The sequence below is a fragment of the Culex quinquefasciatus genome, chromosome 1 (genome assembly GCF_015732765.1).
Source record: "Culex quinquefasciatus strain JHB chromosome 1, VPISU_Cqui_1.0_pri_paternal, whole genome shotgun sequence".
In the NCBI taxonomy this organism is placed as follows: domain Eukaryota; kingdom Metazoa; phylum Arthropoda; class Insecta; order Diptera; family Culicidae; genus Culex; species Culex quinquefasciatus.
Window position 1 is genome coordinate 13,213,661 of NC_051861.1, and position 254,941 is coordinate 13,468,601.

At 39.0% G+C, this 254,941-nt stretch overlaps 12 protein-coding genes and 1 long non-coding RNA gene across 19 annotated transcripts; 6 read left to right on the forward strand and 7 right to left on the reverse strand.

Annotated features, from left to right (window-relative positions):
* Positions 1 to 18,366: 18,366 nt before the first annotated feature.
* Positions 18,367 to 124,979, reverse strand: LOC6048415 (dedicator of cytokinesis protein 3). The gene is given in 14 exon segments (XM_038261777.1): positions 18,367 to 21,200; positions 21,265 to 21,419; positions 24,551 to 24,790; positions 24,853 to 25,074; positions 25,142 to 25,307; positions 25,368 to 25,574; positions 25,661 to 25,678; positions 26,016 to 26,125; positions 30,307 to 31,213; positions 31,215 to 33,091; positions 33,799 to 33,919; positions 81,880 to 82,028; positions 82,144 to 82,382; positions 124,133 to 124,979. Coding segments are annotated over 14 exon segments (6,096 nt in total). The 5' UTR covers positions 124,167 to 124,979; the 3' UTR covers positions 18,367 to 19,549.
* On the forward strand, positions 28,522 to 30,168 carry LOC6048416 (pre-mRNA-splicing factor RBM22). Its single transcript, XM_001865304.2, has 2 exons — positions 28,522 to 28,813; positions 28,876 to 30,168. Exons 1-2 carry the CDS (start codon positions 28,760 to 28,762, stop codon positions 30,106 to 30,108), a joined length of 1,287 nt encoding a protein of 428 aa, XP_001865339.2. The 5' UTR covers positions 28,522 to 28,759; the 3' UTR covers positions 30,109 to 30,168.
* On the reverse strand, positions 56,646 to 57,377 carry LOC119769432. The gene is made up of 2 exons (XR_005278348.1): positions 57,208 to 57,377; positions 56,646 to 57,142 (listed from the first exon to the last, which is right to left on the reverse strand). It is a non-coding gene; the product is annotated as an uncharacterized LOC119769432 (long non-coding RNA).
* On the forward strand, positions 64,794 to 72,794 carry LOC6048414 (innexin inx3). Of its 6 annotated transcripts, XM_038261822.1 has the most exons (8): positions 68,235 to 68,494; positions 68,551 to 68,818; positions 69,349 to 69,562; positions 69,642 to 70,069; positions 70,142 to 70,258; positions 70,319 to 70,443; positions 70,507 to 70,832; positions 70,967 to 72,794. In XM_038261822.1, the coding sequence occupies exons 3-8, from the start codon at positions 69,400 to 69,402 to the stop codon at positions 71,044 to 71,046; spliced, it is 1,239 nt and encodes a 412-aa protein (XP_038117750.1). In that variant the 5' UTR covers positions 68,235 to 68,494; positions 68,551 to 68,818; positions 69,349 to 69,399; the 3' UTR covers positions 71,047 to 72,794. The 6 variants fall into 6 exon arrangements, with proteins under 6 accessions (XP_038117732.1, XP_038117750.1, XP_038117724.1 ...); XM_038261804.1 differs by lacking the exons at positions 68,235 to 68,494; positions 68,551 to 68,818 and adding an exon at positions 64,794 to 65,049; XM_038261796.1 differs by lacking the exon at positions 68,551 to 68,818 and having other exon boundaries at positions 68,238 to 68,494.
* Positions 124,980 to 130,490: 5,511 nt separating the features above from the next.
* On the reverse strand, positions 130,491 to 132,630 carry LOC6037396 (guanine nucleotide-binding protein-like 3 homolog). The gene is made up of 2 exons (XM_001847261.2): positions 132,472 to 132,630; positions 130,491 to 132,407 (listed from the first exon to the last, which is right to left on the reverse strand). Exons 1-2 carry the CDS (start codon positions 132,491 to 132,493, stop codon positions 130,570 to 130,572), a joined length of 1,860 nt encoding a protein of 619 aa, XP_001847313.1. The 5' UTR covers positions 132,494 to 132,630; the 3' UTR covers positions 130,491 to 130,569.
* A 9,323-nt stretch (positions 132,631 to 141,953) lies between these two features.
* LOC119765595 lies at positions 141,954 to 144,078 on the reverse strand. Its single transcript, XM_038249827.1, has 3 exons — positions 143,203 to 144,078; positions 142,814 to 143,128; positions 141,954 to 142,736 (listed from the first exon to the last, which is right to left on the reverse strand). The coding sequence occupies exons 1-3, from the start codon at positions 144,076 to 144,078 to the stop codon at positions 141,954 to 141,956; spliced, it is 1,974 nt and encodes a 657-aa protein (XP_038105755.1).
* A 125-nt stretch (positions 144,079 to 144,203) lies between these two features.
* On the reverse strand, positions 144,204 to 147,356 carry LOC119765598. Its single transcript, XM_038249834.1, has one exon. It carries the CDS (start codon positions 147,354 to 147,356, stop codon positions 144,204 to 144,206), a length of 3,153 nt encoding a protein of 1,050 aa, XP_038105762.1.
* Positions 147,357 to 148,744: 1,388 nt separating this feature from the next.
* Positions 148,745 to 169,935, forward strand: LOC6037400 (ras-related protein Rab-1A). Its single transcript, XM_038258977.1, has 6 exons — positions 148,745 to 149,137; positions 160,764 to 160,836; positions 160,923 to 160,970; positions 161,036 to 161,083; positions 161,159 to 161,386; positions 168,014 to 169,935. Exons 1-6 carry the CDS (start codon positions 149,109 to 149,111, stop codon positions 168,206 to 168,208), a joined length of 621 nt encoding a protein of 206 aa, XP_038114905.1. The 5' UTR covers positions 148,745 to 149,108; the 3' UTR covers positions 168,209 to 169,935.
* Positions 169,936 to 172,370: 2,435 nt separating this feature from the next.
* Positions 172,371 to 174,126, reverse strand: LOC6037401. Of its 2 annotated transcripts, none has more exons than XM_038248603.1 (2): positions 173,773 to 174,126; positions 172,371 to 173,682 (listed from the first exon to the last, which is right to left on the reverse strand). In XM_038248603.1, the coding sequence occupies exon 2, from the start codon at positions 173,656 to 173,658 to the stop codon at positions 172,714 to 172,716; it is 945 nt and encodes a 314-aa protein (XP_038104531.1). In that variant the 5' UTR covers positions 173,659 to 173,682; positions 173,773 to 174,126; the 3' UTR covers positions 172,371 to 172,713. The 2 variants fall into 2 exon arrangements, with proteins under 2 accessions (XP_038104531.1, XP_038104530.1); XM_038248602.1 differs by having other exon boundaries at positions 172,371 to 173,669; positions 173,773 to 174,125.
* A 915-nt stretch (positions 174,127 to 175,041) lies between these two features.
* On the forward strand, positions 175,042 to 189,270 carry LOC6037398 (lysosomal-trafficking regulator). The gene is made up of 10 exons (XM_038248601.1): positions 175,042 to 175,756; positions 175,875 to 175,951; positions 178,258 to 178,489; positions 178,615 to 178,719; positions 178,774 to 181,219; positions 181,556 to 184,627; positions 184,691 to 185,388; positions 185,449 to 185,608; positions 185,666 to 188,900; positions 188,958 to 189,270. The coding sequence occupies exons 1-10, from the start codon at positions 175,631 to 175,633 to the stop codon at positions 189,088 to 189,090; spliced, it is 10,284 nt and encodes a 3,427-aa protein (XP_038104529.1). The 5' UTR covers positions 175,042 to 175,630; the 3' UTR covers positions 189,091 to 189,270.
* Positions 189,230 to 190,685, reverse strand: LOC6037399 (serine--tRNA synthetase-like protein Slimp). The gene has a single exon (XM_001847266.2). It carries the CDS (start codon positions 190,547 to 190,549, stop codon positions 189,284 to 189,286), a length of 1,266 nt encoding a protein of 421 aa, XP_001847318.2. The 5' UTR covers positions 190,550 to 190,685; the 3' UTR covers positions 189,230 to 189,283.
* Positions 190,686 to 196,336: 5,651 nt separating this feature from the next.
* On the forward strand, positions 196,337 to 197,202 carry LOC119771194. Its single transcript, XM_038266843.1, has 3 exons — positions 196,337 to 196,555; positions 196,610 to 196,862; positions 196,924 to 197,202. Exons 1-3 carry the CDS (start codon positions 196,429 to 196,431, stop codon positions 197,081 to 197,083), a joined length of 540 nt encoding a protein of 179 aa, XP_038122771.1. The 5' UTR covers positions 196,337 to 196,428; the 3' UTR covers positions 197,084 to 197,202.
* A 3,653-nt stretch (positions 197,203 to 200,855) lies between these two features.
* LOC6037402 lies at positions 200,856 to 214,923 on the forward strand. The gene is made up of 3 exons (XM_001847267.2): positions 200,856 to 200,950; positions 214,396 to 214,565; positions 214,636 to 214,923. Exons 2-3 carry the CDS (start codon positions 214,437 to 214,439, stop codon positions 214,717 to 214,719), a joined length of 213 nt encoding a protein of 70 aa, XP_001847319.2. The 5' UTR covers positions 200,856 to 200,950; positions 214,396 to 214,436; the 3' UTR covers positions 214,720 to 214,923.
* The last annotated feature ends 40,018 nt before the right edge of the window (positions 214,924 to 254,941 follow it).

The window sequence follows — 254,941 nt, forward strand, 5'->3', positions numbered from 1 at the left end:
TGATTTTCTGTTATTTGAGATTTCGGCAATAGTGGTGGCATTTAAGAATCTAAGAATGTTAGAATTTAAAAATTTAATTATTTTATAATTTGAGAAATGCAAACAGCAGGCCAAGGGTGCATGATACTGATGATACTCGTCGGTTGACACACCTAGGCGAGGAACATCCCGGAAGGAGCCCAACTACATCCGTAGTGCTGTTTGAACAAAACAGCATGGCTCTGGTTCCTTGCAAGTGTCCTATTTTCTTACCTCCACGTTGGCTTGGTTTAGTCATCATGATGACAAGGTGTAACCTAGCTGGTGGCCTGTGGAAACGACTCGTAAACCTTTGACCAGCGAGGGTCAGAGTAGAGACGGCTAAAAGAAAGGGGCGCGACAATGTGGCAAAGGGAAGTAATTTGTGATTGCAGACGGTATTGTTTTGATTCGCAGTATGTTGAGTCAACTGCTGTGGATGTACCTGAGCATCGCAGAACGGGGTTTCTCTTCTTTCCATTTCAGCTATCAGCTATCTTCTGTTTATTTTGTTTTCACTGATTTTCTAAAACGGCTTCTGTTTACTATCCTCCATTTAATTTCGATTTTACTTATTTGATTCTCTTATTTCTCAACGCTTTTCCACTCTATTTTACCAATTGATGTTGCTGTAAAAACTGTCTGCTTTCCCTTAATTTGGCAGCGATGTCAATTTTGTTTATCATGTGCCTTTTCTTTATTTATCTATTTGAATAATTTCTCATCTTCCTGTAAATTGCCCTCAATACAATCTAAGCTTGTTTGTTACCTCTTTTTATTAACTATTGTTAATTTCTATACCTACTTCATAAATTACTATCTTCCTTTTACTACATAGTATATTTCCTTCACTGTCCATTGTTTTGAAACTTCACCTTTTTCTTAAGCAAGTGAGGTTCGAGCCCTTACTCAATTTATGGAATGATTAAAGGATTAACACAAATATTACTACTGTACTTTTGAAAAACTTTTCTAAAATGCTTAGGACCAAAATATTGTAACACAACACCGCGACAAAAGAAATAGCAACAGATAAACACAACTCAACAATAGGGAGATTTCAGGAGAAAACAATACACACTAAATAACAATTAGTTTTGAATTCAAACTAAAAATAAAACAGTTTTGCTTTAATGAAAATTGATAGGCACACTATAAATGGTTAGGCGCTTATACTTACATCAAACCCTACGTAATGTACCACCCCCGGCCGAGTTAAAATGCGTAACCGGAAAAGAAGGTGTGCATGCCTGGCACGAACACTCAAAGCGTGTTCTAGCGTGCTGCTCGTACTGACTCAGAGCAAGGGTGAGATGTAGGTGTAAGGGCTGTGCGTGTTCGTCGGGAACCTGGTGCATAAGATCGGTCAAGGCCCGTTCTTACACTGAAATTGCGAATTGCGAATTTGAGAAATGCAAACATTTAGGAGAATTTTAGATTTTAAAATTTCAAGATCTTTAAATTTTAGAATTTAAAAATTTTGGAAATTTAAATTTTAAAATTTGCAATTTTTTGAAAATTTGCGATCTTGCAATTTTACAATTTTACATTTTTTTGTATTTTACAATTTTTACAATATAACAACTTAACAGCATGACAACTTTACAATTTCGCAATTTTACAATTTTACAATCTCAAACATTTTAAAATTCAAAACATTTAAAATTATAAAAATCAGAAATTAAGAAATTCAAATACAATTTTACGATTTCAAAATTTTTACAATTTTACAATTTAACGATTTTACGATTTTACGATTTTACAATTTTACAATTTTACAATTTTACAATTTTACAATTTTAAAATTTTACCATTCACAATTTTAAAATTTTACAATTTAACAATTTATAATTTTACAATTTTACAATTTTACAATTTTACAATTTTACCATTTTACAATTTTAAATTTTTAAAATTTTACAATTTTACAATTTTACAATTTTATAATTTTACAAGTTTAGAATTTTAGAATTTAAGAGTTTTATATTTTTTGATGTTTTAAATTTTCGATTTTTTGAATTTTTGAATTTTAAATTTTTAAATTTTAAACTCAAAGCGTGTTTTAGCGTGTTGCTCATACTGACTCAGAGCAAGGGTGAGATGTAGGTGTAAGGGCAGTGCGTGTTCATCGGGAGCCTGGCGCATAAGATCGGTCCAGGCCCGTTCTCACACTGAAAATTGCGAATTTACAATTGTACAATTTTACAATTTTACAATTTTATAATTTTACAATTTTACAATTTTATAATTTTAGAATTTCACAATTTTACACTTTTACACCTTTACAATTTTACAAGTTAAAAATTCTAGAATTTAAGAGTTTTAGATTTTTAGATTTTAAAAATTTTTGATTTTTTAAATTTTGAATTTTAAATTTTTGATTTTTTTAACTCAAAGCGTGTTCTAGCGTGTTACTCGTACTGACTCAGAGCAAGGGTGAGATGTAGGTGTAAGGGCAGAGCGTGTTCATCGGGAGCCTGGCGCATAAGATCGGTCCAGGCCCGTTCTCACACTGAAAATTTCCAATTGGGTCCTAAAATGAAGCTTAGATTGCTGATATTATTGTTTACAGCGATAAAGCTTATTTTTCTGAGTACAATGACCCTTTGTACGACCACAAAGAGTTTAAAATGGATTTTTAAACCAATTTTGAAAAATTAACCTCGCGGTCCTTCTTGACAGAAAAGCTTCTACTTGACAGCTCGTTCCAAGGGGAGCATAGTTGATGCATCGAAAAAATGTTGTCTTGTCAAAAAAAAATTGCATTAAAATGAAAAAAAGTAATCAGAAATTGTTTTTAATCGTGTTTTTTACCGTTGTACATAAAAATTTACACAGGGCTTTAGTACCCAATTGTACAATTTAACAATTTTAAAATTTCACACTTTTACAACTTTACAAGTTTACAAGTTTAGAATTTTAGATTTTAAGAGTTTTAGATTTTTTGAATTTTTAAACTTAAAAAGTTTTGAATTTGTGAATTTTTAAATTTAATATTTTTGTATTTTTAAATTTTTAAGTTCTTAAATTTAAAATTTTTAGAAGTTCTGAAATTTTTAATTTTTTAAGTCGTGAATTTTTGAAATTTTTAATTGATTTATTTAAAATATTTAAAAAAATAAGACTAAAAAACCAATGGTGATCAATGGGTTGATTCTAGGTCGCTCTAGAGTTCGTGGAAGGAGGATGGCGTCGCCAGCCAGACGGTGGCCGAGTAAAACTGGGGGGGCATTTTAGGGGGAATATGCTCATAAGAAAATCCTGAAAATAATTGAAGGTTAAACGGGAGGCAAAGTGCATCGGGACTTATCGCAATCTAATATAAAACACGTCGATATGAGCAGTGAAAAAGTTCAAGGATAATTTCTGCGAGAAAGTGTGTGAAGGATTTACGGAAATAATGGGTCTAACGGTAGCCATTTTGTATTGAAAAAAATATTCCTCTTCAAATACAAAAAAAAGAAGTTGACGTGGCTAGGCCTACTGCGTACAGTTCACCGCTGTGTTGATTGATTGAAATGAAGTGGGTTAAATGTATTGAGGAGGTTACTAAACATTCTTTTTTCACTTTTAATTCCTTCCAGGATCATTCCTGTCTCCCTCTGGCGGTGTCGGTCTCCTCCAGCCGCAACCCCTGAACGCCACCAACAACAACAACCTCCTGCTGGGCAACGGAACCGCGCCCGGCCAGTCCAAGCCTTCCACGGCCGCTCCCGTGGGCACCACCTGGAAGAACGCCGGCAACATCAACATCGACCTGGACAATCTGCTCGGCAGTGGCAAGGGCGGCAAAAACGGCCCCGGAGGAAACGCCCCCACCATGAACCAGATGAAGAGCATCCACTCGAGTCCGGTGCACGGTTCTTCGACCTTCGGATTGCCACCTCCAAGCAACAACAACAACAACATTCCATTCATGGGACAGACGACTGCTGGCGGTGGGGCGTTCTTCAACGGCAACAACAACAACAACAACTTCCGGCCCCAGCAGCAGCCTTCGTCGTCGTCGTCGTCCATGTCCGGCTTTAACGCGTTCCAATGATCGACGGCGACGGGCGCTGGCCACGGAGTGGCCGCGTTCTAGATTCCTTTTTTGTTTCCAAACCCCTTTTCATTCCGTAATCCTGCCCCACCCGAAGAAGTTCGCTTTTGCGTTTAAATTAACGTTTCTTTTTTTTGGTACCAATTCCTACCTGGAAGAGGAAGCGTTCGAGGGGAGATTTTTATTTTTGTTGAACTTAACGAAAAAGAAATCTTCAATTTGACGCGCCAAACCCGCCTCCCACAAAAGAGAACTGAAACTGTTTTTACATAAACAAAAAAAATATATGGAAAGAAAGATTGCTGTTTCCTGGGAGTGATGAAGTGCATGCTGTAAATAGTTAGTTGAGATCGAGCCATCCCCACATTGTGAAATGAAAAACAGTATTGAACTAATTTGGATAAATTGGATCGATAGTAAGTTATAAACTAACCTAGCAGAAAAAGAACCCTTTTTGGAAATCAATTTTAGACGAAATTTGTTATAGAACAGAATTGTGTTGTGTTTCTGGCCTCCCTTTTCTCACTCTTCTGGTTAAAATCGTAGCCCAATTGTGAACTTATGAAGGAAATTAAAATTGAAAGGGTGGAATCAAACAAAGTGTTGTTCGTTTTATCGCGCTATAAAAAAAAAATCAAAAAACAAAACAAATATCTAAAATCCCTTCGATGTGTGTTTCTGTGTGAAACGTAGATTTTGTACGAGAAAAACTAACTAGAAGTTGAAATGATACAGAAAAATGCAGTTATATTTTTGCTTAATCAACCGATAAGAAAAAGAGAAAAAAAAGTAAGTAAGCTAAAACAGTTGAGATTTCAAAATGCTGATCAATTTGGTTTTTAACATTTTCAAACTGGTATTGAGTGCAATCTTACATGCCATAAATTCAATGTTTATTTAAAATATCTGAAATTTGAAAGATTTTATTATTCAAAATGGTTTGGTTTTTTTTTTTTCTAAGGCAATGGACAATGTTAAAACTTATATTAAATTGCTCATATTAATAATATCTCTTTTTTTAATTCAACTAAAAATTCCAGTTTCCAGCTGAGTACGGAGATCGGAAGGAACGCGGTCAAAAAAAGCAGCGCATTTTTTGTGACTCCCCACAGAAAGTTGACGGTTCGGTTTGAGCGCATGTGACGGTGCGTGCGCTTGAGGTTGCTGGGGGATAAATTAAAAAAGTTAAAATGTATCAAAAATTCAATTGACATAAAATAACATAAAATTGTAACATTTAAAATTTAAAAAAAAATAAAAAGAATCAAGAATTCAAAAATTAGAGAATTTGAAATAATTTTAGTTCAAAAAATTCAAAAATCAAATAATTTAAAATTATTATTCCTAAATTCTGAAATTATTAAATTCTTTAAAATTTCAAATCTTCAATCTTAAGATCATAAAATGAAATTTTCAAATTTTGTATACAGTCGGCTCTCTGGCTGTCGATCTTCTCGATATCAATATTACTACATGTACCGATGAATTCTTCAGTCCCTTCAAACTGCATACTTCAACTGTCTTTATTCCTCGATATTTTCTCTTGCTTGAAGGATCTCTTCCTCGACGGTCCCTTGGATTCTATTTGCTTTAAACATCTATTCCGGTTGTCAATAATTTCACTTTCTCATGGCTTGCATAGACATTTTTCTTTGAGAATTGAAGCTTTGAATTGAAGGGTGTTTGACATTTATTTGTTTTTGTTTACAGGACGTTGCCATGATTCGCTTCCATAGCTGGTTAGCAAGAAAAAACAAATTTCAATCGAGTCTTCATTTTGCATCGTTCTGTAAACTGATGCTTCTCTTCCTCGACGGTCTCTTGGATATTGACAACCAGAGAGTCGACTGTAATTACCGTCATCTGTGTTGACATTGGGTCCGAGGGGTGAAATTGGGCCATACAGATTTCAGCATTTTTGTATGACCCAGTCTCACCCACTAGACCCAATGTCACCCCTGATGACGGTATTTAAAAAAATCATCTAGGGGACCATCCATAAACCACGTGGATCTTTTGGGGGAGGGGGGTATGGCAATTTTCCACGATCCATACTTTTTTTTATGGACAATTGTCCACGAGGGGGAGAAGGGGGGGGGTGTGGTATCAGATTCCCAAAACAATTGTCCACGTGGTTTATGGATGGTCCCTTGTCTTTAATTTTTTGTTTATGATTTTTTTTGAATTTTGTAGAATTTTTAAATATCGGATACAGTGGACTCTCTCGGGTGATATCAAATTATAGAACGAATAATCAAAGCATGCTACTTGGAGGGACAGAGAAAATTTATTGACAACTGGAGCAATATTGATATCGAGAAGAATAGAAGCCAATAAATGATGTGTTTTTTTAGAATTTTTTAAATGTTTATTTGATTTTTTTTATTTTCAGATTTTGTGAAGTGTTATGTCTTATGATTCCCATTTGTTTTTAGTTCTTTGAATTTGAACCGTAATCTGGGGTGAATCGGGACTACAGTCTGAATAGGGACAGCAGTTTTTAGAGCTCTTAAAGCTTTTAAATTTGGATACCTATGGATGTATACATTTTGTTGGCCTGAATCTGTTCTAACCGAAACCAACCAGAAAAATCTAAATATTGTGCTCCAACATGGTAAAAACTGCTGTCCCAATTCGCCCCATGTGTCCCGATTGACCCCAGTTTACGGAACTTTAACTTTAATTTAATTTTAGAATTTTTATTTTTTTATATTTGGGTTTTTGAATTTCTTAGTTTCCAAAATATTAAATTTTTGGAATTCTTGGAATTTTTTAATTTCCGAAATTGATGTTGCAATTCCTATTATTTTAAAATGTTTGAATTCAAGACTTTCGAAAGTTTTATTTTTTTGTATTTTACAATACCGTCATCAGGGGTGACATTGGGTCTGAGGTGAGATTATCTCATACAGTCCAGACTCGATTATCCGAAGGCCTCGGAAAATTTCACTTCGGATAATCGAACCACGAAAAAATATTTTTTTTTTTTCGTTGTCTAATTTTTGTTTCTCGAGCTTAGGTATGACCCCTAAACTATGCTAAAATGATTTAGAATTTTTAAATCCAAGATGGCGGCCAAAATGGCTGTGATGCAATATTGAAAAAAAATATATTTTTTTAACAGGCAATTAACTACTCATATTCAACTAAAATGGGTCGTAGAACTCAAATATTATGTTAAAAACAAGAATATTAAAAAATACGAAAGCAAAATTTATCCGAAGTCCCCTTCGGATAATCAAACTTCGAATAATCGAAACTTCGGATAATCGATTCTGGACTGTACAAATTTCAGAATTTTCTTAACTTCTTAATCATTATTGCGTTCTGTTTTATAATTCTGAGCAAAATACAAAATCCGTCAATTTTTAAATAATATTCAGCGTGTGATAATTTAAAACACGCTACTTATATATTTTAACAATTTTTTAGATATTTCTATAATATTTTGTGTTGGACTCCCTTTTTTGTTAAAGAAAAAAAAGAAAAAAAATAAATATTGATCAAAACAGTTAAATCATTTTGAGATCTCACTGTTAAAAATATTAAATAATTAAAACATGTGTAAATTGTGAGAAAATTTGTGAGAAATTTGATAAAAATCACCAACAGGGTACTTTTGAGAGAAAAGAATCGAATCAAGCAGGAATCAAAGCAACACACAAACAATAGAAACAAAATCAAACTAATAAAGAACTAACGAAGAGCAGACGAGCAGCACAAAAAAAAACGGAAGCGAAAATCAACATGTTGTGTAAAGAGAAACAAAAAGTAATCGATTAGTGTACATAATAAACTAAATTAGGAAACAAAAATAGTAACTAAAAAGTTAGATGCTGACGGTATGAAAATGTAGTAGCAAAAGTCTCTTTTTAGAAATTAAACTTTGGAGAGAAAAAAAAAGTGCGCGCATTTTGGTGGTGGGTGATATAAACTATAAGCTAAACTTACACAAACACACACTGAACAGACACACACGGAAGACGCGAGCGAATGTTGCGCGCAAATTAGCCAAATTTATAAACTTATTTCTTGTTGGCTTCCAATTTATTTTCCTGTTACGTTCCACCTCAACGTTTATTCCATTCGCAATTATTTTTAATCTAGTTTAAATGTTGTCTCTGTCCAGTATATTGTATATCTGTTTCTTTTCAACAATAATAAAACTTTGTTTTCGTGAACGATTGTAGCAGGCCATGAGAAACGCAGCAGCCGCAGACAATAAACTTAGACGAAGTCGTAGTACTGCAATGAATACTAAACACAAACACACACGCGCATACACTGAAAAAAAAAACATATCGAGTGACGTTTTGCCCCGCGTCGCACGTCGTTTGGTCTTTTCCCCCCCATTTTCTCTTCCGGCGATGAAAAAGAAACGAAAAATTTACCGTTTGTACTATTTTGTAATAAGTAGGCGTTAAAATTAAGCAAAACACTATTAGTTACACGTTAGCGCATTTGCGAGCAAGCTTAATCGTTTGTCTGCGTATTTAACATAAATTATCACTTACACGCAAAGAAAAATTACACACAAAAAACACACACACGAGAGTTGCAATATTATTATTGATGAGAGGAAGGTGGAAAAAGAAGAGGCGATTAATGTTTTATGCTTGTTTATATTCCCATTCTATATTCGTTATTATGTCGCTTTTTATCCCGTTTGCGCGAATTGTTAACGTTTTGTCTGCCCACACATCAATCACACACGAACATACAAACACACACACACACAACTTCTTGAGTGAATGAAAACCCGCAATCGAAAGGCGAGAAACAACACGTGTGCAACATTGTCGCAAAAAATGATAACGCAAGCATCTGCTAAATGATGGAAGAAAATGTGAAGAAATAAAACATATTTGCAGCACCGAGCGAATGAATTCTGGCATGAAGAATTGAGCAAAACATAAACTGATATATTTGTTGATGAATAAAATGCGAATTATTGAAGAACAATTATTTTTGTCTGCAAAGAAAGAAAGCCATAGACAGAGCAGCAGAGTGCAGTGTTTCCCGTTTTGCTGCTTTTAATCTTTGTTTTTATTAATTATTATTATTTGAATACATTGTCAATCAGTTCCCTATGTCTCAAGAAGCTGATTTTGTTCAGGCACGGATTTCGCGCGGATAGCTATTTTGATAAACAAAGTGATTGAGAACGATAGAATTTCTTTCAAATTACAAAGGAAAATAGTATTAGGAATTAAATAAATTCAATCTTTTTCGTTGAGGGGAAAAACAAAATGAAGAAAATTTTCTTCTAAAAATTATTGATTGTTTTTTGCCTTCCTCACCTCACTGAGGCAAGGCTATAAAATCACTCGAAAATTGAACTTCTTAAATATACCTTCTAGATATACCTTCACGTATACCTATCGACTCAGAATCAAATTCTGAACAAATGTCTGTGGGGATGTGTGTAGACATGATTTTTTTCCGCACGATTTTCTCAGAACTGGCTGAACCGATTTTGGCCGGGTCAGCCTTATTCGATTCGTTTTGAGGTCTCATATGACCCTATAAAAATTTATTCAGTTTAGCAAAGTATTTAAAAAGTTATGCTAAGAAAAAGATTTTTGTAGATACAAAAAAGGGTGATTTTTTTGCATAACCTCAAAAGGCCGGGTCTTTTTGTTTACGTGCAAGAGTCGCGCCAGATGCGAAACGCCCGGTTGCCACATTGCTTCAAATGACAGTCTGCATGTTTTCTGGAAAAGTCTGTATTAGGTATATATTTTTTCATAAACTTATTTTCATTATTACTTTGTAAATGAGAGGAAGGCACCAACCACCTAATGGTGGATTAAGAAAGGTTTTTTTTTCTTAATACGAAACTTCGAAATAATCTTCAAGGACCGATTTTTTTAAATGTATTGAGATTCGTGATATAAATTTAACATAACATTACTACTCATTATTTTTAAAACATCTGCTTAACAATTCATATTAATAATAATTTTATTAAAATCAAAATAACAAATTTAAAAAAATTACAGAATTTCAAAAAATTTAAGCTATGAAACTTTTTAATTTTCTTAATTTTTCAATATAAAAATTGAGATTTTTAAATTTTTGGTTTATTGAAAAAAATAAAAATTCTGTTGGCACTCTGTTTCAGGTAGAATTGATTCTACTCCCAATTATCACAAGATGACGAAATCCACTTAGCAATCTGCTAAAATCTCCGTCTAAAAGCGAAATGTAATGTTAAAATTAAAAAAAAATAAGAAATCTGGAATTTAACAATTTGAAATTTCAGAATTTATATATTCAAATAATAAAAAAATAGAATTCATAATTTGAAATTGCCAAAACTTACAGACTCAAAAAACGTAAAAAAGTCCTAATTATTAAATTGAAAAATAACCAAAATATTACAATTGATTTTTTTTTAAATTGTTTTAAGAAAGTTCTTAAGTTATCAAATTATTAAATTATTTAATTGATTAAATTTTTTAAATTATTATTTTTTGCCATTTTCTTAGTTCGGATCATTTTCGGAGTCATATTGTAGTTTAGAGAAATTTATTCAATTCAATTTGTGTTTTTATTAGAATTTAGCAGTTCTGTTCCAGGATGTTACATTTGCAATTCAGAGGTTTGGAGAACCTTTCAACTGAGATCATTTGATAAGCCTTTGTAGGGAGGGTACATATTTCTACGTTTACATTTTGCTAGCTTAGTGCTCTTTCAGGAAAAATAAATTTTGAAAAAAAAACCCTAGATCTATGTTTTAGAGAAATTTAGAGAAGAAAATAATAGGTGTGGACGCTCAGTCCTGTTTTTTCGTGTTATTTTCCTTCTCTTTTGTGTCGCTGTTCGAGTGCATGGGGTGATTGGTCATTATAATTAAATAATGGCATCAGTAGTGCGGTGCCTGTGTGGATGCGCAGTCCTGTTTTTTTTTCGTGCTATTTTCCGTCTATTTTGTGTCGCTATTTGTGTACATGGGGTGATTGGATTTCTTCTTCTTCTTTTTTCATTTATTTTTTGTTCGCGCGTTCTTTGGCCGATGAATTTTATTTTTGTTCTCTTTATATAGTTTTCGATAGAAACGATCCGATTTTTGTTTTTTGAGACAAGCAAGTCGTATTGCTGGATTAAGTCCTTTCCATATCATCGAGGATCGGAAGGCACGTCGACGGATATGTTTTAAGGCTTATGATATAAAATAATTTTAATGAATAAAGCCCTTCCTACATCACTGTTGATCGGAAGGCACGCCAACGGAGAATTTCTGGAGAATCGCGGTCGAATTAATACTATATTTAAATCCCTAGATAGGTATCTTTCCGCAGCCGGCTGCCTAAGATTTTTAAAATTTCAACCGATAAACAAATTGCTCATGGTCGCATCACCTACCACAGTGAATCCTGACCTCATACCCATCTTACTAACCCCTCAAAACTCATGTGATACTTTGTCGGAGACGCAGTCGATTTGGCGGTCCTATCACTCAAGTATCGGCTAACATTCCCATCCACTTCCCCGTGTCTTACCACTGGTCGTGGCCGGCGTCGGTATTGATCAGCACGATAGGGACCTTTGAAAATTGCGAAGGGGTGATGATTGGTTCCTACTTTTCATCTGTGGTCCACGGAGCAATGTTTGGGGGTCCTGGTCAATAACGAAGTAGCAGCTACGGGTAGACACCAATGCTATGCTATGCTAATTTAGAGAAGAAAATAATAGAAATTTCGTGTTTCAATTTTCCAGAGTAAAATTTTGGCGAGGATTATCAAGTGCAAAATCCCAAGATTTTATAATTTGGTGATTTATTTTATGGTTTAAAATTTTTTTAAATTTTTGAGTTTATTTTTTTTTCTTAATTTGTTTTAAAAGCAACGATATTTAAAGTGTTACAAAAAATGCTAATATTGTTTCAGAAATTGCAAAAAAGGTTCCACTTGGTGCAGGTGGGATATGAATCCACAACTGATTAACGGTACTAATCCAAATGCTTTTCTGCTTATTCTTTTTTCGTTGTTTGTCGCAAATTTTTTTTTATATGGCGCGGATTTCACGCGGATTGGGTTTTGGGGTCGGCGCAGATCTGACGCGGATTTTTTTTTCGACTTTTCCGTAACAACCCTGTCTATCCTTCTATCCGTAAAAATGTTTGACAGTTTTTGTTCTGCCAAATATATTTTTTTCAAACTGTATAACACCGATACCAGATTTTGCACCACCCTAAACTCTATCGTAAAAATTAATATTGAACGATTTTTTCCAAGTCACGAACTTGATTCGAAAATCCCATCTCAAGGAGTTCTAGCAGGCTCGTTTAGAATGAAACAAAAACAAAAAATTCAAGCAAAATGCCTTCTTTTGACATAGGGAATGCATGGATAAGGTTTCTTCCAGTAAAAAAAAAACTCTAGAAAAAATTATGAAATTCAAGTGAATTAGGTACTCACATTTTTTGCAATTATAAAAAACTTTCGAATAGGCTTTTTCCAAAACAGTGCAACAAATATTTATGATACAATTCCAGGGTGGCCACTCATGTCGGGAAATCGGGAATGTCGGGAAAAAGTCGGGAATTCGTCAAAATCCGCCAAAAATCGGGAAAAAGTCGGGAATTTATGATTTTATGTCAAAAAGTCGGGAAATGTCGGGAATTTTGAGCTTTTTTAACTCTTGAATAAATTTTGTAATATTTTGTACAATTTTTAAATTGAATTCACTCATTTCTGCTTTAGTAACATACTTTAAGTTTAAGGTTATTTTCACTATTTCAATATATTTGAGTATAGAAAAGCTGTTTAAGACCTTAAAAATCTTTATGAATATTGGAGTCTTTGACACAGATTTTCATAATATTTTTTTATGAATCAAATGATCGCTTTTAATTTTTGTTCACAAAACAAGAGGTATAGTTGATGAAAAACTAATATAAAAATAGAGCGTAATGGCCAGCTTAGAATCATGATTCTATTCCATTTTGCCACATAATTGAATATTTGAAACAGGATTCAAACTTAAGTTTGGCAATAGTTTTTTTGGGTAAATATTTGTAATTGTTTAACTTAATTCATTAAGTAATTGAAAATGTGTTTTTTTTTCCAAATGTTGCCCTTGAACTTTTTTTTGTGAGTATGGGTAAATTACCTACCATAGATAAAGCTTGATTTTCAGTTTGCGGAAAACTTAAATATCGAATAAAATCCAAAATTGAAAAAAATTACGTTTTGAAAACATAAAGAAAATATTGAAATTGCAAAAAAAATAATCCAAGAAATTTTGAGTTCTTGCATAATTTTTTAAAAAAAATGTCTCTTCAAACAGTCGCTTAAAATAAGTGGGAAAACATAAAATCATATCATACTGAATTTTCATTGAAAAAAAAACAGTTAAATACTGAACACTAGAAAAATTAACATTGATTAAAAAAATCAATATCAAAAATTACATAATTAAAAGGAACTTGGCAAAAACATTTTCTTTAATGAATTCCTTGACATTTTTCTAAATCCTTTGAATGAATAATAACAGCAATTACGTTTTAATCATTCTTTGATTTAAAATGTTAAAAAAAATATCAAAAACTATTCGTTTGCCAATTTAAAAAATACAATGCAAATTTAAAAAATAGGTTATAATTATTGTTGAACTTTCGATAATTTTTCAAAGACTAATTGTTTGTGTTTCTACTCTGAATTTTAATAATGCAATTACATTTTTGAAGTTTTCTTTATAATTTTGTTGTTTAGTTTCTGTATTTTCAAAAAATGCCTATATTTGGATTTTTTTTTAATTCATTGAGATTTTTTTCAGTGGTTAATATTGACTTTTCTTATAGAAAGTTTTTTGTTTGAAATCATTCTTTAGATAAGAAATGCATATTATTTGAACATTCTGGAAAAGTCTGGAAAAAAGTCGGGAAAAAGTCGGGAATTTGAAAATGGAATTTGACTGGTCACCCTGCAATTCCCAAAGTTGTTCGAAGACTTTTGAGATGAAATAATAGACGGTTTCTTTGAAAAAAGTTAATATATTTTGTCACAGACATAACCGGAATGGCGTAGGACTACGTAATTTTTTAATGTGTGGACATAGAGATTTATACCTTGGTTTGAGTAACCGGCACCGGTCGCTTTGCTAAGGTAATTTCCCCCTCAAATTTGAAACTTGACATTCCCGTCCGTGTTTGGGAAGCGCTCAATTTGCTTGCAAATTTTCAAATTTTGAAAACGTTTTAAAACATTAAATTGGTTTGAAGACTAGCAGAAAATTGCTGAAGAAATTTCGAATCTAGTGGTGCAAAAATTTTGACATATTGATTACATGGTGTCGATTTCTGGAAAAGTCAGGGAAAACCTGGAATTGTCAGGGAATTTTATTTGACCTGGAAAAGTCAGGGAAAGTCAGGGAATTTTAAGGTGGGTCAGGGAATTTCGATGATCTTAAAAATATAACTACAAAATTTCATTTCTTTTTGAAAATTCGCCCTAGAACTTTGCAACATTGATAATATTTAATTTTTTATATTGTTCAGTCCGAAAAGAACGCAGAACTCCATATTAAAAATGCTTAAGAAAAGGGTTACGATGAAAATCGCGTAGCTTGTTTGCAATAAGTTTAGATTTAAAAATTAACTAATTTGGATTTGATTTGGATTTCCGTTTAACTGAAAATTACAAATTACTAGCGCACACAGGGTGGGACAATATGAGGCAGTTGCCCCACCATCCTCAGAGATTTGTTCTAAAATTGGTCGTTTGCTTAGCATATAGGGACCATAGAGAAAATCATACATTTTGTCAAAAAAATTGAATAATTAAAAAATCTGAAATTCTGATGTTTTGGAATTGTTTCTTATTTTTTTAAATTCTTATTCTAAAATTCTAAAAAAATTTTAAGGCTAGAAATTTTTTCCAAAATTTCACTTTAGTATTCGTTATCTATTTTTTTATTATTCTCAAAATTAAACTGAACTATGATTTAAAAATGATCCAAAGTAGTCTAATTTTGTGTAATCTAAAATGTAAGCAAAATAGTGATGGTGAAATGGAACTAAAAATTAAAGAATTAAATTCAAGAATTAAAGAAATAAAACAAAAGTTTGTGGAAAAACAGGGTTGTTACACTCAACTCATTTTTAAACATACTGACTATGAATATTTAATTTCTTTAGAGTTTTAAGTAGTGTTTTTTATCGTTATTTATTGTTTTTTTATTATTTTAATCTTGTGAATTTTAACCATATTTCAAACTTTTCCTGAAGATACAGACATTTGGATGTAACAAAAAATATTATTGGGCATGTTCCACAGAACGTGCTTCTATCCCAAATATGAGCCTGATTGGACGTAACAGAAGCTTCTCCGCCTTGAATTTTAGATGGGATTCAAGCAGTAGAAATATTTTTGTTTTAATTTGAACATTCTTGAAGAAAAATAAAAAAATCCAAACATTCGAAAATTACAGCTCCAACATTTAAAATTGGATTATTCAGAAATTAGGAAATAACATTAGGAAAAATAGTGAGCAGTTCTCCCAGATTTCGGTCATTCGATTTTTTTGTGTTTTTTAATCCGACTGAAACTTTTTTGGTGCCTTCGGTATGCCCAAAGAAGCCATTTTGCATCATTAGTCTGTCCATATTATAATTTTCCATACAAATTTGGCAGCTGTCCATACAAAAATGATCCATTAAAATTCAAAAATCTGTATCTTTTGAAGGAATTTTTTCATCGATTTGGTGTCTTGGGCAAAGTTGTAGGTATGGATACGGACTACACTGGAAAAAAATAATACACGGTAAAAAAAATTGGTGTTTTTTTATTTAACTTTTTATCACTAAAACTTGATTTGCCAAAAAACATTATTTTTAATTTTTTTTATTTTTTCATGTTTTAGAGGACATAAAATGAACTTTTCAGAAATTTCCAGGTTGTGCAAAAATTCATTGACCGAGTTATGAATTGTTAAATCAATAGATTTTTTCAAAAAATCGAAATTTTGGTCGCAAAATTTTTCAACTTAATTTTGATGTAAAATCAAATTTGCAATCAAAAAGTAATATTACGCCCTTTTAAAATGTTAGTCTTGATTTGAAAATTTTGAAAATATTGTTTTCGAAAAGATCGGAAAATTTCCCAAATATTTGATATTTTAACATTGAAAATCGGACCATTAGTTGCTGAGATATCGACATTGAAAAATGGTGGGCTGTTTGGGTGAGACTTAGAAAACATCAATTTTCCTGTTTTTAAACCTTTGCATTGCAATATCTCAGCAACTAAAGGTCGTATCAACAAAGTCCGAATAAGCAAAATATAGAGAATTTTCTCAGCTTTTCAAAAATATGTTTGTCAAAAGTGGGCAAACATGTGCACTAATTTAAAAAATGAAAAACTTCGACTATTTTCAAAAAAGTCACCTTAATATGGATTTAACTTGAAAACGGTGCACTTTATCAAAATTTCAGTAAAGTACTTTTTGATTGCAAATTTGATTTTACATCGAAAAATGAAGTTGAAAAATTTTTTGCGACCAATATTTCGATTTTTTGAAAAAATCAGTATTGATTAAAAAATTTATAACTCGGTCAATGATTTTTTGCACAACCTGGAAATTTCTGAAAAGTTGGCATTTTATGTCCTCTAAAAAATATAAAAAAATAAAAAAAATTAAAAATAATGTTTTTTGGCAAATCAAGTTTTAGTGATAAAACACAATTTTTTTTACCGTTTATTATTTTTTTCCAGTGTAGTCCGTATCCATACCTACAACTTTGCCGAAGACACCAACCGATAAAAAAATTCCTTCAAAAGATACAGATTTTTGAATTTTCATGGATCATTTTTGTATGGACAGCTGCCAAATTTGTATGGAAAATTATAATATGGACAGACTAATGATGCAAAATGGCTTCTTTGGGCATACCGAAGGCACCAAAAAAGTTTCAGTCGGATTAAAAAATACAAAAATTAAAATTGAAGAAAATAGACCGATTCCGTAGAGAATTGCTCAGTATTAAAAAACCCAAAAAAAAATTAATTCATATTAAAAAAAATTGATAGATTCGAAATTTTTGAATCAAACATTTAAAAAAAAAGAAAACAAATATCAAAGATATCAATATTTGAAAATAAAAAATTAAAACAATCAAGAGAACAAAAAAATATTATTTTTAAATTCTTAAATTCTTAAATTCTTAAATTCTTAAATTCTTAAATTCTTAAATTCTTAAATTCTTAAATTCTTAAATTCTTAAATTCTTAAATTCTTAAATTCTTAAATTCTTAAATTCTTAAATTCTTAAATTCTTAAATTCTGAAATTCTGAAATTCTGAAATTCTGAAATTCTGAAATTCTGAAATTCTTAAATTCTGAAATGCTGAAATGCTGAAATTCTGAAATTCTTAAATTCGTTTGTAAATTCCGCAAAGGCAATAATTTTAAAATTAAACATGACTTCTTACTTTAATTAAAATTTTCATTTTTTTGAAAACTTTTAACTTTAAGTTTTTTTAGGAAATGAAGTGAAACTAAACTAAACTAAGGGTTAGATTAGATTAGATTAGGGAAATGAAGTGAAACTAACTCATCACAATTTTAAACATGCAACAATTGTAATTATTAATTATTTCTAGAGTTTTTTTTAAAGGTCCTGTAAGCTATTGTGTTTCATATGTTAAAATGGCATCACCAGATAAAAAAAACATAGGACAATTTTATGGTTGCTCATTTTGGATGTTCGATTAGAAAAAATGATTGACAAAATAAAAAAAAAGTTTTTAAGTTTTTGCAGAACCCATCGTTAAAAAAATAAAATAAAAAAGTCATTGAATTTTTTCAATATCTTAAATTTGCAATATTCAAAAAGGAAAATGCATGAAACCATAAAAACGCTTGTTTGGAGCGTTAGTAAAAAATATAAAATAAAAAATTGGTGGTCTGGAGAGGTCAGGGAAAAGTCAGGGAATTTTATTTTGGGATTTGGATCGACACCATGTTGATTTGATATCTGAATGATTTAATTCATTTCAAATTAATATATTTTTATAGAATGGCACCCCAGTATCTTCGAGTAAGACGTAGTCCTACGTCAAACACATACAGAATCGTTCAGCTACTTAAGTAGCTATTACACTAAAGCAAACAAACAAGACAAATATATGCAGGCTGACGTTTGTACAAACAAATCCAGGCAAACAAACAAAGCAGGCAAACTGTCAAAAAGTGCTAGTTTGTTTGTTTGTTTGTTTGTTTGCCATAGTGTAATTCCTCCTTTACTTGATATTGCCCAAAGGTTTTTTCGGTAGTTTCATCAAATATCAAAACGAATATTATTTTTTTTGTATAAAATTCCTTGAATACTTTATTTCACCACTATTTTTCTTCACGTAGGATTATTTTTTTTTTCAATGCAACTCTTACAGTTAGCAGATTGTTTATTTCTTACTTCATTTTCAGCATGATTTCACTCAATTTTTTCAGATCATTTTCTTTCTTTTCCCAAGACGAGTGTCGTCGCCATCGCACAGCTTGACTAGCATTGGATTACCGTAATTTAATTATCATTTTTCTTGTTTGTTTGGTTTTTTTCGCAGTAAATTTTGAGAATAATTTTTTTTATACACTTGCCTAATGTACGCTTTTCATTTGATTTTATTTAGTAGTTTAAAGACGAAACCATTATGCAAGCTTTATATTTTTTGTGTTAGGAAAGAGTAAAATACCGTTTTTTCCAGCATTATCCTTGCGCAAACTTCTTTAAATAATTTAGCGATTAATTTTAGGATTGAAATCGTCATCTCTTTTTTGTTGAGTTTTTGTGAATGTTGTCGTATTTTTTACCTTAATTCTTCTCATGCTTATGTTCCTTTTTTTCTTTTTGGCTAATTCCTATACCAGTAATATACGTGAGTTAATGTGTATGAGTTGTATAACGGTCACAGCTTTTGTCCCTTTTCTTCTTCTTCTTGTTTTGCGATTACAATAATTGTTTACCCTTAAATACTATTATCCTTGCTGTTGTTGTTTGGCATTCAGACGACATGTGTTTCGCTTCATCACCCCCGCTCCGCGTAATCGTAAAATAATTGCTTCCTCTGCGTTGCGCCACCTGATCAGTAATCGTTGGTACCATTTTGCTTTAGGTTTGGAAATTATGTTTTGTTTGTTTAATTTTAAGACGACGAATATTGGTCTCAGCTTGAAATACGCTCGTTGGTATAAAGTTTTTAGTTGGTTTATTTTTCGGAGTCCAATTTAGGAGCAATCAAACAAACTTGTTTTTTTTGAAGACTTCCTAAAATTGACTTTGAAAAGTATTCGATTGTTGTAGAAATTTTCTAAGTATCAATAAATTGATACTTTTTCGCTTTATTTTGCATCGCCAAAGACAACCAACAAAGAATGTACAGAGAAGCACAATTTTTTGGCTTAATACTACCTTTTTTGGAACTTATTTATACAATTCTAACGTTTAGAACGACCCTTTCCCCATTCCAACGTGACTTGAAATTGCACTCACCCTCTCTCTCTCTCTCTAGTAGAAAATCTCCTCCTCGTCATCGTCGTGCCGCATCGGAACCATCGTGACCCCACCCGCCATCGTCGGCGGGGACGTTCTAACTCCACCCCACCGTCCCCATTGTTCACCGACCGCCTGCCCAAACTGTTCGTCCCGGAAATCCGGGGCACGCAATACGCGGCCGTGTCCGCACTCCCCCCGAGCAGTTCGCACTCGTCCCCGCTGAACGAGTTGTCGCTAAAGTTGTCGTTGAACTGGGGCGGCGGTGCCGGGCTGATGTCGTTCAAGCTGATTCCGTCGCCCCCGTCCGAGGAGGAGTTTTGGCTGAGGTTCAGCGACTGGTTCCGCTGGTGCTGCTGCAAGTGATGGGTCGTGGCCAACGGAACGGAATGTTGATGCTGGAGCGAGGCGGATTTCGGGGGGATGGGTGGGGGTGGGGCGCCTTGGCCGCCGTTGGCCAGCTTGCTGATTGAATTGTTGATCGAGTTCATTTTGTGGTCCTGGATGGTGGTAAAGTTGTACGCTTCCGGGTTGGAGTTGGTTTTTTGGTGGCCTCGGGGGGTTGTTGCCGACGGGGTTCCGTTGCCGTTGAAGGAAATGTTGAAATCTTCGAGGGGAGGAGGCGGGGGAACGCCTACCGGGACGACCGCCGTGATCGGCTGGTGGTAGTGATGGTGACTGGCTGTTTGACCTCCTGCGTTGAGGTTGTTCAGCTCTTGGGAGCTGGTTGAAATGCCCGAGTCACGGTTGAAGGACGCGGCGGCCGCCGCTCCGAGGTCGTAGTGCTTGAGCTCGCCAGAACTCCGCGGACTGCCGTAGCAGCCGATGCTGTCGTTCAGAGATATCTCGTAGAGAGAGTACTTTTTGGAGCGCGGCCTCGCCGGAACCGAACCCTGCTGGTGCTGTTCGAACTCGCTAAACGGCATCGGGTTGGAGTTGCGCTTGTCCGGGGTGTGACCTCGCGGAGGAAGGGGCGGTGCCGACGGGGACGAGCACATTGAGTCACGCGGTGGAACTTGCGGAGCAGGAAGTGGGGATGAAGTCATCGCCGTCATCGGGACGATCCCCGAAAGCGAAAGCGTCTTTCGGTTCAAGTAGGTGTACGTTTCGTCGTGATCTTCCGCAAAGTAGTTTTGGTGGGCGGAACTTCGGTCACCGGGAACCGACCCAACTTGGTGCGGCTGAGGTTGGTGATACTGCTGCTGGATCGGCAACGGCGGCAGCGGTTTCGTTGGAATATTTATATTAGTCTTCCACTCGGCGGTTGACTTTTCCAGCTCCAAGAACGCCTCCGACAGCCGGTTATGCAGCGGAAGCACCTCGTCCGGAGCCAGACTACGGTGCAGCTCCAACGCCTGCCTCAAAATCTGCATCTGCTCGAAGATCAACCGCTTAAGCCGCTGCACGTGCAGTGCCTGCCCAAGCCCTTCCGGCGATTTGCTGTAACGCTCGGAGAAAAACGCATCCTGGTACTTGTTGAAGCCACCGTTGACGTTCGCGTCCACCGAACCTTGCAGCCGCATCGTGAACGGGTTCAGGTTGCGCTTCGGCTCCAACCGATACTGCACGATCAAGTCCGACAGCTCCTTGTTCACGTTGGCCACCGTCTCGCAGGCAAACTCCACCGGCGTTAGTTCGTGAATTGAACTGTGAAACGAAAAACCAAATTAATAGCTTCAAACTCTTCAAGAGTTCACTAAGTCCAACTCACGCATTAGTAACCTCGAACCACCGCAGAATGCCCGGCAGCGGCTGCTGAATGTCGTAGATCGTCCGCTCGATCCACAGCGACTTGAACTCGTTCTCCTTGTCGACGACGCCCTTGTGCACGGGACGGTCGTACTGGAACTTGGTAACATCGTTGACCTGAGGCAGAAAAATAATGATTATCACCCCGATTCGCTACCAACTATGACTACAACAAATTAATAAATAAAAAAACAAACATAAAAATTAATCCAAAAAAGTCGATCATAAAAAAAAAATCATCGAAATATTGAAACATCGAGGAATTTGAAGAATTTGATTACAGTTCGTGCTCGATTATCCGATATCTCCGCCAAAGTTACAATCCGGAAAATCGAAATACGATTTTTTATGACTCCAAAAATGCTCCAAAGTTTCTGTAATCTAAGATGGCGACAAACATTGCGGTGTTTAAGAATTTGGAAATGTTATAATCTGAGATATAATATATAACTTGAAGATTATTGAAGAATTTGAATATCTTTAAGAAATTTTGAGAATTTTAAGATCTTTAAGAATTTTCATTTTTTTAATCTAAGGATTTTAAGAGTGTTAAGAATTAAAATTTAAGGATTTTTGAAAATTTTAAATTTTCTAAAATTTTAATTTTTTTTAAAGAATTTGGATATCTTTAAAAAAAAATGAAAATTTTAGGATCTTTATGAAGTTATTATTTTTAATCTAAGAATTTCAAGAATTTTAGAACAGCATTTTGAGAGTTTTAAGCATTGTAAGATCCTGAAGAATTTAAAAAAAAATCTGAGAATTTAAAGAATTTAAAGAATTTTAATAATTTTAAAAACCTCAAGAATTTTAAAATTTTAGGAGTTTTAAGAATTTTAAGAGTTTTAAGAATTTTAAGGATTTTTAAGAATTTTTAAAAAAAATTAAGAATGTTAAGAATTTTATAAATTTTAAGAATTTTAAGAATTTTAAGAATTTTAAGAATTTTAAGAATTGTAAGAATTGTAAGAATTGTAAGAATTGTAAGAATTGTGAGAATTGTAAGAATTGTAAGAATTGTAAGAATTGTAAGAATTGTAAGAATTGTAAGAATTGTAAGAATTGTAAGAATTGAAAGAATTTTAAGAATTTTAAGAATTTTAAGAATTTTAAGAATTTTAAGAATTTTAAGAATTTTAAGAATTTTAAGAATTTTAAGAATTTTAAGAATTTTAAGAATTTTAAGAATTTTAAGAATTTTAAGAATTTTAAGAATTTTAAGAATTTTAAGAATTTTAAGAATTTTAAGAATTTTAAGAATTTTAAGAATTTTAAGAATTTTAAGAATTTTAAGAATTTTAAGAATTTTAAGAATTTTAAGGATTTTAAGAATTTTAAGAATTTTAAGAATTTTAAGAATTTTCAGAATTTTCAGAATTTTAAGAATTTTAAGAATTTTAAGAATTTTAAGAATTTTAAGAATTTTAAGAATTTTAAGAATTGTAAGAATTTTAAAAATTGTAAGAATTTTGAAAATTTGAAGAATTGTAAGAATTGCAAGAATTGTAAGAATTGTAAGAATTGTAAGAATTGTAAGAATTGTAAGAATTGTAAGAATTGTAAGAATTGTAAGAATTGTAAGAATTGTAAGAATTGTTAGAATTGTAAGAATTGTAAGAATTGTAAGAATTTTAAGAACTTTAAGAATTTTAAGAATTTTAAGAATTTTAAGAATTTTAAGAATTTTAAGAATTTTAAGAATTTTAAGAATTTTAAGAATTTTAAGAATTTTAAGAATTTTAAGAATTTTAAGAATTTTAAGAATTTTAAGAATTTTAAGAATTTTAAGAATTTTAAGAATTTTAAGAATTTTAAGAATTTTAAGAATTTTAGGATTTTTTAGAATTTTAAGAATTTTAAAAAATTTAAGAATTTGAAGAATTTTAAAAATTTTAAGAATTTTAAAAATTGTAAGAATTTTGAAAATTTGAAGAATTTGAAGAATTTTAAGAATTTTAAGAATTGTAAGAATTTTAAGAATTGTAAGAATTGTAAGAATTGTAAGAATTGTAAGAATAATTTGAAGAATTTGAAGAATTTTAAGAATTGTAAGAATTTGAAGAATTTGAAGAATTTTGAGAATTTTAAGAATTTTAAGAATTTTAAAAATTTTAAGAATTTTAAGAATTTTAAGAAATTTAAAATTTTTAAGAATTTTAAGAATTTTAAGAACTTTAAGAATTTTAAGAATTTTAAGAATTTTAAGAATTTTAAGAATTTTTATTTTTTTTTTGAATTTTAAGAACTTAAAGAATTCAAAGAGTTAAAAAAAATCTATGAATTTTTGGATTTTTTAAGAATGTTAATTTTTGAGAGTCCAATGATTTTGAAGAAATTTTAAGATTTTTTAGAATTTTAGAAATTTTAAGAATATCAAAAATAAAAAAAATAAAAATTTTAAGAATACGATCTTTTTAGAAATTTTCATTTTTTAGAATTTTTGGATTTTAATAGTTTTAAGGTTTTAAAGAATTGAAAGAATTTTCAGAATTTGAATAATTTTTACAATTTTTAATTTTTTTAGAATTTTAAGAACTTAAAGAATTCAAAAAGTTTAAAAAAATCTATGAATTTTCAGATTTTTTTAAGAATGTTAAGATTCTTGAGAATCTTCAATTTTTAAGAATCCAATGATTTTGAAGAAATTAAAATAAAATATAAGAAAAGGAATTTAAAGTTCTTAATAGCTTTAAGAATTTTTTAATCCTTTACTGTCCCTGATCGCATAAATGTCCCATATGCATTTTCGTCGTTTTTGAGTTATTGATACAGTTTGGTTCGAAATCGTGTGCTCTTTCAGAAAAGCCTTGAACATCCAGTACTTTGTTCTAGAAATCAGGAGAAAATCCTGTTTTTTCGCGAAAATATAACACGCAGCCTTATGTGTGGGACAAACTTCAAATGCGTTTTTCTCAGCTTGCTGTTTTTGCATATGGGACAACATTGCGAACATGGGCAGTTTAGAAATTTTAAGAATTTGATAAATTTTATAAATTTGAAAAAAATAAAGAATTTCAAGAATTTAAAGATTTTTTATTAATTTTAATATTTTTAAAGAATTTTTAGATTCTAAGCATTCCAAAATTTTAAATATCTCAAAAAATAAGATTTTAAATAATTTTAAGATTTTTAAGAATCACAATAATTTTAAAAGTTTAAAGAATTTAAACGCGCCTGAACAAAATTGCCAGAAAATCCGCACCAAATCCGTGCCATCCGTATCAACCCCGAACCCCGCTTTCCCTCACCTCGTAATACTTGGAGATCTTCTCCGGGACGGTCACTTTGGCACTCTTGAGATGGCTCGGATCGGAGATGGGGCGCACGTTGACCACGTGGAAGCGCTGCTCGGGCGAGTTCAGGATCGAGCTGTCCGGCGGGTAGTGCTTCTTGTCGAGGATTTGCGCCGTCGGGAACTCAATCTGGAGCCGCTGGATGAACGCCCCGATGCGTTCGTACTCCAGCCCGCGGTAGATGAACTGCTTGTTCTGGGAAGTAGATTTTGTTTAGAAGTCGAATCTGATGTATAATTTTAGAATTTGTGACCTACCCTTACAAACGACGGAAAGCCGGTGCCGTAGTAGCCCACCCGGAAGTACTCGGGCTCGGGTCGCAGCTGCGTCAGGATGTTCTGGAAGAACTTGGCCTCCTGAATGAGCACATCGCTCAACCGGTTGTAGTCGAACCGCTTGCGCTCGTAGAACATGGCCAGCTCCTTGCACAGTGGAATTCCCTTCTCCCAGCACTTTCCCTTGTCGAAGTAGTTGATGATCTGCACACAAAAAGAACCAACTCATTAGTAGACCAAATCTCAACCAACCTCTCAGCGTACAACTCACATTCTTGTAGATCTTCTCCTTCTGCTCCCACTCGCGCGGCCCGTTCGACTCGTCCGACACGGATTCGCTGTCCCAGGACAGCATGTCCGCGTACAACCTCAACGTCAACCCGGCCTCGATGTAGTTTTCCGCACCCAGGTGCAAATCCAATAGCTTGTAGATGTACCTGAACGAAGAAGGTCGTCATCAGTCCTTCCCTCGAATCAAACTCCCTCGCGATACTCACCTCACGTACATCTCCTTGCGGTTGATTTCGTCGTTGTAAAAGTTGAGCAAGTTGACGGTGCAGGTCATGCGTTTGTCGCGGTTTTCGTCGCCCTGCATCACGCTGCGGTAGTCCAGCAGACGCTCGAGCAGCCGCGTCACGGACGAGATGAACGCCGTGCCCGACTCGCGCCACGGGGGATTCTCCGCCTGGACGCGTTCCAGCAAGCTGAGGTTACCGAAAAAAAAGCACAAATCAGTTTGAATTTGAGCTATGGAACATGATGAGCAAGCAGATTGGGATGCGACACTTACGCTAGACACAACTGTTCCCTGTACAGTTTTTTTAGACGATTGTGTTAAAACAGAGTTTTTTTTTGTTTCAATAGTTATTGAATGAATGGTTGATGAGTTGGTGGTGTAGCAGAATTTGGTTTCAGTATGAGAGAAGGCGTGGAATTAAACGTGAAGAATAAAAAAGAAAGAAAACACACACACGAGATGCGATGAGTAAGTATTTGCACTAATATATATTTTCTGTTTTTTTTATCTAGTTTGATTTGGTTAGTGGGCAAGCTGTTAACAAACGTGATGATCACTATATTAAACGGATTAGTAACAAACTTAAAAGAGCAACAAACGCTATGTTTTCTACAACGATCCAACTTACATGGTGCTGAATAGTTCGCGATACTCATCGTCACCCTTGTTTTCGCTGATCAGAAGGTCCAGCTTGTCTATAAGCTCACTTTCCACCAAGCGAAAGGATCCACGAGAGACCTACGGGGGAAAAAGGAATAATAAGAGTTGTGACCAATTCTTTCAAAAGGTCAATTTGAATGTCCAGCATCAAAGACCATTAAGTTTAATACCCATGTTGGCCAAACTTGTAGGGTTTGGTAAATGTTCACCAATCCCTGAGGGCACCGGCCACTCCAGGTTGGGGTCAGTCGGGTCCGAAAGCCCTATGTAAATTTTATATATAACGATAATAAAAAACACGGCTAAAAACCATTTTTGATCATGTTTTTTCTTCATTTAATGCAAAAAAAAAAAAAAATAAAAAGACAACATTTTATCGATGGATCAACTATGGTCTCCTTGGAACGCGCTGTCAAGAAGGCCGGCGGAGTTATTTTTGAAAACTGATTTAAAAATCTATTTCAAATCCTTTGTGGTCGTAAAAAGGGTCATTGTACTCTGATAAATAAGCTTTATCGCTCGGACAAAACCGTCGAAATTTTGTAGAATATGTAGAAGATAACCAACTGATTGATTGACTTTAAAGTCTACTTTTTGAGGATTTAAAAAACATTGTGAAAAAAAGGAAAAGTTGGTACCATTTTTTTGTTTGGCTTGCTTTTTATTACATTCAACATGCATTTAAGTGTTAGCAATGCGAAATGTTATCAAATCACTTCCACAGGGTGACCACTCAAATCCCATTTTCAAATTCCCGACTTTTTCCAGATTTTTCCAGAATGCTCAAATAATACGCATTTCTTATCTAAAGAATGATTTCAAACAAAAAACTTTCTATAAGAAAAGTCAATATTAACCACCGAAAAAAAAAATGAATTTAAAAATAATCCAAATATAGGCATTTTTTGTTAATACAGAAACTAAACAACAATTGAAAAAAAAACTTCATTGTTATGATTCAGAGTAGAAACACAAACAATTAGTCTTTGAAAAAATTATCGAAAGTTCAACAATACTTACAACATTCGTGTTATTTTTTAAATTGGCAAAAGTATAGTTTTTGATACTTCGTTTCAACTGGAAATGACAAAAAGTTAAAGATAACTGAACTTAAAATTTCGTTCCTTTTTTAAACTCCATCATCATTTTAAATCAAAGAATGATTAAAACATAATTGCAGAAATTATTCATTCCAAGAATTTAGAAAAATGTCAAGAAATGCATAAAAAAATTGCCTGGTTCCCTTTTAAATTTTGTAATTTTTGATATTGTTTTTTTAAATCAATGTTAATTTATCTAGTGGTCAGTATTTAACTGTTTTTTTTTTTTCAATGAACATTCAGTTAGATATGATTTTATGTTTTATCACTTATTTCAAGCAAAATGTTTGAAAAGACATTTTTTTAAACAGTTTTGCAATAACTCTGAATTTCTTGGATTATTTTTTTGCAATTTCAAAATTTTCTTTATGTTTTCAAAACGTAAAAAAGTTTTTTAATTTTGTATTTTATATGATATTTAAGTTTTCCGAAAATTTAAAATCAAGCTTTATAAATAGTAGTAATTTAACCATACTCACAAAAAAAGTTTAACGGCAACATTAAAAAAAAATATTTTAATTACTTAAAGAATTTAGTTAAACAATTAAAAATATTTACCAAAAAACCATTGCCAAACTCAAGTTGGAATCTGTTTTCAAATATTCAATCTTTGTGACAAAATGAAATAGAATCATAACTCTAAGCTGGCCATTAGGCTCTATTTTTATATTAGTTTTTCATTAACTTTACCTCTTGTATGATAAACAAAAATTTATAGAGATCATATGATTCATGAAAAATATTATGAAGATCTGTGTCAAGGACTCCAATATTAATTGAGATTTTGAATGTCTTAAACAGCTTTTCCATACTCAAATATATTGAAATAGTGGAAAGAACCTTAAATTTAAAGTTGGTTATTAAAGCAGAATTGAGTGAATTCAATTTGAGGATTGTACAAAATATTACAAAATTATTCAAGAGTTAACAAAATAATTTTCAATCAAGCATGCTTATAATTCCCGACTTTTCCCGACTTTTTGACAAAAAATCATAAATTCCCGACTTTTTCCCGATTTTTGGCGGATTGTGGCAAATTCCCGACTTTTTCCCGACTTTCCCGATTTCCCGACTTGAGTGGCCACCTTGCTTCCAAATATTGCTTACAAAAACAATCGACGGTCATATTGCTGAATGAGTGAAAAGGGAAATTTTGACAGGTCATCCCCCTGGAAATATTCAGCTCAGTTAGAACTCAGCTAGAATCTTGCCAGAATGCCGTGACTGGGATATATTTCTCTCCAGCAGTACCACAAAACCAACTTCAAAAAGTCTGTACAACCACAGCGTCAAGTCTGTACAATTTGATTTTACAGCGGCACCGTATATACTTCACCACACGGGCACCCGCCACTGACAGTTTCCCTCGATGATGTCACATCTGTCACTCGTTTCGATTGAAGAAAAAAAAAAAGAAACCTCGCAGCAGAGTAAAAACGCTTCCTCGTAAACAAGGCGCAGTTTTCCACCCCGACGGAGGAAAAGCCATTTTCCTCGCGGCAGCGGAATCCGTGTCCTTTTCCCAGCGCATTGTGAACCGTGGTGACGGTAGTGCAGTGCAGTGAAAATTCGCGGCTAGCAAGCAGAAACATTCGCCACCAGCTCCGACAAGATGGCGATGTCCAAGACGACCAACACGTACAATCGTCAAAATTGGGAGGATTCGGTAGGAAAAAATGCAATTTCGTATTTTTTGAGTCATTGATTTGGTTTTCTCCCCATTTGCAGGAATTTCCCATTCTGTGCCAGACGTGCCTCGGCGATAATCCGTACGTCCGGATGATTAAGGAGCGCTACGGAAAGGAGTGCAAAATCTGCACCCGGCCGTTCACGATCTTCCGGTGGTGTCCGGGTGCGCGGATGCGCTTCAAGAAGACGGAGATTTGCCAAACGTGCAGCAAGCTGAAGAACGTCTGCCAGACGTGTCTGCTGGATCTGGAGTACGGTCTGCCGACGCAGGTTCGCGACGCGGCGCTCAAGATTCAGGACAAGATCCCGGAGAGCGATGTCAACAAGGAGTATTACATTCAGACCATCGAGGGTCAGCTGAAGGCGGCTGGGGATAACACGGTGGCGGCGGGAGTCGTGGGCAAGTCGCTGGCCGCGAGCGACATGTTGGCCAAGCTGGCTAGGACGGCGCCGTACTACAAGCGGAACTTGCCTCACATTTGTTCGTTCTGGGTGAAGGGCGAGTGCAAACGTGGTGAAGAGTGTCCGTACCGGCACGACAAACCCGTCGAACCGGACGATCCGCTGTCGGAGCAGAACATTCGTGACCGTTACTACGGTCGGAACGATCCGGTGGCGGATAAGCTGATGAAGCGCGCAGCATCCATTCCAACGCTGGACCCACCGGAGGATAAAACCATCACCACCTTGTACGTGGGTAATCTCGGCGAGCACATCACCGAGGTGGACATTCGGGACAACTTCTACCATTACGGCGAGATCCGTTCGGTTTCGCTGGTCCCACGGCAGCAGTGCGCCTTCGTGCAGTACACCAAACGATCGGCCGCCGAACTGGCCGCGGAGAAGACCTTCAACAAGCTGGTCCTCGGCGGCAAAAAGCTCACCATCAAGTGGGCCCACTCGCAAGCCAAATCTACCGCGTACGCCCAAAGTAGCGTGCCGCGGAACAATCGAATCTTCGACCCCGTTCCGGGACTGCCCGGCCAGCTGCCGATGCCACCGAATCCCAACGACTACTTCAACCTGCAAGCTTCGGAGATGGCCGTTCTGCCGGCGGGTATGAAAATTCACCAGCTGCCACCGGGCTTGATTCCGGGAGCGCCCACCGGAGGCTATTACGGCCAACAGCAGCCGTCCGGTTCGGGGGCGTCCGCAGCTGCGGGCTCTTCTTCTCAGGTGCTGGTTCCACCGTCGTTGCCCAATCCGGGCGGCATGCAGCAGATGCACTACCCAAGCCAGGATCCGGCCCGGTTAGGTGCCCTCAAAAAGTAGTGGGAAGGTGTTTTTTTTTTCATACATATGTAACAATAAAGGATATCCAATGACAAGTCATCTTGCAAGACTATTTTAATTTGAAGAAATCCTGATTTTAGAGAATCTTGACTAAAATGTGCAGACTGCGTAGGCAATCACACAGCAAACTTTCGCGATTCCGCTTAACATAAATCAATCAAAACAGAATTCACTCACCTGTTCGCACTGCATCATGTCGTAGAACACGGTGAACGTGGCCTTCCGCAGCGCCGGCTCCGGCACAAGCGTCACCTCCAGGAACGGGCCCACCATCGACGGGATAAAGTGGAGCTTGTGTTCGCCGAGCTGGGCCCACATGCTCAGGATTTGGAAGCCCATCGCGACGCGCATGTCGCCGTGGGTGCTCAGGATCTTGCGCCGTTTCGTTTCGTGGTACTGCTCGATCTGGAGCGACGGTTGGGTGAGGAAGATTACCGCTACGCTAAAGTAGGACCACCACAGCTGGGAGTCGAACGACTGCGGGCCGAGGAATCGGTACACGAGCGGTTTGGCGAGTTCTTCTAGAGTTTTCCGTAGCACTTCGTTGGCGGACATTTTCATCACGAGCCAGTCCTTGGAGAAGATGATCCAGTCCTGCTCGAGGATGTCCTTGAAGATGTTGAGACACTGCTGGATGAATTCCTTGACGTCTTTGTTGTTTCCGCCGGTGCACAGCCGGTCCCACATCCGCTGGTAGTGAGATTCGTCGAGGAGTTGCATCAGGCCGAGCATGACGGCGAAGAGCGAACAGACGAGCGATTCGTTGCCTCCGTTGCCGAGCACGGTGATGGTTTGCATCATGTTTGGGAAGATGTTGGAGAACAGTGTGTCCAGGTCGTGCTGGATGGCGTTGGACGGCTTTTCGCCGGACTTTACTTTGGCTTCGTGCAGTTTGATGAGGATTTCCGCCAGGATTTCCGAACAGAGCCGTAGTTCGTCCCTTCGGGCCAGGTGGGTTCGCAGGTGCTTGCAGGCAATGTTGAGGATCACCGAGCGGGTGTCGTCGTCTTGGAACATTTGTCCGGAGACCATGTCCTTGATGGCTTTGAGCTTCGCCTGGATGAGCGGCGGTTGGGCATCTTTAGACGGCGTCCAGCATGGTTTTGACTAGGGTTTCCAGCTCGGACTTGGTGATGATCGCGCGCAGCTGTTCAAAAACGACGCCGATCGAGCTGAGCAGGGCTTCCTGGGTTGGAAGGATGTGCGGACTGCCCGACACGGGGAGCATGTTGTTGAGCGAACCAAACACGGCAAACAGGTCGTGCTTGAACTTGTCCTCGTATTGGCCTCCGGAAGCGTGCGCAAACAGCTTCCGGCTTTGGATGATCAGCTTGAAGATGAACTCGAGCGAGGTGAAGCACTGCAGGATTGGTTCGAGGTTCTCGGCGGTCGTCATCCAGTCGGCTAGGTGTTGAACGGAGGAGAGCAATCCCTTGTAGACCAGTGGAGCCGCAAAGTGATCCTTGATGTACGCGTCCATTACGGGTTTAAAGTGCTGGAACTTGCTGCTCTGCATGAGGCTGAAGATCGAAACGAGCACGTGAAACACGAGCCCCGAGTGGGGAGTACTGTTTCCGTCGTCGGTGGAAAACATGGCAAAGAGGGCGTCCAGGACGTCCTGCAGAAACTTGATCAACTCTTCGTTCTGTATTCGAAGCAGCCGCTGGAGAGAGTCTTGTATTCGTTCCGGATGGTTGCGCCACTGAAGCAGCGACAGGAGGTCACTGTGCTGCGTTAGCTTTGTCGAGCAGAGCATCGTCGTGACGTAGAAAGCCTCTTTCGAGCTGCGGTGATACGGCGAGTTGGACTCCAACAAATGGGCATGCTTGTCATTGGCTGAGCACGGTAACCGAAGGTAGATATTTGGCTGAATCTTCAGAATGTCCTCGCATTTGTACACGTACAGCTCGTGGGACGCATCGGCGATCGTCGCTCCGCCAGGTTCCATGAGCCGTGCAAAACTGAACCCGAACAATTTGGGGTCGGACTTGTCCCGCGTTGAACAACTTCGGAACTCAAACCGAACGTGAGCTTTGCTAAACTTATCGATCGGAACAAACATTCGAACCGTTTCGTTCCACGCCGGAGAGTTGTTGTGATACAGAACCATGGTTTTGTAGTACGCTTGCAGCGGGTTTCCAGCCGCCGTTGCGATACACTCCTGAATGATTCGGCCATTTTCATCCAGCACCAGCGTGGTAACCTCGATGTTCTTTGCCGTACTGATTCCAACCCGTTCGAACTCTCCACGATCCAGCGTTAGGAAGAGATCGTTCCGCACATCACCCGGCATTATCACATCGGGAAAACCGACCTTTTTGGTTATGGCAGTACCCTGAAACAGAACCGGCTGTTCGATCCTCGCCTGACCCAACCCTCCATGGATCAACTTCAACGACACCACCAACCCGTAGTGTCCCTGGGTGCTCGCGTTGATCGGCTGAAACTTCCCGCTAGCCTTCTTGATGATCAGTTCGTGCAGCTGATGGTAGTCCTTCTCTTCGCACTGGAAGATCTTAAAACTGTACTCCTTCTCCTCCGACTCGACCGTCTGATCAAACTGTCCCAACTCCCCAAGCGGAAGCACTCCAACGCCGTACGGTCGCCTGTACGAGTGGTTGCTCACAAACTTGTCCCCCTTCTTCACCGACTCCGAGTGCAGCATCTTGCCCACCCGCATCACGTTCGCAATCAGGTACAGATCCTGGTTCAGATCCGACGAACCCAAGTCCGTAAACACCGTACAGTTGTGCGACGTGTCCACGTACGTCGAGAACCCATCCTTGGCGATCTTCACCAGGAACCGCTCGGACAGGGCGCGCATCTTGTTCGTGTTGCCGTCGTACAGGTAAAAGTAAATTTCGGCGTCGTCCCCGATGCGGTGGCCAAAGTCCCGCAGACACAGGAACAGATGGTGGGTGAGCACCTTTTTGCCGACCTTGCGGCGCAACGTGCCACGATTCTAGCGGAGGGGAAGATAACGGAATTTCTAAGTGTTATTTTTTTTTAACAAATTAACAACAGTTCAACAGTGAGCTTTATATGAAAAATTGTCTAACATAAGCTGGAAAATAAATTATCAGGGATTTGAGTAGGTTTTACAGCGTGACGTCACGAGCGCACACGCACACACATTTTCGCTGAGACACACGTGCAAAAAATTTAAACAGTGCAGCCAAGCTGTCAAATTTCTAACCTAAAAAGCGAGTCGGCGTAAAACCTAATTGTATGAAAAGTAAACGTAAATGAAATTTTTTACGCCGACTCGATAACAGGTTAGAAACGGGTGCACTGTTTACATGGACCATGTAAACAGTGCACACGAGCTGTCAAATGACGTCACGGTGTAAAACCTAATGATAAGCTTTGTGATGCATTGAGTGGCAGAGTAGCTGTCAATCAATGTTTCGATTTGGTGATGGATTTTACTGTCAGAGTTGTTTCGTTTGGCTGTTTTTCATTTCGATAATTTTTACTATTTTATATGATGTTTTTTTGTTCGTTGAAATAAAGTGAAGGAAAGAGCTAAATATCACTGCTGAACTGTTGTTAGAAACTCATTTCTAACTGCTGTTCGTAGCTCAGTGCGCTGATCGCTCAGCAAGCACGCGGTAGCTGTTAGGTTCGATTCCCATTGGAAAATTGTTTTTTTTTTTGCATCACACTTACCGAAGCTGCTTTGGCATTTTCGGCCGAAGCCTGATGAACCTGGTGCAACGACACGATACCAATCTTGTGCGGATCGACCGCTAGCGTACCTAATCGCGGTACTAAATCTAAGCCTAGTTTTCTGGTGTGGAAAACGAGAAAGAGAGAACGAGAGAAAAAAAAAACGATGAGACATAAAAGGAAAATGTTAATGGAGTTGACATTAAATTAATGTTGGCGTTGCATATATTACAGGTAGAGTGGGACAACGCATAAAGGAAGAAAAAATAAAAGCAATAAATTATCAATTCATCGATGCTGGGGGGATATCTCGGACGGCACAACAAGATAAACTTGGTGCAAGTGGCAGAGGGGGGGGACCCCACTCAGCAACAAGGAATGCACCGCGGCGAGGTCCCTTTGTTGGACATACGTCGTGCGATGTAAAAGGAAACTTTTGAAACTACTAACACCGCCAAGGTGGGTTGCACTACAAAGTGATCGCTTTGGCGAGATAAAGATCGCCAAGGCGTGTTCGCCAAAGCCATTCGATTTCGGGACGAGTGGCAGGGTAGGGTTGAAATGTTGAATTTTTTTTATGTTTTTTTTTATAAGCTTAGATTGGATCTTATGAAATTTTATGCTAAGATTAGTTTATTCCTGATTTTACTATCAATGATCCAACGACTTTGTTGGCAATTTACTTATATGTATCAGGGGTACCTAACCTGCTGGTCCAAAGGGTCAAATTTGATTTTTCACAGGTAATGGTGGGATTAACACCTAGATTAACACTGTATACAACAAATTCTGATGTTCGTTTTCAGTCACACTATTGAATTGTTCAGCTAGTTTTTCGCTGAACTTCAGCAAAAAATGTTATGGAGCTGTCAAAGTTTCATTTAGGTACTGAAAATTTCAGTAGTACAGATTTCAGTAAATTACCTTTTTATGAATGATTTGTGCAAATTTACATCAAATTGGGTAATTCTCTACGAACTCACACGAAATCGGGAAAAGTTGCCCCGACCCCTCTTCGATTTGCGTGAAACTTTGTCCTAAGGGGTAACTTTTGTCCCTGATCACGAATCCGAGGTTCGTTTTTTGATATCTCGTGACGGAGGGGCGGTACGACCCCTCCCATTTTTGAACATGCGAAAAAAGAGGTGTTTTTCAATAATTTGCAGCCTGAAACGGTGATGAGATAGAAATTTGGTGTCAAAGGGACTTCTATGTAAAATTAGACGCTCGATTTGATGGCGTACTCAGAATTCCGAAAACACGTATTTTTCATCGAAAAAAAGCACTTAAAAAGTTTTAAAAACTCTGCCATTTTTCGTTACTTGACTGTAAAAAAATTGGAATAATTTATTTTAAGGGAAATTTAATGTACTTTTCGAATCTACATTGACCCAGAAGGATAATTTTTTCATTTAGAACAAAATTTTTCATTTATGATTTCGTGTTTTTTCTAACTTTGCAGGGTTATTTTTTAGAGTGTAACAATGTTCTACAAAGTTGTAGAATAGACAATTACAATTTTTTGATATATAAACATAAGGGGTTTGCTTATAAACATCACGAGTTATCGCGATTTTACGAAAAAAAATGTTTTGAAAATGATTCGAAAAGTACATTAAATTTTCCTTAAAATGACATGTTCCAAAAAATTTTACATTCGAGTAACGGAAAATGGCAGAGTTTTTTAAACTTTTTTAGTGTTTTTTTCGATGAAAAATACGTTTTTTTCGGAATTCTGAGTACGCCATCAAATCGGACGTCTAATTTGACATAAAAGTCCCTTTGGCTGCAAATTATTGAAAAACACCTCTTTTTTCGCATGTTCAAAAATGGAAGGAGTCGAACCGCCCCTCCGTCACGAGATATCATAAACGGACCTCGGATTCGTGATCAGGGACAAAAGCTACCCCTTAGGACAAAGTTTCACGCAAATCGAAGAGGGGTCGGGGCAACTGCTGTGTGAGTTGGCGGAGAATTACCCAATTGCATTTGAAATTGAATGCATAATGCTGTACAAATGCAATTTGATGCATCAGTTGCAAAGTAACCGCCGACCTTACAAGTCGCATTCTCAACGCCAGTCCGCAGTTTGTGTGCGCGTCGCCGCTTTTTTTAAAATGTGCACCGTAGACAAAAACAGTGTGGTTCTGGATTTTTGTCAACTCCAAAACCAACCAAGCCCAAAGCTTGTAAAAATTTCTCGCAGACCTTCAAGTAAACCAAGAAAACTTGCGAGCATTGCAATTATGCAATAGAAGAAAAATAGCCGTGTTGCAGTTCGCCGACTCAGCAATGGCCTCGTCCATCATCGACAAACCTCTGGTATATCAGGGTTGCAAAATCCCGATTTACCTGGACAACAACGCTACGGAAGTTCGTGTGCTTGACCTACCTCTAGGCATAAGCAATGATGACGTAGTCAAAGTGATGAGTAAATACGGCGAAATTTTAACCATCACCAACGACCGCTGGATTAACTTCTTCCCAGGGATCCCAAATGGAGTTCGGACCCTGCGGATGTTGCTGAAACAGCCAACGCCGAAATCAATTACTGTAAACAATGCTGCTGCAACAGTGACGATTATAGGCAAAAAATCGCTTTGCAAACTCAAAGCAAAGAACAAAAAATGTGCGGATTCGAGTAAAAAGGTGGACCAAAAAAGCAGTACACAACCGATTGAACCCGAGCCAAGCAGCAGCAGCAGTAAAAGCAACAACAGTAAACCAGAACAAAATGCAATGGAAACAAGTGAAATTGACGAAGAAGACAACGATGGATTCGAGACCGTGCTTAAGCACACCCGCCGCCGAAAGCGCTTACAGGCATATTTGGACGCGGATGACGAATTGACAACAAAACGAAGAGAGATGGCTGCAGAAGAAACAACAGATGAAGAAGATGAAGATGTCATAAAAGCAAAATATTATAAGAAAAAGTGTTGTGAGATAACTTATAAATCCCTGGAAGAAGAGGACGAAGAAAAACTTGAAGAACTTGATAATTCATTCTCTAAATATTCCGCTAAATATTTGAAACATAGACAGAAATCGTTAGAAAAAGGCATGGTAATAATTATTGAAGTGATTTTAAACTCTGTAATCTTTCCTCTTTCACTATCCACCTTGAAGAGATGAATGCACAATGGTGTAAAGTCTCTATAATAATAAAAAAAAAAAAAAAAAAAAAATTTGATGCATAATGCTGTGCAAAAGTTTTACATGATAAAAAAAAACAAACTGTACACATGATTTTCTTAAGGGGAATATTTGGCACATTTAAAATGTTGGCATTGAATTCATTTTTTTAAATATTTCGTAGAAAGGAAAAAAAATCAAAACTGTTTTATTTTCTCACATTTAAAATTGAATAATAAGGATTGGAGCCTAACATTTCAAAAGGGCACAAAACTTTTGTAAACAATAGTGTATCCCTTTCACTCAAATGACAGTTTGCATATGGTGTGAGAGGGTTACACTCTTGTTTACAAAAGTTTTGTGCCCTAATGAAATGGAAAGCACGAATTGGGTCCTAAAATGAAGCTTAGATTGCTGATATTATTGTATACAGCGATAAAACTTATTTTTCTGAGTACAATGACACTTTTTACGACCACAAAGAGTTTAAAATGGATTTTTAAATCAATTTTGAAAAATTAACCTCGCGGTCCTTCTTGACAGAAAAGCTCCTTCTTGACAGCTCGTTCCAAGGGGACCATAGTTGATCCATCGAAAAAATGTTTTCTTGTAAACTTTTTTTTTTGCATTAAAATAAAAAAAAGTGATCAGAAATGGTGTTTAATCGTGTTTTTTACCGTTGTACATAAAAATTTACATAGGGCTTTAGTACTCAATTGGGTACTAAAGCCCTATGTCAATTTTTAAATACAACGGTAAAAAACACGATTAAAAACCATTTCTCATCACTTTTTTTCATTTTAATGCAATTTTTTTTTTTTGACAAGACAACATTTTTTCGATGGATCAACTATGGTCCCCTTGGAACGAGCTGTCAAGTAGGAGCTTTTCTGTCAAGAAGGACCGCGAGGTTAATTTTCCAAAATTGATTTAAAAATCCATTTTAAACACTTTGTGGTCGTACAAAGGGTCATTGTACTCAGAAAAATAAGCTTTATCGCTGTAAACAATAATATCAGCAATTTAAGCTTCATTTTAGGACCCAATTGTACTTAGCTCAGGAATTTGAATCAATGGTAAAGAATGTGATCTTCTACAATGAGAAAGTAATCAAATTAGAATCGTGACGTATGGTTTGGGAAAATTTCAAAATCTACGGTAAGCTGACGTTCCCATATCGAAGGTAAACAAACAACTGCTTAGCAACGTAAAACAGCGCAGCAAGTTTTCTAAGTTGATTGTTGATAACCAAAGTAAGTTACGCACTCTTTCTACGCATCTTATCTATTTACGCAGCTTAATTATTCTAAGTATTTGTAGATTAAAACATGATAAAACTTTCTAAATCACTTGAGAATAGCAAAAATTTTTCGTTGTTCGATTATTCGAAAAGAATTCTTTTCAAGACATTCGGATAGTCAAGTCTTTACTGTACTTCTCTAAAGCTTAAAAGAGATTATCTTGAAGCTTGTTTTAAAAATTTACTGTAGAACTACCTCATAAATTATGCTCTGAATAAAAACAATTTTGGGCTAAGCCCGGAAGATGGTGAAAAGGGTGGTTAGTGGAAGAAAACCAATCCTATCAGAAGCTATTGTCACTTATGGGTACACAGCAACCAAGGAAGTTGTTGTCTGCTTATTCCGAAATTGTTCAACTTACGGACCCAATCCTGAAAAAAAATCCATTATAAGAATTGACAAATTTTGTTGTAAATCTTTTTGGAAATAGTAGCTTAGGGGATAAATAAAAAAATAAATCGATAGTTCCCGTCACGGTCCCGTTTTGAAGATACTAAAATGTATAATAATCTAGGTGCAAAAGCTCTGGTTGATGTGCACCGTTAAGTGTTAATCATACACCCACAGAAAAATATGTATTCTAATTTTTCAAATAAGAAAATGTAAAAAAATAATCTTAAAAATCTCCTCCAGTAAATTTCCTCAAAAAATCCCCTTCTAAACCACCGCGCGTACCCGCCCTAACCACCACACTCGTCCACGCTCAAGGACCCCCTCGGGCACACTACTGACCATAACCGGCCGCGTGTGCGCGTGTATGTGCGCGCAAGTGTTCAATGCAGGTCGTCCCAAGTGCCCCCGCAGGCCCCCGCATCCATGCTCCATCCACTTCTTTTTTCTCCTTCTCGCTCAAACCTCAACGTGTATCGACAGACAACCGACCGGCCGGGCCCGATCGCGCAGTAGACACTCGATCAAGTTTCGATAGTTTGCGCACTTGGGAGATGAGAGTGGAAAAATAAACACAAATGATACAGTACTTCATTCCTGAACCAGGTCCGTTGATGATCTTGATGGCGGTTTGAGGGGGAAGATCTTAGAGACGATGAGAAGCCAACCAGAAATGGAATAACCACTTTTTGGATGCGATGGTGCGATCGAGAGGTATTAACAAGATTTATTATCGATCACTTGAGCGCAACCACATGTGTTTTGAGGGCTTCGAGGCAACGGCTAGTGATCGTGGCATGACTCACACCAGAAACGTGCTGAATCGGGGGGCCGACATTCCCACCATGTTGGCAGCACAGAACTTGCCCGATCATGATCACAATCGCGGGGTACTTCGGGAAAGACGGAAAGGAGAGGTGGTGGGGGAAGAAGATGTGCAACCACCGTCCAAAGTGACTTCAACGCAGCGAAACCCCTCGAGGGGACAACAATGACGACCTGCTCGCAACAAGAGACGACATACCTGATGATCGCTCGGTGAGAGTGAGTGAGAGGGAAAGAGCAGACGCAAGAAACCACGGCAAGGTAGAGGACAGGAAAACAAAAACGAAAAGCACAGCCTGTTTGGTGGGAATCAAGAAATGAAGCGATTTAAGGCTCTCCAAGAAGAACGTGGCAACGTGGCACCGAACACGTATCGAGATCGAGCGGCGATCGACAGGCCACTGGTGCGAGGGAAAGAGCGAGAAGGAGAGCGATCGGGATATTTAACCTTACAAAAGTGTAGGTTTACCCAAATTGAATTAACCTCGGCGCGCCACACCAGGTAACTCACCAACTCTCACCTGTGATCTCGTGATCGCGACCACAACACACACACACGGATACATGGGAGAGTTACGGTAACTCAGCAAAGTGGAGTTGTTGCTGATCGATGAGCGTGGTATGTGTTTGGTAAACTCGTATTTTTCAAGAGATTGTCGATGCACTAACAAATATTTACCTTCGCAACACAAATACAACCTGAGCTCTGTGGTGAAGGCTTTTAGGCGGAGCGGAGTAGACGAAGAGGTGAATTTAGGCCAGGGTGTTTGAACGGATGAAAATCCTAACTGAAAGCTACCATGAGAAGATCCTCTCAAGTCCTCCTCATAGCACCAAAGGTGGGCAGGCACATCGACAAATGATTGAACATCCGATTAAAATATGCAATTAGCAGTCACCCTGTAGGTAAACACTTACACATAACCAAAGAGCCCAAAGAAAAAGCTAATAAACTCGTTGAGACGAAGAGGAGAAAAACGGGTAACAAGCAAGTCGGCAGCATCGATCGTCGCCGTAACCACCGACGGCGGCGGCGAACAACCACCACCTCCCTGGGACCCCGGAGAAGACCATTTAAATAAATGATGGAGGAAAATTAAAAACTTTAATCTCGGATGCTGGTGTAGAGGAGTCGACGCTGGGCCTGACGCGTAATCCAAGTAGCCCGAGCTGCTTCGCGTTCTTCGGGAGAGTCGCGTTGCGGTGAGCTACTGCTTCGCGTCCCAGCCTACTACGCGGGGCGACGTATTTCGGTGGTTTTATGGCGATCATTCAATTATGTCCAACGCAAGATGGGTAACTATTAGACGAAAGAGAGAAAACAGTTAGTCAGACAGCTGTCAAACGAGACTGCCGATGCGGACGTGGACGACATCTGCTGGATGAATCCGACTGTATCGATCGTCTCCTATCGAATGCGAGCTGAGGGGACCTTGAACTTGGCGAATCGTGCTGACACCGATTCCGCGAATCGACTCCATTTCCAAACTGCCCTACCCCGACGATCCGTCTAATTTGTCTCAGTCTGGTACGCTCAATTTCCTTTCGTTCTAAGGAAAAACATCGGGGGTCGACAGACCGAAATTCTTGGCCTGAAATTCAACACACATGGTGGTTTCCGATTGCTCCCTCCCCAACACTTGGAACAAAACATTTCAAGAGAAAAAAAAAAATAAAATAAAATAAGCCAATGTACCCTCTCCCTGCCTTCTCTTCGCGGGGCCAACTTCCTGGCCGTTCTCGCAAATTTTCGGGGCTTTTGAACTGAAATCAACACCGTCGGTCGAGCTTAATCCAGCTGGGACGGATGAAAGAAGAACGAGACTTGAATGAAGTGCACGGGGAATAAAAGAGCGTGGATCGCGAGTGATTTACATACAATTGCTTGCTTTGTATGGAACGGTTGGGCAAAAAATCCCAGGATGGGATCGGCTTTCTTTCTGATTTTCTGCGACGGTCACGAATGAACCTATAAATTGGGATTGTTCTAAACATAGAGCATTGTCTAGCCAAAAGGATTTTTTTTTCTTTTTCGCAAGTCGCATTACATTGACCTTGGTTCAACATTTTGTCGATACAAGGTGCGATGTTTTGCGTTATTTTCTGTTGAATCTAAAATGTTTGATTTTTGTTCATAGCTCATTAAAATATTGATCATCACGCGTAGTATTTGTTAAAACCTTGATCCCAGTAAATCCCAGCGCATTCTTTATGTAGAATGTTAATTGAATAAATTAACACCTCTCAATTATATGCGAAGTGGCATGTCTTTGTAACCGTTCGTCATCCGTTGTACATTATTTTCCATAATTTTGGGATGATTGAAATCCACAGCTTTGGTAATTTTGATGTGAATTCTCGAAATAAGAAACATTTGCCACATTTCAAGAAGACATTGACTCTTCTGAGAGTATTAAAAAATGCATTTTCAATTTTCCAAATTTAAATTTGGAGACATTAGGTAAAAAACTGACTGAGATAAGACAGTTTGAAGATTAGTGGTCAAAAAAACGTGTGTCACGTTATCTCATTACTGAGAAATTCTCTACGAAATCGGTCTTTTTTCTTCAATTTTAATTTCTGTATTTTTTAATCCAGCTGAAACTTGGAATGCCTTTGGAATGCCCAAAGATGCCATTTTGCATCATTAGTTTGTCCATATAATTTTCCATACAAATTAGAGTGCATAATTGACAAAGGGGGCGCGTGGTCGTAAAAAATATTCGGAGTGAAAAGTGATTTTTTTTGTGTGTGCCTTTTGTTTCGCATTTTTATCGTGTATTGTGTGCTGCGAAGAGATTTGAAATTTGCTCGCGTTATCTTAATTGTAGAAACAGTAAAAATATACTGATAAGTCCAGCCCATAGCACCTATGCTCGTTTGGCACGCGTTCGATTAAAAAAAAACTTTATAAATCATCAATAATTTATCTTTCCGCAGCCGGCTGCCTAAGATTTAAAAAATTCAACCGATAAACAAAATGCTCATGGTCACATCACTGCCATTAGTGAATCCTGACCTCATACCCATCTACTAACCCCCTCAAAACTCATGTGATACTTTGTCGGAGAAGCAGTCGATTGGGCGGTCTCTATCACTCAAGTATCGGACTAACATTCCCATCCACTTCCCCGTGACTCTACCACTGGTCGTGGCCGGCGCCGGTATTGATCAGCATGATAGGAGCCTTTGAGAAGTTGCGAAGCGAGGAAAGATAGCACCCACTCATCTTCCACGGCTCGTGGATGTAACTTCTGGAGGTCCTGGTCAATAACGGAGTAGCAACTGCGGGTGGGCACCTATGCTTATGCTTATGCTTATAATTTTCCATACAAATTAGGCAGCTGTCCATATAAAAATGATGTATGAAAATTTAAAAATCTGTATCTTTTGAAGGAATTTTTTGATCGATTTGTCTTCGGCAAAGTTGTAGGTATGGATACGGACAACCCTGGAAAAATAAATGATTAAATTTGGTGATTTTTTATTCAACTTTTTGTCACTAAAACTTGATTTGCAAAAAACACTATTTTTATTTTTTTAATTTTTTGATATGTTTTAGATGACATCAAATGTCAAGTTTTCAGAAATTTCCAGGTTGTGTTAAAAAATCTTTGACCAAGTTATGATTTTTTTTAATCAATACTGATATTTCAAAAAATTTGCAATCAAAAAGTACTTAAGTGAAATTTTGATAAAGTGCATCGTTTTCAAGTTAAACCCATTTTTAGGTGACTTTTTTGAAAACAGTCGCAGTTTTTCATTTTTTTTTAAATTAGTGCACATGTTTGCCCATCTTTGAAAAAAATATTTTTGAAATGCTGAGAAAAATCTCTATATTTTGTTTTTTTTTTTTTAATTTTGTTGATACGACCCTTAGTTGCTGGAAATTTGATGTTTTCTAAGTCTCACCCAAACAACCCACCATTTTCTAATGTCGATATCTCAGCAACTAATGGTCCGATTTACAATGTTAAAATATGAAACATTCGTAAAATTTTCCGATCTTTACGAAAAAAATATTTTCAAAATTTTTAAACCAAGACTCAAATTTTAAAAGGGCGAAATATTGAATTTTTGGCCCTTTTGAAATGTTAGTCTTGATTTAAAAAAAATAGAAGCTTAACAATACAGTCCAGACTCGATTATCCGAAGTTTCGATTATCCGAAGTTCGATTATCCGAAGGTTTGTATGGGACTTCGGATCACGAACAAAAAACAAATCGTATGTTCTTTTTTTTTATTTTAAACATCGAATTCGAGCTCTATAACTTATTTTTTTTCGTTGACTTAATTTTAGACACAAAATTACAAAATTGATTTTTTAAATATTTCATTACCGCCATTTTGGCCGCCATCTTGGATTTGAAAATTCTTAACCATTTTAGAGTAGTTTATGGGTCATTAGGGTGTAATAACAAAATCGATTTTCCAGCACAGCAATTTTTCAGTTCCTTTTGGGGTCCTAAACAACTTCCCAAAGTTTGAGAACGATTGGTTCAGTCCTCACAAAAGCGATTCAATTTTCCATATAATTTGTATGGGAAAACCATTTTAAATTTTGATATTTAAAATCCACGTTTCACGCTGTTCTAAAACCGGATTCATATTCGGATGCTCTGGAAGATGCTCTACAACTTTCCGAAGAGAGTGGTGCTAACTTGCTCCTGAAAGAAGATACAGCGTCCTCAAAACTCGTCTAAAACGTGATTTTCGAGCAAAAACACGTTTTAGACGAGTTTTGAACACGCTGTATCTTTTATAGGAACAAGTTACCACCATACTCTCTTCAGGAAAGTTGTAGAGCACATTTCAGAGCAATCAAATATGAATTCGGTTTTAATATAGCGTGAAACGTGGATTTTTTAAATATCAAAATCCAAAAAAATTGTTTTTCCCATACAATTTTATATGGAAAATTGAATCGCTTTGCGCAAAGTGGGGACTTAACCAATCGTTCTCAAACTTTGGGGAGTTGTTTAGGACCCCAAAAGGAACTGAAAAGTTGCTGTGCTCACTAAATTTGAACAACTTTATTTTTTCCCATACAACCATATTACACCCTAATGGGTCATACTTAAGCTCGACAATCAAAAATAAGACTAAGAAGAGCAATTCCATGCCAAATAGGGAATCGGTTGTACCCGACCCTCTCCGATTCCAATGAAACTTTGTAGACATGTTATCCTACGCTTATATAAGCCATTTTTGTGTATATGGAGCCAGTTCCACTCGATAATGATATTTGAGAAGGGCGTAAGTGTTTTAAATATTTTTGTAATTTGGAATTTAAAAATTTCTGTATCTCGAATCAAAAAGTGGTCTGAGCCAAACTTGTAGGAAATTTGACGGGCTTTCCGAAAAAAATACACTGAAAGAAAAAAACACTCTACTTTTACGAGATTTTTCGATTTTTAAGTTTAAAAGTCAAATTTGGGGAGGAGCCCACGATTTTTTTTCGTTCAAAATTTTGTGAAGATAGCCTAAGATGTTACAAAAAGACTCAAAAAATGCAGGATGGAGCAACTCACTTAAAAAAACACAAAAATCATTTACTGAAACTGTTTTTTTGAAAAGTGCTCTAAACGTCAAAATTTTTAAAAACCGATAGTGGGAATCGATTCTCCAGACAATTTTACATAAAAGTCTCCATATTGACTACTGTCCTAAGTCCAATCCTTGTGAAGTTACAGCGGTTTTAAAAATAAAAATGTTGTAAAAATAGGTTTTTTGATGGTTTTTTTTGCAATTTCTATATGACAGACTTGATTTTTCAGTCTTGAAAATATTTTTACCAGAAAGCTCGTCCAATTTCCCATAAGTTTGTCTTATATCATATTATTGGCAAGTTGGAATAGCTTTTCAAATACTTAAGTTAAGAAATGTGACAGAATGAAACAGAATAATAATGTTACGCTGATCAAAATCGATGAAATTAAGCTAAATATATTTAAAAAAATAAATAAAAATTTTGATTCATGGTTCATTGAAATATGGAATTTTATTTAAGAGTAAATAAAGGCTCAAGATTGCCGACATTTCCTGACTTTTTAACAAAAAAATCAAATTTAATTTTTTTTCTGATTTGTTGCGATTTTGTTTTATGATTTTATGGTTTATGCAGTTTTAGTAGAATTGACTGTTTGTTTACACATCGTCTTTGGCCCATTTTACTTGATTTAAGGAATACGCTTGAATGTTAAATTATTTTAAGGGTGTTATAAATTGAATTCTAAAGTCTTGAAATCATATCTCGAGCATTGGTTTTTTTGAAACAGTTATCTAGATATACTGTGACCAACCTCAACAGTTCTCATCACCTTTAAACGGATCGAAGAAATGGCTCACGTTTCCCTCACCCGTTCACCCTAATTACATTATCCACCCAAAGTTCACGGTTTCCAAGCTTATCCGGCCTCACTTTTCTAGGTAATCCTTTAGTGGATATGAGGGCCCCCATGTACTACCTTCTGCGGCGTTGCTCCGAACTGTCCCGATCCAGGGGCACATAGAAGGTCATACTTTCACGTGCGACGTGCGCGCTGCTATCAAAACAAACAGCACTATTGTGTAACGTGATAACAGGGTAACACTAGGCACTTCACTTTTCTTTCGTTTCTTCTAGAAGGCACTCTTAAAGCTCCAACTTTCTGGACATTTTTCACCGTTTCCAAAACACTTTGTCGACGATTTTTCCGAATCGGACAGTAATCGGAGCAGCAATCACCCAGGTGTAATCGAAGAGGAACGTCCACGAAATTACTCATCGCCACAGAAACTGACTGTTTGGCTTTTGCTGATATCGACAGTGTAACGTAATCAGGGGGAGCTTACGACCGTTGACGGTGTTGATGTGTGTCACAACAAGCGTCTTCTTCACGGGTATTGCGGCTGAGTGAGCGACTTAACCCTGTAAATCCCGATGAGTGAGACATTTTCACTTGTCAATCGTAATTTCAAAACGGATTTTATTTTCCACTAAAATTTTATTATTAATTTCTCATTTAATATCATAACTTTAACTTGCATTTGATTTCTTCACTTTTCAAAATGTAACTCAATTAACAACCAACAACAACCAGCACGACATGCCGAAATTGGATAACAAAATCTCACGCCCAATATTTACAGTAACACCCACGACGCACTCGCACGTTAAACAACCGACGACCGCGAAGACGACCTTCTGTCTCAGGTGCTATCCCAACCGATACTATGAAACCGTGTACTAACCCATCGTAGTAGGCCTTGGGGAGGAAAAAGTACCAACCTCACACACGTCATATCAATGGTTGCAACAGGTGAAAATCAACCCCCCAAAAAAGGGGTAAGTGTAAGGTTGGAAAATACGCACGGCCTGCTATACATAGGGTAGGGTGACCTGTAATAGGATGTTTAGATTAAACAGACATATTTTTAATGAAAACGTCCAACACACACTCGTCAACCCCCATTGTAATGTGATAGACAATATACGGAGAGAGAGTAAACATGTGGCCTACTACTACTACTGCCGCTGACAATGAATACTAGACCACACTTGTTGTGTTGTGTTCCGCACACGTGTTGTATACTAGTACCGGCGTATTTCACACACTTTTGCTTCTTTCTTTCATTCACATTTTTGTTGCCGTTGTGATAAGATAAATAATGCATTGCGTTGTTTAGTTGCAGATGAATTTGTGTTATTTTTTACTCTCCCTTTTGCAGATCACACCGAGAGATGAGGTGTATAATGGGTATTTACTTCCTCACCCTCACACAGTTTATGGCGAAGAAAGTACATCGCAGATATGGGGACTATCAATTTGATGATACAAGGCCGATAAACTGGGGCACTTAAAAGTGCAATACTATCAATTGTTAGTTTATTGAAAAGCGGAAAAAAGTAGAAATTCAAGTGTTTGTAGTTCTGAGTGAGTAGTTATCTGCATTCTAAAAGAAGTAGGGTAGAGGACCCAGTTTTCGCCTACCTACTGGATTTATTCTGTATTTAGCTTACTTATACCATTTTTGGGTTGAATTTATTAAGCAGGTTTACATATTCATTCATTTCTAGCTCTAATTGAAACTTTCCTAGTGAATTTCTATTGTTTATTAAGTTTTCATAAACATTTCAAAAAAATCCTTATTGCAGCCGCCATATTTTTGTCAATTTCGACTACAGCGGGTAATAATGTTAATGAAGGAAAACAAATCATTTTGTCCGAAAATAATGTATATGAATAAATCATTGCTTCACTGCATGTCTGAATTTCATGAAAATCTAGTGATTTACCAGTTTTAAAAGTTTACCAAAGGTTATTTCTATAAAATAAAGTGGGCGATATCTGGGGTCATGAAAAAACATGAGATCCAATTTTCGCCCATGGCGAAATCTAGTATTGTGTTTTCAGATTTTATCTAGAACCAGTTTTCGTTTAACATAAAAACTTGTCCAATCGCAGCGAAATATGCTTGAAAATATATTTGGATCATTCCAGATTATATTTAAAGGTTAATTAATCATTTTATTTTATTTTATTCATTAGGGTGTTTTGGTAAAACATCAGTTCAAAAATTAACCTAAACTCACCTAGTTCAAACGTGGTAAGGATTTACTGGTACATAGGAGAACAAATTGAACAAAGGAGGGAAAAGTAATTACACAATATACTTTAAAAGAGCACATGTGTTTTAATATTTTTATTTAAGAGGTACTCGAAGTTTTTATTGAGTCTATTCGGGAGCGAATGTACGAGTGAGAACATGTTTTGGTTTTAGTTAGAATAGACAGAGAACCGCCAAATAAGTAGGATATCTGTAAAAAAAACTCCTAGGATGTTTTGAACCTCAATTCATAATACGACAATATATGTGCACATCAATGAAATTGAGCTTCGGGAACATGTTTGCTTAGCTTTGTGCCATAATTTCATTTGATTTCTTGATTTTTGTCGTGGGCGAAAACTGGTTCCAAGGGTGGGCGAAAATTGGATTTAGGGGGGCGAAAATAGGCACTCCAGAGCATTTTATTAAAACGTAAAATGTCAACAAAAATGAACTTGTAAGTGATAAAAACCATGAGGAAACTTGAAATCAAATAGTTTATCAACGTTCTACAACAAATAGAACCGAAAACCATAAATTGTCATTAAATTCTTGTCAAATTTCATAGTTTCCCACTATAAAGTGGGCGATTTCTGGGTCCTCTACCCTAACGTCATGCTTCGAATTCCCGGACGCTTTGAAACCCGGACACCTCATCTTGTTTTATCAATTATTTGGCTAAAAGTTCGCATAATAATTGTCAAAACTGTGTTGTTTGATAAATTCTAACGTCAACTTTCATTTCAAATTAGCTTGGCTGTTGTGGTCAATGCTAAAAAAATTAAATTAAATAAAAATATGAGTTTACCAAAAACATGAAACATTTCACTGAAATATTTCAAACATCGGAAAGGCAAAGCAGAAAATTATGGTTCGGATTTTCTTAAATGCTAGCAAAATTGTATACAAAAAATCGATTGTTTTGATGTAAACAGCTTACTTGAGACCTAAAGAATGCCATTCACTAAAATTTCAGCCCGAATTTGTGCGATTCATAAGCAAAATCGGGTGTCCGGAATTCGAATCAGCTTTTATCAGTGTCCGGGATTCGAAGCACAACAATTCATTTTAATTTTAAAAGTCTCATGAAAAATGGTTAGAAAAGATATTCTCTGAAAATTGACTGCTTTTTTGCCAGCTATAACAAAAATGATATGCTACTATAAGTGTCCGGATTTCGAATCCTGACGTTAGTTATGCGTTATTATCTTTTTCCATATAATTCTCCAACTAAAAACGTTTCTTAATCCACCATTAGGTGGGTGGTGCCTTCCTCACATTTACAAAGTAATAATGAAAATAAGTTTATGAAATATATACCTGATACAGACTTTTCCAGAAAACATGCAGAATCTCATTTGAAGCAATATGGCAACCGGGCGTTTCGCATCTGGCGCGACTCTCGCACGTAAACAAAAAGACCCGGCCTTTTGAGGTTATGCAAAAAAATCACTCTTTTTTGTATCTACAAAAATCTTTTTCTTGGCATAACTTTTTAAGTACTTTACTAAACAAAATAAAATTTAATAGGGTCTTAGGGGACCCCAAAACGAACAGAATAAGGCGGATCCGGCCAAAATCGGTTTAGTAGGTTCTGAGATAATCTCTATTTTAAATTAGAAACTGAAATAAAAAAAATGCCTAAAATTTATATTTTCGCCAAAAAACTAATTTTTTTTTCAAAAAATCATAACGCCGCAGCAAAAAGTCTCCGAATTTTCTCTGTGGCTCAAAAGTTGCGTTTTTTTGATTTTGAGAAATTGAACTTTTGTAACAAAAAAAGTTAATTTAAAAACAAGCATTTGTTTTTTCGTGTACCTTTTTTTTAAATAAAACAAAATCCATTTCCGATATTTGTGGAGAATTGTATTTTAACCGTACACAGCTAAAAAAGTAGTAATCCAGCTGCGTGTAAAAGGCCTGGGTGTAAAATAAATATTGCATTATTTTATGCAATTTTATGTGATTTTACACCCTGAAACATGTAGCCCATCAGTATAGGGACGTGGCGTTACATCGTGCTGCCATCTGGTTTTTTTAAGGGCAAGAGTGGAAAAGTGCTGAGTCATCGTCTAAAAATAGACGGCGTCCTATCTCGCCCAGCAAAATGAAGTCGATAAAGTAGTCGGTTTCGATGAGAAAAAGTGGAAAATGTGATCTAAAAATAGCGACGCCATCCCCCTATGGGGAACCTACTTGACCGAAATGTCAAGCTCATATATGCGTTTATCCTTTCAGCTCTTCATCGGTCTGATGGCCGAGTGGGCTAAGGCGCCAGTCCTTACTGTTGGCGCTGCACAGTGGGCGAAATGGAACCCAAAATCGGACTTAATTGAACGCGGCTGGTTCCCTGGTATGAATAATAGTGTTTCTTATGTAAAAAAATCCGAGGAATCGATTGGTGATGGTTTCATCCACCGCACGAAACGGCAAAGGGTCCATTTTGCCCCAATTCCCCATTTTTTACATTTTTTGTAAATCGGTCTGTATTTAGAGCGGAGGCTTTATGCCTTCAAAATGCACTTAACTTATTTGAAAATGTCCCAGGAATCCAGTAAAAATAACCACATGCACCGCAAAAATCATCTAGGGTCCATTTAACCCCAATTCCGCTATAAAAGCATTTTTGGCCGTTTTCAAATGTTAGGTCAGATTTTAAAAATCTGAAAATATTTTTATCGTAAAGATCAGACAATTTTACATAAGAATAACGATTTGCACTTGATAGTTTGACACATTTATGTTGATAAAAATAAAATGTATGTGAAAGGCAGTTTATTCTGCGTTTGGGAAAATTGGCCCAAAAGTGTTTCTTCAATCTTTTTATTTAGTTTAATTTCTATATCAACATAAATGTGTCAAACTTTCAAGTGCAAATCGTCATTCTTATGTAAAATTGTCTGATCTTTACGATAAAAATATTTTCAGATTTTTGAAATCTGACCTAGCATTTGAAAACGGCCAAAAATGCTTTTATAGCGGAATTGGGGTTAAATGGACCCTAGATGATTTTGCGGTGCAAGTGGTTATTTTACTGGATTCCTGGGACATTTTCAAATAAGTTAAGTGCATTTTGAAAGGCCGCAAAAAGCCTCCGCTCTAAATACAGACCGATTTTCAAGAAAAATGTTAAAAATGAGTAATTGGGGCAAAATGGACCCTTGCCGTTTCGTGCGGTGGATGAATCCATCACCAATCGATTCCCCGGATTTTTTTACATAAGAAACACTATGTTTTATACCAGGGAACCAGCCGCGTTCAATTAAGTCCGATTTTAGGTTCCATTTCGCCCACTGTGCGCTGGGTTTGAATCCCGTCGGTTGTAACTTTTTTTTGTGTTTGCGAAAAAATTACATGCAGTTTGTAATATTAAGTGTTTATTTTGACGAAGGTGATGTGCATGCTTTGGCATGCGATTTTACAATCGGATTTTTTGCTGTGTATTAAATGTTTACCTTTCTAGGGTAGTTTCAACTGTTCAACATTGATTGAGGTTATAAAATTTAACAACTTCCAAATTCACATAATTTTTACTGTGTACTGTCGAAATTGGCCTACACAAGGCCTACATTTAAATCAAGTCTTCGCCTCAAAAATTAGCCTTCTTTCTCTCTAGTTTTAACTCTAACTATAATCTTAGGTTTTGAAAATCGGTAGTCTTTTTTGTAGACTCTCGCCATTTTTGAACACTGTTTAATAGGGTGGGTACGGGTTTTGAAAAGTTCTCAGATCAAGTTCTGGTGTGGTTCCCCTTGTAGGGCATACCCATAGAGACTCTCACGCCAAATTTCAGCTCATTTGGTTGAAAACTGGCTTGTCTCAAGCGGGTTCAAGTTTACATGGAAATTACTATGGGAAATTTTGAATTTTCGTTCATTCGCTCCTACAGGTCTGGGGAAAACATGTAGAAACTTCTAGGATAGCCAGAAATGAGCGGAATCGTCTGGAGAACAACTTTTCCTAAGAGACCAGGTCGATTCGTTCAACCCACATCGAGCTCAACGGCAATACATCCGGGGTTTTCGGAACCAACGGTTTTCCCCAGAAAAGCATCAAATTTTCCTTAGCATGCTATGAATGTTTGAGGAACACCGCGACGCCACATGTCAAACAGCTACCACGTGATTGTAAAATTTGCACCATAACAGTTTTTTTTTCTTATTTGAAGGTTCAGAATAAAGCTAAATAGTATCCTGATCACCATGAAAGATAATTCTATGGCTCAAAAAGTAATAAAAAGTAATTTTTATAGGCGATGCTAGTCCACGTGGTAGCTGCTTGACATGTGACGTCGCGGTGTTCATCAAGCATTCATAGCATGCTAAGGAAAATTTGATGCTTTTCTGGGGAAAACCGTTGGTTCCGAACACCCCGGATGTATTGCCGTTGAGCTCGATGGTGGTTGAACGAATCGACGTGGTCTCTTAGGAAAAGTTGTTCTCCAGACGATTCCGCTCATTTCTGGCCATCCTAGAAGTTTCTACATGTTTTCCCCAGGCCTGTAGAAGCGAATGAACGAAAATTCAAAATTTCCCATAGTAATTTCCATGTAAACTTGAACCCGCTTGAGACAAGCCAATTTTCAACCAAATGAGCTGAAATTTGGCATGAGAGTCTCTATGGGTATGCCCTACAAGGGGAACCACACCAGAACTTGATCTGAGAACTTTTCAAAATCCGTACCCACCCTACTGTTTATTTTCTTGTATTATAAATGTTTCCATACTCACTTGCATGGCACCAAATTTCTAGTAAAAAACGACTTCAGCGTAAGAGGAGAAGATAACCACAACTCATCGCGCCAACTCGTTCTAGAAAGCAAATACCATTCCAATTATTTGCCCTCCCATATTTTCAAAGAAGATGAGTAGATTTCCTCTTTATTATGCCCAACTTTGATTTTGCTTCGTCATGCAATTGATCTCCGAAACATAGGGGCATTTATTGGAAGAAGAGCAAGATCTTTAAAACCCCTCTCCTGGCTGCCTTCCCTTTTAGGAAGACTTTACCGATTCAAGCTCCAGGCGGACCGAAAAACTGGAATTTCCACGCACTGCCAAACTGGAGGCGACTCGGGAGGCTCTCTAAGTAAATGTATTACTTACATATAAGAGAGAGAAAAAAAACAAAATTTTGCTGCACGAAGAAAGGCGAAGACCGTAAAACGATCGGTCGGTATGTTTCAACAAGATCGCATCTTCACGCTCTTCAAACTTTTTGGATACACTGATGTTCGGGAGGTATGGGGTCCGTTGGACGTTTTGAAGAGATTTTCAGCGATGAAGTTAGTCTTTTTTTAGCAGACTACTGATGTTTTGAACTTTTTGAAGTCCATAAGTTGCCCTACAGACCCCACAGCGCCATATTTGGTTTGACCATACATCGGGGTCTGATCCCACAGGGAAACCGATGGTTCAAGTTGTGTATGTATGTGCGATGCCAGTGGAGTCCTCTCTTCCTCTCCCAAACGCCGGTCCGGTTCTGCGATAACGAATAGCCGCGGCCATTGACTTGGGATTGAGTTGTTCGGCGTGGTGAGTTCTGAGCAGAATCTTGGATGCTGAGCATCAACAGGCTTGGACGGTCTGGACCGAACCTGATTTTGTATGGCTTCGCTTGAGTTGAAGATGTGGCGAGTTTTAGATTTGTTGCCATTTTTCTAAAATCAGTATTCTGAACATGTTACTTTTGTCTAATTCTCAGATGAGAACTCACCAACCAACTCCTGAGTCACCTTAAACCAGTTTCGCCCATGTAGCAAGATATAGTCTGAATTCTTGTACTTCAAGTTGTGCATTCCCACTTCTACACCCCTTCCCCAACGCCAGACCTCCCTCATCAAGTTTTGTTTTTTTTTCGCAGTCTCCAAGAATGACCATCAAAAGTGTTGAGGTGATTCAGCAGGCCTCCGACTTGCTGGGCTTCCAACATGCTCGGCTGCTACCAGTGTTACTTCTAGGCTTGGCCACCATAAACCAGGGAGGGCTCCATTAAGGGAGGCTCGCGCCAAAGTATATCACTGCTCAACGACGACGACCGGTTAGGGCGCCCGGGTATGCCAAGACAACTTCAGCAAAAAAGAGAAAAAAAAAACTTGTTGAGAGTTTGTAGGTCCATATCTTGCCGCTGATGAACGAGGTTGGACTCGCGCGCGCGCTCTCGTGGAGTTATACTTTGTATTTGACCAGCAACGCACAATTCCGGGCAGCGAGAAAGGGGTTGGCCACTTCGGATCTCCAATTTTGCTGTCATAAATCAACGCACGGTGTCTGGGGTAGGACAACTCCCAGAGGCCATTTTTGGGACGTGAGCCTTGTAGTCGATGAAGTCGAGACAGCTGAGTTGGACGGTAGCAGCACCAGTGACGGTAAATAATTTGCACACGGGATTGGAAGGCTACCGACTGCTGTGAGTGGGGAGCGAAAAAGACGTAGTGGCACAGATCAACAGACTAGCTTGATTCACTTACAGCCTTGCCTAAACTGCATCTTTAAAGTAATAATTCAGATTTGACTAGTTTGAAGTGGCCAGACCTACCTTGTAGCATTTACCGTCGAGATAATTCGTTGATTTTTTTCAAATCTGAGCCGCGATCTGTGTCCAGTACCACCGTGCCAAGATTGGAAGCTGCAAGCGTTAGCCTCACATCCCAGCATTATAACACTCTTGGCCTACTACTGCTGCTGTGTCCATTATTACCGTCGACGACCACCGTTGCCGCCGCCATCACAGTAGCCTCCGAGCTCATTCCATTCCGTCTTAACGACTTCAGAGGCTAATTTCAGCAGAGTAGCACTTTGAGAGGTTGAGGGGGGGAAGGTCTGCAATTAGTGCTCCTTCGGGGCCGCCTTGAGGGTCCCGAGGGGTTCCAATTTTGGGGTGGTCCGCCAACTCCACGTTCGGCGGCAGCGATTTCTCCACTTCATGCGGTGGGCTTGGCCAGGCGTTCAACTGTGAAAATTTATTGCCAGTCGAAGAAATCTGGTTTCGCACGGGTCCCACCAAAATGGTCCGAAAATTGATACGTTCGAGTCGCTCGAGCAGAGGACTTTAAAATGTGCTAATTTGAACGCCAAAGGTTTGTGGCCGCGACGATGTTGTTGACTTCCCAATTTAATGTGAAGCAGAGCATTTCTTCAGAGAGGTGTTAATTAGTTGTGCCAATCGCCAGTGTGATTTGTACCAATTCACACCGCACCGATGCGATCAAGCAGGCTTGATCGGTTTACGAGTGCGATAATTGAGCACGATACAAGTTTACGGCATGCTTTGATCGCATTTGCAGATCTCGATTAGCTGGCAGCACTGCCAGCTAATTATTCCATCATTTGTAGTCGTAACCGCGGCAAACAGTAGCTCAATCTACAAAATACCTCTACTTTATTTCCAAAGTCCAGACCCTAAAACAGCGTTTCAATCTCAATTCCGTCCTTTTCTTTCGACCACTTTCACGCGAGTTCGTGCTCTTTTATGGCATGTAGTCTGTGCGGTTGACAACACTGCGCTAGCAGAGTGTCCAACCAGTTTAACTCCGCGTGAGCAATCCGTCAAGGTAGGCCATGCGACCTGGATCGTGGTGTGCTTAGACCTGAAGGTAGATGTGCAACGCCGTCTTCGACGATGGCGAGGTAAAAATCACATAAAAATAAAGAACATGAATACCTCCGCAAGAAAGAAACTTGTTTCTTTTTGTCATGGACGCCATCTTCACTTTTGTGGCGGGACGGAAGAGAATGCACAATACAGCACCGGCCCCCCATAAAAGTGTTTCTTGTTCGAAGAAATGGTAAAGGGAAGAATCGAACTGCCACAATCAATTCGATCGACTGTTGATTGCGAAGATTATGGCGAAGACCACCCGCGAGATGCATGCGCTTCTGATGACTTTCTTTTTAATCTTATCTTGAGGTATACAACAAACACCGTCGTTTTCTTGGCGTGTAAATCAGGGAGTAGACGACCTGTCAAACTCCATACAGTGTGAGCCTACCTCTCATCTTTTGAGATCTTTTGGTACTTTGACATGTTTTGGTACTTTGACAAGTGAGAAGTGTCAATTTTGGTACTGATGAATTACCCTAATATCGCACAACTTGGTTTTCATTCGGGTAAAATGTCAATCATCAATCTTACGTATTTATGGAAATTAAATTTCTGAGAGGTTTTAAACTTTTTTTTGTCGTTTTCTTATTGCCACAAACAGTATAAATAAATTCAAAGGTGTTGGCTTGGGTTTTGGATGTTTTCATGTAATTTTTTTAGTCAGTCGCCGATCTGCTGACCTGACGATGCTTGGTCAGCTCAGTACAGCGCCAAATTGCTGCTGCTCAAAACGCAAACAAACACTGCTCCGTTTCCGCCGGGGGAACCGGAATGACGAGAACAGATCGAAGAGGAACGGGTCAAGTTGATGCGAATGTTCAACAAATCCCGCGCCGGTTATAGTTATTCAAACGCCCGAGGAGGCCAAAGCCAAGCGGGAGAGGATTCGACAGGTGGCGAAAGTGCACGAGAAACAATTAATCGAAAACCGCGACCAGAGGAAAGTTTTGGGGCAAAAGGAGCACGAGACTAGGACAGGTAGGAATAGATCGAAACACGCGGCCGTTCGGGGCAGGCAACAGGGCAAAGCTTCATTTATTTATTATGTAATATGTCTGTTGATCTCCTTCCGGATTCAGCCGGTGCTGGACCGTTTGCTCCATGAGGTGGCAGCCGTGTCCAAACACCAATTGATAGGACAAGACACCCATAATTCGCATACTGGAAGATTCTGCAGCACGTTGACGTCGGTCAGTTCCATCAGTTTTGGGAAACAGCCGGTTGATTCCTTCTGCGATCGTGGACATCATTCCGGGTACATTTTAGTTTGGTTTGGTCGTTCTCAGTGATGGTTCGGAGCCTGCGTCAAGCGAGAATCGTTTGGGGTGCTCAAAGCGGCCTGGTTGGTGCGCTTTCGGTTGATCTTGGTGTGGCAATTCCGGCACAGCGTTTCGTTCATTGCAAGCGCTATCTCCTTCGAGCCGAACACAATGTAGATGAAGCCCCCGGATGTCCATGAACCACGCCGTGGGTTTTGTTGTTGGGTTCACTTTGCGACTGCACTGGAGGAGGTGGATATTCAAATTTTATTAAAAGATCATTGTAGCACTGCTCTGTTTACACCTACCTCGTGGAAGATTTGATTAATTTGATTGACTATTGATAAGACACGACATAATTTTGTTGCATTTTCGCATCTTTACTTTTATCGCTGTTATAAACAAACGCCCACTGTTTATAAACAAACGACGCCATATTGAAATGATGTGAGGTAGGCTGAAATCCCCAGCTGTCATCCCCCTGGTGTAAATATTGGATCATTACATAACATCACCTTCGTAAAACGAGTTCAATCAACCGATGTCGTCGTGTAGTAGGCCGTCGCGATCCGCCATTATGGCAGATAACTACTGTCATTATGGCAAGCCCGGATCGGTAGCACTGCTGTTAAAGTATCACCGCCGGTAGCTCTGCGCGGATGTTGTTTATAGCAATCATATTTCTCTTCGCTTATGACACGCTTATCGTGGTTCACACTTTTACCGACTTCATTTCTGTGTGTGAGAGTGAAACTTTCTTTTTTTTTGGTGGATTGGGTGTGGTAAAACGTGGAGAAAGATCATAATTTGTACGTGTCGCGGACCTTTTTCCCAGTTCTTTCTTTCTCTCTATTTGACAAATTTGTGTTCCCGCGGCGAAAGTTGTTTGTTATGATAAATGGATTGATTATGGCTTTCGGGATGGTTGACTAATTTATAGTGATTTTTCACAACAAAATTATGAATTAGGAAAGGCTTGAAGACACAAGCGCATTAGGTAAAAAACATGAACGTTGTTTTACAAGATAGTGAGCAAATGAGCAACTCTCTTTTCTCTAGAATTCTCTCGTATCCTTTGCCGTCTCTCAAGTTCAGAGTCTTTTATAGGTCCTCGTTTTGCAAGGCAATGAGCAAGATATCAGACAACCCTAGATTTTTCTCGTATCGAAATCGAATGATCGGATAGAGAGTCCAAATGCTGTTCTCAGACACCCAGCCTCCCCTATCGACTCGAATCGTGTATCCTTGAAGTACCCTGATGTTGCCATCTTGCGTGTTGTACCTACAACGAAGTTTCGCGAACATAATCGGCAAGGAAGGAAGGCAATAAAATGCCAGCAACATGAAATCGACAATTACGTTGCTGTCGTCGATTTCGCATTTCGGGTTGTCGCGCGTTGGCCATTTTTAGAAAGTGCGACCTTTTACGGGTCGGTTCAACCTGTCGTCACTGGGCTGCATTCGCAGAACCAGACCACACTACTATCGATATCAACTGGAAGCTACTGGAAAACTGACCACGTTTTTGCTCTCCATTGTGGTCGGTCTACTTTCGAGAGCTCCCCAGCTCCGGTATCCATGACTTAATTTAAATATTTATGTTTACTTTTTACATACGGCTTCGAAATCCGCGAAAAGCGAGCAAATCGTGACCGCAAGTTGGCGCTCGTTGGTCACTTTCAGGTTTGGCCAAGCTGCCGTGGTGACTGCGATACTGTGGTCACTCCATAAGCTCGCCGAGTCCGGTGTTCAACGAGCACATGACCTCCATTAAATCAGCTTCGCAAGCGAGAGGAGAGACATTCATCATGCAGTCAATTAAGAATCTCTCAGCGTCGAGTCGGGTGTCACCCACTTTAGAGCGGTACACGGGGAGGGGCACGGGGAGGACGTGTCAAATAGTGATCATGTCGAATTAGTCCGGACATCTGGAACTCGCGGGAAGAGTGATATCACTTTGTGGAGGACTTTGTACTGGACGCGTCGCGGATTAGAAAATGAGGTCTCGCTGTCATCGGATTACACAGTTTAATCCGATTTTGAATTCTTCACATTCTTTTCAAATAAACTTATTGGGTGAACAAACCATGTTTCACCACAAGGGTAACCTTCTTACAGACCGTATACATACACACAATCGCGAATTACGTCACGTCACCAAAAGCCCGCGGTCAAGAGTAAGCCTCGAGCGCAAATCGCCAACTCAGGCGAGGTAGCTCTACTTAGTTATTAATCACAATGACTTGGGGGATATTTGGCAGCAGAGGCATCGGCAGCAACTCACAGCCCCAGCAGAGATTGAGGAAACAAGGGAAAGAGAGAAAAACGCGCACATCAGCCCCCAATTCGTGAGCCGTATAATCATCAAAGCCGGTAGATGTTTTGCTTTTTTTTGCAAGCGTATGCACGGAAAAAAAATCTAGGGGAACTATACCCTTTCTCAGCCTATTTCTATTATCGGCCTATCAGCACTTTGTTCATGAATTACAGCTTTTATAAAGTGTTTTTGACTGTTCCAAAGTAATGAATAGCTCAAATAAAAGTGAGCAACCAACTCTCCACTGTTGAAACATCTGAAAATGTTGATTTAATAGCGGAAAACGGAAAAGTGATGAGAATTGGTCGAACGGCTTAGAGTGATTAGAATGGGCATATTTCCCCTATGTAGAAAACCTAACTTAATCCACCTAAGTGGTTGGTGCCTTCCTCACTCTTTACCAACTATTGTTGATTCGATGGGTTTGGACACAAATTTCATCTAGTTTTTCTTAAAATCCGTAAAAAAAAGTACATAAATATCACTTAAGTGGTCTTAACTCGAGACAGGGTTGCCAAATCTTCAATGTTTTGGACTCGTTGAGAAGTTTTTTTCGATTACCTAACCAACGGTGGGTTGGATTGTGGATCCGGACATAGTTTTAATACAGTTAAGTGAGATCCGGCCTAATAAAAGGACATACATATCACTTAAGTGGTCATAACTCGAGACAGAGTTGCCAGATCTTTAATGTTTTAGACTTGTTGGGAAGTTCTTTCGATGACTTAACCAACGGTTGGTTGGATGATAGATTCGGACATAGTTTTAATACATTTTAGTAAGATACTGCCTCAAAAAAGTACACAAATATCACTTAAGTGGTCATAACTCGACACAGGGTTGCCAGATCTTCAATGTTTTGAACTCGTTGAGAAGTTTTTTCGATTACCTAACCAACGGTGGGTTGGATTGTGGATCCGGACTTAGTTTTAATACAGTTAAGTGAGATCCGGCCTCCAAAAAGGACATAAATATCACTTAAGTGGTCATAACTCGAGACAGAGTTGCCAGATCTTCAATGTTTTGGACTCGTTGGAAAGGTCTTGCAATTACCTAAACAACAGTGGGTTGGAATGTGGATCCGGACATAGTTTTAATACAGTTAAGTGAGACCCGGCCTCAGAAAAGTACATAAGTATCACACTTAAGTGGTCATAACTCGAAACAGGGTTGCCAGATCTTCAATGTTTTGGACTCGTTGGGAAGGTCTTGCAATTACCTAACCTACGATGTATAAAATGACGATATTTGAATTGATTACCGGTCACCTATCCAACATCCATATAAATACAAAAACACATTTTTATACATAACTTTTGAACTACATATCGAAACTTTATAAAAATCAATAGGTACGTATGGGACCTTAAATCAAATCGAATGCAACTGGTTTGACCAAAATCAGTTCAGCCAGTGCTGAGAAAACTCAGTGAAAATTTTCGTCACATACACACACACATACACACACAGACAGTTATTCAGTTTTCGATTCTGAGTCGATAGGTATACATGAAGGTGGGTCTACGAGCTTTCTGTGCAAAGTTCATTTTTAGAGCAGGATATTAGCCTTACCTCAGTGAGGAAGGCAAAAGATGAATAGAATAGGTTTGTTATCTTGTCGCACGTCGATGTTGGGCCAAATTAAGATAAGAACACCATTTAGTGAAGCTTACAATGCCTCACCTTTTGACCTTCTCAGATCTTCAAAAGCCACCCAGTAAAAACCTTATAAGGCTTTCTAGTCAGAAATTTACCAACACATTCAAAGTATGTTTACATGACAGCTGGACGTTTGTTTGCATCAGGTTTCCTATCTCTTTCTAGCAAAAAAAATTGTCAGGCGACTTCTAGCTGGTTTTTTTGACTGACTGCCCGATATGTCAGCCAACATACTTCGCAGGGCTGTGACAGCTACAGCTCGATCATTGTTTGCATCAGGACACTGTGACGAGGAGTTCGTTATTTTTGAGTTAAATTATATTTTTTTCACTGGGCCTAGAAAGCCTTATTGCATAGTGGATAGCGATAACAGGCCAAAGGGATTTTAATAAGAACGCGTTTGACACACGTATATGCCCGACTACTCTAATTATAATTCTGGAATCCGGCAACTAAATTCAACCGAACTTCGGACAATCGGACATGGTCAGCCAAACAAAACGTGTTTGTTGTTGTTCACATTCCGTGCTCTAATAACAACTCAATTTGGTTCAGATTTAATTTAGCTTGAATTTTAATTCTGATTTAGAGAGTATGGAGTTGCTGATTTTGTATCAAATCTCGGGCAAAATAAAAATCTAGAGTTTTTTTATTAGATCCCATAAACATATAAAACACAATAGCTTATAAGACCCTAATAGTAGTTTATGCAACAAGTTGCAAAAATAGAATTTTTTCAGCACGAGTCGTACATTTATCCAACGAGGTTCACCGAGTTGGATAAATACGAAGAGTGCTGAAAAAATCAAGTTTTGCAACGAGTTTCATACAACATTTTTTGCAAGTCCAAAAACACACACTTAGTGAAATTTTTATGTCAAATTTTCATTTTTTTTGTCAATAAATCGTTTAAATCAAAAATGTAGAAAAATGTTACTTTTCAAAACAAGTGCTGAAAAGTTCAACTTTTCAGCACCCATTTGAGTGCTGAAAAGTAGAACTTTTCAGCATTTATTTTGAAAAGTATTGCTATTCGATTCTGTTATTTTTGGTACAGAAAAGTAGGCTATTTCGTCGTTCAAGAATGACAGGAAAAGTAAGTAGTTTCACGACGGAATTGCAAAAAAAACTTGAGAAAAACACAACAATTCAAGCTAACTTTTCCCAGTAACAAATTCATATTATTACTCAATCAGTCCGGCATCCCAATTCTTTCCGTGACCACTTACGATGTACCCTGCCCTGCTGCCAATGACCGGACACAGCGCAGAGCATTTAAAAAAAAGTTCGCATGTTCTGGAACGCTTCCAATCCGTGTCCAAACACCCATATTTTGATGACTAGTCAATTTGCGAAAAAAACGGACTTGAAAACCGTGCAGTCGCGGCACCTCTCTTAATCACAAACTCGTTATTAACCCCCAGACCCCCTCCCTTCCTCAAAAAGTTCTACCACTAAAATATCAATCAAAGTTTAGTTCGCAAGTTTTTTTTTTGGGACGCGACGACGACGTATCGTAAGGTGTCGACGGTCACTTCTTCGAGCAGTGCTGCCAGCGGACGTGATTTGCATAGGGGACACCTCATTATGCAGCAGCTTAGCGACTACCTCTCCGTTCGCATTTCTTCTGTGGGGGATTATGTCCGCGGAGTTTGGAGTATATAGCTGTGGTGCAGCTCCAGGGTCTTTGGAGCGACACGCAAAGCGGGCCAAAAAGCGCTGTATTTAATTACCGGTTCCCAGGAATTTTTCATATGCTCGTCGCCGCTGCCAATGTCGACGATGACGAATACGAAGATTCGAAGAAGTATGTACTGTGTGTGCCCACACCGCGCGCCGCCAGCTCCATCAATATTATAATGCTCTGCACGCGGACTCTTCACAGAGCTCGAAAAGTGCGAAGGAGATGGGAAACAACACAAGAGAGCTTGCAAAAATTATCCAATCAAGCGGGGTTGTTCGGGTCGAGAGGGACCTGGAGATCGTGGAGCGGTGAAATCGGCGGAAACTATGCAAAAAGGTATTCAAGCCGCAACGTTTGCCACTGGAATAGGGTTGCCAGATGGGTTACTTGGTCGTTCAGTGGCCGAGGGCAATTGTCTGACTACTCTACCCTAAGCAAATCCAACGTCGGCGATCGTGTGTACCCTACCGCGCGAAGAAGGTCCTCTACGTGCACTTCTTCGGCCCGGAGATCGCCGCAGGAATCCTTCCGTCGAGTTTTTCGCGCCGCAACGGTCGAACGAAACGAACGATTTGCAGTTGCTTCTTGGCAGAGATCTTCTTCTGACCAACCAACCGGTCCATCCGAAGAAGGAGCAACAAGTTTCTGTAGCTGATGGGATTCTTCTTACTTTCCATGCTCTTGCTTGCTTGAGCGTTTCGCGAAAGTAGAACTGCTGGAATGCGCACGAGGTTCTTGCTTGTGTACAGGACGACACCGAGAAGATCACAACGGGAAGATTACCGGCAGCAGTCCGCAAAGTAGCAGCCACGGCAGCAGCCTTATAAAGTAAACGTATATTATATGAAAATGGTTGAATACCGGTAGTTGATGCAGGGCTTCGCTGCATAGGGTTACCAGCGAAGTAGACCCACCACGCTGATTCCAGACAACCGAGATCACGCGGCCCAGCGAGAATCGCGACACGCATAAATCAATACCACTCGTATAGATGTGTATCAATGTTCGAGCCGGTTTTTGTTCCAATCCCAGACTGATTGATTTGGGATCGGATTTCGGCACGCCAAACCTTCGTCAAGCCAAACAAAATGGACAAACATATGCAAATGAGGAGACACCTGCGTTAGAAAGGGGCAGCATGATCTCATCCACCGCAGCCTATCAATGCGAAATGGTCCCGACAAACCGAAACTAGTTTCGCTACTCCATTGAGACGTTCCCTCTGTTCGCTAGAAGACCTGCAGGCTATAGATCAAGCCCGCGACGTAGACCTCGAACTTCCTGCGTGTCTACGGCGCGCCACGCATCATCATTGTGCGTCCGTCATCATCGCCACCATCAGCCAACGAAGAAGACGAAACGGCCGAAACCTACAGTAAAAGTAGTCCGCCCTGCTGGTGGCTACTAGTTTTGAGGGCAATGCGTGAGCTCCCCCTCTTCAGGTCCCCAAGAACTCGCGTTTGGCGCTCCGCTCCGCTCGACGCTGATTAGATGATGATACGCTTCTTCTTGTACGCGAAGGAACGATCACCGAATCTCGGCTTCTCTTCTTCCCGTCCCTTCTACATTTAATCGTCGTCTCTACGCCCGTCTTTTGGTATTTCCAGACAGCCAGAAGCTGCCGGGGGACAGAGGCATTTCAAGCGCGAAGATCGGAAACCGTGCAGGTCGTTACGCGCACTCACGCGACCAGCAGAAACCCCTTCGGGACTGGTGTCTTAAAATGTTGACGTTTCGTCTTCCAAACGTCGGTATCTCAACGCCTACCACGCTCTCTTGCAAATACGATTTCTATTTTCAACGACAAACAGAAAGATAAATTCGTTGTTCTAGCAAACACGCAAACCACATCCCAACGGTTCGTTGTACTCGCCTGCATAAGTCAAAAATAGACAAAACAATCGTGTCCCAAACCACGGCATGATAATAGTGGAAAATTTGTCACTCAACATTCCAAACCCGAAAACATGCCGATCATCACACTCGGGACCGAAGAGCCGACACGCGAGGGACCCCGCACTCACACAACCGTCTCCGCAACATAATCCCCTGCACGGGCAACGGAATGCCAACTCCTCACCAACACCAACACTCCCGCCGCAGTCACTCATTTCTGGCGCGGTGCGGTGTGGTGAATTTCTTGCGGCACTCATATCTAACACGCACACACGCTCACCCCCAGAGTCGCCCGAGCAACGCGGATCGTTGCTGGCCAGCGCACGAATCAGTCCCAGAGAGACGCTCGTGCGGTGTGGAATGGAAGCGATCAAGTAGGCGCTGGCTGGCAACGACGAATGCTAGTGCGCGAGCGAGCGAGAGAAAGCAAGATCGAGAGAGAGAGAGCGAGTCGGCATTGTCATTGTGGTGACGACGACAACAACGGCACGTCAACAATAGAGCGTTGTTTTTGTTTGTTTTGGGGGGCAGAAAACCACGCGAAGCGACGAAGGAAGACGCGAAAGTTTTGTGATTTTTTCTTTATTTGAAAGAGTAAGTGTGTGCGTTTTGTTGCAAGATTTAAAAGTAGTTTGACAAAAAACGCTGCATCGCAGCAGCGGAAGCTGCTCATCATAAGCAGTGTCTCGTGGGAGAAAAAGTGCACGAAGATATTTATGGATTTGTGGAAGCAAGCGCCATTTTTACGCACATCTGTGAACGCATCGGGGATTTTTGCGTTTCGGCGAAAGTTGTGGCTGTGGTGTGACATGAAAAGTAACACAAACGGAATTGAGGCAGCATTTTTGAAAGTTTATGAATGAAAGTTTTCTACAAGAAGAGATCAAATTTCTACCTGGATACAACGGCTGTAGCAATCACTGCATGTGGAACCGGTACGGGGTGACAGCTGAAGCCCTTCAATACAATCGACCTCGTAAAAGGATACATCGTCGGTCATTGGGAAAGAAAATGGCGTAAATACACGCCGGGAACGTACACGAGCAAAGTAAGGGGCGAGCGACCCCTCTTGTTTAGTGTACCTGGAACCATGCTTTGTTGTCCGTCCATCAACGAAACGTGGCTTCTTTTTGTTTTCGTTTTGGACTGTTTGCCGGAGAGCGAAGGAGAGATGATGAAATGTTGCAGGAGTTGGAGGAAATATGCCGATCGACAACGCTTTTTTGATGAATCACTTAACGATGGAAGGAAGGAGCTAGCGGACTGCACAGACAGGGAACCTCATTTCCATTTTATTTAGGAACCCGCCGGGTTCCTGCTCAAGCGTTTAGCTCCGATTTGGAAACGTTGACTCGGTAACGACAGCCGATGCTGGTATTCCAATTTCAACGAGACGCGGGTTTTAGACGAAACCGCTGCTGCGGGTTCTACGAAAGTTTCGTCAGCAACTCCGACTCCGGTAGAGTCGTCGGTCGGCAGTGTGTCAATAAACGCGCTAGGTGATAAAGTGCCTCGTTGGGCAAAATTATAGGGTAATTTGAGCGGGGTACGACGGTAGCTTCGGCGAAACCCTGGCCGTCGAACCACGCGTCGCCAATTAGCCGTCAGAGTCGGAGTTCTGCAATCGCAGCGAAATTATACGGTCGCTTGGGTTGCAGCAGTCGCCGTAACAGCCGCCATCGAGGCTAAGGGATCGGCTGTGTCTCCAAAGAGTGGCGTGGAACCACGGAGCCAAATGTTCACACTTTGTGTATCTTTTGTTTATGTTTCTATCACATAAACATATCGTCAGAAGAATAAATATATCAACAGCCAGACTGAGCGATCCCAAACAAGTCGGCGACTTGGGTTGACGAAGCACCCTATAGGAAACGTCCAATCAAGCCTCGACACCGTCCATAATCCGGCTCATCGGGCTCATACATAACAAGTTGACTTAACTGTTATCCCGTTTTGCTGCTGTTGTTGTTTTGTTTGAGAAGCGTGCAACCATGTTTTCTCTCCATGGATCATAATAAAAATACAATGTTGCCGTGTTTTTTGTCTTCCATCCTCCGCCTGCTGCTCCAGCTTCCTCGGGCGCGTTCACTTCGGCGGTGAGCCGGTTGAAGATGCGAACCAAAGTGTGGAGAGTCTCCATCGCCGTGAACATATTTTAAAGCCACACACAGAAAATGCACATACAGAATAGGAGAGCAAACACACCAGCACACAAAAAAAATACACGAAAGACATCGCAAAGCGGAATATGCGCGACCATGTTCCCGTCCGTCCTGCCCGTCGTCATCCCGTCGAGCTGCCCCAGATGAAAAAGCGATTGTGCTGGGCTTTGCGGGCACACATTTTCTCACGATCGCGCTTTCTTCGCTGTTGGCTGTTCAATATTCTAGAACACAATACGCGCGCCGCGATCGAGGCCGATCGTCGGCTTTGACAGCTACTGCATGACGGCAGCGTTGCCAGGCGCAACTTGGTACCACTACTGTGCGTTGGCCAGAGGTCGCTCACGGTCTGCTGACGGAGATTACCAGCGCGCGCGAGAGAGAGAGAGAGAGGAGGTCCGGAGGTTAAACTGATAATGACGCAAACAGGTTTTGAGCTTGAGCGATCAACGCAAGTATGCGTTTGCGAACCCCGAAAGTCACCGAAATGAGTTGGAGAACTCCGTTTTGAAGTTGCTGAATTGGATCATTTGAACTCAATTGTGCACCCAGCTGCACATCTCGGCCGTGTTATCTGAGTGTCTCCAGCTTCAGTGACGAAGCTCGTACGGGGGATTAATTTAAGCCACTTTATGACGCTCGGAGCGGCTGAACAACTGTTTCAAGCTTGTATAACAATGAATGATAAAGCACACATGCTCATCTTCATCCACGGAGAACAGTCGGTAAACAACGTCTCCTGCCGGAGACGTATTCCGAGTACTTGTTCGGCCCTGCAAATGTAAATGACAACCTACTGACGTCGAAGACGTGCCTTTGTACGCGCGATCACGACTTCTAAGTGTAACCGCTGAACGAGGCAAGAAACTATCAAAGTTGGGAATTCTGGACAAACAAACTAGACGGAACGCTATCACTGAGCAAACTTTTCGGAGCAAAGAAAAGGGGAAGCATTCGTTTTAGGGGATGTACCCCGCGAAGAGTCACGTCTGTTGATCTGTGGTTTGCCTACGGAGCACCTGAGCAATCATTACCATCCGGTTATGGCGCGGTCTAGATCGATCGATATCATGTTGTGTAACATTCAAGTGACATCGAACAGACCTGAAGTTAAGTGGAGCACTTGTAAAAACGTGCTGGTTTGTTTCCAAACTGCCGAAATAGATAAATCCATCGAAAAATCGGTTCTCAAGTGGCGACCTTCAATTCCAATTAACTGACTTATAAGGCGATGCTACCCAGGACCAGCATGACCTTCTACGGCTCCCGGAAATCCGGGTTCATTGCAGCAATTAAACATATGGCCCACTACGGAGCTGCTACAGAAGCAGCTCTATATTTACAAGCTGCTCAAGATAAACAACAAAGGCCATTACAACACACGCTGTGGCCCGTCCTCGGTCCCACAATGGCGGAGTCAAGTCCGTCAGCAAGTTCTGTGCAACATATGTGTGTCATACGAGCAATTATCGGGATGATCACAAGTGAGTCAGAGACCAACAGTGAAGTCGTTAACCGATGATTGCAACATCTCTCCAGAACCGCGCGTGTGGACAAAGACTCCGTTGAGCTGTGATTCGGGCTGGAATTTGAATCTGCCTCAATTACACGCAGTCAATTGAAAGTCGAGTGTGGGTGGTGACGGTGGCGGCCGCGCATACGCGACGAAACTGAATGAATCGTTCCCATTGAAGAGTGGAGCGCGATTCAGTAGTGCGGTGACAACGTCGGGACCAGCATCAGCCCGCGAAGGGAGTCTATGACCCCGTTTCGTGCAACTCGCAAGCTCGGTGGACGAGTCGCGTGTGAGGGGAAGAAAGTGTTACAAGCGTGTGAGGTGTGATTAGTTCGGGCCAATACGGGCACACCTCGTGAGGGTAATTACGTAACCAACGTCTCATTAGCCTAACTAATCGCGGAGTCGTACCTCCAGGTCAACCCAGCCTAATTGCTACCTATTGTGCGCGACCGCGAGCTGTGAGTGACAGACGACAAATTATCGAAAACGTATCGATAGAACTGCAAAGACTTCTCAATCCAGATGAGAAGATCAAGCTACCGATCGTACTCAACCGAGCGATTCGCCACACATCCACGCTCAAAATCCAGCCAATGTAATCCGTTCAACCGTAACCACACGACGAACGGCTCCAGTGAATGTGTTTTGCATAAAACCTGTTGTGCCGACCTATTCAAACACGGTAAAACAAAAAACAACAATTCGACGCGACACAGAGTCAACGCGGTTGAGCCGTTGATTAGCCGCACTCGTGGCCCGTTACTCTGGCTTAGCCCGAGACTCGCCAAACTAAAACATACCGATAAGAGTGAACCGGTGTGTACGGAGAGTTCGCGTCGCACACAGGAAAATCGCCACACGATGGATTTGACATTGAAGAGATTGCTCCGGATGACACTGCAATCATCTTGACTCTGCTCAGTGTCCGACCAGGTGCTGCTGGAACAATAACTCATAGCGAAGGGTCACGTGCCGATCTTTTTGTTTTAATCAACGTGGCGTGACGACGGTAGTTGCGGATAGCTGCGGGTGTCGTGCACATAGATTCTAATTTCTCCACCGAGTGACAGTGCGCTAATTAGTCGTGGACGTTCTGCACAGCAGCAGAACGGCGATCAATTAGTTTTCATGACCATAAATCTGCCACTCGGGAAGGCGACGAAATGAGTTTGGCAGAACTTGGAGAACTAACCGCGAATCTTTTCGTTACAGATCGCCGTTCTGAAGAGGTTGTAGTCATTTGAGGCCGACAAAGCGTTCGCAATGGCTGTGTTCGGACTGGTCTCGTCGGTGGCCGGATTCATCAAGGTCCGGTACCTGATCGACAAGGCCATCATCGACAACATGGTGTTCCGGTGTCACTATCGGCTGACCAGTGCCATACTGTTTCTCAGCTGTGTGCTGGTGACGGCGAACAATTTGATTGGTGAGTGCGCGCGATAGACCGTAACCGACCTGGCCGGTTGTACTCATTAAACCGCAATTATGTTTTTTTTTGGTAACAGGTGATCCGATTTCGTGCATCAACGACGGCGCTATTCCCGGCCACGTGATCAACACGTACTGCTGGATCACGTATACTTTCACGCTGCCCGGCCAGCATGGTCGCCAGATTGGCACGGCCGTGGCCCAATCCGGACTTGGAAACGAGCACAACCAGGAGCGGACGTACCATAGCTACTACCAGTGGGTGCCGTTCATGCTGTTCTTCCAGGGAATCCTGTTCTACATGCCCCACTGGATCTGGAAGAACTGGGAGGAGGGTCGCATGCGGCTCATCTCGGACGGACTCCGCGGAACGATGACCCTGGGCCAGGAGGAACGCAAGGGACGCCAGTCCCGACTGGTTCGCTACCTGATAGAGAGCATGAAGACGCACAATAGCTACTCCGTTGGATACTTTATCTGCGAGGCACTCAATTTTGTCAACGTCGTAAGTACCTTCAATGAACCCTGTCTGTGGTAAACTTAACGAGGTGGGCCTGACCAATATTTCATTTGACAGGTTGGCAACATCTTTTTCGTGGACAAGTTCCTCGGCGGTGCGTTCATGACGTACGGTTCGGATGTGCTCAAGTTCAGCGAGCTCGACCAGGAGAACCGCTCGGATCCGATGATTGAGGTAAGATCCATATACGTCTATAACCCATTGAGCAAGTACTTATTCAAGTTCTGTTTGCAGGTCTTCCCTCGCGTAACCAAGTGTACGTTCCACAAGTACGGAGCTTCCGGTAGCATCCAGAAGCACGATGCCCTCTGCGTGCTTGCGCTGAACATCCTCAACGAGAAAATCTACATCTTCTTATGGTGAGATTTCCAACCAAAAACCCCGTAACCTCAAACGTTACTAACACAAATTCTTTCCCGCAGGTTCTGGTTCATCATCCTGTCGGTGCTGTCCGGCCTGGCGATCCTGTACTCGGCCGCCATCGTGATGATGCCGACGACGCGCGAAGCCGTCCTGAAGCGTCGCTTCCGGTCGGCGAGCTCGTCCCAAATCGAGAACCTGATCCGCCGGATCCAAATCGGAGACTTCCTGATGCTGCACCTGCTCGGGCAGAACATCAACGTGACGTCGTACTGCGAGGTGCTCCAGACGCTGGTCGGCGTCATGGACGAGGAACGGCCGGGCGACACCCCGTCCGCACCGTCCACCCTCGAAATGGCCCCAATCTATCCGGAAATTGGAAAATTCGGTAAAGAAACAGAAACGTAGACATTTGGCACCCCTCACTCCTCAACATTTTCAAAATTCTCAAAATTTCGACCCAACCGCAAGCCCTGTTTTCCGATTTCCACCCGCTCTAATCCACTTTCTACCGTTCCACAGGCAAGGAAAAAAGCGCTGCACCAGGAATACGAAGCATAGGACACAGTGTGTGTGTGTGTAGGCCACAGAGCAAGAAGTGAAATTTTAACGCAAATTTCAGAAAACTAGAGTTTGAGTGTGCATGATCGAGAAAGAGAAAGAGAGAACGAGATAGGGAAGTTAGTGGTAGTCGGTGCAAGAATGTGAACGTACGTGTAGTGTGTTTTCCGAATCAACAAGTGCAACTAGCGAGCGACGACACATTCCCAGCTTCCGGAACTAGAAGAAGGACCAAACGCACGAGAGTAGTGTGCACGGAAACCAATGTTTGCATATGTTTGTGTGTGTTTGGAACTCACGAAGCCTTCCAGTTTTACGAAAAGAAGTGATCGTTTTTTAAGCGATCCGTCGAAGGACTACTACTGTTCAGGTTGTGCGATTTCTTCCGGAACACCAAATCACTGTCAAAATCGAATCAATCGTAGGAAATGACAAGACTGTCTCTTTTAAAACTTATATATTTTTTAAACGCTGCGTAACAAAAATGCCTAGCCTATAGAGTGGAACTACTTCAGATTTTAGTTTATTTTTGGATCAAAATTTACTGTTTACCTTCTAAACTTATACACAGCAAGTAGAGTATTAAAAATTTATCGAAAAAGCCGACCCTCATCGTGATAGTATGAATAATTGATAAACACACTCGAAAAAGAAAAAAAACAAGTGAGAGAACGGAGATAGAGAAGCTCGACCCCCCTTCCAGGGGGAACAATATTTTCAAATTGCCATACAATATAAGACACAAACACACACATACATACAAGCGAAAGCACAGACACACACTAACACTGAGACAGGAGCAGAATTAATTAAAAAAAAAACAATAGGCTAGAATGAAACGCGATACAAAACACGTGCAACTCAATACACAAGAATCTTCGTTAGTGCTCAAAAAAATTACAATCATCCGTAGAGTCATTAGGAAACATTTATCAATCGAATTTCACACACGTCACGCACACTAACACGATTTCGAAACAGTTTAATGCAACCATTCGCGAGTAACCTCATCTCAAATTTTAGAAAAAAAGGAAAGCTAAATTTCATCATGCATTTTAATTTGTAACGAATTTGTTTTTATTTTAAATAATCATCATTGCATCGGTAGAGACGAAAACAACTCCCAACTTATTTTTTCCCTTGTTTTAGTAGATAGAACAATTTTAAAAAATTGCAAAACGAGCGTTTAGTGAGCTGCCTTAAGACAACAAACATATACCGGTGTGTAATATGTACACATGTTAGGATGCAAAAGTCTCATCTCATTAGATTTTAGAACGGAAGTGAAAGGAATAGAGCCAAGAGCTTTTAGAATATTCTTCTGTGCATTTTTTTTTAACCATGCTCTAGTTCGTAGGTATTTTTTCTTCTCCAACAAACAACACACTCTTCCAACCCGAACCGACATCATATCAAGAAAACGCAACTGAGCGCGCAAAGCAAAAAGACAATCTGCAGGAACGTAGGCTGGGCGATTGAAGCTGTTTTTAGAAGTTTTTGCCCTCGGAACAAACTTAATTTTAGTAGAACCGCAATGAAGTTAGGTTGAAAAATTTGCATTTAAATCACTTTTTCAAACAAATGACAATAAAGAGACACATTCCAGAGCAAGAGCAATCTCGAACGGGGAGCGTTAGCTTGTAAAATGTCTTCAACTGCATTTATAGAAACACAGTGATCGAAAGAGCATAAATACTACTTCTTTGGAAAAAATAAAACTGGCAAGAAGGGAAGAGAAATTTTATTGTGATAAGATTCCTGATAGATAAATAAAATGTTTTATAAGAAATACTATCGGTTTTGATATTCTATAACAATTCGAACCAAATTACAACCCAGGATCCTACAATCGTATTTTTGTAATTACCGTTGGCTAGAAGAAATTCCATTTTACTACAAAGTTTCAAACTCAAACTCAACCCACTTCAACGAATTATCTCTGCGATTAACTTTACGCACTCGCAAACCTGAATAATGACAAGATCCAGGCCTACTCCGGCCGTCGACCCGAGTCACTAAAGAATACGCTCAGAGAGGAGAGAATCTAACAAAATACCAGCGCGGCACTCTTTTGGCCTGCACTAGCACATTTTGCCGTCAATTAGCATTTGGCATGGTGGAAATTGCTGTCAAATGTGTCTTTGATGTTGTGTGAACAACAAAATTTAAAAATATTTTTGAAAGCATTGATTTTAAGCAATTGTTAAGGCCGATGCAAATATTAAAAAAAGTTTTTGTCCCTCGGCCCTGGCCGAGGTCAAGGGGGGGGGGCAAAAAAAATAAAAAAATATAAAAATTTAAATAACAAGCCATAGTCTTCACATTTAAATTAAAAAAGTGTTTTAAAATGCATTTTACACTAGTTCAGTTGTTTTGCAATCATTAGTTTTCAAAAAAATCTAAGATCTGACAAAAACAAAAATTGTATCGAAAAAAAAGGTTTTGCATCGAAAATTTTCAAACTATCTCAAGATTTTTTAATAAACCCAATCATGCTAAAAATGATTTTAAACGCAGAAGAATGTATTTTAATTTGATTTCAGCTGGTTGCACTTGAATTTTCATTGAAATTTTGAAGTTTATTGTAAAAATATTTTTTTTGCCCCCTGATTTTTCGGGCCAATTTTGAAGGGCCTAATGTGATCAAAGCAAAACCAATCGCAGACTATTGAGCGACATAGCGCAATCGGCCCGATTGGAGTGAGAGATAAAGCAAAAGAGAGAAAGTTTTCAGTAACGAATGGTGCGGAAGTCACAAACGGTAGGAATGAATCAGAGCCGTTTTGCGTCGGGTTCGATTTGTGCTCACGAGTGAAAGGGTCTGTTTTGAGCTATTGGGACCCTTGGTATAAATTATGTTGACTGTGCATATGCGAAATCCACTAGAGAGCTTGGCCTCCCACAATCCGGATGATTTACTTTTTACATCGATACTACATTAAACTTTGTGGCATTTTTGAAGATCATTGAACGCCTAAAAACTTTTTTTTCGTCAAAAAAAAATTCCTAATACATACTTAGATATTATGGAAACTAATGATTGCAGAACAACTGGACAATGCATTATAAAACACCTTATTCTTCCAAATTTTGAAACCGTGGCTTGTAATTTAAATTATTGTATCCTTTTTTTTATTGTTTTTGTTTTCTTTTTATATTTCTTTATTTTTTTTTCTGTTTGGATTGATCTCACTATTAGGCCGTTGCAAATATTTTTCAAAGTTTATGTCGCATTTTCTGCAATGATAATCATTTTTAACATGTTTGGGCTGGATTAAAAACATTTTGAATTTTTATGATTTTCCAATGTACAGTTCCGCAAAAACTTTTTTTTAAAAAAAAATAAATTTTCGTCAATATTTAGGTATTTTGGAAACTAATGATTGCAAAACAACTGGACAGGTGTATAATGCATTTTTAAACACTTTTGCATTCAAAAGTTTAAGCCATGGCTCGTGAACTTTTTTTTTTTTATTTTTTTGCCGAAAAAACGTATTTTTCCTCACAAAAAAAGAAAAGTTTTAAGTTGTCTGCCATTTTTCATTCTTCGACTGTACACACTAAAAAATTATGAATTTTACACCAAACGGAATTCAAAACCAGACGTAAAAACTCATTATGTAATCGAAAATCAAACGTAATATTATGTTTGGTTTGATGCTGAACAACCAAATTCACCCTCACAAAATAGAGATCAAAATTGTATCTGAGAAAATGCAACATTCAATCATTTTTAACTGAACATTACATCTGAGATGATGCACATAACTGGAGCGTGTTTTGTCGTGTAATATTCTGTGCGATGATTTAATTTTACATTAGAATACCCCAATTATACGCTGATTTGCTGTCTTTCCACTTCACAGTGCAGCGTGGTGTAGCAAACGTCAGACATGTTTGAGATTTAAGAAAATAGGTCGCGGTCACGAATAAGTTTCTTCGCTAGATTTTTTTGAAATGTTCAGCTTTTTCCATTCGATTAAGCTTAAAAACGTTATTAAATTAATTATCAAGGTAGGTTTAATAATTTTTTGTTTATATTTGTCCTGTCATTTTAATTCTGAACTCTTAATTTCAGTCAGAAAAATTTCCTCTCTTCTTCCGGACGATGACGCAAAAGGAACATTTTTTTGAAGCACTTGTTAGATTCGGTCGGTCCGTTTCAAGTTCCAGCTGCTGGTCAAGGTTATCCAGCAGACGACCACACGGAGTATTCGATAGAGATGGCTGCGGGCGACGGACAACTGAAGTCCGAATGCAAACTTTATAGTGCCGCGGAGGTTTGAGATTGATGCAGTCGGCGGCATTTCGCCAAGGAGGCTGCTTTCCGGTACTGGCGCATCGACACATCAACTTTACTGTTCCTGTGCGCACAACAGTTGAGCAGTCCGGGTGTGAATCGACGAAGCTATCGGCACATCTTTAGGACAGGTGGCTGGGGCCTTGCTAGACAACCGCAGCTAGCTGATTGACGCGTACGACGATCTGATACGAGCTCGGATTGATATCCGGCGCGGCTGGAGGATTGTGGCTCGTTGTGCAGAACGCGAAGAAAGTGTATAGTGTAGTTGGACAGTTCTTGGTACAGCCGGACGTTCCGGTAGTGAAAATCGTAGAATACTCTGTTCATCGTGAGTTGGATCATACTTAATCCGGAAGCCGGAAGCGCCAGGAGGTAGATTATTTGTTCCGCCGCGGAGAAAATACTCGTGCTTTTTTTAAACCCTTTTTATGATAATAAAAGCCAAACTAGATGTATTTTTTTCAGTAAGAATGTGTTTTTCTTTCTCTGCCCAAAAAAATCCAATCCAATAAAAAAAGATTCCAATAGGAATGCTTTCCAATTTATTGCGTTGACTGTAATTTTACACGACCATTCCAGTCGGTGGTTAGGTCGTGTAATTTTCAAATCAGATGTAATTTTCCGTCTTATGTGACGCTCCAGTTATGTGCATCATATAAGACAGAAAATTACACGATTTTTTCGAAGTGTGTACAAAATATTGCAACATGTCAATTAAGGGGTTACATACATGTAGAAAATCAAAAAATCATATTAAACAAAATTTATTAAATCCGCTGAAAAGATGATTTCCAATGACTCCTGAAATTTCATGAAGATATTTCATGATTAAACTGATTTAGAGACGATTTAAGTTAAAAATGTTGCCATGCGCAATGCGAACTGTCAAACTTTCTATTCGGTTTTCTTAAAACACCGAGTTGTTTTACGGGTGCCACGATATCTCGAGATAGGATGAACCAAATTGGTTGAAATTTGGGGTAAAGACTCTCAAGACATAACCCGTGTGCCCAATTTAAAAAATATGCTTTTTTAAAAAAATCTTTTTTTTAATTAACTTTTTGAAAATCGGCCGGAAATTCCCGGGTTTTCCCGAAAAAATATATTTTTTTACAAATTTCCCGGGAATTCCCGAAATTTAAGCAAATGTACACATTTTCTATACTTTTCGAACCATTTTTTTAGATGCTCAGAGAAAAATAAATGAAGATGATTTTGTTCAATTAAGTTTATTTTATAGCTCATATACAATTAATCAGATTATCAGACACTTTGACATCGGATAATATAAATTTTTGAAGCTACGGGAAAATTAAGTAAGCTTTTTCAAGAATATTTGGAGTTATTTCATAAAAAATATATTTAATTGAGAATTTTTACGTTTTTGTTTACCATGATCTAATGAGTTGAAAATCAAATTGGTATCTTAACTTTTTTTTAAATAGTTTTGTGCAAGAAGAATTATTTCAATTCGTTAAATATCTGGTATGCAAGAAATTACAATATGTAGTAAAAGAAAAATGGAGCACTGGTGTAACAATGAGTGTTAGAAGGTTAAATATCAAAACATGTAAAACTGATTGTGACATGATGTTAATTCCAAATATTTGAAAACATTGATTTGTTTGAAGTAAAACAAACAAGAGAAGTTTGATTTTTGCTTTGCCATTTTGTCCATGAACTGAAACCATTATGACTTTTTTTAGAAAAGTTGAATAACATAATATCTGCATGTTTTTTTCAACTTTTTGTATCAAACCACGCTCTCTTTTACTGGTCACAGAGGCAAGAAAATAGTTTGTATGATTGTGGAGTATGGATTCATTTTAGGGGAAATTCTCCTAACTCCATCCAATTTGATATTTTTTTTCCATTTAAACAACTAATTTTGCAAAACTTTTAAATGTAACTTGATTGCTCACTTCTTATTGAGCTATTTATCACTCTATTTCAGTTGAAATCGCCTTCAGTGAGTTGTAATTGAACGTCAAAATGCTGACTTGCCTACATAAGAGGTACGACGGAATTAGATGCTGTTCCACTACTCACTGTCTAATTACCTTGCTAAAAAAAATTAAATTATTTTATTTATTTATTGTACTATTGGAGCTTATAAAATAAGAAAAAAATAACATTTTCTTGCAATTTTATGATTTTTTACATGCAGTTAAGATGTTTATTGATCTTCACACTTGTTTTAGCCTTTCAGTCGCTGTTTTAAACAACTTAGTTGCAGCAGAACCAAGATCAAAACAATTTTCAATAAATTTAAATTTCCCGGAAAATTGGTTGAAAATTTCCCGTTTCGCGGGAAATTTGTAACCCCGGGAAATTGGACGCTCTATGCACATGGGATCAGTTTGACGAGTTTTCACCAAAATGTTTAGCCGATTTGGTCAAGGCAGTGTTGAAATATCGTGGCACCCGATTTTTGAAACTGCTAACTTCAAATAGCCATATTTCGGCAATGATACAACCAAATGTCTTAAATTTTTTTTTAATTAGATAAAAATGTATAATTTAATGCCTAGAATACAGATATGAAAACAAGTTGAAGTGAGTGATCATACCAACCTCTGACTTTTTGCCAATTGACATGTATGTAACCCCTTAATGTACTTTTCGAACCTACATTTTCAATTTTAAAATTTCGTGTTTTTTTTTGTAACTTTGCAACGTTATTTTTAAGGAAATCTGGCAAGTGTTGTAAAACAGAATGGAAAGAGAATGCGCATACTGGCAATCACAAACAAAGAAAACTCACAAGCTATGGTGACGATCGTTTTACTTTCTGATATTTTGATGAATCATCAAATGATAGTTTTTTCTATCACTCATGAACAACAGTGCGATGGACCAACTACAGTCACCTTGGAACGAGCTGTGTGTGTGTGTGTGTGTGTGTGTGTGTGTGTGTGTGTGTGTGTGTGTGTGTGTGTGTGTGTGTGTGTGTGTGTGTGTGTGTGTGTGTGTGTGTGTCCAATCCAATACCCGCTAACCGGTAGCGAAATTATGGGAAAGTATAATTTGTATCAGACTTTGTATATGCCGAATGCTGATACAACTTATCTCAGTCCCGGGTATACATTAGCGTGGTTCACGTTTCTATGAAAAAGACAAAAGTTGTTATTTTGTCTTGCATCAACCGGAATTTCGTTCTTTTATGTCCCCAGAAGCACTCCTGACAATTTGAGCCCATTTGGTAAGGTCTAGGAGCTCCAGTTTTAATTTGAAATTTATATGAGATTTTGATTTATTTTCCATGGGAAACTATCTTTTTACATTGTATTAGGATTTTTTATAAATCGATGAAATGACTTGATTCTTATAGTAGGAGATAGGTTTGAACTGGGAACAACTTTGTAGAACATACCAACATGCTAGGAAGTGACCCTTTAAAGATACAGATACTTTTAGATGGTGGCTGGCCCTTCAAAAGCCACCATCTAAAAGTATCTGTATCTTTAAAGGGTCACTTCCTAGCATGTTGGTATGTTCTACAAAGTTGTTCCCAGTTCAAAACCTATCTCCTACTATAAGAATCAAGTCATTTCATCGATTTATAAAAATCTAATACAATGTAAAAGATAGTTTCCATGGAAAATAAATCAAAATCTCATATAAATTTCAAATTAAAACTGGAGCTCCTAGACCTTACCAAATGGGCTCAAATTTTCAGGAATGCTTCTGGGGACATAAAAGAACGAAATTCCGGTTGATGCAAGACAAAATAACAACTTTTGTCTTTTTCATAGAAACGTGAACCACGCTAGTATACATACATAGAAGCAAGCATCTGAAGGAAACTCGATCTATATTTAGACTTCCGATCCCCTCAGGCAAATCAGGGATCAGCGCGTATTTAATATGAGAAGATAACATGTTTCAACATTACGGATCAATTCACTGCTGGAGTGTAAACCTTCTGATGGCCGACTGCTTAGCGTCCCAGACCACCAATCCTAAGGTGTGAGTTCGAATCCCACCTGGATTCATTTTCGTTTTTGTTCATATTCAAAGTTCAAATTCCTGATTCCAAATTTCAAAGGTACCGACCGGGATTTGATCCCTGAACCTTCAGCTTGTGAGGCAGAAGCCGTAACCATTAAGCCACGGAACCGGTTACAGTCACCTTGGAACGAGCTGTCATGTAAAAATCTACAGGGACATTTTTCAATCTTGTATTTGAGCAATTCTCTACGAAATCGGTCTTTTTTCTTCAATTTTAATTTTTGTATTTTTTAATCCGGCTGAAACTTTTTTGGTGCCTTCGGTATGCCCAAAGAAGCCATTTTGCATCATTAGTTTGTCCATATAATTTTCCATACAAATTCGGCAGCTGTCCATACAAAAATGATGTATGAAAATTCAAAAATCTGTATCTTTTGAAGGAATTTTTGATCGATTTGGTGTCTTCGGCAAAGTTGTAGGTATGGATACGGACTACACTGGAAAAATAATACACGGTAAAAATTTGGTGATTTTTTATTTAACTTTTATCACTAAAACTTGATTTACAAAAAACACTATTTTTAATTTTTTTATTTTTGATATGTTTTAGAAGACATAAAATGCCAACTTTTCAGAAATTTCAGGTTGTGCAAAAATCACTGACCGAGTTATGAATTTTTAATCAATACTGATTTTTCAAAAATCGAAATTTTGGTCGTAAATTTTTCAACTTCATTTTCGATGTAAAATCAAATTTGCAATCAAAAAGTACTTTACTAAAATTTTGATAAAGTGCACCGTTTTCAAGTTATAGCCATATTTAAGTGACTTTTTTGAAAATAGTCGCAGTTTTTCATTTTTTTAAATTAGTGCACATGTTTGCCTAGTTTTGAAAAAAATATTTTTGAAAAGCTGAGAAAATTCTCTATATTTTGCTTATTCGGACTATGTTGATACGACCTTTAGTTGCTGAGATATTGCAATGCAAAGGTTTAAAAACAGGAAAATTGATGTTTTCTAAGTTTCACCCAAACAACCCACCATTTTCTATCGTCAATATCTCAGCAACTAATGGTCCGATTTTCAATGTTAATATATGAAACAATTGTGAAATTTTCCGATCTTTTCGAAAAAATATTTTTGGAATTTTCAAATCAAGACAAACATTTTAAAAGGGCGTAATATTGAATGTTTGGCCTTTGTGAAATGTTAGTCTTGATTTGAAAATTCCAAAATATTTTTCGAAGAGATCGGAAAATTTCACAAATGTTTCATATATTAACATTGAAAATCGGACCATTAGTTGCTGAGATATTGACGATAGAAAATGGTGGGTTGTTTGGGTGAAACTTAGAAAACATCAATTTTCCTGTTTTTAAACCTTTGCATTGCAATATCTCAGCAACTAAAGGTCGTATCAACAAAGTCCAAATAAGCAAAATATAGAGAATTTTCTCAGCTTTTCAAAAATATTTTTTCAAAACTGGGCAAACATGTGCACTAATTTAAAAATGAAAACTGCGACTATTTTCAAAAAGTCACTTAAATATGGCTATAACTTGAAAACGGTGCACTTTATCAAAATTTCAGTAAAGTACTTTTGATTGCAAATTTGATTTTACATCGAAAAATGAAGTTGAAATTTTACGACCGAAATTTCGATTTTTGAAAAATCAGTATTGATTAAAAATTCATAACTCGGTCAGTGATTTTTGCACAACCTGAAATTTCTGAAAAGTTGGCATTTTATGCCTTCTAAAACATATCAAAAATAAAAAAAAAAAATAGTGTTTTTGTAAATCAAGTTTTAGTGATAAAAGTTAAATAAAAATCACCAAATTTTTTTACCGTGTATTATTTTTTCCAGTGTAGTCCGTATCCATACCTACAACTTTGCCGAAGACACCAAATCGATCAAAAATTCCTTCAAAAGATACAGATTTTTGAATTTTCATACATCATTTTTGTATGGACAGCTGCCGAATTTGTATGGAAAATTATATGGACAAACTAATGATGCAAAATGGCTTCTTTGGGCATACCGAAGGCACCAAAAAAGTTTCAGTCGGATTAAAAAATACAAAAAAAATCGAATGACCGAAATCCTAGAGAACTGCTCATTTTAAAATTTTCTATCTAGTTTCAGTAACGCTAGCATTCACTGATTAACAATATTAAAAAAAAAGAAACAATAAAAAAGTTTTGTAATATTTTACCGTCTTTGTAATTTGGCTGTGCTTGGTCGTCACTTGCGTAAAGAACAGTTGATTGCCTACCTGTAGGCGATTTTCATTGGCTCTCTTCTCTTTCGGGAGAGAGTTGAGAACGTGATGCAAAACTGACTCATGTGTTAGTCAATTGAAATTGAAATTAGTCATATTGAAAAAAAAATCTAAACTTGAACCAAACCATTGATTGTGAATTTTCAACCCAAATTTTAGAAACTTAGCAGAGAGCATTGATTTAAAAAAAAATATAAAATATAAATATTTAATGGATTTTATCACTGCCAAAACGAAATCCATTGCCTCTCCATCGCCAATGTAGCAATCATCGATGAATTGCAATTCCGAAAATAAAAAATAACAAATTACCGATCAAACCCAAAGCCCTTACTTACCGATTTCCCCAGTCAATCTTGGAGATGACCTTCATCTGCAGGTCGTACGTTTGGTCCTGGGTGAGCGTCGCCGACAGCAGCTCCCGCCGGCTTTCCAGCAGGCCCAGCATCACCTTCCGCAGCGAGGTGAATTTGTATTCTTCGCGTTCCTGCAGAAAATGAAAAAAAAAAAATAAATAAAACGGAAAACCCACCGGCGTCCCAATCGGATTAGCATACAATCATCGATTTGGCGCACGTGCCCTGCCCTGCTCCAACACTTACCACAAACAGCTTCTTCCAGATCTCGGACCACTCGCGCAGCACCAGGGTGCACTCGCCGACGACGGGATCGAGCTTGGCCGTCCGGGCCTGGATGTACGTCTTCGGGAAGAGGCCAACCTTGCGCGGCTTCCGGGGACACGTGCCCCGGTACCAGTGCGTCGTTTCCTCGAGGATCTCGACGAAATCGCCCACGTCCAGGGCGAGCCCGTGCGTGACATCGCCGTGCCAGTTGTGAATGGCTGTAGAGGGACGGAGAGAGGGGTAAAGAGTTGAATCATTTCATTCACAACTTTTACTTTCGAAATCGATGCGGGTTGAGGAGGAAGGAGGAGAGAGTGTGATGTATGGGGTGCGCACGTGGACTGAACGGGTTCTTAACCGGTTGAGATCGTTTGAGGCAAACTGGGCGAGAAAGAGGTAGAAAATACTGAACCAGACACGATCATAGTCGTTGGGGGATTGGGGTTAAATGGGTCAGAATAGATTAGAAATTGTGTATTACCAGAAAGCGAGATTTCGAAAATAATAATCAAACATCCTAATGTATTTGTCGATAGGCCAAGTACCCCATGCACCCCCAATAAGGTATACACAGTTTTCTCAGTTCAAATCAGCGTCAAGAGCAACAATAGCAACATTCTATGAATCCGTACCGACTCAACCGCTAAACAAAGCGACTAAGCACACACTGAAATGGATTAAGTAACACCAACCCGCGTACTAAACACACACACTAATGGCTCTTATTCCGACCGCGTTCCATATCTTGCCTTCCTTCCTGCTAATATACTCTCCATTTTGGTTCGCGTTCGCGGTGAAAGATCCCGAAGACAGAAAGGCGGACCCCGGACGTGGACCATGTGATAAACAAATGGATTTGGCAAGCCGAATCAGCCAACAAACAAGCAGGGCATCGGCGGTTGTATAGCTTTAAAGTAGCAACTCGGTGGTGGGTTGGTTTTGTTCTCAGAAATGATCAAATTAATCATCGTTCATCCCGGCGACGACGACGACGACGACGGATGGTCGTTGGAAATGACTCGGATGAGATATAGTTGCTCTGTCATCGGTAGAAGAGTGACAGTTAGGATAAAGATTTTTTTGAATATCTCTTATCTTAACGGTTTAGTTGAGATTGCTTAAAACTTATTATGGAAACCTTGGAATCAGAATAAATAGGCAGATGAGCTCTACATCACTCAATTCCATGTTCAAGTGATGGATTACTTCAGAATGACTCACACTACATATTCGTCGAGAAAATTCATCTATCAAACGACAATTTTCCCGCTACACTTGATGGGTGAGAATGATACGATTCCCGTGACTTGTCTAGCAGCTAGGGCATTGCTTCCCGCGTCACACACATCATCAACAAGTGTCCCAAGTGGCTGTCTGGATCGTCGGGAGCAAAGCACTCCGCATTTGGTTTGGTTTTTTCGTGCATGTTAAACGGTATAGTTGCGTCCGGAAGGGAAAGACAAATTTAGCTATTAGTTAATGGCTTTCTGGATATGCATTAGCAAATTAAATATTAAAGAGACGGTAAAACACAGATAGTATATGCCGTACAATTAACAAAAGGTCTGTTTCTTCAGACTTTGGGTAAAAAAACGCTTTGATCTAGAAATTTGTGCAGAATTCACTCAAACTTACTGTACAAATCAAATGAGTAAAATCTGTCACTGTTTGAAAACATCCAAAGGTTTTGCCTTCCTCACCCTACTGAGGAAAGGCTATAACATCACTCGAAAAATGAACTAATTAATTTGACTTCGTAGACCCACCTTCACGTATACATATCGACTCAGAATCATGTTCTTAGCAAATGTCTGTGTGGATGTGTGTAGGTGGGTGGACAAAGAAAATGTCACTCGATTATCTCCGGACTGGATGAACGGATTTTGACCGTATTAGTCTCATTTTTTTCATAAAATTATTTTTATTAGGTCCTTTTCGGTACTGGGACCTGGTTAGGACCGAGTCGGCTTTTGTAATTGCATTTGACTTAATAATAACAGAGGATCTTGTGTGTAAATGTTAGTGGGAGGGGAGCCGTATTAGTCTCATAGTCTTGGGGTCTCATAGGTCTCTATTTAAAATCAGCAAGTTTAGATAAGTACTTCAAAAGTTATGCTAAAAAACGATTTTGGCGTAAGTCCAGAAGATTGTAAAAAGGGTGGTTTTTGCAGAAAAACCTATCATATTATACATTTTCAGAAAGGTAGACTTTTCCAATGAGCCCATAACATCGAAGATCCGACAACCCTATCAAAAGTTATTAGCACTTAAGTGTTATTTATACACTTTTTGGAGGCCGGATCTCAGATATTTCAATGAAAATGATGTCCGGGTCTATCATCCCAAGTAGCACTCATAACTTGTCGACTGTTGAATAATAGTTAGACAATTGTTTTTGATAAACATACGAGAAAAAATCTGAACATAACTTAAATAACAGTTTCTTTCACAGCTTGTATAACTGACTTGTGTAACTATCGTGTTTTGTGCCACAAAAGTGTTAAAACACAGTCAACTTCACTCTTTTCCAACAAAACACAACATAGGAAAAATTCTCACCTATTTGGAGGGTTCCATCCAATTTGCTGATTTACACTGTTTAAACAACTTATTTTGGAACACCTTCGATAGAAACTTGCTTGCTCACTTTCGTTTGAGGTATTTATCACTTGATTTTAGTCGAAAACGCTTTTTATGAGCTGTAATTAAACGTCAAAATGCTGATATGCCAAGATGCTGTTCCCTCATCTGCAATGTTTTCCTCGAAAACAGTTTGTTGAATAAGAATAATATTGCACTGTTTGTTTCACTGCTTATCTAACATTGTCATGAGACGGCATCTTCTGAAAAATGGGCGTGGCCAACCATTCTATAAATAACCTTAGGTTTTCTCGCTTTGTTACACGAATGTTATCGGAGAACAGGTTATTTAACTGATATTCAACAAACATACTCAACTTGACATTGCGTGTTGTTAGGTGGTGTGAATTTGTACGTGAGGTATTTAGAGTTTCAATAATGTTTATTTATCGAAGATTGCAATGATTTTAATTGTTGACCGATTTTTTATAAAAATATCGCCGGAAAAGCTACAAAAAATATCAGCTTACGGAATTCATGATAGAGAAAACAACAAATTAAAATCACACCAATTTTCAATGTTACTCCATGGTACGGTAATCGAAATGACAGTTGAAACGGTTGGAGTTATAAAAACTGACTTGAAACAAACTTATATAACTTTATTTCCAATGATAGCCTTTTCTGGAGTTAAGTTGTACAGCTCACTGCAGTATAACAAAGCTGACAGCAGCCTTCTTATTGACGTTTAGGCCAGCTTGTTTACTATGAAGCCTCGTGGAGAGATGTGGAAGCGCGCCTGGACCTGCCTGGAGATAACAACAAGTCGTCGAAGTCATCGGATCGAATCTTGGGAAAGACGAAGTTCATCAAAAAAATGAAAATCTAAAAGTTCTCCATGAAGAGGGTTTCACATGAATCACAGTTAGAGAGCGCGAAAATATTATTTTATTTTTTTTTTCATGCAATTAAATTTTTTTCTAAATAAATCGGGCAGAAACAAGCGTACCAAAATAGTCAGAGATACTATTCATATTGGTTTCGTCGTTGATTGAAATTCTGATAAGAACTGTTTGTTTACATGTAAGTTGGGTAACGGTTAGACAACTGTTTTCAATCTATCTTTCCTTTTCAGTGTGCGCTTTGATTTGACAGCACAGCCGTAAACCACGCCCCCTTTTTTTCGTTGAATCTCTTGTTAGCTAGCACAGTGTTGTCAGATACATTTGTACAACTTACTCTGATAACTTGCATCTTATTCTGGCAAGTTATACAACAGAAAAAAGTGCGCTTTTTCCAATGCACACGAGTTGTAGAACAAGTTGTGGTAACGAGGCCGTTCGGTTATACAACCAGTTAGGAAATACGTTTATCTGACAAAGTGTGTTGCTTGGGATGCGACCTGTCGTTAGTTAGATAATCGAAAGACCTTCCTAATGAGCCTAGAACATCAATGATCTGACAACCCTATCAAAAGTTATTAGCACTTTAGTGATATTAATACACTTTTTGGAGGCCGGATCTCAGATATATTTTTTTTTTCATTTCAATGAAAATGATGTCCGGATCACTAATGCTACCCGTCGTTATAGTTAGATAATTGAAATACCTTTCAAATGAGTTTAAAACATCGAAGATCTGACAACCCTATCAAAAGTTATCAGCACTTAAGTGTTATTTATACACTTTTCGGAGGCCGGATCTCAGATATTTCAATAAAAATGATTTCCGGGTTCATCATGCGACCCATCGTTTGTTAGATAATCAAAAGACCTTTCAAATGAGCCAAAAACATCGAAGATCTGACCACCTTATCAAAAGTTATTAACACTTAAGTGTTATTTATACACTTTTTGGAGGCCGGATTTCAGATATTGTGATAGAAATATTGTCTGAATCTTCCATGCGAACTATCGTTGAATAGATTTTTTTATCAGACCTTGCCGATGAGCCAGAAATATTGAAGGTCTGCGAACCCTATCAACAGAAATGAGTAATAAAGTTGATTTGTTAAAATGTTAAGGGGGAATGTTGCTATTTTTACTGAATGTATTGACTTTATGAATGCGAGGAAGGCACCAACCACCTAAAGGTGGATTAAGTAACTTTTTTTTCTACATTTTCATTTGTCACTATTTATACAATCCACTGTTTATAATCGTGTCTTTCAGGAGACTTGGTTTTAAAGTAACTGAAAAAAATAATCACAGGAACAACCCTAACAAATTTCATTTCATTTTTTTTAACAAATTTTCCCCGAAAAAATCCGAAGACAAAAAAATATCCAAAAAAATTATTGAAAAATTTTACAAACTACTTGGAATACATTACTTAATTGCTTAATGATGCATTTTGTATCAAATAAAGTTTTTTTCATTTTTGAAATAAATCGGAAATGACGTTTAACTTTCGGCCTTTTTTCATAAATCCATTGATAATTTTTAAATGTTTGATACCTAGCAGCCTAACTGTGATGAAGAATGAAGCATTTTGAAATTTGCATTTTTTTGACAGAAAACAAATAAAATTTCACACATTTTTTTCCATTACTCACAAAACAGTATAGGCTGTATGTGAAAAGTTTGGAACTAATAAAAAAATGATCATTAGTGCGCTGACCACGGGGACGCGCTGTCTTGTTTTTGCATGCTCATTTTCATTTCTTTTGTGTCGCTGTTTATGTGCATGGGGTGTTTGGTTATTATAATTGAATAATGACATCATAAGTGCAGTGCTTCTGGGGACGCGCAGTCCTGTTTTTTTCGTAAAAATTTATTCCAACTGTCAGTTTTAGTATTAAGTATTAACTCATCAAACTATCGATTTTATGAAGATTAAAGCGTCATTTATTTACTATTTTTGAAATTTGCTCGCGTTATCTAAATTGTAAAAACAGTAAAAATATACTGATAAGTCCAGCCCATAGCACTACTGCTCGGCTGGCACGCGTGAGATAAAAAAAAACTTTTTAAATAATCAATTATCGATCTTTCCGCAGCCGGCTGCCTAAGATTTAAAATTTTAAACCGATAAACAAAATGCTCATGGTCACATCACTGCCACTCGTGAATCCTGACCTCATACCCATCTACTAACCCCCTCAAAACTCATGTGATACTTTGTCGGAGATGCAGTCGATTGGGCGGTCTCTATCACTCAAGTATCGGACTAACATTTCCATCCACTTCCCCGTGACCCTACCACTGGTCGTGGCCGGCGCCGGTATTGATCAGCATGATAGGGGCCTTTGAGAAGTTGCGAAGCGAGGAAAGATAGCTCCCACTTATCTTCCACGGCTCGTGGATGTAATTTCTGGAGGTCCTGGTCAACAACGGAGTAGCAACTGCGGGTGGGCACCTATCCTTATGCTTATGCTTAATAAAAAAAATTGGTCAAGTTATACCCAAATCTATATAATTTGAGCATGATTAACGTTACTGGCGCTTCGAATTTGGGACATTTATGCGTACCGGCCTGATTGCTAAAAAGAAAGAATGCCTTACGTGATTTTTGAATGATCCCCACTAGTACAGCTGTGTACATAAACAAAGTAGAAGGATATGTTAAAGCTCAAGCATGAACATTTTTTGTAGCTGGAGTGATATATTTTGAAACATTTTGGGCTTTTTAATGTTTCCGTTTTCATAATAAAATGAAGTGTTCGATAGAGTTTTATTTTAGTTTTCACTCGTGTATAAATTGCAGTGAATTTGATGATTTAAAAGATCAGCTGAATGGGAGTTACACGCGTTTAAATCAAGAGGGTGCTGTATCCTATCCCTCGCCTAGACCTGACCAAAATCCATGATAAAGCTGTCAGACCAAATCTGTCAGACCAAGACTGTCAGACAAAAGAGTAAAAAGTAAACAATCTTGGTCTTTGTCGTAGGTGCACACATAAATTTTCAAAACAACCTATCCCTCATTGGTTTCCTATACAGATAGGACCATTTGAAAATTTAATCTAGTAAATCAAAATAATAAAATTTAAAAAAGAATTTTATTTTTTAATTTCAATAACTGGTTTTGGGCTGCATAATTAAATATACGCCAGAAAATGATTAAAGAGTGCGACGTCCTGTACACCGACAATTAAATAAGCAGTTAAAAGCCTTATTAGTCCACCAAAATTTTTGATCATGTTTTCGGTTTACACCTCAAAAATCTTGAAATTATTTATGCGGATTTGTGATTCCTCTCATTCCATCATTCCCTTAGTTTGAATGGGACGAAAGGCCATAAGACCAATGTCGTACCGCCCTTTCAAATGTTGCTCCAGATATAAGGTTTTTTTTGTGAGCTCGTTTTTCTCAGAGATGTAAACAAACTTTGAATTCCATCAGGAATGTATATTTTAAAGATGTAATGATTTTAAATTATTGAATTTAGGGGAAATAACCCCATTTTAAGCCTAATAAGCGGTCGTGTTTGAATAATGCTGGATAATCTGGAGTGTTTCTTGAAATTTACTAAAACCAAGTACACCAACAAGAAGAGCAACTTTTTGTGAAAATTTCTGTTTATTTTGACTTTTACTAAAAGTTATTCTATTCCTTTTACAAGCATTTGAAAAGAATATTTTCAAAATGTATTCTAATCAAACGAATGCATTGGGCCACGCCCATTTTCCTATTTTCAACTTAGTTTTTTTTTTCTTCCAGCGCTCTTTTGGGTCTGCTTAGCGCTGCCAAAATTGATGAAATTTTAAGCGAACACTCACGAAAAGTAGCATTTATAGAGAAAATGTCCTGGCATCACTGGCTCACTCCAACAGGCGCTGCACCAGCATGTTGGTGGTGTTGGTAGCCAGTGGCCACCCTTTGTTCTTCATTTGCCTTCGCTTCTCGCTCGGTTTTCTTCAGCCTTCGATTGGAATGGGTCGTCAAAATTTAAACGTCAAAAGACTTGGCGCGTTTGTTTTTTTGATGGCGCTTGCTAATTATTTACATGTTTCGGGATTATTTTTCAAGTGAGTGACCAACTAATGTGCAAAAGAACATATTGCCGAAAGTTGGGGGCAGTTTAGTATCGAAAGCGCCGTGAAAAAGCAAGCGAAAGTGAAAAGTTGATTTTGGCGATATTCATTAAGCGTTTGAGGGTTTCTCGCGTGTGTCACTGTGTGTGCCAACAAAATGATGAGAAATGGTCTCGCAGAGTAGAAATTATGATCAAAAGGGTATTATATTAAATTTGATCTTTTTGGCCAGTAAGTGGCATACATTTGCGTGCTTACTCGAGGCAGGTGAGTTTATAGCCTTAATAGTATTTTTGGAGCTTTAATCGAGCATCAAACTCTCCATATGACGAAAATAGGTGTTTGATTGGAAAGGGTATATTTCCCCACTAGGTCAACGCCAAAATAGGGTTGCGTAAGCAGTATGATAGTTTTCTTTTACCAGACATTATAAATAGAATTCTTCACTTATGAAGTGAGTAAGAAACATTTTCATCAAGTAAGTAAAATTTTGCCTATGAAAAAGCAATTATTCACAATATGATTAACCGATTAACGTCACGCGACATAGTTTTACTTATTTACTGACGCTTGATTAAACAGACCAGAAATGATGACCTCCCTTGACCATCATCGTTTGAGGCAACCGCCATGTTGGTGATTCATCAACTTTGCTGTAAACAGCGGCCAACGCTGCTGTAATTCGTACTGTTTTTGTTTTTCACTTGCAAACAATAACAGTTAGCTCGCGTCATTGGAATAGCGGCGCGCGCGATCGCTATAAAATTTTGACAGTTGTGCCACAATGGCGCTTCCCGTAAACAAACAGACAGGGGAGCAGTAACAAATTGAACCAGGTCGCTGCAAGGGTCAACCGCTTTCAACTAGCCAAATCGCCCACGTCCCGAAACGGGTGCCGCGAAATATGACTTACTAAATTTTGAAGCTTTTTTTTTGTGTCACCATTTTTGGCACCACCAACGAAGTGCGTACAGTGACGGAGAAGTATTTAAGCAAGATAAACGGTCGGATTGGCCTTTTCCGCTCTTTTTTTTAGTCGTTGTTGGTACAATGAAGGAGAGCAATATTCCAGGACTGGACCCTCGACAGTGAATGAAATTTATTAATTGACAGCATTGTTTGGCTCGTTAACTGCACCGAGCGAAGCCGTTAAGTTATGATGATATCATATGGGATGACAGTAGGGAAATGTCTCACGCCATAATGGCGGCGAATGCCATAAAAAAACGCAAACGCTTGTGTCAATCGTAACGCTCATTTAATTTTAAACAGGGTTCCCCCGCCCGGCGCAAACTACATCGAAAAAGGCAGTCCGGAATCGACCATGTAAGCATAAAAAAGAAACTTTTGATTCTAAAGTGTCGCCGTACACAGAAAAAAAAATGTAAATTTACACATCACTGAAACAATGTTTTGCACGTAAACATGCTCAATGTAAATTTGAAATTGAATTTAAAATGTTGGATTGCATTTAAAGAGCCTTCATGTAAATTGAGATTTAACGTAATGCTTGAAACTAATGTAAATGAAACTTTATTTTCTGAATTATCAAAAATTTGAAAATATGAAAAGCATGTAAATGTATTAACGATGTAAAATTTGTTCAATGTAAACTCAAAAAGTATGTATTTAATTTAAATTCTGTTTTCTTTGTAAGAATGACAGCTCAAAGACAGAAACAAATCACTCGGTGTTTGACGCGCAGTGCATTGAAAGTGTTTTGTGTTTTCTTACCAGTCTGGTTGGAAGGAAAAGATTCAAGATGAATCAAAACAAAGCAACTTTTGTTAAAATTTTAGAGATTTGCTGTAAACAAAATTTCATTGGCCTTCAGGAGGTCGTTTTCTTCATAATCAATGAATCTGCAAGGTTTGTTTACATCGCTTGGAGCTTTGGCTGTTGCACGGAGTGATTTGTTTACATTTCTTTGAATCCACTCTCAAACATTGCCGGACCTCTTACGAAAAAGATCCGGCAGCAAATTTGTATGGGCTAACGTTTGAAGGTGGAATCGAAGAAATGGGGTTATGTTACTGCTTGCAAAAGCCAGGTCAAGCACAGAATAGATTTCCGGAACCGGCAGAACCGGTTCTTTGCTATGTTTGGAGGAATCTGTCAAAACTTTCTAGTTGCATTGCAGCGGGTAAGCTAATTTCCACGAATAACTGTTTATTTATTACTTACAAAATAATGAGCGTTCAATTTTAGTTTCGGTTGGTTTGTCATCCGAGATCGCAGCAAGAGTTGTTTTGGAGGAACCATCTCGACCCCATTACGGACATCACGGGAAACTTCAGCGGTAGTAGGTTCAACAGCGTCGGCGATCTTGATGGCATCGATTGCCGCTTTGGTGAATGCTGGCGAATCTTTTGGATGTTTATCACTAATTTCCGGAGCAGGATCTCGTCTCGTGACTGTTGGTAAAAATTCTACGTACGAATTATGGTATTCATAGACAAATTCGCAACTTTGTGATGATTACTTACGGAAAAACATTTTAAACAATCAAATTTAAAACAAACAAAAAAACAGGAATTCAAAACTCGCAGTTCAAGTCACTTTCTAAGAAATTGTTTTGAATTTGACAGAGCTTTGGAATGTCGGAGTTGAGTTACACGACTCATTTAAAATACCAAGAATAAGAAATAAATCAACTCCGACAAACTGAGCAATCTAGTTTTAGACTTAACAGTCTTATACAAAATTGAGTAGTACCATTCTAAGCATTATTTGAATAAATCTCTAGTTCGCAATTCGTCTACCTTTCATCACGATATCCGACACTGATTTGATTTTTGTTTTCTCTGAAATGAATCAAATTTTATTTGTTTTTCAGTAAAGAGCATTAAAAGGACGTACAGATGAACAATTCAAAAAATGTTTGAATTTGATAATTCGATGCCAACATTTCAAAAAGCATCATGATCATCAGCACATACCATCCTTCAGCACATACCATCCTTTTTTGAGAAAAACGCATTTGAATGTTGAGCATCCATTTTAAATTCCCATTTTAATATAAAAGCAAAATAAGATGTTATAATGATAACAAACGATGAAAAACGTTGCTTTTATTGATACTTGATCATCCAAATTCAATAAAACATTATTTCCGTAATTTTATTTGAGCAAAACAAACATAACTTCTTTTGAAATCACCAACGTCTATATCACCCTGCTGTCATTGAGGAGGACGCTTTGTTATGATTCGTTTTTCTTCGCCGAATGTACATGGCGCTTTTTTCATGATGCTTTATTTTCGTCACGATGTTCATGTAGTCTTTTATTTGACAGTTTGACAGGGCTATATAAACAGGGACTGCTGATGGCAGAGATTTTGTTTATGTTACTTTATTTAAAATCATTATTAAACAGACTTTACTGAAGTAACTTTAGCTCATTTTTGGTGAAGAGGTAGCTTATTAGGAGTACTTTCAGAATATGCAATAACCCAGAAAGTGTCAAAATGTACATGATGCCTTTTGAAATGTTACCGTCGAATTCCTAAACTAACGGAGAACCGATCGTAAAGCGCCTTTGTTTACTACTTTCGCTTAGGACCTTTTATAAACTAACCGGAGAAAAAACTTTAAATATTATTTGTACTAGCCTAAGCTATTATTGTTTTGAAAACAATCTATATGTTCTTGAAAACGTATTATATATACTTCTGCTCTGATTGACTAAACATTAATTTGTAAACTTTGTTGTTTCTTTTTTGCCTCTGATCGGGTCTGATCTGCTCTGATTATAATTATAAATTTCTAGTAATACTGTCATTAGGGGTGACATTGGGTTGGGGGTGAGATTGTGTCATGCAAATTTTAGCATTTTTGTATGACCCAATCTCACCCCCAGTCTCAATGTCACCTCTGATGAAGAAATTTTTAAAATTATTATTTTCTGTTTGTTTTTTATTGTCATATTGAATTATTGATTTCAAAAGAAATATATGTGAAAAATCTATCTTCTAAAAATATACATAAGACCATTGCCAATTTTATTTCAAGTGTTTCTCCTAAAAAAAGCAATCCACTTTAACGACCCCGGTCTTTTGTGGTCTCTGTTACAAGTTTCTGCTCATTTCTAGGCGTCCGAAGGTTATGTGTGGTAAGTTACCCAAAACCTCTTTTACGAAATGGACCGACGTTTTACTTCCCCATCCAATATAAGGTCAGGAGGATAAGGCGGGAATCGAACCTGCGCCCCATAGCAACTTAGGGATTGGCAGCCGAAGCCGCTAACCACGGCGCCACGAAGTTGTAAAATTGTTATCTATTCAAAATACTTTGCATAATTCTATTTTATGTGTTTTTACCCAAATAAAAACTTTTTATTTTTTACAAATTGTGAATTTTGAGACCATACGAAAAAGTTTTAGAAATATTTTTTTTCGTAAATTCATTGATAACAATTTTGAAAATCAGGCTCACAAATTAATTCCAGGCTCACAAATAATTAAGTATAAATCAAGGTGGGTCTAGGAGGTCATATTAAAAAGTTCAATTTTCGAGTGATTTTATAGTCTCTCTTCAGTGAGGAAGGCAAAACATTAAACAAATGCTAAGTCGAGATCAAGTACCAATCCATTGAAAAATATTCAAAATATTTTTTTGTTTCAAGATTAGATCCACCCTAAATTGGGTAAAGTAAACTCCGACAAAAAATCCAACATTTGCTTCGGCCGGTCTATCAGTATGCCATTTCATTGAGTGCAAACGTCACGTTTTATTTATAAACATTTGGAAAAATGCCGCCTACTGCGACCGTGTCCGTTGTTAGTTAGTGAAAATTTTATGTTCGTCGCTGTTAAATAGCTTAGTCGGAAGTGTCCGGAGACACAATTGATCGGGTGGAAGCGTTTGCGGAAGGCCATGACGTCGACTCCGGTGGCCAGTAGTGGCGGAACCTCGAAACCGATCGGGATCTTCCCATGGTGGAAGATTTTGTTACATCAAAAATCGGCATATCTTGGTTTCGTTTTGTTTTTTGGCGATCCGGCCATTGGTGAAGAGTTTGTTTTTGTTTACGATGGCCGGCGGAGACAGCAGCTAGACCAGGCCGGAGCGCAGACAGCAGCAGTGGGTGGCAGCAAAAGGTAATGGATGCAATTACTCATGTTTCATTGATCTCTCTATTTAATTTTTCAGAACCAGGGTTACATTACGCCAACGTTTGATCAATGAGAAGGGCGACGACTTCGAACAATCGCAAAAGAGCTTGCAGGTCGAGAACGGACAGTTGATCAAGTTGATATCGAATCTAGCGGACGCCTATGGGAAGCAGATTCAAGTTCATGACGCGGACACGATCTGTAAGCGGCTGGCAGCAAGTTCCAGATAAGCGGTGACGATCAGAGTAAGCATTTGATGCTTTGCTCTTGAATGCTGGTGGAGCTGTACATCAAATGAAGGAGTTGGGCTAGCTCAACACGTTCAGGAAGGTAACACCAAGTAGAAAACAGCGAACAGCATATCGAGAGAACCGACGGCTTGTGACTTCGCGTCGGTTGATGACAGTTTTTAAGGGAATTCACAATTGTTTGGGCATTTCCATGATTGATTCAGAAAAAAATACGGTTATTTTCAAAGAATACCTACTGGTTTTGAGTCGCTCTGTTGGATGTGGAGTTTGATGTTGTTTTCATAATATTTGATTTTTATGCTTTGATTTAAAGGCTTTTCGTTGAAATGTAAGATTGTTTTTTTTATTAAAACAAAAAAACATTTCATCTGAAGCAGCATTTGAGCACAGCATGAAAAACATGAAAATGAAAATTACATCGGATTTCAGATTCAACGGAGCAAAAAAATTTTTAACTTGGGTAAATTTACGTAGATTTCATCGGAAATTTACATGTTTTCAAAGCGCTTTTTGTTCCGCACGATTACATCGGAAGGCACTTAAATTTACAATGAAACTGATGTAAATTCGCATCATTAATGACGTGCACTTTTGGTACATCATAAATGATGTAAATTCACCCGAATTTTTTTTTCTGTGTAGTCGTCGCTGCCACATTTCCATAATCTGCGCATATGAAAACACTTTCGGGCAGGTTCCACTTCCTCTTAGGGTGCGTGTGTGTGTGTGTATGTGTGTAAGCCGGGTATGTGGCCTCTATTAATGGGTAGGTCGTATAAGTCGCGTTCGCGAGTCAGAATTTATTGAACTCTTGTACTGACAATGCTCTATGTATGAAAATGAAACATAATAAAAATAACCTACTGTTTTTGTTTGTTTTGTTGCACCGTTTGTCTTGCTTGGAAAAACACTCTGAAGAAATGGATTCTCTTTAGATTGATTTATGAACGCAACATTTCACAAAGCAAATCACGAAAAAATTGTGCGACTTTTGTGAATGGTGCATGTTTCGTTTGAAATTCTCTTTTTTTCTTTTGCCGTTTATTTGGTTGGAGAGAGTTTTTAGTTTTGAGCAGTTCTCTCAGATTTCGGTCATTCGATTTTTTTTGTATTTTTTAATCCGACTGAAACTTTTTTGGTGCCTTCGGTATGCCCAAAGAAGCCATTTTGCATTATTAGTTTGAAACATATAATTTTCCATACAAATTTGGCAGCTGGCCATACAAAAATGAAGTTTGAAAATTCAAAAATCTGTATCTTTTGAAGGAATTTTTTAATTAACTTTTTGTCACTAAAACTTGATTTGCTGAAAAACACTATTTTATTATTTTTTATTTTTTTATATGTTTTAGAGGACATCAAATGCCAACTTTTCAGAAATTTCCAGGTTGTGCAAAAAAACCTTTTGGCGAGTTATGAATTTTTGAATCAATACTGATTTTTTCAAAAATCGAAAAATTGGTCGCAAAAATTTTTCAACTTCATTTTTCGATGTAAAATCAAATTTGCAATCAAAAAGTACTTTAGTGAAATTTTGATAAAGTGCACCGTTTTCAAGTTAAATCCATTTTTAATGTGAATTTTTGAAAATAGTCGAAGTTTTTCATGTTTTAAAATTAGTGCACATTAGTTGAAAGTTGAATTAGTTGAAAAGCTGAGAAAATTCTCAATATTTTGCACTTTTGAACTTTGTTGATACGACCCTTAGTTGCTGAGATATTGCCATGCAACAGGAAAATTGATGTTTTCTAAGTCCCACCCAAACAACACACCATTTTCTAATGTCGATATCTCAGCAACTTATGGTTCGATTTTCAATGTTAAAACATGAAACATTCGTGAAATTTTCCGATCTTTTCGAAAAAAATATTTTCAATTTTTTTAAACCAAGACTAACATTTCAAAAGGGCCAAACATTCAATATTACACCCTTCAAAAATGCAAAATATAGAGAATTTTCTCAGCTTTTCAAAAATATTTATTTCAAAGGTGGGCAAACATGTGCACTAATTTAAAAAAATGAAAAACTGCGACTATTTTCAAATAAGTCACCTAAAAATGGATTTAACTTGAAAACGGTGCACTTTATGAAAATTTAACTAAAGTACTTTTTGATTGCAAATTTGATTTTACATCGAAAAATGAAGCTGAAAAAATTTTGCAACCAATTTTTCGATTTTTGAAAAAATCAGTATTGATTCAAAATTCATAACTTTCTCAAAGATTTTTGCACAACCTGGAAATTTCTGAAAAGTTGGCATTTGATGTCCTCTAAAACACATAAAAAAATAATGAAAATAGTGTTTTTGTGCAAATCAAGTTTTAGTGACAAAAAGTATAATAAAGAATCATCAACAAAAATTTAGTTTGTGACAAGTTTTAGTGACAAAAAGTAAAATAAAAAATCAGCAAAAATTTTTTTACCGTGTATAATTTTTTTCAGTGTAGTCCATATCCATACCTACAACTTTGCCCAAGACATCAAATCGATCAAAAAATTCCTTCAAAAGATACAGATTTTTGAATTTTCATACATCATTTTTGTATGGCCAGCTGCTAAATTTGTATGGAAAATTATATGGACAAACTAATAATGCAAAATGGCTTCTTTGAGCATACCGAAGGTACCAAAAAAGTTTCAGCCAAATTAAAAATTACAAAAATTAAACCGATTTCGTAGAGAATTGCTCTTTTTTGGTTTTGGTTTTTAGTTTTTAGTTTTTAGTTTTTAATTTTTAGTTTTTAGTTTTTAGTTTTTAGTTTTTTAAGATTATTATGATTTGAATATACCATAAAGATGCGAAAATCTGTATGTAAAATTCAGGAAAAAACAACAACAACAAAAATGGCTGAAGAATAAATGGGCCATCCTGGCGAATGGATTTCAGGAAAATTATCTTTGCTAGAGAATGTAATTCTTGGGAAAGAGTAAGAAGCAAAAAGCAGTTTGAAAGCCGCGAATCGTTATTTTTACAAACATTGGCAGAAAAAAACTAGTGATACCATGAACACTGAAAAATATAGATCGAATAGGAAGTTTGGACAGTAGAGGGTTAAACAAACTGACACCTCTGGGTATGTGACTCAAAATTGGAGTGGCAACCAATTAGCATCCCGACGCGTGTACGTTGGCGGCACTTTTTGATAATTTAAAATTTAAATTAGACAGAATCGTAGGTAGGTAGAGAGGGAGAATCGTAGGATGTAACATGATTGTCGGCAACGTCAACTGAATGCGCACTTTTTGAAAACCAATCTATATTTCGTTGTCTTCTTTAATTGTGTGTTCTTTTTTAGGGTCTTTGAGAACATTTTTTTTAATCAGTCATAAATTTAAAAAAAAAAGTCTGTAAAAATGATACCTTCTCTAATTTCAAATTTGCGCTTATGCAAGTTTAAAGAAAATGCCACAATTTGCAATTGTTGTACAATCACTCGCTGGAAACTAACAATCGTCAACTTTATGATGGCTTCCGCGTGTAATCTGCAAATTGACCCTCGTCTCGAACCGCGTTCAAACGATTTAGTACGCCGTGGCAAAAAAGACATTTTCGCGCAATTTCGCTTCCCCAGCTGGACACTTCCTTCGTTCAAGTCTCGAAGTGGACGTGCCCCTCGCGAGCCGCTGCAATCGTCCATAATTTTAGCATTATTACGTCGTCATCGTTCAATTGCTCGGAGAGACCCTTTTGGATAACGCGCGTTGTTGGTTTATTTTTTTCTTTTTGCTTCTTGATTTATCCGCACTATGTGCTGCTGCGCTTTCCGGCTAAACACTTAAAAACGCCACTCCGGAAGTAGTGCTTTCTCCGTCTTCCTTTCCAAACTAAACCATCGCCAACCAACCAACCAACCAGCACTCAGACCACGTGCCAAGCAAGGGGAATTGCTGGTTTAATGCCACTCTCTTCATGTTGGTTTGGTATAGAGACGCAGAGACTCGGATGTTATGATGCACTCGAGTACAAATCGGTTGTGACTGGCATGCAACTGAACTCATTTGGGGGATAACAATTTGAAAGGGACAAAGCATAAATTGTTTCAAAGAAGACCAATCTACAGAAAAAATAGAAGTTCATCTAAATTTGTTGCATTAAGTTCATGAACATACAAATTTTAGAACCTTCCAAGTTGCCACCCTTAAACTTTCCCGACTAGTCGGTTCCATTGGGAATTGAATTAGTGGCGGAGACACCACATTGAACAAGGGATACGACATAAAAACCCCAGACAAAGACAGCCGAGTGGCTGGCTGGTTGAAATGCCGGATTCCGAGCGCAGAAAGAACACTTTGGATATTGGATCTTGAGGCTGGTAGCTGGCTTCTGGTTGACGAGCTCCGGTGTTTGACACCGAACATCAAATCGTACAACAGAAGTGGAATAAAAAAAATCTTGTTGACACACAAAAAATACGATGTCTGCCGGTGATGATCTCCCACCGGGGAGAGGAAGTCGGATTTGATACGTGATTTATGGCTGGGAAGAGCAATTTGAGAGGAAGAAGTGGTGGTTTAAGGTCTGACTTTTTTTTGGGAGAATTAATACAAGTTATAATGCATTTTGAACTGTGCAATGAGCATACTTCAAGTGTGAATAAATTCAGACTGTGCGTAAAATTTAGCTCAAAATTTTAAAATTTAGGATATTTTTTTTGGTTTTGTAATTTTACCAAAATTATATACAAAACATTCCTGTCCTAAATCCTTAATTTTTTTAACCTCAAAATTTCAATGAAGACAGAGGTGCTCCAAATTTAATGAATCCGTTCATCATGTAACCATCTATAGCACGACTGCTTTTCCATATATTGCAAAAAAGCAGATAAAATTCTTTTAAAAACCATGGCTGGTCATTTAAATTTTATTTTATTTTTAAACACGCAACCACCCTAGTTTCACACAAAAAGCAAGACACGGCCTTAAGGGGTTACATACATGTAGAAAATCACAAAATTTCTTATTACAGAAAATTTATTAAATCAACTTAAAACATGATTTTCAAACACTCCTGAAAGTTTCATGAAGATATTTCATGATCAAAGTAAGTTACAGACGATTTAGGCTGAACATTTTGCCATGCGCAAAGCGAATTGCCAAACTTTGCGAGCGTTTTTCTCTGAACACCGAGTTGATTTACGGGTGCCACGATATCTCGAGATGGAATAGACCAAATTGGCTGAAATTTTGGGTGAAGACTCGCAAGACATATCCCGTGTGCAAAAAAAAAAAATAAATAAATTAAAAAATAATAAATAAATTTTATTTTATTTTAACACGCAACCACCCTAGTTTCACACATAAGTTAGTTAAAAGCAAGACACGGCCTTAAGGGACTTCCTCGAAGCCGGATAGCGCGAAAGACGACTCGTCAAGTGCATAGGGAAAAAAGATGCAACATTGCCAGTGATGGATAAATTTATATTTTATTATTACTCTCTACCATTTTTATCTGTGTGCAACTAATGTTGGACAAGGAATTTTATTTATGTTTGGACTTTGTGATTTTTCACGAAACGTTAAAAAAGTTACCGTTAAGAGCATGTGTTAAAACTCCAGAAGGTGCTTTTTATACTTTAGTTTTTGTTATTTACTATAAATTTTCTTATTTTTCAAAATTTAACGTAGTATTGTTCTTATCATGATAGTACCTACCAAATAGAACTAATACAAAGATTGACATTGAAAAACTGACTAATGACATGCATAGAAAAACAAGTTTTATCTTGTTTAGTGATAATAAAAAAGTTACCATAACATATTTAAAAAAAATGTCGGACATGCGCATTTTCATTTATTCAATACTGTTTTTCAATATTGTATGTATTTGAACCCTCGTCTTGGCAGGACTTGGCCATGACCATTAGGTTTTACGCCGACTCGGTTTTAGGTTAGAAATTTGACAGCTTGGCTGCACTGTTTACATTTTTTGCACGTGTGTCTCTGTAAAAATGTTTGTGCGTGTGCGCTCGTGACGTCACGCTGTAAAACCTAATAGTATATTTCAACTGAGACGGTTCGGTTAGTAACAGCCATTTATCTCAAGAACCTTTGAAGAGAATACCTATCTCTGGTTAACTTTTTTTTCGTTTTCAATATTCGGCCAAAAAGTTTTCTCTATTTTATCTATCTATCTAGGGGATAGTGGGGCAAGTGTAACAAGCTAAGGAAATGCTTGTTATAACCCATTAAAAACGTTAAAAAATCAGTCGGATTTTTTTATAATCATCTTATTCCAGGTTCCAAGTTTTTAAAAATCCTGTTTTTCATGTAAAAAATTAATTTTAAAATTTTTGATTTTCCATACGTTCTACTCAACTAGTGGGGCAAAACGAACAACCCGTTGGGGCAAGAAGAACAATGCATGAAACAACATGTTAATTTGCTAACAATTGAACTGTTATCACTTAGATACATCAGATTAGAATGTGGGATCGGTCGCAGCAACCGTGCGCGAAGTCGGAAGCAAAAATTTTTAGCTGTCGTTTTTTTCACCCATTTTTTTTTTTTTGTGAAAAAAGTATTTTAACATTATGAAGATGTATGTATGTATGTATGTATGATCCCCATACCCGCAGGCAACTTGGTCCTGGAACACATGTGAGCGCTAGGTGAACAATTCGATCATCTTTTACTCCGTAATCTGTACACCCACGTGCATAAGTTTTTTTGCACGAATTTGAATGCTACAAATACCGGCGCATAGAACAAAATGGTTTCCCTCTTCCCACCCCAAGCGCCGGAAATTTGTAGCGGGTGTAGGGACACTTCGCATAGACGCCCTTGCTCCCATCACGTCACTGAGGGTATGGAGCGACGAGAAATTAATAAGCATGCCCCCTCAGTCGAACCTTCATTAGAGAAGCAGGCAATCCACAACTCACAGCGAACGACCAAGGGAACACCCTACCGCGTATTTAGTGGAAATTGGCGTAGTTAGTCTTGAGTGGAATGAGTGAATGTAAGCGTATAAGTGAAAGTTTTTTTTTGTACTATAACAAGAACGGGCTCACCAAATTATGTATCTTCAATACCAGCTTCATCTTCAGTATCAGGAGTGGTCCGATTTGATTAACTTGAGATCCGTCGACAAACTTGAAACAGCAGATGGTTGATTATACGCATTTTCGCCGACTTTGAAAACGTCACCGACGGATTCAAAGGTTGTCCAAGGAAACGCACCGGATGAAGATCACCATCCGCCAATGAGTTGCTACCAGGAAACGTTGACGTTGAAATCCAAAAAGCAGCTCAATTTTTTGCAACAGGCTCGGAAAATCCAGAAAGATGTGCTCCTGAAGTCACGCTGGAAACCACCGTCAGACGTCTTTTCTGCGACCACCACCTTCTCCACTGGATTTCGGCAGAAATAACCGAAATTTTCGCACTTTTTAAAACGAAATTGAGGGAGGAAATTGACAGCGATTTTTTTTTCGATCCGCACACACCCAAGGCTTACTACGATCTCAAGTATTTTAACATTATGAAGATCAACGCAAAATTTCTGATGATGACCAGTGGAAGTTTTGGAAGCGGAGCTTTCGCGATTATCTGGACCAGCTCTCTTCAATTCCTCAAGTGTCGTCGTCGGATGAAATGGCAGTTTTTGCCAGATGAGGTCTGCGGTCCGGGCCCCCTTAGCTGCAGCCGTTGTTGGAGTGGAGATATTCGGAGCTAAGGAACACTTCCACTTCATCCGATCGGCCTGTTTTTTTTTTTTTTTTTTTATCAAGAATTTGGGATCTGACGATCGGGACCCCACCCACCTGGATGTGTCTTTTGAAGATTTGCTGTTCCTTGGTGAGAGCTTTCCATCATTATTTGCTATTTGACTATATTCCCCTTTAATATAATATAATATTATAAATTCCATAACCCACCTACCCCTTTCTCATTTTCCCATTCCCCAATCCCAATTTCCTCAACCCCAATTTTCCCATTTCCACTTCCCCCCTAAAAATATAAATAATTGCCAATTTACACTAACACACCACACCCAACTTATTTGGAGCGTTTGGTACGGTATGTCCACGCATCCTTCCTCCCCTGTTGATTCTGTGAAATGTGGTCCGTTCACAGAATCTGTCTCTGCGGTTAATGCAACGCAGTAGGCCTGGCCGCTTTAATTTTTACAATACATGTTTGGGGTTACTCGGATGTAATGCAATCATTAATATTGACAAGAAAGAACTTGGGGCGTAATCTAACCACAAGTTCTTCCAGGATGCTTTCTTCGGACTGGCTGCGCTTGTGTTCGATTAGATTAGATTAGATTAGATTAGATACATCAGATTAGAATGTATTTGAAACGTTTCTTTCATTTTTAGATTAAATAATAATATTTTACTATAAATTTGATCGTTTTTACGAAAAAAAATATTACTTAGATGATAAATAGTAAATTTTCATAATATCACTATATTTTGTGTGGACAACTGTTTATCAGTTTTTAAGTAATTTTATGTATTTATTTCACAATAAAATATGTTGTTGCAGCAATTCGTAATTCTTTCCATACTAAAAATCCATATGGTAACTTGCCCCACAAGATTTTGTTAAATCTCTCAACAAAAATAACCAAAAGTTAAATCATACTTTAAAATAGTTGCAAGTCATTGATAGGGACACTACTGATCTAGGGAAAATAGCATTTTGATAAAATGAGCCTTAAAACGAACCCTAAGCCTAATTTTGTACTTTCCAAAAATTATAAGAAAACTAAGGTTTTGACAAAAACTTCATTCAATATGCCCCGTGGCGTTTACGTCGTTTTGGCGGATATGTGGAAGTAGAATCAGCTAATTGCATTGCTGGCAACAATTTCTCATACTGGAAATAATCAAAATTGTAAAAATTACGGCCGAACGAGCGATTGTTCCTCTTGCCCCATATGGTCGTTTTGCCCCACCTTCTCCTATTTTACATTTTAGTGGATTCCAAATTCAAACAAGTTTTAGCAGTTTCGTCCAGTCAAAATAACCAGATTTTTTTTTTTAAAGTTTTACCCAACAACAATATTTTTAAAAGTATTCATCTCCCTTTTTAAAATTTTATTTAAAAAATCAAAAAAGTTTTTTAATGGATTCATAGGTATTTTGCTATTTGTTGGCAGAATCATACAAAAATTTATAAGTTCCGTTAATCTGACATGCATTTTTTTAAATTCCACCTTCAAACCAAATCATCAAATATCGTGAAAATTAAACGGTACGCAGGAAAAACTGAAATATGCTAAAAAGGAACAATGGTTAAGATCCAAAAAACATATTATTATTATTAAGGAAAATGGTTTTTTTTTATTCGCAAAATAAAGAAAAATAAGATCTTTTGACAATTTAATTTAAATGAAATAGTAGTCAATTTGTTAGTACACGGCATAAAATAATTACTCGATTTATTAAGTTTTATAAGAAAAGCTTGTAAGGGATCATCCATAAACCACGTGGACAGTTCAGGGGGGGGGGGGTACGGCGATTGTCCACGATCCATACAAAACCTTTTTGTCTGTATGGACAATTGTCCACGAAGGGGGTTAACAGACCTCAAAAAAGTGTCCACGTGGTTTATGGATGGTCTACTACAGTCCAGACTCTATCATGGTGTCGATCCAAATCCCAAAAGAAAATTCCCTGACTTTTCCCTGACCTCTCCAGACCACCAATTTTTGTTATTTTCTATTTTTTACTAACATATTGTTTAGCGCGTTTTTATGGTTTCATGCATTTTTCTTTTTTAATATTAAAAATTTAAGATATTGAAAAACTTCAATGATTTTTTTATTTTATTTTTTTAACGATGGATTCTGCAAAAACTTAAAAACTTTTTTTAAAATTTGCTAAACAATTTTTTTCTTATCGACCATAAAAACCATAAATTTCAAAATGGTTGATTTTGGCAGAATTCAAACGAATTTAGGCCAATGCCATTTTTGATTGTATTTTTATAAAAAAAAACTAAAGGTTTTGGAGACAAAAACTTGAAAAAAAATGTTATTTTGCAGAACCTTGAGAAAGATTCAGAAAAATGAAAAAAAAAGAAAAATATACAATTAAGTGTGCATTATTCAAGCACATGTTTACGGTTTTTAAAAAGATCGAGGTTTTTTCAACAATGTTTGTATTTAAAGTAAACAGTTTTCCGGATATTTGAAGAAAACATCTTCTTAAATTATTTTACAAACAAATATTTTTGCTATAAAATTTAAAAAAAAAAGTTTTCTTCCTTGACCAGAGCCTACAGACGATCAATCACACGATCAATACATTTTATAAAAATAAAAACAAAATACAACCTGCTCGAGCTTTTCGAAAAGTCATTATTTATCAAACTTGGATATTTGGGTGTTTTGGAATAGATTCCAAATCTAAGCTCAATCTGACCACGGAAACTCCACCTTGTAAGCCCTTGAATATTGTTTGGGAAAAATATGTAAAATGTAGTTGTACAATCCCTTAAATCTCGGATGCTGGATCTTAATTAAAGTTGAAACAACTTTCCCGAAGAGACCATATTTTATAGATTCTTGAACTCTCAAATTCCTTTAAAAAGGGTTGTTACGGAGAAATCGAAAAAAATATCCGCGCCATCCCAAAACCCAATCCGCGCAAAATCCGCGTCATTTTAAGAAAAATATTTTTGCGACAAGCATATAAAAGAGTTTCATAATAAATTCAATTTTGTAATCTCAGAACGCAGAATCTTGAAAAGCTTATAATGTATTTTTGCTAGGATTAGGTAAACTAGAGGGAAAAGCCAAAACAAACATTTTGGCAAAAAAAATCAAAAACTAAATAAAGAAAAATAATAAAATTTTAAAATTGTCATAAATCCTCAATCTTGAGATTTTAAATTTAAGATACAGTTCATACTCGATGATCTTACCAAAGCGTCACTTAGAAAAATCGAAGCAAATTTTCCTACATCTTCTTCTCAAAATTTCTCTAACCGAATAAATAACTCCAAAAATACTTCAAATTTTATCAGGTTTTCTGTAATTTGAGATGGTAACAAAAATGGCAGCATTCAAGAACCTAGGAATTTAGGAACTTAAGAATTTAAGAATTTAAGAATTAAAGAATTTAAGAATTTAAGAATTTAAGAATATAAGAATTTAAGAATTTAAGAATTTAAGAATTTAAGAATTTAAGAATTAAAGAATTAAAGAATTAAAGAATTAAAGAATTAAAGAATTAAAGAATTAAAGAATTAAAGAATTAAAGAATTAAAGAATTTAAGAATTTAAGAATTTAAGAATTTAAGAATTTAAGAATTTAAGAATTTAAGAATTTAAGAATTTAAGAATTTAAGAATTTAAGAATTTAAGAATTTAAGAATTTAAGAATTTAAGAATTTAAGAATTTAAGAATTTAAGAATTTAAGAATTTAAGAATTTAAGAATTTAAGAATTTAAGAATTTAAGAATTTAAGAATTTAAGAATTTAAGAATTTAAGAATTTAAGAATTTAAGAATTTAAGAATTTAAGAATTTAAGAATTTAAGAATTTAAGAATTTAAGAATTTAAGAATTTAAGAATTTAAGAATTTAAAATTTAAGAATTTAAGAATTTAAGAATTTAAGAATTTAAGAATTTAAGAATTTAAGAATTTAAGAATTTAAGAATTTAAGAATTTAAGAATTTAAGAATTTAAGAATTTAAGAATTTAAGAATTTAAGAATTTAAGAATTTAAGAATTTAAGAATTTAAGAATTTAAGAATTTAAGAATTTAAGAATTTAAGAATTTAAGAATTTAAGAATTTAAGAATTTAAGAATTTAAGAATTTAAGAATTTAAATTGAGGAATTTAAGAATTTAAGAATTTAAGAATTTAAGAATTTAAGAATTTAAGAATTTAAGAATTTAAGAATTTAAGAATTTAAGAATTTAAGAATTTAAGAATTTAAGAATTTAAGAATTTAAGAATTTAAGAATTTAAGAATTTAAGAATTTAAGAATTTAAGAATTTAAGAATTTAAGAATTTAAGAATTTAAGAATTTAAGAATTTAAGAATTTAAGAATTTAAGAATTTAAGAATTTAAGAATTTAAGAATTTAAGAATTTCAGAATTTAAGAATTTAAGAAAATAAGTTTTTTGTTCTCTTGAATTATTTTAAATATTGATAATTTTGGTTTTTTCTGATTTTTTAGTTTTCAATTTGAAAATTTCGGATCTCTTATATTTTTAAATGATTTTTTTTTTGTTTTTTAATAATATTTTTCCTAATTTTATTTCCTAAAATCTGAATAATCTAATTCTGAATCTTGGAGCTGTATTTTTTAATGTTTTGTTTTTTTTTTCAAGAATGTTTAAATTAAAAAAATATTTCTACTGGTTGAATCCCATCTAAAAGTCAAAGGCGGAGGCCAGCTTCTGTTACGTCCAATGAAGCTCATATTTGGTATATAATACAATACACCCACTGGAACATGCTCCAATAATAATTTTTGTTACATCTTAATATCTGTATCTTCAGGAAAAGTTTAAATTATGATTAAGAATCACAAGATTAAAATTGAATGTATCCAGTATAAAAGAATACTAAATAAGGGTAAAAAACATTACTCAAAACTTAAAAGAAATTAAATATTCGGAGTCAGTATGTTTAAAAATGAGTTGAGTGTACTAATACATTTATTTAGGAAATCCTCAACAACACATTTAAAAAAAAATCTTCATAATCTTCATCTTCATCTTTCGACGTTTCTTATTGAGAAAATACAAACAAAAATTTTCGAAAGGAAATTCAATTAAAAAAAAAACCTGTCAATATTGTCACTATCTCATGGCTTGAATAGACATTTTTCTTTGCGAAACGAAGCTTTGAAGGGTTTTTGACATTAGTTTGTTTTGATTTTTTTAATCATTCAATTTTTCTGACAAAATGTATGATTTTCTCTATGATCTCTATATGTTGAACAAACGACAAATTTTAGAACAAATCTCTGAGGATGGTGGGGCAACTTCCTCATATTGTCCCACCCTGTGTGCGCTAGTAATATTTAATTTTCAGTTGAACGCAAATCCAAAGCAAATATTAATTATTTGATTTTTAAACCTAAACATATTACAAACAAGCAACGCACAAAGTAATGCCAAATGCAATTTTTCGTTGCTGTTCCTTTTTTTCGTGGCCTTTTTTTCATAACCTTTTTTATATGAAGTTTCGCGTTCCTTCCGGACTGACCAATATAAAAAAAAATATTATCAATATTGCAAAGTTTGGCCTGGAAGACATTCAAATACATCATCAAGGGCGAATTTACAAAAAGAAATGAAATTTTGTAGTAATATTAACAACAACAAGATCATCAAAATTCCCTGACCCAGCTTTGAATTCCCTGACTTTCCCTGACTTTCCCTGACTTTTCCAGGTCAAATAAAATTCCCTGACAATTCCAGGTTTTCCCTGACTTTTCCAGAAATCGACACCATGTCTATTACCCAGAGCCACGAACAAAAGCATTTTTTCTATATTTCGCAACCGCCATTTTGGCCGCCATCTTGGATTTAAAAATTATAAATAACTTAAGAGTAGTTTAGGGGTCACATTAAAGATCGACAATAAAAAACAAGACAAAGATAATAATGTTTTTTTCGTGGTTCGATTATTCGAAGTACATTTTTTTCTAAGGCCTTCGGATAATCAAGTCTGGATTGTATTGATATTCTTTAATTTTGAGTTTTTTTAGTAAATCACAATCTGAATCTCAATATTTTTCTCTACTCAAATCTACTCAGAAACATTAATTTTTTTCATCTTTTATCCTAATTGCTCCCTCCTCGGGTCAATATTATGTGACTTAGAGAAAGACGACTGTATAATATACTGAATGTTACATTAACAAGAATGATAGTTTTTATTTGATCTTAAGAATAAATCAATGCTTTTTAAATACATTACCAATCTTTTAAAAGTTTATCAAAATAAAATTATTCAATCAATTTAAAAAAAAGTTTTCACTTAAAAAAAGTCAAAATTTATAGAAAATACAACTTTTTAGTACAAAAATAACTACAATTCGCAATCTGTGATGACATTTAAATATTCATAACATTTATGAATGTTTCCATAACATTTCTTCAAATGGTTTATATCACGCTTTACAATTGAAAAAATCGTAACTGGACAATATTTTGTTATTTAAAAGCATCGATTTAGGAAAATAGCAATATTCTACGGGATTGCACGTAAATTATCAAATACAAATCATAAATATTCACTAACCATAATTATGGATGGCCCCTAATTAGAGTACTTTAAAAAATCACAAGCTATCAAATTGCCAAAAATCAATCTAACAAAAAAAATTTTGCATAGATACCATCCAAAAACCACGTGAACACCAGGAGGGAGGGGGGGGGGGTGTTTGGTTATTCAGCGATTTTTTACGCTCCATACAAAAAAGTTTTGTTTAGTATGGAAATTGTCCACGAGGGGGAGGAGGGGGATCTAAAACATTTCGAAAAAGTGTCCACATGGTTTATGGATGGTCCCATAAATATTATATGACATAAAATTAGAGGTGGGCAAAACCGTATATCGGCCGCTCATTAAAAGAGCGGCTCTTTAGAACGGCTCTTTCGCTCATTTTCAAAATGTTGATGAAAAGGCTATTTAAAGAATGGCGTGATTTTGTTTGCCCTCTTTATTGGACTTTTTAAATTTAAGGTTTTGAGGTGCTTATGTAACTATTTCAACTCGAACCAAAACGTTCGAATAATTGGATGGGAAGAGCACCCAAACTTAAATGTAGGATTTGGGAGTAAATTGCTATTAATTATTCAAAATAACTTTTGTGTATCTTTTCGATTGTGCAATGAAAAGTTTTTTTATGTTGTGATCATTCAACTTTATTTTTAGAGTAATTTCAAAGAAAAATAACTTAAAATATGGGTCTGAAAACTTTCAAGTGGCGTTCAAATGTTGACATAAATACTATTTAAAGTTTTTCAATGTACATTGATGAGAAAGTTGCGATAGACACCAACTAATTGTGTCGATTCAGCTCTCCCTGTTTTTTGACGAAGAACTTCGTCTTAGGGCTCTATACAGGGTAGCAATCCAAAATTTCCAAATGAAACCGAAAAATGAAACGCCTTCCCCAAGCAGAGGGGAAAATCACAGAAGCAGCGCGGCCGACGGTTTTGATATAAATATAAACGCCACCCCCTCCACAGCATTAGTTTAGTCGGTGGTCTACCACCGAAGCGAGAGGAGCTCAGCTCTTCTCGCGAGCGCCAGTCTTCTCTCTTCCCTACAAAACCACGGGAAATTTGAAGGCTGGCTTCAGTCGGTGGTTTACCACCGATTCGAGAGGAGCTCAGCTCCTCTCGCAAGCGCCACTAGGTGGCGTCTTCAGGAACTAGCCTTCCCGCTTCCCTACAAAACCATGGGAAATCGGAAGGCTGGCTTCAGTCGGTGGTCTACCACCGAAGCGAGAGGAGCTCAGCTCTTCTCGCGAGCGCCAGCCTTCTCTCTTCCCTACAAAACCACGGGAAATTTGAAGGCTGGCTTCAGTCGGTGGTCTACCACCGATTCGAGAGGAGCTCAGCTCCTCTCGCAAGCGCCATCAAGCGCTTGGCAGTAGTGGCCACCACCTGGAGCCCCGGGGATGTTCCGATAAGGGGACATTTGCGGAAAGTTGGGGCAATATGGGTATCAAACTTAAGGGATTTTGATACTGGACATGAAATATGACATTTTGGCAGTAGTGGCCACCACCTGGAGTGGCCGGAGGCCCCGGGAATGTTCCGATAAGGGGACATTTGGGGAACCATAAGAGTTGGGGCAACATGGGTATCAAACTTTAGGGTTTTTGATACTGGACATGAAATTTGACATTTCGGCAGTAGTGGCCACCACCTGGAGTGGCCGGAGGCCCGGGGGGTGTTCCGATAAGGGGACATTTGCGGAACCATAAGAGTTGGGGGAATATGGGTATCAAACTTTAGGGATTTTGATACTGGACATGCAGTAATGGCCGCAACCTAGAGTGGCCGGAGGCCCCGGGGATGTTCCGATAAGGGGACATTTGCGGAACCATAAAAGTTGGGGCAATATGGGTATCAAACTTTAGGGTTTTTGATACTGGACATGAAATTTGACATTTTGGTAGTAGTGGCCACCACCTGGAGTGGCCGGAGGCCCCGGGGATGTTCCGATAAGGGGACATTTGCGGAACCATAAGAGTTGGGGCAATATGGGTATCAAACTTTAGGGTTTTTGATACTGGACATGAAATTTGACATTTCGGCAGTAGTGGCCACCACCTGGAGTGGCCGGAGGCCCCGGGGGTGTTCCGATAGGGGGAAATTTGCAGAACCATAAAAGTTGGGGGAATATGGGTACCGTAAACTGGGGTCAATCGGGACTTATGGGGCGAATTGGGACAGCAGTTTTAACCATGTTGGAGCACAATATTTTGATTTTTCTTTTTGGTTTCGGTTAGAACAGACTCAGGCCAACAAAACGTGTACATCCATTTCCAAATTTAAAAGCTTTAAGTGCTCTAAAAACTGCTGTCCCTATTCAGACTGTAGTCCCGATTCACCCCAGATTACGGTATCAAACTTTAGGGATTTTGATACGTGACATGAAATTTGTCATTTTGGCAGCAGTGGCCATAACCTGGAGTGGCCGGAGGCCCCTGGGATGTTCCGATAAGGGGACATTTGCGGAACCATAAAAGTTGGGCAATATAAGTATCAAACTTCAGGGTTTTTGATACTGGACATGAAATTTGACATTTTGGCAGTAGTGGCCACCACCTGGAGTGGCCGTAGGCCCCGGGGATGTTCCGATAAGGGGACATTTGCGGAACCATAAAAGTTGGGGCAATATAAGTATCAAACTTCAGGGTTTTTGATACTGGACATGAAATTTGACATTTTGACAGTAATGGCCGCAACCTAGAGTGGCCGGAGGCCCCGGGGATGTTCCGATCAGGGGACATTTGCGGAACCATAAAAGTTGGGGCAATATAAGTATCAAACTTCAGGGTTTTTGATACTGGACATGAAATTTGAAATTGGCAGAACCATAAGAGTTGGGGCAATAAAGGTATCAAAATGTAGCTGCTCCTCTGTGATGTTGCTGCACGGTTACGCAAAACGAAAATGAAATTAAATCCAGCCTCGGAATAGAGTTATCTACGTGCGTATGTATTGCGTGTACGTACACGAAAAAGATTGAGGTTAAATTTTGTACAGTCCAGCAAAACAAATGGCGTGCTAGTGTGCGTGAGCGGGCTTAGATAACTCTATCAGAATCACCTCGAAATTTACGAGCGATTACATATGTGTGTGTGTGAGTGTAAGCGCGTGCAGTCCAAAAATCTCAGCCTGCTGCGCCCCACTTCAGCTCATAATTTGTGGATCGTCGTCGAGGCCACATCAGCTGCAGCAGAAGAGGGCGCAGAAGGCGAAAATTTCCTAGGCAGCCCAACGGACAAACAACGAAGAACAACCGCTGCACCGCAGGAGAAGCAAACTACAGGCCAAGGTTCCGAAGGAGAGAGGAAACCGGCCAAGCCCGCGGCCCGTCCGCTGGTTGACGAAACGAATCTGGCCGCCATCACCCCGAAGGATCGGAACTTCGGAACGAATCGCCACTGCAGACCATCGGGAAAGAAGAAGAGCAGCTCCTCCACCATCGCAAGTGTAACGGACAAGAAGCAAAAGCCCCGCCGCAAGTAGCACTTAGGAACGTGGTGCTGATGCAGGTTGACCCAGACCAAAGCCATGGACATCTTCCTCAACGTTGACCGGAGAAGCGGCCCGAATGAAGCACTACACCTCGCGGAAGATTTGATAAACAAACGGCCCTTTTCAGGGCCACCAAATATCTCACGAAAGAGTTGTTCCTTCAAAATTTCCCTCTAAGAATGTTCCCTAAAAATTTAAAAAAAGATCGAATAAAAATCATTTCACCACAGAGTTAGCATGAAACCACTGTTTCTGTGTGGTAGAATTTCATACGCGCTTGTGTGTGTGTGTATGTGTGTGTGTGAGCACGGAGAGGGAAAAATCGCCTGCTGCAAAAATGCACAAGTCAGAATAACTTTTTCGAAAATTTGGAGCCGTCGCCGATTGCTGGCAACAGCCTTCAAAAAACACTGGCTCAGAAAAAGCCCCATCGAAACGACGTTGAACGCTTCAACTTTATCCTCAGCTCAAGCATCTCTGCCGTCAGGTATTCCCGGTTTGGTTGACTCGTCCGACCGGAAACTGCGGCCCAGCTCGAGACTACCGTGTCTGTTTCTCGCCTTCACCTTTGCTCATTTGCTGACGCGTCGTCCCTTCCTCGTTGAAAGTCGAGAGTGAAATGATTGCGAAAATGACAAATCGACCTACCTAATAGCGAAGTAGAAGTATAAAAATGCGTTCTACCCTTTCCACTCCACTTAGTTGCCACCGAGATGCTGAACAAGTCGGGTCGGCTCATAATATCTGAGCCGCAGACGGGTGACAGTGTTACCACATGCTCGTCTGTATCAGAGGGTCCAAAAATCTGTCTTATCTGCACCAAGCATGGCGAATATCTGTACCATTATCTGTACGGTATTTTTTTTTGTAAAAAACTTTTTTTTAACATGCATTTTGAACAATCTTATGACAACACTAAATGCTGATATGCAGCTCGGAAGGAACGCAAAACTCCATATAAAAACACCCAAGAAACGGCCAAGGAAAGACGTTCCTTCGCGCGATGTTTGTTTGCAAAATGTTCTAGTGAAAAAACTTAAATATTCAGAATTTGTTTATTTTATTGCAACTGAAAGTTATAAATGTATTTATAATTTTGTAATCGATATTATAATATTGAAAATTCCGAATTGCCTTATGATGCCGAATCTCAAAAAGCAGAATCTTGAAATTAAAAGGAAGGATTTTGTATTTTGCTTGAAAAGAAGTAAACCAAAGGGGAAAATCCATAAACACACAGTTTTAAAAATTTCAATATTAAAAATAAAAAAATCTAAGATTAAAAAAATAAAAAGAAATAAGTATACAAAAAAAAATTAAAAATAACAAATTCAAAGCTTAAAAATTCTTAAAACTAAAAATTAATAAAATTAAAATAATATAATTTAATAATTCATATATTCAAAATCCTTCAAATAATAAAATAAAATCTAAATAAAATCTAGAATTTAAAATCATACCCAGATTGAAAATTTAAAAGATCAAAGAATTTAGGAAATTAAGAATTTAAGAATTTCAGAATTTAAGAATTTAACAATTTAAGAATTTAAGAATTTAAGAATTTAAGAATTTAAGAATTTAAAATTTAAGAATTTAAGAATTTAAGAATTTAAGAATTTAAGAATTTAAGAATTTAAGAATTTAAGAATTTAAGATTTAAAATTTAAGAATTTAAAATTTAAGAATTTAAGAATTTAAGAATTTAAGAATTTAAGAATTTAAGAATTTAAGATTTAAGAATTTAAGAATTTAAGAATTTAAGAATTTAAGAATTTAAGAATTTAAGAATTTAAGAATTTAAGAATTTAAGAATTTAAGAATTTAAGAATTTAAGAATTTAAGAATTTAAGAATTTAAGATTTAAGATTTAAGAATTTAAGAATTTAAGATTTAAGAATTTAAATTTAAGAATTTAAGAATTTAAGAATTTAAGAATTTAAGAATTTAAATTTAAGAATTTAAGAATTTAAGAATTTAAGAATTTAAGAATTTAAGAATTTAAATTTAAGAATTTAAGAATTTAAGAATTTAAATTTAAGAATTTAAGAATTTAAGAATTTAAGAATTTAAATTTAAGAATTTAAAATTTAAATTTAAGAATTTAAGAATTTAAATTTAAGAATTTAAGAATTTAAGAATTTAAGAATTTAAGAATTTAAAAATTTAAGGATTTAAGAATTTAAAATTCAAGAATTTAAGAATTTAAGAATTTAAGAATTTAAGAATTTAAGATTTAAGAATTTAAGAATTTAAGAATTTATGAATTTAAGAATTTAAGAATTTAAGATTTAAGAATTTAAGAATTTAAGAATTTAAGAATTTAAATTTAAGAATTTAAGAATTTAAGAATTTAAGAATTTAAGAATTTAAGAATTTAAGAATTTAAGAATTTAAGAATTTCAGAATTTCAGAATTTCAGAATTAAGGAATTTAAGAAGTTAGGAATTTCAGAATTTCAGAATTTCAGAATTTCAGAATTTAGGAATTTAATAATTTAAGTTAGGGGACCATCCATAAACCACGTGGACACTTTAGGGGGTATGGGGATTGTCCACGATCCATACAAAAATGTTTTTGTATGGACAATTGTCCACGAAGGGGGGATAACAGATTCCCAAAAAGTGTCCACGTGGTTTATGGATGGTCCCTAGACTGTAATCCATATTCATACAGACTGCAGTCCCGATTGACCCAGTTGACGGTACAAAACATAATTTATAGAAAACATTCAATAAAATTTACTTTGACCAGATTCCATTTATTAAAAAGTTTAATGTGACATAATGGCGTTACCTTTCAAGAAACAAATAATAATGTTTTGAAAAACGAGGATTATTTTTTTTAATATTCAGGCAACTACAAGGCGTTAATATAATTTAAAAATATATTCAAATTAATAAAAAAAAAATACAAAAAACTTTATGACTCATTATTTTCTGTATGATTCAGTACAACTTTTATTGAATTTTTGAAGTATTTTATAACTTTATTAGAACGAAATGCTATAAATTATTTTTATTAGGTCCTTGTCAGTACAGAAACCTGGTTAGCAATGAGTCTGCTATTGTAAATGCAGTTTTCTTAAACCTAAGAAAAACCTAAAACTACAGAGGATCTTGTGTGTAAATGTTAGTGGGAGGGAGCCAATTACCCGCGGCGTACTGAGGGTTAGTATTATGAGAGACTCCTAGTTCAAAATATTAATAAATAAATAATATGACCGGCTCCGTGGCTTAATGGTTACGGATCCTGCCTCATAAGCAGAAGGTTCAGGGATCAAATCCCGGCCGGTACCTTTGAAATTTGGAATCAGGAATTTGAACTTTAAATATGAACAAAAACGAAAATGAATCAGGTGGGATTCGAACTCGCACCTCTGGATTGGTGGTCTGGGACGCTAAGCAGTCGGCCATCAGAAGGTTTACACTCTAGCAGTGAATTTATACGTAGTGTTGAAACATGTTATCTTCTCATATTAAATGCGCGTTGATCCCTGATTTGCCTGACGGGATTGGAAGTCTAAATATAGATCGAGTTTCCTTCAGATGCTTGCTTCTATGTTTAGGCGGGGCCGAACAATGCCCAGCGATCTCGGAATTGGACCGCAAGGAGCTCTGTCATTCTGAAACGGGTCGCTGAAAGCAGCGCGAGAGCTATCACCACCTAATACCGGGACTGAGATAAGTTGTATCAGCATTCGGCATATACAAAGCCTGATACAAACTATACTTTCCCATAATATCGCTACCGGTTAGCGGGTATTGGATTGGATCACACACTCACACACACTCCTAGTTCAAAATATTCTAGCATAAATGGATCTAAGATCGTTAAAAAATATAAGCATGATCCATTTCTAAACGTTTCAAAAGTTAAACTAGATTTATTCAATGAAAAGTTCTTAAATGTTGAGATAGTTGCAATAACTTAACTATTCAATAATATCATTTTGAGTAAGAATCTGTTTTATCTGAAAATCTGTACAAATCAGTACGGTGACCCAAATATCTGTCATCTGTACGTACAGATTCTGTACTCAGATCTTTGCTGAAAATCTGTACCATGACAGATAAATCTGTACATGTGGCAACGCTGCGGGTGAAGCAGCAGCAGCAGGGAGAGAGAGAGCCCCAAATTCTCTCTTCCGGAGAAGGATTTCTTCTGAAAAATTACCTTTATTTTCTAGAGAGAGAGAGAGAGAGAGAGAGAGAGAGAGAGAGAGAATCGGAGAGCAGCACCGAAGCGGGGCAAATTGTGTGCGAATGCCGTAGAATGACACACCATACATACACACTCCCGTTTCATGGTACACGCTGATTGGGTTCGATGCGTCGAGTTTCCTTTCCACGGATGTTCGATTGATGTATCTAAATTCGTCACCTGAAAAGGCCATCAAAGACTGCGACCAACTACAGATACACCCGGGGACGAGCAAAACCGCCAGTGGAGGCAACTTTTAGGCAGTGGAGTAAAATCGTTTAACCTAGTAGACTGTGTGAAAATGGTTGTAGCCCTGTTGTATGGGTTAGTACAACGAATCTACTACGAGCTCGTGTAATTGGTCACGGCCCCGGGATGCACAGCCGGGTCAGTCAGGAAGCTTCCCCCAATTCGTTCAAAGATTTTGTTTACGCCAGTGGTGGCCAAAACCTGGAGTGGCCGGTGCCCTCAAAGAAGGTTCCCCCGGGGCCTGGGGGGACATTTACAGAACCATACGAGTTTTGGCAATATGGGTATAAAAATTTATGGTTTTTGATACTGAACATGAAAATGGCCATTTCGACAGTGGTGGCCAAAACCTGGAGTGGCCGGTGATCTCAAAGCAGGTTCCCCCGGGGCCTGGGGGGACATTTACAGAACCATATGAGTTGTGGCAATACGGGTATCAAAATTCATGGTTTTTGATACTGAACATGATAATGGCCATTTCGGCAGTGGTGGCTAAAACCTGGAGTGGCCGGTGCCCTCAAAGAAGGTTCCCCCGGGGCCCGGAGGGCCTTTTACAGAACCATACGAAAACGAAGTTGACTTTATAGATGTCGGCCACCATTGCTAGTACCAACCACTAGTGTCTTCCTTTTATCTACAAGGACTTCGCCGCCCTGGGCTTCTAAGTGTATGAAAGTATGGCACGGAGCGACGGCGCCGAATACCCATATTTACACAAAGAATTTTAGAGCGCCCACCGCGGGATTCGAACCGGCGACCTCTGGGTTGTGAGCCCAGTGCGCGGTCCGATTGATCCACTCGGGCGGGACAGAACCATACGAGTTTTGGCAATATGGGTATCAAAATTCATGGTTTTTGATACTGAACATCAAAATGGCCATTTCGGCAGTAGTGGCCACAACCTGTACTGGCTGGTGCCCTCGAAGCAGGTTCTCCCGGGGCCCGGGGGACATTTACAGAACCATAAGAGTTGTGGCAATATGGGTATCAAAATTCATGGTTTTTGATGCTGAACTAAAATTGACATTTCGACAGTAGTGGCCACAACCTGGAGTGGTCGGTGCCCTCAAAGCAGGTTCCTCTTGGGCCCAGGGTAACATTAACCGAAACATACGGGTTGTTGCAATATGGGTATCAAAATTCATTGTTTTGATATTGAACCTGCAAATGGCCATTTCGACAGTAGTGGCCACAACCTGGAGTTGCCGGTGCCCTCATGGAAAGTTCACCTTGAGGGAACATTTAGGACAATTTTGCCGACAAATCTATGAAACAAAATACAATAATCTTATCCCAGATTTCACTAGCAATCCAAAAACTCATTCAAAATGTTTGGTCTTATGTCTTTCGGTTATGTCTCTGACATAACCATGAACTTTTTGGCAATATGAGTAATAAATCGCTGGGGGTAATAAATCGATAATTGCGAAATTATTGAAATTGAGAATAACTCTTTCGTAATCAATTTGAGCCCTAAAAAGGGCTTTTTAATGCTTGCTGTTGAAATTTACTTGGCTGTCGCCGATGGCTGGCAAGAGCCTTGCCAAAACATTTCCCCATCGCGAACAACATTGAACCCTTTCAGGTTCGGTCTGCCCCTTCGCCGCGATGCTTCTCCGCCTTCAGCTATCTTTGTTGCCGCTGTGTCGTTTCTTCCTCGTAGACTGTCGAGAGTGATTTGAGTACGCAAATGAAATAGATTTTCGTTTTGGGATTTCGTGGAACGAAGAAATCTAGGTGGCGAATGCCGTAGGAAGGCAGAGAGAACGCCGTAGAAACGTCAAAACGAGAAAAAAGTCTTGTAATGTGTGGGAATAAATCGTTTAATGTGATTCAAATTTGTTGTGACGCAAAGAAAATCTTTAACACATGGTTCAGACTGGCTCTCTGTAATGAATTGGAGTCCTGATAATGGCTTTTTATTATTTCAAAATATTTCTAAAAATTGTTCAATGCCAAAAGTTTAATTGATGAAATGATTTCAAATCAACTGGCACGAAAATCTTGACATTACGATTAGCTGTGAAGCGTTTCAAAACTTTAGACGTTATCCAACGTCAAAATACCATAAGATCTTAGAACAGAAATACCATAAGATCTTAGAGCAGAAATAAATAGATCTTAAGAAATAACCGTTTCGTGATTGATTTTGTGGCCAAGAAACGCAAATAATAAAACTATAAAAAAAATCATTAACTTTTGTGTCCGAAGTTCTTCGTCATGATGGTTATGCCTTTAGCATTACCACTGCACCTTTTTTTATCCTAAAGTATTTGAAAAAAGTACATCGTGGAACGTGGAACAAATGCAAATGCTTGAATTTATTTGAAATTCAATTAATTATATTTATAAAGTAAAAAAAACACAGGTTTAAAAATCATTCTATCATGAAACGGTTCATTCAATTAACAGACCGAAGTTTCAAAAAGAACCGTGGCTCTATTTTTGTGAGCACGGCTCATTCACTCTTTTTAGTGAACCGGCTCTTTGAGCGGCTCGCTCTTTTTTTGCCCACCTCTACTTAAATACAAGGGATGGTATTCTAAGACACAGCCAAGGTTGGACCTTAATATTATACATATTCCAAAACTGAATTATTCAAAGCTACTTACTACAAAAATATGTATATTTACACAGAAAAAGAATCATGACAATATTACATCTGGAAAGGGGTACATCTTTTATGTCAGAAAAAATGTGTAATTTTACCTCTGAAAATTTTACCACTATTTTGGTGTAATGTCGATTTTTCAGTATAAATTGAGGTAAAATTACATAATAAAACAGGTAACTTTCAACCTTCCAAAATTACACCTTCCAAATTTACACATTTTTTTGCTGTGTTTATAAAACCATTACTAATTTTGCACTTGAACAAATTCCTACACAGCAAAAATTCCGATGGTAAAATCGCATGCAAAAGCATGCACATCACCTTTGTCAAAATAAACACTTAATATTATACACTGCATGTACAATTTTTGCTAACACAAAAAAAAAAGTTGCAACCGGCAGGATTCAAACCCAGCACCAATAGTAAGGACTGGCGCCTTAGTTCACTCGGCCATGAGACCGATGTAAAACTGAAAAGATAAACGCATATATGGGGTTGACATTTCGGTCGAGTAGGTTTCCCATACTGATGGGTTACACATTCCAGGGTGTAAAATTACACAAAATTGCATAAAATAATGCAATATTTATTTTACACCCAGGTCTTTTTACATAAGTAAATCTTTCCCAGTTCCTGAGGGGAACACCCTTGAAGAGTATCGGGGCCGGCATTTACAAAGCGGATTCAGTGGCAGTTTCATTCTCAACTTAATGTTAACATGTTAAGGTTAATGTTAACATTCCATAGGTCGCCTCCCTAAGATGTCGTGATAAGGTCCAGTTTGTGACGATACACTACCTTCCCTTTACTAAGCAATCGATTCCAGAAGGGAAAAGATCACCAGTTGTGTTGGTCCGAGCCGGGATTTGAACCCCGATCTACCGCTTACGAGGCGGAAGCGTTACCACTGGGCTACGTGGCTCGGCTCGGTCTTTTTACATGCAGCTGGATTACTACTTTTTTACCTGTGTGATTAATTCGACATCAAACTCAAGACGACTTTCCCAGCTCTGGATATCCAGCAGTGAACGCAACTCCCGGCTGGACCAGCGTGGCCGGATTTCATAATTTGCGAATGCGAATTTTGAACTTCAAAAATCGTGCCAAACATACCGCTCGCGTGTGTAAGTTTACCGTGCCGGTTATTTTTAGTCCATATCGAGTTTGTATTTTGGTTCAATTACGTTCGTTTCGGCGTTGGTAGCCTTGAGTTGTCCGGAGAACTTCCGATGGAAATTACTTAACGTTTTCCATTTTTATCTATGTTTGTATATTATGGAATGTAGAGCATTCTAAATTTGGAACAAAGTTTGTTTCAAATATAAGAACCTCGAAACTCTAAAAATAGCAACCTTCATCCCAAATGACAAATTAATCATACGCGTTGCCACTTCCCTCCTGAGAGCACATGATTCGATTTTCAGTGAGAGTGATAGTTTGGCTTCTTGCCAGACCCCCAGCATCATCGCCAACACAGATGTTCAAATGATTTGATGACCCAATGACCGCGGCATGGTGCCACTGCCAATTGATGAACATTTGGTGGCGGTTCACCGGCAAGGCGATCGATCATTTCACTCTCGAATAATGTTGCTCTGGACCCAGTTGCATTGCACGGTACTTCGCGCAACTAGGGAGAGGGTACTAATTATAACTCGCACAACACCTGAAGGCCAACAGCGACGGCTAACGCGTGCTGGTTTAATTAATTCGCAGTTTGTGCAGGTTGGTTTTGCAATTTCCCGCAAAACCAGATGTGAATCACGAGGGTTGAACGGATTTTAATCCGGGTTGCAGGTCGAGTACCTGTTTTTTTTTATTGTTTTACCATTCTTTACCTTGCGATAAGACGAGACAGCAAGTTGATGAACCGACTGCAATTGCATAGAACATCGTAGAAGGGGGCACGCGATTAGCTGCCCAGTTGTCTAGAACTCCAAGGTCAAACACGTGTGCTGAGAGATCTAGATCGACCCTTCCTCAATTCCCACTCTTGGAGAAGAGGATCACACACGGTAGGAGCACTTTGCTCCCGCAGAAATTGCCAATCAAAATGATAATGCAGCATTCTGGAGACACGTAACGTCGTACGCAGAAGCTGTAGTAGTTGTCCGGTCAGCGAAATCTCTTTATCGCCATCGTCATGCTGCGCTCCGTAATAATACAAAAAAAAAGAAGGAGTGGAGAAGAACGTCAGACAAGGAAGCTTGACGAGTTGTCGTCGTCGTCGTCGTTCTGTGCTACCGTTTCAGATGATGTTGATTCCGCTTTGTGCCTGAAATAGCTGCTGTTGTAGCTGTTTAGCAGAAGGGGTTTGTGTGCAGTAGTAGCAGGTCGTTGGCGGGACTTGTTGGGTCCTGATAGAGTGAACAGTATACACAGATATGTGACTACATTGACTTTGCTGGAAGGAGTGTCGATGCCTTGATACATAGTCTAACTGTCTAACATTGCGTAAAGAATGATCCAAAATGATGTTTCTTTAAATCTTCCTATATCATTTTTTGACTATCTCACATGTACGCAGCTGGGAAGGCATGTCGACGACTAAGAAACAAACTAACACACTGGAACACCAAGAGATTTTAGCTAATTTATATTATTCTTGATACCAGGTCCAGGTATTAGATCAGCCTTTTCTGTTTATTATAGTGGACTCTCTCATTGTCGATAGGCGGCGTAATTGCTTTGAACCTTTTCAGGCCATTCTTTTGACCAAAGAAGCAAAACCCATCCACAGTAAAAATAAATCGTGGTAAAATTACATCTTCTGTGTCAGAAAAAGCTGTAATTTTACCTCTAATAATGTGTAAATTTACATCTTATTAGTTTTTCTGAAAGTTCATTTGATTTTGAACCAAACTCAAAATTCACGAAATTACATATGGGACGGACTTTTTTGGAAACTTAAAAAAACGGTTCACTTAACTTTTAAACTAGGTGACGAATAGAGAGAATGCGTAACGTGATTTTCGAATGATCCCACTTTGTTTACATCTACAAAGTATGAGGCTGTTCAAGCACAAGCATGACTTTTCTCTCTCTGGTAAATTAGCTGTTTTATATAATCAGTAGTATGTGTTTTTTTATTTTGGCTAGTTTTTCATTTTTTGCTAGAAAATTGTGTGTGTGTGTTTTCAAGATTCGATCGGTTAGATGAGGTTTTTCTTTTTTACGGGTGACGAAGAACTGCGGAGAGAGTGTAATGCGATGGTAAAATCCTTGGCTGATTTTGGAATCCTGCAGTCCAGCGAAAAAACATCGGTAATTCAAGCGAAGCTGATCCAACAAACAGAGAAGATTTTCACTAAACCAGTAGGTTTTCAAACGAAATCAAACAATAAAGACAGCTCCTGGATGGATACAACCGCATCGACTCCATAAACAACTTCCAGTCATAATTATAAAAAATGACGATCTCGCCTTCAAACTTTCTTGAGATTTCTTGACCTCAGGTCCAGGCAAACCACTCTTCAGCACCAAGATCCAAAGCTTGGTGAAAATTGAAGAAAAATTCTGTTGAACTTTCCTGAGTTTGAGCGAGTAAAATTTGGATTTGACAGAATCCTCGCAAACAAAATTAAGGATGTGTTAAAAAGTTTAACAAGCTGGCAATTACTTTATTGGAATGAAAAAAAATTAACAACAACTAATTTTAAGGAATGCCTTATTAATCCGGGATTTTATGAAACACTCGAAAAAGTTGATAAAATGTCAAGATGATTTTAAAATATTTTAAATTAAATGGAACCCATTAAACCGCACCAAATGCAATCAACCCATAATTCTTGCTCCACTCATCCTGGAGTGATTTACCACCCAGCCACCGAGAATGCACTTGGAATTCTTAAAAGATAATGCCATTCCTGCCACCGGTTCTTCACTTCCTTCTCGTGTTCTGCCTCTTCCTTCCCCGGAATCCCTGCCTTCTCCCTCACCCACCCAACTGGAGATTATTCCACGCTTATCACATCACATTGATCTCTCCTCGTCCTCGTTCCGTCCCGGTCTTGTGCTCGTCGTCATATCAACATCTTTTTTTTCTGTGTCTTGCTTGGCGTTCGTCATTTGTTCCTCAGACCAAGTGTCGCTCGCAAAGATTTACAACCATCGTGTCTTCAGCACTATACTTTTCCAACGCCCAATCAGCAGATTATTCCCGGGGACCCGGGGGCTTGGAACTGCGAGCTGCAGTATCGATTTTCTGCCAGTTTTCCCCGGGACTAAGGAGTGGAGATAAAGGAATGACCTTCCTCTAAATAGCATGGTTTTTAGGTACTCACCGACGCCGTATTTATTGCTAGTTGGTATCCACATGTTTAATCCGGGGTTTGAGATTCCTGTTGATTGAGATTCTGGGGTAGATTCTTGAGTTTGGTACACTTATTCCATCGTTTAAATCCAGGATATTTCGATTCCCGGTTCCACTAGTCACTATTTTGTTGCTAGCTCAAGCACAACCACAAAGATGCTGACTGCAGCAGCCGGAGGCTGTGAAAGCTGGACCCCTCCGACTTGGCACTTTCTCACACACTGGCCACTGGTCAGACATACACCACACGCAATCACTTGCGACAGCAACAAACCCACTTCCGGCAGCGGAAACTATGCCGCAAATATTTTCCAACTCACAAACACTTGCGACGTCGCGACGCTCCCGACGAGGAAAACCTGGACGCCACCGACCGACGACGGCGAAAAATCGATAAATCGAGAGCAGAGACCAAAACACACCCGCGCGTCCGCAAAACCGTTCCCCCTGCTCTGCGCTTTGCAAACAAAAAAAGGTTGCCTCTCGATGACGATTTGGGATGTTGCCTTCACGCAGCTTCTTGTCACTTTCTTCCCCGTTGAATGCTTCGAAAATTCTCCGGAATCCTTGTTCCGAGCGGATACTGATTCCGGATTCCGGTTCTTCCTCGCCCTCAACGCAACTGAACACAACAAACGTCAACTTGCCAGTACAAGCTAAAGTCTGCGACGTTTTGCACCGTGTTCCACCTACCACCACCGTCTTCCCGACCACGATCCGCGCCGCGCACCTCGGAACGACACAAACGCGGGGAATCTGCACTGGACACGGGATGGGAGCGACCGATGACGACGACTTTCTTCGAGCGACGTTTACGCAAAACTGCAGATCGTTTCTTGATGTGTTGTGTTGCTTCTCGAGCGACTGACAGATGTGTTGCATTGTTGTTATGAATGAAAATGTATGAATGACAGACGATGGCACCAACACATAAGCCGCGAAGATCAAAAGCCAGGGATGCCAGAGTTCAGGTCAAAGGCACTCGGGTTGAAGTTGGGTTGAAGTTTTGGGGAGCCAATTGGGCCCTATGTTAATTTTTATGTACCGTAATCTGGGGTGAATCGGGACTACAGTCTGAATAGGGACAGCAGTTTTTAGAGCACTTAAAGCATTTAAATTTGGAAATGGATGTACACATTTTGTTGGTCTGAGTCTGTTCTAACCGAAACCAACCAGAAATATCAAAATATTGTGCTCAAACATGGTTAAAACTGCTGTCCCAATTCGCCCCATGTGTCCCGATTGACCCCAGTTTACGGTACAACGGTAAAAAACACGCTTAAAAAACATTTCTGATCACTTTTTTTCATTTTAATGCATTTTTTTTTTTTTTTGACAAGACAACATTTTTTCGATGGATCAACTATGGTCCCCTTGGAACGAGCTTTCAAGTAGGAGCTTTTCTGTCAAGAAGGACCGCGAGGTAAATTTTTCAAAATTGATTTAAAAATCCATTTTAAACTTTTTGTGGTCGTACAAAGGGTCATTGTACTCAGAAAAATAAGCTTTATCGCTGTAAACAATAATATCAGCAATCTAAGCGGCATTTTAGGAGCGAAACGTTTTTTTTTATAGATTTTTTCTGAGGTGTAAATGCGATTCTTTAAATAATTTTGGCCCTTTCTACATATTTTTAAAAATTTCAAAGTAAACGTTTTTCTCGGAAATATCTCGAGTTTTTTTTTTTGAAAAGGGAGCGGTCGTGGCTGAATGGTTACGATGTTCGCTTTATAAGCGAATGGTTCTGGGTTCGATACCCATCTGCTCCCAACGAGAAAGATCTGGACTCATTGAATTTGGAATTAATCACGCAGAAAAATGTTTTGTAGAATCAGCCTGTACGAGGTTTGTTTCAATTTGTTGAATATAATCAACGCAGATTTTTCGTTGAAACAAACCTTGATTTGCTCAATTCCACAAAAATCTTTTGTTGTTTTGAAAAAGTTGCTTTGACGTTTAGCGTTGATTCAACAAAAATCTTGATTTTCAAATCAACAAAATGTTTTGTTGATTCAAATATGCCTTATTTTTCTGCGTGATGAAAAAACTTCAAGCTCACGGCGGGGTTCGATCCCCTGTCCTTAGGATTGGCAAGCAAAATGCTTTCCATTTAACCGTGGAGCATTGGTAGCTTGAGGAGGAATTAGACTGGTATAGTTGAATCCAAGAATCGGACAAAGAGTCAAATTGAATGCGAGTTGAACATCAGAACTCAAACAAGATTGCATGCAAGATTGCAAGCGCAGTTGAAATTGAATCTAAAAATACCTTGCTAAAAATAGCCTGGGCGACTGATAGAATTCATCCAATAAGAGATGAGAAGCATTGAAAGATTCCCATTAGAAATGAGAACACACGAAGAATTCGAACAACAATGCCAAAGGTCGTTACCACTCGCCTAGGGTGGCTCCTCAGACCATTCACCTTCCCAAAAACCGTCCAACTCCAAAGACTTCCCCTAGAACTCACTTTCATCGGCCCTAAATTTTCCACTGGGGAACACGATGAGCTTTTTATTTAAGTACGCCCGTTAGGCATGCATAAAGCTAAACTAGATCGCTAATGCTTCCTGTGAGCTTTACGGCACGGAAGTTTACTAAAATCGGCTACGAAGACAATTCCAGTGCTGGCCACCAGAGGTAAGAACAATGCTAGCAAAACAATGCAAAAGGGCCGTAGGAGGTTTGTAAACAAAGAGTGTATCTTTCTCATGCTAGAGAATAGGGCTAGTGATTTTTCGAGGTAGAAAAATCGAAATTTGGCGGCATGCCAAATACAAAACATTCTAATTTCACGACAGTTTCACGGTACTCTAAAAATTGCTCAAAATAATCGTAAAAAGCGTTCTAATAGCATCATTATGAACAGAAAAAGTGATATTTCATAGTTAGTAAGCAGTAGTTCAAGGTTCAATATAAAACACTGTGACACAAATTTATAAAAATAAGTTGTATTTGATTATTTTGGATAAGTTTGAAGAATAATCGTCAGTAGAATTTATGATTCAGCCAGTTTTAACTATTATTTTTAATGTGATATGCTAAGATATAGGAATAAAAATGAGAAGCTGGATGTAGCAGATGTAAAATTAGACAATAGTTAATAAATAGAGATATAAAAACAAGCTTAGATTATAGTAATGAATATTTATAGGACAGATAAAGAATTATTCAAATAAATAGATTCGCTATAAAATCCAAAAAGATTAGGCAAATGATAATTAGACTTGATATTAGTAGTGTAGGAATCTAACCCTGGTCAACACTGGCTGACAGATCAACTATGGTTGACGTCTAGAGATGAGAAGAGTTAGTGAGTGACAATCAGAGTGTAACACGGTCGGGCACGCGAGTGGTGGCAGCAATAAATATGATTATTAGCCGCCAGTGATTTGTTTTATTTCAATCCGGTGTATTTACCTGGCTCGGTGTTTACAAGTAGTACATTAAGGAAAAGTATAATTTAAAGGGAAAAAAACAAAGTTTGTTACAGCGGTATCAATTGGTAAAAAAAGAGTAGAAAAGCTTTGAGAGATAAGAGAATCAAATGTTAGTAAAATCAAAATCAAATGATGAATATTAAATAGAAGAATCAGTGAAGAAGTGACAATCAGTACCGTAAACTGGGGTCAATCGGGACACATGGGGCGAATTGGGACAGCAGTTTTAACCATGTTGGAGCACAATATTTTGATTTTTCTGGTTGGTTTCGGTTAGAACAGACTCAGACCAATAAAATGTGAACATCCATTTCCAAATTTAAAAGCTTTAAGTGCTCTCAAAACTGCTGTCCCTATTCAAGCTAAAGTCCCAATTCGCCCCAGATTTCGGTAGAGCAAAATAAAAATAGGAGATAGGTGGTAGCTGGGTGCTGAATAGTGGTCCGCAAAACGGCCTCAATTTTGAACTGTCAAAGTGGAACCAATTTACTGTTCGCCAAAAGTAGAGAGTTTTGTTATCGATCATTAAAAATTGTGTGTGTGTGTTTTTTTTTTGCGAGAGCGAAAATTTAGTGGCTTTAAAGGACCTGGAGTTGAAGTCAAGAAATCTTTAAAAAGTTGAAGGCGGGATCTTCATTTTTCATATTTATGAATGGATGTTGTTTATGAAGTCGATGCGTTTGTATCCATCCAGAAACTGTTTTTATTGTTTGATTCAATTTGAAAACCTACTGGTTTAGTGAAAATCTTCACTGTTTGTTGGATCAGCTTCGCTAGAATTAGCGAAGTTTTTCCCTGAACCAAAAAGAGCTGCAGGATTCCAAAATCAGCCAGGGAATTTATCCACGACTTTGCAGAATGACACTCTCCCCGCAGTTCTTTGCCACCCGTAAAAAAATCCTCTTTAAACAGATTAAAACTTGAAAACACACAATTTTTCAGCAACAAAATTACAAAAAAAAAACTAGACAAAATAAAACACATACTACTGATTATAAAAACAGTTGATTTACCAGTAAGAAAAAAGTCATGCTTGTGCTTGAACAGCCTCCTACTTTGTACACTCAAAAAACTGTTCACCACAATGCTGCATGAAAAGGTATGTGGATTTTTTCCAAACCTATTCCCATGCGGTTGTGTCATGAAATTCATGCATACCGAAAACCAGCTGACACACACATTGAATGCAAGTTTGCATGCGCCTCAGATGGATTTCACCGGATTTTCATGTAGCTTTCACCACATTGTCCTGTGCTTTTTATTAGATTTTAAAGTGATACTCATGCGCAGCTAAATGTAGTCGCTGGATTTTCATGCGTTTTTGCTTCGAGCGTCTTGGGATTTGTTCTATAAGATTTGTTACTCGTAATGTTTTTTTTTTTTTTGCGTTTTGTGATTACTTATCAAAGAAAAAAAGAGGTTGCTCTTTTGACATTTTTTTTATTACCAATTTTAATGTATCACTTTAACACAATTTTTTTTTACTTCACAAAAAACACTATAAATCACAACATACTAAAGTTTTCTGCTATTTTCTGGTTTAGGAGACATTTTTAAAGAACAATTCCACACACGCACTCATGGTTCTCGTTTCGGGTTATCACTTGCGGAACGCGGGTCCAGGGAGACTTCTTTAGTGATCCTCACCTTCTGCCGGACGCGACTAGTTCTTTCGTTACTTTCCTAGCTTGTTTGACTCCCTTGTCCTGGACCGGGTGAGCCTTTCTCACCTCCGGCTTCATGTTTCGCTTGTCGGTGGTTATTGTTGCGCTGGAACTTCGGTTTTCGTGGCCTAGAAAATAAGCAAATAAAAAGCATTGTGGTGAACAGTTTTTTGAGTGTAGATATAAACAAAGTGGGATCATTCGAAAATCACGTTACGCATTCTCTCTATAGAGTTATCTACGTGCGCATGTATTGCGTGTACGTACACGAAAAAAGTGAGGTTAAATTTTGTACCGACCAGCAAATCAAATGGTGTGCTAGTGTGCGTGAGAGCGGGCTTAGATAACTCTATTCATTACCCAGGGTGGTAGCTGAGAATGAAGAGAAGAGAAACCCCGTTCTGCGATGTCTTAGTTACATCTACAGCAGTTGACTTAACATACTGCGAATCAAAAAAATACCGTCTACAATCACAAATTACTTCCCTTTCCCACATTGTCGCGCCCCTTTCTTTTAGCCGTCTCGATTCTGACCCGCGTTCGTCAAAGGTTTACGAGCCGTTTCCACCGTTTCCACAGGCCACCAGCTAAGTCATCATGAAAACCAAGCCAACGTGGAGGTAAGAAAATAGGACACTTGCAAGGAACCAGAGCTATACTGTTCTGATCAAGATAATTCGGATGATCTAACAGAACTACGGACGTAGTTAGTTGCGCTCCTTCCAGGATGTTCCTTACCTGGACGTCAACCGAAGAGCACGCAACATGATCAGTGCCATTGCATGCTCTTAGGTATCAATCCTTGGCCTGCAAGTAGAATCAGTAAAAAAAAGTTCAACAAAAATCTCTTTGTATTCCTAATTTTTACCACTAAAGAAATTTGAGTATTTCTATAAATTTACGGCAAAATTCACTATAGCTATATAGAGTCACTAGCTATATAGAGAAAAAAAAAACTCTAGCTATATAGAGAACGTTTACATTTGGCATGAAGGGGATACACAACAAAGCCCCTACGGCCCTTTTGTATTGTTTTGCTATTATTTGTTCTGATTTTTCTTATATTGCTGATTTCAGAGAACTCAAAAATTAATGAACGTGCATGTTTTAGGAAGCTCTCTCAAAAACTGGGCACAACCACACATATTTTTACTGAGTGCATCACTTCACGCTGTAACACCTTCTTTACAGATTACATCAAGATTCGGATAATTAAAACACCTACATTTGCTTTATAGGGATATACTTTATTATAATCTTCTAGCAAAGTAAAAATGTTACTCAACAGCCCAAGCTCAACACGCATTACATTTGATAATCATCATCAAAGTTGTAATCTTCCGCACCGCCCTTGACCTTCTTGCTGCCCAACTCGAGCGAAATCGACCCCAGATCATCGGCCATATCGCCCACCTTCCGTTCCTCCTTCGCGGCCGCCTTCTTCTTGGCCTTCAGCACCGCCTTTCGGTTCTTGTTGACGGTTTGATTTCCCTCCAGGCCAAACATCGGATCCTTGCGGAACCGCTTCTCCTCCTCGGCGTAGTCGTTCACTTTGCGCTTCTTGCCCTTTGCTTTGGCGCTGCCTTCGTCGTCCTGGGACTCGATGATCTTGCCCGAGTTCTTGAGCAGTTCTGCGAGGGCGTTTCGCTGCTTGTCGTCCTTGGAAAGCTCCAGGTGGACCGGTCCGGTCGTGTCCATTTCCATGGTAAGGATTTCCTCCTTGGAGATGACCTGCATTTCTTCGCCGTCTTTATCCTTCATCTTGAAGCTTTCTTCGTACTCGGTGTCCAGCGCTTTCATAACCTCGTCCAAACTTTCCAGATTAAACTCGGGCGCGTTCGAAGACACGAGCTGGGCGCTGACGTGGACTTCTTCGCCTTCCTCCGGCGGGTGCGTACAGTATTTGATCTTACCGGCGTTCCAATCTTCAATAAGGGTACGAGCCGCCTTCTTAACGTCCGGGACGCCTTTTTTCGCCAGCGCGCCCATTTTGATCGCCTTCTTCGCGAGGAACTCATCCGTCGAGTGGTACTCGGACAGGTCGTACAACTTACAGAAATAGCTCATGGTTCCACGCTTGAGAATATCGTCGGCCAGTGGGAAGGGATCTTGGATTTCGGTAACCTTTTGGGCGTTTTTCAACGCGTAGAATCGGTTCTGGTCGGCGTCCTGTGGTCGCTGGAAAATAATACCAGGACTGTCCAGCAATTTTACGTGCGAATCGATTTGAACTTCCTGCATCTGGCGCGTGATTCCGGGCTTGGCTCCGACCAGGCAGGCACGTTTGCGTTTCAACGAGTTTACGAGGGAGCTTTTGCCCACGTTCGGCAAACCCACAATTCCTACCCGGATCGAGGTACGAATGTCATCACTACGGCAGTAATTCGCCAACAGTTCCTTGAGCAAATCCGCTCCGATACACGGCGAACATTCCAGCGTTTTGGCGGCCTTAAACTTCCGGTTACCAATGCGATACTTTTGCGTCTGTGTTGTGGCCTTAAAAGGGATGACCGGTCCGGTTTTGCGCAAATACTTGAGCCATTTTTCCAGATTCTCCCTCGGGACCAAATCTGCTTTGTTCAAAATCACCACGAGTCGCTTCTGCCCGGGGGCTTCCCGCACAATCTGAGCCACTTCGGCGCACCGAGTCCCCAACGGGTCACGGGCATCAACGACTTCCAAAATAACATCCGCCGCATCGATAACCTTCTTGAACTCCTTAAAGTAAGCCTTTAACGATCCTTCCTTTCCTTTGCCAAAATTAATATACTCTTCCTCTTCCTTGGCAGCGGCTGCCTCAGCCTTGGCCGGATCGTACTCCTGCCCACGGCGATCCGCATCGGCCGCGATCGACTCAATCGTTTGACCCTTCAACGCATCTCCAGCCAGCGCGCCCATCCGGTGCTGCTTCAACAGTTCCTTCTTTCTCAGCCGTTCCTGCTCGTTAAACTGCTTGTGCTGCTCGACGTCCTCCAGGATGTCCTTCTTGAAGGGACAAATGTTGGGCACCTGGATCATTTTCTGCTTTTTGGACCGCAACTTCGGCAACTTCTTGGCCTCCTTTTCCTTCTTCTTTTTGCTGGCCGCAATCTTCTTGATCTTTTTGTACCGCAGCGATGCCTTCTGCCGTTTGGAAGATCTACCTACAAAACACCAAACATTTCAGCATCTTCAGCAATGCTACACCAAATCCTCGCGAATACTTACATTTTAACGCTTTCAGAGCCATTTTTACCGCGGGAAATCAAGAAGAACCGTGGATGATCGCGAATTCTGCTCGCGAACACGTTTCCACGTTTGTTTTGAAAAGGACCGTGCAGTGCTGGTGACAGTTGGGCACGTTGTTTTCGATCGCCGGTGCACTCTGAACAGAAAATAACTGAAAATATGTTTGTTTACCGAAAATGCTGGTAAATTACACGCTCTTCCGAAATAACTTAAAATTGGGTTATTGACCCACAACAAAATTAGTTTTATAAGGCTTTCTAGGCCCAGTGAAAAAAATATAATTTAACTCAAAAATGACGAACTCCTCGTCACAGTGTCCTGATGCAAACAATGATCGAGCTGTACACGGAGAATCAGCATTACACTTTTTGCAGTTCGATTTTACACCACCGACTAGTTTCAACCCTCGAACTGAAAAAGATGTAAAATGCGAACTGCAAAAAGTGTAAAAGTTACATCTTTTCCAGTTCAGGGGTCCAAACTGCAAAAGGTGTAACTTTTGGACTTAGAAAATTTAAGAAGAATCGACGGAATCATTTCACCCGCTGTCAAATCGGGACTTAGTGAAATTTGGAAGATGCTGGTAGCAAGAGGTGTTGCAGGTAAGTTCTGCTCGGTTTTGCGAACAGCTGCCGGAAAAGGCAAGATTCCGGTTCTCTCAAACAGGATTACCAAGAATACCAGGCCGGCGAATAATGTTGTGGCCGAATTCGATTGAATTCTTGGTTCTCCAGTCTGGGGGAAGCGAAATTCTGCTTTCCGACAGGAAATGGCTTAAATCTGACGGCTGCGGTTGGAAAAAGCAAGATTCCGCTTCCTCCAGACGGGAAAACCAAGAATCACGGCGAGGTGAATATATTTGTGGCTGGATTCTATTGATTTCTTGGCTCTTCGGTCTGGGGGAAGTTAATTTCGACCTTCCGGCCGGAAGTCATAGAAATTTATAGTCAGCGCCCGGGAAAAAAAACAAGATACCGGTTCCCCAGACCGGATATCCAAGATCACGGGTTGGTGATTAATTGTATAGTCGTATTCGATTGTTTTTTTGGTTCTTCGGTCTAGGGGAAGCAAATTTTTACCTTCCGGCCGCAAATTTATCGTCAGCGCCCGAAAAAAAAACAAGTTCCAGTTCCCCAGCCCGGATATCCAAGAATCACGGGCTGGTGGTTAATTTTATGGTCGGATTCGATTGATTTCTTGGTTCATAGGTCTGGGGGAACCAGAATCTTGTTTTTTCGGGCGCTGTTACCTTCTGTCCGGAATTTGTCAAATCTGACGGCCACGACTATTGTTGAAAAATTGAAAGTTTTCTACAGCTAAAATTACGTTTCACAGATAAGATATGTACGCGAACCTACAGCGAGCAGAACGTGTTCCCGGATTTCGCCTACCGACAGTATCCGTGCGCCCAGACTCGGAGAAGAAAGAATTGAGAATCGAGGATAAACAACCTGGAAAGTCCGAAGAGGATGAGCAAAACCAGCTCCCGGAAAGTCAGGAATCGGCGGGAGAAGACATACGCGATGGCACCGACTATCCCGGCTGACGCTTAACCCGCTCGCGGTATTAGATCTGGCTCCGTAAGTCGCTGCCGATCCGACAACCGTGCCAGTTCGGTAAGTCCCCTTCATGCAGATTCAGAAATCAACCTTTTATCGTAATTTTATCCACAGCAGCTCCGGGAGCCGCTTTTGGTCACGCTCATTTTCCAGATACGGTTCCCCAACAAAGTCAGAGCCGAAGCCGCAGACACAGCGGTTTGTCCCGTTCGCGTCGTGCATCGGAGCTTTCTAGGTCCAGATCCGTATCGGCCGCAACCAGGGCAACCGACGTGGCACTAGTCGTTTCTTGGTTTGTCCCTCCGATCACTTGGACATTCCACAGTCTCCGGAGAAAACCAAGTCCGACTTCGGAGCGACCTCGTCTTGAGGAGTGATTCAACACGACAACGAACAAGGCGAGTGCGATGGCTCGAGGATCGCAAACTTGCAGTTTAAAATGAGCACCGGATACTACAGGACAATATTGCCCAAGATTAGGACGGGAAATTTAGGAACGCATCACGGCGTCCAAACTGCTGCAAGGAAGAATTGATTGCCGGTGGCTGTCGCTCAGGCTGCAGCACACCTTCCTGGGGATTGCGATTGTGAGTAGATTTACTTATTGGTTTGACAATTTCAAAAATACAATCTCTCAACAGGTCGAAAAGCAACCGGAGGAAGTGCCCGCCCTGCTGAAGATCGCCATGCTGAAGGGAATTGCCGATACAGATTCTAGCACGCCAGTGCTCAAGCACGACATCTACAACGACGGGATGCCGCTAAACACCACGGAGGAAATTGACGGCGTTCCGATGCAGAGCTCGGAGGAGAAGCTCAAAACTGGCAGTTCGTTCCAAGTGGGAAACGGTTCCATTGAATCCGGTTTCTTCTGCTGTGCTCAACAGGTCGAAAAACATTCGGAAGAAGAACCCGATCAGCAAATTGAGGACGAAGAATTGCATGGCGTTCCGTTGAACGGTGCCGTCCTGCTGAAGTGCGCCATGCTGAAGGAAATGTCCGACACAGATTCCCGCACACCAGTGCTCAAGCGCGAAATCACAATCAAGTCGTCCCGCTGGTCCCGTCCCCCTCTACTCCAGCAGAAGCCGGGGTTCGTTGTGATGCCACTCTAAAAATTGAGCTAAATTTTTTGATTGCCCTTTATCGGGGGAACCGTTTTTTTGTTCTCTTCCAGCGTCATGGGTGAAGTTCTTCACCAATGCCGGCATTCCATCGCAGGCGGCCGCCGGGTACGCGCATGTGTTTGTTGAGAACCGGTTCCAGATGGACATGCTGATGGATTTGAACTACCTGCGGGAGATGGGCATCACGACGATGTGGGACTTCATTGCCATCCTGTGCAACTCGAAGACGGTGTGCAACCATAGTGGCCGCGAAACGGTGCTGTCCTCGGAGTCGGCAGTCGTCGAGGGGCCAGTACTGCTGGAACACTTAGCCAATCTGGTCCCGGTAGCGGCGGTTTCCGCCACGCTGAGCAACCCACCCAAATCGGCGGTGTCCCGTAAGATCCTTTCTCCTCAGGAGCGCTGAAGAATTCGCTTTTAACCCTTGTTGACCTTTTCAGGCCCCAGCTCGGCGGGGTCTCTGCCAAGCAAATCGCGGAAAGACTTTTTCGAGCACAAAATCGCACTTCCGGCTGGCGGCGGATCTACCACGAACATTGTGCGCATCGACGGTCGGTAGCATAGGCAAGTGGAGTGCCGTCGTCGAACGGCTCGAGCGCAACTCCAATGACGAAGAGGAGGAGGATGGAGAATTTGACGCCGACATTGACGACGCCGGAAACGGAAGGAAACCGCCGAAGAATATGGCCCCGAAGGTCACAAGAATATCGAGGCGCTTGGGAAGAAGAGTGACAGTTTCGGCGGCGGCGGCTGTTCAATCTTTTCGCGGCTGGGCGAGAAGAGCAACCGAAAAGAGAAAGCAGAGTGACGAAGCGCCCGCCGGGATACTGAAGAAGTCCCCGGTAAGTGTTGATGATTTGGTCAAAAGTCATGCTGCCTCACTAACGTTTAAACTTTTTCAGCAACAACCCTCCCGCCGACTCCCTCCCAAATCCAGAACGTCATTCCGGTGAAGAAGATCCCTGCCAAGGTGGTCACGGCAGGTGACGAACAGATGCTCTCCTCGCGACGGCGCAGCTTTGACCACATGAACTCGGACGGTAAGGCGGCCAAATCCGTATCCTTCTCGAAGGAGGACGAAGTGCTCGAAATCGAATCCCGTCCCAAGGATTCATTAGCTCCCAGGCCCGGATGCGCTTCCATGATCGGGAACTCCCGGTTCGGGCACGCCTAGGTGGCGGTGGCGCTCTTATCTTAGCCGGGAAACATCGACCGCCCTTCCCAAAATAAACAGCCAACGGAGGTGTTGAACTCCGGGTCCTCATCAAGAACAACTGATGGCTTCCTCTTGCTCCCCCAACCTGTTGTGGCAACTAATATGCTTCAACAATCAACTCGGAAAATCCGTTGTTCCCGATCCGGGGAAAAGAAGGTCCGACTTCGCGACCCGCCGGATTTTCTACTGAAGGTCAACCCGAAAGCCGTTCTAAGTCTCATCAACATCATCGACTTAGTGCACCACAAAGCGATCGATCCGGATTGAAATCCGGAGAAATTTGGACGGGAAAGAGTTGTTGCCGGTGGCGCTAAGTTTCCGTGACATCCGTCAGGACCTGTGGATCCGGATGGGCATTGCCAAGAGGCCATGGCCACTCCCTGCAACAAAAATTACGCCATGACCTGAGAGCGGAGTGTGTGAACTTGAATTTCAGCAAAAATGTCAATTTCTCTATTGTGAAATAAAAAAAATAATAATTGTAAACAATTTAGAATATAATAAAAAATATTTGATGCGCCAGTTTTTATTGCAATTTAATAATCAATAAATAAAAATCCGAAACAAAATGAAAATACGCCCGCATGTATGCAATTTTCCAACCAGTGAAACGGGTGAAACGTTTCAATTTCAATTTTACACGAAATCCAGTTCGACCCCTGTTACACGAAAGTATGTAATCGTACTTGAACTGAATTTCGTGTAATCGAACTCGATTTCGTGTAATGCCTATCCTCCGTGTAGCTGTTACAGCCCTGCGAAGTATGTTGGCTGACATATCGGGCAGTCAGTCAAAAAAACCAGCTAGAAGTCGCCTGACAAAAAATTTTTGCTAGAAAGAGATAGGAAACCTGATGCAAACAAACGTCCAGCTGTCATGTAAACATACTTTAGTGTGTTGGTAAATTTCTGACTAGAAAGCCTTATAGAGTAATCTACGTACTATATATTGCAATGTACAGTACCGTAAACTGGGGTCAATCGGGACACATGGGGCGAATTGGGACAGCAGTTTTAACCATGCTGGAGTACAATATTTTGATTTTTCTGGTTGGTTTCGATTAGAACAGACTCAGGCCAACAAAATGTGTACATTCATTTCCAAATTTAAAAGCTTTAAGTGCTCTAAAAACTGCTGTCCCTATTCAGACTGTAGTCCCGATTCACCCCAGATTACGGTATGTAAAAAAAGTATTTTCACCCCTCGGGCACTATGCACATTTTGTGATGAAACATCTAAACAATTTAATGTTGACATAAACCTAGTACTAAGTTCTGTTCAGAAACTCATGCTGAACATTTTGCTGCAAAAAGCTCATGAAAAGATGTTTTCTATAAAAAGTTATATAACAAATACTAATACAAAAATAAATAAGGTGCAAAGAAAGTTTGTACACCTTTCGAAAAATTAACATAAATAAAGTTATTTGTTGACAAATCACCATAAATCCAGTCTCCCAACTCCAAATAGGCATCCTTGACTGATTAAAAATATAATTTGGATTGAATATAAAGTTTACTAATTACTTAGTATAAAAGTTTACATAACTCTTGAAATTCTTTATAAAACTTATCTAAACTTAATTTTGCAAACTTTAAATTTAACTAAATGTCAATATATTACCATAGAATTGATAAATAAACATTCTGGAGTGGGTATAACACCGTTCTGGGGTCTTTGTATCGCTAGAATAGATTTTCGTTGGAATTTCGTACCAACCCGGAATTACGTCGTCGGAAAATCCGCCGGCATCGAACCGGTCCACAATTCACATGTTAACCTATGTGGCATCGGAAAGGGCATAAAATTTCCGATCTTTTGATACCCATACATCTAGGTTTTCTATAAAACCCACGTTTTTAAATACCTGGGCAAAAGTAAGTTTGATCCACGAGAACAAAAATTACGAAATTCCATACATTTTTGGCAGATTGCTCAAACGAAACCATAACAACGTTTTTGCCTAGGTGTTTAAAAACGTGGGTTTTATAGAAAACCTAGATGTCTGGGTATCAAAAGATCGGAAATTTAATGTCGTTTAGATGCCACATGGGTGACTTGTTAATTGTGGACCGGTTCGATGCCGGCGACGACGTAATTCCGGGTTCGAACGAAAAAATCTATTCTAGCGATACTAAGACCCCAGAACGGTGTTATACCCACTCTAGAATGTTTATTTATCAATTCTATGGTAATATATTGACATTTAGTTAAATTTAAAGTTTGCAAATTAAGTTTAGATAAGTTTTATATAGAATTTCAAGAGTTATGTAAACTTTTATACTAAGTAATTAGTAAACTTTATATTCAATCCAAATTATATTTTTAATCAGTCAAGGATGCCTATTTGGAGTTGGGAGACTGGTTTTATTTATGTTAATTTTTCGAAAGGTGTACAAACTTTTTGCAAAGGTGTACAAACTTTTTTTTTGTATTAGTATTTGTTATATAACTTTTTATAGAAAACATCTTTTCATGAGCTTTTTGCAGCAAAATGTTCAGCATGAGTTTCTGAACAGAACTTAGTACTAGGTTTATGTCAACATTAAATTGTTTACATGTTTCATCACAAAAATTGCAAAACATTGTAAAAGGACCTAAGTCAAAAATGTAAACAGACGGGATTTTTATTGCAAACGATGCCTTTAGTCTTAAACTACCACTACATATCGAGAAAACCATTAAAAATTGATTTTTATGTGAAAAAAATAACATTTTACAAAAGGCCAATGTTTATTACGTTTTGTTTATTTTCAACTTCCACATAGACCCTTTGATTCAAAGGTCCGATATGGAAACTGAGTTGTTTTGTTTTCGCAACCGTGATCGTCTCAGGGACAAACACGATGTTGTTCAAAACAAAGATCAAAACAAAGCTTGGCCCTTTGTTTTAAATTGGTAAAACAAACGATTTTTACTCAAAATAAGATTTCTCGTATATTTCTGGTCAATTCCTACCCCGTCAAGACGTGCGACGTTGTGATTCTTCTAGATAGCTACACATTAAAAAATGCTTAAAACTTGAAAGCATTTGCAAAACATACTTTTATTAAATTTCATTAGGATAACACATTCACTAGCGCAAAAGTCTTTGATTACCGGGTAAATTTCTTCGGTTCGCTATCCCGTGTCGCAATGTTTGGTCTTTTCAGGTCATTTCGTTTCGACGATACTGCCTAAAGTTCTTCGCGCTGCAGGTACACTTTTTTCTCCGGGTGAGCCGCTCATACCATCGAAGCCTCCAGCCCGTAGGAACCATTCAGCAATTCGACCAAGACGGCCAAGTGATTTTCCGGCTTCGAGGATGGTGGCTTGGGCCTTAAGTCTCGATACCAAGGGAAGCCGGAAATGCTCGACGCCTTTTTGATCGATTCTGCCGTCGATGCGATGGACACCTTCCAATAAGGCAGGACGTTCAATTTGGGCTTAGATCCGACGAAACATTGCACGAGTTAGGATTTAAACAATTTGGAGCAGCTAGCTGCAAAAATTATTGCCATTGGCACATCTGAAATAAAGTGGAGATTAATCAAATAACATCGACAAAAATCAAATTTTAGAAAATCTTACCGTGGGACGTCTCCGGTGTAACTCTGACTGGAAAATCGATTACGAACACTTCAATATCGCTATCAGACTTCTATTACACACAAAAATACTTAAAACTGGTTGCGAATAGTGAAAAAAAGATTTTAAAACAAAATAAAATTACTTTGCTTGCAAAAGACCAAACAGCAAAGCTGAATCTGTTTGGATTTGGCCTGCTTGGCCAAAAACAAAAGAACAACAAAAACAAACCGCCATCCTGTTTGACCCAGGGCCCATGTGGAAAGTGAAACTGTCAATTTTTACAAAGGCGCTAAAACGCAAAGGGCTGAATACGATCCCACACGAGTAAAACAATCGATCGGGGCTTATGTTACTTTTTCATCAATTTTATCGTAATATTGTCGCTCTAGCACTAAACCGAATCGAGCGATTTCCACTCTCGCCGCACTTTTTCTCTCCGCCTTTTTCTGCCAAGCTTTATTTGGTATTACCCGATCAGAGTGTAGCCAAGTTTGTTATGATTCCTCCATGTTGTTTTGATTGGCGAAATTTTTTGTCGAGGGATGAAACATTTTTTTGTTTATTTAATAAAAAAACAAATAAAATATGTACTATTTTTATCTTCAAAAATGCCCATCATTATCATCCAAAACATCCGACGGCAACACGCAAGCACTGATGCTATTTATTTTGCAAAAAAATGCGGAGAGAAAAAGTGCGGCGAGAGTTGAAATCGCTCGTTTCGATTTGGTGCCAGAGCGACAAAATGTTGTCAGTGACGTTTCAGCACAACATATCGTTACACTCAGAAATGATGTTGATAAGTTTGCGAAGCGTAGTGTCGGAGAAGTCGCCGCAAAAATTCGATTTATTTCCGAAACTACAATAATTCAATTTTTTCATCAATTTAAGTTTAAGGATGCATAACTATACCATTTTTACACATGTTGTGTAAATCATTTTCGCAGTTTGCTTAATTGGTTTGAAATAGGAATTGAAAAACTAATTGCAAATTTCATTCTTGTTTTTCTCAATGTTTTGAAAAATGACAATGGCCGTTTTACAATGTTTTGCTTGAAATGTGCATAGTGCCCGAGGGGTGTAAATACTTTTTTTACATACTGTATGTGGCAGCAAAACCAAATGTTGCGCTAGTGTGCGTACGCAAAACGTCATAAAGCTCTTTTGAATACTTGAAAATCATGAATTATTCATTATTTTTATGTATTCAATAGAGTTTTATGACGTTTCTAATTATTATAAATCTTTCTTACTTTTTCAAACGGTCCTATGTACATAGAAAACCCATGGCATTTTGGTTGCTTTGAAAAAGTAATCTAGAAATATCAGTAATCAATCGTGAAAATTGATAACTTTTTAAATTTTTCCTTCACTTGTTACATTGAGATTCCCTAGACTGGATCTCGGAATTTTTAAAGAAAGTTAAATGGTCAATTAAGCACGCAGAAAAATGTTTTGTAGGATCAGCCTGTACGAGGTTTGTCTCAACAAAATATTTTGTCGAATATAATCAACAAAATTATTACACTGAATCAACTCTCGCATTTTGTTGTTTCAAATCGGGATGTTTTCGGATGTTTTGTTGTTTCAAAGCTATTTTTTTGTTGATCAAAATTTGACAGAAAGTGTGTTCAAATCAAGGTTCAAATCAGATTTTGCACCTGCTGCACGACGACGTCGTGCTGCATCTGTTTCTCGCCCCGAATTCCACGGCTAAATTAATTGATTTTTACGAAATTCCACTGACGCTTAGCGGACAGCCCTTGGATGGGTAGATTGCGTGTGTTCGACGATAGCTCAGTTTAACACTTGAAATCGCGAGAAAATGGAGGGGTTCTGACGGGAGAAAAACACCGCGCGACTTGTCTCAACAAAGGTTCGGTTTATTCTGTTTTTTTTCTCTGCTTACAGGGTTGCCAGAAGGGCCATCAAATTTGTCCGCCGTTTTAACGGGCCAAGAAAATAAAGGTTGAAACAAAACGCAAGATCTACTTTTCCTTGGGCAGTGTGCCCAAACATTCTCCCCCCGTTGAGGCGTCAGGCTCAACCGAAGGCATCAAAGCAACCTTGGTGATTGCTCGCTTGAACTCGCTCGCTGCAGTTTTCACTGTCACCACTCTGACAGCGCCGTCTTCTCCGGGGTGTGTAGCGACGATCCGTCCGCGCCGCCACTGCTGCGGAGGCAAGTTCTCGTCGATCAGCAGGACCAGCTCACCAACCTTGAACTCCTTCACTTCAGCGTTCCACTTCGGTCGTCCTTGCAGCTGATGGAGGTACTCGCCAGACCATCTTTTCCAAAAATGTTGCTGCATGTACTGGATGTGTTGCCATCTGCTAAGACGTCCGACTTTCTCATCCGCGTACGACGGTTCCGGTAGAGCCACTCCAGACCGGCTGATCAGGAAGTGCGACGGCGTCAGCACCGTCAAATCGTTCGGGTCTTCAGACATCGGGCACAGGGGCCGGGAGTTGAGGATGGCCTCCGTCTGTGCCAGGAACGTCGTCATCTCCTCGTACATGAGCTTGGTCTCGCCGACGACCCGCTTCATGTGGTGTTTCATGGACTTCACTCCTGCCTCCCAAATCCCTCCGAAGTGGGGGCTTCTCGGTGGAATGAAGTGCCAGCGGATGCCCTTGAGACTGCAAAATTCCTCCAGCTTGTTCTTGTGCAGTTGACTGTTGAACAGTTCTCGAAGGGCTGCAAGCTCGTTGTTGCCACCGGCGAAGCAATTGGCGTTGTCCGAATGGATGTCGCTGGGAGCCCACGTCGGCTAGCGAATCGCTGCAGCGCGGCGATGAAGTTGTCGGTTGAGAGGTTGGTCACGAGCTCGAAATGGATGGCCTTCACCACCATGCATACGAAGACGACCACGTACGCCTTCTGCAGCCTTGATCCTCGTCCTCCGGTCTTCAGCATGAACGGACCAGCGTAGTCGATGCCCACCTTGGAGAAAGGTGGCGCGGGGTTGATCCGGTATCCTGGTAGGTTGCCCATAAACTGACTACCAGGCTTTGGGTTCTGTCTGCGACAGATTTGGCACTTCGTAACGACTTGTTTGATCAGCAGACCTGCTCGCAAGGGCCAGTAGCGTTCGCGAACGATGGCCAACAGTCCGTTTTGGCCAACGTGGAAGTTCTCTTCGTGCAGCTTGCGAACCAGGATCTTCGTGACGTGGTGGCCGTCAGGTAGGAGCACCTGATGCTTGCCGTCGTAGGGTATCGCTGAATACTTCAAACGGCCACCGACTCGGATGAGACCGTCCTCTCAAGGAACGGCGCCAGATTGGACCACGAGTGTTGCTTGTTGGAGTTCGACCGCAGCAGCTTCAACAGGGCACCGAATGCTTGCTTTTGGACCACCGCAAGGATGGTTTTCTCTGCTCGGGCCACCTCGTCCGCCGAGATGCCAGATGTTTCGGGCCGCTTGTGCACCGCCAGGTTGATGTAGCGCTCGACGTACACCCACGACCGCTGCAGTCGTCGGTAGTTGCTGCATCTCGTAAAGTCGATCGCTGGTTTCGGGTTGACGATCGTCAGGACAATCGCAGGCTTGAGTTCTGGTAGTTGGGACTCGTCGAACGGCTCGGACAGATCCTCGGGTAGCTGGTGTTCCCACAACTCAGGTGCGCCGTCCTCCCAAAGCTCGTGCTCCAGCAGGTCTTCCGGCAGCGCTCCCCGGGAGAGCACATCGGCTGGATTGTGTTCCGATCGGATGAAACGCCACGTGAACTCTCGAGTCAACTTCTGTATTGCGGCTACACGGTTCGACACAAACTGCTTCAGTGCCGATGGAGGTTTCTTGAGCCAGCACAGAACGATCTTAGAGTCGCAGTGAAGCACCACGTCGTCGAATGGAACTTCCAGGGCGGCCATGACCTTTTGTGTCAACTCCGCCAACAGTTTTGCGCCGCACGCTTCCAGCCGGGGGATTGTTTGCTCCTTGAGTGGAGCCACTCGTGATTTGCTGGCAGCTCGGCACACGCTGATCTCGCCGCGCTTGTTGACGCTCCGGATGTACAGCACACCACCGTATGCTCGCTTCGAGGCGTCCGAAAAGCCGTGGAGTTGCACGTTCACCGCATCCGGGGCGATCAGGCATCGCTTCTTCCGCATCTTGCTGATAGCTGGCAGCTGCACTCGAATTAGCCTCCACCGCAGTGAAAGCTCGACCGGAAGTGGTTGGTCCCAGGTTAGCGCACGAACCCAGACGTCTTGCATCACCAGCTTGCACAGCGTGATTATCGGCCCAAGGAAGCCGCAGGGTCGAACAGGCTGGAGATCTCCGACAGCACGATTCGTTTTGTCCATTCCTCGTTGATGGGTCGGGGCACTCGAAAGACAAAGTAGTCCTCGAGCGGGTTCCAAATGAGTCCGAGAGTTTTAATTGTGTTGTTGACATCGGACTCCCCGAAATCAACCTGTTTCTCGTGCAGCTCAGATGGAATCGCTCGTAGCACCTCGGTGCTGTTCGAGCAGAACTTGTGGACGCCGAACCCTCCTCGGCGCAGCAGCTCCGTCAGTTCTTTGTAGATTTGGACAACTTCGGCGACGGACGAACCACCGGTCAGGAAGTCATCGACGTAGCTGTCCCGCTTGACCACTCGCGCCGCGAGCGGTAGATCCTTGCCTTCATCCGTGGCCAGTTGAACCAATGCCCTTGTTGCGTGGTGAGGTGAGCTGGCGAGGCCGTAGGTCACCGTCTGCAACTCGTAGACCTTCAGCTGTCTGTCGTCATCCAACCACAAAATCCGTTGATACTTGCAGTCGTCTTGGTGCAGCTTGACCTGCCGGTACATTTTTGGAATGTCGGCAGTCAGCACGACCGGGTGGGTGCAGAACTTCAGAATGATCGACAGAAGGTCGTTTTGCACTGTTGGCCCAACATCCAGAGTATCGTTCAGCGACAGACCAGACGTGGTCTTCGCCGAAGCGTCGAAAACGACTCTTGTCTTGGTGGTCGAACTTGAGGTCTTGTACACCGCGTGGTGTGGGATGTAGTAACCTCCGTCGTTCACGTGTTGCACTTCCTTCAGTGTGAGGTATTCGGTTAAGAACGCGGAATACTCGACACGCTTGGCTGGGTTCCTGGCCAACGAGATCATCAACTTGTCCAAGCGCTTCCGCGCGTTGTTGTACGAGTCGCCCAGTTGACTCTTCTGGTTGTTGAAAGGAAGCCGGACGACGAACCGGCCTTCGGCATCTCGGGAGTGGGTGCGCTGGAAATGTTCCTCGACGGCAACCTCAGCTACGGTCAGGTCGGTCTCTGGGTGGACGCACTCGATCTCCCAAAACTTCACCATCGTCTTGTTCAGCTCCTCCTCGAAGTGGTTCAGTTGGCACACACGCGGGCATGGTTTGGCCTTTCTGGTCGGTACCGCTCCTCCTAGGACCCATCCGAGTTCCGTCTCGGCCAATGTTGGCGCGTTGCGGCCGATCTTGACGCGACCGCTCTTGACCAAATCAAAGAAGATTTCGTTGCCGATGATAAGGTCAATCTCTCCAGGGGTGTGGAACTTTGGGTCAGCTAGTTGCAGTCCTGGCGGCCGCGGCCAGGCTGCGACGTCGATCTCTACCACGGGTAAGTTCGACGTGATGCGTGGTACGACCAGGAAATCCAACACGGGTGAGGCGAAGGCGTTCACGCAGGACTCGATCTTCGTGGACAGCAAGTACTTCACTCGGGTCTGGATGTCGTTCAAACCGCTCACCGGTAGGTCCACGCGATCCATCTTCAGCTTAAGCTTGTTCGCCAACTTCTCGGTGATAATGTTGCTGTCAGACCCCGAGTCTAACAGCGCACGACACTTGACAGTGGAATCAGCTTGGCCGATCACCATCACTTCCGCCGTCGACAGCAGCACTTGGTGCTTCGCACCGCCGACGTTTGCACAGAGGGACACCGCGCTGCTCTGCTGCACTGGACCGCCCGCTGGAACCGAGGGTGCCACTGGCAAGCACTGGCTCGATTCTTCCTTCTTAACTTGACCTTGGTTGCTTCGTGTACCACTGTCGTGCAGGAGACTGTGGTGCTTGCGGCCGCAGCCTTGCACCTTGCACAGAGTCTTGGACTCGCAATCACTCACCCGGTGTCTCGCCTTCAAACAGTTGTAACACAAGTTTGCCTTGGTGGCAACGGACTTGCGCTCCGGTACGCTCAGGTCTCTGAACGTCGAGCACCGGTAGATCGGGTGATCCTCTTTGCAGTGGCCACACACTTCCGTTGTGGCCTGCACGAACGACTTGAGCAGGGGCTGGGCCTTCTGTCCGAATGCTTGGCGTTGCTTGCTTGGGGCCACTGTTGACTGCTGCGCCGGTTGCTGCTGGGAGCGATTTGTGCGCTGCAGAACACGCCCACGTTCCCGCAGGAACTCCATGAACTCCTCGAATTCCGGCAACGCTCCGCTGCCGATCTTCAGCTCCCACTGCTCTTGCGTCTCCTTGTCGAGCTTCTTGTAGATCACGTTCACCATCACTAGCTCGGCTAGCCCTTCAACTGGATACCCGTGACCAGCCAAAGCTTCACTGTGCTTCGCACACACCTCGACCAGCTTGGAGATGGACTTGCCGCGGCTCTCCTTGGCGACTTTTGGGCAATCCAGAATGGCGTCGATGTGCGTGTCCAGAATGAGGCGTTTGTCTTCGTATTCGTCCTCCAAAATCCTCCAGGCCGCGTCGTAATCGTTATTATTTACGACGTCCTGGTCGATCTTGTCCTTGGCGTCGTCGACGAGCGCATTTCGGAGGTACAGAATCTTCATGGCTGGGGGGTCGTTCGTGTAACGAGACATAATGCTCTGGAACAGGTTCTTGAAACTGTACCAGCCCTCCGGTTTGCCGTTGAAAGTAGGGAATGGAGCTTGCAGGTGCGGGACCGGCGCTGGGGCTTGGATGTAGACAGGTTGCGGAGGGGCAACTGCGGCGGCCGGTGCCTTCGGCAGTTCCAACAGCTTCGTGGTGAGCTCCGACTCGGCGATCCTCGCTTGCAACTTCTCGTACACGGTACTGTGCAGCTTTTCAAACGCCGCGTACTTCCCACGCTGCTCGGCTCTTCTTTCCTTTGGCAGCAGGACGATGATGTCGGAGTAGTTTTTGTCGTAATCGTCCGCGCTACGCCGCAGCGTCTCCTCGTAGAGCTTGAGCAGGTGGACACTCACTGTCACATCCTCCAGCGAACCTTTCATCCGCTCCAACTTCTCGACGAGCATGTCCCGCCGATCCTCCAACGCTTCCAGGTTCTTCTCCATCCTGCGCTTCTTCTGCTGGGCTTCTTGTTCGACTTTCTGCTGTGCGACGGTTTTCACCACGCTTCCTTTGGATCCCGTCAGAGCGTCGAGAATATTCCTCCTCGTAATTCCGGACGACACTCCCGTGGGCGTCTGCTGGTCGCTCATCCGTGCACACTTTTTGCCGCTTCAATGGCCACTTTTTGTTTTCTCGCACTCACTGGTCTCGCGCAGAGACGGACTTTGTTAGCACTTGCCAAGATGGCGTCCTTTTCGACGTGCCACGGGCACACACGCACACACACTACTGCAGCCGATCGCAACCGGCGTCAGTTTTCCACGCCAAAATGGCGACCACTTTTTCCATTTGTGCCACGGGCACACACACACACAATTTTGGTGGCGTAGCGCCGACCCCAAACTTCCGTCCAGTCGAGCGTTCTCAACTGGTTCTAAATTTTCCGTGCCACGGGCACACACTTTCTTGGTGGCGTAGCACCAACCCAAGAGTCCACTTCGCCCAAGATGGCGACTTCCCGGAACTTGTGCCACGGACACAAGAACCGACTTCACTTTGGCCGCAGCCGAACTTAGCACCGGGCTAATCACTCACGAACCGGGAACCAGCTCCAAATTCTCCGAATAATATCCGGGAGAACGGACCAAAAAATGTTCGACGATAGCTCAGTTTAACACTTGAAATCGCGAGAAAATGGAGGGGTTCTGACGGGAGAAAAACACCGCGCGACTTGTCTCAACAAAGGTTCGGTTTATTCTGTTTTTTTTTTCTCTGCTTACAGGGTTGCCAGAAGGGCCATCAAATTTGTCCGCCGTTTTAACGGGCCAAGAAAATAAAGGTTGAAACAAAACGCAAGATCTACTTTTCCTTGGGCAGTGTGCCCAAACAGCGTGAACGGAACAGACGCAAAACCCGGAAAAACAGACATTAAAGACTGAACCGCACCGTTGACGAATTAACAAAAATATTTTTTATGACAGATGGTGGGCACGAGGTTTGAATTGAATTTTTGAATCAATTTTGAAAAATCAACTTGGCGGTCTTTCTTGACATATTGTATCTTAAATGACAGCTCGTTTCAAGGGAACCATAGTTTTATATTTCTTTTTCAAAATAAACAAATGTGCCATGGGTTTCCGATGTACATATCTAGAGTTTTTTTATTAGGTCTCATAAACATATAAAACACAATAGCTTATAGGACCTTTTCAAAAAAATCTTTAGAGCAGACAAAAATAAGAATACGTGCACAACCTGCTAAATCCTGCTGGGCTTTGACCGAAAGTACGGGAAGCAAAAGAGGTGAAACAAGCAAGTTCGGCACGCAGTTCGAGACTGATTTGCCGCGTGTCTTTTGGTCAGTCTGAGTAATAAAACTCGTCTTTGCTCAAATTAGGGTAGCCTTTCTGACAAACTTGAATCAATTTAACAGTAATCTGGCTTATCAACCCAAGCGTGCACAGCTGTCAGATGACATGACATTTATTTGTTCCTTTCTCTTTCTCGCTCATGCATGCAGGTTGCGCCGTAGCCTGAAATTTTCGTCCCCTCCAGTTGGCAACGGCCATTACACATTACTCTCGGTTCGTCGTCGTGTCAGAGCTAGAGATTCTCCTCCTCCATCACACAATCAGCCGTCGTCGCGGAAGAAGAAAAAAGTCTCCATCGAAAATCGTCCGTCGCGAGTTTTACCAGTGGATTTTTGATTGCGGATATTCCCCGGGGGAAAACTCCAAAGAAAGAACGCAGCAGGCCACATTCGGGTGGAGGTCGACGGTCGGTGCCACTTTTGGGATTAATTTGCTGGCGGAGCCTACTGCTCTGAGAGAAAGAAAACTTACGGCACCCGTTCCGGATTACTAGGTGACAACACCCCGCAGAGAAAGAGAGACAGTGAGGAAATGTCCGCGTCCGCGATGAGTCCCGAATAGTAAGTTTTGATCCCCGCGGGAGGGAAAAACTTTTCTTTCTTTGCTGAGTTTTCCATTTTTTCTCTACCCCCGTCCCTCCTCTCCGTGGGGCTCGTGTTCCGTTTTGAACCTCCCCTCCTTGCCGGGGCCTCCCCTAAGCTGCAGCAGCAGCAGCTCCTCCCAACAACAATGACGACGACGATGATGATGACGAAGTCTTCCTGAAATTCGCAACATAAAAAGCTAGCGGGCTTGCGAAATCGAAGCAAACCCGCATCGAAAACAGTCTAATACGTGGAATTTCCAGGAATTACGTCCCAAAAGAGGGAAGTTCTTAATGCGAAATCCTCCTCCAATTTGTTGGACAATCGATTTTGATTTCACTACCCTCCTCCCCACCCGTAATTTTATCCACCCCAAATGTTTGTCGGTCTGTGTGTTTGGGGAGTGATATCAGCGCGAGTCCCCTTAAAGGAAAATATCCTGAAGACTTGATAAGGGCCACCCTTCAACAAAGGAAATTCCAGAACGTCGCAGTAGTCCGGTTCCGATCGCTGGTTCTTTTTGCGACTTTTGTCTGAGGTGGAAGATCGCAGCCAGCCACGGTCTCGTCATCGTTTGCCTTGTGCACTTGTGTGCGTGTGTGTGTGAATGGAGTGACTCACTAGAGTTATCTACGTGCGCATGTATTGCGTGTACGTACACGAAAAAAAGTGAGGTTAAATTTTGTACCGGCCAGCAAAACAAATGGTGTGCTAGTGTGTGTGAGATCGGGCTTAGATAGCTCTCTTGGCGCTCCGCACACAAACACACACTCAAGCATTAGGTTGTGCTTGTGACTGAACGTTGCTCATTCATTGTTTGATAAAGCAGCACAGTAGGCATGTTATGTTGATGTTGTTTTATGATTTTATGCTGCACCAATTTTGGGGTTGGCGTTACGCCTTTAAACGGCTTGCTGCGATGACGATTTGTGCTAAATGTGGAAAACAAAACCGCGAAAAATCATTCAAAGTTCCTTTCTTGGCTTAACGAGTTAAAACTCTGGAAGAACAGAAACGGTGATTAATGGTTGTACGTGATTTGCCGTTGTTTTCATTTTTGCCTCCCCACAAGCACACACACGCACACAAATGAGCGTAAACATTACACATACAAATCCGCGCCCTCCGTTGATGGCTCTCGATTGCAGTTGGTTAATTGCGATGCACTTCTATGAAGTTGTGTACGGCGATCATCATCACCTGGGCCGACTACTCAACACTAGAACTACTAATTGAGATTTCGAGGGCAGAAAATTCGCTTGGGTCGTCCATTTAACAAAGGCTACTTGTCGGGACATTGCTGTAATTTTCAATCAATTAGCATTGGTTAACGTAGAATGGTAGGGCGACGCGTTGACACTTCACAATAAACATAGACCGAGATACCCGAAATATCGGATAGTTTTACGTAGATCGTTTACGAAGCTAGGGGACCATCCATAAACCACGTGGACACATTTTGAAATCAGCACAAAGCGCGCGTCAAGTGCGCGAACTGTGGTGGAAACCACACGGCGTATTCCTGTGGCAGAGCCGTGCGTAAAGTACCTCGAGGAGCAGGACTAGAAGAAAGCGTCCCACTCTCGAGTTTGACCGCTACAGCTGCTGGCGTACGCTAGACTAGCCGCTTCTACGAGCGGTTCTCCCCCGAAACAAGCTGATGTTACCGGTGATGATCTCTTCACGCTTCCCGCGCTTTTTTCGCTCTTGCTGGAGAGATGCTTACCCGCGTTCATGCCTGTCGGAACAAGGCAGATCAATTCCAAGCTCTCAGTGAGCTGATGATGAAGTACATCTACAGCGGATAAGCAGTCTTGTGGAGCGAAGTTTTTTCGGCGCCAAAAGACAACACAAACTGTGATTAAGTTTTAAGTTTTTATATTTCTATCCTTTTCTTTAGCAAATCTCGATTTTTTTCCTCCTCTTGTCAAATATCTTAATGTTAGAATATCCAATTACATCAATAATTATTACACTCGTTGGAAAGGTTTTAAGATAACCTATCCAACGATGAGTCAGACGACGGATCCGGACATAATTTACATACAAATTAATAAGATCCGGCTTTAAAAAATTAACATATATCATAACTTGAGACAGGTTCGCCAGATCATCAATGTTTTAAGCTCATTGAAAACGGAATCGACGTAACACCTTATAATGTGGCCCTCTTAAACCTTGCGGTTTCGTCAACGGATCCACAGGCGTGTATCGTTCTTTTTGCGACAAGACTCCGCCTCCCGGGTCTCCTAAGTGTGAAGGTATGGGCACGGGAGAGGGCACCGAATACCTATATTTACACTTAGAATTTTTGCGTCCGCCCGGGATTCGAACCGGCGACCTCTGGATTGTGAGTCCAGTGCGCGGTCCGATTGATCCACACAGGCAGACGCTCATTGAAAGGTCTTTCGATTACCTTACGAACTATGTATAACATGGTGATATTTAGCACGAATTTAGGTCATTTATCTTATATGCGGATATATGCGAAAAAAAAACTTTTATGTATATAAAAACTACTTATCGAAACTTAAAACAATTCAATAGCATCCTAAAACAAGTCGACTTATTTTGGATTTTTTTTTAATTTTTAAAAATATTTGCAGCAATCTTCATTTTATGCATGATTAATTTGCTTTTTTAAATGTTTCCAAGCTATAACTATATCACTATATCACTGAAAAATTGTTTTGAAAAAATACATACATAATTGTTTGGTCACTCAGTTATTAAAAAAAAAACTATTTTGTTTAAATTTCTTATGTTTTTATTTCTGAAGCACAAATCTAATGTTCCAAATTAAAATTTGATCTCAAAACTATTATTTTTTTTATTTGGACGCTGAACTGATTTATTCAATATTTCATGAACAGCCTTAAGGGCCACTCATAGAACTATTTTTAGAAGCCGTCGCGGGCCGGACGTTGGGCAGTCCTGGGTATAGGGTGTAGGGAAGTCAGGAAGATTGTAAAATGGGTGGGTTTCGGAAAAATCCTCGTTATGTTGTACGTTTTTAAGAAAGGCATTTGGAACACCTTTTAAACGAGTCCGAATAAATAAATCAAACGGTTTAAACACCTTAGTGTTTTTTTGGAGTTGACGAGAAATTAAAAAGAGAGGTGTGAACCAGTAACATGGAGTGAAACTTTCACAGCCCTGTCATGGAATACTTCACAGCAGCTTTGCAGAAAGTTTAACTCCATGTTGCCCTTTTAATTTCTCGATACCCATTTTACTATCGCAGACTTCAGGGTGACACGTTACCATTTACCAACAACCTTACTGGGGTTTTCTTGCCAGATCTCTTTAGGGCTTAAATTAGGCCTGTTGAGAATCTGCCTTCGCCTTGCAGATAGAGCGCTGCAGTCACATATTAGATGTTTTGAAGTTTCGGTTTCACAGGCACAGAACCGACAGATATCGATTTGACTAAGACCTAGATTTTTCAAATGATATCTAGACGGGCAGTGTCCTGTAATAAGCCCGATAAAGATATTCAGCAATTCCCTACGAAAACGGCATAATTCGAAAAATAAGTTTCCGATTGGGCCCGAAATTTTTTTTGTAAACACAGAAACTGAACAACAAATAGAAAAAAATACTTCAAAAACGGAAATTCATTATTATGACTGAGTAGAAACACAAACAATTAGTCTTCAAAAAAATCGAGAGTTCAACAATTTTTATAACTTCATGTTATTTTTAAATTGACAAACGTATAGTTTTGATACTCCGTTTCATCTGGAAATTGCAAAAAGTTAAAGTTAACTGAATCTAAAATTTTATTCCTATTTCTCCCACTTATTTTAAGCAAAATGTTCGAAAAAAATGTTCAAACAATTTTACCATAACTCAAAATTTCTTGTTTTTTTAGTAAAGTAAAAGTAAATCTTTCCCAGTTCCTGAGGGAACACCCTTGAAGAGTATCAGGGCCGGCATTTACAAAGCGGATTCAGTGGCAGTTTCAATCTCAACTTAATGTTAACATGTTAAGGTTAATGTTAACATTCCATAGGTCGCCTCCCTAAGGTGTCGTGATCTTGTTTTTTTTTTGCAATTTCAATATTTTCATCATGTTTTAACGCTTATACTCATACTCACCAAAAAAAGTTCAAGGGCAATATTTGGAAAAAAATATATTTGAAATTACTTAATGAATTTAGTTAAACAATTAAAAATATTTGCAAAAAAACATTGCCAAACTCAAGTTAAAATCAGTTTTCAAATAGAATAGAATAGAGTTTTCAAACAAATAGAATAGAATAGAATCATAACTATAAGCTGGGCACCAGGCTCTATTTTTATATAAGTTTTTCATTAAATTTACCTCTTGTTGATAAACAAAAATGAATAGAGACCATTGGATTCATCTAAAAAATATGAAAATCGGTGTCAACTGCATCCAATATTTATTAAGATTTTGAATGTCTTAAACAGCTATTCCATACTCAAATATATTGAAATTGTGGAAAGATCCTTAAATTTAAAGTATTTAACAAAAGCAGAATTGAGTGAATTTAATTTGAAAATTGTACAAAATATAACAAAATTATTCAAGAGTTAAAATTAATTTTCAAACAAGTTTGCTTGGAATTCCTGACTTTTTCCGATTTTGGCGAATTCCCGACTTTCCCGAATTCCCGACTTGAGTGGCCACCCTGCGTTTGGTCATTAGGGTGGCGCTTCGATAACCCCAGTTTTAATTTTCAAAATCGTATCTCGGAATATTGAAAACATAACTACACCATTTTTGAAATGTTATGTAAAATTTTCCAAGGAATCTGTTAAAAATATTTTCAGACATAGGCTCTTTAGTCCCAAGAACTTGAAAAGAGCATTTGAAGTTTTCATTTCACCTTTGCAAATGCTAGGCTAGATATTGTGTGGCTTTGTTAACCTTAGTGTTACTTGTTTTTAGGGAAAATCGCGTTTATAATGAAAAATCAAGCATTTTCAGAAAAGTGGGGTCTTGCAAAGTGTGGCAATTTCGCTAACGATCATAATGCGTGGTGATTTGTAGTGATTAATTGTGACTGTTATTTTATTTAAACGATTTTTCTAAAAAGAAAAAAAAAAGATGTTCGATATTTTGGATAACTTGAGTTAAATGTTGCAAAAGTTAAAAGTAATGATCAACTGTAATGTAAAAGGGTTTAAACTTTACTTTTCTTCCTGTTTGACCAAAATATTGACCTTAAAAATACTTTTAGGTGATTTTTTGGAATTTTTTGGCAAAATTCGGATAACTGGCAATTTTTTGAGAAAATTATTGTAATTATGCTGTAATATGATTCTAATAGTTTGTTCTATCAATAATACACATATAAGGAGTATTATCAATCAATTAAATCTTATTTTAATCAATTTTTCAAAAGAGCTTTTTGGTTAATTTGAGGAAAAAAGCATGAAAAATTAACTCAGCCCCTATGATTTATGCATCATTCGATTTGTTTATGCGATTGCCACACTTTACAACAACTTTTATCGATGTTAAAACATATTTGACTGAAATAAAAATCTAAAACTGCTAAAAATTTGAATATTTCCAAGCACGCTGTCATTCCGAACATCGTCGCTTAGTGCTTCTACTCGCCACCAGAATGCGTGCACGTTTCTGTCGAATCACTCAATTAAAAACAACATCAAGTCTGTTTGTCCCATCGTTAAACTTCTACGCATAATTGTCCCACCTAGTATTGTCTTACACGGAATCATTATTTTTACGAAGCATTATGTCTTGTTTACCTGTTTTATAGTAAGAGAATCACAAATAAGTGTGATAAACTGCTAACTGGGGCGATTAGGGACACATAGGGCGAATAGGAACCCACGGGACAATTATGCGTAGAAACGCAGAAATCGGTCGAAAAATTTCAATCGCGTTTTTCTCAGTTGCACTTTTTTGAACATGGGACAATTATGCGTAGAACGGCAGTATACTAAAATAGGCATTTTTGATGCACTTTAAAAAAAACGTTTTTTCGATTAATTTTCCAGGGCGCGGGGCAGAATGGACCCACCCTGCGGGGCAGAATGGGTCACCTTAGAAAACAAGCCATTTCGTCTAATACAACGTTGAAGGGAGATAAGAATTGACTTAAGGGACCTATCTAACATAGTTTTCATGAAGTTTGGTCACTTTTATAAAAATAGTCACTTAACAAACAAACATTTTGAAAATTGTGTAAATATGTCGAAATAAAACACTATTTTTACAAATAAGCATCAAAATAATTAAAAAAAAAAACAACTTATGTTGCATTAAACCTGATTTGTGAAGCTACCAGGAATGAAATAATCCATTAAGCTCGAATTTCGTAACTTTTGTTTGTTTTTATAAGGCAGGAAAAGGGTGGTCCATTCTGCCCCCAAGTGGATTTTAATGTCACACTTCCACCATCAAGCCTCTAAATGATTTGAAGGGTCCGTTGTTGTTTGTTTACCTTGGCAGTAACATCCAGTAACGTTATAAGTATTGAACAAACTTTTTCAAACAAACCAACTTTTCAGAAGGCTTATTTAAGAATCTCGAAATAAACAAAATTTGCGTGGTTTTGTCATAAATTTACATTTTGCTCATAATTCGAAAAATACAATGAATTCAAACGGCGTTTACGCGGTGTGGTGATGTTATTTGACGTCCTTCATAAGACCCTTGCCTTACAGTTGGTCTAAATCCATCCTAAAGCCCAAAACCAAGGGTGGCCCATTCTGCCCCCTGCCCCTATTATGTACTGCATATTCCGAAGCCAAGCTCGAAGCGAACAATTAGCAGACATAAACACATTTTGCAGTGTCTTGCGAACCTTCGTGGTGAACGGACACTAGAGCTGCGGTATTTTTACTACCTAAGCTCAGAGTTATTTCAAAACAAAATTCACAGTCTTTTTAAAGACTACCTGAGTTATTTTCCAAAATTCTAAACAGTCTTTTCAAGACTAACCCCACCTGAAATTTTGTTGTATTTTACAAACGAAGCCATCTTTTAAGAGAACTTTGCTTGCAAAATGCGTCAAAACAAAGGTAAACGCAAATCTTCTGAAGATTTGGTCGTTACGTCGGTGAAGCGTTTGAACGCTAAACCGGCTAACGGAAACAGAAAAAGAAAACAGCCTCTTCTGAGGTCTGATTCTGATTCTGAATGTGAGGTCAATCCTCCAATTCCATTGACAAACAGTTTCGGTGTTTTATCCGAAACTGAAGACATGGAACCTTCTCCTCGTACTGAGCCTTCTGCCGTCGAGAAACGAGTAAAGGCTCCGCCAATTGTAGTGACTTCCGTCTCCGATTTGGCCAGCTTTCGAACGCAACTGAAGAATTGCAAGGAAACTTGCAATTTGAAAGTTTCGTTCCAGCTTGGTCGAAGAGGAGAATGTCGCTTGTTGACGGAATCTTTACAAGATCACCAAACTTTTGTTGGTTATTTGAAAAACCACAAACACAATTTCTACACGTATGAGACCAAGAATGCTCGGCCATTCAAGGCGGTCTTGAAAGGTCTCTCCAACGACTTGTCGGTGGATGAGATCAAAAACGAACTTAAGGTGTTGCTTGGCTTTGCCCCATCCCAAGTAATACCAATGAAGAAAAAATCAAACGGGAATATTTCTCGCTTTGGTTTGACTTCACAATTTTATCTGATTCATTTCAACAGAAATGAAATCAACAATTTGAAACTTTTGGACAAAGTTCAGTTTTTGTTCCATGTACGGGTAAAGTGGGAGCATTTTAAGAAACATGGCGGTAATGGCCAGAATCTGACCCAGTGCCGGCGTTGCCAGGCATTCGGTCACGGTACTGATCATTGCGCCATGGTTCCAAAATGCATGGTTTGCGGGGATTCTTCTCACGACAAGGACAATTGTCCCGTGAAAGAAGTCACCCAATTTAAATGTGCAAATTGTGGTGGAAATCACAAATCAAATTTCTGGGATTGCCCCATCAGAAAAAGGTTTTGGATTCTCGTGCTAAGCATCAGCCGAAATCCAAACCGAAATTTTCTCAAAGTCAGGTTGTACCTGCATCTTTAAATCAAACGTTCGTGCTGTCTCACTCGAACAATTCTAGAAATACCCCTACCGTGGAAAAGTTAGGTAACAACAATGGCATTTCTTATGCTAACGTCGTTTCGGGTTCGGGTTCATCCACGAATTTTAAATCCTCTACCAATCTTTCTGAAATTGGGCAGGTACCTCAAATCTCATTTGAAAATTTTTCTGCTGGCAACGCTTTGGGATCTTCTGATCTCGGCGATGTTACGTTTGAAAAAATGACTTTTTTGCAAAACTCACTGTTTGGTTTGATTCAAACAATGAGTAATGCTACATCCATGATGGAAGCAATCCAGATTGGATTAAAATTTGCGAATGATGTTGTTCTTACCCTGAAGTTTAATCATGGATCTAAGTAATTCCATCAATATTATGAATTTTAATGCTCGCTCTTTAAAAGCGAAAGAAAATGAATTTTCAACTTTTACGAGTTCATAACGTGCATGTTGCTGTTATAACCGAAACATTTTAAAAACTGGCACTTATTTGAAAAGTGATCCAGATTATAAAGTTATAACTAATAACCGAATGAATCGAAATGGTGGTGGAGTTGCAATAGTTATCCACCGTAGTATGACTTACAGCACGTGACTTTAAGTTAAAAGTTATTGAAAGTTTGGGCATTGAACTTGAAACTTCTTTTGGGAAAATTATGATTGCAGCTGCATATTTGCCTTTCCAATGCACTGGGGAAAATAAAAATTATTTCAAAGGGGATTTGAATAAACTTACTCGGCATAGATCTCGATTTTTGGTTATCGGTGATTTTAATGCCAAACACCAATCTTGGAATAATTCAAAAGTAAATTCCAATGGTAAAATTCTGTTCAGAGATTGCACTTCTGGTCTTTATTCGGTTTTATACCCGAATGGGCCAACTTGTTTTTCTTCTGTTAGAAATCCATCTACTATTGATTTGGTTTTGACAAATCAAAGTCAGTATTGTGGTCCTTTAGTGACTCATGCTGATTTTGATTCTGATCACCTTCCAGTAACTTTTTCACTTTCTCATGAAGCAGTTACCAGACCCAATAGTTCTGTGTTTAATTACCACAAAGCTAATTGGGACAGGTATCAGCATCATATTGAGAATAATTTAAATCATGATTTTGTTTTAGAAACCAAAGCTGATATTGATTCAGCCTTGGAATCTTTAACTAATGCAATTTTGGATGCTAGGAATATTGCTATTCCTAAAGTCCAAGTCAAATTTGATTCTCCCATTATTGATGACGATCTTCAGCTTCTGATTCGTCTGAAAAATGTTCGCCGAAGACAGTATCAACGTTCTCGTGATCCTGCACTGAAGCGAATTCAAAAGATTTGCAAAAGGTTATTGACCACAGATTCACTCTCCTGCGAAATGAAAAGTTCGCAAGAGATGTCGAACAAATTAAACCTTATTCCAAACCTTTTGGAAACTTTCAAAGGTTCTTAAGAAACCTCAAAAACCATCCCTTCTTTAAAAGATGGTGATAATATTCTATTAACTAATGGGAAAAAGCTCAAAAACTTGCTCAGCAGTTTGAGAGTGCTCATAATTTCAACTTGAATGTTTTGAGTCCTATTGAAAATCAAATTTCAATAGAATTTCAGAATATTGTTGAACAAGAATTTTCATCAGATGAAGTTTTTAATACGGATCTGAATGAAATAAAATCTATTATCAAAAAATTTAAAAATATGAAAGCCCCTGGTGAGGATGGCATTTTTTACATTTTAATTAAAAAATTACCAGAAGCAACTTTAAGTTGCTTGGTCAAAATTTTCAACAAATGTTTTGATTTGGCATATTTTCCCAGTAGTTGGAAAAATGCCAAAGTAATTCCGATTTTGAAACCGGATAAAAATCCTGCTGAAGCCTCAAGCTATCGGCCCATTAGTTTGCTTTCATCTATTAGTAAATTATTCGAAAGAATAATTCTTAATAGAATGATGACGCACATTAATGAAAATTCAATTTTCGCTGATGAGCAGTTTGGATTTCGCCTTGGGCATTCAACTACTCATCAGTTGTTGAGAGTTTCAAATTTAATTCGAAGCAACAAATCTGAGGGCTATTCTACTGGCGCTGCTCTTCTAGACATAGAAAAAGCATTTGACAGTGTTTGGCATAAAGGTTTGATTGCGAAATTGAAAAGGTTTAATTTTCCGATTTATATCGTGAAAATTATTCAAAATTATTTGACGGATCGTACTCTGCAGGTATGTTATCAGAATAGCAAATCTGATCAACTACCTGTACGTGCTGGCGTCCCTCAAGGAAGCATTTTGGGTCCAATTTTATACAATATTTTTACTTCTGACTTGCCTGATTTGCCCCAGGATGTCAGAAATCACTTTTGCTGATGACACAAGCATCTCCGCCAAAGGCAGAAGCCTTCGTGTCATCACAAGAAGATTACAAAAAGCTTGGATATTTTCAATTCTTATTTGAAAGAATGGAAAATTACTCCAAATGCTGCAAAAACTCAACTTATTATTTTCCCTCACAAACCAAGGGCTGATTTTCTTAAACCAAAAGTCATCACATTATAAAGATGAATGAGGTAAATTTAAAGTGGGAGGATCAAGTGAAATATCTTGGACTTGGTTTTGACAAAAACCTTACTTACAAGGATCACATTGAAAGTATCCAGGTTAAATGTAACAAATATATTAAATGTTTGTATCCACTTATAAACAGGAATTCTAGACTTTGTCTCAAGAATAAACTGTTAATTTATAAACAAATTTTCAGACCTGCCATGCTTTATGCTGTGCCGATCTGGACAAGCTGTTGCTTAACCAGGAAGAAAAAACTTCAGAGGATTCAGAACAAAATTCTGAAAATGATTCTGAAACTTCCTCCCTGGTTCAGCACCAGTGAACTTCATCAATTAGCCGAAGTTGACACTTTGGATGTTATGTCCAATAAGATAATTGATGCATTTCGACAAAAATCATTGCAGTCTTCAGCTGCATTGATCCGCTCTTTATATAGTTTATAAGTTAGTTTTAAGGTATCCCTTTTCCCTTTTGTACATGTAGGACCTCCTACATTTGAAATCACTGAATAGCGAAAGCTACAATATTTCATGAATAAATGAAAGTTGCTAGTATTTAAAATTGAGGTGAAAAGTCATCGTTTGTGATTGGACACTCAATAATATTTTAACTGAATGAATGTACATGGAAAAGAAATTGAATAAATATAAATTTAAAAAAAAAAAAAAACACATTTTTGCACATCAATTTGTGCCAACAAGGATATACCACCCACGATGGAAAACTACTTCAGCAACCAAACAAAGACAACAAAACTCGATAAATTAGGGCTTAACCTGCCGGCGAGGGCTTCTTCTCCGCGTTTGTCTATCGTTCCCGGAAAAACTAGGTGTGCTTGCTGTTGTGCCCGGTCCGGTCTGGCTGGCTTCCTTTAAAGTGAAACAGGTTGCGATTCTATTAAACGTCGACGACTACTTGCATTGCTATGCTTTACCCGCAGATTATCGGGCTTGCAAAAATACTAATAGAATTGTGTTTCTTTTGCTTGTTTTTTCCCCTTCCAGTGACTACCTTTTCAAACTGCTGCTGATTGGAGACTCGGGTGTGGGAAAGTCTTGCCTTCTGCTGAGATTTGCTGTGAGTATTTTGTGCGTGAAGTTTGAGGATTTAATAATGCTAATCAATTTTGTCTCGATCGTTTTCTTCATCTACCAACCAACCAGGATGATACATACACGGAAAGCTATATCAGCACAATCGGCGTAGATTTTGTAAGTGCTACTGTTGTAATAATTTGCTTGAAACGTGACTAAATGAAGCTTATCTTTTTCCACAGAAAATTAGGACCATTGACTTGGACGGCAAAACAATCAAACTGCAAATTGTAAGTCAAATCTCGCGGGTAGATGTTTCTCAATTCAAAATTCTAACCAAACTTTCCCTCCCAAAACACACACAGTGGGACACGGCCGGCCAGGAGCGCTTCCGTACGATAACGTCGTCGTACTACCGGGGCGCGCACGGCATCATCGTGGTGTACGACTGCACCGACCAGGAGTCGTTCAACAACGTCAAACAGTGGCTGGAGGAGATCGAGCGCTACGCCTGCGAGAACGTGAACAAGCTGCTGGTGGGCAACAAGTGCGACCTGCAGACGAAGAAGGTGGTCGACACCACCACGGCTATGGTGAGTTGTTTTTCTTTTGTGGGTTGTATACCAAGTCTCTTCTGCTACAAGATTGTAGTTTTTCTGAGAAAACTGCAATTCGGTACCAGAGGAGAACTTGGAACGATACAAACGAGCTCGGGAACTATCATCGTCGCATACAAGAAACCACTGCAAGTACTCAAGGGGACGCACTTTCCAGAATCAACTTAAAGAGAGAAGGGGGTGGGGTGTAGCAAAAAATTCAACACTTCAACCAGTTCAGTGATTCTCGAACAAAGTAGAAAAAGGCAGTTTAGTGAAAAACTGAATAAAGTGTCATTCCAATTCTGTACTTCGGACTAAACAGACGTCTGTCCTCCCAAGCTGTTATGGGCACAGACTACGCCAAAACGGGGAATCAACTGTGGTCGAACCGCAAATTTTTTGAAGAGTTCATGAATTAGTGTCATTCCAATTTTGTACTTCGAACTGAACAAAAGAACAACGTGACACACGAGAGACGTAGCGAGCGACCACACTAAGCCGTTTTTCGAGGGCTACCAGTGCACTGCTGATACCAGAGAGATTAAGACACGCCGACATTTCTCACAGCGAATATGGACGCAGAACAATTAACCAAGGTGGTCACTCTAGTCGAAAATTTGGCAAAATCTACCCAAAATCGCGAAAAAATCGGGAATCTGTGAATTTTTTTCATAAGGTTTGGAAATGTCAGGAATTCCGAGCAAACTTGATTGAAAACTATTTCTAACTCTATTAATTTTGTTTTTTTCTAAATTTTGACGAAGAACTGCAGCTGCAGCAAAAAGTCGACGAGCGGAGCTCAGGTCTGCTCGCATGCGCCACCAAGTGAAGGCTAGGGGAACTAGGCTTCCCTACATAAGCAAAGAATTCTTCGTCCGGTCTTCGTCATTTTGGTTATGTTCGTGACATAACCGCTGCACCTTTTTTATTCTTTTTAATTTAATTTTTAACCTTTGTTTTATGCCCTCCCTCGACTTTGGTCAGAATCGAAGGACATAAACATAAAAAATAAATGAATAGATTATCGTCTATTGAAAAAAACTTAACTATCAAGTGGAATCCAAAGGTTTTCCTATTAATATAAAATAAAATGGAGAAACCATTTATTCTTGTTTACAAAATAAAAATAAGGCCGTTGCAAATATTTTTTCAAAAAACTTAAAAAAAATTAAAGGAAGTAGAAGGCTAACCAACTGAAAACAATTAGAAATTCATTTTCCTGCGTTTTAAATCATATTTAGCATGTCTGGGATCGATCAAAAATATTTTCAATTTTTGTGGAATTCCAAGGTATAGCACCGCAAAAAGATTTTTTCGGCAAAAAAAATCTCATCAATACTTGGATATTTTTAAAACTAATGATTGCAAAAAAACACTTTTTTTTATTCAAATGTTGAGACCATGGCTTGTTATTTCAATTATAATTATTTTTTTTAAATTTTTAAATTCTTAAATTCTTAAATTCTTAAATTCTTAAAGTCTTAAATTCTTAAATTCTTAAATTCTTAAATTCTTAAATTCTTAAATTCTTAAATTCTTAAATTCTTAAATTCTTAAATTCTTAAATTCTTAAATTCTTAAATTCTTAACTTCTTAAATTCTTAAATTCTTAAATTCTTAAATTCTTAAATTCTTAAATTCTTAAATTCTTAAATTCTTAAATTCTTAAATTCTTAAATTCTTAAATTCTTAAATTCTTAAATTCTTAAATTCTTAAATTCTTAAATTCTTAAATTCTTAAATTCTTAAAGTCTTAAATTCTTAAATTCTTAAATTCTTAAATTCTTAAATTCTTAAATTTTTAAATTCCTAAATTCTTAAATTCTTAAATTCTTAAATTCTTAAATTCTTAAATTCTTTAGTTCTTAAATTCTTAAAATCTTAAATTTTTAAATTCTCAAATTCTTAAAATTCATTGATTCTTAAATTCTCAAATTCTTTAATTCCCAAATTCTTAAATTCTTAATTTCTTAAATGTTCAAATTCTTGATTTTGAATTTATTTTTTTGATTTTTTTTTTATAAAAATAGTGTTTTTGAATGTTGGATTTTCGGGTTTTTCGTAAATTTGTATTTTCGAATTTCTAAATTTCAGATTTTTATTATTGAGTTTTCAGTCAAAAATAGTTATTTGTATGATAATTGTCAAGTTTTTTTCACTATGGTTTACTTCATTTCAATCCCGTCCGTATGGATCAATTCGACAGCGCACTGGACTCACAATCCAGAGGTTGCTGGTTGGTGCTAGCAATAGTGGCCAACACGTGGGCCGACAGCTATAAAGACAACTTCTTTTTTACTCCATTTCGACCAAAAACTATATCTGTCCTCTTTATTTCAAAATTCAAAATTGGATTTTCAAAATTATTACAGTAGTTGTTCGGTAACTGGGCGTTGTTTAACTGGGCTGCTTTTTAACTGGGCGCTCGATAACTGGGCCGTAGCCCAGTTAAAAAGCAGACAAACGTCATAAAACTATAACAAACCGAAATCATCATGGTCAAAAAAAAACCGAAAAATCATGGTCAACAAATAAAAAAACTTTTTTCAAACTTTTATGTAATTTCAAGTCACAACTAAATAAATATGAAAAGTAATCATTGTAAACCAATTTGAGTAACTTTTATTTTTATATTTCATCAAATAAATATTATGCATCGGTAATCCCCTCGTTATTTTTCGTTCAGCCCAGTTAGCGAACAGCATTCAATGGCTGGGCTACGTTCTCAGCCCAGTTACCGAACAACTACTGTATATCGAATACAAGATTATTAAAACGTTTGTGATATTCAGTCGCATTCAAAACGGGAAATTCCAATTCTTCGATTTTTCATCAGAACATATTGCAAGCACCGCGCGAAGAAACGTCAAACGCCACTTATCGTTTTGTTACTTTCAAGCTACGTAACACTTAAGAAAAATCTTTTCATGGCCCCTTTCCTGACCGTTTCTTGGGCGGTTTTTTTTTCTATGGAGTTTTGTGTTCCTTCCGATCTGCGTATCAGCCTTTACAATACAACTATTCAAAATATTTTTAAATGAAATGAAAAAAAATTATAATAAAAAGTATTAGCTTTTATTAAATATAGGTGGCAGATTATTTTTTATTTATAAAATACAAAAAAATTATAAATTTCCCATTTTTTTTATTTTATAAAGCCGTTTTGAACCAAAGTACTGATGTCTTCAATATTCATTAAAATTTGATAATCAAAATAAATGCATCTTCAACCAAAACAAATACAAATAATTCTAAAAATCGCTGAAAAAATTATGAACTCTTTCAAAAATTTGAAAATGATATTTTATTGATGTAAGCAAACAATTAGGACATATAATGCAATTGGAAGCATGTTCTATCATGCTAGAACACAGTTTCATTGATTTTGATCAACAAAACGGCTAAAATTGGAAAATGAATAAATTATATCCCTGCGGTGGGCTTGATTCAGTAGCCAAATTAGCTCCCAGCGCACTATGGGGTATTTCCATATAAGCGAGCGGCCAAAAATATTTTTGCTTTTTTGTGACTTTTTTGTGTTGTTTGTACTAAGTATAATAAAAACAAATGAATTTTGATATTCTTCCAAAAAAGTTTAATTTTCGATTTTTTCATATATTTGAGGCCACATGCATTAAAATGGTGAATTTTAATATTCTTGCTCTATTTGATGCACGGAATGGCGGTTTATGCTATGTTAAAGTTTCTGATTTACGTTCAATCTCCCTCCCCTTTTTCTTGAGTTAAAATCCACCTCTCTTTGAAGACCCCCCCCCCCTCCTTCCCCTCCAATTAAAATTTGATTTTTGCGGTGTTTTAGAATTTTAGACGGTTTATTTTATGGAACATTGTATGGATTCTCGCCCACGTTTTTTGTTGATCCACTTGCAAAATTCACGTTTTCCACGATAAATTCTTCTAAATCAAAATCACTATGTAACCGATTGTCTTTAGATTACTTAAAATATGAACTTCTTCTATGGGCTTTTGTATACCTCGTTTTGAAGCTACAGAACAGCATGCGTAGTTTTTCCTCTGTGGGTTTTCCTGAGTTGATCATGTGATGATTCTGCAATGTTGTAATTCTTACAAATATACTCGAAAGCAGTTCTCCCTTGGGCATGAGTAAGGACCTCGACGCCGTTAGCAATGTTGGCTTTAAAATAAAATTTCGTGATAATATCACTTCCCCCCAGCCAACATTTTTGCCATGCGAAGCGGGCCTCGACGCTGTGTCTAGGTTTAATTCCTAGCTAGGAGCCATCAGTGTCTTAAGAGGTGGTCCCAAGGCCGAGTAGGAGTTCATGAAGCAAATCAAATTAGTCGTCTCCCACCCCTTTTAAATTGAAAAATGAACTCTGAAACCAGCGCTTACTCACAACAGAAACAGAGGCCTCTTCTAGGCATTGTAGGATAGAATAGATTTTGAAATTTATTTAAAAAAATTATTATTACGTAGCATTTTGATATGTCAAAATTTCCATAGAGTCTCGGTCAATCAATAGTGCGATGATATCGGACAAAATTCGTTAATCTGTTGAACTAACGGTTTTGGATTATGGTTGTATCGACCATTGTTGCGAATCGAGGGTCTACTGGAGTCTTGACGATCAAATGGAGCCTAACATTTCAAAAGGGTGCATGGGTTTTGTGAACAGGAGTGTGTCTCCTTCACTCAAATGACAGTTTACATAAGGTATAATAGAGATGCACTCTTGTTTGCAAAGCTCTATGCCCTAATGAAATGAATGGCATGAAATAGTCGTCTTAATTACTAGTGTTCAACTTATGAACTGTTCATTTATGTTTATTGGTTTTTGGAAGCGGCAAGACTGGTTTAAAAACAAGATCCTTTATCTTATTTGGCGTTATAATAAAACATTCGGGGATTTGAGATTAAATTTACTTTCAGACAGTTTAGTTTAGGTTGTTGATTAAAGTTAGATAGTTTTCCGTCGATGAATAATTGGACTGAAATGATTAGTTGATTTGAACGAAGTGTAACATTTCATTGGCAGATCTGTTTCTAGTTGTAATGTACGACAAGACTATTGACGGACGTGACAGGTCGGCAGTTAGTTTTCATCTTTTTTTCTCTAGTATTTTTTATTTCCTTTAAATTTGGAATACATCATAGGTTTGTTTTGTATAGATCTCCGATTAGTTACATTTTCTTATTTAATTAACTAATAATGTAATTTATTCCGGGCCTTCTTACTTTGAATCACAATTTCAGATTTTCTTTATTCAGTGTTAAACTTAGATTACCGTAACTGCTCAAATCATCCAAGTTCTTACTACTCACATCAACACTAATTTTCTTTCCTCCCTCCCGATCCCCTATATCTTCCGGTGGTGTTCATTTGGTATGCAATACTAGTTCGGCCACTACCCTTTTTTCCACAAGAAACCGGACTTGGACTGACTTGAGGCCGCGTCCCCCACCTTGCTCCGTAAAACGAAAACGAAACGAAATATACTCGAAAGCAGTTCTCACGTTTTCAGAATAGTGCTTCGTTATATCGTACGAAGGGACACTACGGTATTATTATCCATACTTTCAAAAGAACACAACAACAAACTGATATGAATATTCGACGAATCGTTTCTGTAAAATACTTGGAATAGGAATTTCTAATTTTATTAAACGTACCTAAGTACCAACAAAGTCATGAATATCAAATCAATTTCAAAACATACATAGCAGGTACGTCATTTCTGCCTCCGCAGGTAAATAATGTGATTTTAACCAAGCGTATACGCGAAATCATTAATTTTCTTGCATGAATCAAAATGTTCAAAATGGCATAACTCAAAAGTGCACATAAGTGCACTTTGAAATTGGAGACAAGTTAGGACATGGTTCAAATTTTAAGCTGCAAAATTTTCAGATCGCACAAATGCACACAAAAGTACTCCATTAACAAAGTTGAAAAAACTAAATTTTGAATAAAAATCCATCTTTTTTGATTTTTATTATTTTTTTTAGCCTGTAAAAGTGTGTTTTGTAAAATGTTATTGAAAAGTTGAATCAATTACCTTTCTGAATATACATAATGATGCAGGAAAAAATACAAAAACAGCTGCACAGTACAATTATGAAAAATAATCATTTTTTTGTCAAAAAACTTGTTTTTTCTTACCATTTTCGCCTTTGAAGGTCTGCAATTCAGTGAAATTTGAACCTACAACTTTCAAACTCCGGATTTTTCTTAGTTAGAATGTTTTTTTTTCGAAAAAAAATACCAAAAAAAATAATTAGAGTATGTCGGTTTTTCGATTTATGGCCGCCTGAAACCCCATAGTGCAGCGGTGCGGAAACGTGCATTAGGTACGGAGCAAAGCTAAAACTGAGGATCCAACCGATAGGTTTGCCACGCAATTAGATCTCTGCGGTGGAGATGCCTAAGAAACTCAACCGGTAACTGCACTGGAATTCACGAAGATACGGATCAAAGTTGTCTTAACGTTCCGGAGATATACCTACAATTGGAGGTTCAAGAAAGATTGCAAATCAAAGCCCAACATAGAGAAGCCTGGTTTTATCTTGTTGATACAGCACATGTGACATGAACTCGCTATTGACGGTTCCTTTTCCCACCTCCCTCTCACTTTTCCCAGGAATACGCGAACCAGCTCGGCATCCCGTTCCTGGAGACGTCCGCGAAGAACGCCACCAACGTGGAGCAGGCATTCATGACGATGGCGGCGGAGATCAAGAACCGCGTCGGACCCCCCTCGAGCGCAGCGGAAGCGCCTAGCGCCGTCAAGATCGACAAGAGCCGCAACGTCGAGGCCAAGGGCGGCTGCTGCTGAACAGCTGGTTGTGCCCCAGCAGATGGAGACGGAGGAGGAGACAGTAGGTGGTGGTGGTGGTCACGCACGCAGACGACAGACGGTGGTGGAGGCGGTTGGAGGACGTTGGCAGCCCCCAAAGGAAAGGAAAGCAAACAGAAGCAGACCGGTTTGGTTTGCGCTCCGGTTTATTGATATATATATTGATTATGATTTTTGTGTCTTGTACATTTCCCCTTCTTGAAATAAAGATGAAACAAGTGCGCGTGTTTTTGCCGCCGCAGCAAGAATAAAGAAAAAAAAATAAACAATTGATTAAACAAAACAACAACACAAGAGGGCTTCAGCTTCTTCCTCTCTAAGCTAATTACTACTACTATTATATTATTCAAACACAAACACAGACATCTCTCAGCAAACACAACAACATTGATGATCTTCACTGTCCAACACGAGAGGGGCCGATTTAACAAATTTAATTAGAGAAAAACATCAAAAGTAATAACCAGTTTAGTATGATTTAACCAGCAGTAATAGAACAGACAGACACGCGTGAGGAGCGAAATAGTGAAGAGGTAAAACAATGGGAGGTGAAAATAAAGAAAAAACGCTAGCGTAAGGAGAAAAATATTATTCATTAGAGGAAATACTTTTACTAGAGAGAACCAACCAAGAGAATGAAAAGAAGTAAAAAAATTCAAAATGATTAGAACATTAACAAATGGTGAAGCAAAGTCTTAAAAAGTGTTTGAAGGCATTACCAGCAGAAAAAATATACACAATTTAGCCACGCAATTATACGCGCGAAAGCATGGTAAATGAATTCAACAATAAACTTTGTAAAACTGCAGATTTGTTGTCCCACTTTTCATTTTTGTCTCCAGCGACACAACGTTGGTCTCGATTCCGCCGGCCGCTGCTGTCCTCCGCTGTCTTCGAGTTGCGCCCCCCCAATTTTTCAAAATACCTAAATCTGCAAAATATAATACAAAGAAATCCTTAACAACACCTTTAAAAAACCGGTGATGCATGAAATCGCGAAATTCCACTAGTAATAGCGAAAAACAAAACATTAGTTCGTCCTCTTTAACACTTTTTAATACAAGTAATAAAAAAAAAGAAGAAGATAACACTAGCTTTTTGTCTGTGAGAAATTAAAGAAAAAATTAAAAAAAAACATCAATTGCAGAATTTTAGTTTTATTCGTCTTTTCCGTGTCTACACTATTTTAGTTGAATGAGAGAAAGATTATATCGGAATATGTATTTATACGTTTAAACAAAATAATTAAAGCAACAAAGTAAGAAAAAACAAACGAGCTAGAAGGCTTGAATTTGCTGCAATTTCATCCGTTCACTTTGGCATTTTCCAACCCATTTTCATTCTTTTCATTAAATCGTTAAAATGTAGAGCTAAAGCAACATTGAGCAAGCAAATAAAAATGTGATTCGCAACAGATTATTTTTCCCCACTAGAACAACAAGCAAGTTTCCAAATCGGTTACACTTTTCATCACCACCATCCACAATTTTCAAAATGAAAAGCACCAAACCGCGAAATGAGCGAAGAGAGAAAAACGAACCGAAACCACGATAATATTGATTGATTGGAACGATTTTGGGCCGACTGGAGGGATTCGAAAGAGGTGAACAACATTCAAGCAAAAATGTGGAAAACGATTTCCACTGAGAAATACCAGCAAAGGACGGAAAACTCGTAAATAAAAAAAAGTTGAAAATTATGTAAAATTTTCCGTGTGTGTGTTTCTCTGTTTGAAGAAAGGTCCTTGAATGAATCGTAGTTTTCCGAAATTTACATCTTTTGATGTCAACGACTATGTACCTGATTTCATTTCAGCTTCAATCGCCATGAAATTGAGGCGAGGAGCTTGAACTGTATTTATGTATTTTTTTCAAGTCTCTGAATTTGTGTATCGCTAAATTTTTGAACTTAAGAAAAAAATATTTTCTTATAATTATTATTTTATTATTTTTGTTTATTATTTTCTGCAGCATCTAAGTTTTCGTTTTTGCCTTCCTCACCTTACTGAGGAAAGGCTATAAAATCACTCGAAAAATGAACTTATTAATTTGACCTCGTAGACCCACCTTCGCGTATACATATCGACTCAGAATCATGTTCTGAGCAAATGTCTGTGTGGATGTGTGTAGGTAAGTGGACAAAAAAATTGTCACTCGATTATCTCCGGACTGGATGAACGGATTTTGACCCTATTAGTCTCATTCGATCCGTCTTGGGGTCCCATAGGTCTCTATTTAAAATCAGCATGTTTAGTTAAGTACTTCGAAAGTTATGCTAAAAAACGATTTTGGCGTATGTCCGGAAGATTGTAAAAAGGGTGAAAACCTATCATGTTAAACATTTTCAGAAAGGTATTAAAAATACCATTCCAATGAGCCCAAAAAATGAAGATCTGACAACCCTATCAAAAGTTATCAGCACTTAAGTGTTATTTATACACTTTTTGGAGGCCGAATCTCAGATATTTCGATGAAAATGATGTCCGGGTCCCGAACGGGACGCGTCGTTAGTTAGATAATTGAAAGACCTTTCAAATGAGCCTAAAACATCGAATACCTGACAACCCTATCAAAATTTATTAGCACTTCAGTGTTATTTATAAACTTTTAGGAGGCCGGATTGTCTGAATCTTCCACATCGTTAGATAGGTTTTTAATCAGTCCTTGCCGATGAGCCAGAGATATTGAAGGTCTGCGAACCCTATCAAAGGAAAAGATTAATAAAGTTGATTTGTTAAACATAGTTAAGGGGGAATGTTGCTATTTTTACTGAATTTATTGACTTTATGAATGTGAGAAAGGCACCAACCACCTAAAGGTGTATTTATTAAAGTTTTTATATATGTATTGAGATTATTGAATTTTGGATCTCAATATTTTATGTTTTCAATTCATGTTGTTAAAATTCTTAAATCTGCCATTTCTTAGAGTATTACATTACAGAATTCAAATTTCGAAGTTTTTGTATTCTTTTTATTTTGATTTTTTAAATACTTTGAATTATTGAACGTTGATTTTTGCTTTTAAATTTCATAATTTTAAAAATTGTTGAATTTTCAAAACTCAAAATTTGAGCATGAGCATGTGGTTGACTGCCAAATGAGTTGCTACTCCGTTATTGACAGATCAGCCGAAGAACAAATAAACAAAACTGATCTTAACTGTGCTGGATTTGTTGTGTTTTCTGCAACTTTTGCCGCAGATTCAACGGCAATGGCTGCAGATTTGGAACCACTCGAGCAGATCCCGCTCCTGGTGACGCCAAAGCAGGAAAATCCACTTCCGTGAATGCTGGTGGTGTTTTGCGACGATTTGGTTTATGCCCCGTCGTCGCTTGCTGCCGAATTTTTACAAACTCAGCTAGTTTCGGGCAGCTACGATTCTTGGTCGAATGGTCACTACCGCAATTGAAGCATTTGGCTTCGATGTTCTCGTTGATTGTGTTGCAAGCTTGAATTTTGTGCTCACCTTCGCAGAATTTTGAGTCCATCACCGCACAAGCGAATGGAAGCTCGTAAAGCACCAGATTTGATACATCCGGTCAGCCACTTTCGCACCGAATCCGATGATGATGGTTTCATAGAAATGGATGGCATCTTTTCCCGTCGTTCAAGTTCTTTCTTCTCGCTCACGTCCACAGGGAGGGAGGGCGAACTAGTTTCCAGACGATTTTTGAGCATTTTTTTTGTTCTAGTGCCTGGCTTTGCAGGCAACGGCATTTTTTAACTTTTTAAATATACCGATCCTGCTGGTGAGGACCGCCTTCTTGCTGCCTTGCGGCATTTTTTGCACTTTTTAGCACTTTTCAGGGGCTAATTCGAGGCACAACCTCACTGGTTGGTGGTCCCCAAGGGAATTGGAAGATTTCCCTATGTTGGGCCTACAAAGCAAAGTTTCACTTGTTCCGGCAATTTTTCAGTTTTAATCAAAAACATGCTAGTTGCGACTGGCTAATCTCATGCACTTGGCAGACCATGGACAAATAATATCTGAAGATAAAAAAAAATACAAATCGCGAAGTTTTAAATCTTAACCTGTTGCCCTTTTTAGTTTGTCTCGCTAGATTGCTGTTCCGGAATAGTGCAATGTGGGTAGGGACTACCTATTTCTCTTTTTTTTCTTCAAGAAATCAACCGAAAATATTTGATTTTACCTTCCAAATGTTACTTTTATTCTCAAATCCAAAAACACTTACAAAAAATGCCTCTCTTACTCACTAGGTGATATTAATATGACACATGTTACAGTTTAATGGAGACGACGGCGCTCAACACACACTCGCACTCTGCTCAAAACATACGTCCGTCCGCCCGCGCATGAAAATTTAATGGGTTCTTCTTGATAAATGCTCGTTTTGAATGGGAAAATAATTAAGGTACCGTTTACAGGAGAAGTGTAAATAAATAGCTTGCACTAACTTACAGAACTAGCGTTAAGTTACGAAAAGTACGTTAAATTGCACGAGTAAAGGTCGATTCATCCGGATTACATGTTCTGCAGCAGCTCCTCGGTGTCCTTGTTGTAAACGTCGGCGGAAGATTCGCCAGCTGCCTCGTTTCTAGTCGCCGTTGCAGAGCTTCTCGGAGTCGTTGTCGCCGTGGTCGCCATCAACTGCTGCAGTTTGGTCCGCTTGGGCAGCTGATGCTCCAGCTCCTGGTCCTGGTCGTGCAGTGGGCTGTCGAAAGCGTCCGAATCGCTAAACTCGATACGACCGACGGAGTCCGATCCGTCCTGACCCGCGGAGGTCGGAGCTGCTGCGGTCGGCGCCGGACCGGCGATGATACTGTCGTCTTGGTCATCGCCCTCGTCATCCGCTAGTTGCTTCTTCATCATGTTGATGACCTCTTTCTTCTCATTCAGGATGCTGATGCACTTGGTGATGAGTTCAATCTCGTACAAGCGGTTGTCCTCCTCTTGCTGGCGCTGGAACTCCAGCAGTTCTTCGTGCTCCTCTTTTAGCTCGAGCAAGATTTGATTGCGCTGCTGAACGACGTTTCGAAGATGGCTCTGGACGTTGATGGAATTCTGCAGGACGTCCGACAGCAGACACGGCGATCGCAGTAGGATCACCGATCCGAACGTGACCGTCAGTGGGCCGCCCATCTTACGCCAGACAAAGTTGTTGTCTTCCACTGAGTAGCTGAACCCGGGAGCGCCTCCGTCCGTGCACAGCGCAATCCGCGTTTCGGCCAGGAACTCCTCCCGAGTTCGCTCGAGCCGTATCGCCGTCTGCTGCAGAACTTCATGGTCGATCTCACTGAGAAAGCTCAACGGAGTGTTGTAGATCGGACTGAACACGATAATCTTCAGCAGAATCTTCCGCTCACCCCAGCTGCTCTCGACCAGGGCGTAGTGATTCCAGGCGCTGTCCCCCGTGGCAGCCGTAATCGGCAACTTGTTCAAGTAGATTTTATCGTAGTCCACTTCCATATCGCTTCGATCTGCAAGAAATGACTATTTTTACAATGTATCACTCAAAACTTCCCTACACACTCTTCAGAAACTCGTTTCTGAACACACTCTCTTCGCAAATATTTGTTATACCTTGTGCGTATGCGTACTCTGTCCCTCGGATGGATTATATCTCTGGGCAGAAGATGCCCCTTTTTCCAGTTTTTCCCTGCAGTCCCTGCAGCGGCAGCCTCCTCGTGTCGGATCTAGTTCCGCGATTGATTGCTAGAACGAGACACCGACTTCTGCTGCTGTTGCACTCACTCTCTGTTTGAAGAAGGTATTTGTCGCGGGATCCACCGAAACCGAGCAGACAAGTGAATTCCGGAATGACACCTCTATTTCGAGTCCAAAGTTGTTGCACTTTCCGACTGTGCTGAAACGCGTTGCTGTTGTATCAATGGAAAATACATAGATGTAGAGAAGAGGGATGGAGAGCGACTACTGCGAGCAGTTCCCGTACAAATACCATCACCGTTGGCCACACTTTTAATATCAATGTGTTGCTTCCAGCATCCGTATAGGTCGGGACTAGTATGTCATGAATTTGGTTCACTTCGATGTTTGATTAGAGTGGTGGTATTTGTGAAGAGCGCTGTCTAGTAAGAGATTTGATTGAAAAATGTCAATAAGAAGTTTGTTTTTTAATAATTAAAATTATAAATTTATTTCAACAACTTTGTTGAAAAATGTATTCCGTTTATTTTTTTGTTTATTTTTCGTAAATAATTCAATCACCTACTAAAGGTTACGGCTTCCGTCTCACAAGCAGAAGCTTCACGTATCAAATTGGTCCCCATGAAATTTCGACTAAGAAATTGAACATAGGGTATCAACAAAAATTACTTGCATTAGGTGGGATTCGGTCCCGCAATTTTTGGATTATTAGACCAGACCGGAAGTGTTTTGACAATCTATGCGTGAATTGACCGTATATATATAGTGATAACCCTAGCGCAGCTATGATTTCGGAAGGATCCTGGAGAATGTTGGGGCGATTACTTCCAACCTTCTTCTTTTCTAAACGGTCAGGCCAACTGCTTAGAGTTAACAGCAAAGATGATTCGTTGAAGTGGACTGAGTTTGTGCACGAGCCAGTCGGAGGATATTGTATTTAGTTATTTTAAATGATATTATTGCACTGTTGCATAAAACAATTATTTTTCTTTTAAATTTGAACTTTTTCTGAGAATTATAAATCTATAAGCTCAAACTTCAATTTTTACAGTGCCTCAAAACCGAATCGAATTCGAGGTATCATCAGCATAGAACGCGCTCTCATCGTATTTGTGTGTCTTCTTTGTTTCTTTTTTCCCCCGTAACATGACTTTCACATAAATACAAAACGAAACACAACCATATCAGCTGGCGTACTCCGCACCAAAACAGACATCGCAGAACCAAAGCCAAGTGAAAAGCTGGACTGCAGACGACGGTTGTAGTGCTGCGACGAATAGTAATAATCAAAACAAAGGGTCTGCACCAGGACGAAGGTTGCACAATTTCGTCATAATTTGGCCATATTTGAGTTTGGTAGAAAGGAAAACGGTACCGTAAAGTGCTTCCCAACCCCGGATATCACGCGAAACAATAGCAATCCTTGTGTGACTTAATGCAGAAGTGGACTTCTTCACTGTTGAACCTTGCGTGACCTCCTCAAAGTCTTTTCAGACGCAAATTGTTTCCATTTCTTGTGAGCATACGCGTCTATCTCCGTTTGAGTTTGCTCCGTGGTGAGCTAATCCAGAGTCAGCTCAGCTCAGCTCCGAGAATCATCGTTCGCCAGTAATCGTCGCGGATTCGCGGACTCAACATCTGGTGGCAGAGCTGTACTCGGAATTGGTAAAAGAATCAAGATGAAAGTCCTAGTCTAGAGAAGACAAAAGCACTTGCAAGAAAGTTGCACACACATCGTAAATTTCACCCCAGAGCAAATATCCGAGCTACAACAATGGCATCAACCAGTAGCAACAACAGAAGCAGTACGGACGTGCCCTCGGATTACGCCCGGCTTAAGCTGCTGTGGCTGAATTTTCTCAACAGTGACGACGACAACGCCGGAAACGCTGCCTCCAAGGTAGGATCGCAAGCTACGCGCGTCTTGCGAGAAAGAGAGATAAGCGAGTTCAATCACTATTACAAAAATGACTAATTGGTTCTCAATCTCAAACAACAAACAAACAAATCGATTGCAGACCTCATGGTTGGAGCTATTTCTGTACGAGTTTGGAAAGCTCAACGCGGAGCAGACGGCGCAATTCCAACGGTCAAAGTAAGTACCATCGGCATACATGATCATCACTTACCAGATTATGATGAGTTATGGACGACGACAGGTTCTTATCATTGGAATGACTATGAAACTTTAGAATAGAGCAGCAGTAGCTAATCGTCACAAAATGATTTCACATTGTACAACTTATCGGTAGAATATATGTGCACAAGGCGATTTGAGCTATGCTTGCTCATCTGTGACCTAAAAAAGATTAATCCAAATTGTGACATTTTGCAATTTTCTGCATGAAATCTATCCCAATCATCCCAATGCATTTTTGCGTTACGTAATTAAATAACGCTCCCTAACAACCAACCAAATTTAACTAAAATGAGGCTGCACAACTCTAATTTAATGTAAAAAGTAACGAAAAAATGTTTTGTTTTCTCAGTGGCACCGAAACAGTCCTCTTTTTTCAACTCGCGATTCTCGAAAATTATTGATTCGATTTGTTATGATTCGGTTTTCTTCGCCGAATGTAGGGGAAATATACCCATTTTAAGCCTAATAAGCGTTCGTGTTTGAATGACGCTGGATAATCTGGAGTGTTCCTTGAAATTTACTAAAACCAAGTACACCAACGAGTAGAGCAACTTTTTGTGAACATTTCTGTTTATTTTCACTTTTACTAATAGTTATTCTATTCATTTTACGAGCATTTTAATATTTTCAAAATGTATTTTAATCAAACGAATGCATTTTTTTTACTTCCAGCGCTCTGCTTAGTGCTGCCAAAATTGATGAAATTTTAAGCGAACACTCACGAAAAGTAGCATTAATAGAGAAAATTTCCTGGCATCACTGGCTCACTCCAACAGGCGCTGCTGGTGGTATTGATGGCCACCCTTTTTTCTTTATTTGCCTTCGCTTCTCGCTCGGTTTTTTTCAGTCTTCGATTGGAATGGGTTGTCAAAATTGAAACGTCAAAAGACTTGGCGCGTTTGTTTTGTTTTTTTATGACGCTTGCTAATTATTTACATGTTTCGGAATTATTTTTCAAGTGAGTGACTAAAGAATGTGCAAAGAATGTGTTGCCGGTAGTTGGAGGCAATTTTATATCTTAAGCGCTTTGAAATCGTTAGCGCAAGTGAAAAGATATTGATGGCGACTTTCGTTAAGCAGTTAACCTCTCATCTTGCGTGTGGATGTGTGTGCCACCAAAATTATGATCAAAAGTGCATTAAATTTGAACTTTTTGGCCAGTAAATGGCATAAATTTGCGGGCTTAATCGAGGCGGTGCCGTTGCTGGTACGTTAGTATCCTAAATAATATTTTTGGAGCTTTAATCGAGCATCAAACTCTTCATATGACGAAGATAGGTGTTTGATTAGAAAGGGTATATTTCCCTTACCTGTTGTTTTTTGCAAGTGGAGGGAAAGTTTTGTTATGATTCGGTTTTCGTCGGCGAATTGTACATGGCGTCTTTTTCATGATGCTTTGTTTCGTCACAAAGTTCATGTAGTCTTTTATTGGACAGGTTGACAGGGCTATATAATCAGGCACTGCGGATGCCAGAGGTTTTGTTTATGTTACTTTATTTAAAATCATTGTTAAACAGACTTTAATGAAGTATTTTTTGCTAATTTTTGGTGAAGAGGTAGTTTATTAGGAGTATTTTCAGAATATACAATAACCCAGAAAGATTCAAAATGTGTATGATGCCTTTGAATTGTTAATTTTGATTTTTATTTTATTTTAAATGTAATCTTCTAAAAGGGCTTTTATATTCAGGTGAGACCGTCTTTTAATGTGAACAAAAAAAATGTAAAATTTTCAAAATTTGAAGAAATTTTTCTCATTTTTTTGAAACCAAGTCTAGATATTTAAAAGGTCTTGAACAACTTAAATTCAGTTAGTAAACTTATTTTCGGTAGAGTTTGCGTATGCACAGTGTTTTAGGGAAAGCAGCTGCGACTAATGTTTCTATCTCAATTTAATGGAAACAATAAAACAATTATGTTAGCATTGACCCTAAAAAGAAAATAACTCACAAAAACCTGACGCTATTGCAATTTTAAAAAGATGATTCCTTCACTATTATCATATTAAGTAAACTTCCAGAATTCACAAGAATCTCTACCGCATCCTACAAATCACGTCCAAACGTCCAGATTACGGATATCGTCCCTCGTACAACTAGAACTACTTTGTCGAAGTCAGCTCTTTATGTTATCACCCAACTACAAATATCATTCCCGAGTCGTCGTCTCGTCCCCAAAAAAATACCAAAAAGATCAACAACACTCACTGTGTGTTTGTTCCCCCAAAACTCCCTTCTCCACCATTTCTCGTCTTGCCGCAGCATCTCCGAGAACGTGTCGTCCGCCTTATCGCGCCAACTGTTGCAGTTTATTATCGAGATCTGCTCCCGTGGTGAATCCACCACAACGGATGGCGGCGAGACGGACCTTGGGGACCTGGAGCAGCAGCAGCAGCAGCAGGAGGAATCGTCGTCCTCTCTTTCGTCCACGTCCACCTACACGACGGCACGAAGTGTAATAACGACGACCGCTGATCGTAGCGATAACAGGCAGGTAAGCTGAAGCAGGTCGAGTCTCTGCTACGTGGCCCACATTCGCGAGCTTATCGTTGGGCTGGATACAAACTAACTGCGCGTTGGGAAACACTTTCTCTTGCTTTTTCTTCTTCTTCTGATTAGGGTCAGGAAGACTCCAACGAGGATCGCTACCAAGAATTGAGGGTGTTCTTGCTGGAAGGTATCGGTGGACGGATTTTGCGAGCGTTGGAACAGCTCGGGGGAAAGGTAGGGACCCTTTTTGTAGCTATTAGCTATCAATAACAAGTGATCGTTCCGCAGGACATTGCAAACGGTCGCGAGATCGCCGAGGTTTTGATCAGAATTCTGCCGACCCGCAAGTGGTGCACTCCCCAGTTAGCGGATCTCCAGTATCAACCTCAGTACAACGCGCAGCTGCTAAAGGTGTTCGAGATGCGAACTTTCAACAACGATTGGCGTAACGAAACGAGTCGCGCCTCGTTACACACGACGATCTGTGGTATGCAGACGTTGCTGGCGCCTCCGGAATCGTCCCCAGAACCTCAACCAACGAGTTTGACCGACTATCAAACCGAAGCGTTCAATGCGCATCTGCGTACGGCGTTGACTCAAGATCAGCTAACGCTTACAGTGCTCAACCTGCTCGAAAGTCTCGTCGTCAACGAAAACCTGCTCACAATCGACGATCGCTCAGCCACGATCAGCTGTCTACGGATGGCAATCGAGCGGCTTCGCCGTCTGGAACTGATCGAGGAAAGTCCCCGGAACAAGCTGATCTTACGACATAAACTGCTCGGTATTCTAATGATCAGCTTGAACAACCTGTTCTTCCTGGACAACCTGGAGAGCGACTTTATCGGGCTCAAGCAGGTCGCTGCACAGGTCATGCAACTACTCCACGGTGAACTTGAGGGTGCCAGCACCAATCCCATCAGCTGTGATTTCATCTACAACCTGACGTACACGATCGTGTCAACCGTGAATCAGTCGTTCCTGCACTACAACGAAACACTCGTCAGTGAGCAATTCTTCCTGGCAATCTTCCGCTTGCTGGAAAGCAACCTGGACATCATCAAGCATGTTTACGGCTTGCTGCAGGCTTCTTCCAGTGGAAGTCAACCCAAGTTAGTAGACATCTTGCTTAAAATGCTCCAGAACTTCATCACAACCTTATCGCCCAATCGAGTGGCCGTTCCAAACTCGAAGAAACCACGCGCTCGTCACAGAGTTCATCACTCTCGCCAAGATCCCCGCACGGCGTACGTTTGTGCGCTTGAAAACATCCTGCTGAACATATTCCCGATCGTGAAGCACACCGACCAGCGCACGCTCCTCCAATTCTTCACCATGCATCAAATCTGCTGCTGTAACGCCACCATCCAAACGCTGGAAGTTCTACTTCGCTTCAATCGCGATCACGACCTGGTACCGCGCGTTTGTCTCAACTTTGCCAACCGCAACGTGATCCACGCCATCTTCAGCCGCTCGAACTGTGACAGCTGCGAAGCCGAACGCTTCAACGACCGGTTCTACGATCGATTCGCTCAAATTCATCGCGACGTGTTTGACACGTACGGGCGGCTGGAGAACCGGCCGCGAATGCCGACACTGCTGCGGTATCTTCAGGACGGAGTCCGGGTCGTTCCGTACCGACTGGGACGGTTCGTGCTGTTTGAGTTGGTACTGCCGCAACTGTGCAAGGAAAAGGCCGATTTCAAGGAACTCGTGCTGGATGAAACGACGAAGGAGATCACCAACAGCTGTCTGATGATCGTGGCACGCTGTTTGAGGGATGCAAATCTGTTTGAGGCGTTTTTCAGCGATGAGAATCGGGCCATGATCCGGGAGCTGTCGCTACGGGCGGAGTTTGTCTACCAAGCTGGGGTTGTGTTAAGGATTGGAGTTGAGAACGCTCATCAATTACCGAATATTGAAGGTCCGCTGGGAACAATTTTGCTGGACGGTTTGGAGGACCTTTCCAACTATCTTGGGCTGTTGTTCGGGATTCTTCGTACAAGTGACGTCAACATCGATCTTCATTCGATACCTCCGAAAGATCAAGATATCTGGTACAAGATCGACTCTACCGCCAACGTGCTTCAGGTCTATGTCGAGCACTGGAAAATCGTCCGACATCTACTACAAGTCAACGAACGATTCTACGCAGCCTTCCTGCAGCGATTCACCCACGTTGAATGTTTTCTTCCGCTCGTCTACGACCTGTTCAGCCTGCTCATTCACCACGATCAAGCAAAACGGTCGGTCCCGCTGCCAAAACTAGCTGACCTTACCGCCGACCTGGTCGATCCGGAGCGTCGCAGCATCCTGAACATCTTCCACTACAACGACCAAATCTTCGATCATCAACTTCCCAGCGCCGAGGAGTTCTTTAAGTCCACGTCCGATCACTCGGGCAGCGTCGAGGACGAAGACTACTCGTTTTTGCGCGAACTCGCCCTCAAATATCCGGACGTGACCGCCCATGAAACCGCCGACGGTAACGGCCGGCTCGAGAAAAGCTGGTCGCTGCTGGAAATGTTCAACATCAAGCATCTACTGGCGGATCTCGTGGACGAGTACTTTCCCGGAACGGCTATCAGAAGGGCACGCATTCGGCGCGGCGACCTGCCGGATCAGGTACAGCAACTGCTGTCCACCGGAGGGTTCATCCGCAAGCGGTTGGCCACGCTGGTGGAGCTGATTCTCAGCACTTTCCAGATGCTCGTCGATAAGAACGACCAGTTGGGTAAGTTGGAAAATGGGGAGAGCGGGTGTAATCCGATACGGTTTCGTTTCTTCGCGCGGAGATAATTCGTGCTTAGGGTGGTTCCTTGGCTATTGAGTCATGCTTGTAATCTACAACCGAGAGTAACCACTCCACAGCACGTGAATGAAATCGAATCTACCCACCTAGTTTCATGAAGCACGAAGCCGTACAAAAGATCAGGGCCACGACAAGAAGAAGGGGAAACAAACATTCATTTTCCACACTTCTCTGCATGTGCACCAAGTCAGTTCGGCTTGTAATCTTGAGAAGTAATCAGTCGCCTTAACAACACACTCTAATCGATTTCTCACGCAGGTGACGCCATGCAGTCGGCGTTGGTTGAGCTGAAGAAGCTCCTGCTAAGCGGAGCCTTCGAGAACTGGGAATCGCCGGAAAGTTCACGGAACGTGATGAACGCGCTGCAATCGCTGCTGAAGATTGCCGAAGTACGCAGCGAAAGTGCCGGATTTGAAGTGGTGGACCAGGCTGAACAGAACGAGTACTACTTTCCGGTCCAGTGCTTTTCGCTGGGTAGTCGCAAGAAGTCGCTTAGCGCCGAGGACGACCTTAGCTCGACGGACGAGAGTTACACGACGGCGTTGGATGATGGGTACGAGGGCGATGTGGAGAACGATCATCTGGTGCCGAGGGGGAGAAAGGGTAGTGGAGTGGGCCGTGAACAGTCGCTACGCATAAACCGTAACATCTGTGCGATCGTGGTTGAGATATTGATCGAGCTGTCGAAGAAATGTGCCAATAACCCGGCGAGTTGGTCATCACTACTTTCCCAGACCGTGCTGAAGCTCAACGGGATCAAGGAGTACCTTGGAGGTTCACTGTATTTGATAACCGGGTTTAGTCCGATTCTGGAGAAGAGCGATGTCGAATTGAAAGAGTTGCAGACAGCGGTTCTCGAGCTAATCACTGACCTCGATAGTCCGGAAGTGTTGTCCAAGTTTTTGCAACTGCTAAGTCTAGAAGATCCTCCCGTCCAACTGATCCTCACCAAGCTGACCAACCTAATCGATGCCAACTACAAGCTGGAATGCTACACTGAACTAAACTTTCCAGATGCCAACGACGACGGGTCACGGATATCGACCTGTGACGTGCTCCTATCGAAAAAGATCAACTATTTGCGCGAACATCACCGCTTCTTCAACATCCGAACACCGTTCACCTGTGCAGCACGAGTCATCCCGTTGAACTGCGCCGATTTCTCCCCTTGGAACAACGAAGGATTCACTGCGTCGGTTTGGTTCCGTCTAAGTACCGACCAGCAGGACAGCAACCGTGTCACGATGACCCACCTGATATCCGTGGGCAGTGAGAAGCAGATCGTGTCCGTGTTTATCAACCGTCAACGTCAGTTTACCGTGCGATTTAACAAACCCGACCGTATCATTACCAGCGCGCACACCAAGCAATACCTGGCGAATGCCGCCGGACTTACGTGCTGTGATGACTGCTCGAAAGAGTTATCCCACCTGTGGAACTATAAGAACTTTCTTCGATCGATGGAACCGATCACGCAACCATTTCGGGTAGATTCTCCCGGAGCGCAGTGTGTTTACTGCTACAAGTTGTTGCCAGCGGGTAGAGATGTAGCAACCACAAGTCTCTCCAACGACTACTTTTACGATCTTCACTCGGAGCAGTACACCATCAAGGATCTTCAACTAATGGAGAACCGATGGACCATGCTGGCACTCTCGGTACGCCAACTCGACAATACGATCACTATCGAACTCACGCTGGACGGCGTCCAGCAGCAGTCCCTCTCAGTGGGCGATGCCTGTATGATTCACATCGATACCTCCCTGCCGGTAATTGCTATCGGACATCGCACCGGTACCGAAGACGATTGTCCGTTGAACTACTCACTTTCGAATGTGCAGCTATTTCGACGGTGCTGGACCGATTTGACCATGCTGGCCAATTTGTACGCACTTGGGCCCAACTGGATCCATTTGGCTGGAGCGCTGAGCGGTGAGATTATACCCAACTACGGAAGCCTAAACCTGTCTAAGCTAACGCTGGAAGACCTTCAACCGAAGAATACGTTTCAACTGCTTCAACAAACACACGTCGGATATTACGCTGCACACAAACCGGACCTGTTTATTGCTATCAAGCCCGACTACGGCAAGATTGTGCTGGGAATGTTGAACTTTTCACCCCGGTTGAAGCCCGTTGAGAACCTTTCGCTGCAGCGATCGATTCAGCTTTCCGGAGGAATATCTGCCATCTTGTTCGCCTTCGCTCGAATCGTAGAGCTGTCCTCATCGGCGAAAGTTCACGCCAGTTCGCTGAGTTTGCTGCTGAGAATCGCCCACGATAATCACGACTTTTACAACGAGTTTGTTCAGCGCGATCTACTCGAGCTAGTGGGAATTGTGCTAAAGAACAAAAAATGTCACAAGGAAATCTGCGTACTCGCAGCACTACTGGAAGTCGCCTTCGATCAGCCAATCTTTGTTAAGCGAGTCGATACGTACTGCGTGGCGACCAACTCGATGGCGCGAGTTCGCTATCCGGAAATTATCATATTTTTCTTTGAGAACTTCCAGATGTGGATAGATCGATCGGAAGAAGTCCTGAATTTGGTATTTGACGTCTTGATCACCTGCACTAGGGAAAAACATCCCGGCATGGATTTCAACTGCAAGCGCCTTGCCACAGCCGGACTCGTCCCGACGTTGATCGACTTTTGTCGCATGAACTTTGTGATTCCTCCGAAGACAGTAAAAATCTCAAAGTCAGCCGCCGATTCGTTGGTTACGCTCATCACAATCCTTTCGAACACACCTCCAAACGTTAGCCTGCTGAAAGAGATAATCGAGCTGCTGCTGCTAATGCATAAACCAACCGACAGCTACGTTACCCACGACCGGCAAAAGTTCTACTTCAACATCAATCCGCAGCTACCGAGCCGTCCGTCATCCAAAACAAGCGAACAAAGAACCACACCCCGGCTAAACCTCCGCGAACGTCGCCTCAGGTACTCCCAACTCCGTAAAGCGATCCCGTTGGCACTTTCCAATTCGCACGAAACCTCGTTCGAATCGACGACCAGCTTCATCGAGCTGAGCCGGCTGGGAAGCTCGTCCAAAACACCTCCCGATTCGGGCGAATCTTCAACACCCAGTACTCCGCAGCGCAGCGCCGCAACGCTGGACAACTCTGCCAACTACGAGCGGCTGAACCAGGCGATGGGCAATCTGGACATTCGCCGCAGAAGCCTCAAGGCGGACAAGCACAAGATTCGTCGCTTACAGAGTCCAGGATCAAAGGGCTGCTCAACGCCCAGGGAACGTGTCAGCTCGCCGAGAATTTGCGAACGCAAGGAACTGCAGCGGTCGACGCAGTCCCTGCCGACCAAGTTTAGTGAGTATTCGTCTGTGATAGTTAATGAATCATGTATTAAAATCTTTCCACATCTTTTTACAGAGTTCTTCGAGCAAAACTACTTCGGTACTGGGAACGACTTCATCCAGGAGAGCTTCCTGCGGGCACTGTGCGACTTTCTGTTGATCCTACCGGACCAAGACGCCAAGCAGTTCTTCCACGTGGACAACCAGATAATCGAGACGCTATTGATTCTGGCGAACAACTCCAACATCCGGATCCGGACCATGGTCATCAACCTGATTGCCGTTATCAGCGATCGCGTACTGCACGGCAGTTCGACGGGCGTCCTGAGCTACACCGACGAACAGTACAAGATCTGCTGGCACCATCTGGGCAATCAGATAAGCTCGCACAGCGTCAACGTCGACCTGCTCAACGCTAGCTTCCGATGGATCACCAAGAGTGGTTCGGTACTTACGCTCGAAACGCTCATCCTCGACCATCACTTCACGGTAGTTCAGGAGAGTGGGCTGAATATCCTGTTGGCAATCCTCCCGCAGTCCAGCGCAGAGTCCCGACTGTTCCAGCTGATTTTGAAGGTGATGGATTACGTGTGCGTGAAGCAACCACGAGCGGCCCAGTACATGCTGGAAAACGGGTTGATTTGGACGATCGTAAAGACCGCAGTCAAGATGCACGAAAAGGACGACGATGAGCTGGCGAGCAACTTCGACAGTTATCTTGACTTTGTGACCGGTTTGGCACATCGAGCCGTCGTATCGGCCAACTTTGTCAATGTGAGTTAAAAGTGTTTAACGATTTTGCAGTTTAGGAATAATGAATTACATATTTCACAGCCATTCTGGGACTTGATCAATGGACTAACCCTGGCAGAACGGAACAAGAATCCGAAGGTTACGTGCGGAGTTCGTAACGTGCACGCGCTTCTGTACCGTAACCTGTTGCAGTTCTTTGTGTACCGCCCGACGGAGTCGATCATCGGTCATAAAAACAACTGTAAGTAACTAGATGAGATCATAGCGATTGTAATTCCGAACCAACACTCAATTTCAGCATTCACCGTGGATCTTCCGGGTAGCTCGATACCGCGTTCCGAGGTCCGCATCCGCTTCAACCAGGTGCACGACAAAGCGGTGCAGTTCATTACGAACAGTGACGCGCATCACACGGTGTCCGACGCGGAGATTCTGCTGATCAAGACACTGATGAGCAGAACGTTGAACGGGAACCCACGGGGAGGAAATATCATCATCTGGTGTTTGCTGCCGAAGCGACCGCTCAGCTTGAAGCTGTACACGTTGCGGCAGCTGGGGCAGTACATCGACGGGGGAAGTAAGCTGTCGATGGTTTGCGATGTGACAATGCTGAAGGTCTTCAGTGAAAGCATTGTATTGGTAAACCAGAAGGAGTTGTCCGAAGACGATCGAGTGTTTGTGCAAAGCTTTTGTCAAGCGATCGAGGGGCCTCAAACTGGGGCCTGGACGCTTACGCAAACGATCGATAAGTTCGACTATCTGAGGACGGTACATCTGAACGATCAAGAGCAAAGTATTTTGAAGTCGATCAACAAGCAGGAGAAGTTAATTCACACGTGCACGATCGCGGCGATGGAGATAACGCGGAACATCGTGGAGAAGCAGAACAAACTGAGGAAAGAGTTGATTATACAGCTGAAAAAAGACAGCGACTTCAAGTTCTTCAACCAGTGGCGTCAGATCATCGATCAGATGACGCACGAAGATGCGCCGTGGTATAATGCGAAGCTGTATCCGAACTCGTGGGAACTGGACGATACCTTTGGACCAGGGATGGTTCAGACGCGAATGCGACGATGCCATCAGACGATCGAGCAACGCTTCCTGCAGAAGGACTTCCAGTTTGGAGACGGAACAGTCCCGCAGCAGCTGTTGGATTACCTGATGCCGAAGAATCGCAGCCAGGAGTTTTCCATGGAGAACCAGCTGCTGTACACGTCGATTGTGAAGCAGATTTCACCCAAGCAGGAACTGGACAGTGAGTGTATTCTGACCAGTACAGAGCTGGTGCTGAGCCCCAACACGGGTGACCTGGAGATTTACGACCTGTGCAGCATATCTAAGATCTGGACGAAGCGATACCAGCATCAGGAAACGGCAGTTGAGATTTTCTTGCGCAGTGGAAGGTCACTATTTTTGGTGTTTGATCGCATGTTGGAGCGAGAGGTATTCGCCGGATTCTTCCAGGATCTGGTTCAGCGGGAGGGACGCCAAGAGTTGGAAGCTCAAACACAGCTGTGGAAGGAAGGTTTCCTCAGCAACTGGGAGTATCTGATGCATTTGAATCAGATATCCGGACGGAGTTACCACGATCTGATGCAGTATCCGGTGTTTCCCTGGATATTGGCGGACTACGAAAGCAGCATGTTGGACCTTTTGCTGGAGAGGAGCTTCCGTAATCTGGAAAAGCCAATTGCCGTGCAGTTTAAGGATCTGGAGAAGCATTACATCAACAACTACAATTATCTGAAGCAGTCGGAGAATGATTCGACGGCCAATCGGAAGATTCATCCGTACCATTACAGCTCGCACTACTCCAACTCTGGCACGGTGCTGCATTTCTTGGTACGGATGCTACCATTTACGTCGTTGTTTCTGCAGTACCAGGACAACAGCTTCGACATCCCGGACAGGACGTTCCACTCGCTGGGTACCACGTGGAAGCTGGCAAGTCGTGACTCTCCGACTGACGTCAAGGAGCTGATTCCGGAGTTTTACTCTTGTCCGGAGTTCCTGGAGAATCTTGAAGGGTTCGATTTTGGCAATCGCCAGTCCGGCGAACCTGTCAACCACGTTGAGCTGCCACAGTGGAGTCATCAATCGGCTCGACTGTTTGTGCTGATCCATCGACAAGCGCTGGAGTCGGACCACGTTCGCCGCCGGATATGTCACTGGATCGATCTGACCTTTGGGTATAAACAGGTTGGTCCGGCGGCGGTCGAAGCGATCAACGTGTTTCATCCCGCGACATATGCTTCCTTTAATGCGTCCGACATTGACGATCCCGTTGAGAAGCTGGCGCTGGAAACGATGATCAAGACATACGGGCAGATGCCACGCCAGTTGTTTGACAGTCCGCATCCGCAGCCGAATTTGGTTGCTCCGCTGGGAGCGAATCCGCCGGAGGTGATCGACAGTGTCACTGGGTTAAAGTGGGGACTGTACAGCGGCACTCCGGTGCTTCCAAACCCGAAGATCGTGGATATCAAGACGGTGGTGGGTAGCTTGGCGACGCTGGTTCAGCTGGATGGTAACCGGATTGTGGGGATACCGGAGCGAACGAACATCTTCCGAGGACCACAATCCAGAGGGTATTACTTTATCGACTGGGGCAAGGTGGACAACGTGGTGAGGTTCAGGTCGATCCACGAGAGTGACGCCCGATCGTCCGAGTTGGTGTACAACACGAACGTGGATCCGATAACGGCTTGCGGTAGTGATCCAAACTGTGCGGACATTTGGTTCGGCCATCGATCGGGACGGATCGCTGTGTTTCAGCAGAAGCAGGTTCGAAAGGTGTCGTTCTTTAACCATAATATCCAGCCGGCGGTAACGAGGACGCGATCGAGTTCGTTCCGTAAGTGGATCGGACGGAAAAGTGCCAATTGGAGAAAGAGGTTGGAGGGGGATGACGATGGAGAGGAAACGGTCGGACCTGTTCCGGTTAAGTGGAACTTCCCGGTTGTTTTGATCAAGCACAGGGCGGAGATTACAGCAATCGCGATTTCAACCGAGTTTAAGATTGTTGTCAGTGTGGGCATGGACGGAACGGCAGCGATTTGGGACTACAACACGCTGAGTTACGTGAGAGAGATTCCGAAACCGGTCAACGTAATCAACTCCAAGATCAGCTTGGTGTGTATCAGTCCAACTTTGGGAGATATCGTGACGGTGCACTCGAGTCAGGAGTCGTCACGGAGATCCGTGAGTCGGCCGTCCAACGAGACGTCCACGCTGGTGGACGACGAGAGCTTCGAGGTAACGGAGAACTACAACCTGGACTACGTGAACATTACGATGGCTTCGAGCCGCGATCAGCTGCGGCTGCACACGGTCAACGCCAAGTACGTGGAGCATACGTTTATGGAGAGCCCGGTTGTGGCCGTGTCCTATTCCGCGGTCAAGGAAGGCTGTGGAGTTAATTGTATCGCTGTGGGGCTGGAGAGTGGGGTTATTCGGCTGTTTAGCAGCTGGAATTTGGCGCTGGTGCGAGAGATCACCATGAATCCGTACGACGCCTTTGGGGTCAAGAGGTTGGTAGACGGCATTGAAGGAAGCTCTGCTTTTACTAACGCTCGTTCAACTTTCAGCCTAATCTTCTCGAAACATCAACACCTAGTCGTGCTAACAACAAGCAATGTGATCCAAACATGGAAATCCGAAGGTCTTCCCGGAATGTCACCGCAAATAGCTGAGCTACCGGTACGTCGTTCGTTTGGTTAAGTCAGCGAGCATCAGCTTAAAGCAAGAGCTTTTAACACCACGAATACATATTTAAGTAACTCAAGAGAGCTTTATCGTCCTGTTATTACATCTAATTAATGTTTTCTTTCCTTGTTAGCAGTCAAACAACGATAGTTATTGTATTTTTTTGTAGACTAACGAAAACAGACTTTTATTCTACCCCGATTTTTTTTTACAAGTTGAGAAAGCCAAGATCCTTAAAGCGAACGCCATGCTGAAGAAGAATCTTTATCAGGTCAATCGCTCGCAACGCACAACCCGAAACCATGTGGGGAAACTTCTGCGTCTTTCCTTCGTGATAGTTGAATGCAATCCTTTTGCTGATAAAGTCCGAGTAGTACGCAACATCTGCTACCTTGACGAAATCTTGCTCCTTTGGACTGTAGACTTGAACGTCCACGCGCATGGATTCAGCCGGAGCGAGTAAATATGCTGGAACTCTGACTAGTCGATAGCTCATTTGGAATTGACCGTAGAACCGTTTGTACAGCTCGATTGTTTCGTCGAATATCTCGATCGCTTCCGGCGCTTCACGCGTAGCGGTCATCGTCTGAACCGCACTGGTTTGTATCTTCTCGTAGAAGTACTGCTTACCGGGTGCAACTAGTCGCAGCGGAAGTGCCGTTGGGAATACGGACAACTTCGTCAGATATCCCAGGAAGCTCAGCATAGAACCTCCTCCACAGAGATGTAACAGATTGAGCTTATTTTCGATTTCGACCTCTTCGTTCACCAAATAGATTGAGTTGGGATCCTCGCGGGCCGCCTCCACCAGCACAGTACGCACAAAGTCCGGGTTGGAAAACAGAACATAACCAGCGTCCTGGAACAACTCAGCGCAGTTCATCGGAAGAAACAGGTCCATCAGGGCGGCGTCCTGCGTCATGTAGTAGCAGGTCGAGTCGTATTCTTCAACAAAATCCTCACCAACCGTCTCAACGTCATCCCGCTGAACAGTTCGCTCGAACAGAACTTCCCCACTCTCACCCTCCGGAGTCAGCTCGTGCAACTCGTTCGGAATTCCCAAGAACTGTCCTGCGACAAACGCATCCGCTATTGCGTACCCACTCTCCTTCAAATGTTTCAAATCGTCCCGCGCCATGGCGGCCTCTACCTTCAGCTGCTGAACCTCATCACCTTCTTTCAATTTCCCGATCTGGTTCCGCAACTCCAGCCGTCGACTCTCGATGTCCCGTTTGCGGAGTTCCACCGAACGGTACAGATTCCACTGGTTGACCAGGGCTTCAAAGTCCAGCTGGTAACGGCGCGCGCGTAGATTTCGACGGAGATCTTCCAGGTCAGCCAGTTTTGATTTGAAGTCCAGGTAAGGCACGAGTGGAGCGTACTGCTCCTTGGCTTTGTCCCCCGTGATGTACAGGGCGGAGGAGAATGTCCTCCGGAGCATGTGTTTAAGGAAAACTTGACGAAGTTTTAGCATTTTTGGTTTGAGTTTTTCAAATGCACATTCCGTGAACTAATTATCGGATTTGCAAACAATAAAACACTTTTTTTGAAATATTGCAAATTCTGCGAGGAACAAGAGGAACCGGTGAGAATGATTGTCAAAACTTGGTCTAAACACGTAAACACAAAACATTTGTTTACCAACAACACGTTGATGAGGTTATACTTAAAAAATGCTTAAATTTAACCTTCATTTAAATTAAATGAAAAAAGAAAATAAAATTATGTAAAACTCTCGTCTTTTGTAGGCTTTTATTTGATTTAAAAAAAAATCTTCTATTGTTCTCTGCAATAAATAAACTGATTGCAAAATGGTATAATAAGGGAACCCTGTATAGAGCCCTAAGACGAAGTTCTTCGTCGAAAATCCCGGAGTGGATGTTGCTGAGTCGCAACCGGGACACGACGTTCCTTACGCAGCACCATTGTTTCCGATTATTAGCCTCCCAACCACCCACTGACCTCATGACCGTTTCCGCAGTGTCCTGTTCCGGATTCCGCCAACCGGTTCCAGCACAATTCATTCACACTCACACTTCCGCGCCAAACGTTCACTCTCCACAGCATAAAGGCTAGTATGCAGATCGGAAGGAAAAGGGTCAAGAAACAGCTTTGCGAACAGGAGAACAAAGGAGAGGGAGCAATTTCTTGGGACTTTTCTTCACCCTCTCTGACTTGCTTGCGCTGCCGCTGCTGCCCATTTGATTTTTTTCTTGACCGGTTCCTTCCGAAGTGCGTATACCGCTTAATGTAAGGTATGCACTTCGGAAGAAACCGTAATGGGCATTCACATTGAGAGCAATGGCTCTCAAAAGTTTAGCGCCGAGCAGCAACTTTTATACACACTACTGAATGTTCGTTTTGATCGTGTGCGTAAGCATAATGTAAAATGTGATAACACTGGCAAAGTGGTAATAGTTTTTTGATGGATTATTTCAAACTTTAATCAATGGTAAACTAAAAGGTGTAGAACCCCCGAGGGTTGAGTGTACACTGAAAGCCCGACCATGGTAATTTTAAGAACATTTGCTAAAAATGCTGCTTATTAAAATAACTGTGACTTTTTGGTGAAAGTAAGCGCAAAAATGGTAGAATTTACCATGCTTCCACAAAATTGCATGGTAGCAATTACGAATTCATTATCATTCTTTCCATATTGGAGGGTTGAAATTACCATACCGCTCTCGACATAGTAAAACTGACTGCTTTAATCAGTTAATTCAAGCACGGAATGTTTTTAGCAAAAATACGTCGGTGCGTGTTCTCAATTTAACCCTACAATATGGTAGCAACTACCATGGTTGGGTTTTCAGTGTATGATTTTTAAGTCTTATAAGTAGGTAAATCTTTTGGAAGATTTTGTTTTTTTTTCATTAGTTCATTTATCAGGTCCATAAGGCTTTCTAGTCAGAAATTTACCAACACATTCAAAGTATGTTTTAGTGCGTCCATCCCGGGAATTCCCGGGACAAAAATCCCGGGATTTTCCCTAAACCGGGAATTCCCGAATCCCGGGATTTTTTATATTTTGTCCCGGGAATTCCCATAATTAAAAAAAAAAACATTTTTTGGTCTGGAAACTCAGATTTGGTTGTGGAAGTAGATTAATGAATACTTAGTAATCGAAAATCATTTTAAAACATTAGCAAATTTGTAATCGGATCATATCAACATTTATTTGGCTTATAAGGAAAAAATATTAAAATTTTAATTTACTGATCCACAGAATGCTTAGCGCTTTAAATATTTTCATTAAATTTTATTTATTTCATAAATATTTACGTTTAGTGATGATTTTAAACCTGAAAAAAAATTAATTATTTTTCATCTAACATCGGCATCTGGGGCAAATTAGGACAATAGTAACGAATTAAGATAGCTGTTTAAGCCTATTTTTTTTTTGCATAATGTTCTGATATTTTTTTTAATAAAAAAAATAAATTAGTACACCGATTTTCTAATTTATTGCTCTAAAATATCCTGAACCTATTCAGACTGCATTCCAGATTTCCTTCAGTTGGCGGTAGTGGCTTAAATATAATTTTTTAAATATTTTTTTTTGTAAAACATGACATTATAAACCAGTCATGCTTTTGAACGGGTTCTCCGTTCGTTCAAGTTCACACAGCAACACGAAAAATAACAGCTCTTAGAACGAACGCTCGTCTCTAAGAAACGTTCGTTCAGTAGGCTTTTTTGAAACGAACGGAGAACCCAGTTCAGAACTTCAACATTTTCCTTAGATAAAACCTCAGTAGACTAGCTGAACTTTATTGACTTTTAATCATTTGTTTACAAGGCAGTACTGCTAGCTTAGTGGTAGCAAATAGGTTTAGTAATCGGAGGTAGTGAGTTCGAATCTCTTTTTTCCTGAACATAAAAAGCATGAAAATGAGGTGTATTCAGATGATTTTTGCCTTTGAGATGTTTCTTTTTAGTCTCCCTAGCCTCCCAGCTGGAGTTTCCCTTGATTTGTACAAAATGTAATTTCAGCGAGCGTTAAAATTTGGCACCTAACTACACAAAAAAAAGTATTTAAAAAATTTGAGATTCGAACTCACTCCCTTTGAATACTATACTGGCATGTTACCACCGAGCTAACTAAGCTCTATACAAATAGCATTACTGAATGTTTATTTAAGCTAAACAGTTGCCATAGAGAGCCTCTGGCTACAGGCGGTTCACAGAACGCGTTCCAAACTTTGAAGAGAACGGCACGAAAAAGTTACGTTCTGTTTTTGGAACGAAAACCAATGGCTCCTGCGCTGTGGGTTCAGTTCATTTTGAAGAATGAGAACGAACGCAGAACGGGTTCCGTTCAAATTGCATGACTGTTATAAACTTTTCTAGAATTTAACATTGGATGGTATCATTTTATTTGTTTTCGTTTCTTGTTTTTTTACAGTTTCAATGAATTTCTTCAAGCATTAGAAGTCATGTCATATGAAAAATAAAAGAAATTTTTAAAAATTTTAAGATGATAAATATGAAAAAAATTAAATCACATTGGATTAAAAATTATGATTCAATCAAAATCCAAAGCACAGCAAAAAACTACAATTTTTAATATTTTTTAAACTAACTAAAAATCGCTGTTCTTGTTCAGATTGAAGTATAGATTATCACCAATTAACAGTATTGAGCTAATTCTGTATTTGTAAGCTTGAAAAACATAACAAATTTAACAAAAACGTAGATTTTATGACTGTTTAAAAAAAATCCCGGGATCCCGGGAATTCCCGGGATTTCAAAAATATTTTTCCCGTTTCCCGGGAAATTCAATACCCGGGAAAATTGGACGCCCTAGTATGTTTACATGACAGCTGGACGTTTGTTTGCATCAGGTTTCCTATCTCTTTCTAGCAATTTTTTTTTGTCAAGCGACTTCTAGCTGGTTTATTTGACTGACTGCCCGATATGCCAGCCAACATACTTCGCAGGGCTGTGCCAGCTACAGCTCGATCATTGTTTGCATCAGGACACTGTGACGAGGAGTTCGTCATTTTTGAGTTAAATTATATTTTTTTCACTGGGCCTAGAAAGCCTTATACAGATGCATCATGGAGCTTAGGTGAGGTTTGGATTTCTGCACCGTTTCAAGCCTTCCGACACCTAGTTTCGAGTAGGAATTTTCCTATAGAGACCGCCAAAGCCTGTGCAGAGCGAAAAATTTGATTTTGATTTGTGAATGGGCATTAGGGTGACAAGAAAAATGAAAAATTTTGGAATATCTGAAGAGATACCCCCTGGCTCGATTCTTTAGGCAATAATAAGCAACTGTGCCAATTTTGAGCCAAATCGGTTAAGGTTGAGGAGTCGTTTTTATCATTAATGTTTATATGGCGAAAATCGCAAAAATGTATGGGGAAAAACATCGCTTCAGTATTTTGGGAGCAGGTGGCGCAGGTCTCGCCTAAAATTGCCCAAGTGTAAGTTTCTTGTAGAAAATTCAATTCCCTAAAACATTGTCGAAGGGTGCAAGAAGATCCGAGTTGATCCTGTGGCGAGGCCGCGCCACCTGGCAGAAAAATACTGAATCGATGTTTTTCTGCATACATTTTTGCGATTTTCCCCATATAAACTTCAACGATAAAAAGCGACCCCTAAAACTTAACCGATTTGGCTCAAAATTTGCACAGATACTTAGTTTTGCCTAAGGAATCGAATCAGAGGGATGTCGATTTTTTTTATTGTCACCGTAATGGGCATTCACATTTTTTTTTTGAAATTAAATATGTCTTTATTGAACTTTCTTATAATAATTACATTTCATTTACATTCTAAGTGGTATGGCTACATGCTCTTTATCTTTGTTATATTTTTCGTTTTCTTATTAACTGTTCACATTCATTTATTTACTTCAAATTGTATGGGCATTCACATTGAGAGCAATGGCTCTCAAAAGTTTAGCGCCGAGCAGCAACTTTTATACACACTACTGAATGTTCGTTTTGAAAAGACGGAATTGAAAGCTGGAATTGATAATTTCAAAAATAAATCGGCTTATTTGAGAACATTTCAAATACCAACCGATGAGTGTAGCCGATTCCCAAATTCGCCGATTCCGTACCAACTTGGCAGATACTATAGTACTTTAGCAGTCTACATCCGGTTAACCACAATGCGCAGGCAGCCGCCGTGTGTTTGATTTCGCCGTCAGAAGTTGCAGAATTAGCCCACACTCCCCATGTAATGCTTCATGCTAAGATCCGGCCTCAGATCCCACAGAGGTACGAGCAGATTGCCTCTGATGTCTCGGATGATGACGGATAACTTCTGCCGGGCATGGCAGACGGAAAAACTGGACAAAATTTGGCCCAGACTTGGAAACAATCTCCGCACACCACCAACGGGTGTGACCAACCGCCGCAGCCACCGGACCCGGCCGTAGTGATTTAATTTCCGTGGTTTTCCCGGAGTACACCACCGGAATCGAGGACACTGCACCTAGCAGAGAGGTACGGCCTTAGGCGGCGGAAGTGGCCTTTCAATTTTTTTTTCGGGAGACGCGAAAACTAAAACTCCTTAATCAATTCAGCGGGGGGAAATATGTAAACAGTCAACAATGTGACGCAAGTTTGACGTAGTCATGGTTGCATTTACCAAGGTATCGACAATCGGGTGGGAATTGGGTCCTTAAATGAAGCTTAGATTGCTGATATTATTGTTTACAACGAAAAAGCTTATTTTTCTGAGTACAATGACCCTTTGTACGACCACAAAGAGTTTAAAATGGATTTTTAAATCAATTTTGAAAAATTAACCTCGCGGTCCTTCTTGACAGAAAAGGTCCTACTTGAAAGCTCGTTCCAAGGGGACCATAGTTGATCCATCGAAAAAATGTTGTCTTGTCAATAACTTTTTTTGCATAAAAATGAAAAAAAGTGATCAGAAATGGTTTTTAATCGTGTTTTTTACCGTTGTACATAAAAATTTACATAGGGCTTTAGTACCCAATTGAAAAACTCGGGAGGAAGCTGAGAAACTCAGAGTTACTCCGAGTTACTCTCAGAGTTTCTCACTGAAATGCCCTTGGTCTAGGTCTTAGCATCGAAAAGGACCTAATAAAAATAATTTTATGAATGCAAAAAAATTATGCCAAACTGGCCCAACCGCTTAAATTAGCTAAAATTTGCCTTAACCGAGTTTACTCAATTTAAGGTACATATGGGTTTTCGATTATAACTAAATTTTACTCATTTATGACTAGTTTCTGTTGAGCGTATCAAGCAAAAACAAAATGTTTTGAAAGGAGCAACTGTCAATTGCAAATGTTTACTGTTGGCGACCGTTGATGCAAGTACCGGGTTTTGGGAATTTTGACCGAGTAAAAAATAGTTAATTTCGGACGAAATGGATCGCCCGATAACACTATCCGAGTACAGCAGCTGGCTCCAAATGGTGTGCGCGGAAGCTGCCATTTGTTTGCGTGCTTCAGACCAACTGACGGCACGAATCGAAAAGATTGCCACCTTCAAAGGTATGTTTGCAATGTTTATTTTTTTTTTTAATATTAACGACATGTTTTTTACAGAAACCCTCGCCCACCGACTGCACGGTACCAAGCAGCGGGTGGACCAGCTCAAGCAGACCATCAACGAGCTCGAAAAGACGACCCAGCCGGTGCGCGAATGTCTGACCGCGACGCAGGCCAAGCTGGCCAAACTAGACGAGGAAAGTGCTCTGCTGCAGCAGCAACTGGCCGAAAACAAAACCCAAATCGAGCAGGTTGAGGCCAGGGCCGAAGGACCTGATAAAGAACTGGTGCAGCACCTTAAGGCGGAGGAGTGAGTCTGGGGTTGATAACTCTATAAATTTCGGTAGAAGTACAACAATGTCTCCTTTTAGGGCAAAATTAACGTCCATCAAGCGATCATTGGCAGAATCTGTAACCACCGACAACGTGTGGGACACCCTGCCGTTGGTCATGTCCGAGGTAAAGCTGAAGGAAAAAATACTGGCCGTTGTTGACGCGTCGTCTGGACGAAACGATCCACCCAGGAGTTGAACGTTGTGTTTTATTGAGTTATGTTCAGAAATTTAATGTCAAGTTCGCTAAGCCATGTATTTTCTAAGCTTATACAATAATGAGGAAATAAATGATGTTTTTTTTCACTTACCAAACCATCGAAGCCGAATTCTAAGAAAATCTGGAACGGTGTCTGGTCAAATCCGTTCATCGTATGTACGCCAAACGCAATCATTACAAAAAGTTAGTCCAAAAATAATAAAATTTGTTTAGTTATTACAGTTTTCACAGCGCATCACTTTTTTTCTTACGCGACAAAGCCGGCTCTGCTTTGAAAAGATCGTTAGGCTCCAAAATCCTTTGAAATATACAGTTTAACAAGTTAAAATCAGAAAAAAAATCAAGAGAAACTTTCTTAACTCAAACACCATAACAAGTAAGAGCTTAGAGGTACTTAATTCACTACACTTTAACGAATTACGTGATGTTGCACGTCCTTTCGAATAAATTCCAAATTGTCCACAACTCCCAAAAACCCGACCGAACGCGGAACGAGTGCTCAACCGAACTGTCACTTTAGCCAAAGCTTTCGATTCGGAGCTTTCACATTTTTCGATAAAAAGCGTTCCTCGGCGACCATCATGGAATGCCCGGAATGCCAGATTTATCAAGTGTCTACACTGAAACCCCGATAGTTTGACATCAACTCGACGACCAGTCGACATTGTCGTGCTTATCTTGTCCATCTTTTCTCACGTCGCTTTTTGACGTTAAGAGAAAAACGCGTTTAAAATTTAATGTTCAATCTTGAATAAATAAAAATTAGAGCACGCAATGTAAACAATAACAAACACGTTTTTTTTTGGCTGACCATTCTGTGCATTGTCCCGAAGTTTGGTTGAATTTGGTTGCCGGTGGTCCCGAGCCATGGCTTTCTACAGCCTTGGTCCCGAGCTATGATTACAAACTTTAACGGTAGTCGAGCATGTACGAGTGTCGAACGCGTTCATGAAATTAGAGACCCAGTTTGGCCGGCGGTCCAGTTCGATTTAGCAAAGTCTGGCCAGTCTCCCTATTAAGGGTACCTCAATCAATTTTCATGGTGTGCCGAGATAGCACGACAAGATTGAAACTTCTTTCACAAAGAGTGACAACAATGCACGAAGTTTTTTTTCAGAACTTTGTTCGACTAAACTGAAAATTAAACAATCATATTGATAAATTTTACTAGTTTTATAACTCTTAATCTGTTGTTGGGAGTTCTAAATAATGCCATATCTGGTAAATATTTCAAGAGAGAAAGATGTTTGCTTTCAAGAATGAATACCAACCTGTTTCCGCGATTTAAGAGGCAGTACCTATTTGTAAATTCTGCTCGGTTTGTTCTAGAGGTTGTATCGATGTGCTCCGATTTGGATGAAACTTTCAGCGTTTGTTTGTCTATACATGAGATGAACTCATGCCAAATATGAGCCCTCTACGACAAAGGGAAGTGGGGTAAAACGGGCTTCGAAGTTTGAGGTCCAAAAAACCTAAAAAATCTTAAAATTGCTCGCATTTCCGTAAAACTTCATCAATTCCAACTCTCGTAGATGAGCAATTCTCTACGAAATCGGTCTTTTTTCTTCAATTTTAACTTTTTTGGTGCCTTCGGTATGCCCAAAGAAGCCATTTTGCATCATTAGTTTGTCCATATAATTTTCCATACAAATTCGGCAGCTGTCCATACAAAAATGATGTATGAAAATTCAAAAATCTGTATCTTTTGAAGGAATTTTTTGATCGATTTGTGTCTTCGGCAAAGTTGTAGGTATGGATACGGACTACACTGGAAAAATAATACGGTAAAAATTTGGTGATTTTTTATTTAACTTTTATCACTAAAACTTGATTTACAAAAAAACACTATTTTTAATTTTTTTATTTGATATGTTTTAGAAGACATAAAATGCCAACTTTTCAGAAATTTCCAGGTTGTGCAAAAATCACTGAGTTATGAATTTTTATCAATACTGATTTTTCAAAAATCGAAATTTTGGTCGTAAAATTTTTCAACTTCATTTTTCGATGTAAAATCAAATTTGCAATCAAAAAGTACTTTACTAAAATTTTGATAAAGTGCACCGTTTTCAAGTTATAGCCATAATTAAGTGACTTTTTTGAAAATAGTCGCAGTTTTTCATTTTTTTAAATTAGTGCACACGTTTGCCCAGTTTTGAAAAAAATATTTTTGAAAAGCTGAGAAAATTCTCTATATTTTGCTTATTTGGACTTTGTTGATACGACCTTTAGTTGCTGAGATATTGCAATGCAAAGGTTTAAAAACAGGAAAATTGATGTTTTCTAAGTTTCACCCAAACAACCCACCATTTTCTATCGTCAATATCTCAGCAACTAATGGTCCGATTTTCAATGTTAATATATGAAACATTTGTGAAATTTTCCGATCTCTTCGAAACAAATATTTTGGAATTTTCAAATCAAGACTAACATTTCACAAAGGCCAAACATTCAATATTACGCCCTTTTAAAATGTTTGTCTTGATTTGAAAATTCCAAAATATTTTTTCGAAAAGATCGGAAAATTTCACAATTGTTTCATATATTAACATTGAAAATCGGACCATTAGTTGCTGAGATATTGACGATAGAAAATGGTGGGTTGTTTGGGTGAAACTTAGAAAACATCAATTTTCCTGTTTTTAAACCTTTGCATTGCAATATCTCAGCAACTAAAGGTCGTATCAACAAAGTCCAAATAAGCAAAATATAGAGAATTTTCTCAGCTTTTCAAAATATTTTTTCAAAACTGGGCAAACATGTGCACTAATTTAAAAATGAAAACTGCGACTATTTTCAAAAAGTCACTTAAATATGGCTATAACTTGAAAACGGTGCACTTTATCAAAATTTCAGTAAAGTACTTTTTGATTGCAAATTTGATTTTACATCGAAAATGAAGTTGAAAATTTTTACGACCAAAATTTCGATTTTGAAAAATCAGTATTGATTAAAAATTCATAACTCGGTCAGTGATTTTGCACAACCTGAAATTTCTGAAAGTTGGCATTTTATGCCTTCTAAAACATTTCAAAAATAAAAAATTAAAAATAGTGTTTTTGTAAATCAAGTTTTAGTGATAAAAGTTAAATAAAAAATCACCAAATTTTACCGTGTATTATTTTTTCCAGTGTAGTCCGTATCCATACCTACAACTTTGCCGAAGACACCAAATCGATCAAAAATTCCTTCAAAAGATACAGATTTTTGAATTTTCATACATCATTTTTGTATGGACAGCTGCCGAATTTGTATGGAAAATTATATGGACAAACTAATGATGCAAAATGGCTTCTTTGGGCATACCGAAGGCACCAAAAAAGTTTCAGTCGGATTAAAAAATACAAAAAAAATCGAATGACCGAAATCCTAGAGAACTGCTCAGATGCATTTGAAAGATCTTTTGAAGCACTTCAAAATGAGCCATAGACATCCAGGATCGGCATGTTTTACCCCACTTCCCTTTGTCGTAGAGGGCTCATATTTGGCATGAGTTCATCTCATGTATAGACAAACAAACGCTGAAAGTTTCATCCAAATCGGAGCACCTCGATACGACCTGTTACACATTGGTGAAAAACTCGCTCTTAAATTTCAGTCCACCAGTCCGAAAAAGAGAAAAAGAGAACCTCCACGCCAGAAGAGAACATTCCGCGTGGATGCGCGAGGCACTTAAATGTATACGCGCGCATACCACCAAAAAACCTGCTTTCCGTTCGCCACAAGTACAGAGAACCGAAACTCTCCCCCCAGTGACTCAACATAGCTCAAATTCAAGTCAGTTTCGGTCAGTCGATTCTCGGATACCTTCGGTTGTGGACGTGTCGTACGCAGCAGTCTTCAAACGTAAGTTTTGTGCGCGCTTAAAGTGAAACACCGGATTATCTCATACCGACCGTGCTTGCATTAAATTTTGTGGTATTTTTTGGAAGATAAGAAAAAAATATTGTGTTTGCTCAATTCTACGATAAATCAGTCAGCATTATTCAACCACGAGTTGTCACCGGCGAAGCTTATCTCTTATCACATGGAAATTGTTCGTTCCGTGAACCCCAGGTGATATTCCTCGGAAATCTTTGCGAAAACCATCGGAAATTGGGCCATTTCCAGGTAAGGCGACGTCGATTAGTCGCCTTGTGTACACGGTTTTACATTCTAGTTCGCATTCTATTTTTGGGTAACGTGGGAAAGCAATCAATATAAAAACAAATTCCTTTGAACCGCATGACATCACGCGTCTTATCACCTTGATATTTGAAAACTTGTAATGCGGGTAATCTCCCCCTAACCTCGCATTGCTCAAAACGGGAACCTTTCCCAATTAGGGGGGACCCCCTTCGGAACCATCCGGTTACAAAACCATCCATCGCAATGACTGCGTTGACAGATTACCTTAATTTTGGGCGCGTACTCAACTAAGGTTAGTCGCGTGCGCAAAACAAAAAGAAACAAATATGTGCAAGTGAAAAGTTGCACATTTTTGCACGTCGTCGTAATGTTTGGTGGTGCAGCCACTCACTCACACAGGTGTTTGTTTACGAGGCGGTGCGGACGTTTAAACCAAAACTCTGAGAATGTGTGTGGGTTTTTGCGCGATGACCACGACGGATTTAGTTGGTCATTCATTGATTTGTTTATGCTGTTTTGCGCGGTAATAAGTGTCTTTTGGTAACTCTTAATGTACCGTGCGAGAAAATAAATATGTATCAAAATATGATTGATCTTTAAGCAAATGACAGGTGATCAAAAATTGGATTACAAAATTACAAAATAGTTACCTAAAAAAGTCTGAAATTAAATTCAAAAAGTTCTCCGTAAGCTTCAACTACAGTACTTGTTCGGTAACTGGGCTGAGAACGTAGGCCAGTTACCGAATGCTGCTTACTAACTGGGCTGAACGAATGATTACGAGGGGACCACCGATGCATAATATTTTCTTGTTAAAATATAAAAATAAAAGTTACCCTAATTTGTTCAATTGCTTTAAATTTGAAAATAGTTTGTTTTGGTTTTTTGATGTTTGTCTTCTTTTTAACTGAGCACTCGATAACGATTTTGAACTGTTATCGTTATCGAGCGCTCAGTTAAAAAGCAGCCCAATTTTTGTTACATTCCAGACTCGATTATCCGAAGCCTTAATTATCCGAAGTTTCGATTATCCGAAGTTCGATTATCCGAAGGTTTGTAGGGGACTTCGGATAATCAAATCACGAAGATTTTTTTTCTTTTTTTTCTTTTTCTTGTTTTAAACATGAAATTCGAGTTCTGTGACCCCATTTTAACCAAATTTGAATAGTTGATTGCCTATTAAATAATAAAATGCATTTTTTTCAATATTTCGTCACCGCAATATTGGCCGCCATCTTAGATTTTTCGTGATTCGATTATCCGAAGTTTCGATTATCCGAAGTGACATTTTTCCGATGAATTCGGATAATCGAGTCTGGACTGTATATGGTTAATTTAACTATTTTAGCGATTGTCCACGCTCCATACAAAAAAGGGTTGTTTTGTATGGAAATTGTCAATGAGGGGAGGAGGGTTACAAAACTTGAGATATTCAAAACACGTTTATATACGAGTGTTGTTCAATGTCAAATGAATTCAATGTCAAATGAATTATTGATATTCTTAAGTGCACATAGCTATTCGAATCCAAACCATCGGATTTTTGTTGAATCGCTTATCCTCAGAAATCTTCGAATATTCGAACTTTGGATAATCGAGTCTGTAATTCACAATTTGACAGGCTTCGTCACGTACACGAAATTTGTACTTTTTGGGAGTCTTCACATTTAATTAAGCTGATTAGGTAAAAATTGCCAAACGGCATTGCGTAACGCATAAATTAAAGGCAAAAATACATCTTAAAAATACTCTCCATTCAAAATCAAGAAAATCAATACGTCGCACGACTAGTTTATGCTGTTTCCCACTGTGGTTCCGGATGTGGCCACCGGAGATCGGTGGAACCGGTTCGGATGGGTCCCATGGTATTTAATATTATTCTATGCTTGTTTTGCATGGCTATTCATGATAGAAGAAAGCGTATCAGTTCAAAATTGGATAGATCAGATACTTTTTCCAATAATCTGGATCTTCCGGTGGCCTGTACTCCGGCTACCGGTCCGTGCAGTGCGATTTTTCGCCGAATTATTGTTCCTGGTGCAAAAACGAACGATTTTGGTGTAGTAGTGGTGGTATAGCAATCGATGGTTTGCGCGAAATCATGTTGCGATATTTTTTTTGCCCTTTTTCCCACTGTGCAATGCATAAAAGCTACATGTTAATGAGTAATTATCCAAAGAACGCGATTTTCTTATTCATTCTTTTTGGATTTGTTGATTTGGGTGAAACTTTCTGTGTACCTTTTTATTACCAAAGAAGTCATTTTGCATCATTATTTCATATAATTTATATAACAGCTGCCCAAAGCTGTTAATACAAAGAGGCTATTAAAATATTCAAAAATCTGTTTCTTGAGAACAGATTTCTGAACGATTTGGTGTCTTTGGTAAAGCTGTAGTTACTGCTTAGGACATTTCAGAAAAAAAACTGCACTTTAAAAAAAATACCAATTTTTCAAATACAAAATAGCTTCATTTTTAGCTGTAAAATCAAATTGAACAACTCTCTACGAAATCGGCCGATTTCGACCTTTTTTTGTATTTTTTTTATTTGACTTAAACTTTGTGGGGGCCTTCCCTATGACCAAATAAGCTATTTTGCGTCATTGGTTCGCCCATACAAGTCTCCATACAATTTTGGCTGCTGTCCATACAAAAATGGTATATAAATATTCAAACAGCTGTAACTTTTGAGTGAATTTTCTGATCAATTTGGTGTCTTCGGCAAAGTTGTTGAGGACTATTGAAAAAATAGGTACACGGAAAAAATGCAGATTTTTTAATCAACTTTTTTTTTACTAAAACTCAATTTTTCCCAAAATACGTATTTTTTGATTTTCGAGATTTTTTGATATGTTTTAGGGGACAAAAATCCGCAACTTTTGAGTCATACAAAAACATGGTAAAAAAGTCTGCCGCCGAGTTATGAATTTTTGAAAAACCAGTGATTTTTGGAAAAATGGAAGTTTCATGCAAAAACAATGTTTAATGCAAAATTGAATTTGCAATCAAAAAGTACTTTACATATTTTTTGATAAAGGGCTCTGTTTTCAATATATAGCCACCTTTCGGTTTGATTTTAGCGAAATATTTGCAATTTTTCAATTTTTAAAAATGGTGACCATAAGTGACCATTTCTAAAAAATATTTGTTTTTGAGAAGGCCAAACATTGAATATTACGCCCATTTAAAGTGCTAGTCTTGATTTAAAAAAATTCAAAATATTGTTTTCGAAAAGATCGAAAAATTTCACGAATTTTTCATGTATTAAAATTGAAAATCGGACCATTATTTGCTGAGATATGGTCATTAGAAAATAGTGGGTTGTTTTGGTGAGATTAAGAAAACTTCAATTTTTGTGTTTCTTTTTCTTAAAGCGGCTCTATCTCAGCACCCGAGGTCCAATCTTCAATGTCTCTTAGACAATTTTATAGCAAATTTTCTGAACGTTTAAAAAAAATATTTTTAGAAACGGTCACTCATGGTCACTATTTTTAAAAATTGAAAAACTGCAAATATTTCGCTAAAAACAAACTTCCGGTAGCTATATCTTGAAAACGGAGCCCTGTATCAAAAAATCTGTAAAGAACTTTTACAGCATTAAAAAATTATGTCAAACTTGTTTTTGCATGAATTTTTTTTTTATTCTTTATTATAGAGTTTTTCAGCCGGAGGCTGGTTCAACTTTGCATGTAACTTCCATTTTTTCCAAAAATCACTATTTTTTCAAAAATTCATAACTCGGCGGCAGATTTTTTGACCATGTTTCTCTATGGCTCAAAAGTTGCGGATTTTTGTCCCCTAAAACATATCAAAAAATCTCGAAAATCAAAAAATACGTATTTTAGGAAATTGAGGTTTAGTAAAAAAAAGGTTGATTAAAAAATCTGCAAATTTTTTCCGTGTTCTTATTTTTTTCTCAAAAGTCCTCAACAATACCTACAACTTTGCCCAAGACACCAAATTGATCAGAAAATTCACTCAAAAGTTACAGCTGTTTGAATATTTACATACCATTTTTGTATGAACAGCAGCCAAAATTGTATGGAGACTTGTATGGGTGAACCAATGACACAAAATAGCTTCTTTGGTCATAAGGAAGGCCCCCACACAGTTTGAGCCAAATCAAAAAATACAAATAAAATCCATTTCCGGTTTTGGTAGAGAATTGCTCAATTTGCAATTGAAAAGACCTCTGTTTCATGTTATATACACTATAAATTGTTTTTTGTTGATAACGTGTTTTTTTATTTGTTGGAGTGACCATCCTTAGACCATAGTTTCGAAAAAATCTGAAATTTTCCTATAAATTTGCTTCTAAAATATTGAAGATTGGACCAATGCTTGCTGAGATACATCTTCCCAAAGAAATTCTTACAGGAAAAATGAGCTTTTGAACACATCACCAAAATTGCCTTGAATTTTAAGTGACGATAATTTGTCCGTTTTTCAAAAAAATGTCAAAAATGAAAGTATGCATTGTGAATTTTCCTGATCTCTCGAATAAAGGTATTTCAAAATTTTGAAATCATCCCTAATAATTGATATGGACACGGACATATTTTTGAAAATTATTTTTTCCCCTTAAATTTGTATGGTGATTTCGAAGTGTGTCAATAAAATTTAATTCCTTTTTTTAGTTGGTGAGGGTTAATCACATAAACGATCAAACACGCCTAAGACGGGCGCGTCGTGGCGCGCCGTTTATTTATAGTATTTTAGTCATTCACACATTTGGTTCCTAGCTTCTTCTGTTCATTTATTCAAGCCTGTGCCAGTGGTGGAGTAGCATTGCTTTTACGCGCCCCTCTGTCGATACGCTATACAACACTATCAAATCGGAATGATTTGCTGGCGCGCATGTGCGCGTGGGTTGTTTTTGTGAGATTAGAAGAGAGGGCGAGAGTGGAAACTGTTTCAAACAGGTTCTTGAGCTTGGGAGAACTTCACGTGGTGCAAAGAGTTGTAGTGGTGTGCCTTAATACGAGTTGTTTGAGTGTAGGTGGGCAGTTAAAAGTTAATGTTTTTTTCGAAGGGGATCTTCTTGCCATGTATCGTGTTAACAAATTCTTTCAAAAAAGATACACAATGCTTTGGGTAACAAATTTTCAGTTAACGGTTGGGTGCTTCTTGAAAAAAATGGACGAAAATTGGGCTCTTACGGGCTTGTTAGCAGTGCAAGGCATTTGATTTGAACACAAAATAATATTTTTGAAATTTCGTTTAAAATTTCTTTTAATATAAGCCTACAATAAACATGGCAATAAGTCTTCTATTAGTTTCTCATCCTTTACAACCCAAATCAATCTCTACACATGTTTCAATCTGAAAAATTGCCATCATAAGTTATATTTCTTCCGGTTTATCCTTATTTTTGGCTCACACGCCCTGGAGATTTCGCAGATATTTTGAACGAGCAAAATTTGCAAAGTTTTTGGAAAAATTGGGAAGTATTGTGCAAAGTTTGATGAAATTTAATTTGATCTCATCTTGAGCATATGGCGTCATCCAAAAATTCTTAAGATATTCAAATTAACCTTCACCACGATCAATATCGAACCAATAACCGGTATACATCGCGGAAGATATCTCGTCTTGGTGTCCTATTAGATCATCGCTGACATCACTTGAGCAGCTGGGTGAACATCAACAACAAATAGGGGAACCATACCCTTTCTCAGCCTATTTCTATTATCGGCCTATCAGCACTTTGATCATGAATTAAAGCTTTCATAAAGTGTTTTTGACTGTTCCAAAGTAATAAATAGCTCAAATAAAAGTGAGCAAGCAACTCTTCGTTGTTGATACATCTGAAAATGTTGATTTAATAGCGGAAAACGGCAAAAGTGATGAGAATTGGTCGAACGGCTTAGAGTGATTAAAATGGGTATATTTCCCCTAGATGGTTGAGCCGAGTTCCCCATACCACACGGGTCATCGCGATTAGGGGCCAACCGGTTGGACATTTGCATTCGAGTGTAACGTCATTGAAGGCGCGCCCCCTCTCTCCGCCCAAGTCTCGTGTTCCAAGCCTGAGTTGAACATTTTAATAAGTTGTTGTTTGAATAATAACACATTCCCACATGTGACCTTCTACGTTACTGCATTTGCATTTATCATCACTAGCGTGCCCAGGGTGGGGCAACATGGGGCAGTTGCCCCACCATCCTCGGAAATTTGTTCTAAAATTGGGCAGGGGGTGTCCATAAACGACGAAATTTTCAAAACTCTAATATTTTTGCCCCACCTTCCTTGAGAACCTGGGCACGCTAGTGTTTATCATGCTGAAGATGACGTAGATATGGTGTAGTGATGCATCGAAAACCTGTTTCATTTGAATAGAATGAGATTCTAAATTTTTATTTTGTTTAGACTTTTTTGCCTCAATTTCGTAAATTTATAAAAAAAAACTCTTTAAACATTCCGCATTTATTGAATATTGAAAAAAATGTTTCGAAATACTGCTGCCGCTCAGTTCTAACCACCGGAATTCCACCAGTTGCAACCACATGTTCGCACCACTTCTACACATTTCCATTTCCCAAGCCGGCCATAAACCGATAAACGGCGCAAGAGTCGAACCGGGAACGCTGAAGCTATTTAAAACATAATTGTTTTTCGAGCCGGCCAAAGAAAGAGTTGGTCGGTGGTGATGGAGGGCAACAAAAAAAAAGCTTAAAGAAAAACTGAAAGTATCAAAACAGAAATACGCACACACACACACACACACGCACACATGCGGAAAACTGGTTCAATTGACTTGATTGGGATGAAAAGGAAAAAAAAGAATGAAAAATACGCGTACCATCACCACCACCGCATTTGTGTTTATTTGTTTGTTTGGTGAGGAGCCGCACTTAAAAATAAATGTGCGTAAATACAAATATAGCCGGCTCGGTACAGTGAGAATGAACTGCTCGAAAGAACAGTAGCAGTTTGGTTTCTTAAATTTCTCACGTTATTAAATTTATTTTCAACTCTTTAACTTATTGATTCTTATGACTTTTGTGTTTGCTGAAACGTTAAAACAGATGTATGCATTTTTAACTTAATTCTTATGTGATATTTTTCTATATTATTTATAGTATTTTAGTCATTCACCCGTTCGGTTCCTAGCATTCTTTCAACCCAGTGTCAGTGGTGGAGTAGTGTTGCCTTCACTGTCGATACGCTATACAAAACTATCAATTCGGAATAGTTTGCTGGCGCGGAAATATTTATATTTTTCAAAATTTTAAGCGAAAAAAAAACTTTTTGCATCGAAGATTCATTTAAATTCAAATATATATAACACGTTAAAAATGATTCTAAACGCAAGGGAATGAAAATTTGAACTCTTTTGAAAAATAAAATAAAATTCGGACCAGCCTTAGTTTTTGATTAAAAAAAATATGTTGAACCAAATATAGACTTGATCTTGGACGGTGGAGCAGCGCGCACGCCTTGCAGGATTATTCGTGTTTCCAGCGTAATTTTTTTTCAGTGATTGGTGTTTTTTTGTGTGTGCTTTAATTAAGATGACATTATTTTTTTTGTGATTTAAAAAGCCCTTCCTATATCATCGTTGATCAGAAGGCACGGCGTCGGGTAAATTTTGCATTAATTTTTCAAATAATGTGTAAAATTTTCGCGGTGAAAAAGTCATTTCTATAAAATCGTTTATCGAAAGACAGATATGCTGACATTTAGGATATAGAAAATGAGTGCTCCGGCCACGGGGACGCCCAGGCTCGTTTTTTCATTTCCATCTCTTCCATTTTTATTGTATCGTTGTTAACCATCTACTGCCCAAATTTTTTTTCGAAATTTTTTAATTTTCCCGTGTTCAGGGGGTCATTTTGAGCAACTTTTGTTCTACGAAAAACTTTACTTCTCTTGTTTTTCGTTTTTCTTGTTTAATTTTTTGTATTTTTATTCGCATTTAGGGTACGTTATCCATTAGTGGACCCCTTTCCTATTGTGGACCCTCTGAAGGGTTTTTGATGAAAAATTCAATAAAATCATAATTTCAAGCGTGTTTTTGTCTACGAATCTTTTATTTGGCATGTTCAGCATCATTTAAAACAATGTTGGCTGACATTGACGTGTCCTTTCAGCCAAAATAAGTGTTTTGAGTTCGACATCTGAAATCAGCCATGGACACTAGCATTTTCACAACAAAACTGCATTTATATTTAATGATTGAATTAACTATCCAATCATTGTTTGACTGTTTATTTAACTTCAGCAAGTCGAAATAATGTAAGTTTAAGGAACTTTACTTAAATAAAGCGAAGCACTGCTCATTTTTGAGCAAAAAATAGGGGGTCCAATATAGGACAACGAAAATCCAAACTTTTCCAAACCCTTGTTAATTTAACCTTCAAAAATGAAGAAAACTGTGTATTTGAGCAAATGTTTCTTTTAAACACACAATAAATGCTTGTTGTAATCAACCTAAACAAATATTTTTTTTTTCCAAAAATGCTGATGCCGTAAGAATTTATAACACATCAAAACTATAGTTAATTGTACTTAACTGAAGCATCATAATTGCAGTTTGAAATGATATTTTATAATAATAAATCAATAACACATTTCGTATAAAATAACAGTTTGCCTATAGTGGACCCGGGTCCACAATCGGATTATGGACCCGGGTCCACTATAGGCAAAGTGGTCCATAACAGGCAAAAATATTTTTTTTTTCAAATTACTATTTTTCTGCTCAAAATCAAATAACTGATGAATCAAATAGTCAAAATTGTTCAAAAACCTTTAGATTTCATTGTTTTGTACAAAGGGTTATGAAAAAGTGCTTGAAATATGGAAAATTTGTGAAAAATGTCCTTCGGCTCTACTAGGGGGTCCACTAATGGTTCAAATACACAGAAAAAAACGTTACTTAATCCACCCTTGGGTGGTTGGCGCCTTCCTCACATTTAAAGGGTGCTATCCAAAATGCAAAAAGTGCGTAAATAACACTTAAGTGCTTACAACTTTTGATAGGGTTGTCAGATTGTCAATGTTTTGGACGCGTTAGAAAGCTCTTTTGAATACCTATCCAACAAAAGGTCGCATGAGAGATCCGGACAACGTTTTCATCAACATAGCTGAGATCCGGCCTCCAAAAAGCGTATAAATAACACTTAAGTGCTTATAACTTTTGATAAGGTTGTCAGATCTTCAATGTTTTGGACGCGTTGGAAAGCTCTTTTGAATACCTATCCAACAATAGGTCGCATGAAAGGCCCGGACAACGTTTTCATCAACATATCTGAGATCCGGCCTCCAAAAAGCGTATAAATAACACTTAAGTGCTTATAACTTTTGATAGGGTTGTCAGATCTTCAATGTCATGGACGCGTTAGAAAGGTCTTTTAAATACCTTTCTGACAATGTATAGTATGACGGGTTTTCTAACAAAAACCACCCTTTTTACAATCTTCCGGACTTTTGCTAATATCGTTTTTTTAGCATAACTTTTGAAGTACTTAACTAAACTGCATAATTTTTAATAGCGACTTATGGGACCCCAAGACGGATCGAATGACGCCAAAACGGACAAAATCGGTTAAGCCAATGTCGAGATAATCGAGTGACAATTTTTGATCAACATCCCACCACACACACAGACATTTGCTCAGAATTTGATTCTGAGTCGATAGGTATACATGAAGGTGGGTCTAGGAGGTCTAATTGAGAAGTTCATTTTTCGAGTGATTTTATAGCCTTTCCTCAGTAACGTGAGGAAGGCAAAAATGATGGTAATATTCATCAGGAAATGGTGACAGATATTGTGGCAAAAAAAATGATAAATTTTACTTTAGAAAATGATGAATTTTCATCAGAAAATGATGAAATTTACCTCAAATAGTGATGAAATTTACCTAAAAAAATGATGAAATTTACCTAAAAAAATTATGAAATTTACCTAAAAAAATGATGAAATTTACCTAAAAAAATGATGAAATTTACCGCAAAAATGTTGAATTTTATGAAAGAATGTGTATTATTGCATTAAAAGTGTGTAATTTGTGGCTGAGAAAGTGGAAGGATAGGTATTGAACTGTCATCCATTTCAGAGAACGTACACAGTAAAAAATAATGTAAATTTGGAAGCTGTAATTTCGGAAGGTTGAATATTACCTCTTTTATGATGTAATTTTACCTCAATTTAGACTGAAAAAGTTACATTACACCAGAAAAGTGTTAAAATTACACATTTCCAGAGGAGAAATTACACCTTTTTTTCTGGCATAAAAGATGTACCCCTTCCCAGATGTAATATTACCATGATTTTTTTTTCAGTGTAAATAAAAGATTTGATTCAAACGAATATTTTTTTCATGACTTTCAGGGTACTTTGGGGGCGGCAATCAGCCTACAGCTTGATCGCTGTAAGGACCCGGGTTGGTTTTTTTTAGCAAATATTACTTTAAGGTTAAACGGAACGCCAGTTCTTGGACAACTTTTGTTCAACTTAAATTAATTTCTGAACTCGACAGGTTGCTCGCTATCGACCTATTTAGCGTCTGCAACAGACAGAACATGTTTAAGTTACGGTGTTTTCTTTAAAGGTGCTTCCAAAAATGCTAGTCGTGGTATCAATATGGCGCTGCTTTCCCGTTTTACTTTAAGTTATCTTGTTGGAATTCAATAATTATTCAATTAATTATTTGTTTTAAAACATTGCACAAGATTGAAAATAATTTCACCAGAGTTGCTTAGTCAGAGCCTTCGTTGGCGGAATCAAACCTTTTTCACGATTTGCAGTCGACAAATTTGGAGAAGCAGAAATCGGAAAATTATTTAAGCCAGAGTAAATTGATTTTGCATAAATTGTACGACTTAGGATTGAGCCATTTCTTTTATAATATACAAAAGTAAAAGCACTGATATATCTAGATATTAAATTATGTGTTTGCTTAAAGCCAACTTCGCTTTAAAATTGTATGCATTTCAACTGAATTGTTTTAACCTGAGTGATGAATAGAGAGATAGATGCGTAACGTGATTTTCGAATGATCCCACTTTGTTTACATCTACAAAGTAGGAGGCTGTACCAAGCAGGTTTTTATTTTCAGTTTATCAATAAAATGTTTGGTAGGTGTGCTGAGTATTTCTTCAGAAATTAATTTAAAATGGCAAAAAATAACATTTTTCATAATAGTAGTTTATGCAACAAGTTGCAAAAAGAAGATTTTTTCAGCACGAGTTGTACATTTAACCAACGAGGTTTACCGAGTTGGATAAATACGACGAGTGCTGAAAAAATCAAGTTTTGCAACGAGTTGCTTACAACATTTTTTGCAATTCCGAAAAACGCTTATTTAATGGAATTTTATGTCAAACATTCATGTGTTTAGTAAATTCATCGTTCAAAACAAAAAAATACTGAAAATTGTTATTTTTCGATACCAGTGCTGAAAAGTTCAACTTTTCAGCACCCATTTCAGTGCTGAAAAGTAGAACTTTTCAGCATTGTTATTGAAAGGTATTAATTTTCCATTCTGTTATTTTTGGTAGGGAAAAGTAGGCCGTTTCGTTTCTCCAGAAGGGCAGGAAAAGTTGACAGTTTCACAGTGGAATTGCAAAAAATAACTTATATTCTTTATGTAAACTAATGTCAAAAACAAAAACAATGACTTTTATATCCCGCCGTTTGGCATGTGGGTTGGTATCATCCCGCCAAACAAATCAAAGTAAACTTGGGGTTGCGATGGGGAAAAAAATGTCAAATATTTTCTGTTATTGTTTGAATCGCACTGCATTTTTCTTAAGAGCATTCCTCTTAGCATTTTTCCATCGTCAGGGCCGCTGATCGTTATGTCCAGCTCATCCCGGCATGTGGCAACTCCACGAGACACTAAGGCTGATCACCCACCATCCGGAACGATCGAGACAACGATAGGCGTAACTCACTAAGGATGCAGAACGTTCAAGGCATGCGGTTGTGGCCGTTTGTGATGAGTCTGGTCGCGGAGATTGTGAAATTGGTCCCATCTTAGAATTCCCCCTTAGAACCCGCACCATGCATAAGGCCCTGGCAGTAAAATCACGAAAATAAAAAAAATCCTCCATTTTCTGATTTAAACATAATCGAGCAGATATAAATGTCTTTAGGGACCAACCACAAACCACGTGGACACATTTTCCAGACATTTCGGACACCCCTAGACCCTTCCTCCCAATCCCCTCATGTGGACTATCGCTTGATAAACGAAACGCCACTAGTTCTTTGAAGTGCATAATCTGTACTGTTGATATTACGGTTCTGTTGAGCAATGGGGCAACCATGAGAAGTCTCTCAAGATCAAGTTCAAATTACCATAAACACAAAACATTTTCATTAGTTCAAAGAACAATTTATTTTATTGGGTTTCATAGGAATTCGTTGGATTACAAGTTATACAACAATCGATGTATAAAATTGTAACCCTAAATTGATAGCATCCGTACCCACTGAGAATATTGGCTCGAGTCTCTAGTCGATTTGTTGATTTTACCTGAATCGAGTCGAGACTCGAGCCAAAATTCTCAGTGGGTGGCCATATCAGATTACAGAGCTTGCATTTTTCCCCCTACGTCCCGATGGGAATCTTGTAGTTCTGTCTTCCGGTTCTGTCGGTGGTTATCTTTTGCTTCGAGGCACCGCTAGTCTAGGCCGACCAGATTTGTTATGCTGCTCAAATCCACCGTGGGGAACTTCCTCAACCCGGGATGAGCCGGTCATCTTAACAGCGGCCTTGCCGATGCAAAAAAAGGAGGGACAATCCGAATTTTGTTCGCCGGGTCGAGAACCGTACAAGTACACGTGTGGTCAAAACAATAACTGAAAACTTTTGACAAGATGTTTTTTCCATCGCAACCCCAAGTTTACTTTGATTTGTTTGGCGGGATGATACTAACCCACATGCCAAACGGCGGGATATAAAAGTCATTGTTTTTGTTTTTGACATTAGTTTACATAAAGAATACGGTCCACTTCACCAAACACAATTGCTTATTCATTTTCGATTGCATATTTAATAGTAAATTTAAAAAAGAGTATTAAAACATTGTAAAACTATTATATGTTAGATATTTTTCAAAAATCTTAGTTTTTCTGAAGTCAGTAAAGATGCTCGTTTTGTTTTGTTTATTTTAAGTTATTTAAGTAACACGTTTTTTTTTTGTTTCCAGCTGACTCTCACCAAACCCCTCCTCTTCAAATAAACACAACCATGGCAAACGTCCTGTGGTCCATCATCTGGCTCATCATTCTGATCATCGTCGGCTTTTGGATTGCGTTCTTCTGCGCTGGGTGGTACGTGCTGGTTTACCCGCTGACCGTTTGCATACCGGACGTGGCGGTAAGAATTGTTGAAAACTAGGTTGGATCGTTATGATTTGTTTGCATCGTAATCTCGTTTTTCTTTTTAGGTCATCTCCGATTTCCTGCTCAAGGGGGCCCAGTTTGCGCACTATTGCGCCAAGAATCTGGTCGAAGGCAATGCACTGTTCTAGGATGGTGTTAGTTTATAGTGTAATTTTTTATCATTAACCTATTTTAAAAGATGTTTGTTTTCATATATTTTAACGAGAGTGGTTCATATCAAGTGCAAATTTTGAAGTTCGTTTAAGGATTCTCGAACTGCAGTACGTACACACCGGATAAGCTTTAACTCAGAATAAAAAATAAAACACATGCTCTAGTTATTAAACAAAACAGTCCTGCGTGCCACCTGATTCGTTGATCCGATTACTTCCAGCCGCCTGGGTGCGGCGAATTAGTTCCTTTGAAGGCATCCGGTTGACCGCATGAAATATGCATTTCTCGCAAATTGACTTGTAAAGCAGTCGATGTGTGCTGGTTGCACAGAAATCAATTTAAAATTTGCCAAAAACTTGTCCACTTTTGATCCGATAATTATTCATTCCTATGCTTTCACGTTGCTCTCCTCAACACACAAACACACGTACCTTCTAAAGTTCGGGCCCCAGCGCCCGAGCACATGAATATATTCGAAATAATTAAAATTCATCACTATGCTAAATTTATTTCACTCACTTTGGTGAACTTTTATGAATAAATTATATTAGATATGCTGAAACTGTTGTTTGGTGCTGTTGCTCTTTGCTGCTGCTGTGTGCCGGTTGTTTGTTGGTGGGTTTGTCCCACCGGGAGTGGCCCGGGATCGCTTTGAAGTTCCTGGTTCCCGGTAGAGAAGTATACCGGCAGGAGTTTGGAACATATTAGGCGGAGATGGCAATTTGATGGGCGAAAAAAGTTTGTCTCCGAAGGGAGTGGCGTCTTCTGGAATGAAATATTAAAAAGGGTTTTTAGATTTTTTTTTAAATTTTGCAATTGACAATTCTGTTAGAACCATTACAAAAACACATCTGAACAAGTTCTCGAATTATGTTTAAGAATGTTTTTTCAACTTTGCAATTGTATCAAAATCATTTGAAAATACAAGAAATAAACTATTTTTTCCTTTTTATTTCCGCTACAAGTACACATGTTGTTGACGAAAAACTTTGCTATCGTGTTTGGGGTACCCAGAAACAAGTGCATTTTGAATTTTTCAAAAATATTTAGACGGGGCCGAATGGTTTTTCTCCAAAGTTTGTATGGAGAATTAGTGCTGTTCGCTACGCCCACATATTTCATGCATTTTTTTGGATTGTATGCAAGAGCAATGCTTGAAAAGGGATCTATCACTGAACGTGATTGCTCGATATTCGATAGAACTTTCTGTTAGCGATCATTTCCCAAAACGATATTTGATCGCTGACACACAACGCCTATCATGACCGTCATTGCTTGGCGACGGTCGATTGATCGTAAACACGAAGACGAAACGAACGAAAAATGAGCACCACTCAAGCAGCCGCCCGAACGCGACAACGTGCTCTTTCTCTTTCTCTCGTTTTTGTCTCTCTCTTCCTAGTGTATGCTGCGTGGTGACAGAAATCATATGATTGCTATCATTGGAGAGATGATCGGAATCTCGGTAGAATGTCAAACGACCGCTCTCTAGTCGATTTTTCTCCTGGAGGGAAGTCAATGATTGTGTGAGTGACTTTGCGTAGCACTCATTCCTTTGTATGTGAAACGAACGAAAGCATAATATAAAAATCAGGTTGTCGTGGTGAAGACGATTGGAGTGCTCTGTCAGCTATCACAAACAAAGTCGAAATTTCGCAAGCCCTGTGCAAGAGTAACGAACCAACCTACATACTTCCTCTCGAGTTGAACCTGCATACCAATTTTTTTTGCTGAAATTCAGTAAAGTTTTACTGAATTTTCATCTAGTGAAATTTCAGTAAACGATGCAGTAATTTAGATTTTACTGAATTCTCAACTGAAATTTTAGTAAAACGGTTGTCAAAACAACTGAAATTTCAGCAAAAGAAACGTCAAATTATTTTGCTGAAAATTCAGTAATTTTCTTGTGGCAGTTTGACAGATCATTTGCTAAATATTCAGCAATCATTGCTGGTATTTCAGTTATTAAAATTTGATTTTGCTTTAATGAAAATACTGTTATTAATTCATTTATTTCATCAATCGTCCAAACCTAAAAAACAGGTGGTTAGCAACGAGGCATTTGTTATTAAAAATTTTCTTACCTTTGTTTCTAAAGATCACAATACAAAATTTGAAAAACAACACATTTGAAAGAGGATTTTCACTCGGCATCATCCAAACAATAAGTCAGAAGTGACGTTTCAGTTTGACAGATATCCAGTTACTGATTTTTCAGTAATGTTTTTGTTTATTACCAAATTTCAGCAAATGTAATGATTACTGAATCGCATTCAGTTATTTATTTTACTGAAATCGTCGTCATCGTGCTAACTTGTCGTACGTGCATTTTGGGCCAAATTGAGTTAAGAACGTCATTTTGTGCAGCTCACAATGCCTCACCTTTTGACCTTCACAGATCCCCAAAATTCGATTTCAATCCTGAGATATTCAACAAAAACCGAAAAACTCCGCATTTTTGTCACTTTACATATGAAAGTAGTTTCAATCTTGTCGTGCTATCTTGTCACTCCATGAAAATTGATGTAAGTGCGACAAAAGGCCAAAGGGATTTCAGGCCAGGAAAGTCAGGATGCGTTTGTCGCACGTACAAGCTAGACTACCGTAAACATTTGTAATTATAACTCGGGACTCCAGCAACCAACTTCAACCAAACTTTGGGACAATGCACAGAATGGTGAGCCAAACAAAATGTGTTTGTTATTGTTTACATTGCGTGCTCTCGTTTTTGAATAGAGCAATTCTCTACGAAATCGGTCTTTTTTCTTCAATTTTAATTTTTGTATTTTTTAATCCGGCTGAAACTTTTTTGGTGCCTTCGGTATGCCCAAAGAAGCCATTTTGCATCATTAGTTTGTCCATATAATTTTCCATACAAATGTCCATACAAAATGATGTATGAAAATTCAAAATCTGTATCTTTTGAAGGAATTTTGATCGATTTGGTGTCTTCGGCAAAGTTGTAGGTATATACGGACTACACTGGAAAAATAATACGGTAAAAAAATTTGGTGATTTTTTATTTAACTTTTATCACTAAAACTTGATTTACAAAAAAACACTATTTTTAATTTTTTTTTTGATATGTTTTAGAAGACATAAAATGCCAACTTTTCAGAAATTTCAGGTTGTGCAAAATCACTGACCGAGTTATGAATTTTTAATCAATACTGATTTTTCAAAAAATCGAAATTTTGTCGTAAAATTTTTCAATTTCATTTTCGATGTAAAATCAAATTTGCAATCAAAAGTACTTTACTAAAATTTTGATAAAGTGCACCGTTTTCAAGCCATAGCCATATTTAAGTGACTTTTTGAAAATAGTCGCAGTTTTTCATTTTTAAATTAGTGCACATGTTTGCCCAGTTTTGAAAAAATTTTGAAAAGCTGAGAAAATTCTCTATATTTTGCTTATTCGGACTATGTTGATACGACCTTTAGTTGCTGAGATATTGCAATGCAAAGGTTTAAAAACAGGAAAATTGATGTTTTCTAAGTTTCACCCACCACCATTTTCTATCGTCAATATCTCAGCAACTAATGGTCCGATTTTCAATGTTAATATATGAAACAATTGTGAAATTTTCCGATCTTTTCGAAAAAATATATTTTGGAATTTTCAAATCAAGACAAACATTTTAAAAGGGCGTAATATTGAATGTTTGGCCTTTGTGAAATGTTAGTCTTGATTTGAAAATTCCAAAAATATTTGTTTCGAAGAGATCGGAAAATTTCACAAATGTTTCATATATTAACATTGAAAATCGGACCATTAGTTGCTGAGATATTGACGATAGAAAATGGTGGGTTGTTTGGGTGAAACTTAGAAAACCTTTGCATTGCAATATCTCAGCAACTAAAGGTCGTATCAACAAAGTCCAAATAAGCAAAATATAGAGAATTTTCTCAGCTTTTCAAAAATATTTTTTTCAAAACTGGGCAAACGTGTGCACTAATTTAAAAAAATGAAAAACTGCGACTATTTTCAAAAAAGTCACTTAAATATGGCTATAACTTGAAAACGGTGCACTTTATCAAAATTTCAGTAAAGTACTTTTTGTTTGCAAATTTGATTTTACATCGAAAAATGAAGTTGAAAATTTTACGACCAAAATTTCGATTTTTGAAAAATCAGTATTGATTAAAAATTCATAACTCGGTCAGTGATTTTGCACAACCTGAAATTTCTGAAAAGTTGGCATTTTATGCCTTCTAAAACATATCAAAAATAAAAAAATTAAAAATAGTGTTTTTTGTAAATCAAGTTTTAGTGATAAAGTTAAATAAAAATCACCAAATTTTTTTACCGTGTATTATTTTTTCCAGTGTAGTCCGTATCCATACCTACAACTTTGCCGAAGACACCAAATCGATCAAAAATTCCTTCAAAAGATACAGATTTTTGAATTTTCATACATCATTTTTGTATGGACAGCTGCCGAATTTGTATGGAAAATTATATGGACAAACTAATGATGCAAAATGGCTTCTTTGGGCATACCGAAGGCACCAAAAAAGTTTCAGTCGGATTAAAAAATACAAAAAAAAATCGAATGACCGAAATCCTAGAGAACTGCTCAATATTAAAGGTCAAACGTTAAAACGCGTTTTTCTCGGAACGTCAAAATGACGGGTGCGACAAGATAGCACGACGACGTCGAAATGGCAACCCAAAATTTGCTGTGTGCGCCGTAATTTTTGACAATTTTTGTAGATCAGTGTTATAAATGTCATATTGGTCTTGTCTGTGACATAACCACCCCCACCTTTTTTAAATATCTGCCTTTGTTTGACTTCCAAAATATTGGTATTTTTCTCAAGGAATTTTCGTTAACGGTTTTATGACTAGTGAACATTTTTTTGCTAAAAAACTAATAAGGTTTCATAAACTTATTTTACATTTAAATAATGGTTTCAATTAATTTTTAATAATTAAAAAAAAATTAAAACGGCTTGAACCAAACCTTTTATAATGTGTGCTTTGTATTATATTTTCGAGAAAACATTTTAAAATGACGTAATCTTGGATGTTACAGCTCACTCGACACAGTTAAACAAATTGTGTAAAAACTGATATTACAATGGAAAAATGGTAAAATAACTTTTTTTTAAGGAGAATGACACATTTTTTGACATAAATGATGTACCCGTTCCCAGGTGTAATATTACTATGATTTGTTTTACGTATGTATGTTTTGTTTTACGTTATGTATTGAATGTTAACATTTATATGAAAATTATGTTTTTGATTTGTAGAAAAATTACTTTTCAATCAAAAAACCATTAAGCGGCCACATCATTTTGGCATCACTGCAGTGGTCACATTTTGGGCCATATTTCAACAGCTAGACAACAACTTCTCAAACTTTTTGGGACCAGCCAATGAATAATTTTAATTAAACCAAAAATTTCACTAACGAGCGTTTCACTTCCATGCTCTAATTCTGTGTCATGAACAAATTTTTGAGCAGTTCATGTGGCGTAAGCTAGGATTCCATTCTACATGAACAGTGGTCAGACCGGGTGCTGGATGTCCCAGATTTTGGTGGGACAATTTTGTAACGACCCAGACATAACGATCCAGTGCAGCGTGGTCAGTGTGTAAAGTTTATGAAATTGCTAGAGGGAAAGATACACACAGTTATTCAGATTTCGGATTGTGTGTGTGTGTGTGTGTGTGTGAAAGTTGTTCATTGTTGGCGGTCTACAATTGGTCAGGTCAGTGTGGTGTCTTCCGGAATCGAGTCTGCAGTGGTAACCCATCGGGGGACAGTTGTCTGCAAACTGCACTACCCTCATGGTGGTTGACGTACTCGGTTTGCAAGAAAGAGTTTTATGACCATGTTCCATGTAATTGAATATTATTGCCTTGGGGGGTTGTGTGAAGAATGATGTGTATTTTTATTGGTTTATTTAATTTCTAATTCATCTTTTCTGAAAGTTTGATTTTGAGCTTAAATTCTATTTCGACGGAATTCTAAATATCATCTTCAATCTAGCTTTAACGAATTCACACTTCCACCACAAGGGGTAAAATTTCACACTTTAAGGGTCCACTCGGGGGCACCAGTGCTGCCAGTTAATTCTGTCCACCATCCGTCCGGAGGGATTTCACCACCGTAATTACAGTCTTATTAAGTTCGACCACTGCCCGCTTGCGCTTCTGCCCGGCACTACTTGAGGGGAGAAGTGTTCTTCGTTGGGAAAATGATTCCCCGATGGGGACAAAAATAAGGAGTATCGAGAAAGGGAGTGAATTTGAACAAAAAAATAGTATAACTTAAGGCGTTTAAAAGTTTTGACATTTGTAAGAGAACATCACAAAGTATAATTTTGGGCGTAAAATTAGTTTTTCTTGTAAAATTTGGTATAACAGGTAGCTGAAATTACCTTTATATACGGTTCCTGCACAAAGTTGATGATAATAGTAATGATGCCCTCGGTGCACTTGCTGAAAAGGGAAGGGACTTCCCGGTTTATTGGTGATTGAGCCGGAAGTTTTACAGAACCGCGGACGGGGTTGCGGAATGCGGGGACAAATTAATGCCCTGGGAGTTGGCGTCGAGATGATAATGAACCGCGGTTATGTCGACAAATTTCGGGTTTTTGGCTTTATGGAGGAGGCCCCTAATTAGGAATATTGTTTTGCAATGGACGCGATGGGGATTGGTTTGTTGCAAATTCGAGTTTGGGGACCGCGCACATTTGGCGTAAGAGAAAAAAGTTTTAGTTTGCTTGCTGAACTTGTTTTTTTATATTTATAAATTTAACAATATTGCAATAATAGTACAAACAAATTGCACAAACATAGGCAAAGCTTACATTTACAGAGCTTAATTGGGTACTAAAGCCCTATGTCAATTTTTATGTAAAACGGTAAAAAACACGATTAAAAACCATTTCTGAACACTTTTTTTCATTTTAACGCAACAAATTTTTTTGACAAGACAACATTTTTTCGATGGATCAACTATGGTCCCCTTGGAACGAGCTGTCAAGTAGGAGCTTTTCTGTCAAGAAGGATCGCGAGGATAATTTTTCAAAATTGATTTAAAAATCCATTTTAAACTCTTTGTGGTTGAACAAAGGGTCATTGTACTCAGAAAAATAAGCTTTATCGCTGTAAACAATAATATCAGCAATCTAAGCTTCATTTTAGGTCCCAATTGGGTCCCAAAATGAAGCTTGGATTACTGATATTATTGTTTACAGCGATAAAGTTTATTTTTTTTAGTACAATGACCTTTTGTACGACCACAAAAAGTTTAAAATAAATTTTAAATCAATTTTGAAAAACTAACCTCGCGGTCCTTCTTGACAACAAAGTTCCTACTTGACAGCTCGTTCCAAGGGGACCATAGTTGATCCATTGAAAAAATGTTGTCTTGTCACTATTTTTTTGTTGCATTCAAAATGAAAAAAGTGATCAGACAAGGTTTTTGATAGTGTTTTTTACCGTTGTACATGAAAAATTACATAGGGCTTTAGTACCCAATTGAATTTAAATCAGTGTTCCATTTCAAAACAAAACGCACCAATCTCAAAACAAAAAAAAATCAAACTTTCCCTTTCCTTTCAGCGTTATTTTGCCTATCATACTTTCACGTCACGTTTCACCCAGAGTGTTCTATTGTTTATGCAAATTTAATTTCTGTAGCATTTGTTTAACATTTTTTTTCTCTCGCACTATTCCATCATTCCCGCTTCCGCATTTTTCCTCGTAATATTTCACTTTCAAGGATGAATTTTGCGCGTCGATAAAGAGTTTAGAGGAAATGCATATAAATTTTCCTCTCAGCGAAATGCGATCAAACCCGGAAACGCAAACTGAATTTTCATTATTTGGAATTGTTGTCTAGAAGGGGGGGAGTTTCGCAGAAGTCCTGAGTTTTTCACATAACACACAAATTTTGGTGAATGTTTGTGTGCAAAAGACAAGCCGTGAATAGTAAAACGAAAATGGGAAAATTGTATTCTCAGTGGCTTTGTGCGTTGAGAAAATTCTCTCGTATGATGTATGATTCAATTTGCTGGTTGCCGAATTGAGTTTTGCTAGTTGGATGTGAATCCTCTGCGAGAATCAAGCATCGAATGTAGAAATGATTGAAAACTCAATCTGAACAAAAAAAAAAAAAAAAACAATTTCAAATAGTATCACCTATCGCGCCATGCTGGTTGAGCGCCGTAAGCATTATCTTATTTAAATACTCAATCAAATAATCGCTCTATTTATTAACAGCCAAATTGCCAAATAATTCCAAACTATACCCCCCTCAGTGCAGTTGTGTTGACAATAGTTTAGCAGCACAAATTCGATGGACTTCCTGGGCCTAAATACAAGCTTAATTGCACTTTGATCATCTGGGCTCATATTTGTGCCCAAAAACCACCGAAATGGCGAAATCAACTGCAACTGGTCAACTACCTGTTTTCACAATGCAATTAAATTTATTTGACAGAGTTGGGGGAAAATTTGTTTTATGATTTTGTGTATTTTTTTTATTTCAATCCTACTTACGATGCCTTCCGAGCTGCGATGTTATGGACTGCGATTTTTTGCTATTTTTTTCATCATGGGGAAGTTTTCAAAACTCTTTTCAACCCTCATCACTTCACTTAAATCCTCTGGAGTGCCTTCCCAAGGGCAATGCCGTACAAAGGACTAAATTGAGCGTGATTAAAAACAAGTAAAACTCTCACCTCACTGACACTCAACGGCGGAAAAACAACAAAACCGTGATGCCATCCGAAAATCATTTCGCCGATCATTTGCAGTCGCGGGGTTCAAACGTGGCGTAGTTTTAACCCATTGAGAGTGTGTTTATTGACGCCGAAAGCAGATTAGTAAAATATACAAGCTAGAATTAAATTCGAATTACGTGTGCTCGCGAGGCGTAAACTGCGCGGCGTGCGTTTTGTATGTATTTTATACCGGCCAATTTGCACACGTGTCCGCCGGACCTCCACGTGGGCGATGGGCTTGGCGTTCTCCCGTTCTGCGGAAGGTCATTAATGTGCACCTTGTTTGGACTCGCGCATGGCGTTTTGTGTGTCCCAGATGTGTGATTGGCGACACTAGAAGTGAGTGGCGGGAAGGGATGCCTCAGAAAGACAGAGAGACAGAAATACAGAAAGGCAGAAAGACAGAAAGACAGAAAGACAGAAAGACAGAAAGACAGAAAGACAGAAAGACAGAAAGACAGAAAGACAGAAAGACAGAAAGACAGAAAGACAGAAAGAAAGAAAGACAGAAAGACAGAAAGACAGAAAGACAGAAAAACAGAAAGACAGAAAGACAGAAAGACAGAAAGACAGAAAGACAGAAAGACAGAAAGACAGAAAGACAGAAAGACAGAAATACAGAAAGGCAGAAAGACAGAAAGACAGAAAGACAGAAAGACAGAAAAACAGAAAGACAGAAAGACAGAAAGACAGAAAGACAGAAAGACAGAAAGACAGAAAGACAGAAAGACAGAAAGACAGAAAGACAGAAAGAAAGAAAGACAGAAAGACAGAAAGACAGAAAGACAGAAAAACAGAAAGACAGAAAGACAGAAAGACAGAAAGACAGAAAGACAGAAAGACAAAAAGACAGAAAGACAGAAAGAAAGAAAGACAGAAAGACAGAAAGACAGAAAGACAGAAAGACAGAAAGACAGAAAGACAGAAAGACAGAAATACAGAAAGGCAGAAAGACAGAAAGACAGAAAGACAGAAAGACAGAAAGACAGAAAGACAGAAAGACAGAAAGACAGAAAAACAGAAAGACAGAAAGACAGAAAGACAGAAAGACAGAAAGACAGAAAGACAGAAAGACAAAAAGACAGAAAGACAGAAAGAAAGAAAGACAGAAAGACAGAAAGACAGAAAGACAGAAAGACAGAAAGACAGAAAGACAGAAAGACAGAAATACAGAAAGGCAGAAAGACAGAAAGACAGAAAGACAGAAAGACAGAAAAACAGAAAGACAGAAAGACAAGAAAGAAATCAGGATCATGAGTTCTATCGTACAATTTGAACACCCCTCGCTACAAACAAGAACATACTCTTCTATACCCCTGGACAAATGCGGATCAGTGTATGTGCCGATTGCAAATACAGAGTGATTGTTTGTTAAGCACGTTGCATATTTTATTGTGCGGTAGCTATGCTGCTTTTCCGCACCGCATCCGGAAATTCCTGAAATTTTCCACCACTTCCTCACGAATGCTCGACACGGTACGGGGCGTTCGATAAAATCGGTAAATTTTATCGCTAGACACAATGCAAATTGATACCGAAAGGATTCACTAAACAAAATTGTCAGCAATAAAATAAAATTGTTTCAATTGCTCAGTTCAAGTTACAATTACAATTTAATGAATTGCAATGCAATATTGTTTGAAAGGTTTTCTTCACTTAACCAAACTTTTTCTCAGTGCCACGAAAAAGTGCGTTTTGTCCCGGAGGGGTTTTCCAGCGCTAGTGTTTCGAACAAACAATCGAAACTGATGAATTATTTACGCTGTTTATTAGCAGGTTGACGCATATTATGATGACCTGCTGCCACCTTCAAATCCCCCCCACCCCCACTCTATAATCGCACTAAACCGTTGCACTAATTCGCGGAAGGATCAAACGGATTAGGATGCGTGTTTGGATGGATTTTCCGCTGATGGAACCAATAAATTGCGTCGTTTATTTTTCAAACCGGACACGTGCCAGTGCGTACAGGGGATTTCAAGAGCAAAAAATAAAATTTTTGTTTGTTTAAATTAGTGCTAATGAATGATTTTGGCTGAGATAAAAAATCAAATAATGATTTTTGTTGAAATTTATAGATATTAGTCTTATTGTTCATGGACTCATATTTTAATAGTTGAAGTGTTGAAATTGTTTAAGATTCACGAAAATTTAAGTTATGTTGGTCTCCGAACGTATAACTTGCCGATACATACCAAATTAACCAACTTTAAGTTACGATTCAAAATTCAATGTTTCACAAAATACTTTCTCAATATTTCAAAATACTACTAATACAAAATATATCAGCTTTCAAAATCGGTGTAACATTAAAAATGGTTTTTGGGTTTGATTTGTCAATTTCTAACTTTCACAAACCAGTTGTTCGAACCAATTTTACCAAAAAAAGCAAAGCAATCCACTTTAACGACCCCCGGGTCTTTTGTGGGCGCTGTTGCAAGTTTCTGCTCATTTCTAGGCGTCCGAAGGTTATGTGTGGTGAGTCACTCCAAACCTCTTTTACGCTAATGGACCGACGTTTTACTTCCCCATCCGATAGAAGGCGTGGTCAGGCAAATCTCGTCTCGAAAAATGCCACCGGGTCCGTCTGGGATTGAACCCAGGCCATACTGGGGTTTGGAGGCTGCCACGCTAACCACTAAACCACCGGACCCGGCAGGTTTGGTTTAAATTGGTTTAATATCAAAAATGGTTTTTGGGTTTGATTTGTCAATTTCTAACTTTCACAAACCAGTTGTTCGAACCAATTTTACCAGAAAATCCTAATTTTGAGAAAAAAAGGCCACTCGTATTTCTCAAAATATGCTTTGTGTCCACTAAATCTAAATAATAATAAGGCCGATGCAAATATTTAAAAAAGTTTTTGTCCTTCTTCCCTGGCCGAGGTCAGGGAGGGGGGCAAAAAAATAAAAAAAATATAAAAATTTAAATAACAAACCATAGTCTTCACATTTAAATGAAAAAAGTGTTTAAAAATGCATTTTACACTAGTTCAGTTGTTTTGCATTCATTAGTTTAAAAAAATCTAAGGTCTGACAAGAACAAAAATTGTATCGAAAAAAAAGATTTTGCATCGAAAATTTTCAAAAAATCTTAAGATTTTTTAATAAACACAAACATGCTAAAAATGATTTTAAACGCAGGAGAATGTATTTTAATTTGATTTCAGTTGGTTGCACTTGAATTTTCATTGAAATTTTGAAGTTTATTGTAAAAATATTTTTTTGCCCCCTGATTTTTTTGAACTGCATTTATAATCATGAAGCTAAAGCATATTCATAAAAAAGACAATGGAAACAACTAAACCTGGATGAAATGCACTCCCCTACGATGTTTTTTTTTTTTTTAAATTTTCAAACACTTGGGATGATTTTCACAGGGTCAATTTGTTGAGCCTGCTTCTCATAATTTCATTTTCAAGCGGAACTCAAAATAATTTTGTAATTATTACAACGCTCGGAAAAGCGCCTCATAAATTGAAGAACACAAATTCAAATTGAAATTAGAAAAAAATCAAGTTGGATGTATTAACAAAAATCCATTCATGTTGTTGAATTAAATCAATATTGACGAAACTTCACATTTTATATTTTTGAAAATATTTTTTATCCTCTTTTTATTTAGGCGTAAAAAAAGTATTTTTAAACAAGATCTTTTAGTATTATTAAGGTTTTTTTCAGCTTTATTTATTTTTAGTAATACGATAATAGTAGTTTATGCAACAAGTTGCAAAAAGAGGATTTTTTCAGCACGAGTCGTACATTTATCCAACGAGGTTCACCGAGTTGGATAAATACGAAGAGAGCTGAAAACATCAAGTTTTGCAACGAGTTCCATACAACATTTTTTGCAATTCCAAAACACACACACTGAGTGAAATTTTAAGCCAAATTTTCATGTATTTTGTCAATAAATCGTTTAAATCAAAAAAATGTTGAAAAGTGTTACTTTTCAAAACAAGTGCTGAAAAGTTCAACTTTTCAGCACCCATTTGAGTGCTGAAAAGTAGAACTTTTCAGCATTTATTTTGAAAAGTGTTGCTATTCGATTCTGTTATTTTTGGTACAGAAAAGTAGGCTATTTCGTCGTTCAAGAATGACAGGAAATGTAAGTAGTTTCACGGCGGAATTGCAAAAATGATATTTTTGTCACCATTTATGAAAAATCGAAGATTTTTGAGGTTTTTTAAACAATATTTTTTCTGAAAAAAACTACAAGAGGGTAGCAAAATCTAGAGATGTTTCTTTCCTACAATGAAACTCAGTTTAAAGATTCTCTAAACTCTGAATTGCAAATATCTTGTAGCAATCCCGTTGAACTACATAAATTGATATTTGTATAACCCAATGTACTTACCAGCGATGGAATAACCATTATCAAAAAAAATCTCAAGAGAAAAAATCCGAAGGGAGCATAGCTTTCCTCTCTCGCGCACGAAAGATCGGTAAAAAATCAAGTTGAATGTATTATCAAAAATCCATTCATGTTGTCAATATTGACGAAACTTTACATTTTATATTTTTAAAGATATTTTTTATCCTCTTTTTATTTAGGCGTAAAAAATAGTTTTTTTAAACAAGATCTTTAAGGGACCATCCATAAACCACGTGGACACTTTAGGGGGGGGGGGTATGGCGATTGTCCACGACCCATACAAATAAGATTTTTTTGTATGGACAATTGTCCACGAAGGGGGGGGGGGGGTAACAGATTCCCAAAAAAGTGTCCACGTGGTTTATGGATGGTCCCTAAGTATTATTTAGGTTTTTTTATTTAGCTTTATTTATTTCAGTAATACGATAAATGATATTTTTGTCACAATTTATGAAAAATCGAAGATTTAAGGATTTTTATAACAATATTTTTCCTGAAAGAACTACAAGAGGGTAGCCAAATCCAGAGATGTTTCTTTCCTGCAATAAAACTCAGTTCAAAGATTCTCTAAACTCTGAATTGCAAATCTTTGTAGCAATCCCGTTGAACTTCATAAATTGATATTTGTATAACCCAATGTACTTACCAGCGATGGAAAAATCATCATCAAAAAAAAATCTTTGGATGTTCATCAAGAGAAAAAATCCGAAGGGAGCTTAGCTTTCCTCTCTCGCGCACGAAAGATCGTTAAAAAGAATCTAAAAAAATCATCATATTGATTATTCGGTGGAACATCTTTTTCACTACTACACTTGCAATTTTAACGTCACACGTCGAAAAAAGAACGTTTAACGTCACACGTCGAAAAATTTTGTAGATGGGCAATGTGTGTAAACAAAGTGAAATAAATATTTTTGAGTGGTGCTGACAAGGGAATTCACAAAAAATTATCAGCAGATTGATTTTCATGGATGAATTTCGGGAGCGATTTTCTTTTGCGTGATTTGCTTCCTCTCTCTTTTGCGGGTGAAAAAAGTTCGCTAACGAAATTGATTTTTTTGCGATTATTCCATCCCTGGTACCTACACACCCCCTGAGAAAAATATGAAAGTAGGTCCGTATCCCATACCTTCCAAATAATATGAGAATTAACACACAATAATAAAAATAAAAATTAAGTTTTATTTAGTTGCATCAAACACTATTTCAAGACATTTAGAATAAAAGTTACGCAACGTTTAAAAGTGTTCACGTGGTTTTAGGGATGGCCTTGAAGTATTTTTTTCAGTGTGTTATGACTATTTTCGTTTGAAATTTAAAAACATGTTTAAATATCAGTATGAGAACACCTATTAGGCTGAAACGTCATGCTCACATTGGCTTTTATCCTTCCCATTCTTCAACGGGCTACGGGCTAAGGTGTTAAACTTTCCATGTGTGGTGGATTTGAATCCCGCTGGCTTGTTTATTTTTGTGTGGCACAAAACTGTTCTTTATGCATGTTATAATAAATGTATTTTCTTTTTCATTCCATTCACCATTGGATTTTTTGCTGTAAAAACAAAAAACAAATTTAATCAAATTCACTAATACAAAATCTAAATAAATAATTGAAATATAATTTCATCAATTTCATGAATCAACCAAATGTCATACTCTCCCAATCCTAAAATAAATCGTTTCGTCGCTTTTCACGACCGATAATGTGTTACAAATTTTCCGATATTATCAGTTTCGAAAATCATTCCGATAGCGCGCACATTAGCATTCTATCAACGATTATGTCACATCGAGCTGCGCTAAAGTGTTGTGCGATCAAAAAAAGGGCACCGATCCCGAGCTTTCGCTGATTGAATCAGACGAGCGCGTGATGCCAATATAGAAATAAATGGCAATAAAATGAACAAAACCCATAAAAAACGGAAGTCGTGTCAGTATCAACCAGCTGGAAGGACTGACAAGGGGTTTGCTTTTTTGGGGGGGGGGGGAACCTTTTTCTTTTTGTCAAAATGTTTCCACCAGCGAAAAATGAGCGAGCTTTTTTTTTTCTTCTTAAGAAATGGCAAATTTGTATTCATAACAGCTAATCTCGATAACTCTATTACAGGGACGACGATCGTCGTATACAATATTTACAGCGATGAAAAGATGTGACAGGGGTTGTAAATATGTGCGCATTTTATGATTTATCGCAAACGAGGACCGAATGATTTCGTTATCCTACGCCCTTTTGGGTCGCCTTTTTCTTCACTTTGGGATGATGCCTCCCTTCCGGAAAAAGGATAATCTGCTCGAATCGGTTGATACTGTTATCTGTTTACGCACATAATACGACTGACTGTGCTGTGGAGCAGTATCATCATTCTAATCCCTTTGAGCCGGTCCTTCCGGAGAGGAAGTTTAAGGGTCTGAGCCTGGTCGGCATCTCTTTGACAGACTCCGGTGCTCCATGCTTGAGGTTGACCATAAGTTTCACCCTAGGTGGTCCTGGGAAAGGGTTGCCAGCGATGTGAGAAATTGGTTTTACTTAGCAGCGTGTCAGTGTTGCAGAACGAGCAGCTCTTTTATGCGAGCATTACTCAATGATTGCTCACGAGCTGCCGTTTTCTAAAGATGAGATGTGATAAAACTTAAAGATTTCTACCTCTCTGTCTCAATGTCATCAAACAATCCAACTCCAACTGTAATCTTCTCGTGTATACTCTTGGCATCCTCATGAAAGCAATCTAAATTTCTAATTGTTTGTAACTTTCACCTAATAAGAGCGCACCACTACATCGTGCCACTGACTTTCAGAACAAAAGTTGTCAGAAGGCTTTCTCGCAACGGGGACAACACTTGGTTGGAAGCATCAGATTCTTATCATCCTGCTTGGTCCTGACGTGCAAAAGCCAGCAAACAGTAGCTCCCTCCTGTTGCTCTTTTGTTCATTAGCTATGCTGGAAAAGGGATGCAACCGACTGGTCCAGCAGAGTACCCCACACCCCCTTTTTCTCGTAACGCCCCTGGATTGCTCCAGCTTATTGCAATCGTGTCGTTGTTGTTACCCCGGCAAGAGACTTCTCAGCGGAAAAGGGCATAAGTAATGTTTGCCAACTCCAACCAGACTAGGGAAATTCATTGCGCTCATCTATGCCACTTTTCTCTGGTGTGTCCCTCCTCCTGTAGAGATGCTGGTCCAAGTCAGAAGGATCCTTTGCCAGCCAGCCAGGGGGAGTCGTCGTCTGATGATGACGCTGATGAGGGCATGTAGTGCACAACAATGCACGGTTAGGGGTTCAAGTCAATTCAGGAGTATTTTACTGTTAGAACTGTGTTAATTTACTTTAAAAAAAATTAAATGGCCGTACAATTACCTACTGTCGAAAAATAAAAGAGGTCTGTTTGATTGCAAAAGCTTTTACTAGCGCTGTAACTTCATTATTTTATCCGAGCTCATTACAGTACTGCAGACATCCTCGCAAATGCATTTCAAAGAGCAATAGTAAGGGTGGACAAATGTTGCACCTCGTTGCAAAAGACCCCGAGGAATGCATCATCATGCTTCCGCGTTACCCTCGAGCGAGACAATGATGTCCGAGCGTCGCTACGTTACAGGCTCGGACACCTTCTTGAAGCCAAAAGCTGTGGACGTCCGTTGGTCATCAGCAGACCGACGGACCAACCGACGCGCACGACGGCAAGGTAAATTAATATTAGTTCATGAACTCAAACAACAGAACCCTCGAAGCACTCTGGCTCTCAGTGGCCAGTGATGTGAAAAGCTTAAGTGAATCTAGATGACATTGTTCATTTAAAATAATCATGAATGTTACGATGTCATGATCAACTGTATAAGTCTTAAATTACGTACTTAAAGATACATGAAAAATACTCGAAAAACACCTGAAACTACCATCACTGATCCAAAAAACCAGGTGAATACTACCAGGTAGCATTTCTCTTGGTGCATATAAGATGAGCATGGTGCTGCCAAGTTCTAACCTTTAACGAGGCCATCGCTTCAAGTGTCAGACCCGGACAATCATCTACCAACACCGACATGGTGATAACGCTCCGAATCCTAGCGAGCAGCTCTAGATTCCATGTGGTGCGTATGGAGCACCAGGTTGGAACCCGCAAGCCAACCCAAAGTTGGGCAAATATTTAGCAAACTTTGAATGGAAGTGCTGGAAGAATAACACACGCGCTCCGTTTTTGACTTTGAATCTTTCGTCACAGACAAAAGTAGACGCTTACAAGTCTGTATTCCGTAAAATAACGATTGATTCAAATGAAAAAGGGTGGCAGTTAGGCTTTCGACCAAATTTTACGGCACTACCACTTTGAAGAAAAAAAAAAGCAATTTAATAATCAACTGAAAATCAAGCATATCATGTCTCATTGGCTGTGACTTTGGGCTCAAAGTTCTGATGAAATACCGACCGACGGACGACTGACTGTGTGAGTGACTGACAGATAGACTCTTGCTTGCAAATTTCCCTAAGATGTGTGTTTATATTTATGAGAGATGTTGAGTTGTGGGTTTCGGGAGCGAATGGGTAAAGTTTCACCATAATAGTTTACATCACTTTGGAGAAGGGATTGGGGATAGTTGATTTTACCATTATTGTGTTTTGTTATCATTATCTTTAGTTTAGGTTTCGTTAATGTTTTCCAAGATGGAAAAGCCTTATGCTTCTTACAATTCAAGAGGAGCCAGAGTTTATTGGAATTGTTTTGCTTTTATTCAAATCAAAAAAATCAACAGCACGGTAAAAAAAGTTTAATTTTGGAATTTAAAAAAATTTGGACGGATGAATATAAGCTCATTTTCGATGTAATTTTACTTCAATTGAAATTACAAGTAAAAAAAATAAATTTACACGCATTTCGAAAACAAAATCTATGAACATTCCCAAATGAAATATTACCATACCTAGAACTGGGCATTGGCATACGAGAGGATAAAGAGCACAATTTGGTAGTAAAATGGTACTGTGTGCGGACTGAAAGGATAAATCCCGAAATTACCGAGAGTACTTTACTCATGGGTTCATCCTCCTAAAAAGTTCATATATCAAATAAAAAAAAAGTACCGGTACCGAGACTCGAACCCAAGACCTTTGGCGTATTGAACCGTGCCTTTGCCGTGTGGGCCACCATGGTTCGGTGAATAAGTGGCGGTCATTTGTCCATATAAGCCACTCAATAGGATGAACTGTTCCAATGAACGAATGAATACGCGAGACCCGAGCAGACGGAAATAACGCCGGAATAACATTTTTTGATATTGGAAAATACTAGGCCAATAACATTTTATGTTATTTATAACAAGATTTATTATTCGCCGTTATGATTTTGTTGTTATTGAATTGTTATTGTAATAACAGGCTTATAACATTTTAAGTTATTCTTCGAACAAATCTTTGTTATTATGTTTTGTTATTTTAACAACTAATCCGATCATCCTAATAACAATTGGAGTTATTCTTCCATAACAAAAAATGTTATTTCAAAATTGTTTTGGCTCTCAAACAATATCAGACCAATAACAAATTTTGTTTTGATAACATAAACTGTTATTGAACTCTTATGCAAAAATGGATTTTGCAAGAATATTCCATAACACTTTTTGTTATTTTAACAGTATTTGTTATTAAAATGGCATGAATTTAGTTATTACCGTCTGATCGGGGAGGACTATACTCTCGTAAAATAGCACTTTCCTCACGATTATTTTCGTGAGGACTATCCCCTCGTTTTTAAACTTTGGGTGCATATTTTTAAGTGTATATCATAGACAAGCATGAGAAAGTTACTGACAAAGTAGAAACGAGACAATAGATACAAGTTCCAAAAAAGTAATTACTTTATTGTCATTCCATGAGTCACAACCGTGGAGCAAAGCTAATAGTTTTATCATTAGAACCAGCACATAAACCACACCAACGCACACAAGCAACAATATATACTTAGTGCTCGTTTAATCACACAAGCACGTCTTCTGGCTCATAAACCAACTTACAAAAATACACACACATGTAGCAAGCAAAAAAAAAAACAGCTACATCAGGCGAAATAAAAACAGTGCGAAAAGATAAACGTCGTGCACACGAGCAGACTTCGCTTCTTCAATACGTATTGTGATGTGTCAACAATTTATCCCTTTTTTGTCACGACCCCCGTCTCTTTGTCTTGGGGCGATGCACCCAAACAGTCGTCTCTAGTCTAAATGGTACACACTAAAAAATTTGGATTATTACATTTGAGGTAATCGTTGAATTAACCTATTATTGAAACATGTAATCGTATTTTCAATGTAAAATTATGTTTATTTTGACGTAAATTGATTAAATTTTCATTGGTACACCTCTACATCACGTGAAACCTAAAATTACAGGTAAAATAACCCAACATTACGCTTTATTTGATGCACATAATTGGAGCATCAAATCAGATGTAATTTTACATCAAATGAAACCCGATTACACGCGCTTCAGCCGTTACATTTTCATCCGCGTGAAGAACTGTCAAAACATTCGCCATGCTCGACGTCGCTAAGAATTTTGTTGCAGCAGCATTTTCGGGCGAAACTATTTTCAATTTTGGTCTTTTGCTGGCCAGAACCTGCTACCGTTTAAGAAAAAGGTAAGTTTATGAATGTTAAAAGTGGTGGAATAGATCGCTGATATTTTTTGTCGTCCCGTTTTTTGGCAGGTTGCGGGTGGAAACATGGAACATTAGGCTAAACACCCATGATGAACTGTTCCGGGAAGCCGCTGCTTGTGATGTTCTTGGCTGAACACTTTCGTTCCAGCAAAGAGGATGTTCTCGGAGTGGATCAAAACGAAGTGGGCAAGTAGTGAGTTCTCTCCAGGTGTGCCACCTTGATGCCTTCTCCCGTGGGGTGGCCAACTCATTGGAAATGGCAAGCCGGAAGATTTCAAGTGGAACAAAACCCAAGAACGAAAATCCGGCGGAAAATCGAAGAACAAAAACCATTTTGAGTTGTGGTTTGAGTTGTTTCATTAAATTATGAAGTGTTACAATAAAAAACTTTAGTTTTTGACAGTATTCACATGCTTTATTTATTCCAATAAGAAATTTATGATTCCGATTAGAAAAATTATCAACCGAAGCTACGTTAAATGTAACATTACACGACCTTAGATGGATGATGGTCGTGTAATTTTACGTCTTATTCAACGCGACTTTAGGTCTAATATGATGCTCCAGTTATGTGCATCTAATATAACCGAAAATTACACGTTTTTTTCGTAGTGTGTAGAGTCTTTAGTTCAAAAGAAGAGTTTAGGGTTCAAGTCCCGCTTCAACATCAGAAAATTTTAGTTTATTGTAAGTTTAAGTTAGTTTTAGGTTAGATTATGTTTTCTTAACATTTTTTTTCCTCATTGTACCTAGTGTTACAGAAATGATAAATCATATACTTTTAAAGTTATGAAAATGAACAGTGTTTAAATCACGAAAAGCAAACTAAAGCTGAATAGCTGACAGCTGACTCAGTCTGCGATCAGCAGAGAAGCGAGTCAGACGTGCGTCCCTAACAAACCAAAAAAAGTGCTAAAAAGTGCAAAAAATGCCTCACGGCAAGAAAAAGAGGCGGTCCTCACCAGCAGGATCGGCAGATTTGAAGAAGCTAAAGAATGCCGAAGCGCTACCTGCAAAGCCAGGCAGTTTGAGCCAGGACGCTCAAAAATTGTCTGGAAACCAGTTCGCTACCCTCCCTGTGGACGTGAGCGAGAAGGAAGAATTTGAACGACGGGAAAAGTTGCCACCCATTTTTGTGAAAACATCGTCATCGGATTCGGTGCGAAAGTGGCTGACTGGGTTTATCAAATCTGGTGCTTTACGAGCTTCCATTCGCTTGTGTGCTGATGGACTCAAAATTCTGCTACCTACCAGAAAGGATTACAACTACGTTCGGAATTTCCTGAACAACACAAAGATTGAATACTACAGCCATGACGATCCAGGTAAACGCCCCATGAAACAGGTCCTCCGAGGCCTGTATGACATGGATGTGAGTGTGCTGAAAGAAGAGCTCAAAACTCTTAAGTTGAACGTGATCGAAGTCTTCAAGATGACGAGACACAACAAGGACATCAAGTATCGTGATCAACTGTACCTGGTTCATCTCGAGAAAGGATCGACAACGCCGTCTGAGCTGAAAGCAGTTCGGGCAATTTTCAACATCATCGTGACTTGGGAACGTTATCGTCCAGTGCACCGAGACGTGACACAATGTTCGAACTGCTTGCAGTTTGGGCATGGTGGAAGGAACTGTTTCATCAAGAGTCGTTGTGCAACCTGCGGAGGTGAGCACAAAACTCAAGTTTGCGAAACAATCAACGAAAACATCGAAGCGAAATGCTTCAATTGCGGCGGCGACCATTCGACCAAGAATCGAAGCTGCCCAAAACGTGCTGAGTTTGTGAAAATTCGGCAGCAAGCGACGACGAGGCACCAACCAAATCGTCGCAAAACACCACCAACTTTCACGGACGTGGATTTTCCTGCTTTGGCGTCACCTGGAGCGGGATCTGCTCGAGTGGTTCCAAATCTGCAGCCATTGCCGTTGAATCAGCGGCAAAAGTTGCAGAGAACACAACACCTCCTGGCTTCAGACAGCAACCGTGGGAAAACGAACCAACATCAACGGATGAAGGCAGTAGTGACCTGTTTTCACCACAAGAACTTCTGAACATTTTCATCGAGATGACAACAACACTGCGTGGTTGCAAAACTCGTGCGGAACAAGTAAGAACGCTTGGAGGATTTATCTTAAAATACAGTTCGTAGTTTACTCGTTCTAATGATTTTGAATATTTCAATGAATTTGCTTTTTTAGTTTTAAGTTAGGATTAGTTGTAAAAGTGATCTGTTTTTTTTCTTTTTTTACCCAAATGTATTCGATTCAATGCAAAAATGTAAAACAATTTGAAGTAAATAAATGAATGTGAACAGTTAATAAGAAAACGAAAAATATAACAAAGATGAAGAGCATGTAGCCATACCACTTAGAATGTAAATGAAATGTAATTATTATAAGAAAGTTCAATAAAGACATATTTAATTTCAAATTTCTGACAGCTGACCACTTATTATGTAAACCAAATGTAATTATTATAAGAAAGATTCAATAAAGTATATTTAATTAAAAAAAAAACATCAGAAAATCTAAAAAAAAAATGATTTTGTCAAAAGATAGCAGTTTTTTGATCATCTTAAAGTCAAAGTAATATTATTAACATTTAAATTCAGGTGCAAAACATTGTGAAGACGAACGAGACAAGAGGTGAGTAAAACAACAGCCTACCCCATACCGAAAAAGGGGGTGGAGAGGTGGGAACAACTGATATGTTTTGTTTCTCGGATGTCGTCCTTGTTTTTGTTGTTGACAAGTATGCCGCTTCCTCATCATGCTGCCGGTGGGATGTTGCATTGCAGTAGAATTGTATCCTCGCGGTGTGTCTAATCGCGATTTGTTTTGAAGAATAAACATTTTTTTCTGGAATTTTGCCAGATTTTCTCGAAATTTTGGACACTCCAAAAAGAATCAAATTTTCAAAATGTGTATCTTGAGAACTTCGAGCATTTTTTGTAGCTTGTTATCTAAAACTCAGCTCAAGATGGTAATCTAAAAAAACATCATTTCGAAAACTTGATAGCATTTTTGTATGCAAAAAATGTTAGTTTAATTGTAAAGAAGAACCAATGATGCAGAATCGTTTGTTCTGAATCTGACTAAAATCAAATCATTATTGTTCAATATCGCATGTAACTACCCCAGAAATTAATCAATAAAAAAAAACTTTAAACCTTAAATTGCTCAATGCCTGGAAGTGCTGGTTCGACTTTTAAAAAGCATTGAAAAAAGAGCTCTGTTTTTATAAACATTAGAAATTTGGTAGTTAAACTCGTTTCAACTTGTCTAAAAATATGCGTTGCGTAGTAGAAGAACTATCCCTTAAAATTATTTCGAAAGATGCTTCACGACCTCTCATGACAGAATGGGGCCAAAATAGAGTATGCAATTTTCGAGGGTTTCAAAAATCTCGGGAAATAGGATTTTTCAAAAAACTGCTTATTCGTTTTTCGCGCATTAGTGCATATATCGATGCCTCTGTGCTCTCTCATACTAAGGTTGCTGGTTTGCATAAGAAAGTACAGAGGCAGTGATTAGTGGATCGAATTTTGAAACATAACGTCATGATTCGAAATCCGGACACTTAGTAGCATATCATTTTTGTTATAGCTGACAAACAAACATGTAATAAGTTGGAAATGAAGAAATATCATCAGGATGTAGTATTAACAGTCAGTTTTAAGAGAATGCATGTAAAATATGTCTTTTTTTTTAACAATTTTCATTAGAATTTTAAAATTCAAATGAATAGTTGTGCTTCGAAACCCGGGCACTGATAAAAGCTGATTCGAAATCCGGACACTTTTGCTTCGAATTCCGGACACTCGTTTTTGCTAATGAATCGCACAAATTTAGACTGAAATGTTAGTGAATGGCATTCTTTAGGTCTCAAATATGCTGTTAACATCAAAACAATCGATATCTTATATAAAAATTTGCTTGAATTTAAGGAAATCAATACCACAAATTTCTGAGGGCTTTTGTCAATTTGATTTGGTTAAACGCGGTGGATTTTCATGAAATAATTCGAACTGTCAAAAATCCACCATAGCATCTACCACATTGATCGCACAAAAATCTGTGGTAGAAAAGTATCCACCGGTAGATGCTTTGGTGGATTTTTGACAGTTCGAATTAATTCAAGAAAATCCACCGCGGTTAACCAAATCAAATTAACAAAAGCCCTCTGCTTTGCGTTCCCGTGACTTCGGACTCCTATGAAATATTTCACGTGAAATGTTTCGCATTTTTGGTAATCTTATAGTTTTATTTTATTTAATTGTTTTGATATTAACTACAGCGTTCAAACAAACTTTAAATGAAAGTTGATTTTAGAATTGATCAAATAACCCATTTTTGATATTTATATTGCGAACTTACATTTAAATAATTGATAAAACAAGATGAGGTGTCCGGGTTTAGAAGCGTCCGGGAATTCGAATCATGACGTTAGTGTTGTTACTTTTTTGCACCTATCTGAAACTGATGTGATCTCTAAAATTTAACGAATTCTTTTTTTTATTGAAAATATGTTATTATTTTTTCATTTTTGTGTCATGGCTATCAGCTTAATAAATTATTTCGGCTAAGTTTTTTAAAGCAACTATAAAAAAACCACATGTTACAACCAAGCTTCAAATGATATAAACTACAAGCTTCAAGTGATATTTATACGTTTTAGATCTTGTGTACCACGGTGCTAAAAATAGTCAAAAGTGAGAACATTTCAAAACGAGAAAACTATTTTTTTTAGAACGAGTCCTCGAGCAGAGCCTGACTTTTTGTCTGAAATTTTCAGGGGTTGTTTTTCATATAAAACTAGCATCTGGGCCAAATCTAAGCAATCTGGATCAACGGTAAGTGGGACAAAGCGGGACACACAGTTTGAAGGTTTCGATCAAAATTCAAAATACATCTGAAAGGGCTAAAATTCAACAAAATTATGGGTAAAGACCCAAGTTGGTTAAATCTGAAGAAATTTATTGGCATTTTAGTAAAAAATACTGACCTGTATCTTATAGTTCCATACATATTCCCCCTTTTTCTCGAGCTTGAGAGTTTAGGTGTTAACAGTCGAAACATGCATAACAGTGTTTATTTTTATCCTTCTACACCTTTAAAAAATAAAAGTTAAACAAATTAAGATGCTGCTTTTTTCTGGAGTTAGTAAATTCACCTGAAAATATTACCAGGAGACGCAGTTTAAAAGAATTTTACAATACAACAAACTTTGAAATAGATTCATACAACATTCAATAATGTATTTGCAATATTTTTGATTTCCTTTGCAAAGAAGTTGTAACTACAAATTCCAAATTTCCTAAAGTGTCTTCCTTGACCAGATTAACAGTGTAAACTAACAAGTTATCGTATCCAATAAACCAACAAATTACAAATTACCAAAGAAATATTTTTTGGTAAATAAATCTTGAACTTCCTGCAACGTTTCTTACAAAACATATTGTTGGCAGCTTTCTGGGGGACGTGAGGAAATGTTCACCAGAACCGTCTTACCAATATGGTTGAATAAGGGCTGGGGGAGAGCGGTTTGGGGCGGTGAAGCTGATGGTAGTTGAAATGGTTAACCCACTGGGAGGCATAAATTTTATAGTTCACGTTTTCTTCATGCCCTCCCGTTATCGTGTGTTGAGCGCGACTTTGTCACTTCTTCTCGAATTAAGGTGGAATATGGGACGACGACGTGTGTTGAGAACCTGGTGAGTTGGTAAACAAACGAATAAGGTTAGGGATGTTTATGAGACTGTCGGGACGAGTGCTGAATGTGCTGTTTAGTTAACTGGTAAAGGTGTACACTTTTTGGGGGGAATTAATTAAGAGCTTCTTGACCTTCGTTGGCAACACTGCCAACTTGGATTGAATTCACCTAGTGTTAAATAAAGAAATATAAAATTCAATTCAACTCATTTCTTACAATCAGTTGAAACTTTCCTACAGATCTCCATTATGAAGTCTGGCTAAAAAAAGTTTCCCCACCTTTTTTTTCTCTGTTTGTTATTCCTGAGCCAACAATTTTCCATGCAAACTGTTTTGCTGTCTTTCTTTTCCCATTTCTCAAATCTAGTTTTGAATTCGTTTCCCAGTTCATAGCGAAATTGAATTGTTGAACTCACTTTTTTTATTGCCGTGACTGCTCTCTCGTTCGCTCTATTTGGAGGCGTTTTTTCCTCTACCATTTTCCGACCTTTTCATTTTCCAACAGTTTTTTGTGTGATATTTTGTTGGTTCCTGCTGGGCGGGCGCGAAAGCGGTTAGATAAAAATCAAATTGCGGAAATATTTTGCTTCTTTATTATTCGCTTTTAATGGACTTAAAGCTCGGGCTTGGTTCTGGACAAGAGAGTTATGGCACAGGAAGTGGCTTTGAAGTGGTGCGATTATCTTCCGGAAATTGATATTGATTGTTAATTACGGTGGGAGTTTAACTACACGGCTCTTGCTTGAATAGACCGCCTTGGATGGGTTAAGGTTTAAGGAAGGTTTAAGACATTTATTTTTTTAGCATCAAAATTCTAAATTTTGTTTAAAACTTACTTTCAAATAATTCATTTGTTTCATTCCGAATGTTAAAGATTTGTTATAATAAAATGTAAACTCATGTATCTCTCTTAAACTTCCCACAACCTGAGTTTTCTGCATAATGTCATCTTAAGTAACGACCAGGCCTGCAAAATGTTTCCAACCCAGCGTACACATGAAGCAAACCAAAATGTCAGTTCACTTCTAGCATGTGACTGTAAGCCTACTGTGTCCGTTCAACCACTGCCGCCTGACTCGTGCCGTTCGGCTGCTGGAGAATGAGAGACGTGGAAAAATGAGCTACACTCACTCAATTCGTGTCGTATGACTGACTCGTAAAATCCTCTCTAAACACTATTTTGACTATTTTAAAACAATTGAATAGTTCTAGACTGTGCAAAACACTTAAAACAACCATAACTTATATTTAAAATTACATTTCCACGCATAAATACCAACTTTTTGTGTAAAAACTTGTTTCTTTATGTGTGTACGTGCAACGTCGAATGAGCGTTGGTCGACTACTGCCTCGCATTGCAGCTGCTCAGTGAGCTAGGGCACTACGACTGAGCCGGGTTTGTTTATGTCACGGTTTTGCGGTTCAGTGAATGGATCTGAAAAATTCGTGTATGCGTCGCTGATTTTCGCGTCATGACCCCTGACATTTTCAGCTCTGGTAACGACCCATAAGCCGTTACTTTTCGCAGCCCCGAAAAAGTGCGCAAAAGTTCCGCGAAAGAAGCTAACAATATGGCAATTTTCCCATCAAACCTTTACCGCACTTGGCTAGGGATTGAGCTTCTTAACGTACGACACAAACTTTGGCGTGTGCACCCACTTCCAGCGGAAGGGTTCCGAGTTCTTGCGATGCGACGAATTTAAAATAATGTTGTGAAAATCCTCCGGTAATGTTGACTAAGGAGTGAAAATTTATTCGCCCCCAGGGGGAGCTTTTCGGAAGAATAAGAAAACATTGTGCCTCGCATTGCAAATCTGTGGCAAACACAACAACAGCACAGCAGTGAACTCCTGGAAGACGGATGAGGCAGCTTTGCAGAAGTGGAAATGTATGTTTTCCAGCAATCCGATTGGGCACGAGCTATCTAGGAACTTTTTTATGCAACAGATTAACTGCTACTGGCAAGTGAATAATTCCTCGAACAGGTGTTTTTTACCACGTAATGATTGAAGTCACTTGCAAGCTTATGATGATTAAAAAATGTTTTGATCGGAGATGTTTTCTATTGCAATAAGAACAAAGCATTCTAATTACACTCAACCCCCGGTGGTTGGTCACTTTTTCGTTTGACACTTTTTTAGTTTGTACCCCGTTGGTTGGTCAAACTCAAACTAAAAAGTGACGAACTGTCACTTTTTACACGGCGATCACGCACACTATCAAAGCAAACGTTTGGTAGTTTGTGTGAACCCCGTGTAAAAGGGGTGTCAAACTAAAAAGTGACCCCGTTCGTTTGACAACAGTTGGTGTCAAACAATCGGGGTTTGAGTGAAAGATGAAACTCTGAATTCTGAACACTTGAATATGAACGAAAAATTTATTAGCTCACGGCGGGGTTCGATCCCCCGTCCTTTGGGTCAGAAGACAAAAATTTTAATCACCAGACCATCGAGGCTTAGCTGACTAGAAGGTTTAAGAATGCTATAAGAATCCAAGAAACTTGATTGGAATCTGTGAACCTAAGAATATGACGAGAATGCAATATTGAATGCAAAGTTGAACTCAAGGACACTTACTGGTGTGGGTCACCGTAATGGTGTTTGTGGATGAGCCATAATAATCCCGCCCGCCAGTAGTCTGACAGGCGGGCTAACAGTGACAGTCCTTGGCTGATTGGAGCTTACGTGCGCACAGAGTAAGCTCGGCCTCTTTTGGTGGTTGGTCTTCATACAGAGTGGACGTTGGTAAGCGTCCATTCCTCGCCTCAACGCCCGGGGCAACTCGTAGACGATCTGGCCAAACTCCACAACTGGTTGCATAATTGTTATGCGAATATTGAACTTTCAACACGACCAGAATTCACCACAAAAAGATTGGTGAACCGAATTGGAAAGCTTCCAAAATGAATCCAAGAACATACGAAGAATTAGGGACTATAAATAACTATAACCGGCCACATCACTTACCACGGTGAATCCTGGATTCACACTTATCTTACTGCCCATAATTGAAAATCCGGCTATTATGCCAAATCAAGTATTCCGAGAAAAACGCGTTTTAGTGTTTGTCACTAAATCTCCGTCAAGGCAATTTCCAATAAGAGTGGCATATTAGCCGTTTGTTTTTTCGCATCGGCAGCCAAGTCTATACACTATTTCAGTGAAATTCAAGGGTCAGAAGATGCGTTGGAACATCCTCTATCACCTGGTGCTAATATCTCGTTTTTGCCAAAAGTGGATATTAGCCGTTTTTTCGATGGTGGGCAGCTTACTAACCCCCTCAAATCTCACGTGATACTTTGTCGAAGACGCAGCCGATTTAGTGGTCTTCATCACTCAAGTATCGGACTAAAATTCCCATCCACTTCCCCGTGTCTTACCACTGGTCGTGGCCGGCGCTGTGGTTGACTAGCATGATAGGGACATTTCTCGGGTTAGTTTTCAAAACGTCGTAAAAGCCAAACCCCTCAAGTGGGGAAAACCAATGAACAAGTTTTCGACCATTATTTTAATTCTTATTAATATGTAAGTGGGTTTCAAGGGCATATTTTTAGTCAAAATCATTGCTTTGACTATAAGCTATGGTTGCGATATCAAGTGAATTAAATTTTTTAACAATTAATGTGTGTTTTAGCCTTGTTTTAACACACCAGGTTGATTCGACCTTTTACATGAGCAAATTGTTTCATACGTCCCTGTACTTGGGACTTTTTTTAGTAAGGATGACAATACGACCATTGGCAAAATTTATTTATTTTATGACTAAACCACATTTAAATCAAACATTTTTATTTTGAACATCGTTTCAACACCCCCCGCAAAGAGGGCAGTCGATGTTTTGTGTTTTTGGAGGAGATTGGGAGAAAACATCGCAGGGGAGAAAGGTCCAACTGACAGATTTTATTCTCCCTCTCTCGCGCTGGCTCATACGCTAGCTGAGGGCACGAACAAAATGACGAATTACCACTGATTTGTTTATCTTTTCTTCAGTGGTCTATAGGACCTTGAAGAACTCGGGGTTCCTGGAGTTTTGAGAGGGCGTTTATGCGTGATAAGATGGATGCGGTCATTATCACTTGTTCCTGAACAGATTATGCAACTTGATTTTGTGTTGGTTTAGGCTGCCACACAAAATGATGATTTTGGGGGAAGCTAGCGTCTCTTCCGGAATAAATGACTGAAACTGGGTTTTGCTGGCTGGCAAATTGGAAAATATTCTTCGCGCATCCTTTAAGTCATATAATCAGCGCAATGTTTTTAACGGGATAACAAATATTCATCTTTTTTTGTAAAAACTCATGTGTGCATAATCATAAAGCAATTAAAACTGAACTTACGTCCTTTTTCTATGAGCGTAAGTACATTTTTGAAATTATCAGTACTTACGACCTTGCATCACCAAGGACGTATGTGACTCCGTATGAAAAGCACATTCGACCTTTTATATGCGGGCGATATTTTTGTTTAAATTTTTTTTTTGAAATTCTGCTCGAGTAGATCATTAGTAATGCGTAAGAAGAGTGCAACCGAGCCAAAAACTCAATTTTGGACAACTTGCGCTTACGACCTTTTGAAAACTAACCCGAAAGTTGCGAAGTGGTGATGATTGGTTCCTACTCTTTATCCGTGGTCCACGGAGCAATTATTGGAGGTCCTGGTCAATAACAGAGTAGCAACTACGGGTAAACACCAATGCTATGCTATGCTATACCAATAAATCCATAAATCAATAAGTTGAACTATCAAGAAATGGCAAGTGCTTTTCGATTACAATTTTATATTTTAGTTGTACAAGATTTTCAACAATATTATAGCACAACACAACACAACAACATTATAAAATAATTTGGCACAGCTTGCGTTTCATTAAACCGCATCGATTTTCTCCCCTCACAGTGAAAAGTAGTCGTGTGCAAAGGAGGTGCAAGTGACGATCGGTTTGTTGGGGAATCAATTTATTTCATCGCGTTCGACCGCCCTCTCCAGAAGCGCCAGAAAGAGTTGAAGGATGATTGGTAGAGGAGTGTATATTTTTCTTGCACGGTTGGGACCCTTCCCGGGCAAACATCATGCTTCGAATGACAGTCAGCAATGTAAATGTTGATATTCTGGACTGGCAATGCAAAACATGAAAAAGCCATGGTTTGGTAGTTTTTGATTATGGTAAGTTTTATTTAAAATTTAGCAATTTTGGTATAGTTTTATGTTTTGAAAAGACATAATAAACCATATTACCCTTCCCTCAGGGTAGGATGATTGATTCCGACAGGATGCACCATACACCAGGAAGGGTTCGGTTTGGCATCCTGGCTCTGGTCGCGTATTCGTATCCGATGCTCACCTCGGAAAGTGAGTGAGTGCGCTCAGCTCTTCAGCAGCTTCATTATGCCATTGCGAGTACTTGACCTCCCGTGGCGGTACTTGGCTGATGGCACGAGGTTCATTTTGACGAGCTTCCGTCGATGGATTGGAGCGTTTACCGTAGTTGAAACATGATTAAAATTTAATGGCTTCGGCTAAGTGGAACCAATATGAAACATTTGGCGGTCATTAACGGGGAGGCGTCAGGTTAATGCATTTCCTTTTTGAATGTTGAAACAAAGGTGCACCCAACTGGCAGTCGCATGATTGTGATGCTCGGCGGCATGAAAGTATATCAGAATCTGCATGAAATCTGTCCTCATGCATTTTTTGCGATATAGGAGTATGACATTTTTGCCCGTTACCGACAATTATCGACATTACCGACGGCTTTTTGATTGTATTTCACAAAAAAAACACTTAGCAGAACGATGATTCGACCACCAACTTCTTGGTTATTGATCCGACACGCTACCACCGCGCCATGGACGCTTGATGAAATGTGAGTGAAAGAGCACCAAGATATGCTTCTCTTTGGAGTGTTGCTCGGGGACGGGCCAGCTTTATATGTGTTGGTGAGAACTGCAGATCGCTGAAATTTTTACACGCGGGCAAAAATGATCTACGGGCTTGCTGCAAAAAATGTTATAAAATATGACATTTTCTGCAGCAAATCCAATGTTGCAGATTTTGAGATATATTTTTCCTTTGGGTGTATCTTTGTTGTAAAAAAAGTTTTTGGTAAAATATATGTGAAAAGAGGTCTTTATGAATTCGTCGCCATCGTGCTAACTTGTCGTACGTGCATTTTGGGCCAAATTGAGTTAAGAACGCCATTTTGTGCAGCTCACAATGTCTCACCTTTTGACCTTCACAGATCCCCAAAATTCGATTTCAATCCTGAGATATTCAACAAAAACCGAAAAAACTCCGTGCATTTTTGTCACTTTACATATGAATGTAGTTTCAATCTTGTCGTGCTATCTTGTCACTCCATGAAAATTGATGTAAGTGCGACAAAAGGCCAAAGGGATTTCAGGCCAGGAAAGTCAGGATGCGTTTGTCGCACGTACAAGCTAGACTACCGTAAACATTTGTAATTATAACTCGGGACTCCAGCAACCAACTTCAACCAAACTTTGGGACAATGTACAGAATGGTCAGCCAAACAAAACGTGTTTGTTATTGTTTACATTGCATGCTCTCGTTTTTGAATATTCAAGGTCAAACATTAAAACGCGTTTTTCTCGGAACGTCAAAATGGCGGGTGCGACAAGATAGCACGACGACGTCGAATTATGGTTTCCATCTTATCTTTAACATTAATTTAAAATCTTTACATATTGAATTTTTAATCTAATCTAATCTAACCCTAGCGCATCCAACCCCTTTCGGAAGCCTGGAGAATGTCGAGTTGATTACTTCCAAAATCCTTCTTTTCTAAACGGCCAGGCCAACTGCGTAATGTTAACCGCGAAGATGATTCGTTGAAATGGATTGAGCTTGAGCACGAATGTTCAAACAACAATACAGCTCTAAATCTTCAGGGGAGAATGAAACTTGGGGATCCCCCGCTCACGTTCCTGTTTGCTTATGCAATTAACCGTTGTGAGTCAACATTGTAGTTCCACAAATGCCCTGTACACTATTTGCCGTGGATATACTGCCACAACTCGTTCTCAAATCTTTAGAAAAGGAATTAGAAAAAGAACTGTTCAAAAAGTTATTTGACAGAATAAAGCCAATCAAGGAATCACAATTTCCCCTCATAAACTTGATCATAATTGAAAGCAACAAACTTTCTGACTTTCACCGGAGGATCATAAATAGCAGCCAATAAAACGAGAATATACTCGAAGTCTACACTGGCATCTCCTCCAGGTTCTCTGAATCCCCCACAGGGCACTGTTCCTTGTACGGTAGAGAGCTGATACTGGGAAAAAGAAAGTAAATCTCACGACACGCTCCGAAACGGAACGAAAAGTTTCACTTTCCCGTACATGGCCACGTGACAAAAGGGTAGTTCAGTGGACAATGGGCGCGGGAAAAATAATTCGTCGCCCGTTCAAGTCCAACGTTGCACTTTTTGCAATCAGATATCGCAAAGTTTAACAGATGTACGGTTTAGGAGAGCTGAGCTAGGCATTAGGAAGTGGATAAGCTAGAAAACGTGAAATGGCGTTGAAACTATAGAACTGTTTCTTATTCAATTTCTTATCGACAGAATCCTCAGAAATAGATATAGAAAAACTAGACACTCAAACACGTTAATATAATATAGTGTAGAAAGAAATGATTTTTTTTTCAATTGTAAGTTAAATAATTAACTTTTTTTACCTAATCGAATCAGCGAAAAAAACAAAACAATATTTTTTAAAATATGGTTAAATTCCGTAAAACCATAAAACCAAATCAACCGTAAAGGTGGGCAATTTTATAAACTTACCTATCTCCTTATGGGCTCAATTCAACTCAACTCAATTTGAAAATTGAATAAAAATTAATCAAAATATGTCTAATTTTAAACGAGCCTCCCCTATCCTGCAACGCCACGCCACACACTTGCAGGATGCAGGCCAATCCTGCAAGTGCCCTCAGGACCTACACCACGATAACCTTGCCCACTATGGCGCTGGTTTGGTCAAAAACTTTTCCAATCTCGGTCAAATTTAATGAATTTTCCCCAGATTCCGGGATGCTTGTGTTTTATCTGCAAGGTTTTTTTTCTCTTTATTTTCCCACACATGTCCCACCGAACTGGTGGTGGTGGTGGTGGTGCGGGTGGTGAATGATGAACTACTTGAGACTTCACTGTTTGGGAACACAGACGATCCTAGAGAAGGAAGGACATCCTGCAAAACTGGTTGGCCCTCTTTCCTTGGCTTGGCTTGAAAGTACATAATTCAGCTTATGGTATAACACATGCTTTTATGGGGTTCTGATAAGCTATTCACAGATATTTGAACACAGTTAAGATTTTTTAATTGTTTGATTTTTGTTTATTTTTCATGTTTTTTTAAAATTCATTTTCTGTTCACGTCTGAGTTGTTTTATTCTACTTTCTAAAGTGCCACATCTGCTTGTCTGTGCTGGTGGCTAACCATACATTTATGATGGCAAAGATGGTGGTAGCAGCTTGGGACCTCCCTCCCATCCTCTTTGGAGTTCCGGTGCAGGACAAGCTTCTTACGGCATGGAATGTGAAAGAAGCTTCCGGTGGATCTCGGGAATGCGTATCTTTGTGCGCCTGTATGTGGGCAGGTTATCGGATTTCGAATCACAGAGTCCGCAAGTTCAAAGGAAATGCGACAGCATTTGCATGCGAAATAATGTTGCATTTATTTGATATTAGATTAAAGACAGCAGAATGATGAGCTCTTGCATGAAGATGAGAAGAAAAGTGATCAAATAATGTGTGAGTATGTGATTTCTTCCGATTTCCGGTGTACAATCAGGTTTTGAGAATGGAGAACCAACTTCGGTAATGTTATTTATGTGCAGTTGTGCTACTTCAAACACATTTTTTTCATGATAGGATTCCTCAGTAGCTTTTATTGGTTTTGCGGAAGCTATGCAATTTAAATTCTCAGAAGGCACACAAAATACCTTTCGATGCAGATTAAATTCATTATATTTCAAATCTGTTTTAGAGTGTACTCTTTATATATAGAAGATGATTCCAGGAAGCTGTATAAAAATAGCAACATTTGAAAAGGACGCAAAAGCTTTTTGATAGCTGCAACTATTTTGTAATTTCCCAGGCAATAGGCATCTATTTTACAAAACCTACAGTATTAAATGGTAGCTGGAGAGGTCAGCTATTGTTTGCAATTTCGATTTTTTTAAAGTTACCTGAAGCTTGAGAAAGCGACTCGTGCTGAAACAAGTTTTGACGCATAAACTTCTTTTTAGAGTTTGTCTTTTCTTTTTTTATATGTCAAATTCTAGTTTTATTTAGATTTTTGTCCCTCATCAAAATTTGCTTAAAATGTCAGGAGGCACATTTTTTTATTGCTTTTAAAATGACAGTGAAAAATCTTAGAAAAATCGATTGTAGTCTATTTGAAATTCATGGTTTAACGTTTTTTTTTGTATTTCCCATCAAATCGAGTAAAAATATTTATACCGCAGATCGGAAATAGAACTTCCAGGAAAAACAAATTATAATTAATGTAACAATTTATAAAACAATATGTGAAATTTTCGCCTAATTTAAAAAAAAACCTAGATCAACATTTTATAAAAGACTTTCAACACATTCTGGATATTTTTAGGTTCAGTTCTTCATAATAAGTTTTTTTAAACATACATTTAATATTTTTTCTAGATTTAAAATCTTTACTTTCGATAAATTCATATTAATTTTTATTTTGCAATTAGCTTAAGGTATTAGGTTAAACAGATTTATTTCAACATTTCCATCAATCATAAATTCAATTTCATCCCATGTTCAGCGAGCGCTCCTCTTTTGCAAACAAACTCCCTCCAGAACGACCAATTATCCCGTAAATAACATTATTTAGGTCCCCAACATTTCCCGAAGGGATCAACTCTCCACCCACGCACACAGGTTAGCTCCGTCACGAAAAGAGGCTGCTGTCAGCACAAAACTTTGACACTCAATTTTCTCTCTCTCTCTCTCTCTCTCTCTCTCTCTCTCTCTATTAACCTTTTCCTCCGACGACGAGTCGTTCGTATTAACGACCGTGAAAAGCTCCCGGTAATTCTCTAATTTGTCATTTTCCGAAAGTCTGCTCCGGTGACTGTCGCCCCCTTTTGAAAGAAGCCCTAAAGTCGAGATAAGCAAGCAAGCCGATATCGTTTTGTTGTTTGGGCGCAACTCTTATACAAAGTTGTGCACAAGTTGGTACCTGCTGGAGCAGGTTGGTTTGAGGGTGGGTTGAGAACCCATACGTGACGTGATAAGATCCGAGATATCGCAATCAGTGATGGGAAAAATTGTGAATCTTCACAACATGTTACACTAACAATTCCCAAAAGTACCACGTTCAAATCTTATCGCTGAACCTTCTCCAAAAGCAAAAAAAAAAAAAAATCAGGAAGAAATCGAGGAGCAGCCAGCACCGCTTTTCAGGCGTTACACGTGTAATGAAATTACCTTCCTAAGTCCGTATTATTATGTTGCGAAAAAGCTAATAGAAATGTCGTACGTGACTAGCATTCGATAGACAGCCAGCGCAGAGCAATAAGGAAGGCACCCACCACCAGCAGCGTCACTACTGCTCAGTTTGCTTGCTTGCCTGCCGTGGCTCTGCACAGAATGATGCTGATGCGATATGTCGCAGCGGAAAGCTTCTTGCCTTTTGCGGGGTGCTGAAGTTAGGGGTGCCATCTTGTCAATTTGACAAACATAATTCATGGTCCTTTCCGCATTTTCTTCGAAACGAATTTAAATGGATAGAACCTTTTTGATAAACTTATTCGAATTTCCATACAAGTCTTGATACAAATTCGTGGGTTGTCTATACAAAAGAGCTATGAAAATCTTAGAAATTCTGTATCTTGAGTAGGTATTTTATGGTCGATTTGGTGTCTTCGAAAAGTTGTAAGCTACAATTAAGACTATTAAAAAATATTAAATTCTTACTCATTTTTACGGCGAATGCATATTTTACATAACGTGATTTTTTAGTTGAACACAAGTATTTCTCATTTTTTTTTTAAATTTTGCCTTCCTCACTGAGGTAAGGTTATAATCCTGCTCGAAAAAAAAAACTTTTCATAAGAAGGTCGTAGTCTCACCTTCATGTTCATGTATGCATATCGACTCAGAATCGAAAACTGAACAAATGTCTGTGTATATGTGCGTACACACTCAATGTAAAAAGTATCCTTTTTTCAAGTTCACCCGTCTTCACCCTTTAAAAGGGTATCGAAAATGTACTGAATTTGACATACCCTTTTAAAAGGGTGACGCCGGGTGAACTTTAAAAAAGGATAGAAAGTATCCTTTTTGAGGATTGAAAGTACCCTTTTGAGGGATACTTCTGACTTTGAGTGCACAGCAAATTTTGGATTGCCATTTCAGTAAAATAATTAACTGAATGTGATTCAGTAATCATAACTTTTGCTGAAATTCGGTAATGAACTAAAACAGCGATTCTCAACCTTCTTCTAGGCTGGTACCCCCTACCATGTAAATCAAGTAGGCCCGGTACCCCCGTTGAGAATCGCTGAACTAAAACAATGCTGAAAAATCAGTAACTGCATAACTGTCAAACTGAAATGTCACTTATGACTTATTGTTTGGATGCAGCCAAGAGAAAATCCTCTTTCAAACATGTTGTGTTTTTTAATTTTTAATTTTGTATTGTGATCTTTAGAAACCAAGGTAAGAAAAATGTTCATAACAAATGCCTCGATGCTAACCACCTGTTATTTTTAGGTTTGGACTATTGATGAAATGTAGGGGAGAGTGGGGAGACTTGATCCCCTTTTTTGTATCGCACATATCTCTGTCAATTTCTCCCAAAACTATGATCTTTTTGCATGAATCGAAAGCTTAAACATTCAACTATGTTTAGCTGATAGCCGAGCTCCCGTGGTCTAGTGGTACGGGTTTCGCTTTGTAAGCGGAAGGTCGATGGATTGAAACCCATCTGGCGAGGCAAAAGGGGTAGGTGGCGGTCGAGAGGGGATTTCGGCTGCTGCGGGAATTGATTTGTCAAGTCCCAAGCCTCCCCAAAACCCATCACATCCAATCTCTCGGACGATCTGTTGGCGACTGAGTCTGAGCGTTGAAGAACTCTGCAGCAATACACAGAGAAGAGCTTCAAATGCTACTTTCGACTCGGTCACATGCTCTCAGGCAAAATTCGAGCTGAAGATTGGGCTATATGATCGGTAACGATCTCTAGATGGTTCAAAATAAACGAGATTTCCCTCAATCTCGCTCATCTCCACGTCTTCGGATCGGTCTCTCGTGCTCGTGTGGCATGGCATTGAGTGATTGGTTTGGGGAATGAGAGGGGCAACTGCTCGAATAATTCGTCAAAACTGTCTCGCTCAAACGATAGCGCTACGGAAGACGATCGTTCGGCAGGCTGTGTATAGCAGCAAAACAGAAAACCTGAGAACAGATCATACTACAATAGATACGCAAGTGTCGCAGTGGTTCGTGTCTGTTCACAGTAAAAAAAAAAAAAAAATGTTTAGCTGATAAGGGTATTTCATCAGATAAACTCTTCGAATCATGCCAAGCGTTTTAAAAAACCATTTTAAACCGGCATTTTCAAAATGGGGGAAATTTGATCCCCCTTTCAAAATTTTGAAGAAATCTTAAGCAAAATGATTTTTATTCATCCAAACTTTTAATTTTCTATAAGTTACAGCAATTTTACATTAAACCTGTACGTTTGTGTTCAAAATATCACAAGTTTAGCATGCAAAATATTTAAAAACTTAAAATTTTCTTTTTTAGACCAGAATTGAGCATGTTTACAAAAGCTGGTAATTTTTGTATTCAAAACTTTTGAAAAATGGTTCAAACTGCAGTAAGTTATGTACAACTATACTAAAGGAAACTATGTACGAAAACCCAGCCCAATTATTAACGTCTCCCTAAACGCACTTTTTTAAACAATTGATTGTAAAAATAGTATGACGATAAATTTAACGTCAAATGCGTAAGGGTTTTGGAGTTGATATGTTTATCAAACAATTCAGGTATAAAAAATATTTTTGTGAATTATTTTCGAGTGTTTTCTATTCTTATCAAAACAAAGAAAAAAGATCTGTTGGAAATTTTTTTGCAGCACTTTTTAGAAAAATGTGTGTAACTCAATCCAAACATTTTTTATTTTTTTCTTTGTTTTCTACAATGAGTTTTAGTCAATTTTGCACAACTTTCTAGAACAAAGCTAATTGTTTTACCCACATGCTGACGAGATACAGGCTTGGGATCAAGTGTCCCCACTCTCCCCTATAAATAACAGTATTTTACTTATATTCAAAATTACATTTCCACGCATAAATGCCAACTTTTTGTGTAAAAACTTGTTTCTTTATGTGTGTGCGTGCAACGTCGAATGAGCGTTGGTCGACTACTGGCTCGCATTGCAGCTGCTCAGTGAACTAGGGCACTCACGACTGAGTCGGGTTTGTTTATGTCACGGTTTTGTGGGTCAGTGAATGGATCTGAAAAAATCGTGTATGCGTCGCCGATTTTCAAGTCAGGACCCCTGACATTTTCAGCTCTGCTGGAAACATTTTCAATGACAAGCAAAATAAAATTTTTGATAACTGAAATACCAGCAACGATTCCTGAATCTCTAGCAAATGATCAGTCAAACTGCCACAAAATTACGGAATTTTCAGCAAAATAATTTGACTTTTCTTTTGCTGAAATTTCAGGTGTTTTACCATTAACCATTTTACTGAAATTTCGGTAAATCATTTGTCAAAGTGACAAATATCAGTTAACAGAGAATTCAGTAAAATCTGAATTGCTGATTCGTTTACTGAAATTACAGTAGATGAAAATTCAGTGAAACTTTACTGAATTTCAGTAAAAAATATTTGATGTGTAGGGTTAGATTAGATTAGATTAGATTAGATTAGATTAGATTAGATTAGATTAGATTAGATTAGATTAGATTAGATTAGATTAGATTAGATTAGATTAGATTAGATTAGATTAGATTAGATTAGATTAGATTAGATTAGATTAGATTAGATTAGATTAGATTAGATTAGATTAGATTAGATTAGATTAGATTAGATTAGATTAGATTAGATTAGATTAGATTAGATTAGATTAGATTAGATTAGATTAATTTTTAGGAAGTAGTAAGGCAAGCATCAACTACGTAGGTGGATTTAGTTAGTATTTTTTTTTTCAATTTCGACAACAATTTTTTTATATTTTTTAAAATCGAATCGATTCAATTTCACCACATCAACATCCCTAAGCCGTAAGCCCTTCCCACACTCGAACATCAATGTGACGATGTCAGCCATTCCACGAGATTGTGCTTGTTTTTCCTCTCTTCATTTATCTTCAGTTTTCTCTAAGTGTTATCTTTTTATATCTGTCTCTTCGGTTCAGTTTTCCTCAGTTCTCGATGGGGGTGGAAGTGGGGAAGCGAGGTGGCATTCAGGAAAAACTGTTTAGATTGTATGGCTTTTTCTTTTCGTCCTTATTTCCCACCTCGCCCGACCAGTTTGCAGCCCTCTGGTGTTGGCAGCAAGCGAGACTCTGCAAAACAGTGCCGTTTAGCTATATGTCGGTCCTCTTTAATACATAATTGATACTATTATACCAATTCGATATATCTGCAACGGTGTGTGGAGGAAAAACACTCACACTTGGCCCGCTTTGGGTAATGACATTTTCCA

Bases quoted from the DNA above. Each gene is read 5' to 3' on its own strand.
- LOC6048416 (XM_001865304.2), top strand. From the start codon at position 28,760: ATGGCGATGTCCAAGACGACCAACACGTACAATCGTCAAAATTGGGAG. The intron at 28,814-28,875 runs GTAGGAAAAAAT...CCCCATTTGCAG, and splicing joins GTCAAAATTGGGAGGATTCG to GAATTTCCCATTCTGTGCCA.
- LOC6037398 (XM_038248601.1), top strand. From the start codon at position 175,631: ATGGCATCAACCAGTAGCAACAACAGAAGCAGTACGGACGTGCCCTCG. The intron at 178,490-178,614 runs GTAAGCTGAAGC...TCTTCTGATTAG, and splicing joins ATCGTAGCGATAACAGGCAG to GGTCAGGAAGACTCCAACGA. The intron at 181,220-181,555 runs GTAAGTTGGAAA...TTTCTCACGCAG, and splicing joins CGATAAGAACGACCAGTTGG to GTGACGCCATGCAGTCGGCG.
- LOC6037399 (XM_001847266.2), bottom strand. From the start codon at position 190,549: ATGCTAAAACTTCGTCAAGTTTTCCTTAAACACATGCTCCGGAGGACA.
- LOC119771194 (XM_038266843.1), top strand. From the start codon at position 196,429: ATGGATCGCCCGATAACACTATCCGAGTACAGCAGCTGGCTCCAAATG. The intron at 196,556-196,609 runs GTATGTTTGCAA...TGTTTTTTACAG, and splicing joins AAAGATTGCCACCTTCAAAG to AAACCCTCGCCCACCGACTG. The intron at 196,863-196,923 runs GTGAGTCTGGGG...GTCTCCTTTTAG, and splicing joins CAGCACCTTAAGGCGGAGGA to GGCAAAATTAACGTCCATCA.
- LOC119765595 (XM_038249827.1), bottom strand. From the start codon at position 144,078: ATGCGGAAGAAGCGATGCCTGATCGCCCCGGATGCGGTGAACGTGCAA. The intron at 143,129-143,202 runs GTTTGAAGTATT...CACGTCACGAAG, and splicing joins TCTCATCCGAGTCGGTGGCC to ATCCTGGTTCGCAAGCTGCA. The intron at 142,737-142,813 runs GTGAAGGCCATC...GCGATTCGCTAG, and splicing joins TCGTCTTCGTATGCATGGTG to CCGACGTGGGCTCCCAGCGA.
- LOC119765598 (XM_038249834.1), bottom strand. From the start codon at position 147,356: ATGAGCGACCAGCAGACGCCCACGGGAGTGTCGTCCGGAATTACGAGG.
- LOC6048414 (XM_038261804.1), top strand. From the start codon at position 69,400: ATGGCTGTGTTCGGACTGGTCTCGTCGGTGGCCGGATTCATCAAGGTC. The intron at 70,070-70,141 runs GTAAGTACCTTC...TTCATTTGACAG, and splicing joins CACTCAATTTTGTCAACGTC to GTTGGCAACATCTTTTTCGT. The intron at 70,259-70,318 runs GTAAGATCCATA...TTCTGTTTGCAG, and splicing joins GCTCGGATCCGATGATTGAG to GTCTTCCCTCGCGTAACCAA.
- LOC6037401 (XM_038248603.1), bottom strand. From the start codon at position 173,658: ATGGAAGTGGACTACGATAAAATCTACTTGAACAAGTTGCCGATTACG.
- LOC6037402 (XM_001847267.2), top strand. From the start codon at position 214,437: ATGGCAAACGTCCTGTGGTCCATCATCTGGCTCATCATTCTGATCATC. The intron at 214,566-214,635 runs GTAAGAATTGTT...TTTTCTTTTTAG, and splicing joins TTTGCATACCGGACGTGGCG to GTCATCTCCGATTTCCTGCT.
- LOC6037400 (XM_038258977.1), top strand. From the start codon at position 149,109: ATGTCCGCGTCCGCGATGAGTCCCGAATA. The intron at 160,971-161,035 runs GTAAGTGCTACT...CTTTTTCCACAG, and splicing joins GCACAATCGGCGTAGATTTT to AAAATTAGGACCATTGACTT. The intron at 161,084-161,158 runs GTAAGTCAAATC...AAACACACACAG, and splicing joins AAACAATCAAACTGCAAATT to TGGGACACGGCCGGCCAGGA.
- LOC6037396 (XM_001847261.2), bottom strand. From the start codon at position 132,493: ATGGCTCTGAAAGCGTTAAAAT. The intron at 132,408-132,471 runs GTAAGTATTCGC...GGTGTTTTGTAG, and splicing joins GGCTCTGAAAGCGTTAAAAT to GTAGATCTTCCAAACGGCAG.